Here is a 288358-nt window from a genome sequence, read left to right as displayed (position 1 = left end):
TAAGAATGTAGTAAAGTAATTAAGAGCATGGGCATAGGAGTCAGATTTGGGCTGGACCAGCTTTTAATTGGGCAATAATGCCTGCCTCAGAGGGTTGATAGCACTGGTGTTCAATAGGCACTCAAAGTAGATGTTAATAACAGTAATATATTGGCATTTTTAGAACATAAAAACATTTATTATGTTGGTGCATGCTTGAGTATATTTATTAAAGCAGAAAGATGACAGTGGGAAGTATATTTTAGGACAGTAGTTCTCACAAAGTAGTGTTCAGACTAGCAGGCTCAGCATCACCTGGAAATTGTTAGAAATGCAAATTCCCAGACCCCACTCAGATCTACTAAAACAGAATGTAACAGCGGATTTAGCAATCTATGGTTTAACAAACCCTCCAGGTGATTTGGATGCATACTCAAGTTGGGGAAGCCCTGCTTTAAAATAATGTACACACACTCTCCACACCACACACCCCTTGTATATGGTGTGCTTATTTTGGGAAACAATCTATTAACAGATGAGAGGACCGTGGTAGCCAACAACTAGATAATTCCTGCTGAGTGATAAGTCAATAGGGTCCAGGTCATTCGAATTTGGAAAACAGACTCAATTCCTGGTTTCTTTATAAACTCATTCAGTGGACTAGCTTTCTGACAGGACTTTGAAAAATGAGACCCCTGGTAACAGCCCTCTCCCTCAAATATTTCCCTGGCCTGCAGCAATTAAACAGCTGAGCAGGAAACTGGACCTGAAGTTCTGTTAACCCTTTGTCAGCTAAAGCACATGAGCAATCTGTCTTGCTGGAGAGATTTTATTTTCAACCTCTTTCCCTCCCACCACACTACAAAGGAAAACTGCCCCTGAAACATCTCCTGGTGGAGCTGTGAGCTTCCATGTCTGTGTGATTGAAAACAGCAAGGTCAGAGATCAACAGAGGTGAAAGGTCATTACAAACTAAATGCAGCTGCTGAATCTCCTTGTGCTTCTCCTTGGTGTCATGAAGACAAATAGCATTAAAAAAATTCTCCCAATGAAGCAGCTCTCATTTTCTCCTTTCTCATCCCCCTCCGAACATTTCTTAATGAACTACAAGTCCATCGTCTATGAGCCTGATGGTTTTAAAGCTGAGCATTACCCAGCTAGAAACGATCAGAACTGAGTGGGTTAAGCCACTTTCTGAGTGCTTTGGTCCTTGTGTTTGTAAGTTGGGGCTTTTGTCTGTTCAAGTCCTTATTGTTACTATCTATGAAAATATCAAATCCATGGTAAAGTCAAGCCAGTTCTTCAGTGCCAGGCAAGACTGAGTTGCTGAACAAGCACTCCCTGTTTATTGATAATTGTGGTGTCTTTTCCTTTGTCTTTTCCATATATTCATTTTTTTCCTTATTGTCCACATGTGCATTGTAGATTTTTGGTGCAAATGTTGAATTCTAGACCAGCATCTCCCATCATCTACTCAGAGGTTTATCAGGGAACTCAAGCTAATTTGAATGTGAGTTTATACAAAAAGCAATTGGGTTTATAATCTTATTTAATCCACATCTGTTAGAACCCAGTAATTCTTAGCTAGGCACAGTGGCTCACGCCTGTAATCCCACCACTTTGGAAGGACCAGGTGGGCTGATCACTTAAGGTCAGGAGTTTGAGAGCAGCCAGGCCAAAATGGTGAAACCCTGTCTCTACTAAAAATACAAAAATTAGCTGGGTGTGGTGGCATGTGCCTGTAATCCCAGCTACTCGGAGGCGGAGACAGGAGAATTGCTTGAACCCAGGTGGAGGTTGCAGTGAGCCGAGATTGTGCCGCTGTACTCGAGCCTGGGCAACAGAGTAAAACTGTGTCTCAAACAAATAAAAAACCCAGTGACTCTTTATTGAGGAAGAACAGTTTCTGTTTCTAAAGTTGAGAAATTTTGAATTTAGGAAATAGAATAGGCACCAACCAAAAGTGTCCAAGCAAATACCTCTTTAATAAGAATCTCCTGCATTCAAACCCAAACTAATTTTGATGAGGTCTTTGTGGTATTTAGCAAAATGCTTTGCTCACAGTAGATACTGAACACATTTTTTTGATTCAGTGTTACTTACAAATGTGAGTTTTAGCCACCAAAAGCATAAAAACTGGAACGACAATATAAGACATCTCATTTATAGTAAAATGAAAATTAACCAAATTTGAATTTGTACTCTGTTGGTACAGATGATGGAAGAAAGTGATGCAGGGCAGGTGAGCCCCAAAATGGGCTTAGCCCATGAGGGTTCTTGGCTTTGCCCAGGAAACAAATTCAAGGGCAAGCCAGAGATAGAAGAAAATAGCTTTATTGAAGCAGCAGTGTTACAGCTCCAGCAGTGTGATAGCTCCATGACTACTCCTGTAGAGCAGGCCTACCTAGTTGGCAGAGGGTAGCAGCTCAGGGCCATTCTGCAGTCATATTTATACCTACTTTTAATTACATGCAGATTAAGGGGCAGTTTATGCACAAATTTCTAGGCAAAGGGTTGTAACTTCTGGGTCTCAGGTCATTGCCATGGATAGGGGCAGGAATTCCCAGTTGGCATGGCAATGGTAACCTGACATGGCACACTGGTGGGCCTATCTTACAGAAAGCTGCTTCTGCCCCATCCGTGTTTTAGCTAGTCCTCAATTTGGTCTGATGTCTGAGCCCCACCTCTGGAGTGGAATTTCCACCTCCTAGCTCAAAAGCATTGCATTCCTGGTTTTAAGTGAATAATCCTATGTAGAGCAGTCAATATGGGTCCACTGCTCCCACATAGTAAGTGTTTGATGGATATGACTTTCGTTTTCCTCTACTTCTCAGGTGAATGATAGTGTGGAGGAAAGTTTTCAGAATTATCTGAAAAAATTTCGAATCCATTTGTGCACAGAGCTTTATATATAGACAGATTAAACACTGTCTCTCTTTCTTATTTATTTATTTATTTTTAGGCATTTATTGATCATTCTTGGATGTTTCTCGGAAAGGGGGATATGGCAGGGTCATAGGATAATAGTGGAGAGAAGGTCAGCAGATAAACACATGAACAAAATTCTCTGGTTTTCCTAGGCAGAGGTCCCTGCGGCCTTCCGGCCTTCCGCAGTGTTTGTGTCCCTGGGTACTTGAGATTAGGGAGTGGTGATGACTCTTAAGGAGCATGCTGCCTTCAAGCATCTGTTTAACAAAGCACATCTCGCACCGACCTTAATCCATTTAACCCTAAGTTGACACAGCACATGTTTCAGAGAGCACGGGGTTGGGGGCAAGGCCATAGATCAACAGCATCCCAAGGCAGAAGAATTTCTCCTAGTACAGAACAAAATGGAGTCTCCTATGCCTACTTCTTTCTACACAGACACAGTAACAATCTAATCTCTCTTTCTTTTCCCCACATTTCTCCCTTTTCTTTTCAACAAAACTGCCATCGTCATCATGGCCCATTCTCGATGGTTGCTGTCTCTTTGGAGCTGTTGGGTACACCTCCCAGACGGGGCGGCCGGGCAGAGGCGCTCCTCACTTCCTCCCAGATGGGGTGGCAGCCGGGCACAGGCATTCCTCACCTCCCAGACGGGGCAGCCGGGCTGAGGCACTCCTCACCTCCCAGACGGGCCGGCCGAGCAGAGGCGCTCCTCACCTCCCAGACGGGGCGGCCGGGCAGAGGCTCTCCTCACTTCCTCCCAGACGGGGTGGCGGCCGGGCAGAGGCGCTCCTCACCTCCCAGAAGGGGTGGCCGGGCAGAAACGCTCCTCACTTCCCAGACGGGGTGGCCAGGCAGAGGCGCTCCTCACCTCCCAGACGGGGCGGCCGGGCAGAGGCGCTCCTCACTTCCCAGACGATGGGTGGCCGGGCAGAGACGCTCCTCACTTCCTATACGGGATGGTGGCTGGGCAGAGGTGCTCCTCACTTCCCAGAAGGGGCGGCGGGGCAGAGACGCTCCTCACTTCCCAGACGGGGCGGCCTGGCAGAGGCGCTCCTCACTTCCTCCCAGATGGGGTGGCGGCCATGCAGAGGCGCTCCTCACCTCCCAGATGGGGCGGCCGGGCAGAGGCGCTCCTCACTTCCCAGACGGGGCAGCTGGGCAGAGGCGCTCCTCACTTCCCAGACGATGGGCTGCCGGGCAGAGACGCTCCTCACTTCCTATAGGGGATGGTGGCCGGGCAGAGGCTCTCCTCACTTCCTCCCAGATGGGGTGGCGGCCGGGCAGAGGGGCTCCTCACATCCCAGACGATGGGTGGCCAGGCAGAGACGCTCCTCACTTCCTAGACCGGGTGGCGGCGGGGCAGAGGCTGTAATCTTAGCACTTTGGGAGGCCAAGGCAGGCGGCTGGGAGGTGGAGGTTGTAGCGAGCTGAGATCACGCCACTGCACTCCAGCCTGGGCAACATTGAGCATTGAGTGAGCGAGACCCCCGTCTGCAATCCCAGCACCTCAGGAGGCCGAGGTGGGAAGATCACTCGGGGTCAGGAGCTGGAGACCAGCCCGGTCAACACGGCGAAACCCCATCTCCACCAAAAATACAAAAACCTGTGAGGCTTGGCGGCGCGCACCTGTAATCCCAGGCACTCAGCAGGCCGAGGCAGGAGAATCACAGGAGCCCGAGGCAGGGAGGTTGCAGCGAGCTGAGATCACGGCAGAACCATCCAGCTTTGGCAGAGGGAGACCGAAGAAAGAAGGAGAGGGAGTCCGAAGAAAGGGGAGAGGGAGAGGGAAAGGGAGAGGAACACTGTCTCTTACAGGGAGTTTCTACTATGGGTTTCCCAAATAAAAGTATACACACTATTGTGGTAAGTAAAATACACATTTATCTATAACCATTACAACATTCATTGCAGTTTTTTGCTATCCTATGTTTTCTCAACCACTGTCTGAGAAATTTATTTTTTATCTTTTATTTTAGGTTCAGGGTTACATGTGCAGGTTTGTTACATAGGTAAACTCATGTTGCAGGGGTTTATTGTACAGATTATTTCATCACCCAGTTACCAAGCCTAGTACTCAATACTTACTTTTTTTTATCCTCTACCCCCTTTTATCCTCCACCCTCAAGTAGGCCCCCATGTCTGTTGTTCTCTTTGTGTCCATGAGTTCTCATCACTTAGCTCCCACTTATAAGTGAGAACATGTGATATTTAATTGTCTGTTCCTTTGTTAGTTTGCTAAGGATAACGGTCTCCAGCTCCATTCACATTCCCACAAAAAATATGATTTTGTTCTTTTTTATGGCTGCATAGTATTCCATGATGTATACGTACCACATTTTCTTTATCCAATCTGTCACTGATGGCATTTAGGTTCATTCCATGTCTTTGCTATTGTGAATATTGCTGCAATGAACATCATGGGCTTGTGTCTTTATGGCAGAATGATTTATATTCCTTTGGGTATATACCCAGTAATGGGATTGTTGGGCCAAATTTTTTGAGTAGAAGAGGTTTCCTCCTATTGAAAAGCAGGAGGAATGGCTATGCTATAACTTTGCCTAAGGCAGGACTTCCCAGGTATAGTCTGAAACCCTGGTGTTTTCTTTTTAAAATGCAGATTACCCCACTCCATCTCTGACTCTTTGGATTAGAATCTCTCAGGTGGGGACCTAGTAATCTGCTTTTTAGAACACATTTCCTCATGTCAATTTTCTTGTGCATTGAAGTTTGAGAACTATTGGCTTAAGGGAATTAGAAAATACCTTCACACAATCAGGAGTCCTCTCCAGATGGATGAAGCTTTGTTTTTCATGTTTTACTTGAAGATGGAATATCTCTTACCTTTTTAAATCTATACTGTCCAGAAACTTGCTAGAATATCTATCAATCATGCCAGATAGTCTAGTGACAGTTTTAAAGCATTGTAGTCCTGCTGGAACTCTAAAACCAAACAGAAATGGTTTTGGATCACCTACAGATGTGGCTTAGTCATATAACTATTTGCCTTCACTTGTGTACACTGAAATACCATGCAAAATTAAATTACAGCGGGTGAGGAAAGCCGGACCACAGATCTGAAATCATTAGCAACTCCTGGGAGCATTCACCTGATTTGTGTATATTTACATATAATCTTCAGTAAAATTAGGAAACCCTTACCACCATCTGTGTTGCTATAGCAAAGTGCAGGGGCAGCAAATATCTGTTTTCTGTTTTGACACTCCTGTCTCTAGCAGCTAGACATTTCTAATCAATTCCAACAATCCTTCCCTTTGAGCCAGAATATTTATGTGTCAGAAGCCTGTGCTCTAGGCGGCTGTTACTGGATGGGATGATTAGAAGATGAAATATATTTGCTATGTTTGGGGTGGTAAAGAGGATGGGTTTTGCCATCAAATGGCTTAGAAGGTTCAAATCCCAGTCTTGCTCCTTATGAGTTATGGGATATAGAGCGAGAGTACCTTTTTGAGCTCATTACCACATCCTTCCTAGCTGTACTAAGAAAAACAACTAGAATTTTTTTGGAGCCTTTTATTGCCAGGAATCCTAAACAATTTACATGCATTGTTTCTGTCTTTCTCAACAATCTTATGAGGGGCCATATGAGTTCTATAAGCAAGCATGGAGGAATTTACCACAAAGTACATCCTTGTTGCAGCCCCTTCTCTGGGATTATGGCTTTTATAGGCCACATTTATTGAGGGCTTCATCAGTGCAAGAGATCATTTTAATCACTTTATGAGGAGTAACCCATTTAATCCTCACAAGAATTCTAAGAGGTAGGCGTTTTTATCTGCAGTTTATATATGAGGTGCCTGAAGCTCAAAAAAAGGTTAAGTAACTCATAAGGGGTGGAGTTAGACCAGTGCTGCTCAACATGAGGTCCTGGGCCAGCAGCAGCAACACCAGGAATTTAGGAAAAATGAAAATTTTCAGGCTCCTCTCCCGACCTCCTGAGTCAGAACTGTGGGTGGGGCCCAGAAATACTGCATTTTAACAGGCCTTCCAGGTGATTTTGAGGTACATTAAACTTTCAGAACCTGAAGCTTTCAGACAAAAGAGATTGGCAGGACAAAGAGAAGTACAAGGAGTGAGACTGTGACCTGAGGATGTTCGAAAGCGGCTCATCCCTCCCTGGGAAGGAAGTACAAGTGAGTGCCTTTTTAGGAACTTTCTGCTTCCTTTCTGTATTTCCTTCTAGTATCTGTCCTGGAATTCTGTATGTACTTTTTCCTGTTAATGAGGAAAATTGGTTGATTTTTTTCTTCTTCTTTTACTTTGTGTTACACATTCCAGTAGAATAAACAAGAAGCAACAACCGAATCTCCTTTCAAATCCACACTGTCCTTAATTTATACGGCCATGTGAGTTCCTGCATTTCACTTCATGCAGGTTCTTTGTCGTCTCCTAGTCCTTCAATTCAGTTCAGCAAATTCTGACCATCTAGGAGGGTTTTGCATGGAAGTGCCTTGTTAGAGGACTGCGGCATGTAATAAAAATTACAATAAAAAGATGAATGTGGACAAAGCCCAAGTCTAAGGACTGCTTAGTCACTGCTTCATTGAATCCTGGTAACGATCTTATGTGGTAACTTATTATTGGCCCCAATGCAAATGAGGATGCTGTATCAGGCCCCACTAATGCTTACCAACCCTCAATTTTGAAAGTGACCTAATCTGCTGAGTGAGCGGCAGGGCCTGGATCCAACACCAGGTATGTCTGATGCCACTGCCAGCTGTCTTAGTAATGTGCTTTATGTGACAGAGGAAGAAGGAGTGACAGAAATCTGAGGCCACTGACATCACTAAGGAGGTGAAGACAGAATCTGCTGCTTAGGGTTTTTGGAGAGAAATCGGAGGATAGGATTTAGAGACTCTCCTTGGTTATTTCATCTTGATTTTCCTTCAGTTCAGGCACAAGATCAAGAACCCAGAAAGGCTCTTAAACTGTTGTTAACTGGATTCCATCGGACTGCTGTTGTTTAGCTTTCAGAAGGACAGAGAAAAGATTTCCTTTTAAGATGCTACACTGTTTAAAGTGTTAAGGAGGAGACTTTTTAGTACTCAGAGACAGGAGAGGAATTAGCAGCCCTGTGCTGACTTGAAAATCAGATTGCAAGTCCCAGTGTCCCTGTGGGGTGTTCTGGGAGCTGCCCACCTCAAAACTCTATGGTGAGGCTTGGGGATTACAGAGGAATCATCCCAAAAAACCGCTTGTATTTTCCAAGGTGAAATTTGCCTTTCTGGGGGGAGGCGTAAAGAAGGAAAACAATTATTTGTTTCTAATTCTAGAAAGTGCGGGTTACCTGCATCTGCTGCCTTCCTGACATCTAACAGATTTGTTCTGCCTCTGCAAACATAAGCTAGTAACACATAAATACCCAGCCAGAGCAAGTTACAAAAAAACAAGACAACACTCAGCCCAGCATTGCAATTGACCTGTATCTTTGGAATGCGCACAGACTTTCTCTAGTTTTGGCCGTTGGGGCTCTCCATAGTTAGCGTTTCATTCTCCAGCTCCAGCTCCCTTTGTTGCAGCACCTTAGCTTCCTATGTTCACTGCAGACTTCCCCATTTTTTTGTTTGAGACGGATTCGCCCAGGCTGGAGTGCAGTGGTGTGATCTCGGCTCACTGCAAGCTCCGCCTCCCAGCTTCACGCCATTCTCATGCCTCAGCCTCCCGAGTAGCTGGGACTACAGGCACCCGCCACCACGCCTGGCTAATTTTTTGTATTTTTAGTAGAGATGGGGTTTCACCGTATTAGCCAGGATGGTCGTGATCTCCTGACCTCGTGATCCGCCTGCCTCAGCCTCCCAAAATGCTGGGATTACAGGCGCGAGCCACCGCGCCCAGCTAACTTTTCCCCACTTTTTAACATACTAGCATCCCAACAGACACTATTGTTGTAAGGAAAACTGTTTGGGGATTGTACACTCTGCTTTCCCAAAACAAGCCAGAGAGAGTTCATAGTCACCGAAGACGAGAATTCATAGGTTTTGAATTTACGTAGGCTTCTCTGGACTGGCCACCTCTGACACCCAGACACCCAGATGGCCACACCTAAGATCTAGATGTACTGGCCAGTTCCCATGAGAAGGAAGCTGCAGGCCGGAAACAACTGTGGGCCCACTGAGCAGGCTGGCAGAGTGGGTGTCAGCTCCACTCCACCCTGGATGCAGAGGTTCTATTCTCAGGGTTGCTTAGCTTAAGGGACACCACTGAGTGTGTCAGGGAGGCACAATTAGCTTGGTGTTCAGTTGAAGACACTGAGGATTGCTGTTGTCAAGGATGGAACAAGGGAGGAGGCAGTTACTGTGGATCACTTACCCGCCACCTGCTATTGGAGAAGACACATTACAGGGAACTTGACAGAGCCAGGAGGTGCTCTTTGTCAGGGTATAATCTTGAGTTCAGAAGGCAGGCAGGATCTGAGTAGCTGGTCAACTTTGCCTTGTTTTCTGCTTATTTTTTAAGCTGTGGCTGTGATTTGTGCACCTTCACAGCCCATCCTTAGAAGGCTACTTAAAAGTGAGCATTGCAGGTTCTGCCTCTAGGTAAACGAGAGACTTGGTAGAAAGATGGAGGTGGAAAAAAGTCAGAGTCTTGGAAAATAGGAAGGTTAGGTCAAACCAACAGTGGCTGGGTCCCTTTCTTACAGACCTGGTTCTGAGGCAGAACACCCAGCAAGTGTACCCAGGGTGGGCATGAGCTGAACTACCATGAAATGAAAGAGGGTGCTCCTTCTGGTTGAGGACAATGACTGCAGGGCAGTGTGTTCTTGAAGGCACTGGCTAGGGGGAGGATGAACAGCCTCACAGTCCAGATTAACCTTTTATGGTGGACAAAGGGCCAGCCCAAGAGGCTCCCATGTCCTGCTGAATAACCATACATGGAAGAAAATTTGGTTTTGGGTTTGATTTTATTTTAATCATTAATTTGTTGTCTGATTAAAAAATAAGTGCGTGTCCATTTATTTGTGAAAAGTACTAGAGTATATTGTTATGAGCAAGGTATTTGGAGATTGAGTTTGAACCCAGAACTTATAAGCTGTGTGACTTTGTACAAATCATTTACTATTTCCTCTTCTGTAAAATGGAGAAAAATAATCATAGCTACCCCCAAGTGGTTGTTCTGAGGATTTAATGAGAGAACTTACATAATGTCCTTAGTGCCTGAATGTAGTAAGCACTTAGATTTTAGCTATTATTATCATAACCGTTATAATCTTACCAACCTAGATGATCTATTAATGCTTTCATATATTCTCTTTTAATCTTTTAATTATACATTTATATTTCAAAATAGGCAGTATCATATTAGGCATATACAATTTTCTGTCCTACTTCTTTTCAATTAATACTGTATCCTATGTGTGGAGTTTCTAATGGAGCACAGGTAAGAACATTGGTTTAGGAATAAGCAGACCTCAGTTAGAATTTATCTTTACCACTTACATACCTAGGTGTGTGGCTTTGGGAAAGGCTACTTAACCCTTCCGAGATTCAGTTTCTCAACTGAGTTGGTGTGATAATTGCTACTTACAAGGCTGTGAGGAGAATTAATAAGAAGGAAGGTTAAAGAACTAGGTTGAGACCTGGCAAGTTGTAAGCACTGAACAATTTATGGTTCCCTTATCACAGGAAAAGTATAGTAATGTTTCTGAGCTTCCAGAGTTAGAGTCTGTTGTATGTCTCTATTGACTGAAAAATCTTAACATTTCCATGGATAGATCAATGCCATGCTGGAGTGTCCATTTTATGTGTGACAGACAAGTATGTTAAATGTTCTCTTGTACCGTGCCCCAGCTCTTGGCCAAGTTGCCGCTGAGTAAACTTACAGATCACTGGACCTTGGGTCATGAAGTTTCTTTAAGCTTTTTTTTTTTTCTTGGCTCACTGCAACCTCTGCCTCCTGGGTCCAAGCGGTTCTCATGCCTCACCCTCCCGAGTAGCTGGGATTACCAGCGCATGCCACCATGCCCAGCTAGTTTTCGCATTTTTTAGTAGAGATGGGGTTTCACCATGTTGGCCAGGCTGGTCTCGAACTCCTGACCTTAGGTGATCCACGCGCCTCAGCCTCTCAAAGTGTTGGGATTACAGGTGTGAGCCACCGTGCCCAGCCTTCTCTGAGCTTTTTCCTCACACATTTTCTGTGATTCCTGAGAGTAAGATGAAAGTACGTCAGTCAGACACATGGTATGAACACAGCTCCCCATGGATTGGTGCTGGAACAATGCCCTACCCACCATCCAGTGGTGCTTCTACCAAAGGATTTATCAGGACTCTTCCTGCAAGGAGTTGGTAGTTATCTCCTGAACCACATAGCAGAGATGTCTAAATATTATTGTTAGTTCACAGTTGCCTTAGTCAGTTAAGGCTGTTAAGTAACCAGAGACTGGTGGCTTATAAGCAACAAAAATTTATTTCTCACAGTTCTGGAGGCTGGGAATCCAGGATCAGGGTACCAACATGGTCAGGTTGTAGTGAGGACCCTCTTCCAGGTTGCAGACAGCCATCTTCTCACTGTGTCCTCACAAGGCACAGGAGTTTGAGGGAGTTCTCTGGAGTCTCTAATCTCATTCATGAGAGCCTCTTCCTCATGACATAAGTACTTTCCAAAGGCCCTGTTGTGGGTGAGCAGTGACTATCTTAAGGTGGTATCATGAGGGCGGTAAGAAGAATTTACCAAGCAGTTGTAGACAAAGGCAAATTTGTTAGACAAAGTATGAAAATACATTGCAACGAAGCAACGGGCAAGTTAGCAAGAGAGGAGCTAACTGCAAAGAGACAAAGGCTTGCTGGGGATTTTATAGAATGGTGCTTGTGCTATGTGCTAAAGAGGGCTTTGTGAAGTCCTGATAATGTCAAGATTGCGGTGAGCTAACTTGCATTTTTCTATCAGTGAAGGCTCTGGTGATAGCTGGGCACAGAAAGATTGTGAGTTATTTGTGCAGGAGGGCTATGTGTTCTGGACCATGAGGAAAGGCAGACTCACAGCTTATCTGCTTTTTCTTTTCACTTTCTCCTGCTCCCACCAGCCTGACTTCCTTTCCCTAATTAGGACTCCACCCCTCTGCTGAACTACCATATAACTAATTAATTCTTTAATATAGCTACATAATATCCATAGTATGGATATACCAAAATTAATCCAACCATTTCCTACCAGTAGGTGTTCAGATTAGTTCCATTATTTATTTTTTTGGTTTGCTTTGTTTTACTATTACAAACAATATAGCAACAAACATTTTTGTACATATATCCTTAGCTATTGGTGACTTTATTCCCAGATATAAGATGGCTAGGTCAAAGGATATGTACCTTTAAAATTTTGACATTACTGAATTTCATTATTAAAAAGTCTTAATTCACATTGTTCAAGCAATGATTAATAGTGCTTTTTTCTCCATATGCCTGTCAGCACTGAGTATTGTCATTGTAAGTGTTTACATTTTACATAGTTCTTTTTTGTTTTTTTTTTGAGATGGAATCTCGCTCTGTCGCCCAGGCTGGAGTGCAGTGGTGCAATCTCAGCTCACTGCAAGCTCTGCTTCCCGGGTTCACGCCATTCTTCTGCCTCAGCCTCTGGAGTAGCTGGGACTACAGGCGCCCGCCACCATGCCTGGATAAATTTTTGTATTTTTAGTAGAGACGAGGTTTCACTGTGTTAGCCAGGATGGTCTTGATCTCCTGACCTCATGATCTGCCCGCCTCGGCCTCCCAAAGTGCTAGGATTACAGGCATGAAGCACCGTGCCCGGCCCTTTAAATAATTCTTTATAATGGATATGTTTATGATGGGCACAATCGGTTTTCCTCTGTTACTTTCATCGGCATTTCCTTCACTGCTAGTAAGGCTGAGCATACCTTCATTGCAATGGCAATTTTGACTTCTTTTTTTGTGAATTGCCAATTCATAGCCTTTGCTCATTCTTGTATTGGGTTGTCTTTTTAAAGGTAATTTTGTTAGGACCATTTCTGTATTGTAGATACTTTTTTTTTCTGTAGAGGTTCATTTGATTCAAAAACTTATGTAAACATTAAAAAGGATAGTTGAGAACAAACACAGTATACAATGAACTATTTGGACTTTATACTGCTTATTAATTAAAACTCTGATGTAAGTACACGATTAATGTTATGGACTAAATATCTTTGTCCCTCCAAAATTCATATGCGGAAACTTAACTTTCAGAAGCCCAGGAGTTCCAGGGATGTTACCCAAGGGGCCACCAAGTGAGACAGGGCTGAGCTCCCATGTCTGTGTCTGCCCCTCTACTCTTCATAACCTCCAGCTCTCAGTTGTCAATAGAACCACTCACTTTTATCCATTTTATGTATTGGAATTTTACATAAAATTTATTTGAGGAAAGTCCTGGTGCTTAAAATCAAATTTGAACACCATTGTTTTAAGGAATGATGCCTTAGCAGGGATAATTCTGATATGAATATTCCACACATTATATTTTGAGGGAGTTCTATAGCCACATGTAAGAAACATGATAAGAATGATTCCTGATTCTTACTTTCTCATTACTAATGCTGGAAATTTCTCAGACCTACTAATCTGGGCAGAGGCATTTTAATCTGTGTAGTGGACTGTTATTGTAACCATAGTTATGTTTGTCCAGCACGTCCCTTAATCTTCCTTCTCCTAGTCATACAACCCCTATTTCAGCATGGAGCCCATCCCATGTGTTTTAGGGTAGATATATGACCCAAGGCTAACTAATTAGAATACACAGTCCACCTGGGTATAGCAAATGTTTCAGAGATGATACATGATTAAGTTAGGCCAACCAGAGCCTGCCCTGAGATTTTTATTGGAATTATTGGGAAAATGGATCCTCTTGTTTCACTAGAACCACAAGCTGTAAGGATTAGGTAAACCTAGAGCTGCTGGTGGTTCTCTTTGCCATCACATAGGAAGAGTGTACCTTAAAATGAAGCTGAGACCAGAAAGGCAGAGCTGAGAAATTGAGGGATTTCTGAAGACACCGTTAAGCCCCTGGATCCAGCTATTCCTGGAGTTAGTTTGCCTCTTCAACTTCTCATTTATGCAAATTCCTTTTGTGTTTGAGTTGAGTTTCTATCTCTTATAGCTCAGAGCCACAGCCTGCTCTCTGCATGATTCTTGCTGGTGGATGTCCTGAGCCAGGTTGTTGGGGAAAGAGAAAAGAACGAGCCGCTTCATGGGGAAGCAAACAATATTGAGAGGGGCTGCAGAATTGTGTAGAAAGTTGGAAGATATTGGACCCCCAGTGAAGGACAGGCAGGGTAGAACATGAAAAAGAGGGGAGGTGAGATCAAAATTGCTGTGTTTCCCATGGTTCCCCTGAGATGTGAATACCTGTCCTTTGAATTCCTCACTCCTGGGGATCTAAACCCTTGGGGGCATTTTGCCTCCATTTCCATGCATATCACTGAAGGCCTTTCTAATAGCGTGTTATCAGAAGACCTTGCACGAGTCAGTGTTCTGGACTGTGAGCAACAACTCAGGCGGGGAGTGGAGAAGGGCAGGCCCATGAGATGGATTGGAGGAGCAGGAGGGTAAGCTGACAAGAGGGTGCTCTGTCAATGTTACCTGAGGCAGGACTGATTGCAGGAGAGCAATGGAGCTTAGAGGAAACTGCAAATGCAAGCACTGTGATGATATTCTTGGATCCATCAGAGACAATTTCCAGGGGAAGCAAAAGATCCAAGAAAGCAATGTCACAAAAAGGCAGACGTCTCTGCATTGTGATCCATGCCAGGGTCTCAGACCTTGCTAGTTGATTACATCATCCCTGTGATAAAGCAGTCAAGCAAATGTGTAGTCACCAGAATTCAGCATTTAAATATTACTGCTATTTCTAAGGCTTACAGGTTGACATAGATTCAGTTCTGACTTGTGCACCCTGCATTTATTAAAACAATTAAGTCTGTCTTACCTCTCCAACTCTGTCCTTCTATCCTTTTGTGTTTGTTTTATTTTTTCAAGAGGGCAACATTATGAACCCAGTTCACACACATCAGCCAGAAATTTTCATTCACCTACTGCCATTTTGCAGTCTCAAGTGAAAGCAATGGTAATCAAGTTATGGGCTGGAAATGTGATTCCTCTGTGGGTAACCAGGATGTTCCTGAGTTGTTGCTTCAGAGAAGGGCCACGCTGGGGCATACATCATCTGAACAGTGGGCCAGGTCTGGCAGCTGGTTCTTCACTGAAGCTATCACTTATTGCCATGGTTCCCAGTGGCAGCGTCAATAAGATCTCAGGGAAGGAAAAATGGGAATGTAATAAATGTTGCAGCTGAAATAAATGCAAATGGAAAATCTGCAGGATCATCTGCCCAGGAGCGGCAGGTGAAAGCAAAGATAGAAACTCGATGCTTTCAATTAATAGACTGGCTAGTTTTAGGAGGGTAATTCCATTGTTAGAAACTGCCTGTTGTCACAATCCTGATACAATAATGACTTCTTTTATTCCCTATAAAGCTGAAGATGTCAGAAACTAAAAATTTCCATAGCATAAATCATGCCTTTTTCAGCTTGTGACAGCCACTGTCTCAAACTCAATTAGTCATTGTGCACAAGGAAAGCCGAGATCATCACAGATTCACACATGCTTAATGGATAAAGCATGACTGGGGAGAGATTTCCTCTGTTTAATTTCTGCTGTTCGTGTTCATTGGTAGATCACATGGCTATTAAAATAAATAGGGCAGTAGAAGTTTCTTTTGGGCAGGGTTAAGCAGATGTTCTTTATTTAAAAAGATTGAATGCATTTTATCCTAGAGAGAAAATCTGGGAGGCAGAGGAAATGAAAGAGGCATCAGAGGGTATAAAGAGTGTTTATTTAGAAAGCGTGTCTCATCGCTTGAATGCAGACCCTTCCCATTGGGATACCTATCTCTGAACCTCAGAATGTGAGCACCAGAACAAAGCCAGACCTCTGGAGGACCAAAGGGCTGACTCAGATGCTTCTGGGGAAAATGCTGAGCAAGAGACAAGGATTGTTTTTACTAATACTAGAAAACTGGAATTGCCTGGACTTCTTTAGCAATTTCTTACACAGTGATGTCTCCACTACCTGTGTCTCTTGGAGTACCAATGATCATCATTTAAAAAAATACCAAATGATGGGTTTGTGTGTGTGTGTGTGTGTGGTTTCTTAATGCTGTACTGCTGGTTGGGTCTAGACTAGAGTTGTGAATACAATTCAAGTCTGGGAAGCAGTTTTAAAAAGTACTTCTTTTTTTTTCTTTTTTTTTTAATAGCTCAAACTATTTATCTAAATCTTTCTAATTGCTTTGCTTGTCTGTGTTAGCATTGTCTGCTTTTTGTCTTTTTTTTTTTTTTGAGATGGAATCTCATTCAGTTACCTGGGCTGGAGGGCAGTGGTGTGATTTCGGCTCCCTGCAACCTCCGTCTCTCAGGTTCAAGCAATTCTTGTGCCTCAGCCTCCCAAGTAGCCGGGACCACAGGTGTGCACCACCACGCCCAGCTAATTTTTGTATTTTTAGCAGAGACGGAGTTTCACCATGTTGTTTAGGCTGGTCTCGAATTTCTGACCTCAGGTGATCTGCCCACCTTGGCTTCCCAAAGTGCTGGGATTACAGGCGTGAGCCACCATGCCTGGCCTTTTTTTTTTTTTTTTTTCTTTTGAGACAGAGTTTCATTCTTATTGCCCAGGCTGGAGTGCAGTGGCATCAGTGGCGTGATCTCAGCTCACTGCAACCTCTGCCTCTTGGGTTCAAGCGATTCTCCTGGCTCAACCTCCTGAGTAGCTGGGATTACAGGTGCCTGCCACCACGCCTGGCTACCTTTTTGTATTTTTAGCAGATACGGGGTTTCATCATGTTGGCCAGGCTGGTTTCAAACTCCTGACCTCAGGTGATCCACCCACCTCGGCCTCCCAAAGTGCAGGGATTGCAGGTGTGAGCCACCATGCCTGGCCTTGTTTTTAAATTTTAAATTTTAAAATTAAATTTAAAACATTTTAGATTAAAAATTTAAAATTTTAAATTTGAAACCATGGGGCCTATTTTTAAACACAGTCAAGGGCAATGTTGTATAGAAAGAGGTTCTTAGGATCACAGCAGTCTTCCTCATGGGTTTATGAAAATGTTTTGAGGAGTCCAAATATCCTAGGAGGTGGTTAAGGGCAGGGATTACTCCTATTTTAATCTGCAAAAACTGAGACTGATGGGGCTGAACAGTTAGTACCAAGTTCTAGATCTCCTAAATCTCAGGTCTGACTCCTTATAGGAGAGGCCAGTATTGCCCAGCTAAATAACTGGGGAGTGGATTAGGTGTGGGGTCAAGGCTAAGGCTGAATACCTTCCTATCATTAGCAATGAAAGTTCTATGGCCTGGGAAACCCCTCAATCATAGGCAAACTGGGACAGTGGGTCACCCTATTGCAAGATCGCAGTTGGCCTATCTCAGATGTCACATACATCTCTAGATCCTTTCTCTTCTGTAATCTTAAGTGTGTTTGGAAGCTGGCTCTTACCCATGTGTTACCAATTAAACTCCTAAAAGTTCAGATTTGAGATTTCTGTGTGAATCTGGGTTATATTTTTCTGACAGGTCTAACAATCCTCTTGGGTGCTTTATCTCCTGAAAAAAAAAACATGTCTGGGCTGCTGAAGTCACCCTGATTCCTCTCTATGGGCCCAACAGGCTCATTTGATTCACAGACTTGTGTAGATGAATCTGAGAGATGAATATCTGTTGTTCTCTCTGGCTTGGAGCATAAGAGATGCCATATGACAATCTTTTCTTCTAAAGAATGGGGATAATAATTATCAACTTCTTAGAGTTGTTTTAAGTATTAAAAAAGGTAATATAAGAAAGGTGCTTAGAATAGGGACAAGCACATAGTAAATATTCAATAAATATTAGGAAAAAGAAAAACTTAAATAGTACTATAGAAATATAGGCTGTTGACTAAATTGTCATTGTCATTGTATTTGGCAAATTCTCATGATAGAGGATTTTCAGTCTGTGGAGAAAACATATTAGAGGTTAAAATTAAAGTCATTCAGAGTAAGTGAAGACTTCCCCAAGGAAACCCAACCTGGCATAGTTCCCCCACAAGTAAAACACGCATTCCTATATATTCTTATATGCTTGGGAAGCCACTAAGCTGTGCCTGTAAACCAGCCAAACTTCAGAGCTCCAGCTTTGTGTGGTAGCCTGTGGGTGAGGATTCTACCACCAGAAGGAGTTGAAGACCCAATTCAAACTAGATTAAGCAACTAGGAAATTAGATTTCTCATGTAACTGGAAGTCTAGAAGATCATGCAACTGATCTTCAGGGTTAATAGTGACTTTAGACTATAATCCCAAACTCATTGAAGTTCTCTACCATTCAAGATCTCAGCTGTGAGAAATGAGGGGATCAGAACCAAGGGTTAATCCTTTCTCCCAGCAGAGATCAGGGAGCTAGGAAAGGTGGGTATAGGGGCTGTGGAGGCCCGTCTCTTGTCTGGAGAAGCCAGGGTACCCAAACTCAGAAGCATATGGAATCTAGCATCAGTGGGGAAGGAAGGTCACCATAGTAAGCAGGGCTTGAGGTAGATTTCAGGAGTGGGAGTATAAAGGTCATGGAACTCAACATGTGAGGAGATGAGAGCGGTCAGGGACAGGTTAATTAGATTTGAGATGGGGACTACTGTTTGGGCTGAGTGCTGCATGTTTGTGCATTCCCTCAGTGCACTGTAGATGGAGGATGTGCCGGTAATATTTAAAGAACAAGGGTGGATTCACCTGAGAAACAGTTCGGGGCAGGGCTTTCCTTCCAGTAGGGGAATAAGAATGCATTCAGGTAAAGATTGGAGGGTGATTCTTTCTTGCTCCAAGGATATCAGGTGGGTACTTCTTTCCCAGGAATGCTGCACCTGGGCTAAGGGCAGCAAGACCAATCCTGGACCCTGTATAGGTAGGACTGGAGTTCCTAACTCACTGCCAGGCTTGAAGCAGGGGCTAGTTCTTCATGAGAGACTGGCAAGATATTTGCTCACCTTCTTACTTTTCTCAGAAGGTAAATTCAAATTTCTTAGGGCTCATAATTCCCAATGCTAGAGTCCTTTCCCATCTCAGTTACTGGCTTCTTTGCTTACCAGTGTACCAGAATTAATTTACCTGTAACATGGGGCACGTTCTACTCATCATGGCAAAGGAAGCCAGCAGAGACAGAGCACGTGGGCTGAAACTGTGGTTATAAGTCACTGAGTTCTATTCTGTCCAAAATACTTAAAAGTAGATGGCCAAACTTCATTGAGTGTAGAATGTTTGGAAATAGCCTTTCCATGAAGGGAAAAACTTTCTTGAATGTAAGGAAGGAGGAATTGTCAGAAAGGAGGCATCGAGACCGGTTTTGTCATATAAGCCAGAAACTGATCCTGCGAGTTTTTTCCAGAAAATGGTTTTCTAAATGTTTTTAAAAATAGCAATGTAAATGAATCAACTTGATCATCCATAATCTCAAACATTCGTCATTTTGAGGGGTAGCACTCAGGCTAACACATGGTAGTCTGACATGTTTGTATAAAAACATTCTAATTACTTTCTTATACCTTATTTTAGAACCTAATTTAAATTTAAATTTTCTAAACTTTATATTAGGCATGCACCAAAAAGATGCATCCATTTTTCTAAAATTTAAACTAGAAAAAATGTTTAAATTTAAACTAATTTAGATTTTTCTAAATTTTAATTTAAATTTTAAATTAGAGGTTTAAATTTTTAAAAAACGATGCATATGTTAGGTGCCCAATATAAATTTTTGCTTATTTATCTGTTTTTGATAAACATATACTCCCACATTCTCTTCAGTCTGCATTGATTTTCTGGGCTGGTGGCACTGAGTTTGTAGTCAGAAAGTAATTGAAAGTTGTAATGGGGTGCCATCTACTGGGGAAATAGAACAATAGATTAAAAAACAGAATTGATAGGCATTCCCACTGCAAAAAAGAATGTGATGAATATGATGTAAAAGAAAACATGAAAAAAGACGGGAAGTTTACATTTTGCATAAGACTAGAAAAATTTTATTTGAACTCAAATATGCTTCTTTGATATACTACTTTGTTTTAACACTAGCGCAGACACTAGATATCAAAAGAAACCCTCAGTTTATACTAAAAATCCTAAAACTTTCAAATGGCTGAGATCTTTGAGACCAACCAGTTCAACACCCTCATGTTACAGATGAGAAACAGGGGCTCAGAGAGGAGAAGGGATTCATCAACTCTCTCTAGTTAGGTAATGCGGACATTTATATCCTCTCCTCACCAAAATGGTCCTCACTTGGATGAAGTAGCCATTTGGCAAAACATTATGATATAAAGGTCACCAAGAAGTTATCTAGGGCCAAACAGAACACCTCTCTGGCTGACTTGACAGACTGTTAGAAAGCCTCATAATTAGTGTTGCTCCTTTGCATGGGAAGTGATGTTTATTCATTTGTACTGTAAATCCCCACAGACCCCTTCACAACAATAGGATTTTCTCTGATTAGTTGCTATTTACCTGCTTATTTAGAAAGTAACCAGCAGAACTGCTGCTTTAGATCTAATTCTTTTTTTTTTTTTTTTTTTTTTTTTGAGATGGAGTCTCCCACTGTGGCCCAGGCTGGAGTGCAGTGGTGCGATCTCGGCTCACTGCAACCTCCACCTCTCAGATTCAAGCGATTCTCCAGCCTCAGCCTCCCAAGTAGCTGGGACTACAGGTGCGTGTCATCACACCTAGCTAATTTTTTGTATTTTTTAGTAGAGACGGGGTTTCACTGTGTTAGCCAGGGTGATCTCGATCTCCTGACCTCGTGATCCACCTGCCTCGGTCTCCAAAAGTGCTGGGATTACAGGTGTGAGCCACCAGGCCTGGCTTAGATCTAATTCTAACCAAGAGAGGGTGATGAGTGGGAAGAACATTATGAGAATTGACCATGGCATCCCAAGACAGTAATATCCAGGGAAGAAAGCTGGGCCTGGTGAGGCATAGATCTGGGTTCTAGCATTCAGAGCAAAGCGGGCTCTTAGAGGGAAGAGTGTGCATGAAGGATGGGAAGCTCTCAAAACCGCAGTTCTCTGACTCCACAATTGCAAATACACCCAATAAGGAATGATATGGTTTGGATCTGTGTCCTTGCCAAACCTCAGGTTGAAATGTAATCCCAGTGTTGGAGGTGGGACCTGGTGAGAGGAGTTTGAATCACGGGGGTGTATCCCTCATGAATTGCTTAGTGCCATCCCCTTGGTGATGAGTGAATTCATGCGAGATCCAGTTGTTTAAAAGTGTGAGCCTGGGTGACAGAGGGAGACTGTCTCAATAAATAAATAATAAAATAAATAAAAAGTGTGTGGCACCTTCCACTCTCTCTCTCTTGCCCCTGCTCTCACCATGTGATATGTCGGCTCCTGCTTTGCCTTCTACCATAAATGTAAGGTCCCCGAGGCCTCCTCAGAAGCCAGGCATCTGCCATGCTTCCTGTACAGTCTGCAGAATTGTGAGCCAATGAAACCTCTTTTCTTTATAAATTACCCAGTCTCCTGTGTTCCTTTATAGCAATGCAAGAATGGCCTAACACAAGGAGTAATTAAATGGGTGCTTAGGAAAGCCAGGGCAGCTACATAGGTTTCTCTCTGATGAACTCTGATTTCCAGTGAATATTTAGAAAAGAAACAGGAAGGAGTGCTTGGCCAGTGATAAGAGGAAGGCTTATGAGAACAGTATTATATAGCCTCTCATTTCCATGAGCTTGTAAGAAATGCTCGGGGCAACAAAACTCAGAAAATTATTTTTAGAGTAATCCCCACAAGAGGGGGTAGGGAACGGGCCTGCTTCTTTGGAGCGATTCTTGCATGCTGACCAATAATATAAATGAGCTCCTTTACTTCTGTTCGTCTTCATTTTTTGCAACAAAGAATAATTTTCGAATTCAAAGCACAGAACAAATGTTGATAAAAGGGAATGGAAGTTCAGACTGAAAAAAAGCCATGTCGGCTAGTAACAGCTACACATTAGAATGCTTCCTACGTTCAATATTTTACCGATATTATCTCATTTAATCTATACAGTAACTTTATGGTTTTAGGCACTATCTTATTTAGGTATTAGGAACCTCAGACAGAGAAAGGTGAAAGTATTTGTTCACGTTCCCTGTAATAAGGGGAAAGGAAGGCAGCACACAATTTATTCTCACGCCATCTGATCTGGAGCTTGAGAGCCGAGCTGCTCAATTATTGGGCCTCCAGAGTTCCTTTGGGAGGTCAGTCCTCCTGGTGCAGATACAGAACACCCCAGCCTATGAGAGAACTTGCACTGTGAGCCATGGCAAGGGGCTGCAAATCCAGAAATGGGAAAATGTATTTCTCTTTTGAAACTTTTCCCAAAAGAGAGAGCGAGAGCGAGACAGAATAAGGCAGATTCTGCACACTGCAAGTTAGTGAGCTTGGTGTAGATGCTGGGTGAAATCCTAAGATAATAGGGTAATAGCCCTAAGTCTTAAAAGGTTATAGTATAATAAACACCTGGGAAAGGAAGCAACCAATCCAAGCACCCAGTGAGGGTTGGTAACTGTGCCATCATTTACTCATTCAGAAAATGCTGACAGCCTACTATGTGCCTGCTGCTATGGTGGGCACCCTGGGATAATAAACAGGGCCTCCCCTCAACGTAATCTCAACCAATGGAGGGAAGACAAGGTCACTAATGATTGCAATGCTATGGAAACATCAGATAGGTATGGGTTCATTAGTAGAGATAATGTGCCTCAGGGAGGCACACAAATTAGACCAAAGAGAAAGGAAGCAGAGAAGGTATCCCAAGGCTGGGCTCCTTTTCCTTTCATTGAAAAGGTTTTTTTAAATTCACTTTGTAAAAATTTTAGGCTGAACTATATGAACCATATGAAATTGCCATTTTTTAGGCCACAAATAGGCAAATATTGGCAATTTTATATGATCCAATCTAATCCAAAGTTTTCAAAGTCCAACAACACAACAGCACTACAAATAGGTTTTAATATGAAACTGGCAGGAGGTCCCTGCTTCGCATCTTCCCACCTCAGACTCCTTCTCCCCGAAGGCTGCCATCCTCACGTCTTATAGATAGCTGTTTTTAGCTATTTCCTTGGCTACATATTGCCAAATAATATATGTTACTGTCATTTCTTGATTTTCCATTTTAACTGTCTATTGAATTTCTGCTCTGAGGATGAGGATTTAACACTTATGCCACCCCTATCATAAATGCCTGCATTCTCTGCCCTATCTTACATTACTATATTATAATTTCTAGTGAGATCATGCTTCATATTTGCATCATTAATGTCAGGAGGGAACTCCTGATATTTTCTCCCATGAGGTGGGGTTTCTGCTAAACATTTCCGTGATCTTTCTGTGTCTTTACTCATTAATTCATTTGCTTCTCTCTAGGGAAGGAAGAGTGGTTTAATCTGGTCAGTGAATTTGGATCAGCCCTTTTTCCTTCTGCTCTCTGGAAGCTATTTAATAGCAAGGGGAGAGTGTTCCTTGCTGCTCCATCTGGGCAGGGAAGGTCCAGCCTTGCCTTGGCTTGGGCAGGGAGTCTGGGGAGCAGTGGGAATCTGCCTAATTCTGAGATTCAAGGGTCATTTGGTTCTCATACCTAAACTGTATTAGCCAAATAGGCCTTTTTCTTTTTAATAGACAACAGAAATTTATTTCTCACAGGTCTAGAGGTTGGGAAGTCCAAGATCAAGGCACTGCCAGATTTGGAGTTCTGGTGAGTGTCCACTTCCTAACAGCCAGCCATCTTCTCACTCTAACCTCACTTAGTAGAAGCTAGTGAAGCCTTTATCACTAGAGGGAAATAAGGGTGAGGTTTTGTCCTTCATCTAAATTTTCTAATTTATTTGCCAATTTGTTTAAAACTTGGGTGAGAAATAAGAAAATGATTTACCAGGTTCCTTGGAAGGACCCGACAATTATAATTACATACTTCTAAATTTACCCTTCTTTTTCTATAGTGTTCTTTGTTTTTTCCTAGAGCTATGAACTGTTTCTGTTTATTTGAATAGCCCATCTGTAAACTCCTGAAGGCTGAAAACACCCCTCTATAAGTTCAAGTAATCTCTTGCACTCCCCAATGCCAATGCCCCCGCCCGCCACCTTTGAGATGAAACTTTTGGAATCCTCCTACCTTTCTTCCAATCAGTTCTGACCCTTCTCTGGCCCTGAAGCCTGGCTGTTACCCAGAGGCTCCCCTCACCGTCATCCTGGGAATTTGGTTTTCTGTGTTTTATCCCTGGCTTCTTGGATTACATGACTTCCTGTTTCTTGTCTATATTCTACCCTCACACTTGACTAATGATTTTGCTAAGTATAGAATTCTGTGTTCAACAGAATTTCCCTCAGAACCTTGAAGGAACTGTTTTCCAGAAGCCCAGTGAGTGTTATGAAATTTCACAATGATGGGCATTTTGCAGGACATCTGGTAGGTCCTTTCTATTTTAGAAACACATTCTTCTTTCTAAGTTCTGAGAAATTTTTTGCATAATTTCTTTTATAATAGTTTCCCTGCATGTTCTCTGATCTCATTTTCCACACCACCCCCTCCTTCCCTGGAACCCTTGCTGTCCTGATGTTTGACCATCAATCCTCCAATTTTCTTGATTTTTTGCTCTCTTATTTCCCACCTTTTTGTCATTTTGTTTTACTTTCTATGAGATTTCTTTTTTTTATTATTGTAAGTTTTAGGGTACATGTGCACAACGTGCAGGTTTTTTACATATGTATACATGTGCCATGTTGGTGTGCTGCACCCATTAATTCCTCATTTAATATTAGGTATATCTCCTAATGCTATCCCTCCCCCCTCCCCCCATCCCACAACAGGCCCTGGTGTGTGATGTTTCGCTTCCTGTGTCTGTGTGTTCTCATTGTTCAATTCCCACCTATGAGTGAGAACATGTGGTGTTTGGTTTTTTGTCCTTGCGATAGTTTGCTGAGAATGATGGTTTCCAGCTTCATCCATGTCCCCATAAAGGACATGAACTCATCGTTTTTTATGGCTGCATAGTATTCCATGGTGTATATGTGCCACATTTTCTTAATCCAGTCTATCATTGTTGGATATTTGGCTTGGTTCCAAGTCTTTGCTATTGTGAATAGTGCCGCAGTAAACATACGTGTGCATATATCTTTATAGCAGCATGATTTAGAATCCTTTGGGTATATACCCAGTAATGGGATGGCTGGGTCAAATGGTATTTCTAGTTCTAGATCCCTGAGGAATCGCCACATTGACTTCCACAATGGTTGAACTAATTTACAGTCCCACCAACAGTGTAAAAGTGTTCCTATTTCTCCACATCCTCTCCAGCACCTGTTGTTTCCTGACTTTTTAATGATTGCCATTCTAACTGGTGTGAGATGGTATCTCATTGTGGTTTTGATTTGCATTTCTCTGATGGCCAGTGATGATGAGCATTTTTTCATGTGTCTTTTGGCTGCATAAATGCCTTCTTTTGAGAAGTGTCTGTTCATATCCTTCGCCCACTTGTTGATGGGGTTGTTTGTTTTTTTCTTGTAAATTTGTTTGAGTTCTTTGTAGATTCTGGATATTAGCTCTTTGTCAGATGAGTAGATTGCAGAAATTTTCTCCCATTCTGTAGGTTGCCTGTTCATTCTGATGGTAGTTTCTTTTGCTGTGCAGAAGCTCTTTAGTTTCATTAGATCCCATCTGTCTATTTTGGCTTTTGTTGCCATTGCTTTTGGTGTTTTAGACATGAATTCATGTCCTTGCCCATGACTATATCCTGAATGGCATTGCCTAGGTTTTCTTCTAGGGTTTTTATGGTTTTAGGTCTAACATTTAAGTCTTTAATCCATCTTGAATTAATTTTTGTATAAGGTGTAAGGAAGGGATCCAGTTTCAGCTTTCTACATATGGCTAGCCAGTTTTCCCAGCACCATTTATTAAACAGGGAATCCTTTCCCCATTTCTTGTTTTTATCAGGTTTGTTAAAGATCAGATAGTTGTAGATATGTGGCATTATTTCTGAGGGCTCTGTTCTGTTCCATTGGTCTGTATCTCTGTTTTGGTACCAGTACCATGCTGCTTTGGTTACTGTAGCCTTGTAGTATAGTTTGAAGTCAGGTAGCATGATGCCTCCAGCTATGTTCTTTTGGCTTAGGATTAACTTGGCAATGCAGGCTCTTTTTTGGTTCCATATGAACTTTAAAGTAATTTTTTCCAAGTCTGTGAAGAAAGTCATTGGCAGCTTGATGGGGAAGGCATTGAATCTATAAATTACCTTGGGTAGTATGGCCATTTTCACGATATTGATTCTTCCTACCCATGAGCATGGAATATTCTTTCATTTGTTTGTATCCTCTTTTATTTCATTGAGGAGTGGTTTGTAGTTCTCCTTGAAGAGGTCCTTTGCATCCCTTGTAAGTTGGATTCCTAGGTGTTTTATTCTCTTTGAAGCAATTGTGAATGGGAGTTCACGCATGATTTGGCTCTCTGTTTGTCTGTTACTGGTGTATAAGAATGCTCGTGATTTTTGCACATTGATTTTGTATCCTGAGACTTTGATGAAGTTGCTTATTAGCTTAAGGAGATTTTGGGCTGAGACGATGGGGTTTTCTAGATATACAATCATGTCATCTGCAGACAGGGACAATTTCACTTCCTCTTTTCCTAATTGAATACCCTTTATTTCCTTCTCCTGCCTGATTGCCCTGACCAGAACTTCCAACACTATGTTGAATAGGAGTGGTGAGAGAGGGCATCCCTGTCTTGTGCCAGTTTTCAAGGGAATGCTTCCAGTTTTTGCCCATTCAGTATGATATTGGCTGTGGGTTTGTCATAGATAGCTCTTATTATTTTGAGATACGTCCCATCAATACCTAATTTCTTGAGAGTTTTTAGCATGAAGCGTTGTTGAGTTTTGTCAAAGGCCTTTTCTGCATCTATTGAGATAATCATGTGGTTTTTGTCGTTGGTTCTGTTTATATGTTGGATTACGTTTATTGATTTGCATGTGTTGAACCAGCCTTGCATCCCAGGGATGAAGCCCACTTGATCATGGTGGATAAGCTTTTTGATGTGCTGCTGGATTCGGTTTGCCAGTGTTTTATTGAGGATTTTTGCATCGATGTTCATCAGGGATATTGGTCTAAAATTCTCTGTTTTTGTTGTGTCTCTGCCAGGCTTTGGTATCAGGATGATGTTGGCCTCATAAAATGAGTTAGGGAGGATTCCCTCTTTTTCTATTGATATGAATAGTTTCAGAAGGAATGGTAGCAGCTCCTCCTTGTACCTCTGGTAGAATTCAGCTGTGAATCCGTCTGGTCCTGGACTTTTTTTGGTTGGTAAGCTGTTAATTATTGCCTCAATTTCAGAGCCTGTTATTGGTCTATTCAGAGATTCAACTTCTTCCTGGTTTAGTCTTGGGAGGGTGTATGTGTCGAGGAATTTACCCATTTCTTCTAGATTTTCTAGTTTATTTGTGTAGTGGTGTTTATAGTATTCTCTGATGGTAGTTTGTATTTCTGTGGGATCGGTGGTGATATCCCTGTTATCATTTTTTATTGTGTCTATTTGATTCTTCTCTCTTTTCTTCTTTATTAGTCTTGCTAGCGGTCTATCAATTTTGTTGATCTTTTCAAAAAACCAGCTCCTGGATTCATTGATTTTTTGAAGAGTTTTTTGTGTCTCTATCTCCTTCTGTTCTGCTCTGATCTTAGTTATTTCTTTCCTTCTGCTAGCTTTTGAATGTGTTTGCTCTTGCTTCTCTAGTTCTTTTAATTGTGATGTTAGGGTGTCAATTTTTAGATCTTTCCTGCTTTCTCTTGTGGGCATTTAGTGCTATAAATTTCCCTCTACACACTGCTTTAAATATGTCCCAGAGATTCTGGTATGTTGTATCTTTGTTCTCATTGGTTTCAAAGAACATCTTTATTTCTGCCTTCATTTTGTTATGTACCCAGTAGTCATTCAGGAGCAGGTTGTTCAGTTTCCATGTAGTTGAGCTGTTTTGAGTGAGTTTCTTAATCCTAAGTTCTAGTTTGATAGCACTGTGGTCTGAGAGACAGTTTGTTATAATTTCTATTCTTTTACGTTTGCTGAGGAGTGCTTTACTTCCAACTATGTGGTCAATTTTGGAATACGTTTGGGGTCATGCTAAGTGGAATGTATATTCTGTTGATTCGGGGTGGAGAGTTCTGTAGATGTCTATTAGGTCCCCTTGGTGCAGAGCTGAGTTCAATTCCTGGATATCCTTGTTAACTTTCTGTCTCATTGATCTGTCTAATGTTGACAGTGGGGTGTTAAAGTCTCCCATTATTATTGTGTGGGAGTCTAAGTCTCTTTGTAAATGTCTAAGGGCTTGCTTTATGAATCTGGGTGCTCCTATATTGGGTGAATATATATTTAGGATAGTTAGTTCTTCTTGCTGAATTGATCCGTTTACCATTATGTAATGGCATTCTTTGTCTCTTTTGATCTTTGTTGGTTTAATGTCTGTTTTATCAGAGACTAGGATTGCAACCCCTGCCTTTTTTTTGTTTTCCATTTGCTTGTTAGATCTTCCTCTATCCCTTTATTTTGAGCCTATGTGTGTCTCTGCACGTGAGATGGGTTTCCTGAATACAGCACACTGATGGGTCTTGACTCTTTATCCAATTTGCCAGTCTGTGTCTTTTAACTGGAACATTTAGCCCATTTACATTTAAGGTTAATATTGTTATGTGTGAATTTGATCCTGTCATTAGGATGTTAGGTGGTTATTTTGCTTGTTAGTTGATGCAGTTTCTTCCTAGCCTCGATGGTCTTTACAATTTGGCATGTTTTTGCAGTGGCTGGTACTGGTTTTTCCTTTCCATCTTTAGTGCTTCCTTCAGGAGCTCTTTTAGGGCAGGCCTGGTGGTGACAAAATCTCTCAGCATTTGCTTGTCTGTAAAGGATTTTATTTCCCCTTCACTTATGAAGCTTAGTTTGGCTGGATATGAAATTCTGGGTTGAAAATTCTTTTCTTTAAGAATGTTGATTATTAACACCCACTCTCTTCTGGCTTGTAGAGTTTCTGCTGAGAGATCAGCTGTTAGTCTGATGGGCTTCCCTTTGTGGGTAACCCGACCTTTCTCTCTGGCTTCCCTTAACATTTTTTCCTTCATTTCAACTTTGGTGAATCTGACAATTATGTGTCTTGGAGTTGGTCTTCTTGAGGAGTATCTTTGTGGCTTTCTCTGTATTTCCTGAATTTGAATGTTGGCCTGCCTTGCTAGATTGGGGAAGTTCTCCTGGATAATATCCTGAAGAGTGTTTTCCAACTTGGTTCCATTGTCCCCATCACTTTCAGGTATACCAATCAGACATAGATTTGGTCTTTTCACATAGTCCCATATTTCTTGGAGGCTTTGTTAATTTCTTTTTACTCTTTTTTCTCTAAACTTCTCTTCTCACTTCATTTCATTCCTTTGATCTTCCGTCACTGATAGCCTTGCTTCCAGTTGATCGAATCGGCTACTGAGGCTTGTGCATTCGTCACGTAGTTCTCATGCCGTGGTTTTCACCTCCATCAGGTCCTTTAAGGACTTCTCTGCATTGGTTATTCTAGTTAGCCATTCATCTAATCTTTTTTCAAGGTTTTTAACTTCTTTGCCATGGGTTCGGACTTACTCCTTTAGCTCAGAGAGAAGTTTGATCGTCTGAAGCCTTCTTCTCTCAACTCGTGAAAGTCATTCTCCGTCCAGCTTTGGTCTGTTGCTGGTGAGGAGCTGCATTCCTTTGGAGGAGGAGAGGCACTCGATTTTTAAAATTCCCAGTTTTTTTGCTGTGTTTTCCCCCCATCTTTGTGGTTTTAACTACCTTTGGTCTTTGATGATGGTGACATACAGATGGGGTTTTGGTGTGGATGTCCTTTCTGTTTGTTAGTTTTCCTTCTAACAGTCAGGACCCTCAGCTGCAGGTCTGTTGTAATTTGCTGGAGGTCCACTCCAGACCCTGTTTGCATGGGTATCAGCAGCGGAGGCTGCAGAACAGCGAATATTGGTGAACAGCAAATGTTGCTGCCTGATCGTTCCTCTGGAAGTTTTGTCTCAGAGGAGTACCCAGCTATGTGAGGTATCAGTCTGCCCCTACTGGGGGGGTGCCTCCCAGTTAGGCTACTCAGGGGTCAGGGACCCACTTGAGGAGGCAGTCTGTCCGTTCTCAGATCTCAAGCTGCATGCTGGGAGAACCACTACTCTCTTCAAAGCTGTCAGACAGGGACTTTTAAGTCTGCAGAGGTTTCTGCTGCCTTTTGTTCAGCTACGCCCTGCCCCCAGAGGTGGAGTCTACAGAGGCAGGCAAGCCTCCTTGAGCTGCGGTGGGCTCCACCCAGTTCTAGCTTCCCGGCTGCTTTGTTTACCTACTTAAGGCTCGGCAATGGCGGACGCCCCTCATCCAGCCTCGCTGCTGCCTTGCAGTTTTATCTCAGACTGCTGTGCTAGCAATGAGCGAGGCTCTGTGGGCGTAGGACCCTCCGAGCCAGGTGCGGGATATAATCTCCTGGTGTGCCGTTTGCTGAGACCGTCGGAAAAGCACAGTATTAGGGTGAGAGTGACCCGATTTTCCAGGTACTGTCTGTCACCCCTTTCCTTGGCTAGGAAAGCGAATTCCCTGACTGCTTGCACTTCCCAGGTGAGGTGATGCCTTGCCCTGCTTCGGCTCATGCTCGGTGCACTGCACCCACTGTCCTGCACCCACTGTCTGACAATCCCCAGTGAGATGAACCTGATACCTCAGTTGAAAATGCAGAAATCAGTCGTCTTCTGCGTCACTCACGCTGGGAGCTGTAGACTGGAGCTGTTCCTATTCGGCCATCTTGGCTTGGGCCCACCCTCTATGAGATTTCTAATACTTTACCTTTCAATACATAACATTTGATTCCATTTCCTTGTTTTCAGTTGAACATCTCACCTCTCCCTCATCTGTGCCTTTGGTGCCTGAATCCAGAGCCCAAGTCCTGAGCCCAGAGTCTGAGGCCTGGCTTCTGCAGAAAAACAAAAAAACAGAAAACAAACAAACAAACAAACAAAAAAACTACCTGTCTCTGGCTGAGGCAGTGGGGTGAGGGTGGAATGCATAATCCAGCTCCATGGGTTTAGGAGAGGTATTTAACTCCATCTCATGTAAACTTTCAACCAACACTTCTATTTTCAGCCTCATCCCATACCGTGGCCTTCACAAGTAACTAATGCTCCTAATTTTGGAAACTTTCTGGAGCTTTTTGCAGTGCCATTAGGCCTCCCTCTTGTCATCCCCCACAGGCTTTAGCTTTCCCAGGTCTGTTAGGTCACGTGTTACTTACGTATCTTCTTTCTAGCTTCCAAAATGGTGTTGACATCTTCCCTTTGCCATATTTGTAGTCTTTTCTTCTCTATTATTTGTATATGTTGGATTATGCCTTTTAAAAATTTTTTATCACCATTTTATTGAGATTTTCAGGAGATATAAATGAGTGGTTTAATTAATATTCCATATTTAAAGAGAATGATCTCTCTCTCCTTCTGTCTTTTTTAGTAAGAACTTTATTAAGATATAATTCATATATCATACAATTCACCCATTTACAATGTACAATTTGTTTTTAGTTTATTCACGTAATTGTGCAATCATCATCACAATTTTAGAACAGTTTTGTCAACTCCAAAAGAAACCTGATTCATTTGCCATCATTGCCCGTTTCCTCCAACTTTCTCCAGCTCCAGGCAACCACCAATCTACTTTCTGTCTCTGTGGACTTGCCTAATCTAGGCATCTTATATAAATGGAATCATACAGTATGTATAATATGTGGTCCTTTATGGCTGGCTTTTCTCACTTAGCATAAAGTTTTTAAGGTTCATCAATGTTGTATCATGTATCACTATTCCATTTCTTCCCTTTTTTTTTTAAGAGACAGGGCTTAGCTCTGTCACCTGGGCTGGAATGCAGTGGCACAATCATAGCTCCCTGTAACTTTGAACTCCTGGGCTCAAGCAATCCTCCCACCTCATCCTCCCGAATATCTGGGATGGGACATCTGTTGTTTTTTTTTTTTTTTTTTTTTGATAGAGATGGGGTTTTGCGATATTGCCCAGGCTGGTCTCAGACTTCTGGCCTCAAGTAAGCCTCCTGCCTTGGCCTTTGAAATTGCTAGGATTACATGTGTGAGCCACTGCACTGACTCCCCCATTTCTTTGATTAATAAATAATATTCCACTATCTGAACATATTATTATTTACTCATCCATTGATAGGTATTTGGGTTGCTTTTACTTTTAGGCTATTATGAACAATGTTGCTATAAACATTTATGTACATGTTTGAGTGTGGTCATATGCTTTCATTTCTCATGAGTATATACCTAGGACTGGAACTGCTGGGTAATTTTATATTTAATCTTTTCAGGAACTGCCAGACTGTTTTCCAAAGTGATATTTGATATTCCCAACAGCAGTGTGTGAGGATTCCAGATACTTCACATCTTCAGCAATGCTTGTTATTGTCTGTCTTTTTGATATAGCCATCCTTGTGGGTTTGAAGAAATATCTTATTTGTGGTTTTCATTTGCATTTTCCTGGTTGATAATGATATTGAGCATCTTTTTACAAGCCTGTTGTCCATTTGTATGTTTTCTTTGGGAAAATATCTATTCAAATTCTGTGCTCATTTTTGAATTGGCTTACTTATCTTTTTATTACAATTTGTAAATATTTTCTCCCATTCTGTGTGTTGCCTTTTCACTTTCTTAATGGTATCCTCTGCAACACAAAATATTTCCAGTTTATTTTTTTATTGCTTCTGCTTTTGGTCTCATAGAATAATTCGGAAAGTGTTGTCTTCTATTCTTTGGAAGAGTTAGTATTAATGTTTCAAATATTTCATAGAATTCACCAGTGAAGACATCTGGTCTTGAATTTTTCTTTGTGGGCAGTTTTAAAATAACTAAGTCCATCTCCTTATTTATTTATTATAAAAGTCTATTCAGATTTTCTATTTCTTTTTGAGTCAATTTTAGTAGTTTGTGTTTTTGTAGGAATTTTTCCATTTCATCTTCCTCCACCTTCGTGTTTGATTTTTACTTGAACAAGAGTAGAAAAATCACACATCAAGAAAATATGGTGGTGTGTCTGGGTTTCAGACTGCTATATGAGATTGTGCAAGCTGGAGTTTATTTGAACTGTGTTTCTCTGAGTTAAGAGGTACACAGCCTATGCAGATAAGCATGGTGGTCTTAAATAGAAGTATTAAGTGTATTGATTTTGAAGCCAGACCATCTGGGTTTGAATCCTACCTCCCCACTACCTAGAGGTGTGTCCTTGGTCAAGTTACTTAATCTCCTTAAAGTTCAGTTTCCATCTGTATAAGCCATAGTACCTTCTTCAGGATTTTTCTTTTTCTTTCTATTTTTGAGGATTAATAACATAATACACATGCAGTACCTAATTCAATAAATGTTACCTCTTATTAGGTATCCTTGTGGCCTTACTATAAACTTCATGAGGTTAGAAATGAGCTTTTTTCCCCTTTTAAATTGTTGAATCCTTAGTACCTAACAAGTGTCCTGGTACTTAATAGGAGCCTAGAATTTTTTGTTTAATGTTTTCATGTCAAAAAACTAGATGTGAGGACAAACAGCTTGTTCAGGATACTGGGTGATAATGAATGTTAAATGGAACAGTTAGAGGTGTACTGAAGCTACTTTGGCCCTTGTTGGGTTTAACAGAGTCATAAATGGCTTGAATAAATCCATGGAGCCTACACCTATAAAATTCACACTTGACATAAAGCTAAGGAGGGAGAACAAAATGTGGGTATGTGTGTATTAGTGTCTTTTATTCCTTCCTGTACTTGGGTCCTAATACAACTGCATAAATAAGTAACAGAAAGATGTGGATTAGCAGCAATATAAAAAAATCCTAGGAGTTCTAGCCAACAATAAACTCATTCTGAGTAAGCAGTTTAGAAGCAATTAAAATCTGAAGCTACATTCATTATGTATAAAACAAAGAGGGGGTAGGCATACACCACAGACGTGTTGTGGCTTCACTTCTTTTTAGCTTTTTTTGGAATATGTTACTTTCACTTTTTATAAACTGGATCTAGACCCTCAAGCAACAGGCAGTAGACACTGAAACATTCTCTTTTGTGTGAATAATGTTTTATTATTATGAACTAAAAATGCTCTCAGTAGATAGGTTGGTTTATCCTAGGTACAGTGCCTCATCATGACTGACATAAAGATATACTCTCTTACCACTGAAAGGGAGTGAGTGGCCTTCCTTATAAGCATGAGTATCAGTCAGGCTCCTCAGATTTCACACCTGGTTATCAATCCTGTTCCTTGCTCCATTTAACTGAAACAAAGAATATGAGTACCTTTCAGTGCTCATTTGTACCCAGTTACTTTCAAAACTGGAGTTGAGAAAAACAATATTAGCAAAAAACAACCAGAAGACTATGTAATCCAAGCTTTTCCAACCCATGGTCCATGGGCCACATGTGGCCTAGGATGGCTTTAAATGTAACCCAACACAAATTTATAAACTTTCTTAAAACATTATGAGTTTTTTTGTGATTTTTGGAAGCTCATCAGCTATTGTTAGTGTTAGTGTATTTTATGTGTGGCCCAAGACAATTCTTCCAGTGTGGCCCAGGGAAGCCAAAAGATTGGACACCCCTGGTAATCTATCCATCCACACTCTAAAATGCATCCCTAAATTAATCCTATTGTAGAATCAGACTTGGAATGCATCATAGCCTGGCCCACATAGAATTGCTTTTATTGGAATACTTGGACATGAGGGCATCAAATTATATTGAAGACTGTTCTAGGAAGCGTCCTTATAAAATATGTCTTTGGTTTTACACTATTCAAACTATTTTCATTAAAACAGTTTCCTAGAATAATTGTTTGAATTAAGCTTGGAAGGGAAAGATCTTCCTAAGCAAAAATGGTAGAGGATGTGGGATTGGAGTGGGACAAGAAAAGTTTGGAAGTGAAAAGGTACAGTGTATATTTGCAAAATGATGATTATCTCAGTTTACCTGGAATGAGGCATAAAATTAGGACTGGATAATAGGATAGAGCCTGATTGTCGGGCTGAAGAATAAATATTATTTGGGAATGAATGGAAGATCACTCATTCATAAAAATATGTTTTGAATGCTTAGATTTGACAGGTGCTGAATGTGGAGAGGCAAATAAAACGGACACACAAACCTTGACCTCCTGGAGTGATTATGATCAAGATTATGATCAGTGCAACAGACAGTAATCCAAGAAGCAAACAAGTAAGGGTTTAATTTCTTCCTATGCATAAAAAGAACAGGGTGCTAGAAAAGAATAGAGTGACAGTAATCTTCTTGAGAAAGGGTAGACTCATCTCCAAGGAGGTGACATTGAAATGGAGATCTGAAGGATGAGAGGTGGTGACCAGATGAAGGTGGGTAGGGAAGAGCATTGCATGAAAAAAGGACAGTAGTTGTAAGGCCCTGGAAGGGGAAGGGTCTGATGCCTGAGGGAAATGAGAAAGACCAGTGAGGCTGGAGTATAGTAAGTTAGGAGGGATGCAGTGAGAGAAGTTGAAGCCATCCAACCACCTAGAGCCAGAGTATTGGGAATTTATTCTAAGTGCAATGAGGAGCTTTTTACACATTTTAAACAGGGTGTTCCTGTGTGTGACTGATAAGCTTCACTGATAATTCAGAATAGAGTTTTGAGTAGGGAATATTTTAAAAAGTAGGGAGAACTGGAAAGAAGTTAAGGCTGGGTAGACTTATTGCAACAGCTTCAGACGGGTATTGGCAAACATTTTCCATAAAGGGCTGGATAGCCCATATTTTAGGCTTTGAGTGCCAAGCAGTCTGGCTCAACCACTGAACTTTGCTGTTGTAGTGTGAAAGCAGCCATAAACAGTACAGAAATGAATGAGTATGGTTGTGTTCCAGCAAAATTTTATTTACCCAAAACAGGTGGTGGGTCATATTTGGCTCTCTGGTTGTAGTTTGCTAGTCCCCATTCTGGGTATTAAAGACATGCCAGTGCACGTGCATGTGAAAAAAGGTGAGGCCAAGAAAGACCTAGGGGGAAGAATTGCCAAGCTTTGGGACTACATGCAGGGCCTGAGAAAGAAGACATCAGGACAAGATTTGAAGTCTGGGTAACAGGGAGAACAGTGTATTTTTGAGAACTTTATAGAAGTTAGGAAGAGAAGCTGGTTTGGGGGACAAATAATGCATTTGCTTTTAATGTCTACATAGTTTATACCAAATTTTCAATTGGATTTGGCCAGTGTAGAAACATCCATAAGGCTGGCAGTTGGCAATGACATTCAAAGCTCATATAGGCTGTGAGAAATCTGGACATGGGATCCCTCATCTCTATTTGAAGGCCAGGAGTGATTCATTTGATCTACCCCAAAAGGGGACTCCAAGATGCCTGCTCCTTTCTTGTTTAATGAGCATCCTCCTAAGCTGCAGATTCAGCTGAGAAAGGCTCTTTCTTCAAAAGACTTTGAAAGTTTCATTCTCTGTGCAGAGATGCATTTGTGTTTGAGAAAATGTGGCAAACCCTTGCAGATGCCACAGAAAGGTCAGTAACGCTTCCAGCTCTCTCCTGTGAACAGCCATCACCAGATACCACACGTGATTTGAATGCCTGACTCCAGTGACGAAGACCGTCTCCTGGAGTGGATTTCTCATTTTTGGGTCACCCTTAATTTTAGCATGTGTGTTTTAAAATATATTGCCATCCATCACACTGATACATTTTGCATTTTTTTATTATTCATATTCTAAAAAATTTACTAGTTTAATGAAAGATGAAAAGAATGACTGAAAAATATCCTGAAACGAATACAGGAGAAGATGAGAATTGGAGCTTAGCTTTGCTTTGGATGGCAGCATGGTTCTTGCAGAATAGTTCTGTGCTTTGGATTTTATGGGTAGGTTTGGTAAATTAGGGGCAATTTTCCTGTAGTCTTCACTGCAGCCTTGGGGTTATGTGTCTGGAGTTGAGTAGGAGAAGGACATGATTTGGCTAACATCAGGCTTCCTGTGCCTCTTGGAATGGTAGTCTGGCACAGTGAGATCTAGCGTGGGAATCCTTTTGGAAATCTCTTGCCCCTCTTTTCCTCAAAAGTCTCTTCATGGTGCTCACTGTACCCTGTATTCCAATTCAGGTGGCCGACCACAGTGATTTCCCCTACTGGTCATATCTGAGCCAAGTTCTGTCTTTTCCTTCTTGCCCCTTCTATTGGGGGAAACTGCTATTCTCCCTCAACCCTATTCATAGGGTCTAAATGGGGACTGTCGTCCTTTTACACATTCCTAGTTTCCTGGACACAGTGATGGGGTCCAGAGATGGCCCATGAGCTCTTCCCTGTGAGTTTTTAAGCTAAGTTTGTGGTCATGGTGCCATGTCCACATAGAATGAGGAACATCCCAGGGAGAACAGAATGAAGGTGGGGCAGAGAGCACCCAGAGGATGCACAAGTTCCCATTTCCCCTAAAATCTTCAGTGCTGCCCTCCCTGTCCTGCTCAGGGCTTGGGTGACAAATTCTTTCTTTGATTTTATGAAGCTACCCCAGAATCTCACCAACCAATCTTCCTTTTGCTTAAGTCAGTTTAGAGTTGGGGTTCTTTTATTTGCCATTTTATAAGGTGTGGAGTAGGAATGGCAACAGAGCATCATAACAGAGCATTCTCCTGAAATCACACCACAGAAACAGTGGCTTGTTTTGCTTGCTCTGTATGAGCAGAGGAGCAGAAGCACCACCTTCATGCAGTTCCTCAGAGTTAGTTTCAAGACTTGCAGAATTTTAGACAGGGGCTGCCCCTGAGGGCATAGATAATCAGAACACTCAAGGAGGCGGGTGTCATGATGAGAAATCACTTTTTGTAGCCTTACCAATAGACAGCCAAGGGGGGATAAATGGGAAAAATTATCTGATCTCCCCAGAATGTGTCTTAGGTCTGGCTTTGTTCTGGGAAGGAGACTCCATTTAACTATCTTGGTTCTCCTTCAAATGGCCCCAGCCCGTTGGCCCATCTTTACTGTTCTCTACAGAGACAGGACTAATAAACCTTCCTTGGACATGACCTCTGTTTTTCTTGCCTCTGTCTTCAACCTCAGTGTCCCTCCTTCCCACACTTTAACAACTTTTGAAATACTACATCTACTTCAAGGCTTATTGAAGATGCTACTTCCTCCCTGAAGCCTACCTTTATTGGTTCCAGCTAAAATTAAACTTTGTACCTGTCATTAAAATAGAGTTTTTATAATTCTCTTAGAATTTATGCACTACTTCTCCCAATGCTCACAGGTATATTCATTTTATTTTCATGCTAGCTTGTAAAACATCAGGTCAGGAGATTGGCCTATATAATTTCTAAGCTCCCTTGTACTAATTCTGTAATTCTAACCCTAATATGAACTGTTTACAAATTGATAGTATAAATAAAGGCATATATTTTTATTTTTAAAATGACTGTCTTAGGACCTCTTACCCTTTATTGACAGGAGTTTAGTATGTCCTTCTTTCTTGAGATCCTCTCTCTTCCTGAACTGCCCCGCAACTCCAGGGAGGCACTGTCCAAAAGGACTTTCTGCCATGATCATAGGCACATGTGGCTAGTGAGCACTTAAAATGTGGTTAGTGGCTAGGAACTGGACTTTTAACTTAATTTAATTTAGATTTAAATAGCCACGTGTGTATGTTTGGCTATGGCTACTGTATTGGATAGCACAGCCCTAGGAGCTTCCACAGTCCAAAAAAGAATTTGCTCCAACCTTTACACCTTTTTGAAGCATCAGTGGGGTAAGTGACGACAATAGCTGATGCTTCCCATCACCAAAGGATGTTGCTCATGGAAGTGCAGTGCTGGTCCCTTGCTGTGAAGGGAAGGTGATAGAATCCTGCTCTTCCTACTGCAACTCTTGGGGAGTATGATCTTACTCTCTTAGGTTAATCTTGGCCTTGCTGCTTACGCTTGGGCTCTGAGGCTGGAAGTCTTATTATTCATCTTTTCCCACACACAATTACCACCCCAGACTTCTGCAGCAACCAAGAGTGGGGGTCAGAACTGATTCTACTGTCCACCATCTCATGGACCCAAAATCACTGCCTCCATTCTGTCTGGGTATCCATCAATAGGAGTCAGATGGGTTTTCCATCTGAACCCCCCAAAACACAAAAGATCTGCCTTTGTTTGAATTCCTCCAGAAATAGACACCTAGGCAAGAATTAAACTGTAAGTAGTTTATTTGGGAGGTGATCCCAGGAAACATCAGCACGGGAGTTGAGAAGTAAAACAGAAAAGTGAAGGAAGCCAATAAAGGATAATGAGTCACACGGGTTACTACTGTGCAGCTGAAGCTCAGCCCTCCTGGGGAACTCTAGGAGGGAGTATAGAACATGCTTTAGTATTACCCTATCTTAGAGGCAAATAAGATATGATCTATTCACCAAATCCCCATCTCTCATCATCTGAAGGCTTCTCCTGAAAGTGTTAAGACTCTAGCACTTTCAGCTTGCACTGGGGCAGTCAAGTATGCCCTCACTGGCAGAGGAAAGCCAGTAGGCAGAGTTACAGGCATTTGCAGCAAGAAGTCACTGGAGTAGAGAGGTGAGCCAGGGAGTGACAGTGCCTGTGCAAGGGTCCTGGACACTCATATATCCTTTTATAAAATTGGCTGCCTTAATTGGTTCTGGGGTTCTTACACCTCCCCATTCTAGGGACAGCATCCTTGGAAGTTTCTTATGAGTAGAATCTCCTACAGTGATTAAATCTGGGATGGGCATCCTTTTTGGTTAGCGTATTCAACTTGGTTTGTCTGTTTAGTCATATGTTGGCCATCCAGTGTACAAAAGACATCAAATACAACTTTTATGTGATCTGAAAATCACAATAAATTTAAATGGAAATCACCTCCTCTACAGGTCCTAACAGTAGCACCTACTTTGTATAAAAAAGGCGGCTGGGGATATAAAGACATCTTAAAATTTTAGATTTTAAATATATACATTTTCATAAACTCTTGCTTCCCCCAGTATCAGCAGAAATAAGTTGTACTATGTTGTTACAGATGAATAGAATATATGTGCACAGAGTGAGAAAACACATTTTTAAAGTAAAGGAAGTGAACAATGGACTCTGTTCTTAAATACAGTCATGTGGATTTTAGCGATGTGGAAGTCTCTCTGTAGGTGAACTTGGTGTTCTTTCATGGTAAAAGCATTTGGCTTAGTTTGTATTTTAGAAAGATCTTTGGTGACAGTATCTCCTCTCCTTCTTGAGGCTTGAAATAGAAGGGATTTTTAACCTTACATTTAATCACAAACTTAATTTGGTCTATATGCAAAGATTTACAATCATTCCAGATATGCCGAGTATCAATAATAGAGGAGCTACCCAGAAATGTGTTGTTTCTCATTGAATTTTCAGTGCGTGATATGAAGATTTATCTTGTAAATATCACTGGGTATAGCCTTGTAAATTCAAAGATACCTTATTTATAGTTCAGCTTTGAATATGGAACAAATGAAGGAAGAATGAATTTTTAAATGAAAAGATCAAAAAGAATAATTAATATTTCATAATCTTAATTAACTTTTCCACTGCACACTGATTTTGTATGTTATTTGGGGTGTAAGATGTGATTCGTGCTTTCATAACCAAATCAGATAATCTGGTCACAGAGTTGAATGTTAAAGGTAATGTGAACATCTTGTTTGGCTTGAGAAAAGAGTCATCAAGTTCCTCAATTAGCTCTGTGCTTATTCTAGGGAAGTTGCTACACAAGTGAATAAGATTGTAAGCATTTAGAATAAGAGGCAAGTTATTAAGCATGCTGGGTTGATTTCTACTGGTGAGAAATGGGTGAGTTGCTGGATTTTTGAGAAAGGAGGAACCCCACACTAGGGAACATGGGTTAAATCAAGTTGTCCAGTATATTTACAAACATGATAGGATTTAACATATCTCTCAGAGCAGTAGAGTTGGCTGGTGCTTCCATGTTGGTAGACACCTGGCTCTTGAAACCAGCCAGAGTTATGTCTGCATACCTATCTACTGGCCCTGGAGAGGTGAATGGTGCATATCAACCAGGGATAGATGAAATTGGCCAGGACCTTTGATCATGACTTACTTTCCCTTTGGCCTCATCTTTCCATCTTGAAGCCCTTGGCTCCAAGACTTTGACTAGGACCCTACTTCTGACTCTGGTTCTACTTCTGACCCTGATTCTACTTCTGACCAACCCCTTCGGAACTAGCACACTTACTCCTGATATCTAGGATGTCAACTCTTTCCCTTCTTTCACCTCCCTTGCTCCAGTGATTCCTCCTGCTCAGGCTGAGAATTCCCAACTTTATTCTGTTGACTTGGTTAATCTCCAGCTGGCTCAATCTCTGACTTCCTTGAGGTTGAGGTAGCATTTGGGGGAGAAAAGGGAAGGAGAGAGTCAGATAATTAACCCCGGGAGGTGACTAGAACTTCAAGTTCTGCGCTTGCTCCAGAGCATGCTGGTCTCATAAAGGCAAAATGAGAGCCAATATAGGACCTTGGAGAGGTGGTCAAGAGCAAGAGACCCAGTCCTAATTTATATGCAGAGATTGAATTTTGTATAAATTAGGATATGCTAGATTTTGCTGTATTAACACACAGCCCCCAAATCAGTGTTATAACAAAATGAAAGTTTACTTCTTATACATACAAAGTATCCAATGTGGTATGGGATGATAATCTGCTCCAGTGTCCCTCAGGGACCCATGCTAACCAAGGCTACTGTTTTAGTATTTGTATCATGTAGGTCATGTGCACTTAACACTCCACAACAGGAGAAATAAGATTGGAGAATCCAGCATGGGTTTTTCGTTGCCTTGGTGCAAAGGTGATACACTTCTGGCCATATTTTACTGCCTAGAACTAGTCAGATGATCCTGTAACTTTAAGGGGTTTAAATGTAGGAGAGGAAGTACAATATTTGGGTGGAATTACTGCCCCTATAACAAGATCTGTGGGTAAGGATTCCACCTGAAAGAGAGGAACAGGGATGCTGACATACAGGCCAAGAGTTTGGGGAAGCAAGTTCAGGGGAACCCATCCAAAAGAGAGGTGGAGGAAGGAATCAGGAGAGCCCGGGCCTGGCACAAAGGAGCTCCAGGGAGCCCACAGCTAGCTGAGTTCTCATTCCCAACCACTAGAATGGCCTGGAGCACGGACTGACATGCAGAATCTGAAAGCCACCTTCAAGGATCATTGTTTCACATTATTATGAAGGGAGTTTAATAATAACAAATGCTTAAATATATAGGGAATACATTTAAAAACCATATGATTCATGCATAATGTTGAATTAGTCTGTCATCATCCCAGGAGGAAATGTGGCATGTTCTGTTTTCATCACCTTATTGGGAGAGTTACCTACACTTCTGAATCGTATACTTTGTGTATAAAATAGAGCTAATCGTTGATAAATTGTGGCTACTGTTTATTACATTAAGTAGTTATATTCATGACATCATGTAATCTTCTCTATAAACCTAGAAGTTTATTATTTTTACTAGCAACCCCACTTTACAAATGAGACCACTGACTTTCAGAGAGGACAAGGTTGCATAGCTAGTAAGAGGCTGAGCTGGGATTTAAGACATAGGTCTCAGATGAATCCGATATCTCATATTTGATTGCTAGAACTAAATAGAATATATAACATATCTGGTATTTCCTAGGAGCTCAATAATGTTGATTCTTCTTCCTCTTCTTTTCTCTTTTTCTTTCTTTCTCTCATCTCTGGAACTCCAGCCAAATAACTTATCACCTGTTGGGGATTCCTTCAGGGATTTGTCTTTTGAGAAGTGCTAGTAAACCACTCACACAATGATTTCTCCAGGTGAGCATGGGAGTGAGAGTTGGTGATGGAGAGACTGGACACGTGCTCTTACCAGTCTTGCTTCTGGCTCTGTGCCCAAGTGGAGGCTGGCAGAAGCCAGGGAAAGAGGGGACGAAAAGGAGTCACATGCCTACTTACCTCCCCCAAAATAAGAAGAAGAGGGCTAGCCTTCACCCACTTTTTTCCCCTTTTGCAATATTTCTGTCCTTAGTGCTGTTGCAGGTGTTTGTTAATATTTGGATAAAGTGAGTAACTTGGTCATACAAATGTTACTTTTTCTTAAGCAGGGAATGCTCTACCAATTTCCAACTTTTCTAAAAAATGAAGTCATTTTAATCCCCATTCTTAAAAATATGTGGGTTTTCACACAAAATAAACTGCTTCATTGGCCAGATTCTGTGTTTCTCCTATTCTGGAAACAAGGTGTCGTAGGGCAGTGGGGTTGAAGGTAAAGGTTATGGGAGGGAGGGTGTGATTGTTCATCTTGAAAACAAGACTTTGTGTGTATGTGTATGTGTGTACTTGTGTTTTAATTTAGAGGAAAATAAGTGATCTCTCTTTACGGCACCCAGTTTCGTTTAAGAATATTTATTTTATTTTATATTATTCTATAAATAAACTGAATGACTGTCAAGAAAAAAATAATCTGAGACATGATTCCTAGTGTCTACTCTAGTGAACTACTCTGAAAACTCTGGTCTGCCACTTGGTGTGAGCTCCAGGTTCTTAAAGGATAGTTTGTCTTCATGTATGGGACGCTTATGACTTTGGCTTCTTCATCTAGTTTCCACTTAGAAAAAAACTTTTGACAGAATCTCAGAATGATTTAGAATCTGTCTGTAATCAAATGCTGATAAATATTTCCATTAATGAGATGTGCTGCTGATTTGCTTATTGCTTACCCTGTGATGGGTTATAGGCTATTTTATTGGGAATTTTAATGATAATGATGATTCACTACCACTAGTCCATCAAGGTCAAATTATTTCTTAGCTAAAAGTTTAAGTTCTACTCCCCTGACTTAACTGAGCAAGGCAGATGTAGCCCTAAGAGGTGTGTATCTTGGGATAGGAAACCCACCAATTTGTTTCTTTTTAGACTTTTTGCCTCAAAGGTGGTTTTGGAGCCTCATATTTTTTCTGTTGTAAAGTGTTGCCATTGGGGACAAAAACATTATAAATCAGAATGGTAAGACTTTGATTGCAAGATACTGACTCACCAAAGGGAAGACAGTATGTCGCATCCCTGGCTTCTCAAGGATTTAGAAAATCATTCTCCTCTATGTGCTTTGCATATAATGGGGCAGGTCAGCATAGAGAGGATACAACTCTTTGGTGAATATGCAATGATTGTCCCCATAGCTGGTTTGATAGATCAACAGAAGATCGTAGTGGACCTTGTTATAAAGAAAATAGAGGAAGTAGCCAGGCAAGGTGGCTGATGCCTGTAACCCCAGCACTTTGGGAGGCCAAGGTGGGTGGATCACTTGAGGCCAGGAGTTTGAGACCAGCCTGGCCAACAAGGCGAAACCCCATCTCTACTAAAAATACAAAAATTAGCTGGGTGTGGTGGTGCACTCCTGTAATCCCAGCTACACAGGAGGCTGAGGCAGGAGAATTGCTTGAATCCAGGAGGCGGAGGTTGCAGTGAGCCGAGATAGCACCACTGCACTCCAGCCTGGGTGACAGAGCAAGGCTCTGTTTCAAAAGTAAAAAAAAAAAAAAAAAAAAAAAAAAAGAAAAAGGAAAGAAAGAAACAGAGGAAGAATAGTTGAACTCTGCAGGAATTGGTTCACCTACTGAATTTCCTTTTAGCTTTAAGGAAAAATCTTCCTCTCCTTCCTCCAAACACTTATGCCTCTATTGTCAAAACCATTCACTTGGCAGTGGCACTTGTCACACTCTGCTTGTATTGTGAGTAAAAGTTTTATGTGTGAAAGTCTAATATCTCAACTAGATAAGAGAGTTCCTCAAGGCGAGAGGCCGGGCTTTCCACTTCTTTCTGTCCTTGAATCGTGTAGCTTTGAAGTTAATACATAATGGTGCATAATATACCATTTATTATTATAAGTTATGAATTATTGTTATGAATTATTATTCAAATCATTGCTACAGCTCATTATTCATACTTGATGAAAATTCAGTCAATGTTAAAAGTATGTTGCATTCTTTCTTATGTATTTGTGTAGAATCAAAACAAGTTTATGTTGACTCATGACCCAAAGTTCTTGTGTAGAGAACTTTCTTTAAACAAGATTTATACTGGAAATTCAGTTTGTTAAATTCAGTGAGTATTTACTGAGTTTCTATCATGTGAAGTGTTATAGGGTATAAAAAAAGAAAGATAGTATACAAGCACTCAATAAGCTTTTAGTCTAATACAGGAATTGGGAATGGATTTCAACTTAAATGTCTCTATGAATTGTTAGTAGCTGCTTAGAATGCTGGTAAGAATTATTAGATTCAGTATGAAAGAGCAGTATGATCAATTAGTAAAGTCTACCATTTGCTTAGGAGTGGAGAATGATAGCATGAGTGCCACAGATTTGAAGAATAAATTCAAAGTCTAGATAGTAGAAGATTATTTTTAGTAGAATCCAGTCAATTAATAACTTAATCAGATTTGTTTGGTACAAAGTAAGTACCAAACAAATATATAAATTACATGAAATCTTACATATATATTACTATGCCCAGTCCACCATAACAAAATACCATTGACTGGATGGCTTAAACAACAGAAATTTATTTTCTCATAATTCTGGAGGCTAGAAGTCCAAGATCAAGATTCCAGCTGATTTGGTTTTTGGTGAGGGCTCTTTTTCTGGCTTGTTGGCAGCTGCCCTCTTGCTATGTGTTTACATGACCTCTTTTATCTGTGCATGTGGAAAGCTAGTCAGTTCTCTGGTATCTTTTCTTCTAATGTCACTAATCCTATTGGATCAAAATCCCATCTCTATGACCTCATTTAACCTTAATTTCTTAGAGGTCCTATCTCCAAATACAACCACATTGGGGGTTAGGGCTTCAACATATGGATTTGGGAGGACATAAACATTCATTTCATAGCAATGTGTGATACAAAGGATAGCTTCATGTAGTCTCCTATTTGAATAAGGGGATATCATAGAAGTTATAGATCCAGATAGGGTTATCATTTTTTAAAAAGCAAGACATCAGAATTGATCATTAATTTTTAAAATAATAGCTGCATTTAAAGACATCTGGTCTTACAGGTTGTTCATTGTAAATCAAGTAATCTACATAATGTGTTTTTAAAAATTAGATCTTATGGGCCTTAAAAGTCTTATCTGAAATTTCTTGTGGAACAGAGTTTCATCAAAGCCACTCCAAAAGGCCTATGTAAAAATAACCATTCTTGCTGCACTCCATGCAAATAATCGGGCCAAGTATAAGACTAAAGTTTATTCATAATTAGCTTTTAGCAAAAATTAGGACTGGAGAAAAAATTTTGCTCCAAAGCTTATCATACATTTATCATTAAATCCTAGTCTCATTAATCGTTTTTAAGCTTTTTGCCTACATTTTAGACTAACCCTGCTTATTCCTGTGAATCAAGTAGTAATCTGCAGCTTGGGAAAAAAAAGGGATGGGTAACTTAAAAATGTGAATCAATATGCTAGTTCTGGGCAATTATCTTGCAAATTCTGCCAGGTAATGAAAGTGAGTGAGGTGCCCATAACCCGGAGATTTCTTTGTTTGGGAAAATAAAACCAAGGAACCTCATAGACCCTCAAAGGGGAATTCTATATCTTGGAAAGTAAAATTTTAGATGGAAATTACCTACCACACCACACTTGTGGGAACTGCTGTCCTCACTCTACTATTTGCAATAGGGTTATACATGGTATCACCTTCTAACTTAAATATTGGACAGAGAGTTTCCATTGCTGTCATGTTTTGCTTAATTAGTATCTTTATAGTAGGGATAATAGCTACTGACAAAAAGGAAGCATGAAAGTTTTACTGTCACTGAGTCTGCTAGGACTTTTTATTGGGTTTAGTGATGCAGTTTTAAATGAAACATGCTGCTTTTGGATTAACACCTCTAATAAAGTAGAGGAAAATCTACAGGTACTTAAAAATCAAATCAAAATTATTAACAGGCTCAGAGAAAATGCTGGCTTCAGCCCCGGGTGGCTACAATCCGTCTTTAATGAATTCTAGTCTTTATGGCATTGGTTAACCCCTTTATTAAGCCCTCTGTTACTTATATGTCTTGTATTGATATATGGACCCTTTATACTCAATACTGTAACTTGAATTGTTTCTTCTTGCCTAGAAGCAATCAAACGCCAAATGGTGCTGTAAACTGAACCACACGTGGACACGCCATTCTTCCAAGGACCCTTAGATCAACCCCAGGAGGAACCCTAGCTGCTGTTCCCCACTCAATGCCCCTTTTTTGCAGGAAGTAGCCAGAAAGAGTCATTGCCCCAAACCCCCTGACAGCAGTTAGTGTGGCATCTTCACAGTGGGGGCTGTTGTAGGAGTTATTAAGAAATTATTTTAGGCAGATAGAGAGGACAAGGGGTCCTTGGGAAGTTTTCATTTTTTAAAGCATCTCCAGAAATGTTTTTTTGTGAAGCTCTGGCTCTTAGAGCCAGGCTGGCAACCTTTGATATGCAAATGCCAACCATTAGAAACTGGGTCTACCCAAACATGGAGATTCCCTCAGCCTTCTTGCCCTTTTCCCACATGTTCCTGGCAACATGGCCCCCACCTATCCCCACCTGTGTAGAACATCATGGTGCATTGTATTTGCATATTAAAAGGCTAGGGTGGGAGGGCCAGCTTTTTTGCAGGCTACACGAATGACATGCCTAGTCAAACCAATCCCCTGAGCCCTATGCAAATCAGACATCACCTCCTCCAGCCTCTGCATATATACCTGGCTGGTGTCCACTGTACTTTGGGGACCTCCTCTTTTGGCTTTGGAGCACCCCCTCCCCATCTCTGTATGGGGGAGCCTCTTCCTTCTGCCTTCTCTTTTTAATTTTTAAAAGAAAATTTAAAATTTTTCTTTCTTGCCTATTAAACTCTCTGCTCCTTAAAACAAAACAAAAAATTAGGTCAGACTAGGTGCTGTGGCTCATACTTATAATCCCAGCACTTTGGGAGGCTGAGTCAGGTGGCCCACTTGATCTCAGCAGTTTGAGACCAGCCTAGGCAATATGGTGAAAACCCATCTCTACAAAAGATACAAAAATTACCTGGGCATGGTGGTGTGTGCCTGTGGTCCCAGCTGCTTGGGAGGTTGAGTCAGGAGGATGGCTTGAGTCTGGGGGCAGAAGTTACAGTAACTCCAGATCACACCACTGCACTCCCGCCTGGGCAACAGAGCCAGACTCTGTTTCAAAAAAAAATTACATCAAGCCAGTGGTTCAAAATAATGAGTGTCAGATGCATATTCAACCAAAAAAGTATACTTTTCTAAATCTTAGTGATGCCTTAAAATAATAATGATACATTAAAAAATACTATCCTTCAAGTGATGTTAACTGCAAACTTTTGGCCTTGGAATTCTTGTCTTATATGTACTGATTAAAGAATATGCCATCTTTCCTTTTCTTACCAACATGCCTCATTTTTGTATTGATGTGTGTTTAATAGATTGAAAATTTCACATTTGTTCTCATGGCTACATCCATTACAGTGGAATTTAAAAATGTGATTTCTTAAGATAACATTTGCACTTGGTGAAACTTAAATCTGGAGCCAGGCTAGATTTTGTTTTTTTGTGTTAGATTTTTAAATTTTTCCCTAAGAAAATCTATTTATTAAAGTGATAAGGTACTAGAGCTATTACCCCTAGAAAAATAGAAAATATGTCAGTGCTTGCATTTCAAACTTATCCAGCTCTTGTTTATCTCACCAGACCTCCAGGGTTTTATATTTCAGAGTGAAAAAATTAAATAATATTTATTTTTTATTATTAAAGTAAAAGCCAACCTGGGCTTTAACATAACTCTTAGCTTTAAATGGCTCCTAATATCTTGTCATTTCTCTTCTATTCTGACATGACTGAACTGTAGAACACCCATGTTGATGATAAAATGGAATCCCTTGATTTTAATAACAAACAATCTTTTTAAGATGTTCAGTGAATTCTTGGTTAAGGTCTAGAAAATTATAGAGAATATTTGTTAATCCTATTTCTACCTCAAAATGACTTTCTCTTTACTTTTTTACCATGGGGATGATGCAGTGGCTAAAAGTGACACAGTAAAGTGTGACTGGGTAATGACTGAAATGTACACATGAAAAAGATTTGAGAATTCTGTAAATAGGGAAGCATATCATTTCAAGAATTTAGCATGGAGGCTGGTGTGGCAGCTCATGCCTGTAATCCCAATAATTTAGGAGGCTGATGTGGGAGAATCACTTGAGGCCAGGAGTTCAAGACCAGCCTGGGCAACATAGCAAGACCCCATTTCTTTTTTTTTTTTTTTTTTTTTTTTTATTATACTTTAAGTTTTAGGGTATATGTGCACAACGTGCAGGTTTGTTTCATATGTATACATGAGCCATGTTGGTGTGCTGCACCTATTAACTCGTCATTTAACATTAGGTATATCTCCTAATGCTATCCCTACTCCCTCCCCCCACCCCACAACAGGCCCTGGCATGTGATGTTCCCCTTCCTGTGTCCATGTGTTCTCATTGTTCAATTCCCACCTATGAGTGAGAACATGTGGTGTTTGGTTTTTTGTCCTTGCGATAGTTTGCTGAGAATGATGGTTTCCAGCTTCATCCATGTCCCTACAAAGGACATGAACTCATCATTTTTTTATGGCTGCATAGTATTCCATGGTGTATATGTGCCACATTTTCTTAATCCAGTCTATCATTGTTGGACATTTGACTTGGTTCCACGTCTTTGCTATTGTGAATAGCGCCGCAATAAACATACGTGTGCATGTGTCTTTATAGTAGCATGATTTATAATCCTTCGGGTATATACCCAGTAATGGGATGGCTGGGTCAAATGGTATTTCTAGTTCTAGATCCCTGAGGAATCGCCATACTGACTTCCACAATGGTTGAACTAGTTTACAGTCCCACCAACAGTGTAAAAGTGTTCCTATTTCTCCACGTCCTCTCCAGCACCTGTTGTTTCCTGACTTTTTAATGATCACCATTCTAACTGGTGTGACATGCTATCTCATTGTGGTTTTGATTTGCATTTCTCTGATGGCCAGTGATGATGAGCATTTTTTCATGTGTCTTTTGGCTGCATAAATGTCTTCTTTTGAGAAGTGTCTGTTCATATCCTTCGCCCACTTGTTGATGGGGTTGTTTGTTTTTTTCTTGTAAATTTGTTGGAGTTCATTGTAGATTCTGGATATTAGCCTTTTGACAGATGAGTAGATTGCAAAAATTTTTTCCCATTCTGTAGGTTGCCTGTTCACTCTGATGGTAGTTTCTTTTGCTGTGCAGAAGTTTCATTAGATCCCATTTGTCAATTTTGGCTTTTGTTGGTGTTTAGACATGAAGTCCTTGCCCATGCCTATGTCCTGAATGGTATTGCCTAGGTTTTCTTCTAGGGTTTTTATGGTTTTAGGTCTAACATGTAAGTCTTTAATCTATCTTGAATTAATTTTTGTATAAGGTGTAAGGAAGTGATCCAGTTTCAGCTTTCTACATATGGCTAGCCAGTTTTCCCAGCGCCATTTATTAAATAGGGAATCCTTTCCCCATTTCTTGTTTTTGTCAGGTTTGTCAAAGATCAGATAGTTGTAGATATGTGGCATTATTTCTGAGGGCTCTGTTCTGTTCCATTTTTCTATATCTCTGTTTTGGTACCAGTACCACGCTGTTTTGGTTACTGGAGACTTGTAGTATAGTTTCAAGTCAGGTAGAGTGATGCCTCCAGCTTTGTTCTTTTGGCTTAGGATTGACTTGGCAATGCAGGCCTTTTTTTGGTTCCATATGAACTTTAAAGTAGTTTTTTCCAAGTCTGTGAAGAAAGTCATTGGTAGCTTGATGGGGATGGCATTGAATCTATAAATTACTTTGGACAGTATGGCCATTTTCACAATATTGATTCTTCCTGCCCATGAGCATGGAATGTTCTTCCATGTGTTTGTATCCTTTTATTTCATTGAGCAGTGGTTTGTAGTTCTCCTTGAAGAGGTCCTTCACATCCCTTGTAAGTTGGATTCGTAGGTATTTTATTCTCTTTGAAGCAATTGTGAATGGGAATTCACTCATGATTTGGCTCTCTGTCTGTTATTGGTGTATAAGAATGCTTGTGATTTTTGCACATTGATTTTGTATCCTGAGACTTTGCTGAAGTTGCCTATCAGCTTAAGGAGATTTCAGGCTGAGACGATGGGGTTTTCTAGATATACAATCATGTCATCTGCAAACAGAGACAATTTAACTTCCTCTTTTCCTGATTGAATACCCTTTATTTCCTTCTCCTGCCTGATTGCCCTGACCAGAACTTCCAACACTATGTTGAATAGGAGTGGTGAGAGAGGGCATCCCTGTCTTGTGCCAGTTTTCAAGGGAATGCTTCCAGTTTTTGCCCATTCAGTATGATATTGGCTGTGGGTTTGTCATAGATAGCTCTTATTATTTTGAGATACGTCCCATCAATACTTAATTTCTTGAGAGTTTTTAGCATGAAGCATTGTTGAGTTTTGTCAAAGGCCTTTTCTGCATCTATTGAGATAATCATGTGGTTTTTGTCGTTGGTTCTGTTTATATGCTGGATTACGTTTATTGATTTGCATATGTTGAACCAGCCTTGCATTCCAGGGATGAAGCCCACTTGATCATGATGGATAAGCTTTTTGATGTGCTGCTGGATTCTGTTTGCCAGTATTTTATTGAGGATTTTTGCATTGATGTTCATCAGGGATATTGGTCTAAAACTCTCTTTTTTTGTTGTGTCTCTGCCAGGCTTTCATATCAGGATGATGCTGGCCTCATAAAATGAGTTAGGGAGGATTCCCTCTTTTTCTATTGATATGAATAGTTTCAGAAGGAATGGTACCAGCTCCTCCTTGTACCTCTGGTAGAATTCGGCTGTGAATCCACCTGGGCAAGACCCCATTTCTAGTAAAAAGAAAAATAAGTTAGCCAGGTAAGGTGGCATGTACCTTAGTACTTGCTAATCAGGAGTCTCAGCTGGGAAGATAGCTTGAGCCCAGGAGGTTGAGGTTCAGTGAGCTATGATTGTGCCACTGCACTCCAGCCTAGGTGACAGAGTGAGACCCTGTCTCCAAAAAATAAAGAAATTAAAAAAATTAGCATGAAAATAATTTTTTTCATGCTTTGGAGACATAATATAATAGATGGAATTATAATCTGGAACATTTACTAATGTTTTTGTTATAATATTTTTCCAATTAAGTACATATCAACAATAGATCACTTATATTCATTGCATATATTAACTTAGAGATAACTATTATTAACATTTTAGTGTATATCTTTCCTGTCATCAAAATTAGGATTATATGGCATATTTTAAAATGCTATATTTGCGTAGTAATATATCATAAACATTTAATTTTACTATTATGTATTAATGAAATAAAATTCTATCCTATAGATATACCATACTTTAACAAATCCTTATTACATTTATGTTACTTGCAATTATGTTGCAAATGTTATGAACATTTATGTTACTTGCAATTTTCTGTTATGTGAAGTAATATTGTCTCAAACCATTTGATATATGTGATTGTACATAAATTATTTTTCTTATGATAAATTCCCAAAAGTGGAAGTCCTGGGTTAAAGGCTGTAATATTTTTGTGAATCTTAATAAACATTGCTTTTCAGAAAGATGTGCTATTTTATATTCCTATCCATTTGAATTTGCTTCTTTCTTCATACCTTTGCTAACACAGAGTGTTACAATTTTTTATGCTTGTCAATTTGATAGAAAAAATATTATATATTATTGTTGACTATTTATAGACTTAGCTTTGGGCTTAGATCAGAACATAGTATATAGAAGGAATTCTTCCCAAACTGTCTTATTGTTCTAAAGGCTAATTTTATTTTATTTTATCTTTGAGATGGAATCTTACTCTGTCACCCAGGATGGAGTGCAGTGGCATGATCTTGGCTCACTGCAACCTCCACTTCCTGGGTTCAAGCGATACTCCTGTCTCAGCCTCCCAGGTAGCTGGGATTACAGATGCCTGCCACCATGCCTGGCTATTTTTTTTTTTTTATTTTTAGTAGAGATGGGGTCTCACCATGTTGGCCAGGCTGGTCTTGAACTCCTGACCTCAGATGATCCTCCCGCCTCGGCCTCCCAAAGTGTTGGGATTACAGGCGTGAGCCACCACACCTGATCTAAAGGCTAATTTTAAATTGATGCCTTTTCATTAATCCATTCCAAATGTTTTTGGAGTGCTTCCTCAAAAAACAAAAAGAATTTAGAATGTAAAATCGTGTATTTGCTAAGGTGGTAATATTCCTCAGTAGATACCACATTAGCACTATGGTCTATGCAAGGATTCTCTTGTATGTTATTATTTCCCCTTCTTTCATTCTGATTCTCACTCCTTTTCCCTTCTCTTCCCATAAGCAGCTATTCTAGTGTGTTTAACATATATATTTGAATATGCGTGCTTCCTTGAACAACAGCGTTTTGTCTTTTTATCTTACATACGTTGTATCACAAGGACAGAAAACCAAACACCGCATATTCTCACTCATAGGTGAGAATTGAACAATGAGATCACTTGGACACAGGGCAGGGAACATCACACACTGGGGCCTGTCAGGGGGTAGGGAGCTAGGGGAGGGATAGCATTAGGAGAAATACCTAATGTAAATGATGAGTTGATGGGTGCAGCAAACCAGCATGGCAACATGTATACCTACGCATCAAACCTGCATGTTGTGCACATATACCCTAGAACTTAAAGTCTAATAAAATAAATACATAAATAAATAAATGTAATCACAAAAAAATTGTTTTGGGCCACATTCAAAGCCATCCTGGGCTGCATGTGGCCCATGGGCCATGGGTTGGACAAGCATGTTTTAGAGCAGTAAGATGGGATGATAGAGATTCCAGTTACCCAAGAAGTGAAGTATTTCAGAAGAAACAGCTGTTCATGGTACAGAATTCGCTCATGTTTGCTTCTCCTTTCCTTCCTGAACACTTGGAATACTACACTTGCTAGCTCTTTTGCAATTACGTGAAACTGACTAGTTGAAGCCAATGAAATAGGCATGGAACTGATATGTGTCATTTTCATGTCCAGGCATTTAAGAGCTAGTGTGCCACCTCCAAGCTCTGTTTCCCTTTTTTCTGGCTAGGAAGTCACATGTTCCAGATTGTGCAGCTATAGGATGGCAGAACCTTAGATAGACTTCCACCCTGCGACTATTGGGAGGAACCACCCCTCTCCCTCTCTCTACCAATCTGTATTGGGGCAAGGTTTGGAAGTACTGGCGAGGGTATTACATTTCAAGAAACATGACCAGGGAAGCCTTTAGGGAAATGTTTAAGTTGAGACCTTAAAAGCTGAAGGAAGTGATGAGGTAAGATACCTGGGGCAGGAGTATTCTAAGCAGAGGAAGCAGTGAGTAGTGTCCCAGCAGTAAGACCTGAGGAAGGACTAAGCTTGTTATGTCAAAAGGGACAAAGTCAATGTGTTTGAGGCAGAGTGAACAAGGGAGAAGGTAACAGAGATAAGGACAGGCAGGTACTGGAGGTATGGGAGAAGAGACAGCGCAAAGCCTTTTAGGTCATTATGTGAACTTTAGCTTTCATTTTGAGTGAGATGGAGGACACTATCGAGTTTTGCATATTGGAATGATATGATCTGATTTATATTTTACCTATGCTGAGAATAGGCTGGCGGGTGGCAAAGACGCAGGGTGTGTAGCTAGGAGGCTACAATAATCATCCAGGAAAAAGACTGTGGTGGCTTGCATCAGGGTGATACCAGTAGAAGGGATATGAAGCAATCAAAACCTGGATGTATTTTGAAGGTAGAGACAATAGAATTACAGATGATATGATGAGGGGTATAAGAGAAAGAGCCAAGGGTGACTTCATGGTGTTTGGTCTGTGCAACTGGGAGAATGTAGTTGCTATTTGCTGAGTTGGACAAGACAGTAGGGAGAACAAGTTTGGGAGACTATTTAGGAGCCCAGGTTTGGGTGGATTAGGTTTGAGATGCACACTGGACATGCAAGTATGTTGATGAAGGGGAATTATGCTTACGTTACTTTGGCAAGGAAACTGGACTGGTGAGAATAACAGGGGTAATGGCATGCCTTATTTGGATACTGAGGTCCAGGTTCTCTAAGTGGAGACTCAAATACTAAGGTGTTTGGGAGCCTTGTCCACAATTTCTGTTGGACAAGCTGGCCTGAAATTGGGTTTCCCAATCATTATGGTTAAGCTGAGTTTCTACAAGGCTAGCTGTTGATTTGGCAGGAAAAACATCTGCCTATGATAGCTATCCTATCCATTTGGCAGTCAAAAGGCCAGAATTTCAAACTTTTTGTGTGAAAAATCACCTAACACCACCAATCTCAAAGCTTCTGCCTCCTTGGGTCTGTGATTCATTTCCAGGTTTTCAGATCTCAGGGATGAGCACTGAAAGTATTTATTTTAAGGCAAAGCAATTTATGCTTATTTTTCTAGCATAAAAATTGCATTTCCACATTAGAGTCATGTTTGGTTTCTAAACCTGTTACCATGGCAAGAGCTCTATTCCCCCAGATTTCCCTGGCTGCATTGTTTATATTTCTTAGCCAACAACATCTGAGTCTTTTTTTTTTTACCCACTTGGAACTGCCATTTATTCCAACCTTTCATTTCGTGAAACATTTGTACATTGTACATATGAAACTTACATGGGAAATTTTATATGCCTCCCCTCTACCTCTCCTTTTTTTGGAGAAATAATAAAAGTAGGTTTTGTTTGCTTTCTGATGCCAGACCTATACCACTCATCTCCAGGCATTGTGCATTCCACTCCTAATTGCTGAACTTGAGAGCACCCTGTCTGTGGCTGGTAAACAGTGATTCATTCTGTGTGCTACACTTCTGCACAAGTGTCATTTCTGGGATGCGGTGCTCACTGAATACTTTCTCAGTTGTTATTTCTGTTTATCTCCCTGTTCATTTACATCATTCCTTGCATTGTGGACTTGTTTTATTTTGTCTTTTCCCTGATGTTTTTTCCTTTTTGATTTTCTTTGTTCTCTTATTCTTCACTCAGAGCAAACTGAATGTGTTGCACAGACCCACTGGTCCGGGGAAATATGTGCTGCTTCCACTGAAAGGAAGGGTTCAGTATTATACCCCTTACCTATGTAAGTCCCTTAAATCAGATGCTTGTCTGGGGAGCCACAGGTGGCTGCATTCTAACAATTTGAAAAGTGAAATAACATTTGTTGGGAGTAGCTCTAGGTAGTACATGGAGCCCAAAACCATGATCAGTCCAGAATCTCTGATGGGATTTAGGGAGGATATAATGAATTGAATGAGCCACAAAGGCTGGGAGAGAGGAGAAGAGGCCATTTTTTAGAGCAGTTTGCAATGTAGATAGTAGGCAGAGCCACTGTGTGTGACGGTGTAGATTGAGCTCTACACTATGGTATCTAGCCAAGGGACAGGTGGGGGCTGGAGTACAGCTGTGGCTCTCCATGCATCCTACTTATGATGGTTAATTTTATATGTTAACTTGACTGAGCTACAGTAAATGCCCAGATACTTGGTTAAATAAAAAAGGGTGTTTCTGAATAAGATTAACATTTGAAGGTTGAGTAAAGCAGGTTGTCCTCCTTAAAATGGGTATGCCTCATCCAATCCATTGAAGACCTGACTAGAACAAAAAAAGGCAGTAGAAGGAAGAATTTGTGGTCTGAATGTCCCCAAATTGGGATACCGGTCTTCTGCTTTTGTATTTGGGCTGGAACTTACACCGTTGACTCTTCTGGTTCTCAGGTCTTAAGATTCAGACTAGAATTATACCCTTGACTTTCTCGATCTTCAGCTTGCTGACTGCAAATTTTGGGTCTTCTCAGCCTCTGTAACTGCATGAGTCAATTCCTTATAATAAATCTCTCTCTCTGTCTCTCTCTCTGTCTGTCTGTCTCTCCCTTTGTCTCTCTGTGTATCCTATTGCTTGTGTTTCTCAGGAGAACCCAGACTAATACACTACTTGAGACACCACCTGAGGAAGGGGTGCCTTTTGCCAATTCACACAAAGGTTCCCTATGGACTACCTAAGCCTGAAGCAGTAATTGGTGTGCAGAGATGGGGAAGGGGGCCAGTGACTACACCTTAAAATATTATGTCTCTCTTTACTCCCATGTAGTGTAGGGTTCGGCTGTGGTTTAAAGTTCTAGGTCTTAGCATGAGTCATGTAATGTGGGTGATTCTTGGAACTTCAGAGCAACAGAAGCAACCAAAGGCTTTAGTCCCTCTTTTAGATTAGTGGTGAATCCTTGGAATACCTTTGATGGTTGGAGAAAGACATAGCAAAATAGGGATGAGTGACATATATAAAGAAATACTCACACGTTGCATTTCGGTGTGGCAATTTGTACTTTTCAAAACATGTTCCTTTTACTGTTTTGATACAAAGAGTTATGACTGACACTTGTTATCATTCTCATTTTAAAGGTGTGAAAACAGAGCTGCAGAGATGACACTTGGATGTCCCCCTGGCCAGGTGGTGACTAGAGGTCAGATCTCTTCTCTAGTTGAGTGGTTGTCCAGGTTCCTGGGCTCTTTCCGCCCTGACCTACAGGCCTGACAGAGCCGTCAAAACATGAGAGCCCTCTTTCTAAACATCTCACTTCTTGGAAAAAATAGAATGGTAAGCTCTGGAGCATACTTTCTTAAAGAAGAATCACTGGAGGTCCTGGCTGGTATAGATTTTAATTTTTTTCCTGAGAAAATGGGCATGTAATTACATATTTTGACCAGGTGTTTTACTCTCCCTGACCAAGACCTTTTCTCTTCTAATTGCTATAATGGCAAGAATCCACACATTAAAAATGTACACACACACATCTCTGGATAAACACAGGCACACTAACAACTATGAACACATATGGACCATTTGGTTCATCAATTTTCTTAAAAAACACTCAAACTGCACAAACTCAGGGCATTGTGATATCACACAGATTCCTGTAATAGAGGCTAAATGTGAGGTAACGTTTTCAGTACATGACATATGGCCCCTCACTAAGAATTATCATTGGTATTCGTCCACAACGGGTGGTGAAGGAGCAGCAGTGATGTTATGAGGTGCTTGAGAATTCTTTTTGCCCTAGGGAGGAGATGAAAGTCAATGAACCGGAGAACCAATGTTTTGTTTTTGTTCTGCTTTCAGCTGCTATCCAAATTGGTTTCACAATTTCTTGCACTTTTATGTAACCTTCCCTGTGGGGCACTTAACGCAGATTAAAGTAACATAGCCACACTTCCAACTCTGGAAATACCACCACTGAGGAATGGTACATTATACTTAGGAGCATTAATAACAGGATCCTAAACCATTTTCTAAAGTTTTGTGATCTTCATATTCACACACTATCTTAGGAGGATTGGCTGAAGTTCTAGGCAAAGAATGTTTAAGAAAAAATGGCAGAAGCAGATCTCAGTCAACTCTTCAGGTTTATCTTTACTTGACCTGTCACTGCTTACCAACTTTCCAGTTCTAGTTCACAGGGCTGCAGTCTGTGAGAACAAGAAGTTTAATGAACACTCCCTCACTCCGGTGAGCTTATACTCTCCTTGAGGAGCTGAGATGCTCAGGAATGAGAGAGTGGTTTGTTTCCCCAGTCAAATTACCCCCGCATGTGACTGAGGTTTGGAAGTTTCGTAGTAGAATTTCCCCCAAGCTAAGAAATTTCTTAAATTTTAAGGGATTTTTCTCTAGTTCCCCATGTCTCTATGGCACTGGCTTAGGTCAGTGCTTGCTAAACTCTGATGTGCTTACAAATCATCTGCAGATCTTGTCAAAAGGCAGATTCCATTCAGTAGCTCCAGGGTGGGGACAGAGACTCTGAATTTATAACATGTCTTTAGTGAAGCTGATGCTGCTGGTCCAAGGAACACAGGCTGCATAGTTAGGACCCAGAGTAAAGATCGCTTCTCAGGTACTCCATTTATTTCCTGCTCTTTTATTTGATGCCACCTCCATGTGGCTAGAGTCCCTGCTCCCTACTGCTGCCATTTCTAGCTTCATTCTCCAACTATTGCTAAAACGGGTTTTAAAGTTGGTTTCCTCTCACTCAAGCCTGTGTCAAGTTCATTTAGCCAAACTTAGGTGGTCTAGCTTCTGAGAGAATGAGTTCTTCTGTAACCTTCTAGAGGATGTATGTTGCTTTTAGGTTCTAAGGAACTTAGAATGAGTCTTCTAGAAAGCTGAAGTCCTTGGTTGCCTTGAATATTCCCCCCAAAGATTGTGGTGGCCTTTGTCTCTCCTTCTTCCTTGGGAGTGTTTACTCATGGTGTATAGGAGATAACAGTAGCCCTAAAATCTCATTCATGGATTCTGATGGGTAGACAAATGGCATAAATGCAAACAGGATTCAAAGGATAATCCCAGGGATGCCAAAGACCCAGAAATGAATGTGTGAATTATTGTTGCTGCCATGACTCCCACTGCAAAGAGAACAAATAAAGATTGTGTGAGGGAGGCAGGTACAGGGGTCCCACATGTTCTACTGACTGCATCAGAAGCGGCCTTCAGTTACATTTTTCCTGGGTCTCACTCCTGACCAATGGAATCAGAGTTCCTGAGGGGAATTTGTACTGGGATAAAGCACAGCATGGCCAGGAGCTCACTATGTGCTGATCAGCAAATATTCAAAACCTGAAATCCATCTATTCAATAAGAGTTACTGAGGACCTAGTACAGGTCAGGCATAACACAAACACAGCTGTTCTCCTCATGCCTTCCACAGCTGAAAGTAGAATATGAACAAACAATAGAAAATAACTGCAAATGATAAGTGGTATGAAGGAAACAGACAAGGTGATGAACTCAAGATAAAGTAGGTACTTTAGATAAGTCAGTCAGTGATAGTATATCTGGAGCAATGCCCTTAAGGCTGAGACATGAAGGTGTAGGAATTATCCAGCAGCATAGTGGTGCATAGGCACAGAGCATCATATATGAACATCCCCGAGTGGGAAAGAGCATGTTTTGGGAACTTCCGTAGATGCGACCAGAGAAACCGGAATCAAGTTATGACTCCCTTCTGTGAAAATTATCCTACAATTAGGACTCCTTTCCCAGGTGACAAAAATGTAGTGACTCCTTTTCTGTCACTTTCAGAACCTGTTCTCATTCTTGGCTTGCTCCATTCCGAATGCCTAAAACTTGGATCTCACTGCATATGCTACTGTGGACCCCCTTTGCCACTCCTTGAAGGCTGCCATGGAGGTCAGGGTCCTAAGAGCCACCTACAGTCCTCAAAGCACTCCTGACTTTTGTGATGAAGGCGATCATCAGGATGCCACTCAACGTCAGCTGCATCTGTCTGGCCTGAGCCTCAGATTCCTCTTCTGCAAAATGGAATAATAACGTCTGTTCCATAGATGGTTCCAAAAGATGATGTGCCTCATCCATTACAGTTCTTGTCCAGTCACAATATGACCATGGCCCCTTGGAAGGTTTCTTTCTGAAAGGCAATGAGTGTACCTCAACTTTTGGTTTATCATTTATAACTTTTGATTATATGGGGGGCATTTGAAGCAAATACCTTAGGGGTGACACTGATTCTGTCAGGGCCTGAACTGTTTGAGAAATAGGCAAGAGCAGACTCCCTAATCAAACTTGCACATCCTCAAGGCAGCTGATTTCTGTGTTAGGGGAAAAGCAATCTTCTTGAGCAAATGTGTGAAGAGGAATTTTCACTTCTGAGGCTCTTCATTAAGTCTATTTCAGGAATCTTAGCAAAGGGACTGAAAAATTCCAGATCCTATGGGGGTGGGATTGCACTGGGACAAGCAGAAGCTGGCCAGGCCTGCCAGGAGTTTGCCTTGCAAGTCAGAACTGTTAGGCAGCCCCTGCTTTTTAGCATTTTCTTCCTTTTGCTACTCTTGGAGTTATGGCTTCTCAAAAACACAAGTGACCAGGCAAGCAGGCGTTACAATGGCTGTGTGGGTTGTTTGTGATCTGCAGCTCTTCCATATGGAGATCTCCTCAGGAAGCAGCCTTCCCTTTGTGCTTTCCCTGTATGCACACAAGAATATGGGCACCCCAGAGACTGAGCTTCAGATCCATTTGAACAACCTTTACTGCACTCCTATAGCAAACAGTTTAGTTCCCAGGTGCAGCAGAGTATTCATTCATGAATAAGACAGACCCCTGCCCTCTAAAAAGAAAATCAGTAGGTATCCATCAGGTATAAAGTAAGAAAGACAGTGATAACTATGCTAATACAGATAAAATCATAGTGCTTTGTTATAAATGGTGCTATATTAGTTTATTATTGTGGTCACAAACTTTGTGGCTTAAAACAACAGAAATTTATTCTCTCATATGCAGCCTAAAGTCTGAAATGAGTCTTATAAGGCAACAATCAAGGTGTCAGAAGGGCTACGTTTTCTCTGGAGGCTCCAGGAAGAGTCCATTCCTTGACTCTTCCAGTATCTAGTGGCAGCTAGCATTCCCTGACTTGCAGCCACATCTCTCCAATCTTTGCCTCTGTGGTTCTTGCCTTCTCCCTTTCTTTGTGAAATCTCCTGCTTATAAAGAAATATGCAATTGCATTTTGGTCCCACCTGGATAAGGAAACATGCAATTGAATTTTGACCCTATCTGGATAAGCTAAGGGAATCTTACCATTTTAAGATACCTAAAGCAATCACATCTACTAAGTCCTTTTTTGCTATACATGAGAACAATCACAGGTTCTAAGGATGAGTTGGTGGTGGATACCTTTTGGATGGAGGGCATTATTCAGTCCACTACAGGTGCCACCCTCATTTTGCTGCTCACCCCCCAAATAGTCTCTAGCTATGCTGTCCAATATGGCAGCCACTAGTCCCATGTAGCTACTGAGCACTTGAAATGTGGCTGGTCTGAATTGAGAAGTGTTGTAAGTATAAACTACACAATCCATTTTGAAGTGTTAATAAAAAAGTATAAATTCCTCAATAATGTTTATGTTGACTACAAGTTGAAATAACATTTTAGGTATATTAGGTTAAAGAAAATATATTATTAAAATTAGTATCACTTTTTTTTAACTTTTTAAATGCAACTACTAGACAATCTAAAATTACAAGTGCAGCTTGCATTTGTGGCTTGTATTATATGTCTACAGGGTGGTGTTCTATACTATCCACAACAGTAATTCTCAAATTGCTGCATATTAGAATCATGTGGACAGTTTTGAAATAACTAGTGTCCAGACTGCACCCCAGATGAACTAAATCTAGTGAGGGGCCATCTGAAACTCCCCAGGTAATTCCAATATGCAGCCAAGATTGACAGTCCATGCAGTAGAGACCTGGAGGAAAGTTAATAATACAGATAGCATTACTGGTCCAGGGATTATTACACAGAGATATGCGAATTTTCTTTACAAACAACAGAAGATACAGGCTCCTAAAGTACTCTCTGCTTTAGGCTTTTCTCTCTGGAATGCATGCTTCAACTTACCCACAGAGTGTAGCTGTGAGTCTAGGGTTGGGGAGGGGGCAGAACAGCTGTTTCCATGAGCCAAAAGACAACTGGCATCTTAACAATCTGAGAGGCAGGCTGGCTGGACCTCTCTTCTTTGGGTACTCCTGGTGGTTAGATAAACCCTTCCCTGGCCATTTCTGCCATAGTACCTGGGAGAACAAAACAGGATAAAAGGCAGCAAGCTCCTAAATGTTCAGTTTGTAGGGCTAGATAAGGCAAAGCACTTTGGGGGTAGCTCACAGTGGAAGTATTTTTGGGGCCATCCATCAATAACATTACCACCAGAGGTTTCTGTTATTTTGGGGGAATTCCCAGCTACTTACTAGTCCCACACAATGATGGTGTTCTCTGGATCTCAACTCAGAATTAGGTAACAAAGCTAAAATTGAATGTACTTCTACTGAGTTTTGAGGTATTGCCTGGGAAATTGGTTCTTGATGGAACAAGATAGGGTGTTTCAGTGGCTGCCTGTGTTATTTGATGCAACACAGAAAAATGAGATAAACCTCAGCCTTGTTTGTATATATGATATTTATGTCTGGCATCAACAGCAAATAAGCTCATTGCCTGAAGTGCATTTTTTGCAGAGATTTGAGGCTAACTTGTTAAAGCATCATGTTATCCAACACTTAAACAATTTTGAAATATTAAAAAAATTTCTGAACTACGTATCACTTTTCTGACTTCCAAAATAGCATATACTAAACAGTAATGATATTTTCAAAAGGAAGAGGTCTTGTGTATGTGTTTGGGTGGTGACCCAACCCAAACAAGAAGGATATTTTAAAAAATCCGAATGAAGGCCCTTGGAAAACTTGTTCTCTCCTCCCTTCCCCCTTCTTTCTTTCCTCCTTCCCTCCTGTATTTATTGAATACTAACTCTGTGTTAGGAAATAGACCTTGTCTTCAGGGAGCTTCAGGAGCTAAAAGAGGAAAAAGACATTGTCTTAGTCCATTTGTTCTGCTATAAGAAAATACTTTAGACTAGGTACTTTATAAATATTAGAAATGTATGTCTCATATTTCTGGGGGCTGGGAAGTCCAAGATCAAGAGTCCAGTAGATTCAGTGTCTGGTGAAGGCTCACTCTCTGCTTCACAGATGGCCCCTCTTACTATGTCCTCACATGGTGGAAAGGCAAAAGGGGCAAAAAGGGACAAATGCTGTTTCCCCATCCGGTAGAAGAGAAGGGTGGGCAAAAAGGGACAAACTCGCTCTCTCAAGTCCTTTTATAAGGGCACTAATCCCATCCATGAGGGCAGAGCCCTCATAGCCTAATCACGTTCCCAAGGCCCCCTCTTAATGCCATTACCTTAAGCTTTAAGTTTCAACATACGAATCTTGGAGGGACACATGTTCAAGCCAAAGCAGACACCAAAGTAAACGAGAGACAGAAAACATTATAGGGTCTATAATTGAAGATGAGACCCTTCTCCCCCTCCCTCCCTCCCTTCCTCCCTCCGTTCCTCTCTTTTCTGCCTTACTAAAAATGCCAGCAGTAACTTGCAACAATACATACACACAAGGTTAAAAAGAAGAAATTGTGAGGGAGAAATTTGAAAGTGAGAAAATGATGGAAGTCAGGTTAGTCAACAGATTACATTCCTTAAGTTTTCTCTAAATTACTGAAGGTGGGCCACAAATTTAGATCTAACTTCCTAGAGGCCAGCACAAAGAGGAATACATAACCAATTGCAAAATTCAGTGTCCATAGGATGAAAATTATGTAGTTCCCCCAAAGAACCACAGGGATTAGGTGCAGTTTTTATAAGGTATTATGGGATGTCGTGAGCAATGTCCTCAATAACATCCCTAATGGCACCAAGGAGTTCCGTAGAGCATGACAAAAATCTGTATGGTTTGGAGAAAGCAGAAAAGAGATAATATTAAATCCTGGCTGGAGCTAAACCCTTTTGTTGGGATTGGACTGGATTAGTCTGAGCCTCTGCTTATATTTTCCTGTAATTCAGCATTCTATTTTAGGTACTGCACTAGAGGTATGCACTGGAGGTTATGGGAGTGGAGAGGGACACTCACCTTTGCCTCTGCCAGGGAAATGTGGGCTGATGCCAGCACTCTGGAGAAGATGGTGCCTTTTGAAGGATCTGGTTGGAAGTCATTCAGAAGGATAAGGCAAGGAAGGCATTCCATGCATGAGAAAAGAGCATCAGTGTGGCACAGAGGTATATTGAATGCCGACAGGGAGCTACAGGCAGTTTGGAACTGAAAAAGTATGAAATATGAGGCAAAGTATGGTAGGAGGTGGAGCTGAAAAAGTAAGCAAGCATCAGACTGTGTCCATCTTATATGCTCTGCTAAGAAATGTAGCTTTACTCCACAGAAAGGTGCTGAGATGCCACCAAAGGGATTTAGGCAGGGGAGTTGTATCTGCTAACTATTGCATTAGTAATGCTGCACAATAAATCTCCCCAAAAGTCAGTAGCTTAAACAACAGTCTTGTTTTCTCACACACAGATCTGTGAGTCTGTGAGCACGGCTCTGCTTCACGCTGCAGGTCTTCAGGTTGGCTGGGGTGGCTGAGTATGTGGCTCAGACTGAAGGAACAGCAGCTACCCAAGGTTAGCTCTTCTCCTGGTGAAGCGTGGAAAGAACAGACGGGCGAGTGGGCAGACAGACGCCTTTTGAGACCTCTTCAGAGAAGGGGTACATTGTCAGGTGCACACACATACGTTAGTACAGCAAGTCATATGCTTGCAGTATGATTTTCAATACCAGTAGGGAGGGAGAAAAACTGCCCCCTGTAGGGGAGGCACTACAACATCACATGGTGGAGGGTGATGTTAATTAATTTTTTTTTTTTTTGAGACAGAGTCTCCCTATGTCGCCAGGCTGGAGTGCAGTGGCGCGATCTTGGCTCACTGCAAGCTCTGCCTCCTGGGTTCACGCCATTCTCCCACCTCAGCCTCCGGAGTAGCTGGGACTACAGGCACCCGACACCACGCCCGGCTAATATTTTGTATTTTTAGTAGAGACGGGGTTTCACCGTGTTATCCATGATGGTCTAGATCTCCTGACCTTGTGATCCACCCGCCTTGGCCTCCCAAAGAGCTGGGATTACAGGCGTGAGCCACCACGCCTGGCCGATGTTAATTAATTTTGTAGGGAGGTTGTGAAAAATTATCAGCAATAATTCAATCTATTTCAGGGGTAAAGTAGCTAGACTTGACTTTTTGAGATGATTCACTTGGGAAGTTGTGTGGAAAGCAGATTCGAGAGAGGTGATGCTGTAGTCAGAGGGACCAGTGAGAAGGATCAGGTGAGACTTAGTGAGAACCTAGGCTGAGCAACAGTGAGCTGGGATGAAATAGAGTTGACTCAAAAAAATCATATGATATAAAACCATCAGGACTAAAGACTTAGGGTCATTTATGGCTGGTTTTCAGAAATCTCCATTTAACTAATATACCTAACTTAAAAAACTGTCCTAGCTTCCCTTGCATCTGGGAGGTGATCATATGGTAAGCTTTGCCTATTAGAACATAAACAAAATTCACTGGGTCAATTACCAGGAAAACTTTTTTTTTTTTTTTTGAGACAGGGTCTTACTCTGTCGCCCAGAGTGGAGTGCAGTGGCACGATCTTGGCTCACCACAACCTCCACGTCCCAGGCTCAAGTGATTCTCCTGCCTCAGCCTCCCGATAGCTGGGATTATGGGCGTACCCCACCGTGCCCAGCTAATTTTTGTATTTTTAGTAGAGATGGGGTTTCATCATATTGGCCAGGCTGGTCTTGAACTCCTGACCTCAAATGATTCACCTGCATCGGGCGCCCAAAGTGCTGGGATTACAGGTGTGAGCCACCGCCCCCGGCCACCAGGAAAAGTTTTTAAAGGGGCATGTGCGCCTTTGCAGTTGTTATTACCTTCTTCCTGCCTTACATGTAGCTGGATGGTTAGAGTTCCAACAACCATGTTATGGACACGAGGCAATCATCCCAAAGGGGACTGAGCAGAGAGAAGGAGCCTAAGATTTTGACGACCTCATGAAGACACCATACCAGCCCTCAGCTGCCTCTCTTTAGAATACCAGGTAGGTGAGAAAAAATAAATGACTTTTTTAAAGTGACTGTTTTTTGAGTTTCTGTTTTTAGCAGTCAAATGAAGCTCCTGACACCATATATGACCTTAGCAACATGAAGCAACATTATTCATTCATGCAGAAAATTATTCTGAATCAATGACCAAAATTAGAAACATCAAAACCTTAAGGTGATCTAGCTCAACTGTAATCCACTGCTAGTGTAAATAATTTGTGTAGACTTTTTTTTTTTTTTTGCTTTCCTTCTTCCTTGTCCTCCCAACACAAGTCTAATTTCTCCTCTCAGCCATCTATCTGATTTCTCATATCTATTAGGTGTTAACTGATCAGAGGGAGTTAGCAGAGAAGGCGGCTGGCTGTTTCATTTTAGAATAAGACTCTTGAAGAACCCGTGATGGAGGAATAAACAGAAGTCCTGGTTCCTACTTCTAGACAAGAGGCTGCCCAATGTAATATGTAATATCAGTAATAATGAGGTTGCATTTCTGTAAGGTGGCTCGATCAAGCGCTTCTTGTATATCATATCATTAGCTGCCCGAGGGCCAGTAAGGTCGGATGATTTGTTCAAGGACAAGAACTAACAAGTAAGAGAGATAGGACTTAACTTTTTCTGACCTTCACTTTACCTTTCTGTGACAAAACTGGTCTTAGGAACTGTGTTGAGCAGAGCCTTCTGTGGGCGTGAGAGTGGCTTGGAGGTGTCAAAGAAAAATTGCATCCGATATAGTTAAACAGACAAGGGGGATTTATTCAAGGCTATTGCAATAGGGAAGAGAGAGAGGGAGGGAGAGGGGAACTAGTAGAAGACTAGTGGAGGAGATTAGGATGGGAAGTTGGTCAGTGTAATGAGGCCATTTGTGTTTCCTAATTGGAACTTATTAAAGTTAGGCTCCTCCTCTCCACAAACACTGGGAGATAGGGACCCTTTTTTCCTTGATGATTACATTTCAAAGGGATGCCTCACAGATCCCTGAGAAAGATCCCCAGGCTGTAAAACCCAGCAAGAGGCGGAGAGATTTACATGTCAAAGGGTCAGAGGAAACATTCATCAGTGGAAGTTTGCTAAAGTAAATGCTCTGAGAAAAGGAAGGTCTGGGGCCTACAGTTAGGAAGAAACCTGTCTAAAGTTTAGTCACGCTGAGGGGAAGGTTAAGGCCGTCTTGGTCACAGTAAGCAGTACCACCTTTCCTTGCCTCTCCCGGGAGCCAGGTCTCAGTGTCCCCAATAGGGGACACGCACTGACCGGCGGGTGAAGGGACTGATTTCGATTATCATCCTACCAGATGGAGATTATTCCCTCCGCACCCGGGTTAACTGAAACCCGGTGGGGGTAGATCCTTGCCATTTTCCGGCCCTGTCCCCCAGTGGAAATAACATGCGGTGGTCAAGGGCATCCACCTCTTTAGGCAAAAGCATGTTTTCAGCCCAGAGACGATTCCACCCAACTTTACAAGAGGATAGCCCAAAGATAGAAGCCAGGGACTCAGACTTCCTCCTTCCAGAAATAACCACCATAAAAAAGCCGACCCAGTAAACGCCTGGCAGCCTGCGGCATAGAAGAAAATGGAAATCTCCTTGGCTGGCATTTCAGCTTGCCTGAGGGGGCTTGCTTTGCTCCGAGGGGAGGTGACTGTGCTGACCTTAAAATCCAGGTTTCAGGAAGCAGGAGATGAAGGTATTTTATTTTCGCCTAAAGGCTTTGATATTTTTCAAATAAAAATTTAAAAGATCCAGTACCTTCTCCCGAAGCTTCTTCATAGAGTAGCGGATTTTTAGAAAAGACAAAGGCCTAAGGGTGGGGCGAGAGTGGGGGGTGGGGATGGGTAGTCCCATAAGAGCAGCGCCCTGAAGCCTCTTTTCCCCCTTTTCAGACCATTTGGATTTTCTTAAGCTCCCCCTTCCCCCAACCCCCGTTTTTGCCATTTGCCTCTCCTCCCATTCTCCAAAGTGCAAATAACTGGTTATCCCTCAGGTCCTGCTACCCCATCTTTCCTGATCCCCGATCCCTCCAAATACCAAGCACCTCGCATTTGGGTCAGCAGCTGTTTCCCCTGCCTGGTGACAAGGCCGCTGTGCAGAGGGCAGAGGAGGGAGCTTCTTCCGCCACACGGTGGCGCGCGCGAGCCTCCCAAAGCCCGGGCGGCCACAGCTCCTCACCTTCTCCCCGTTCCAGCCCCACCCGCGCCCGGGCGCAGAAAGAGCCGCGCCCCCAGCCCTCCGGGGCAGGACAGCGGGGAGCGCACCTCGAGGGCCCGGGCAGCGGTCGAGTGGCAGCTGCGTCCAGCCCATGCGGGAGCTGCTGCGGGTTACGGGTGGCCCCAGCTCCAGGCTCCTCCTCCAGCCGGTCCCCCACCCTCCACCCCTTCTCGACTCGGCTCTGCAAATCGAAGGCTTCCCGGAGCAGCCTAGGAGCGGCTGCGGGCGCAGCGAAGGCGGCAGGAGGAGCGCAGCAGCCTTCGGGCAGCCGCGGCGGCGTCGCTAGAGCAGCCGGGGAGGCGCCGCGGAGCCCGGCGCGCCCTCCAAGCTAGGAGAGGGGAGAAGCCGGGGGCTGCAGCTGGGCAAGGGGGAGGAAAGTGCGTGTGCGTGTACGCCTGTGTGCAACGCAGAGAGTGCGGGGGGCGACAGTCTCGGCTTAGGGCGGAGGAGAGGGCAGGGGAACGGGGGTGCAGCTCCCCCGCTCTCCCCGAGGTTTTCCCGCGGCAGCCCCGGGCTCCCCAGCGCCCCTCACCATGGACTTGCGCGGAGTTGGGACGGGCCTCGGCAGCAGCAAGCGGCTGGCTGCCGGGCCCTGGGGGAGCGCGGGCGCGCGTGCGGGGATGGCGAGGTAGGATGGCCACCCAGCGCGACCCCCGCCGCCCCAACCCAGCGGCCCCTGGGCGGTGCCGCTGACTCTCCGGAGCGCACAGGGGTGTGGGCGGAGGCGGCCCCGCCGCGCCCGCGCCTTCGGGAGTCGCCTCGCCTCTTCCACCCACTTGCACCTGCCACCGCGCGGATACCATGTCGAAGGCGGCCGGAGGCGCGGCGGCGGCTGCGGCGGCGGCGGCGGAAAGTTGTTCCCCAGCCCCGGCCGGCTCGTCCGCGGCCGCGGCCGCGCCCGTGGAGGACCTGTCCAAAGTGTCGGACGAGGAGCTGCTGCAGTGGAGCAAGGAGGAGCTGATCCGCAGCCTGCGGCGCGCCGAGGCGGAGAAGGTGAGCGCGATGCTGGACCACAGCAACCTCATCCGCGAGGTGAACCGCCGCCTGCAGCTGCACCTCGGCGAGATCCGCGGCCTCAAGGTGAGCGCTGGCCAGGTGGGGAGGCGCGGCGCGGCTGGGAGCGGGGTGCCCCGAGGAGGAGGCGGGGCCAGGCAAACTTTCCCTCCCTCCCTCAACAGGTGACCCTCCCCTTCTCCCGGTCGGCACCCCCTACCCCCAGTCCCCAGCCCCTGTGAAACTTTTCCAAACTTTGGAGGCGTCTGCTCCCCTCCTCTCCCCAACACGGGGCGCGCCACTGTCTGGCTGTTCGGGGTGTACTGCGGGGGGAGGCGCTGAGGACGCTGGAAAGCAGGGAGGGAGATGAAGGGCACGCGAACCTTTCATTTCTTAGGGAGGCTGGAAAATCAGTGCCTGGGGAGCCGGGTTTCAGTCAGTTAGGGGGAAAGGCCAGTGAGGGGGTGAATCCAGGGGATCTTCGCCTTGGAGGGTCGGGAATGCGGCTGCTCTGGGCCAGCAGCTCTGGGGCGGGCAGAGGGCGAGGAAAGGGCGCCACTGCCAGGGAGAGCGGCCGGCGGGGCGCCCGGGAGAAGCAGCGGGCGCCACCCTCAGAGCAGTCTTGTGTCACCGGTTACATAGGAGTTCAAGCTCTGCCTTCACTTCTTCTACCAATTCCTGTGCTTTCCCTCTCCCAGAGTTTGGAAGGCATCACCTGGAGTTGCCTTACTCCCCTTCCCACTTAACCCCAGCTTGACTGGGGGAAAGAGGAGGAGCAAAGAGACTCAGTATGGAAGGAGCAGGGTTTTGACAGAGTACCCCAAGTGTTGGTCAGTGATGGTTTCTTTCTGAGCCAGCCCCCCTGCCACTCTCTTCTAGGAAAAGAAGGGAAACGTCCCCCAAGCCCACTAACTTTCTTTTCTCCTTGGAGAGCGCCGGGTCTGCGAGGAGTGTGCCTGCCCAGCTGCAGTACACGGGTGGCCGGGAACCGCCCTGCTGGCGAGCACCGCAAACTTCCTCTCCTTCCAGCTAGCGCTGGTGCCTCCTGGTATTCCTTCCTCTCATTGTTCTGCTTTGTTTATAGGAAGCCAGACACAGACGAAATCAGTGCAGGGACTTCAGGGAGCAAATTCCCGAAGGCACAAGCTGTTCTTTTCCCCTTTCCACTCCTATCCCCACATATCAGGCAGTAGATGCGGTTCCTGAATTGCCTCAGTGCTCCAGCTCTGGGATTCTGGGGCAAGGAAGAGTGGGAAGGGTGGAATGCTCAAGGCTCATCTATGTGCTGGGCCCAGTTCAGGTGGAGATGGCCCTCTCCTGAGGCCGGAACTCATTGTCATATAGTCCCTAGAGTGGGTGCAGGTAGGAAGATTCCTCCAGTCAGAAAAATGCCAAGGCTTACTCTCTCCTTTGGTTGAATTCATTACTAACAGAGTGTTTATTAAGTGCCAGGCTCTTTGGGGAATAGAGGCAGGCTAGTGTAGTAGGAAGATGATCTCAGAGGTGGGTTTGAATTCTAGAAACCTCATTTGCCAGGAGGGTGAGCTTGGGTAATTACTTTCTCAGATCCTCATTTTATTCACCAATACAATGCAATGATAATAACTTTCTGAGGGTGTTATGGCAATAAGTTATGATTATGTAGGGGAAGGTTTAATACTTGACTATAAAATGGTAGTTACTGTCATCAAGAAAGGACTTACAAATCTATGGCTGTGTGTCTCCAAGATTTTGGTTTCTTAGGCAGAGCTGGACAAGGGGGCATTAGTTTGTCATCCTCTAATTTGAGGTTCTTCCATGGTCTGAACAATAGTGTGATTTAGAAGAGTTGGAAGAGTTATTATTAAATGTTTTAATAGTATGGAACATCAAAATAATAGCTCAGAAACACTTGAAACTTCCTTTAGGTTGTGTGGATTGACTGTGTGTGAGGTCTATGTGTGGGCAGGGGAGGGGGATGGTAGAGTGGGTTGGTAGGGTGCCTGGGCTTCATTCCAGTAGCTTCATGTAGAGAAGTAGCTATTAGGTCAGCTAAGGGCACTTACACCCAAGTAGGAAAGTCTCCTTGTGATCTAGATTCATGACTTGGCATTAAAAGACTTTCCAGTCTACTTCCTTATCAAGTTCAGAAATGATGGGGGCAGGTTGCTTTCTGATGCAGCTACTACTCTTCTCATGTCATCTTTGGGCCGCTGCAAGGAGCGGACTTCCAGGCTTCTGGCCCACCCTGAGTGTGCTGTGGTTTTACTCTTCGGAGAGGCCAGCCTTCTCCCTTCTCTTTTTTATTTTGGCTCAGAGCTTCCTTGGACACCATAGTAATCCATAAATGTGGTTGATTGAATAAATGATAGGTACATATATTTATTTTGGCTTAACTGGAAGAAAAGAAGTATTTTTTTTTGTTAAGGGCGGGGCGGGGGGAGCGTCTGAGGGCTTGGCATTCTCAGTTGAGAACTATAAATGTAGGGGAATTAAGACCATAATAATACATTTTCTTTTTTATTCCTCTTTCTATGAGCTGACTTTGAAATTGCATCTAAATATTCGTGAGGCTACTTGGTGTTATTGTAGCTGTGGACACAGGAGATGACAGCATCAGTTCTTTACTTTTCAGGGGCCTGTGGCCGGGTCCTAGCACTGATTGACTTGTTTGTGTTTCAATATTTGGGAGGCAGGGCAGTGTAGGGGCCCCGAGAAGTGGAAAGATAAAGAATTTGGATTCTGATAATTTGGGCAGCTTTGGCCAGCTGTTAAACTCTCTGTCTCTTGGTTTTCTCATCTGCTCGTGGGGATTTTAATTCCACATGAGGTTTTATGAGGATGAAATATACCATAGATGAAGAAACCTCAGTGAAGTTAGATAGTTTTCTCAAGGTCACACAGACATAAAGTGTTCAAAATCGGCCTGCTTTCCTTTTCTTTTGGCTAGTTGACACTCTTTGCTTAGAATGTGTGGTCCTGGAAGGGGTGGACAAGGGAGATTCTAGTTAGGGTTATGTTGTAAGGAACTGGATTCCTGAGAACCATGTCTTTGGACTGCTGAGCATATACCAACACTTCAGGCTGCTCTGACCCAGTATCCCAGTTGGGGGCTGATTCGGGATGAATCTCTGTAGATTTGTTTTCTGCATTGCATTAATTTCCCTCCTTGGTTCCTAACCCAACGACCCACCCGCCCACCACCCTGCTCTGCAATGAAGCAAAATAACAAATTAAAACAATTATTTAACTGTAGATACAGTACTTGATAGTCTTCAGGTATAAGATTGAAATTTTGGTTGGTGTGCTACGAAGTGGACTTAAACTTTTAAAAGTCCACTTAGACACTTGGATAATTTCTGGTGGCCGGTGGCAATGCTAAAAGGACACCTAGTGTTTTGCAAAAGAAAGCCCAAGTCTTAGTGAGGCAGATTTGAAGAAGCTGGATCACAAGGTTATTATCAAGCTGGCTGCTTAGCTGTTCATCAGAAGGCAAAGGAAATAGCTCAGAACTGAATAGTAAATAATATTCTCAAGAAAACTAATAATAGAAAGAGGAAACTGTGATATAGAAATGGGAGTGGGCCAATACTCACTCCTATCTACTCCATCTGGAGTGCTGAGAAGTGTATGTTTCACTCCTTTTGGAAAAGGCATTAGCTCCGTGAAGCCAAGGGTAGCACCAGTCCTGTTTACTTTCCAGCTCTAGAGAAATCAGAAGTAGCTGTAGGATAGTCAAAGGGAAGTATTTTCATATGAAAATTTGTTTAGATGAAAGAGAACATGACTTGAGCTTTCTATCAAATACCAGGATTAAACTAAATGTTGAATAATTTTTGGAGCTTAGAAAGACTAATTTTGTTTATTATTGTTTTCTCCAAATATCCACAGCTTCTGATTTCCTCTAAAGCATCAGTATCAAGGGATAGTTTATTTTCTTACTACTGTAGACTCTGACATAGCTAGTGCTTGCTGAAACAATAAGAAATTCTTCTCAGTAGCTATAGCTGTAGCCTGTTTTGGCCAGAGGCCTGGGGCTTTATATGGATGATCAGTCCATAAACACATATTGAGTGTCCACTGTATGCAAGGCACCATGCCAGATATGTTGCATATTCAAAGAAAGACTTTTGGAATAGACCCTGCCCTCCAGAAGCTAAGATGTCCACATTAGAAAGGAGAAAAAATTGATGTCTAGTGATTGTTCTAGCTAGAGTGTGATACAGGCCTTAAACAGTGAGTGGGAAAGTTACTTCATTCATTCATTCACGGGTACTTTTCTGTGCCGCGGGAAACTTCTCAGAGGAATCTCTCTTCTTAGGTTCATATGGGGTAGAAGATAATATTTTCTAGTTGGAATGCACAGACGTAATCATAGCTCATAATTAGCTGACAGCTAAAGGTGGAAAGGCAGGGGACAGCCTTTCAGGCCTGGCTGAGGGGTTTATTCATTTTCCCTGGCAAAGGAAAGGTGATGGGGATTGATAAACAGGAGAGGCAAAACATGCAGGGGGTATTTTGGCGTTTTTTTTTTTTTTTTTTGAGACAAGGTCTCACTCTGTTGCCCAGGCTGTAGTGTATCGTGAACTTGGCTCACTGCAACCTCCTCCTCCCAGGTTCAAACGATTCTCCTGCCTCAGGTTCCTGGGTACCTGGGATTACAGGCACGTGTCACCATGCTTGGCTAATTTTTGTATTTTTAGTAGAGACAGTTTTCACCACATTGGCCAGACTGGTCTTGAACTCCTGACCTCAAGTGATCTGCCCACCTCGGCCTCCCAAAGTGTTGGGATTACAGATATGAGTCATTGAACTCAGGTGTTGTTGTTTTTTGTTTATTTTAAATTTCAACTTTTATTTTAGATTCGGAGAGTACAGTGTGTGATGCTGAGGTTTTGGGTATGATTAATCCCATCTTCCAGGTACTGAGCATAGTATCCGATAGTTTTTTAACCCTTACCTCCCTTCCTACCCCCCTAAGAGCCCCCAGTTTCTGTTGTTGCCATCTTTATGTCTTGAAAAGCAGGGAGTATTTTTGAAGGTCTGACTGAGGAGTGCTTACATTGGAGTGGGTGAGGTGAAGGAGTGGATGGTGCAAACAAAGGCAGGGAGGCTGCCTGGGAGGCTGTTGGCAAAGGTCAGGACTGAAAACAGAAAGTGGCAATGAGAAGCAAAAAGGAGAGGCGGGAATTAGAAGCAAAGAAACAGAATTGTTGGTGATGCCAAGAGTTAGAACTGGAGTTAAAAACTAAGCTGCATAAGCTTCTTCCTAATACCCACAAATTCACTCCCATGACTGTAGGAAGTGGAGGATGTGGTTGACAGGTGTTTTATAATTTGTTTTTTAGTCTATGTTAGGGGCAGTGTTGAAATCAGCCTGAGTCTAAGTGAATTCAGCCGCCTTTCTGAGTACCTCTAGTTCTGGATCGGTTGGCAAGACCAAAGATTTTCAGGCTTTTTGAAGCAGTGAAATCTTAGGTAGCAGCCCTGTAGCTGCCCCTGTTTCATCCTTACCAAACTACAGTGCCTCAAGGAACTGCTGGCTCCTTGACTGTATGCATAAATGGAGAATAGGTGGGAACTCCACTAGTCATCTTAAAAATTCCTTGGCTTCAGGTATTTACACAGGGAGTGCTGTGTTCTCTGTACACAAAAGTAAATAGGTGAGGTCTCTGTTCTTGTGACTCTAGAGAAGATATAGTCTAGAATGAATGGTCATACTCACACATTTCTTCTTACAAATTGTAGTAAGTCTGAGGGATGATGGTAGACCATAGATTGGGGGTGGACCTTCTATAGAATGGTGTCTATGGGGAAGTGACTTATAAAATGAGACCTGATGGTTGTCTAGAAGGCTGGGGAGAGCATTCCAAGTGAAAGAGGGAAAGGCCTTGCCCTTTGAGGACCTGAAACACAGCCTCAGTGTGTGATGAGGAGGGGTGTTCCCACCTTCTCCACTGCTACCACACGTCCAAGCCACCATCATCTCCCTCTACCTGGACCAGCCCAGGAGCCTCCTTGTTAATCTTGCAGCTTCCACTTTATCCTGACCCTCCCTTCTTTTCTCCCCTACCCCGTCAGTCTGTTTTCCACACAACTATGGAGATTCTTTACAAAAGGAATCATGTAATGTCACTCCTCTATCCTCAGCTCCCTAACAACCCAAAGCCTTTCCCGTCGCTGACCATGCCCTGTATATTCTAGGCTCTGATGCCTCTCAGACCCCCTTTCCCATGTCCGTTGACTTGCTCTCTGTTCTTTAGGCATGCTCACCTCCCTGTACTTGAGCTCTTGCTCTCATGCTGGTCTTAGGGCTTTTTACTTGCCCTCTCCCTGCCTGGGATCATCTTCACTCAAATGTTGGCTCCTTCATTCTACCCAGGTGTCTGCTCAAATGTTTCCCTTCTCTGTAGCGGTATCTTCTCTTGAAAAAGAGTATTCTTTAACCTGCTTCAATTTTCCTTCCAGAACTTTTCACTGCATGATGTTATGTTCTAGACGTGTTTTTTTTTGCCAGTCTTTCCGACCACAATAAAAGCTGTACCATGTCAAGGTCTTTGCTGCATCCACTGATATATCCCTACCACCTGGACTGGTACCTGGTACAGTAATAGATGCTTACTGAATATTTGTGAACAAACAAGTGAATCATCACTCATGCAGGAGAAGTAGGTGGAATCAATGTATCTGGGGCCTTGTGTGACTTAAAGGATTTTGCATTGTATCCTAAGGGCCATGAGATTAAAGGATTTCAAACATGGGAATGACAAGATGAGCTAAATTTTGGAGGTAGAGCTCCAAAGCCTTGTTTGGTTTTGAAATGGAAGGTTGAAGGAGAAGGAGATGCCAGGGATGACCCCAGGTTCATATAAAGAACAGTGGAACAGAAAGAGGAGGCATTTGCTGGGAGGTGCAGTTTGGGGAGAGAGGTCTCTTAATTTAAGGCTCAGGTTGCTTGAGATAAGTGAGAGATGCCTGGGAGATGTTCAGGTGGGTGTGGCAAGTAGGGGTTGGATGTGCAGGGATGAAATGCCACTAGAGGGCAATTGTGCCTTTCCCTACCAGGGGAATTGGGGCTGCATATTCCATGTCAGGGCTGAAGATCTAAGCAGTGCTTGCTGTTTACTCTGTTGAAAGGTCTGTTGTCTCAGGGCTCTTAAGCATTTCACAGGTCACAAGCAGTTATTTTTCTTTCTTGAGGGTGAGGCAGGGGAGCCTTGTTTTTATCTAGTGACTGATTTCTTGATAATGAACTGGTTGCTCCCTAACTACTGACTAGATGACCTTGGACAAGTGAAGCGTTGTGAGGTCCGGTTTCCTCTTCTGTATAAGAGCCATAATAATTATTATCCCCTAAATGTTTGGGTAAAAATTAGATGACATAATGCAAGTAAAGTATTGTGCAGGGATAGAACTGATACTTAAGTTAGTTTAATTTTTATGGACAGCTACAAATCTTCAGCTTCCTCCTGTTCCCTCACCTCCTCCCCTAACCTCACAGGTAATTCACCAGTTACAGGCTCTCCCTTTCCAGGAAGTCTGAGCCTGCTGACACCTCAGATGTGTACCTCCCTTGAATGGTTGTGTCTCTCTTTTCAGGATATCAACCAGAAACTCCAGGAGGACAACCAGGAACTGAGGGACCTCTGCTGTTTCCTGGATGATGACCGGCAGAAAGGCAAGAGGGTGTCTCGGGAGTGGCAGAGACTGGGTCGCTACACTGCCGGGGTGATGCACAAGGAAGTGGCCTTATACCTGCAGAAGCTGAAAGACCTGGAGGTGAAGCAGGAGGAAGTGGTGAAGGAGAACATGGAGCTCAAGGAGCTCTGTGTGCTACTAGATGAGGAGAAGGGTGCAGGCTGCGCAGGCAGCCGCTGCTCCATCGACAGCCAGGCCAGCCTGTGCCAACTCACAGCCTCCACTGCACCCTACGTGCGGGATGTGGGTGACGGCAGCAGCACCTCCAGCACTGGCAGCACTGACAGCCCGGACCACCACAAGCACCACGCGAGCAGTGGCAGCCCGGAGCACCTGCAGAAGCCCCGGAGCGAGGGCAGCCCGGAGCATTCCAAGCACAGGAGCGCCAGCCCCGAGCATCCACAGAAACCCAGAGCCTGTGGGACCCCAGATCGCCCCAAAGCACTCAAAGGACCTAGCCCGGAGCACCACAAACCCATGTGCAAGGGCAGCCCCGAACAGCAAAGGCACCCGCATCCAGGGAGCAGCCCCGAAACACTGCCCAAGCACGTGCTGAGTGGGAGCCCGGAACACTTCCAGAAGCACCGGTCAGGGAGCAGCCCTGAACACTCCAGGCACAGTGGAGGGAGCCCGGAGCATCTTCAGAAACACGCTCTCGGGGGGAGCCTAGAGCATCTCCCCAGAGCCAGGGGCACCAGCCCGGAGCACCTCAAACAACATTATGGAGGGAGCCCTGATCACAAACACGGAGGAGGCGGTGGAGGAGGTGGAGGCAGCGGCGGAGTCAGCAGGGAGGGCACCCTCAGACGGCAGGCGCAGGAAGACGGGTCACCCCATCACCGGAATGTCTACAGTGGCATGAACGGTGGGTCAGTATGTGCTGGGGTACTGCTTGGGCTGGGGAACTCAGTAGAGAGTTATGAATGATGATGGACTTTCCAGCCACGTAAGAAAGTGCAGGCGCTAGCTAGGGAGTGGGTTTGGGGAAGGAGCAAATGTTGGACCCAAAATCATGATGTGGGGTTCTTCTCCTCCATCTGTTTTTGTTCTAAACAGTTATCAGTCAGTGTGAAGAAGTTTGGGGATGAGGGTTTATGGGAGGGAGAGGAACAGTAATTCCTTAGGACCCTGAGTTGTCAAAGGGAAATCTTTGGGTACTGGTGATAAAAAATGGAACCATTCTAAGAGTCTTTCATCTTAAACCTGAGCATTTTCTTAGCAGTGTGTGCTGTTTCCTACTAGAGCTTGTTTGTGGAATGGTTGCCAAAAGGATTTTGAATCCAGTTAATAGGTTAGGTACAAGAAGAAATGAATATATCTATGAAAAACCAATAACATTAAAAAAGAAGTATGATGTTCTTAAACAGGCTTGATGCTGGTTTGCCCAAATGTCTATAAATATGCCTGACTTTACCTTAAGGATTTTTTCCATTGTGTTGGAGGCCTGAATCTGTGACATTTCTTTGCATCTAAAACGCATCAGCTGATTCCCTTTCTACTCGCTCAAAATCCACCAACACTGTCATCAAACTCCCTTATACATATTCCAACTAATATGCTCTCTTACACTGCAAGAGACATCTTTCCTGGTTGTTTGAAAGTACCTTTTTAAAATGTACAGATGTGTTTGGACACTCTTTTGGTTTCTAAAGCATAATGTCCACTACATTTGCTGAGGCAGTGCTAAACCTGAGCTTTTAAACCTTTTCAAAGAGGTTTAATTTTCTGCATCTTGGATCTGAAACCACTTTGCACTTAAGAGAGAAAAAATCATTTCTTAAAGAATAAAAAACAAAAAAACTCCACAATCCTTTTATGTTACCTGTGGTTGAATTGGAGCTAAAACGATTGATTTTATATACTGTGGGGTTTTGTTTTCATTGAAAATATCTGAGGGTTTTTGCTTTATTTGGAAGGTGCTCTGGAGTCTGCAGCCAGCTCCAAGCAGTAGTGGAGGAGGCTGCCAGTTTTAGCAGTGACAAGAAGGGGTAAATTTCAATATTGTATTTGGGGATTTACCTGTTGGATTCCATTTTATCCTAATCCTTTTCTCATAGTGATGAAAATTGCCTCCTGAAACTTGACTTCAAATGCATGCAATGTTCTTTTAAGCACAAGTGGAAATAAAAAGGTTGGGAAAGATGGGAGGCTACTGCTTTCTCTGTTGTTGGGAGTTGGAGGCCCAGAGAAGCCAGTTTGCCTCTTGTGTTGAGGTGTCCTGGCTGGTGCCTTTCCAAGATTGAACCTTCACTCACTCTTTCCAAGAGCTATGGAGATGCTGCCCCCACCCCCACCCCATTGCTGTAGGCAGTCTTGGCTGCCCAATTCTGTACAAGAGATGCAAGTCATTTAAAAAGAAAGTTTGGTTGTGTTACTATCATGAGATTGGTCATTGGACATGAAGCTTGTCTTTGGAGGGGGGATAGTGGAGTAATGGGAAGGTAAAGTTAATGATTTTTCCATTTCTTGATTACTTTTTAATGAGCTTGAGAAGTAAATATGTGCACCATTAAAAGGAAACTTTGTCTCTGAAACTAAAAGAAAATATTAGGGACAATTGGATCACTTAAAAACAATTTCTCTTTACAAAAGGGCTTCTTTATATAAAGAACTCTAGTTTAATCACCGTATGATTTGACTTCTAAGAAAAGTTTTTAGATGCAGCTTTTAAACAATGCCTTGCATTGTAGGTAAGGTGTATCTCCTAGTAAAGATGACATTACATCATAGCTTATTGCCTGGATACAGATAAACTTAGTGGGGCAGGTAAATGTTTCTTAAAATTTAACACTATAATTTAGTTAAAACTGATGTAATAGAATGATAGTGAAGTTCAAATCTTATGTCTACTTCAAGTTTTCTCATTCTTAAGTGACCAATCTTATGCTGACAGTTGATAGCCTCAGAGTATATTTGCAGTGCATTTGCACTGTATTTTAATTTCAGTAATTAATTGGAAAATGAAGTGGCACAATGAGATGTTTATGGATCATCAGCCTATAAACATGGGCATTGGTAACTTGTATTTATCCTGCTGTTACAAATTAATTTTTGATATGGATGGTAAAACATGCTTTTTCATATTTTTAAATCCTTACACAATTTGTTTGAATCATTTGTGTGTAAATAGATAGGAAGCAGTATCAAGGTTAATTCAGAATTGCAGATTTGCTGACTCATTTCCAGAGTCATTCTGCTTGGGGTTTGTGTGAAATATGAGTGTTTTGGATGAGCACTTGCATGTTTTTACGTGAACAAAAAGCATGTGAAAACAAATGGGAAGTGTGTGTGCATTATGGCAGACTGAAACAGAAATGAAATATACATTGGCAGGATATTGTCCTACCTGTAAAGATATGCATTCCCTCCCAAAACACACACGTATGCACACTGAGAGGACATCAGTGAAAAAGATGACTGTTTTTGTTGACTGTGCCTTGAGCATTTATAAATCTTCTTGTGCTTATAATTACAAACTCAGTGGATGAAATAATTGAACTCATTCAAGAGTTTCTTTTGGGAATGCAAAGATAAGTTTTAGCTATTTTTTCTCTCTTAAAAACATCTTAAGTCTGTATAATAATTTCTTAATTAGTAGGTGTTTAGAAAACAACAAAAGCAAAAGCAAAAGATTTAAACAAATCTCCAAACTAAACAAAATTCTCAAAAATGCATTTAATTCTTTAGAAGTTACTGTTCAATGATTTCTTTCTAGTTTGTGTAGAGTTCCATTTTCAAATAGGAAGTAGATTCAACACTTACCACATCTAGGCATTCAGGCATTTGTCCATTCATTCAAATTGCTTGCTTATTTCATATTTGTAGATTAAGTAATTAAATAACCATTGCCATTTATAAATGTTCATAAACTGACAGCCTGAACTATTGAGAATGGGAGTTTCACTTACTTGATTCCATTGACATCCAAGGTTGAGTGGAATTTTCTTAGGTGAAAGTGTTTCCTTCCACAACAAAATGAAAGAGTTTTGCTTCCAGATACTAGCTGGCAGGCATTTGCTTTTAAACAGGTAACTATTTAGCTCAGGTCATGGATGTCTTGGATGATTTAGGCTCTTCTAACAATAGCTGTGTTTGTTATTGGCCTTCAAGACAAAGAAGATTCTGATGATCACAGATCCTTACAAGTAGTTCACCCACTGGATATAATGAATGCAGAAGAAAAAATAGTAAAAATAGTTTGATATTAATTCTATAAGCACATATTGCTGGTGACCGGCAAATGAGAAGGAATAAATAGACGAAGAAATGGTACTCTTCATAATCTTCTTTCTTCTTCTCCATCTTCTAAAAAAAAAAAAAGGAATTGTTTAATTATCCTGGTGGGTCTGATTCCCTTTGCCTTGTTAGAGCAAGTTTCAGTGAGCAGTAACATTGTGCTCTCCTTAAACATCACTCCAGCCAATGAGAGCAAGCATGAGGAAACCATTCACCTGCATTAAACAAGGTCCATTTAGAATTACATTGGTCTTGCTGAATGGTGTGTCAGGGTTGTAAGTCTTCCTCCTGAAAGCTTCCTATTGATTCTTTTCTTGTTTTGTGAGGGTATCTCTCGAGATGGAAAGAGCAGGCTGTTTCTCCCAATGAACTCTTCCAGTTCAGGGTTTCTTTACAGCTACACTATTATTATTTTGGACCAGATAATTCTTTGTTGTGAGATGCTGCCTTATGCATTTCAGGAGGTTCAGCAGCATCCCTGGGCTTTACCTCTGAGCATCCCCCTAGTTGTGATAATAAAAAATGTCTCTAGACACTGCCAGACGTTCCAGGGTTGTGAGGGGTGGTAGGCAAAATTGCCCCTGGTTCAAAACCATTGCTTTAGAGCAGTGGTTTTCAATCTAGCTGCAGATTAAAATCACTATGATAGCTTTGAAAAAATACCGGTGGCTGAGCCCTACACTGCACTGTCAGATGCAGATTGAATTGGTCTGGCACTGGACTTGGGCACTTTGCAAAAAGAGCTCTCAGGTGATTCTAATGAGCGGACCAGTTGGAAACCATTGCCCTCAGTGAGTGATTTTGCTTAAGATGGGTTGGTGTGAGTGAAGGTTTCAAACACTCAGGCTTCCTGGGAAGAAGAAAACTTCTCCTTTTCCTTTGCTTAAGTCCAGGACTGAGAAGGACTGATCCTAGCTGTTACCGTAAAACTTCACTCCATTCTAGACTAAAGTTGTCTAATAACATACTATTTTGGGATATGGGTTGAAAATTTGTGTTTTTGATGGGTGGAATTGTTAGGCTAATTTGAGGGAAACTCTGGCGTATGAGTAGGCTCATGACTGCTTTACTTTTTAAAGCCTTTACATCCAGATAGAAAAAGAAGCACATGAGTTTCTAACCTATTTACGGCGGCGGTGATGCCTGCACTGCCTGCAATGCTAATGGGTATTTCCCGCAAGAGAATATTGCATTTCAAATCTCCCACTTTGTAGGTTCCACCCTGAGTTTTAAGACTGCTCCTTATTCTCTGTTGAGGTTATTAATGAGTAAACAAAAAATGTTGATAACACAAAGTGGCCTTGTCTATGAGGGGTCAGATAACCTGTGTGTGGAAGACCCCAGCAGTGTTTCTCTGAAGTGGGATTGTCTGTGAATTAAGTAGTGTGCACTATAGCATGAATAATTACTCTCATAAATCTTTTATTTTGCTTAAAAAAGTCAGCACGTCACTTGTGAATGAATTTGGACAATAGAACTTGAATGTCTCCTGGGAGAAAAATTTTAACAGTTACAATTATGGAATACGAGAACTAATTTTAATTCAGGCCCTCTGTGTGTATTTTCTATTGTGTGAACTGACAGATGGTTAAGGAAATAAATAATGGTTTTTGTTCTTCAAACTTCAATACTGTAATTTGGTAACCTTATGCACACTTTGATAAGACATCAACTTAAGTTTTTGATAAAATTGATTTATTGTACCATACTTGTATATGCAAAGCATATTACATTATCATAAGGATACATTTTGACTTAATGACATAAAAAGCTTAATATTGAAAATGTAGTTTGTTTAAGAAAATTGCAATATATATCAGAGGAAAACTATTAGAAAACCTAGATGGCTTAGAAAGGTATTTTCTAGTACAATGTAAGGTTTTCAACTCCACTGACAATGATAGCACAATGCTATAAACGTTATTTAAATCTGGAGGGTCATTTTCATCTTTTTCCTACAGAGATTGCCTATCAACTTTGTATATATATGTGTATATACATGTTTATATACATTTCAGTAACTTTAATATTGCATCTGCACAATGCCAAACATTCAGTTGATTTCTATTTGGTCAAACTAATGTTCCAATGCGTCTGGCATCCTGTCACATAAGCTAGTTGCTGCCATAAAGTAAACGAAGCATCTCTTTCAACTGATTATAATCCTGTCCTTTAGACTCAGTTGAAACCAATGAAATGTTTATATCTTCTGGCTTGTTGCAACTTTTCAGAAGATATAATAGAAAAAAATGTGACCATTGAATTAGTAATGCATTTATCATTTCATTTTACCTGAAATTGGTTAGAACAAAGGTTGGGGAAGTGAAAAGCTATGGTGAGTTATTCCATTTCATCAGGTCACAGCTTTTCACAAGTGTCAAATGAATCAGACACGTGAATACAAATGCATAAGTACATGAATAAATGAATGCAATACAAATACAAAATGTGTAGGGCTATACAGTTAAGTCATAGTAATGATAGATTATTCTGGAGGCATGGATGTAGGGATGTTAGTCGATCTCCACTTTACACTCAGAAATAAAAGTGTAAAGTCAAATTTTGCCAAAGCTTTAAGAAAATAAATAATTATAATGTTTTACTTGTGTAGCAACTTTGGGCCAGTGTATCTGTGATTGGAGTAAGTTTTCCAGGCTGAAATTTATCACCTTAGGCTCTACGACTTACTTTTGATGGTTAGAGATAGAACTGTGGATTCCTTCATTAAATGGCCCTGTATGAGTATTCTTTTTCTTTTTTAATCTCCTAAAAATAGATTTCCAGTCACTTCTAGTACTGCCATGATGTCAGCTGCACTCCTTGCTGACCTCAGCAGGCCTGACTTTAACTCATTTTCTCATTGTTTCTAAATTCTTTTCTGCTGTTTCCAATGGCTGGTCATAGCCTGGGAATGCAGATAACTGCCCTGCTTAGAAATGTGTTTAAAATAAATAACCATGAGGTGTCCTTCTAAGAGTAAACTGCATGAGCTTCAGTTCATAGTCCATATGCCGTAAGTATTTTAGCTTTTCAAGGTTCATTTTCCTTTTTTTTTTAATTTGAGATGGAGTCTTGCTCTGTTGCCAGGCTGGAGTGTGGTGGCGTAATCTTGGCTCACTGCAACCTCCGACTCCCTGGTTCAAACGATTCTCCTGCCTCAGCCTCCTGAGTAGCTGGGATTACAGGCACACACCACACACCACCACGCCCAGCTAATTTTTGTATTTTTAGTAGAGACGGAGTTTCACCATGTTAGCCAGGATGGTCTCCATCTCCTTACTTGGTGATCTGCCTGCCTCTGCCTCCCAAAGTGCTGGGATTACAGGTGTGAGCCACCGTGCCCGGCCCATTTTTGCTTGTTTGCTGAGACTTGACTACAGATGAGTAAGGCACTATGTTTCTATAATATTATCAACTCAAATATTTGCTTCTTGGATACTTTGGTATAACCAAGTTGCCCTTGATAGTACTTTAATACATAATATTTATGGTGAGCATTGAGCATATTTGGAAAATATATTTATTTTGAATTTGATTTTGGGACCTATTAAGAATCGTTCCATGTTCTGAAATGGGCTGATTTTCAAGAGAGCTGGGAAATTTGAGATTCAATATCAAGAGCAGACCACGGGACACTTGAGGATACGACATAAAATCTCAGCTCTAATTTATGTCTCTAATCTGCAAAAGAGTGAGGTTCAAGTTACTGCTGCTCCTGACATAAATTGCTTTCTCTTTAGAGTGCCATTCAAGTGTTTCTAATAGAAAGAACCTCTGCTCTTTCTTAGATAGAGGATCCTTTAGCAGCAGAGAGGCAGAAGAGGTGTTTTTGAAAAGGGAAAATAGCAGAGGAGTAGCAGGTTATATTGTCATCCTTATAAAGGCAATACTGGTTTGTTGTTCCAAAGATAAAAGGCAATAACTGCGTTATTCACAGATGGCTGTTCATTTACCATTTTTACATAATAAAATTTATGTGTATTATGGAATTTTTGTCTCAAATCATTGTCTTGGGACTTCGTCCTGGCTCCTGATCAACATTAGGCACATATTCAATTACCGGATAAATGAAACTTCAGGAATTATATCTAATAGTTTTATTTTTTTATTTAAAAATTTATCAGAATCTTAGTTATTTAGGCCTTCCGTAGGCTTTTCCATGAGACAGGAGATATCTAAGGGAAAAAGAGTGGATTTTGTAATTGCTCAAAAACTATATTTCAATTATTTCATCTCTCTGTCCACACACACACACACACACACACACACACACACACACAGCATTTAGTGTTCTTGTATGTATATTTAAGGATGTTAAATGCATTACGCTTAAAGATATTGAATGGCTTTTTTTATACCTCCTTCACCTTCATTTTCAGCCATATGAAGGAAAGTAAATCCTTTAAAAATTTTAAAACCTGGCAAACAAAATATTTATAGCACCAGTTTTGCCTGCTGGTATGGTTGAGGGATAGAACATTTAGATTAACTTTCGAAGACTAGGCATTTGAAAGTGGCCTTTGATACTCCCTGGTGAGTTGGCTTTTCTAGTGAGATCTAGTCAGATATAGTCATTGTTGCATTAAACTCAGAATTTTGCCTTCTGGTCTTGATTATAAAGAAAAGTGAAAAGTCTTCTCATCTTTCTCCTAATTATTCAGGGACTTTTTGGCTTTTAGGGAAACCCGTGATCTAGGCTGTATATAGCTATAACTTCCTAAGTGTCCATAATTGCTAGTTCTTAAAAAATGTTAAAAAGCATGAATTGCTTTTGGGGGCATGGTGTGTGTTTTCTTACCAGTAGGAAAGAAACCCAATTGGTAGTGAATATGTACATGCATATTTATATATGCATATATTGATGCATATATTTATTAATTCATTTAAATGAGAATAGATGTATATATTAATGCTAAAGAATAGGAAGAAATGAGGGCAATATAGCTGTATTTAGTTTAGAACATCATAGAATCATAGAACTTAAAGCCATAAAGTACACTCTATGTTAGAGCTGTGACGTACTCAACCTGCCCATGTTCTGAATGAAATCATTGACTTCCAAAGAAGGTTAGTGAATTGTCCAAGGCCAGATGTCAGTTAGTAGAGGACTAGAAAGAATCAAGCTGACTCCCAGGGCATGGGGTCAGTGTCTAAAGAAAACATTTATTCTTCTAGACATAGAGGCCACTTGAGGTAGAGGTAATGTTAATGATAGAGACCCTAAATGGAATAAGGAACCAATTTTTCTCAATTCTTATTGGAAATCCCAGAAAATTAGACACATGCAGTGATGGGAGTGTGAGATAAGATGAGTATCACTAGCCTCTGGCTTAGAAAAGTATCAGAGAAGACCTGGTGATCTATTAGGTGAGCTCAGAGCTATTGCCTGGAAACCTCTGATTCAGCCAGATGGGACACACAGTTCACAGCTGGATGGACAACTACCAAAATGCATTTTTAATAGAAGGAGTATTCCTATTCCTAACCTGGGAGTTCAACAACCTTAGTATCCTTTTTCTTCCCACACAGACTCTCCTTACCCCGAGGCCATATTCCTTCCAGATAAACATTCTTGAGAAGATGGTCTGACCTTAGTCTGGTCCTTACATAGCCACTTGCATTCACAGCCAAAGTGCTGTGTCTGGGGAAGTGTTGGTTTCTGGAATGCAAGGAACAGAAGGGAAAGAGACCAGGAGCAAAGGGATGGGCCAGATGGCAACACCAAATGCTCTCAAGGAGTTGCGTTTTTTTAATAACTCAGCTTACTGCAAACAAAACTAATTAAGCCAGTTATTCTGATTTATGCTACTATAGGAAGAAGTAAAGTACACTTACATTCCTCTTTCGATGGCATTTAAAAGGTCAGAATACCTGAGTTGCAGATTTTTGTTCATAGCAGCCTGGTCTGTTGAACCACTCTTGAGAATTCAGATTAACCAAGCTCATTAATTCAGCATCTCTTCTGTTTCCCTGGACAGCAAGTGCCAATTCACCCATCCACCCAAACAGAATAATAAGACCCTGAAAGGCAAGTCATTAGTCATATCTGCGGATGATGGATTAGATGTGATTTAACAGGAAAGTGAGGTAAGAGTCAACTTATAGTAAGGAAGAGAGAGTGAAAATAACAGACAAAGGCAATTGTGAGACATCAGTTTTTGAGGGGGATGCTGTGAAGAATTTAAAGGAATCTGTTTGGCTGTGCGTGTTGTTAATGGTCTTATGTTGATTGGCAGGGCAGTCCTCTTCACTGTTACAAAAGCTGACCAGAATTGCTCTGGTTATGGAGTCATGAGAGAAAGTGGCTGAATTTAGCTGCTTATTTTACATATGAGGACACTTATGAAGAGAGTACATTTATAATTATGATCAATTTGAGGTCTAGGAATAAACGTTATCCAGGTGGTTTGCCATGAATAGCTCCCCCAGTATAGTGACTTTCATGAGAAACAGTTTGGAATCAAGCTTTTCAAAATCTGTGGAAGAACAGGCTTGAAAATTGTGTTTTTTTTTTCTTTTCTGTATCTCTTTAGCACTTAAATGGAGATCAAGTTCGAGTCTTTAGTCCCTTATTCTAAAACTATGTGCCATGTGGTTTTCATCTTTAATTTCTTTGGCTTTTTTCCCGTTGCAGTCTCAAAATTGCCCACTTTGGGGCTTATTGGCCTAGCACATAAATCTATCTTCAGTGGAACCATTTTTTGCCAGAGTCTGCACAGCCAGGTATACAAAAGACATTGATTTGAAAAAGGGAGCTAAGCTGGTTCGATTATTTCTATTCGCAAAGCATATGTAGTTATTTTTACATTTCGAGTATCCCTGTGGACTTTCACCCATATGTTAAGGTAATATGTGGTTACCTTAAATTGACATATGGCATCTAAGCTTTATTTACAGCTTTACAGCAATGAAAAATAATTTTATAAACTTCCTTTAGATAAATTCTATTTTAATTATGAATAAAAATGACATTTATTTAAAATGTGTTTAAAACACTTTAATTGACTTAAATTCCCATGGAGTTTAAAAAGAATAGTGTGATACACCAACTTCCTAAAGGGCTTGATAATGGCATGCCTACCCAGCTGGAGTTTTAGATTCGGAACTGGCTTTGCCACTTTCTTGCTGTGTAGCCTTTAGTACACCATCAACCTCTGTGGGCAAAATAATTTATCCATCAAGCAAGGGGCTAAGAATAGAAATTTTTCTGAGTCAGTAGTACCAGAATTTAGATTTCACAGGTAAATAAAACCTGAGAATAAACCTGGAATTGCCAGGTTTTTACTTCATTAGGTGTAGATGGTAAAATAATCATCTGTCAACATCATAATTTCATAGAAGAAGATCCTTTAAACACTTACAGTGAAAAATTACATACATTTACTAAAGGGCAATCTTTTTCTCCAAAGAAATACTGAAAACATTGTATTCTTACATGTCTATTCATTGTTTTGGAATAATAATGACATATAATGAAGTGTTCAGATTCAACAATGCAACAAAATTCATTTATAGTGCTGAACATGTTTTAAGACCTTATTTTTTAAATCTCATCCATAATAGAAAGTCTGATTTCACACAGGTTTGTATGTTGATAAACATAGAAGCCACAGTGTTAACTCAGTTTTATTTAGGCAGGTTTTGGGTGAGGAAGCCGGAAACCACAGTCCATGCTGCTTCCAGTTCTTGCCCTTCCTCTTCCAAGGAAAGGAAGAAAGGAGATTAATCTACCTGTATGTCTAATTGCCTTGGACTGGCGGCTTTTCTCCCTACCTGCTACTCACCTGACTTCCTCCAGGGGTTGTGCATCTGGGCCTGGACTTCTGACATGGAGCGATGAGGATATGTTTGTTCTGACAGGAATTCTGTGTGTAGGTGGAAAGTTCACCATGCATGGCATGACCTATAAAGAACCATTGTTCTACATTCTCTCTGCACTCCTGTGCCTGGTCAGAAACCTGTCAGGATCGCAGCAATTCATCTAGCAATATCTGAATAAACTGCACCCTCTTTGAAGCACCACAGTGATGAGTCTGAACACCTCTCGGCAAATAGGGAGCTAAAGAGGCTATAGTAGAAGTGACTTGGGATTTGTAATTTGTATACTTCCAAAATCTGTGGGTAGTAGCTTTCTTTTGATTGGTCAGGTCTCAGATGGCAGACAACAAATGGACTGGCTATGTGTATAACATGTACATTCTATGTCTAGTCTCTTACATAGTTCTCCACATTGCTTAGTAGGCTGGTGCTCTGGAAAAGAGAGAAGGATTTCCTTTTCTACTCCATTGTAGATCTGATTTTCTCAGGCCTCTTTACTGTCTTTGTACTAGATGGGAGAGTGTGGCTTATCAACTAAAGTTTGGAGGAGAGTAATCTGATGATGAAACAGTGGCACCAGGCTCTTCATATGTTTTAGTTATGTCCCATTTAAATGGGTTTTGATGATTTTTTTCCTGGAAAAGACCAGGCATTTTCTGCTTTCTTTGGCACTTTACTTCTATTACTTTACAGCTGACATTTGAACTAGTTTGGAGTAAGGCTCTTCAGTGAAATGGGGAAGGTAGCATTAACTGAAGAGAAGGGCAAAATCTGTGGCAATTTCATTATAAATCATTGCCTTGACTAATTAGGCAGCCATGCATGCTAAATAATGTCAGGGATAATAGAGATTTATTACAACAAATTAAAGGCTAGTCAGAGTGTGTCCTGAGATAAACAACATAGTAAAAGAAACATAAATGGCAATAAGGGGGAGCATGAGCTGATAAGACTCATGGATGTGAGTAATAGTAGGAAACCAAATTATGTTCGTATTTCATTTGCTTTGTAGAAATCTCTGCACTGTTCCATGTATAGATGAAAGATTGAGAATAAACACATACTCATTTATTCAACAAATATTTATTGTGTATTCCATGTGGGTACAGCATGGTAGTAGGTATTATGTGAGGTGTTCATGGTCTGACATGTCCATGGAAGGAGGTAAGTAGCAATAGAGATGTGTGGTTAAGCAAGAAAATGGACAGAATTAGCAACTGGTGCTGTGAGCCTGGGAGATGGGTCATTGGCTGCCGTTGTCAGGGATGGCTTCTCAAAGGCTGGTTGTGAGGTTGATTGTTAAGGAATGGTTGAATTTAGATAGGCTAGCAGGAGGGGTGAGGAAGTCTGGGAGAGAAAGTGTAGAGGTGGAAGTGAGAAAATTGTATTAAAGGAACAGTGAGGAGATGAGTAGGTCTGTGCTTAGGTATTTGTTAGGTGGTGGCAGATAATTTTGGAAAGTGAGTCAAGGCCAGATTGCCTAGGGAATGAAATACAATCCAAGAATGTTTTCTAATAGCAACATTAGTTTCTCACACAGATAGGAATATAAAATGTTTGTCATTCTTTAAACCTTGTGATTAAGTGGGCAAGGAAGGCTAGTTCCTTAGCATTAAAAAAATCTTGTTGGGATTTTAAATTGAACTCAAGTTGAATAGTTTGTTTTAAAAATTTCTTTTCAATGTCTTAGTTTATTTTGTGTTGCTATTACAGAATACCACAGACTGGGTAATTCATAATGAACACACATTTATTTGGCTCATGATTCTGGAGGCTGGTAAGTCCATGAGCACGACATCTATCCAGGGCCTTTGTGCCGCATCATTCCATGGTGGCAGGCAAGAGGGCAAGACGGCACAAGAGAGCAAGCAAGCAAGAGGGGGCCAAACTTGCTTTTATAACAGGCCCACTATCTTGATAACTAACCCACTCCCATAACAATATTAATCCATTCATGAAGGCAGAGCCCTCATGACCTAATCATCTCTTAGTAGGCCCCATCTGCCAACACTGCTGCATTGAGGATTACGTTTCTAATATGTAAACTTTGGGGAACACATTCAAACCATAGCATTAAGGATTCCTGAACAAAGAGGTTTTACAATGATCAGTGCTTGAGGGCTTTATATACCCAGATTTGTACTATGATTTAATCCCTTTTCACTTATTTTATTTTTCTAGGAAAGTTTATGCTGAATTACTGGAGAGTTTTTATAATGAAGGAGTCATCAGTTAAGAAAATGTATCTTCTGACTAATATCTTCTGAGTCAATAATGAAGATGTACTGTTTTTTGGGGAAAATAGGACCTAGTTGCCTGGGAGGCAGAAATATTCTAAATATTCTGCTAAGTGAAAATCAATAAACTAATTCTGTTTAAACAATAAAGGTAGACAAACAATCTTGCAACCTTGTGGACCCTTTGGCTAGTCTAGTGTAGTAAAATTAATTTAGCTTTTACATTTCATTTACTTTGATGTTTTTCCACTTTAGTATTTTGACCTCATTTTAGCTTGTTGTGTTCTATCTAAATCTCAGATTGTTTTCAAACTGTGCTCTTTTCAGCCCTGGAAGGTCTGTGGAGCCCCCCTGGGGTTGTTAGGAGTGCATAGGGAAGAGTAGGCAGGCTCTGCCACCCTATTTATCCCTAGCACAGCTCCAGCTTCAGCTGGAGCAAACTCTACATTTCACTGGTTTGTTTGTTCCCATTTCTGCTTAGGCTCTTAATTGAACAAAACTGACTTTACAAAGCTGACTTGAAAACCTCTAGTGTTACCCAGTGACACCAAAAGAAGCAAACATTTTGGACATATCAGACATATTTCTAGTCCAGTAAACGGATGGTCCCACATAACATTATTTTTTGATTCTCCTTATCACCTGATTTCAGCTGCAATGATAGGTGTGTTGTGACAAACATAGAGTCAAGTTAATTTACAGGCATAGGGCTTTTGTTTTTCAGAGACAGATACATAAATTGGTGTATCTTTGAAAACTTTCACCTTCGGTTTCTCCTCCTTCATGTCCACCATCTGTTCTTTATTTCATCATGCCTTATGGGGCTGTAAAGGAAACAAAATATAAATTCTTTAAAGGAAACCAAGCTTTTGCTATTTTCTACCTATAGCTGCTGAGGTGCTGATAATCTTGAATGATCACTATAAGAAACAATAAACTTTTACTAAGAAACGTAATATTTATATTTGAATCCACCAACTCAGCCTTTTCCTCCATTATTCACTCTGGAACTCTTTGGACATAATTCTTGTTTTATTGGCTTAATTAGATAAAGGTGGCTTTTATTGTGACATCAGTAGATTGCCATTCAAAAACGGTGAGTTCAAGTTTAGGTTTCTTAGTCATATGTCTGCTTTCAATTCTGAGTTCTTATAAGAATATGTTATATTGTTTCTTAAGGACTGGTTTTTACAGTATTCAAGATACCAAATTTCATTAGCCCAAAAGAAACTAAACTAAATTTCTAATTTTATCCATACAATGAAGTTTTGTTTTAGCACAATCTCCCACTGTCACCCCATTGCACACACATCCAGATATACACATCAACCGACATTGACTTTGGTAACTCACTGAAGATATAGTTCCACTGCAGCAGAGTATTTTGAAGTAGTGGTATAGGTTACAACACATATTTTATTCCCTGTAGTCTCATCTCCTGGAATCCTGTGTTGATGTAAATCAAGAAGTGCTTGGTTTGGTGAGCAGGATCTTGGGATAATTTATTGGGCACATGGTGAACCACTTGCCTGCCATAGGGTCAAGGAATGTCTTAAAACCAGCTTGATTCAGAGAGAGAAGCTTTCACAGTGATTTTATAGGCTTCAGAATAATTTTTTTTTCAAGCTTTCCCTTCCTTTTCCTCCTCTAGGCTCACCCAACACATGTGATAAAGGGCAGTAACAGCAAAAGGAACATTATTAGAAGAGCTGGCAGCCTGGGATTTGTCTCAGGATGTTTCTCTTGTCTTCTTGTAAATTCTTAACATATCATGGTCTTTAGCATTCATTTATAAATACCATATAAAACAAAATTTCCTTGGTACCCCACAGCAGACTTCAAAAACTCTTCATTTATAATCCAGCTGAGGGGAAGCAGGCAATCTTCATCTTTCTCAAGGATATCTTCATGCATACTGGCCCAGGGTCTGGTCTAGCTCAAGCAGCCCAAAAGGAAAGGAAGGAATCTTTTGGTCATGGTGTCAAATCTGGCCATTGTGAGCCACCCTGCTCTGAAGGCCTGGTGGTAGATTTGAATTTGCTGCCTGAGTACATATCCAGGTCTTTTTAATATTCAATCTCGATATGATAATTTATATCATAGCTCACTAGTACAGATGGCTGTGGTACAGTGATTTCACAGAAAGTAAATAGAATGCTAATTTGTTGAACGCAACCTATTTGAAAGTAAACACTCTTCCCGAGTCTCATGTGACTTCTTTTCTGTGTTCCTTATAAAGAAAATTAAAACAAACAGACAAACAAATAGAACCCTAGTCACTTACAAGAAGATTAATTTAGGCCTGGATGATATTTGGGGAAAATTGCAGACATGCAAATAGAAGTCTGTTCCTTTTTTTTTTTTTCCTTTTTCTTTTAGCACTAAATGTTGACTTGTATGCAAAACCTTCTACTGAATTGTTCACAGAGAATGGCCTTTTTTGTTGGTTGTTTAATACTTTGGGGCAAAGGTTTTAATCTGTAGTGGACTATAATGAACTAGTTGTATGGATAGGTCTGCATTGGTAGTAGGAACTTCTGAGAATTGGTAGTTTCTGTTTTACAGGGTTAAAAATTTACATTAGTTTAAGACTGAAGGGGACCTAAGTTAGGTTGCGATTTTGACTTTGTGGAGATGCCAAAATACAGTGTAAGGGAAGGTAAGATCAATCATTTGTTGAGATGGTTATTTCTTCATTCATTTATTTATATATTTATATTTTGTTGAGTTATTGTTATGTATGAGGTTCACTTTTTATTCAACAGTGGAATTCCTGCTTTATAGGTCATAGATTCCAGGCATGCCACTTGAGCTTATATTTATGACTTCCAAACTTACTGGCCCTTGATGTCTGTTGCCATCATCATGACTTTAAGGTGTTAGCAAATGGACCTTAAAACCCATTAGAGATACAGAACTAGAGCACATCCTGGAATGTTTTTGGAAATATCTCACTCCTCACTAGAGATGATTCTTGCCTAACATTATCTAAAGAAAAACAACAACAAAAGCCTGTGTGGTGCAGAGTAGTAATGGCAAGGTGGTCTGAACCACTCACTGTATGCTCGTTGGAAGTAGCTGTCTGTGAAGGCACATATCTGCCTTCATGTAATCTACGTACTACATGAGGAGTTGCAATGGTGGTCCAAGGGCCAAATACTGTCACAGTCATGTTTTATTTGTCCCAAATGGTGTTTTGACAATTGGAAAATTCATATACAAATCTAAGTGTCTGTTTTCTGTTGGTAAACTGGAAGGTCACCTAACACTGTCCGCACATTGCCACATGGCTACAGTCAGTGGAAACAGTACAGTGGCTGCCTCTTTAGTGGAGGTGTTCTGGTTTTCTATTGCTGTGTGACAAAACATCTCAACACTTAGTGTTGTGAAACATCAGCCTTTCATTATGTTCACAAATTTGGTGGCTCAGGAATTTGGACAAGACATAGTAGGGATGGTTTGTTTCTACTCCACAATGTCTGGGGCTTCTGCTGAGGAGACTTACATTCTGAAGACTGGGACCATCTGGAGGTAACTTCACTCACGTATCATATGCCTGGGCTGGGATGGCTTGGAGTTCCTTGAGCATCCCCCAAATTTTGGTGCAGATTCCAGAATTTCCATGTGTTCTTTTCATGTGTCTTCTGCAACATGGTGCCTCAGGATAGTCAGGGCTCCTACAGTGTGGCTCAGTTATCCAAGGGCAAGTGTCCTAGCAGAACAAGGCAAAAGCCACCTGGCATTTTGTGACCTAGTCTCAGAAGTCATACTGTGCTATTGTCTTGTACTGTATTGGTTGAAGTAGTCATAAGCCCATCAAGATGCAAGCAGAGTGGTCACAGACACCTCTTCTTGATGAGCTAAGTGACAAGGAGTTGCAACTATGTTTTAAAACCACTGATGTAGGGGACAAGCATGTTTTCATTTGCTGTAGTCTTCACCACTCCCTATTACATTGCATCCAGGCTGCTTTACCAACTTATGTTATCTGACCATTGTCAAGAGCATTTGAGTTAGAGATCACTGTTCTTCCTTGGTTCTTCCAAATTTAGATAAACTCTAAATTCTAGTTAGGGTTTGTTTTTGTCAGTGTTCATAAGGAGGATAAATCTGAATGTTCCCTTTGGGGAAAAGAGTGGGAGGCAGCATGGACTTACAGTGCAAACTTCCTGTAGGAAACTGAATATGATTTTTGGCTGAAGAAGGTAAATCCACTGAAGTATGAGTCATGCTCATTTTGGTCCTGTCTTGTATTTGCACTTGCAGAAATATATTCTTCTATTCATATATTTATTTCTTTATTTCTTATTCTTGGTTATGTGCATTTCCTCCTGCATTTCTTTATTCTGGGGAGTATGGGCAAAGCCATTTGCTTGACTATTATTTTTAAAACATCCTGTGGGTGTTATCACTATCATTGTAACTAATGGAATCTTATTTAGTAGTGCTACACTACTAGGAATGTTAGAAATAAAGCAATCAGAGTTTTTTTTTAATTAAGGCAAAATAACTAAAACTAAAGACATTCCTTTTCCTTTTTACCAAACTCTGTTCTTTGAGAGAAGGCATCACAATTTCCCTGGTTGGAATACTGCATGTTATCCCAGACTCTTCCTTATCCATCATCCTAGAATGTCAACAAATTTGGGCAACTTATTCTCCAAAATACTCCTTCTATGTGTCCCCGTCCCCTGTTACTCAGACGCACACAATCAGCCTAGACCCACATAATTTTTCACTTGGGACTTCCAGTATTAGGGCACCTACCTTGATGTTCTCCTCATCTCTAATATCTCCCATATTCCAAACGGTTCTCTGTTTTAGAGCAACCTTCCTAAAACCCCCCAGTTCGTGCTAATTCTCTGGTAACAAGCCAGCAGTGCCATCTCTGAGCCTCTGCATAAAACTCAATGTCTTTTTGTACATGACATAGGAGGGCCTGTAATATCTGGACTCAGCTCAGCTCATAGACCTTATATCCAAATTGCTCCCATATCCTCTAACACATTCACACCCCAAGTTGGTCTGGTCATAACTGGCTGCTTGCTTCTGAGTACTTGCCAGCTATGCTTGGCCAAATTCTGCACTGGAAGCCTCTGCTGGTATTCTGTCATTTTTATTGTGTGGTAAAGGCCTCGTCTTTGAGTTTTTATGGCATTCCATAGCATCTATCCCAGTATAATAGTTTGTTTACTGTGTATCTTCCCAATTCTAATTCAGATTTTTTGAGAGTAGAAGCCATCTTTTGTCTACATATCCCAATGCTTGGCTTGGCATAAGTAGGGCTCTTGGTAAATGTTTATGGAATGGCCAACTGATTGAAGCCCATGAACCCATTCCAAAATTACTGTTGTTGAATGGCAGTGTTCAGAGTATTCATAATGGGAGAGAGGACCCTTTGGCTTCGTAGTTGACAGGAAGAATGCATCACTTCCCGTGCTTTCCATACTGAAAGAGAAAACATAAATACATTTTTGGGAGGAAAACTATGAAAGAGCTTTATCTAAAATTTATGTATCTTGATTATATATTTGTGTGTATTTCAAAAGTAGAAAGTCTTAAATACAATCCTCATTGGTATATGTCAAGAAAAACCTTCCTTTGTGTGTACCTGCACTGGTGACACATTTCTTAGTGCCCTCAGTGTGCAGGCAGAATTTTCACAAAAATCCTATCAGAAGTCACCTGGTATAGTGAGAGAGACATGAGCTTTGGAGCTGTGCACACCCTGTACAGATCTTGTTTCCAGTTTCTTCGTAAGCTTCATGTCATTGGGGACAACTTATGTCACTTCTCAAAGCCTCACCTTATTTATAAAGTGTAGGTAGCAGTTAATAGTGGCTGTTGATAAATGTTAGGTCCCTTACTCCCTCCAAAGAGGAAATAATAGTCTGCCTAATTTATATTTGTTTGACAATTAGATAGCCATCTCATTTATCTCTTGGCTCCCTATTTTTGCATTGAAATCTCAGCAACTTAGAAGTGAATAAACCTCATATGCAAGGTAATTATTATTCACTATGTGTAGAGGAGACATAATATCCCAGAATCAAAGAAATGAGAAGTGAAGAGCTCTCAACTGACTCTAGTCTTGGTTAGGGCTCCATACTTTTATGTCAGCTCTGACAGCTTTCAAATGGATCACCTTGGTCACTATTACTTATAAAAGAAGAAATATGCACTTAAACAAGCTTTCAGTGAAATTGAAATTCACAATTTCAAGCTCACTTAGTCCTTGGACCCCTTTTGCCTGCTATTAGGGTGTTAGGTCAATACCTCAAATTAATCTGTATTATCTCACACCTTATAAATACAGGTTCAGAATGGCTTGGGTGGCAAGGTGGTACTGCAGCTGTTGTGATCCACAGTGTTGTTTCATGAAGAGTTCAGATTTGTGTGTAACTTGGAGCAGGTTCTTTACCAAGTCAAAGATAAAATTACCTATGTTTCAAACAAAAACAGTTGTTCTAAGAGGTTGTTCTGCATTTTTCTAGGAGGTTAGGGGAAAAGGGGAGATAAATGACTTTTGCTTGAATCCCCAAGCTCTAGGATGTAGGCCAAACAGATTGAACTTCCTCTTAAAATTTTTATTATTGTGCACTCTAGGAACCCCTTGAACAGAGACTAATGTACTTTTAATGACTGGATATTAAAGAATATTTATTTCTCAAGTATAAAAATTTGCTGTTTAAGTGATTTTCTTTTCTCCCTTGCCTCAACTCAGGCATAGAAGGAGCAAAGTCTAATAACTGAAAATAGAACAACAAAAATACCTCCCTCTCATAAATATGACATGATTATAGATGGCACAGTTTTGATAGGATAACCCAGTATAGTGAATTGTAATTTGGGGAAGGAAGGTTCACAGTCAGCAGCAGGATATGACAGGTGAGTAGAGTGCCAAGATATGGCAGCAGACATGTTCAGTGAGGCTGGAGAGACATTGGGGACCAGGTTTGGCTGATAGTAGGTGGTGATCTTGAACAGTTTACGGAGACAAGACTACACGGATAAGTACAGCCTTCTAAGGAAAAAGTTGACATTAGTATATATAATATGTTAAGAGTATGAGATCTGGGGCCAGACAAGGTTTGAATCCTAGCTTATCCACTTACTACTGTATGACATTGGACAAGTTATATAACCTCTTTGGGCCTCATTTCTCTCATTTGTAAGAAGAGGATGGTAATAATTCCTACCTCATAGGGATATTAAGTGGGTGTGAAGACAGTCAATAGTCAATGTATGCAGAGCATTTAGATTGATACCTGTGCACAGTAAGTGCTGCATAAAAAATGTCTACTTTGAATTATTAGGGTTTTCCATTGATTACCCCACCACTTGGACACTGTAGATGAAGATCAGTGGTCACATATTTGAAAGACTTTGCCAGGATGCTAATAATCTAGTGAGTGATTTTGCAGTGTATGTTTAGGTATCTCATTAATTTCTTGAGTTAATTTTTGTAAAAGATACGAGGTCAGTATCTACAATAATTGTGTGTTTTTTTTGGAGGAGGGAGCAGTACAGATGGGCCTCCAATTGTCCCAGTACCATTTGTTGAAAGGACTTTATTGAATTGACTTTACTTCTTTGTTAAAGATCAATGGACTGTATTTGTGTGGGTCTGTTTCTGAGCTCTCTGTCCTATTCCATTGACATATGTGTTTGTTCTTTCACTAATTCCACACTGTCTTGATTACTGTAGTTTGAAGTAATTACAGAAATTGGGTTGTGTGATTTCTCCAAATTTGTTCTTCTGTATTGTGTTGGCTATTCTGGATCTTTCATCTTCCTACTTAAACTTTAGAATCAGTTTGTTGATACCTATAAAACAGTTTGCTGGGATTTTGGTTGGAATTCCATTGAACCTACAGATCAAGTTGGGAAGAATTGATACTTTAACAGTATTGAGTCTTCCAATCCATGAACACAGAATGTCTCATCTCTCTGTTTATTTAGGTCATCTTTGATTTCTTTCATCAGAGTTTTGTAGTTTAGCACATATAGACCAATTTTATTGGGTTTATACCTAAGTATTTTATAGTTTCTTTGGTGCTATCATAAATGATACTTTTTCTTACATTTCAAATTCCAGTTGTTTGTTGCCGGTATATAGAAAGGCAATAGACTTTCGTATGTTAACTTTGTATCCTCTGACCTGTACTTGCTTACTAGTTTCAGTTCCAAAAGATTTTCTTGTTGTTGTTGGCTTGTTTTTTGTCATTTCTTTGAGATTTTCTACATAGGTAGTCATGGCATCTGCCAGTAAAGATAGTGTTATTTCTTGCTTTCCAGTTTTATACTATTTATTTGCTTTTTTAGTCTTCTTGTACTAGTAAGACTTTAAATACGGGGTTGAATAGGAATGGTGGGAGAGGACATTTTTGTCTTGTTCTGAATCTTAGGGGGAAGGCATCCAGTTTTTCACTGTTAAATGTGATGTTAACTGTAGATTTTTAAAAAAATCAAGTTGAGGAAGTTCCTTTCTATTCCTAGTTTGCTGATAGTTTTTTTTTTTTTTCAATCAAACTTGATGTTGGATTTTGTTAAATGCTTTTTCTATGTCAATTGATATCATGGTTTTTCTTCTTTAGACTATATTCTCTTTGAACTTCATCACTTTTTGAAATAACCCAATCTTGTGTTTGAAGGTTCATTAATCTTGTGCAGATAGTTGTGCTTTGTATGTTTTTGTATTGCTTTATAGCATGGGTTGGTAAATTATGGCCAGTAGGCCACGTTTAGCCTGTTGCCTGTTTTTACATGACTTGTAAGCTGAGAATGGTTTTTACATTTTTAAGTGGCTGGAAAAGATCTAAAGAAAAATAATATTTTATGACATGAAAATTATGACATTTAAACTTCATTGTCCATAGATAAAGTGTAATTGGAACACAGCCATGTGCATTGATTTATTTATTCACTGTTGCTACATTTGCACTACAGTGGCAGAGTTGAATATTTGCAACAGAGATCACAGACTTTCAAAGCCTAAAATACTTATTTACTGTCTGGCTCTTTATGGGAAAAATTTGCTGACCTCTGCTATATAGTATCCCATTGGATGAATATTCCACAAAATGTGTAGTTTTGGCAATTGCGAAAAAAGCTATCATAAGATTTTCCTATGTGCATACTTGTGCATCTAAGCATGTATATCTTGAAGTGGCATTGCAGGGTCATAGCAGTGTGTCTATTTTCAGCTTTACTAGGTAATGCCACATGTTCCGGAGTGGATATTCCAGATTACATTCTCACTATCTGTGGCTGAAACTCCTTATTGTTCTATGTCCTTACCAACAACGACTATCGTACTATTTAAAATTTTTTGCCAATATGATGGGTGTAATCTAATATTTCATTTAGGTTTTAATTTGTTCCTTCCTGATCGCCAATAAAGCCTTTTACATATGAATGTTTATCCACATTAATTCTTTTTCTTCTTCTAAAATACCAATTATCTATGTTTGCTGTCTTTTTTTCCTTAACCTCCCATTTTGATGACTGTATCCTGTCTACCTTGTTTTTGGTTTTGAGTTCAGTTGTATTCATGTCATTTATTTCTCCTTCTAATATGTTTTTCATTTCAGTAATATTTTCATGTTTCTATTTTATTTTTTATTTGAACTTTGCCACATTATTTTTATCTTTTTTTTTTTTTTGAAACTTGTTTCTCCTTTTATGAGCTCTTCTAGCTAAAATTTATCTGTGGTCATGGAGAACTATTTGCCTGAAATTTTTTCCTCTTTCATTGTGTTTTTCTTTTTGCTGTGTTCTTCATCTTTTGCTCATGGGGCCAAGGGAATGTGAACTTGGGCAATCTGAAGTTTCAGTTTTGGCTTTAGTTCAAGGCAACCAAATCGTTGCATTTTCTTTGCCCTGTGGGTTTGTGTTGCCTTAGCATTTAGCCTTTAACAGGTGATGTCATGCACAGCAAAGTTGCCAATGTCAAAGGCTGACTTTGTAATCTCATGGTCTTGCTGCTTTTCCTCTGTCAGACTCACCTCTCAAAGGTTAGGTTAGAAGTAATACAAATGAGGATGTAAAAAAAGGTTTAAGTTTTATCTCTCTCTCCCATGATATTCTGTGACTTTTTCTGTGTCTTTTTATTGCTACCAGATATAGTCCCTGTGATTCTCACCTAGTCCTCTTGTCCCCAGACATACACCTCTTCGTCTCCCTAATCATTGGGTGGGCCTCCCCCTGGAGGCCTAATCTGTGTTGAGCTTTTAGGAACACCTATTTCCCCTGATGTCAGAGGAGGAGTATGTAGTAACAGCACCTTCCATTGTTTACGTGTGCTTCACAGTTTGCATTTTGTAGTTGTCACTGTGTAAGTTTCTTCTATCTTTAATTTTTTGGTTTATTTTTTATTGGTTTTGAAGGAGGGGAATTCCTTTGTATGGCCATTTTTAATGGGAAGTCCTGACGTACTTTTTTTGGTGCTTTAAAATGAATGTTGTGTTAGGAAGACAAAATAAGTAGACAATTGTTTTATTTCACTTTTTTATCCATATATGTTGATGTCATGTAAAAAGAGCCAGCATTGGTAAGGTGCTTTTTTTTCTAAAGGTATAAATATCTGGAATGGAAGGGAAATTCTTTTTCTATATGCAATAAAAGCAAAGTGCCCAAAATATTGATTTTCCTTCTAAAAGCTTGATGTAGTATGTCTTAATTATGTAGGAATTAAAGCATATGATGTAGTTATTATATTAATTGTACATGAAGATCATGGCAAACATTCGAATATACATCTATGAATATGATTTGCCAGCTTTTTTGTTAGTCGTAATTATCTCTTTCTTAATTAGGTTTGCATGATTATTGGTTTCTTAAAATATGTGCATATTTTAATGATCATCGGGAAGTCAGTTTATGGAAAAGCATCATTAAATTGGTTTTACAGACTCTGAGTTGCTCCTGCTGAGGTTTGGCGACATATGGTACCTTGTCTGATACAACATCTTGTGTGAAAAATCATGCTCAGAAACCAAAACAAAAACAACAGGAAATAAGAATAAACTACAGCAACATAAAATTTTCCTCAGTGGAAATGCTTTTAAGTAATTTCAGCAAATCTGTCATACCTTGTGACTGCAGATAAACAGTGCTAAATATCCTCTTTATTTATGAGAAAGAAGAGTTTAAAACAAACTGGACACTGTAATCTACAATATTTTAAAGCAGAACTATACATGTAAAAGAAAGAATAAGTTATGTAGTTCTCTAATTTTTTTAAATAAAAAATAACCTTTTAATTATGCCAATAATTAAAATGTATACAATAGGTATACATTGTAGCAAATTAGAAAAAATGTTTAAAATTCAAGAAGATGAAAACACCATCTTCCAATCACACAGACAAGATGAAAACACCATCTTCCAGCCACACAAACATAACCATTGTTAGTAGCCTATTGTACATTTTTCATATTCATTTCTATATACATATGTTTTATAAACCAAAGTAAAATGATACTCTACATGCTGTTTTGTAGTCTACTTTTAAGTTAATAATCACCAACTTTATAATATCACCACCATGTCAATAAATTTACATCTTACTTATTACCTGGTCCATATTTAAAATTTGACATTTGTCCCCCAAATGTCCTTTAGAGCTTATTTGACCAGTCACGATTCTATCCCAGACTACCCTATCATCATCTAGTGATGATGTTCCTGAAATTTCTTTCATCTGGTACAATTCCTACATTTTTCCCTATGGCACCAACTTATTGAAGAGGCTGGGCAAGGAGAGATTGGGCAAAATTTACAGATTTTTGACATTAAATTTTTCTAAGGTAGTATTTAACCTCTTGAGCAATTAAAGACTAACGTCTTAAAAGGTTTAGACATAAAATATATTAATGAAATGAGAAAATCATTTTATTCATCTATAAAGATATGCTAATTATTCATTACTTACATGTTTAGTCTGTGAGATGTCTTCCAAACTGTGAAGCTCTGAATTCTCCAAGCTCTTCCTCTGTTTTTTATTGAATGAACTGAAATGATCATGGGTATTAGAGATTGGTTGTTGAATTTTGTATGTACTATTTTTTGTCTTTACACTGACATGCATCCGTGCATGCACACACACACTTTCTTTTCCTGGGCCCCTTAAGCCCACTACCAAAAGTAGTAGTATAGAGTGCCTGCAGTGTGCTATGTGTTGCATTAGATGCCATACGAGATGCGAAGATGAATAATACAGTATTTTCCTTCAGGAACCCCTGGAGTATAATCATGGAGAAACAGTCTCCCAGAAATATGAAGAAATAAATGCCAACTTAGAGGACACTCTTAGAACAATAAACAAGACAGCATTAAAAATAGTCCATGATCTTGCATTTTAAAGTCAGTTGTATTGAGTTACCATTGACATATAATGAAAATTGCAACCATTTTAAGTGTCTAGGCTCATTTTGAACCCCTATTCTGCTGCAATGACAAACTGCTTGTAAAGTTTCCTACAAATCCCATCTTTCCTTTGCCTTCTAACTATTCAATATATTATGTGCTTGCCTATTTCCTCTGTCTAGAATGCCCTCCTTCCCACTTGCTTTGCAAGTTTCACCCCTGGATGCTTACCCTCCCCCATGCTTTTAGAGATCCATGTGTATAATACCTTTTACCAAAGAAAGTGAGTGTACAATGTTCTTCCACTTCACTTGAATGATATTTTAACTTCACTTTGTCCCCTATTACCAAACATTTTCATTTTTCTTTTTCTATTTCATCCATTTTATAATATAGTTTTCCATTGACCATTATATATCAGGCTTGCTGCCAGACCCTGGAGCAGATAAAACTTAGACCTTGTCCTTGCTTTCATGACAATAAAATATAGTAGAAATGACAGAGCCAGAAACAATGACAGTACAGTGTGGTAAATGTAATAGATATAAGTGCAGTGATCTATGGGAACAAGGAGTAGGAGGTGACCAACCATATGGGGAAGAGGGAGAGCTTCACTAAGGTGACAACTGAGTTAAATCTAGAGACAAATGTGATTTGCCAGGTAGAGAAGAAAAGGTCATTGGTGTAGAGGGAACAGTACGCATGCGTGGTGGTCAGAAGTCAAGCTGTATTTAGGGAATTCTGAGATGTTAGTGTTCTTGGAACATCCTTTCGTGCGTATATTTGTCAGTACAGGCACAAATACTCCCATAATCCCTTTTGATTTTGCTTTCTACTTAATCTTAAACTCCTTCACGCCAGTGCACTATTATATTCTTTCTTTAAAAGGCTGTTAAACCAGGTATACTACACATGCTGAATAGATATTTTAGGATTTTTTTAAATGAAGTCATGCTTGTGTTATATAAGGATAAAATACTAAACTATTAACATCAGAGAACAAGATGTGATTATTTATAGAAATTCAGTAAGCTGTCATTAAGCTTTTGAAAACAGTTTACCTTTATAATAATGATTCTGAAGAAAGACAATTGTACTTTCAACGAATGAGGGCAGAAAACCACAGACAGGGAGTGGTTCTTTGTTCTCCAGAAACTTTATCACTCAGTATTCCTTAAATTGCAGACAGTTTAGCAGGTCAGACATTTCTGAGAAAGGAAGCTTTGTACTTCATTATTTCTTCTCAGTAGTGAAATGACATTCCGGAAGATCAGACATCAGAAATGTCAGTGTGCTTAATGATAGGACAAAGCCACAAATGCATTGTCTAAAAGCTAAGTAAGGTCGGCTTAACCTACAAAATACTGATAAAAGTTAATCTCCATTGATATCCTCTTTGATGCATTCTCTTTTGTCTCCTCATTACCAAAAATAGCATGTAATAAAATGTTCCATAAATCTAGAGGAAAAAATATGCAGGTGGTCAAGGATGTAGGGTCTCTTGATTGACTCTTAAATGGTCTCTCCATTCCCATGAAATTCCCAGAGTCTCCAGCCCTGCTCCCTGTCAGTACCACATTTGGCCCACTGGATTGGACAACATGCTTTTTTTGAAACAAATTCCCATTTTGTAAAAAAGTCTGTGTTGAAGTTCCTAATTTTCTTGGCATTTTATGTGGTTATTTGCTTTTCTGATTTCATTTCCTGGTATACCAATGGCAAGCACTAGCTTATGAATAAGAGATTAGCCACGTAGAACTGTCTTAAATGGGTTTGGGTTCATAGATGGCTACTCAAGAATAGAATCAGCCTGTGTACAAGGTTCTCTTGGAATTTAAAATCATCAACTGCCAATGCATTTTGGTCTCATCATGAAGTTTTATACCATATATACACTTACTATGTAGTAGATGTGCACTTAACCAGCTTCCATTTAACCTACTTAACAGATTAACTGATACTTTTTTTTTTTTCTGTAAAACATACTGACTGATGCCCATAGAACTCATAATACTTGCAGCTAGAAGGAGATATTCTCTATTATGTTTGCACACTTGTCTCCTGAGTTGAATTTTGCTTACTAAGAGTTAACTGTATGTATTCCCAAACCTATTTATATCAGTTGCAGTTGTTATTGTAATTTTGTAATATAATGAAATAATACATAGCTGATGAACTATAATTGTAACATGAGTCATTTTTCTATGAAAAGTAAATCAAATGCTAAGGAAAGATTCAGTAAAGGTAATTCATTTCATGGTAATTGCTATCGAATTAGAGATATGAAAGAAAATAGTAAAATATTTGAAAACAGAATCATAAAAATCTAGAATGCATTTGTTAGGTTATAAATTTCTCACCCCACATTTAAATTTTTAAGTGTTTTTAATTTCTTACTACATATGTTATCTTGTTTTCTGCTGCTATAATAGAATACCACAACAAAAATTTATTTCTTGCACTTCTGGAGGCTGGGAAGTCCAAGAGCGTGGCACTGGTATCTGGCAAGGGTCCTTCCATGGTAGAAGGGTAGAAGGGTGGAAAGTGGAAGCAAGTGCACCAGACAGAGGAAATTGGGCCAAACTGCCTCCTTTTATAATTAACCCACTCTCATGATAATATTCTTAATCCATTTATGAGGACAGTGCCCTCAAAAATCTAACCATCTCTTAAAAGCCCCATCTGTTTACACTGTTGCTCTGGGGGTTAAGTTCCCAACACATGAACTATGGGGGACATATTCTAACCATATCACTGTGTTTAAAGAATAAAGCAAAACTAGAAAATCTAGGTGATGCATTTTGCATTGGTTTATGTATTACAGTGTAGACACTTTGCTTTTATATATCATTTAAAAAATGATTCCCAATTTAAAAATTTTTAATTGACATTGTACATATTTAAGGTATATAGCATAATGTTTTGATATACATTAAAAATGACTTCCAACTTTTAAAATTAATGGAATAACCCATTATGCCATATCTTGGACAAAAGACTTGGAATGCATCTGAAATACAAAAGCTTCCTATTTTTATGTGCAGTCATGCAAAGAGGAATATTCCCTGTTAGACCCACTGGGCTGGAATTTTTCACTTTTATAGAAGAATGAATTTCTGGACCTAGTCAGAGAAGGAGATGTACAGGCCCTCCAGCTATTAGGGAACCCATCATGGGTAATTGAGCCATGGAGAGTTAATGTCTTTGTAAATCTGTTTTCTTGGCACAGAATATTCAGGGGCATATCAGACACATTTTCCCACCCGTTGATAACAAATATATTCTAAGTCTCCAATATGAGATGTGACTGGGAAGTAAAGAGACAGATGTAACCAATATTCCAGAATTTATATATCCAAATGAACTTTCTTTTTCAAAATAATGACAGTAGGAGGTTCAGTAATTATTCCAAAGATGCTATCTCTACTCAAAATCATTTTTGGAACTCATTTGAAATTGCTTTCAAAGACAATTTGCATGCTTCATGGGAATGCCAGCTGAATTGCTTCAGATACATTCCTGATTTTAAACCAATGATAGTTTTACCTATCTTGATTTACCATGTTGATTCCAAATAACTACCTACCTACACATAAGTGCCAAGGTTTTCCATTGGTAGGATATGAAAAAGCATGTATTTAAGACCTTAAAGACAGTAGTCCACAAAGGGAATTTCAGCAAGCCTTGAGCAATGGCAGCATCACTGAAATAAATATAAACTATTTAATGAGGTGAATGCTTTGAAGAGAAGAGTTTTCATTTGGATGTATAAATTTTTATTTGTTAAAAAGCTGAATCAGTCATGTTTTTCTAGAGAGAGGGGTTAGCAAACATTTTCTGTAAAGGGCCAGATAGTTAATATTTTAGACTTTCTGTGCTGTGTGTGTCTCTGTCACAACTATTCAACTCTGCACACAAGAGCAGATATAGATAGTACATAAATGAATGTGCATGACCTGTTCCAATAAAACTTCATTTACAAACATAGCCACCAGGCTGAGTTTGGCCTCTGTGGACCATTGTTTGTCAACTATTGCTCTACAAAATGGAGTCCTGAAAAACAAATGATCCTCAATAATTCTATCTCACTTTCATCCACTAAAAATATAGATTCGAATCATTGCTTTCATGTTTGATACAATAATCACCATTTTACAGGACAGTTACTTGTGTCAAAGAAGACAAACATTTCCTGACCAAACTAACATATAATTACAACCTGATATGCTTAGCCTGTAGCCTAAAGCATAGTAAGTCTAAAGGAGAATTTACTTCTGTATTTAATCGGCGAAAAGTGCTCACTACCTCTATATTATTCCGACCATCAATGTTTTTGCCCCAAAGCCTGGCCATACAAATACCTGGAATGGCTACATTGGAGATTTGGAAAGATATGAGGGATCAGGTCTTTCCCTTTCCCTAAATAACGCTCTGTGATCCACTTCAACTCTCTGATGGCACCTTTAGGCTGCTGGCTGGCTTTCCCTACTTCCCTCTTTCCTTCTCCTCTTCTTTTCTTCACTTAATATCTTTGTTAAGATATAGTTCACATATCATAAAATCTACTAACTTAAAGTGTACAGTCCAATGGCTTTTAGTATTTATTCAAAGTTTTACAACTATCACCACAAGTGACTTTAGAACATTTTTATCTCCCCAAAATATCATTTGCATTTAACCCCATACCCATTAGTAGTTATTTCCCATCTTCCCTCACAATCTCAAAGAAACAAGTAGTCTACTTTCTGTCTCTATCAATTTTTCTATTATGGACATTTCATGTAAGTGGGATAAGATGCTATATGGTCTTTTGTGACTATCTTCACTCATTTAATATGTTGTTTTCAAGGTTTATTCGTCTTTGGCATGTATCAGTACCTCATTTCTTTTCACTGGGGACTAATATATTGTATGCATATACCGCATTTGAAAAAATCCATTCATTGATTGATGAACATTTAGGTTGCTTTCACTTTTGGCTGTTATGAATATTGCTATTACAGATATGAACACTTATATACAAATGTTTTCATATTTCTTAGACAAATACCTAGGAGTGGAATGTCAACATGTGGCAGCCACATGATCTATGTTTAACATTTTGAGAAACTGCCAGTTGTTTTCCAAAGTGGCTGTACCATTTTACATTCCCATCAGCAGTGTATGAGGGTTCCACTTTCTCCACATCCTTGCCAATATTTGCTATTGTTTGCCTTTTTATTATAACCTTCATAGTGGATATGAAATGGTATCTCATTGTGGTTTTGATTTGTATTTCCTTGATTAATGATGTTGAGCATCCTTTCATGTGTTATTGATTGTATATTCTTTGGAGAAATGTCTATTCAAGTCTTCTCCCATTTTTAATTGGTTTGTCTTTTTATTATTGAGTTATAAATGTTCTTTATGTATGTTTTAGATATAAGTCCCTTATCAGATATATGATGTACAAATAGTTGTTTCTCATTCTGTGGGTTGTGTTTTCATTTTCTTACAAGCACAAAAGCTTTTAATTTTGATGAAGTCTGTTTTTTCTTTTATTGCCATGCATTTAAAGTCATAGCTAAGAAACCATTGCTTCACCTAAGTTTATGAAGATATATGCCTATTATTTCTTCTAAGATATTTATAGTTTTAGTTATTATAGTTAGATCTACAATCCATTTTTGTTCATTGTTGTTTTTCATGAAGTGCAAATTCATTTGTTTGTATGTGGATATCCAGTTGTCCCGGCATCATTTGTTGAAAATACTATTTACTCCTGATTGAATGTTGAGGTGGGCGGATCACGAGGTCAGGAGTTCGAGATCAGCCTGGCCAATATGGTGAAACCCCATCTCTACTAAAAATATATAAAAAACTAGCTGGGCGTGGTGGTGCATGCCTGTAATCCCAGCTACTTGGGAGGCTGAGGCAGGAGAATCACTTGAACACAGGAGGTGGAGCTTGCAGTGAGCCGAGACTGCGCCACTGCATTCCATCCTGTGCAATAGAAGGAGAGTCCGTCTCAAAAAAAAAAAAATTATTAACCATAAATGTCGGGGTTTATTTCTGACTCTTTATTCCATTCCATTGACCTATATGCCTCTCCTTATGCCAGTACCAGAGTGTCTTTCTTACTGTACCTGTGTAGTAAGTTTTGAAATCAGGAAATATGAGTCTTTTAACTGTTTACCCCACACCAAGGTTACTTTGGTTATTCTGGGTCTTTTGAATTTCCATATGTATTTTAGTGTAGGCTTGTCATTATCTGCAAAAGTGGCAGTTGGGATTTTGAAAGGGATTGCATTGAATCTGTAGATGAATTTAAAGACTATTGCCATCCTAACAATATTAAATCTTCTGACTTGTTAACATGGGATGTCCATCTTGCTACTTGCTTCCCCCTCTGCATTATTTTCTCTCCTTGATCCTGCTCTTGTCTCAAGGCTGCATAGCATAAATCTCATGCTTTTTGTATGAAAAATCCTTCTGTTATATAAAGATGCTTATCATATTTCCAGCTAACTCTTCTCTTCTGGTTAAACAACGAGGAGAATTGATATATTTTCCAGATATTTCATTTTCCTGCTCAACACATTGGAATATATGGAGAGGAACTCAGTGCCTCTCTTAAAATGTGTCGCATAGAACTGAACACAGTTTTCTAAGTGTGATATCATTGCAAGCTGCAATGGGATTATCACTTCTTGCATTCAGGGCATGTGTAAATGAACTGTGGTTAAGACTCCAAGCTTTGTAGTCAAATGGACTTGAGTTAAAATTCCAAGCCAGCCATTTACTTGCTCTGAGAGAAATTTACTTGACGTGCCTTAATTTCCTCATCCATAAAATAAATATAATAAACCTTGGAGCTTCACTCAATAATAGATATTACGAGGGCAAGGACTGTATCTGTTTTGCTTTGCTTACCATTGGTTACCCAGTTCTTAGTACAGTGCCTCATTGAATATATACTCATTGAATATATTTTGAATGGATTAGAGGGTGGATACCTGTCCCAGGTAACTAAGACTGAAAGCACTTACCACACTGTCCAGCACTTAGTAAGCATTTAGTCATTTTCTAAAAGGCTTTTTTAGCAACTCTGTCATACTTTATCCTATTAAACCTCCTTTCAAGTAAAACTGCATGATTCTTTGCAAGGGAACTTTTAAATTGTATTTTCCCAATTCCTGCATTTTAGCTTCATTACATTTGGTGTTGTGAACCTTGGTATTATGAATTTCATCTCTTCCTTGTGTTTTGTTACATCTTCATCTTTATGTCTCCCAAATGTAGTAATGGCAACCATTCCCCAGCCCTCCTACTCTTCCCATCCGCTTTATAGGATTAAGGAATTTAATGGCTATGCTACTCACACCTTTAAAATATCTCTCTTACATTTCTGCCACAGTTTGGAAATCTGAGTTCCTAGCACAAGTAGAAGGCTCTTGGGATGGACTAGATCTGCAGCTTTGGAATTTTGTAACTGAGTATTGGTGGCTTTTTCTTTGTTCTAGAAATACTGAGAGGGGATGCATCCTGAGTAATTTCAATAGGCAAATTTTAGCACCTTTTATTCTGAGAAAGGGGTAAAAGCTAATGAAAACCATTCAATAACTAAAAATTTTAGCTAATGTGGAAAGAGTGACATTGTTCTGTTTTTATGTCTTTGTTAACTTGAGTAGCTGCATAGAATCCTCTTTTATCATTAGTCAGGCTTCTGAAATCCGAGAACCAATGGCTTGTTGTTTCTAGTGTAAAAACCCACTGATTTGATATGAGTTCTATTTCTTTACATTCTTTTTTCTTCCATTTATTTATTTTTAAAAGTCACATTCTGTAATCAAGATATCCTGTTTCTATATCCTTTCTATACAACTAAGAATGTTCATCAAGGTCTCAGATCGTATCGTAGCTGAAGTGTGTTGCTTGGCAACAGAGGGAAGGATACATGTTTTCAGATTTTAAAAATAATTCAAGGTTTTATGCTTTTTTATTAGATGATTTTATTAGTTGTGGAAAAATAGCCTGGAGGGGAAGAGAAATGGACTATGGCAGCAATATCTTTCTTATGTTTGTCTTTTAAGAAATGTTCTAAGCGGGAATTGGTTTTTGTCCTTTCGGGCTACACAGATAGCATGTCTGGATCTCAGGTTTATTCTCTGAAGACCTGTCCAGTCTACCTGTGTGTGTGTAGGAATATTCTTTTACTTTTCACTGTTCTCTTCTGAATATTATAGCCCACAAACCCTCTTTCTCCAGGAAGCCTTCCTGGAATTATTCATAGCCATTGTTTGACACGTGGAACCACCCCCATTTTTTTTTTTGGTGTATTTTAATAACTGTGTGTGTATGGTGATTACCTGCTGGTTCAGTCTCTCTTTTCTGCCAGAGTTCACAGCCTCTGAGGCCAGTTTCACAAGGCCCTGTGGGTTTGTTAATGGTCTGATTGCCCTTGTCCAGTGATACTCACCTAGATTACAAGAGTTGTGAAAGATTCTGTAATTTGGAAACCAGTGCTCTCTGCATAGTACTTATCACTCTGTTGTGAGCCTATACTGTGACTTATAAGACAGATCAGTCCTATTTCACAATAGCAGAAATGACAGAGTTGTTGAAAGACTGAAATACTTTTTCCAAGGACATAGCACAGAGTAGAGCTGAAGACTAACATTCCCTCATTGGGCATCAGAGAATAAGTCTTAACTGAGAACTTCCTTTGTGAAGTCAGCCAGTCCAGCATTATTTTCTGGCCATGTCACCTACAAGCTCTGTGATATGGGCAAGTCTCTTAACTTCACTGTGCCCTAATTTCCTTATCTGTAAATTGACAAGCTGATGGGTGCAGCACACCAACATGGTACATGTATACATATGTAACAAACCTGCATGTTGTGCACATGTACCTTAAAACTTAAAGTATAATAATAATAATAATAAAATTGAGGATAATAATAGTACCCATCTTATAAGGTTGTTCTCAGGATTAAATGAGACAATACTAGTTGGCACATAGCAAATGTACAATAAATATTTACTTTTATTATTGCTGGTATTAGTATTTTCATGCAATAAAAGTCTACACATTGTCTTTCTTCTTCCTCTTTCTCCCCTTTATTTTTATTTTTTTTATTTTTTTTTTGAGACGGAGTCTGCCTCTGTCCCCCAGGCTGGAGTGCAGTGGCACGATCTCGGCTCACTGCAAGCTCTGCCTCCCAGGTTCACGCCATTCTCCTGCCTCAGCCTCCCGAGTAGCTGGGACTACAGGTGCCCACCCCCACGCCTGGCTAATTTTTTTGTATTTTTAGTAGAGACAAGGTTTCATTGTGTTAGCCAGGATGGTCTCAATCTCCTGACCTAGTGATCCGCCCGCCTCGGCCTCCCAAAGTGCTGGGATTACAGGCGTGAGTCACCACACCCGGCCCTTTCTCCCCTTTATTTCCTCTATACCTGACCATATTAAATTTCAAAGTCAAGTTGAGATATGTTTTTAACTACCTTCTAAACTTCCATTTATTGGACAATAATACATTTAAATAGTAAGCCTTCTCATTAAGGTTTTCCAAAGACACAGTTGAAATACAGGAACTGGATACCTGTGATTGCAAAGTCTTCTGAAGATCCTTTGAACTTCTGCTGGCTTTTGAGTCTCTTCTTTATGAAAAACCAAGCCACCAACAGGATTTTTCTACCACAGTCTATGATTGCTGTGACATGGGTACTTTTAGCAGAGTTTAGGACCTAGTCCCTTTGGCAATTTTGTTTTCCTTGGATGGGTATATCCAAAGCTTCATTTGTCATTTTATTTCCAGTGTTTTTCCCCCTACCATATTAGCTTATGAGGAGCTTAATTATATGTGATTAAGACGTAGACTTATGTCTGTAAATTTGTACTATTGTGCATTTTATTTTTTCCTTTGATTGGCTGAGTTTTTTGGACATGTGTAATGTTTTCTTTAGTTTTTATAAAGGACTTTAAAGAAGTATTTTTAAGGCAAGACTGGTAACATTGTTGCTTGTAATTATGGAAAAAGCTGTGGGTCAGTGATTGCCCACTATTTTAGACCTTAGTTCTTCAAGCGTTTCTAAGACTTTGGTACTGGTAGCAAGCTTGGGCTATAGGAAGAAGAGAGAAAAAGATAACTGAAAAGGAAAGGAGAGAAAGAAAAAGAGGGAAAGGAGAGAAAGAAAAAGAGAAAAAGGAGAGGCATACTTAGTGGTATCATGGACCTCTGGTTTCTGCTGTAGGTGGCCATAATTTTTTTTTTTTTGGTCTATTTGTCTTTAAAGATAATAGAACCATATTGAAGCATAGTCAAAACAGCCGGATCTATATATCTAGATATTTTTTTCTGAATGAAACATGAAAAATGATCAATTTTTCAAAACAATACAGAGTACAAATTAGTCAGAAAGAGCCTACACTGTGTTTTGTCTGAGGCAAAGATGAATCAGCTCCAACAAATGGGTTTTCACCAGGCAATTAATATGACTTTCACCTTGAGCTAATTTTGCTTTAGCATAAGCAGGATATAGATGAATTTTGCCTGTAACATTTCACTGGGAAAATTTGTTTCTTTATGCAGTTGCCAGAGAATCTTAGTGAGGTTGATACAAATATTAATGATGTCAGTAAAGTTATGCTTGAGTAAATATTGCTGGCCATTTTTGGGCAGGGGGCAATTCATTGTCAGATTCAGCAGTGAAAGGTATTTGGCAACATCAAGCCCAGCATATTCAGTAGTCTTTTTATCTCATGTTTTACTTGCATTTTCTGTGTTTTGAACATTTTCTTGAGGCTGGATGAAACTTGCACAATTACTTACACTAATTGAACTAAACCCTTCTTTGCTTATGATATTGGTAACTGATGACTGATAATTTAGGAACATAGACTTACTCTAGGGAGAGATACCTTGGGCAGATGATGTAATTCCTGAACACAGGCAGTAAAAGTACAAGCAGTTATTTTTTTGTGTTCCCTACTCTCTTAGTCATTGAAAACATCGTAAAAGAGATAATGACTCATTCCCTTTTATAGGCAATCCCAGGAGTTCATATTTATTTTCCTACTATTAGAAATATTGCTGCTAAACTACAGAGCCCAGGTTATTTTCCAGTGGTTTGAAGCTCTACGTTAGAAATGTGCTTTTAAAAATGTAAATTGAATGCTCTTCTTCACATCTGCCAATGGCTGATCCTCCTTGTCACTGAGGTCTCAGCTCGTATGTTACCTCCTCTGAGAGGCCTCTTGTGATCATCCATTTTAAAAAATTCTCTATGTTCTGACCCTTGTTTGATTATTCTTTTCAAAGCAACAAAATGTCTCATTTGAAAATTTATTTTGTTTTTTAACTTTGACTTGTTTATCATCTGAGCCCCTGTGAGTGCAGGTACGGTGTCTGTCATTCGTCTCTTGACCTTGGCTCTGGCACCGGCCCTCTGGAAGGGTCTAGTAGGTGAATGCTGGAGGCAATTAGAAGAATGAATGATTTCAGGTTCAGAGTCTACTTTTGTCTTATTCTTTTGCTACTGAGGGTCTGCTTGGGTGCTTAAATGAGCTGCAAAGTATGATCCACATATGCTGTGCTTGTATGTTTCTTACATCTTAGTATTGCTTAGTCTGGAATATTTCCCTTATACTAAAAGGCATAAGATTTAGGAGCAAGCTGGAGGCATAAAAAATTAGTTCCTTGAATACTACTTTGTCTTTATGAAATTGTGACTCTGTAGGATCTGATGATATGATATTCTGGCTGCTCATTCAACTAGCAGGACATTCTCTCATGGGAGAATTTGGAAGAATAAAATCATATTAATTGCTTTCATGGTAAAATAGCTTATGCTAATCATAGTGTCCCTAGCCTGAGACGGAAAGAAAAGCAAGTTGGTAGCAGGATAAGGTGCTGCAGCCTTTTATAGAAAGTCTCTCAGGAGCCTGGCTCTTGCACAGCCTCTTCAGTCTAACAGTGTCCCTTATAGAAATCAGTGAAACAGCTGGAGTCAAGCAGACTCAACTCACCGTGATTAAGTCTATGGGTTCTGAATCCAGGTAATTCCATTTGGTGGAAAAGAGACACATTCTTAAAGGAAAGAACTTCTTAGGGAATACAGGAGGCCTTATAAAATATTGGAATTGTCTATAGACTCATGACTCTTGGCTTCAATCTAAGAATGAGTCAGTTGGGTAAAAGAACTTAGCCTTGGCAGTATTTTTTTTTTTTAACTGTAGACCAAGGTTTTTTAATGGGGTGCCTAAAACCTTAGAGAGTTCATGGCTTTAGACGGGTCTCTCTATAATGTAATCAACCCTAATATTTGATGCTGCATGTGTTAGTGTACATTATTATTGTAGGAAAAAGATCCTGAACTTCATCAGGGATGTTTGTAGTTACTGTTTTCACTTCTCACTACCTGTTCTTGTCTCATCCTACTCCAGTAGCTCTTCAGTTCCCCCTACTTTACTGAGACAGCTCCATGGTGATCCAGAGGGTACAACTCTCCTATTCAACCACCCACAGCATTGGACAGGGATGGCCATTCTGTCTTTCTAACACTTCATCTCTTGGTGTTCATGATGTCATGCTTCCTTTGCCTACTTCTCTGGTTGTTTGGTATTACTCCTCTGCTTGACTTCTCAATGTTGGAAGGTCCCAGGGCTACCTTATGTGCATCTTTCTTTTCTTCCTGCATTTTACATAATTGCATCTGGTCCCATGGCTTTAAATTCTAACTTAATACAGATGACTTCCAAATCTGTACCTATAGCCGTGACTTTTGCATAAGACTTTGAGTGAACACCTGATACCTATTCAGCATCACTACTAGGATATCTAACTGGCATCTGAAATGTAGCATGCCAAAAACCAGACTCTGGATTTCTTCCCCTTAGCTATTTTCCCCCTGAGACTGCTGATATTAGAAAGTGGTACCGCTCAATTGTTCAAGCCAAATATCTCCTAGTTGCTTTTGATTCCTTGCATTTTGATACGGTTTGGCTCTGTGTCCCCACCCAAATCTCACCTTGAATTGTAATAATTCCCAAGTATCAAGGGCAGGACCAGGTGGAGGTAATTAAATCATGGGGGCAGTTTCCTCTGTGCTGTTCTTGTGATAGTGAGCCTCACGAGATCTGATGGTTTTATAAGCCTCTGGCATTTCCCCTGCTGGCCCTCATTCTCTCTCCTGCCACCCTGTGAAGAGGTGCCTTCCACTATGATTGTAAGTTTCCTGAGGCCTCTAGCCACACGGAACTGTGAGTCAATTAAACCTCTTTTTATAAATTACCCAGTCTCTGGTATTTTTTCATAGCAGCATGAGAATGATCTAATACACGTCCCCTCACCACTCCACATCCAGGTCATTCCCATATTTCTCCATCTTTATTATAACTACCCTAGTCCAAGGCATCACCATTGTTCTTGCCTGCACAATTTCATTTAGTTTCTAGTCTCCCAACTGCCCCTCTTTTGTCTCTATATAACAGGTCACATTGGATCACTCACTACCTTGATTAAAACTTAATGGGGTGACATAATAATACCACAATTTGCTTACTTCCCCTAGAGGGTTCTGCCTTGCCTGCAGTGCTCCAGCCTACATTGTCCCCATTTCTTTTTCCTAAGTCCACTGAGCCTTCCCCCTGTAAGCCCTGTCTGCATTAGGTAGTGCCTCTGCCTGGGAACCTCTTTGTTCACCTCTGCAGGACTGTCTCTTATTGTCATTCAGATCTAAGCTTAACTCTCACTTCTTCAGAAAGCACCAGCCTGTCCAGCTCCTGGTAGACCTGGGCTACTGATTGGTTGGTGCACATTGATAGTACTTTCCCGGATAGGCAAGGAAATTGAGACTGACAGGGCTAAGTCAAATTACATAACAGGGGACTGAGGGGCCAGGACTGGAACACTGTCTTTCTTACTCCAGAGCTTGTTCCATAGTGATGAGACTACATACCTTCCTTGTCTCATCCTTTGAAGAATAGCAGAGGGAATACATGCTAAACATTTGTGTTGAAGAATCATGGCATGCTCAAATTAGACAGTAAATATTAGGCTGGCTTTGCAGGGCCTAAAGGTCTCCATTGTAACTACCCAACTCCATTATTATAGTGAAAATAAACTGTAGTCAATATGTAAATGAATGGGTATGACTGTGTTCCAATAAAATTTATGTATACTGAAATTGGAATTTTACATATTTTACATCATAAAATATTAAAAAAAATTTAACCATTCTTAGCTTGTGGGCTGTACAAAAACAAGCAACAGGTTGGATTTAGCCCAAGGGCTGTTGTTTGGTGACTCCCGCTGTAAAAGATTTTGTGGTAGTACTCTCATGTTATATTAGAAAATCTGAGAATGGCCTCTGTAACCAACCTCTGAATTGCAGCTTCTGAAAGCTCCTTGAGGAAAGGGCCTTGTATTTCTCTTCCCTTTGTTTCACTGATACTTACTTGAATTGATTCCATTTTGTTGAGTCCTGTTTTGCAGTCTGGGTGGATAAAAGATTTTCCCTAGTTCCTGTGAAAAAGGGGAAAAGTTGGCTGATGCATAATCAAATTGGAAATGCAAGGGCTGGGTCGTTTCTCAAGCATAATTTTCAAACTTTTTGAAGGATAAAATTTTTCTAAAAGCTCAGTTATGAGGACACCTGAAAAGTACTCTCTACACTAAAAGGCTAGCTAGAACATCTTTTATTTGTTGGTATTATTCCTCAGTATTTAAAATAGAGGATATCTGTCCATGTAGTTAACATCCAGTGCTGCATCACTGCTTTCATTAGGGAGTGAAACCATGAGCCCATAGACTTTCACTTTCTTCTCATGATCTCTGGCTTCTTCTCTTTTGACAGGCATCTTGATCATGCCATGGATCATGGATGCAGTGCTAACTTTGTTTTTGTCTTTTCACTGGGCTTCTGGAGGGCAGGGTCTCTTTGGAGGGCAGGATCTGCTCAGCAGCTCTTAGCATGGTGCCTTGTCCTGAGCAGAACTTCAGTGAATAGCCCTTGAATTGAACTGGCTCCTCTCGAGCTTGCCTAGCTTTTCATTTCTCAGCAGCTGCTCTTGTCACTTCAAAATGTCTTGGCTGCAATTATCTTTATGATTAAAAAAAATTAAACCACCACCTATTTTCATTGTCTCTTGTATTTCATACGTATTCCCGTATCAATTCATCTTGCAACTCCTCAGTCTTTTTCTCAAATGTACCTATTTCACCTCAGTCACTAATTATTTATCCTACCTTCTTTTTTCTTCTCTGGATTTCATTTCCCTTTCAAATGTGCATGTTCTCCAGAGCCCCCTTAGATCTTCGCTAAAGATATTCAGAATCGATTTAGTTGTCCTTACTCCTTGATTATGTATTCATCTTCCTTTACCTGAGTGTTTACACATTCTTTTCTTGTCCTGCCTGTTTGCTGATTTTAGGGAAGACACTATGTTTTAATTATTTGTTGAATAATAATTACCACATTATGAAAGGTTGAATAGTTTTTATCATCTCTTCTGATAGAGATAGCTTCTTAGTAGATGTTCCATATACCTATAAATGAGTTCATCTCAGGTTGTGAAAAACAGTTTACTAAAATCAGAATCTAATCAAAACAGATGTAAGCTTTTAGGGTCATTAATTTTCATTAAATTTCCATGGAGACCTATGTAAAAGCTAAAAATACCATCAGTGAATTACATGAAATGCCTTCTTCAGTGATATGCAATGTGGTAAGATAAAACTATGAAGCTAAATACTTATCCCTAATCCGCAAACTTGTCTAAATGAAAAAGTGGATAATCTCATTAGTTGGAATTGTTAACAAAGGCATAGGTAGTTTTCTCCCATCCAAGTACTAAGCAGGCCTGACCCTGCTTAGCTTCCAAGATCAGAGGAGATCTGGTGCATTCAGGGTGGTGTGACCATAGACAGTGTAGGTAGTTTTATATACACTTACTGTAGAACCAACCAGAGCCCTGATTAAATAGCAACCATTAGATGTACTTTGAAAAATAATTGAATGCTGTAGGAGGCTTACCTTGATATTGGTTTTTGTGCATGAATGAAAAAGGTAAATTAGGGAAAAGACTAAAAAAAACCAATCAATGAGAGAAGCAGAATGTATAAGACACTGAAAATAGAGACTAAGTTTTCTTTTCAAACTTGGTGTCCATCCATAAGACATTCCTGCAGCAGATGTGCATTGTGCACCTAATGCTGAGCACAGGCATCAGTGTCATAATATTCAGTCTCCTGAAAATGGGCCACCTAGCAGAGGAAAAAGACATGCACAAAATTCAATGTAAATCCCATACAAATGGTACAAAAGAGATCTTAAATAATTAAGAGAGAATGTTTAAATTTTGAAAGGAATGTGTAAAATGTGGGTGGAGAGTTGATAAAAAATAAAAATAAATTCTCATAAAAGATCAAGAAGTTTGAGGTCTTTTCTGGCTAAGAAAAGCTGGACAAGACAGATTCTCTTCTCTTTCAGGCTAAGAGAAGTCCTGGTGGAGGATATGTGTTTGAGATCAGCTTCAAAAAGGGGGTACATTCCTGCTGGAGGGAAAGCCACCAATTAGCAAGGGATCAAAGGAAAAGAAATACAAAGTATGAATAAAAAAGAGTGAGATGTTCAGTTTGGTTGGGGTTCAACGAATGATGCTAGAAAAAAGGCTGAAAATACAGATGTGACCAAATATAGTGTTTGAATAATATTAAGAATAATAATACAATAACAGAATTGTAACAACTTACTTGCAGTGTCATCGTAAGCACTGGGAAAAATGAAGGAAAGGCCCCTGTGCAGTACCTGGTAACTAGTGGGCACTCTAGTAGCATACTATAACTGGTATGAGGAAGGCAGTAGGAAGCTGATCCCTGTGTTTGAGCAGAGAAGCAACACAATCATGGCCATTGAAAAAGGTTAGGGAATGTGCCTGACAGATCAGAATGTTGAGAGACTTGAGGCAGCCGGGAGAATGGGACAGATGACAAGGCATGATCTGTGTCTGACTTCTATAATCCTTTTCTGACTTGGCCTTCTTCATAAGGTAGAATTTAGGTACAGCTAATAATGAAAGAGGAGATGAGAGGATTTGCTGCACAGGGAAGAGGAAGAGCAACTAATGAAGGGTAGAGGAGGCATGAGACCTCACACTTCTTGACCTTTTATGAGAATCCATTTTTATTTTTTATTAACTCTCCACCCACTTATTTCACATTTCCTTTCAAAATTTAAAAGTGTCCTGCAGAGTATCAAGGGGTGATAACTCAGGACAGACAAGATTAAATAAGCATTAGACTTACCTAGTGGAGGCATGATGAGAATCCAGATCTCCTGGATCCTCTTTAGATTACTGGCATGTCTTAGAGAGCAGAGGTAATCTACTAGTAATTCACCAAGATTATCCTTATTACAGTTATAATTACATAACAGGCAGGCCCAGCTCATTTGGCTGGGAAAGTTGGGTACAGGAGGCAGAAAGCAGGTGCCAGTATCTGTCTTGATGTTGCTTTCATGTAACATTATAGAGATTCAGAAGATTTATACATGAATTCAGAAGAAAAAAAATTTGTGAACAATCTTGCTAAGTAATAACAATAATTGCCAGTGTATGGCAAGCCCTTTGTTAAGCAGCTTACATGAATGTCTTATTTAAACCCCATAACAACCCGTTAAAGGAAGTACTTTATCATCCCTATTTTAAAGTCAAGGAAACTGAATTTGAGAGGTTAAGAAATTTGGTCTAAATCCACTGAGCAGTATGCAGTAGAGCTAGGATTCAAACTCAGATCTCACCATCTTTTTGCTGGAGCTCCTAACTGTGATGCTGTACTAACCCTAACCATTAATTTTTTTCTTTAAGAGAGAGAGAACAAAGTTTGCTATGATTGAATGCTGAATATAGTGTAATTTCTTTTGTCAATGAAGAGAAAGATATTTATGGGATGCCTATTCTGAATGGTCTAATAGGAATTGGTGGCTTGGTGTAGTGCCGTGTGCTGTGTTATGTATGAAATGTTTCTCTTATTGTATCCTCATGGTAACTTTGAAAGGTAGATAGTATCTCCACATTACAGAGTTGAAAGCTCAGGGTTGAAGCTTTCCCAGTGACTTTCCCAAATTCATACACAGTTAGTTCATGAAAACTCTGGACTTGAATCCCTCGTCTGCCTGACTGTATTATTCATCTCTGCTTTTTCTACTATGCATACTGCCAGAGGGTAGCAGGATAGTATAAAAGTGTGCAGTGGCTCACACCTGTAATCCCAGCACTTTGGGAGGCCGAGGTGGGCGGATCATCTGAGGTCAGGAGCTCGAGACCAGCCTGGCCAACATGGCGAAACCCCGTCTCTACTAAAAATACAAAAAATTAGCTAGGCATGGTGGTGGGAGCCTGTAATCCCAGCTACTCAGGAGCCTGAGGCAGGAGAATCGCTTGAACCCGGCAGGTGGAGGTTGCAGTGGTCCGAGATTGCAGCACTGCACTCCAGCCTGGGTGACAGAGTAACACTCTGTCTAAAAAAAAAAAAGTGGCACTCAGCGTTCATTTTTTTAAATTAAAAAACAAACATATTTATGTTTAATATCCTATTAAAAAGGTTTATTATCTATGACTTATTCCTGGTACAGCCTGTGTAGCCCATATTTTCATTTGTTGGACATTGTACAGATCAAACATTTAGAATATAAAAAACATCTTGAAAGTTATTTAGAAGCTTTGTCTTTATGAGGCTGCTAGGTTAATTGGAGTGACTAAATTGTAAAATTTAAATTTGTTCCCATAGTCACTGAGATTCTTTCTTGCCAAAGAATTGATCATTTTTCTACTATAAGACCAACTATATAAGAGTAAAAAACTCATACTGCTTTTGAAACATGGGCCCGGTCTACATAAAACCAGTCTTATTTATTTATTTATTTATTTATTTTTACAGAGCATTGAGCCATTTGATAGGTGTCATGTATAACCTTAGTTCTATGGGTCTGCAATGGACTTTGCTGAAGATTATTTAACTCCTTTATATCTCTTTAAAATTGTATGTTATCCTTATGAGATTGAGCATCATACTGATATGCTCACTACTTATCCAAGAGTATAAAGGATTGTTGTAATTAAGAATTTCTTTGGCAGCTGAAAATACATGCAAGGAAGCTTGAAAAGAGAAGACAGGTTTCCTCTCCCAAGTACACTGAAATTTAAAATGTTGAAGAGAGAGGAGTATACTTTTTGAGGTTCCCTAAGCAGACATTTCAGTGTCATTTTAATCAGCCAGATGTGAAAGTCATTATATGACTGCAGAGTTTGCACAGTCAGCTTGTTTGGGTCAGAAAAAGAGATAATTAAATGTCCTTATGCTCAAGGTACATGTCATACTATTGTTTGCTTAAAAGTGGTGGGCAGGAAAGAGACACCTCTGGATGATGAAGCCCCAAGGAGAGATGGCATAAAGTGGTATGCTTATGAAACCTGGCAGACTAAAGCCTTGTGTTTGCTAACAAATTACTCTGTAGGGTTAATCTGGCCTGTTCCTATTCCCTCTTTAAAATAACATTGTAGCAAACTACATGTTGCTGGGAGGTAGCCAAGTGCATTTCAGTTTGAATCACTTAGGTTAAGATCTGGAGCCTTGTAAAACAGCTCTGTCCTATACAGAGGCACATTATTTACTTGGGAAATGAATTGGCAGTATTCATTTTTATGATGATGATTCATTGAACAGTGTTTCTGAGGGTGAGTTTTGCTTTGCTAAGGGGGTTCATCAACAGTTATTGAGCTTGATTTTTCAGACCAAAGTAAAGATTATTTCTGGGAATTGGAGTTTGAAAAAGGCATGTTCTGCCCTCATTCAGTGAAGATATTTTCCAGATCCTTCCAGTGGCAGTTCCTGGAGAGATGATGTGATAATTTTGTTGGAGAGTTCCCTTGAAAGGCTTCTGAAATCATAGTTTTAGGGCTCATTATAATTTGAGATCTTTTTTTCAACTTGTCATTTTATATATTTATATCTGTTTCATGGTAAGTTTATAATGGAATTGCTTGAGTTTTACCAAGATGTACATACTTTAAAGATCTGTGTACCTCCCAAGTTTGAATTTATTTTCAAACTTGGGGTATAATTGGGATGTAATGCACATATCCTAACATTCACCCTTTTACAATTAAGTGGTTTTAAGTATATTCACAGAGTTGTACAATGATCACCACTATTTAATTTCAGTACATTTTCATCATCCCAAAAAGAAACGTCATATCTATTAGTAGTTGCTCCCCGTTTCCCCTTCCTTCAGTTCCCAGCAACCCACTTATCTACTTTCAAGTCTTCATTTGCATAGGGTATAACTTTCTAACTTCACTTCAGCCTCTGATTCAGCCTCCTGTAATCAATCAGATTGGCCGCTGGCTGAGTCTTCATTTACATAGGGTATAACCGAGTAACTAATGGTGTGTGTCCGGAATTGGTGGGTTCTTGGTCTCACTGACTTCAAGAATGAAGCCGCGGACCCTCTTGGTGAGTGTTACAGTTCTTAGGGTAGCGCGTCTGGAGTTTGTTCCTTCTGATGTTCGGATGTGTTTGGAGTTTCTTCCTTCTGGTGGGTTCGTGGTCTCGCTGGCTTCAGGAGTGAAGCTGCAGACCTTCACGGTGAATGTTACAGCTCATAAAGGCAATGTGGACCCAAAGAGTGAGCAGTAGCGAGATTTATTGCAAAGAGTGAAAGAACAAAGCTTCCACAGTGTGGAAGGGGACCCCAGTGGGTTGCCACTGCTGGCTCCGACAGCCTGCTTTTATTCTCTTATCTGGCCCCACCCACATCCTGCTGATTGGTAGAGCCCAGTGGTCTGTTTTGACAGGGCGCTGATTGGTGTGTTTACAATCCCTGAGCTAGACACAAAGGTTCTCCACAGCCCCACCAGATTAGCTAGATACAGAGCATGGACACAAAGGTTCTCCAAGGCCCCACCAGAGTAGCTAGATACAGTGTCCATTGGTGCATTCACAAACCCTGAGCTAGACACAGGGTGCTGATTGGTGTGTTTACAAACCTTGAGCTAGATACAGAGTGCCCATTGGTGTATTTAGGATACCTGAGCTAGACGTAAAAGTTCTCCACTTCCCCAGGAGACTCAGGAACCCAGCTGGCTTCACCCAGTGGATCCTGCATGGGGGCTGCAGGTGGGGCTGCCTGCCAGTCCTGGTGCCCTGCACCCGCACTCCTCAGCTCTTGGGTGGTCGATGGGACTGGGCGCTGTGGAGCAGGGGGCGGCGCTCATCAGGGAGGCTCAGGCTGCACAGGAGCCCAAGGAGGGGGTGGGAGGCTCTGGCATGGCGGGCTGCAGGTCCGGAGCCCTGCCCCAGGGGAAGGCAGCTAAGGTCCGGAGAGAAATCGAGCGCAGCGCCGGTGGGCTGGCACTGCTGGGGGACCCAGTACACCCTCCGCAGCCGCTGGCCCGGGTGCTAAGCCCCTCCTTGCCCCGGGGCGGCAGGGCCCGCCGGCTGCTCCAAGTGGGGGCCCGCCAAGCCCACACCTACCTGGAACTCCAGCTGGCCCACAAGCACCGCTCGCAGCCCTGGTTCCTGCTCGCGCCTCTCCCTCCACACCTCCCTGCAAGCTGAGGGAGCCGGCTCCGGCCTCCGCCAGCCCACAAAGGGGCTCCCACAGTGCAGCGGTGGGCTGAAGGGCTCCTCAAGTACCACCAAAGTGGGAGCCCAGACAGAGGAGGCGCTGAGAGCGAGCGAGGGCTGTGAGGACGGCCAGCAACGCTGTCACCTTTCAATGGGAAACCTCTAGAGGGTATTTAAACCCCAGAAAATTCTGTAACTGAGAGGTGACAGCGTGCTGGCCGTCCTCACAGCCCTCGCTTGCTCTCCGTGCCTCCTCTGTCTGTGCTCCCACTTTGGTGGCACTTGAGGAGCCCTTCAGCCCACCGCTGCACTGTGGGAGCCCCTTTGTGGGCTGGCCGAGGCCAGAGTCGGCTCCCTCAGCTTGCAGGGAGGTGTGGAGGGAGAGGCGCGAGCGGGAACCGGGGCTTCGAGCCGCGCTTGCTGGCCGGCTGGAGTTCCGGGGGGGCGTGGGCTTGGCGGGCCCCGCACTCGGAGCAGCCGGCCGACCTTGCCGGCCCCTGGCAACGAGGGGCTTAGCACCCGGGCCAGCGGCTGCCCAGGGTGTACTGGATCCCCCAGCAGTGCCAGCCCAACGGTGCTGCACTCGATTTCTCACCGGACCTCAGCTGCCTTCCCGCGAGGCAGGGCTCGGGACCTGCAGCCCGCCATGCCTGAAGCCTCCCACCCCCTCCGTGGGCTCCTGTGCAGCCTGAGCCTCCCTGATGAGCGCCGCCCCCAGCTCCACGGCGCCCAGTCCCATCGACCACCTAAGGGCTGAGGAGTGCGGGCGCAAGGCGCAGGACTGGCAGGCAGCTCCACCTGCAGCCCGGGTGCGGGATCCACTGGGGAAGCCAGTTGGGCTCCTGAGTCTGGTGGGGACGTGGAGAATCTTTATGTCTAGCTCAGGGATTGTAAATACACCAATGAGCACTCTGTATCTAGCTTAAGGTTTGTAAACACACCAATCAGCACCCTGTGTCTAGCTCAGGGTTTGTGAATGCACCAATAGACACTCTGTATCTAGCTACCCTGGTGGGGCCTTGGAGAACCTTTATGTCTAGCTCAGGGATTGTAAATACACCAATCGGCACTCTGTATCTAGCCCAAGGTTTGTAAACACATCAATCAGCATCCTGTGTCTAGCTCAGGGTTTGTGAATGCATCAGTCCACACTGTATCTAGCTACTCTGGTGGGGCCTTGGAGAACCTTTGTGTCCACACTCTGTATCTAACTAATCTGGTGGGGACATGGAGAACCTTTTTGTCTAGCTCAGGGATTGTAAAGCCACCAATCAGCACCCTATCAAAACAGACCACTGGGCTCTACCAATCAGCAGGATGTGGGTGGGGCCAGACAAGAGAATAAAAGCAGGCTGCCGGAGCCAGCAGTGGCAACCCTCTCGGGTCCCCTTCCACACTGTGGAAGCTTTGTTCTTTCACTATTTGCAATAAATCTTGCTGCTGCTCACTCTTTGGGTCCACACTGCCTTTATGAGCTGTAACACCGGGAAGGTCTGCAGCTTCACTCCTGAGCCAGCGAGACCACGAGCCCACCGGGAGGAAAGAACAACTCCAGACGTGCTGCCTTAAGAGCTGTAACACTCACCGCGAAGGTCTGCAGCTTCACTTCTGAGCCAGCGAGACCACGAACCCACTAGAAGGAAGAAACTCCAAACACATCCGAACATCAGAAGGAACAAACTCCAGACGCGCCACCTTAAGAGCTGTAACACTCACCTTGAGGGTCCGCGGCTTCATTGTTGAAGTCAGTGAGACCAAGAACCCACCAATTCCGAACACATAACCAGCACTCTTGAGCCACCTGCTTGAGCCTGCTCTCACTCTGTGGAGTGTACTTTTGTTTCAGTAAATAAGTGCTTTCATTATTTCATTTTTTGCTTCATTCTTCATTCATTCTTCATTCTTTGTGTGTTTTGTCCAATTCTTTGTTCAAAGTGCCAAGAGCCTGGATGACTTGTAGTCAATACCCTCCACCAGTAACACTTTCTGTCTCTATGGATTTGCCTATTCTGGACATATCACATAAATGGACTCGTGCAATATTATGTGGGCCTTTTGTGCCTGCAACTCCTACTTCGCATACTTAGCATGATGTTTTTAAGGTTCACTGATGTCGCTGTCAATATTTTATTTTTAGGGCTAAATAATAGGCCAATGCATGGATAATATACCATTCATCAATTTATGAAAATTTTAGTTATTTCCATTTTTTCTTTTGCTATTATGAGTAAGGCCACTATAAACATTGTGTACAAGTGTTTGTGTGAACTTCTGTTTTAAATTCTCCTGGGAGTGGAATTGCTGCATCATGCAGTGACTCTATATTTAACTTTTTGAAGAACTGACAAGCTTTTCCAAATTGGGTGCACCATTTTACATTCCTACCAATAATATATGAGGGTTTCAATTTTTCCATATTCTTGCCAACATTTGCTATTGTCTGTCTGGATCATAGGTGGTACCTCATTGTGGTTTTGATTTGAATTTCTCTAATAACTAAGAAACTTTTTTTATGTCTTATTGACCATTTGCATATGTTGTTTGGAGAAATGTCTATTCAAACCCTTTGGCCGTTTTTTATTTTTATTTTGTGGGAGATATATATAGATATATATATATGGCATATGGGATATTTTGATACAGACATACAACTTGTAATAATCACATGATCACATCAGGGTAAATGGAGTACCCATCACTTCAAGCATTTATCCTTTGTCTTACAAACAATCCAATTATACTCTTTTAGGTTTTTTAAAAATATACAATTAAATTATTATTGACTGTAGTTGCCGTGTTGTGCTATCAAATACTAGATCTTAGTCATTCTTTCTATTTTCTTGTGCCCATTAACCATCCCCAATTCCCCCACCCCCACCACCTCCCCCATTACCTTTCTGGGCCTCTGATACCCATTGTTCTATTCTCTAGCTCCATGATTTCAATTGTTTTAATTTTTAGTTCCCACAAATAAGTGAGAATGTGCAGTTTGTCTTTCTGTGCCTGGCTTATTTTACTTAGCATAGTGACCTCCAATTCCATCTGTGTTCTTGCAAATGACAAGATCTCATTCTTTATGATGGCTGAATAGTACTCCATGGTATATATCACATTTTCTTCTTCCATTTATCTGTTGGTGTACACTTAGATTGTTTCAAAATCTTGGCTAGTGTGAATAGTACTGCATTAAACATGGGAGTGCAGATGTCTCTTTGATATACCGATTTCCTTTCTTTTGGGTATATGCCTAGCAGTGGAATTGCTGGATCATAAGGTAGCTCTATTTTTAGTTATTTTGAGGAAACTCCAAACTGTTCTTCATAGTGTTTGAACTAATTTACATTCCCACCAGTAGTATACAAGGGTTCCCTTTTCTCCACATCCTTGCCAGCCTTTGTTATTGCCTGTCTTTTGGATAAAAGCCATTTTAAGTAGAGTGAGATGATATCTCATTGTAGTTTTGATTTGCATTTCTCCGATGATCAGCGATGTTGAGCACCTTTTCATATGCCTATTTTCCAGTTGTATGTTTTCTTTTGTGAAATGTCTGTTGAGATCTTTTGTCAGTTTTTATTTGGATTATTACATTTTTTCCCTATAGAGTTGTTTGAGCTCCTTATTTAGTCTTGTTTTTAGTCCCTTGTTCAGATAGTGTATTAGGCCATTCTTGCATTGCTATAAATACCTGAGACTGGGTAATTTATAAAAAAGAGAGGTTTAATTGGCTCATGGTTCTGCAGGCTTTACAGGAAGCATTGTGCTGGCATCTGCTTGGTTTCCTCAGAGGCCTCAGGACGCTTACAATCATGGCAGAAGGCAAAGGGGGAGTAGGCACATCACATGGTGAGAATGGAGCAAGAAAGAGAAAGTTGTGGGGGGAGATGCTCCACACTTTTAAACAACCAGATCTCATGTTAAATCAGAATGAGATTTCACTTTTCACTAAGGGAATGGCCTAAGCAATTCATGAGGGATCTGCCCCATGGGCCAAACACCTCCCACCAAGTCCCCACCTCCAATGCTGGTAATTACAATTCAACATAAAATTTGAGTGGGGACAAATATCCAAACTATATCAGGTAGGTAGTTTGCAAATATTTTCTCTCGTTCTACAGATTGTGTTTTCATCTTGTTGATTGTTTCACTCACCGTGCAGAAGCTTTTTAACTTGAGGTGATCTGATTTGTCCATTTTTGCTTTGGGTACCTCTGCTTGTGGGGTATTTGTCAAGAAATTTTTGCCAGTCCAGTGTCCTGGAGAATTCCTTCAATGTCTTCTGTTAGTAATTTTATAGTTTGAGGTATTAGACTTAAGTCTTTAATTCATTTTGATTTGATTTTTGAAAATGGTGAAATATTGGGGTCTAGTTTTATTCTTCTGCAAATGGATATCCAGGTTTCCCGGCACAATTTATTGAAAAGACTGTCCTTTCTATGTTGTTGTTGTTGTTGTTTTTCTCTTGATGCTTTTAGGATCTTTTCTTCATATGTAATCTTTGGGTATTTAGTTATTAAATGCCTTGAAGTAATCTTCTTTGGGTTAAATCTGCTTGGTATTCTATAACCTTCTTGTACTTGAATATTGATATCTTTGTCTATGTTTGAGAAGTTCTCTGTTATTAACCCTTTGAATAAACTTTCTACCCCTGTTTCCTTCTGTACATCCTCTTTAAAGCCAATAACTCTTAGGTTTGCCCTTTTGAAGCTATTTTCCGGATGTTGTAGGAGTGCTTCATTTTTTTTTCTTTTTTTCTTTTATCTCTTCTGTGTGTTTTCAAATAGCCTGTCTTCCAGCTTGCTAGTTCTTTCCACTCCTTGATCAATTCTGCTATTGAGACACTCTGATGTGTTCTTCAGTATGTCAACTGCATTTTTCAATTCCAGAATTTCTGCTTGATTCTTTTTATTTATTTCAATTTCTTTGTTAAATTTATCTGATAGAATTTTGAATTACCTTTCTGTGTTATCCTGAATTTTTTTGAGTTTTCTGAAAACAGCTATTTTGAATTCTGTATCTGAAAGGTCACATATCTTTATCTCTCCAGGCTTGGCCCCTGGTTCCTTATTTAATTTGTTAAGTGAGGTCATGTTTTCCTGCAGGATCTTGATGTTTGTAGATGTTCGACGTCTGGGCATTGAAGAGAAGATATTTACTGTAGTCTTCACAGTCTGGACTTGTTTGTACCTATCCTTCTTAGGAAGGCTTTCCAGGTATTTGAAGGGACCTTGGTATTGTGATTTTGGTCACTGCAGCTGTGTCTGCATTAGGGGACACCCCAAGCCCAGTGACACCATAGTTCTTGCAGACTTATAGAGGTATTGCCTTGGTGGTCTTGGATAAGTTCTAGAATAATTCTCTGGATTACCAGGCAAGATCTTTGTTCTCCTCCCTTACTTTGTCTCCAACAAATAGAGTCTCCCTCTCTTTCTTTCTTTACTAAAGCCAACACAGCACTGGGTCTTGCCTAAGGCCCACTATAACCACTACCTGTCTACTGCCTATGTTCACTGAAGACACTGGGCTCTACAGTCAGCAGGTGGTAAATCCAGCCACTCTTGTGTCTTTTCCTTTAGGGTAGAAAATTCCCTTGGGCTCCAGGCAGGTTCAGAGATGTCTAGGAGCCAGGGCCTGGAGTTGGAAACCATAGAAATCTACCTGGTGTGCTATTCTGCAGCTAAACTGGCCCTGAAACCACAAGACAAAGTTTCTCCCACTCTTCCTTCCCCTTGCGCCAGCAGAGGAATCACTGCCTGTGCCTACCACCACTGCAGGCCCATGGGAAATACTGCCAGGGTACCACTGACAATTCACGTAAGGTACAGGTGCCTTTCAGTCAACTTGTGCTGAGTGCTTCTAGGCCTGGGACTCTCCCTTCAGGGACTTAGGCTCCCTTCTGACCCAGCGTAGGTACAGAAATGCCATCCAAAAGCCAAAGCCTGGAACTGGGGACCCTAAGAGACTGCTGGGTCCTCTCCCCTACTGTGGATAAGCTGGTACCTGGGCTGTAAGACACAGTCTCCTCTGTTTTTCCCTTTCCTTTCCCAAGCAGAAGGAGGCTCTCTGCAGTCTGAATATGCTGTGAATATGCTGGGTCACATTTGAAGCCAGCACATCTGAGTCTCACCCAAGGCCCACAGTATGTATTACTTGGTTACTGCTGCTAATTATTCAGGGCCCAAGGGCTTCTTTAGTCAGCAAGTGATGAATCCTGCCAGGATTGAGTCTTTCCTTTCAAGCAGTGGGTTCCCTTCTCGCCAAGGGTGTGTCTAGAAATGTTATCTGAAAGCTAGGGCCTAGAATGGGGGCCTCACAACTCTGCCTGATTCCCTGTTCTAATGTGGCTGAACTGGTATCCAATTTTCAGAACAAAGTCCTGTTTACTCTTCCTTCTCCTCTCCTCAAGCAGAAGGAAGCGGTCTCTTTTGGAGCTGCAAGCTGTGCTGCCTGTGCTTATAGAGGGGTGACAGAAGCACTCCCTTAGACACCCTGACTGGTGTCTCACTAGGTCATGTGCCCCACAAGTCCACTGGCTGTGAGCCCAGCACAGCACTAGGACATGCCCAGGAGTTGCAGTCCTTGTGGTTTAGACAGCCTTTCAAGTTTATTTAGAATCCCATAGCACTTTAGCCTGCGGTGGTGAGGCTTGCTGACACTCAAGTTCCACCAGCTGGGATGGGTGATTCCCTTCTTTCCAGGGCTGGTCTAAATGCTCCCTCTATGAGCACCAGCTGAGTTCTGCCCAGTGTTGGCAGCACTGAATTCCAAAATCCCGCAGTTGCCTGCTCTCCCTCCCACAAGCCCACAGATTCCCTCTTCATGCCACACGGCCTCTGCCAGGGAATGGAGGAGGGGGTGGCCTCAGCAATTCAAGACTATCTTTCCTATCTTCTTCGGTGCCTCTTTCAGTGATATTAAGTTAAAACCAGCTACTGTGATTGCTTACCTGATTTTTGGTTCTTATGAAGTGGCTTTTTTGCATAGATAGTTGTCACATTTGGTGTTCTGCAAGGGGGACCACTGGTGGAGGCTTCTATTTGGCCATTTGTTCTGCCTTTCTCTTCCTGCCCGTTTTTAAAATGGGTTGTGCTATGGTTTGAATACGTCCTTCCCAAAATTCAAGTGTTGCCAATGTATTAGGAGGTGAGGTCTCTAAGAGGTGAGACCTCTTAATAGCCATGAGGCTATTAAGGCCCTTATAAAAGAGGCTTCATATAGCATTTGGGCAGCTTGCCCTTCTGCCATGTGTGCATGTGTCAAGAAGGCCTTCACCAGACCAAATGCCATCTCCTTGATCTTGAACTTCCCAGTTTCCAGAACTGGGAGAAATAAATTTTTATTCTTTATAAATTACCCAGTCTCAGGTATTCTGTTATAGCAGCTGAAAACGTACTAAGACAAGTTATTTGGCTCACTGCAACCTCCACCTCCTGGGTTCAAGTGATTCTCCTGCCTCAGCCTCCCAAGTAGCTGGGATTACAGGCATACACCACCACGCGTGGCTAATTTTTTGTATTTAGTAGAGACAGGGTTTCACCATGTTGGTGAGGCAGGTCTTGAACTCCTGACCTCAGGTGATCCACCTGTCTCAGCCTCCCAAAGTGCTGGGATTATAGGAGTGAGCCACCACGCCTGGCCCAAGTTATTTGTCTCTGTTGTTTGGGTTATAGAAGTTCTTAATATAATCTAGATACAAGTTGCTTATCAAATATGACTTGCAAATACATTTTATCATTCTGTGGGTTGTCTTATTACATTCTTGATAATGTCCTTTGAAGCATAAAAACATTTTTTGGTAAAATCCAGTTTTTATTGGCTTATGCTTTTGGTGTCATATCTAAAAAAAAAAACCCCGTATAATCCAAAGTCATGACGATTTATGCCTATGTTTTCTTCTGAAAGTTTTATAGTTTTACCAGTTACTTTTAAGATCTTTGGTCCATTTTGAGTTAACTTTTGTATATGGTATGAGATAGAGTTCCAACTTGATTCTTTTTTTGTGGATATCCAGTTGTTCTGGCACCATTTGTTGAAAAGACAGAAAAGTTGTTCTGGCACCATTTGTTGAAATTCTCCATTGAATTACCTTGACACTGTTGTTGAAAATCATATGACCATAAATGAGAGGTTTTATTTCTGACTCTCAATTATATTTCGTTGACCTATATGTTTATAATTAGCTTAGGTTTGAACATCTTATTTTCCAATGCACAGATTTCTTTTATTGATCTTTTCTTTAAAATAAAAAAAAAAAAAGAGCTAAAATTTCACTTGTTGGATAGGTTTCTACCCTGTTTCAGAGGTTGATGGTTTCAGGACTTTGTACTTCTGGCTACATGGTTTGAAAATATACTTATTTTGAGAAAGGACAGTTCATTCCAATAATCCTTACAATCCAAGTATGTGTGAAGTTCTTGAAGGAGTTGTGATTATTATAATTTTCAACACTTTTCTATGAAAATTCATAAGATTTTCACTCAATGATATTTTTATTATGAAGATTCAGATGTGCTGCACTCTAAATCATGTCCCCTCAAAATGTGGTTATGCTACAGTGCAGGTTCTGCCCAGGAACCAAGACTGTCCTGGATATGTGTAAAGAAAGTGATTGCCCCACATTAGTAGTGTAATTTGAAGGTAACCAGAACACAGTGGTCACTAGGGCTCTCTTGATATTGGGTTTCAATGAAAATATGTTGCTTGAAAAGAGTAATAATAACCCTCTCATATCCAGTGATAGTGAATAAAGAGAAATTTAAAGTTTATTTTAATACTTACCTAGATTGCAGACATGGGTCTTTTTTTTATTCCTGGGGGAAAGAAGAAACGCACTTGAAAGATATATTTTCCTTCTGCAATTTTTCCCCTGTGTATATCATGCAACTGGTACTTTTCATAGGAGGTTCTTCTGCAATCTTAAAGTAACTGGAGTGTTTTCCTCTAGCTCATTGAGACCATTTAGACTTTTAATGCAATAGGAGCTCACAGAGCAAAATGGGGTCCTTGAAGCCACCTTGTTTAAAGTTGAAGTGTTTCGTTTGAGTGTTTCCAAACTGTGTCTTATTTTGAAGGCAACTGATAAAAGTGGCTCCTTTGTGCTTTGATAAAAATGTGAAATGGAAAAGACTAGGCCATGAAACAACATAAACGTATGAAAAGATATCATAGGGGATGTGAGGGACACAGAAGATAGATGATATATTTTTCCTTCTAATACAATTTTATAAAATACAGCCTTATTTAATTCTCTCCTTTAGATCACAGGACAAAGAAAAGAATACATTGATTCAAATAAACAAGTGGAAAATTTGAGGATATTGGAATTGGGGCCAATCTTTTGCTGGTACTATAAGCTATTTAGAGAGGCCCAAGCTATTCAGAGAGAAAAGATAAGAGTGCTATCAAAATGCTCCAGTGTGCAATGGGGAGCAGGGAGACTTGTCAGGGGTACCCATGCTTTACCTGCTCTGCTCAGAGTCACAGAACTTTATCTTTCTCTCTCACTGGATCATTTCAGAAAGTGACAGGGGATATAAGTGATATTACCCAGATGGCTCTTTCTAGATGTCTCAATTTCTGGAAGTTAAAATATGTCATTGTGATAAATGCTTCTGCTTTCTGAATATTCCATAGAAACATTGGCGCTAGAGGAAGAATATTCTGCCAGCCAGCAGGGAGGATGATAGATTTAGGATGGAAGGTGTATTCTGGGGTTGGCTGGCTCTGGAACAGTCTCCCTTGCTTGGGTCTCCAGCCTTGCTTACTTCTGTTATGGGGAAGCCCTGGCATCGTAACCAGGGGCCAAGTGGAGCAGTGTACTCAGATGCTCCTTGCACCAGTATGGCCTGCCCTCACAGAAACAGGGAAGCAAACAGGCCCTTGGTGTCTACCCACCTCCGTTCCTGTGCTGTCTTCTCTGCCTTGTGGCTGGCCTACCTCCGGAGGCCTCAGTTTCCACTCAAAGTCCCTGGCATCCTAGGGCTCCCACTGTGGCAATTGACTCAGTCCTGCCTGGGGTGCTTCTGTTTTAACAAGTGGCTTCTGACAAGGCAGAGGCTCAACACAAATGTAGCAATTTCAGGCAATAGTGGAAGTCAGAGTGAGGAGTTGGGGCATGGTAATTGTAAATAACAGTGGAGACAATAGTAAGTTCATTTTTATCAAGCACTTTACATGGCAGGGCTGAGCTGAGTGCCACCTACATGATTTCATTGTCAGGACACTGGTCTGAACTGGGTTTCATTAGAATCCTCATGGTGAGGAAGCCTGAAGAGGGAAGGTCACTGCCCAAGGTCATATGGATATTGATTAGAAAAAATGAGAATTCATGTCAGACAGTCTGATGCCAAAATCCATACCCTTAGTTACCATAGTTGTCCTAAAGATCAGGGAAGTGCCTGTATTGGCAAGAACAGATGGGATTCAAGAAAAGGTTAGGGCGGGGCTGTGACCTTCAGTCAATGAATGAGTGCAGCCCAAGATGACACTGGAGGGAGGAAGTCTGGGAATAAATACCAGGACCTTACTCTCTTCCTTCTGTCTAGTATCCTGCAGATGCTCGCCAGTGACTGAGCCCAGTGGGAAGCTAGCAGTCTGGACAATCCATTGCTGTAACTCATATAGATCAGAGCTTCTGGAACAAGGGGAGGAAGTGGCTGTCACTATAGGAGCAGGGTCACCAGACATGAGCTCTGCCTTAGGCAGAGGGGTGCACCAATGCCAGACCACAGACTGCATTTAGGAAAGAGGAGGAAACCCCCGTTACTTTCTATCTTTCTTTGCTCCCATCCCTTGCCAGGGACACTTACTGGCCATGCCCAGTGAGATGCTAGAAGGCAGGAAAGCATCTCTTCCCTGCCAGGAGGCATGCTGGTTTGATGCAGCCTCCTGGAATACAGAGCAGGAGGGTAGAGTGAATCTGAAGAAGCACATGAAAACAGTCTCATACAGGGCCCATATGTGAATCTGTCCCTGAAGAACAGCCTCAGAAGACACATTGTGGAAGCTTTGAGGTCACTGGGTCATTGGTCAGCAGCTTTATTTAGATCAGCTGCCTTTGCGTATATAGCATCTTTCATTGACACAGAAACTTGACCTTGTTACCTATCAGTTTTCTCTGAGCCTTCACGAAGTAGCTTTGATCAATTTTCTTTGCCTTCTAAGTAAAAGCCAGCAAGTTTGCAGAGGGGCTGGTCTCTCCACATCTGGTTATCTGTATATTTTGCAAATTCTTGACCTTGAGTGGTCCTGGCATGTAGTTATTCCTCTGTGTCTACACCTGGGCCCTGGGGCATTTGTGTCCTTCAGATGCCCCTTCCTCTGATAAACTTTCTGAAGGTTCAGCATTTTCTGCGTCCCATTAAAATTTAATTTGCTGTAACATTGCCAGGCCTGCCATAGCTGTATTTAAATGGCTTCATTGCCTCATTCTTTGCATTGCCTCTGCTTTTGAGGGTCTTGAAACGGTAAATGCTTTCAGTTGTGCCAGCAGCCATGAAGGGCGGGCAGGGGCTTTGTAGATGATATCTGTGTACTTATAGGTTTTGCTTCTCTAAAACGTGTAAGCAAGGACTGTGAGGTTACTGTGAGAGTGAAGGGCATGAGAAGGGCATTTGGGGACAGCAGGAAGCATTTGGAAACAAACGTTAATTCATTTAAGAGTTTGGTGCCTGTTTAATTTTTGGTAAGCCCACTTAGAATATAGTAAGATTTTAAGTTGGAGTGCTTTTCCAAGCATGAGCAATAAAAATGTGCCCTGGGCCCTATGCTGTAACTGGCACAGAGACTATAGTGGAGTTTTACCATTTGTACCCAAGCCTGTGTCTCTGCAACCTTTGGAAAATATTCTTAGTTTGAAGTTAGAAAACAAAGTAAACTGTCTGCTTGAACATTGTTGAAAAAGATATTGTACTAGCCTATCAAGGATAAGATGATACAAACCAGGTCAGGGGAAAGAAGTTAGGAAATGCTTAGTGACGTCTGTGTGGTAGTCAGCTTACCTAGGGTAGAAGCTGAGTGAGAGAAAGAGTCGGGAGAACAGGAGGAGACAAGGGCAGGACATTCTGGGTTTCCTGAGAAGCAGTGGTTGGCAATTTCTCTCCTGAGTTTCCAGAAATGATATATTATAGGAAGGGTTGCAATGTGATTCAAATTGCTAATGTGTGCTTCCTGAAAAAATATCAAAACACTCCCCCAAATTGAGGTATTTGGTTAATAAACAATCAAGTCTCTGTTCATTGAGTTATCATTTGTCATTGGTAGAGTTGATCTATTGAACTAGAGCAAATTGGGGAATATTAGAAGTACATTTGAAAGACTTTAGATACAGTGGTCTCTTACTGTAAATGTCATCTTTTTTTTCTTTCTGTCATATTCCCAATACTCCTATCTGACCTCTCTTCTCTGCTATTTTGTCTTTCATTCGAGTCCCTTTCTATTTACTCTCTTTCTTTCCATTTTAGTTTAGTTCTGTCTTTTGTGTGTCTGTGTTTTCCATTCATTTTATATGTTTCTGGTCTGACACTTTATTACCTAATGTCGTCTGTGCTGTATGTTTCATCAGTTCTTTCCTCCCCCAGAGGTATCTCCTGGGACCTATAAATAATACTGCAACAACGTGTTGGTAAACTTTGGGTAAACAAAGGGCATGAGTCGCTTTAGACCTTTCTTAAGGCAGCCCTGTGTTGAGGGCTCTGCTTTCTCCTGTAGGTAGCAAATCCTTTGTGAGCCCAAGTTTGCCCAGTGCCTGGTATATATTGGGTGCTTAGTGAATATTTGTTGAACACATGGATGTATTATCTGAAAATGTCGGGCCCATATGAATGGAAAATAAGGGTTGCTGTTTGTGAAAAAGTTGGTGAGTTTCATGTGAGTTTTCCTCTGGGAATAGTGGCCTTGCCAGTTTGATTGCTATTTAGTCTTGACACTTTCTTCTACAGATGCTTATTTTCTGTGGGTTCTGCTGTTTCTTTTTCCTTCTCTATTAATAAATATTGTTTGTATCATGTTGCAGCCTCCTCTTTGGCTTAACCTCCCTTGGTCTGTGTTGGTGGTGGCAGGGTCTGTTTGCTTCTTCCTTCATTGCTGTCTCAGTGGCAGCTCCTTTCTTCTTCTTTACCTGCTCTGCCTCTTCTTGCTGTTCCTGTTCTTATTATTGGGACTCCTTGCCTACTCTCCCTTCTTTAGTCCTTTTATTGATTTTTTTTTTTTTTTTGCCTTCTCGAGCATCATGGGGCTTGGTCTTTTTAGGATAAGGAGCAGGGAACTCTGCTGCACTACTCCAGGATGGGCACTGGAAGTGAAAGGAACCCCGAACAAGTGGAATGTCCATAGCAGGGGAGAAGGTGGCTAATTTCTTTTGTCGGTTAGTCTGTGCTATTCAGTTTGACCTAGTCTTTTATGTCTCTGTGGGCTTCATCCCCTCATAGTTTCTCTGGCTGTATCATCAACTATTTTTTTTTTTTTTTTTGAGATGGACTCGCACTGTCCCCGAGGTTGGAGTGCAATGGCTCAATCTCGGCTCACTGCATCCTCCGCCTCCCAGGTTCAAGCAATTCTCCTGCCTCAGCCTCCCAAGTAGCTGGGATTACAGGTGCCCGCCACCATGCCCAGCTAGTTTTTTGTATTTTTAGTAGAGACAGGGTTTCTTTGTGTTGGCCAGGCTGGTATCGAATGCCTGACCTTGTGGTCCACCTGCCTCAGCCTCTCAAAGTGCTGGGATTATAGGCATGAGCCACTGCGCCTGACCTCATCAACTATTTTTTAAGTACTTAACTAGGCCAGGTATTGTAGGGTCAATGGCAAAGAAACTCAGCCTGCTTCTGTGGAGCTTAGGCTCTCATGGGGGTGTGTCAGACGTTAATCAAATAACGTAAAATTGCAGCTGTGAAAATGCATACTATGTAAAAGGAGAATTGCACCGTGATCAGGCTGCTCTGAGTATTTTTTTTTAAGTTTATTATCCTTTAAGTTTTCGGATACATGTGCAGAACGTGCAGATTTGTTACATAGGTATACACATGCCATGGTGGTTTGCTGCACCCATCAACCCGTCATCTACATTAGATATTTCTCCTAATGTTATCCCTCCTGGAGCCCCCCGCCCCCAAACCCACCGACAGGCCCCAGTGTATGATGTTCCCCTCCTGTGTCCGTGTGTTCTCATTGCTCAACTCCCACCTATGAGTGAGAAAATGTGGTGTTTGGTTTTCTGTTCTTGTGTTAGTTTGCTGGGAATGATGGTTTCCAGCTTCATCCATGTCCCTGCAAAGGACATGAACTCACCCCTCGGTATTTTTAAAAGCCTTTTATACTACTCGGGAGGCTGAGGCAGGAGAATCACTTGAAGTGGGGAGGCGGAGGTTGCAGTAAGCCAAGATCGCGCCACTGCACTCCAGTCTGGGTGACAAAGCAAGACTCCATCTCAAAAAAAAAAAAATAAATAAATAAATAAATAACAAAAAAAGTAAAATATACAGGCAGAAGAAGACCGTTCTTATTATAGGTGTATAGCTCAGCAAACTTGCACAAACTCAACACTCCTGTGTAGCTTTCGCTCACATTAAGAAACAGAATTTTACCAGCACCCAGAAGCCCCCTCTTGTTTTCTTCAAGTCCCTACCCCCATCAAGGATAAACTGTGATGGAAACGTCTAACACCATAAGCTGCTTTAGAGATTTTTGTCTAGAACAAGAGACTAGCAAAGGTTCTTGAGGAAAGTGTTGCCTGAGCTGAGAGCTGAAGAATGAGTAGGACAGGAGCTAAGGTGAAGATCAAGGGAAGAGTTTCCAGGCAAGAGATCTCATGGGAGGGAGCAGGAAGCATGTAAAGAACAAGAAGACCGGAGTGGGTTGGAAAGACAAGGGCTCCTGTACAGTATGTGGTAGGGTCTCCTGAGCCATAGTACAGGCTTCATCTCATCCTAAAAGCAGTTGAGTTGGGGAGGGGAGAATTGAATTTGAATTTGAAAGAGATCACTCAGAGAGGAGAATGGATTGAATAGGGGTCAGGGTGAATAAGAGAAGACTAGTTAAAAAAGTTATTGCAATATTCTAAGCTGGAGAGGAGATGGCTTAGTTAAGGCTGATGGTAGCAATGCATAGAAGAGAGTGGATTTAAGAGATGCTTTGGAGCAAAGATTGATAGGACTTATTGATGGATTAGCCATAGAGACCAACAGGAAGAAGTGTCAAGGATGATTTCTAAGTTTCTTCTTGGAAACATGCAAGAATGGTGATACCAGTTGCTGAGATTGTCTGCTAGCTTAAATAAAATGTTTCCTCAGAATGTAGATTTTGGACAAAGGACAGGTGTGATTGGTATTGTGCGCATCTGAGTGAACATTGGCTTTGATGGCTATGAGTCATGATGGGCACATTTGGGTATTAAATGAAAGTGCCATATTTACTCATGTATCCCCTTGCTTATTTCCCTCAACTCTACTCTTAAGGAAGATACATGTGCATGCACACACATATACACATATACATATATGTGCACATACACATACATATGTGTTTCAATGCGTGGTTTGCATATATTTTCCCTCTTAGCAGGCAGGATTGTTCAGGTATTTGAAGAAATGAGAAAGGCTGTTAAATTTGATGAATGTGAAAAAATTAATACCTACCTCCTGTTCATAGTTCATAAAGTCATCTTAACATTCTCGGAGGGTTCCCAGCAGTTTGTTTGGTGATGCTGTGTAGGTGTTATTGATGCTGTCTCCTTGTTCTTGGGGTGGTGGTGGTAGCAGTGGTATCAAGGATAAAAATGTGGACCCCATCCTGAAACAATTAAATAGAGATAAGACATTTATTCCTATATCTGTCGTGTATGATAATGTCATATTGATTAATTAATTAATTCATGTGAAAAACCAAGTATTTCACCAAGCCCTGTGTTAGACATTGCAGAAACAAAAAATGAGCAACATTGTCTCAGTTCACAAGTGTTTATTCATTTCTTACTTTCTGCTGTTCTAGACTGGGTTTTAATGGTGAACTAAAATACGCATGGTGTCCCTGATCTCATGGAGCCCATGGCTAGAAGAGGAGATGGACATTAATCAAAGAACCAACAAATAAATAACACTGATGTGTATTATAAAGGAAAAATATATGGTGTCATGACAGCGTGTAAGTAGAGAACTGGATCTAGCCAGGGACATCAGCAGAGGCTTCCCTGAAGAAGTGATGATTAAGTTGAAAGAAGAATAGTATTACTTGGGCAAGAGAGGATGGAGAGAAGAGCATTTTGTCTGATGGGGTAGTTTGATGAGGCAGGAGTGAAAGCAGGCTAGGTTATATGTGAAGAACACATGAACCCCTTGATTCCAGGGGCTTAGCATCACAAAGGTTTGCTTCTTCCTCTCACTACACGAATGATATAGCTTGGTAAGGAGGTTCTGTTCTTTATAGGTATTCTGGGACACCGTTGATGAAGGCTTCCCTCTCTGAGCATTGCTGTCGGTGTGGCACAGGAGAAAACATGGACTTACCACACCTTGCTCTTCTCTGTTCCCACCTGGAAGTGACCCACATTACTTCTGCCCATGGTCCATTGGCCAGACTGACCACATGGCCCCACTTCATGGCAAGGAACTGGGTGGTATAGTTTTCTGTAAGAGGTTATAATAGCATTTACTGAAGTGATGCTTATGGCTATGTGGAAGAAATAAAGCATATCAATGACTATGCAAATAATGTCCCAGAGTGATTTGTTGGCTGCTAAAATGTGGGTGGTGAAGAAGGAGAGGGAGTCAAAAAGAGGGAGGTAGCCTTTAGCTCCTAGGTAAGTGGTGGAATTAAGGAACCATTCACAAGGTTGAGGAAGGGATAGAGGCTTTTGGTAGACAGGGTGATAAGTAAAAGATGGTAAGAGCTGTACCTTGGGGAACACAAAGATATAGCTGGCACCAGGAGAAAAAAGAGTCATCAGAGGAGACAGAAGAGGAGCAAAGGATAGTGAATGGGAGTTTTGACAGCCAGGCTAAGGGGCCTTTCAGAAGGAAGGAGGGCCCAGCTGCGTCAAATGCCCTACACGTTAAAGAAGATTGAGAATAAGACCAGGTCATTGGGTTGGGAATCGAGGAGGTCACTGATGATCTTCTAGGAAGGAGAAAGAAATGATGGAATCATGTGAGACTCTTAAAGTCATGGGTTGGGGTTTTTGTTGTTGTTGTTTTTGTTGTTTTGTTTTATGAGGGATAGAGGAGAATAAATCCTGAACATGGTGATAGGTACAGAATGAAAGAGAGAATGAACACAGGAAAAATAAAATTGAGAAGAGACAAGAGTGGAAGAAATACAGGGTTAACATTGGTAACAAGGAGTCACATTTCCTTCTTAGAGGTAAGAGCAATAGATGGGAGGAGAATTTGGAAAAACAAATATTTGAGATAATGAATGGCTTGATAGGAGAGATGAACAGATGTACATATCCTGTGTAGAATTCAAGATCCTTAGAAGTTAACTGCTCATAATCCTGAAATATGCAATAAATTGCATGGCAGGACTGCAAATTCAAGTTAGCTCAAAAAAGGCTCAGAATTCAGATATGCTTTGATTACAGGTCAAAATGCAGAGGACCTTATGAAAGGGCTATTGTTAGAAAATTAAAAACAATAGTAAATGTTGCATTTTCTGTAATTGTGCATTGGTTATTATATTATTTCTATGGGAATGTAGAGCGAACCTCCTGGTTGGAATTGACTACACATCTTTTTAAGCAGAGTCAAGGCACCTTTTAGGATGGCACATGAGAATTAATTAATGGGAATATCTTTCAGATGTCAGAAATCTGCTTATTATTACTATTTATTAAATGGGCACAGTGTGTCCTTGGTGGCCTATTGATCAGTGTTACCAGTTTAAAACCTATCAGTCTAGCTGTGAATTACCTAAAGAAAATTCAATTAGAAAGTAGTTCACTAAAATAGCTCATGCATAAGGAGGGAATGAATTATACCGATCAGAATTAATTTGCAACTCAGATATTTTCTAGGGGATAGGTCTTCTTTGTTCACTGTAAAAATTCAAAGTAGCGCAGGCCCTTTTTGTCCTCATTTAGGAGCCCTGCAGTTGACTTAGGTATTGTTTCATTGGATTTGACTCCCTTGCCCAGGCAGATAAATATAACCTTCCTGGCCTAATGTCTAATTGGCATGAATGACTGCCACTTAAATATGGTAAATTCCCTGTGGCTTCAGAAGTTGTGAAAAGACTGAACAGCCCTGCAGACTCATCTGAAAAGATTAAAAAGTAAATCAGGTACCAGTTGTAAAGTGTTGCTGAATGAGGGCCATTTATTTTTCATTTTGTACTTGAAGGTTTAAAAAATAACTGGTAGTAATTTCAAACAGATTCAAATTGTCAAACATGTTTGAGAGGGAAAGGGAAAGAGCTTGTTTATAGGGGGAACATTCAACTGAAGTCCATATAGTACTGCCCTTCTGATACCATCGATGTCAATAAGCTCACTCTCCATGGCTCAGTGTATGATAGACCTCAGTTTGCTTTTATTCAGTTTGTAAAACATTTAGTGAATACTTTCTGTGTGCGAGATGCTATGGTGTGAACATTCTGAAAGCACAAACTTAAGTATGTTTCAGTCCTTGACATAAGGTATCTTAGAGTACCACTGTGTTGGGGAGATGGTGGCAAGGCATTAGTTAATTATAATGCAGTCCAGAATGTGATGGCTGTCACAATGGGGCCCAACGTACTGTAGGAGTTCAAAGAATGAAGGCAATATTTTCAATTAAAGGATTAGGAAAACTTTCATGAAGAAGATAGTATTTGACGTGAAACCTAAATTAAGAGGTGAACCCATGTTATGGTGGGATAGTGAAAGAGGAAAATAAACAGGTAGGGGCAAGCATACAATGAGGGGCCAAAAACAATGGAGGATAACATGAGAGGTGGGAGAAGTTAGGGTTGTGGAGTCAAGCAGTCAAGCAAGTCTAGTGGGGAGGAAGTTACGTGAAAAACATCTGGGAGGAAGGTAGGTTTGGGCATATTGTGGAGGTCTTAGGCGATTGTGTAAGGAATTTTGACACTCTTTTGAGTAGAGGAGTGAGATAATAAAACATTTAAAAGAAACTCAATCAGGTGTTTATTCAGGTATCTACAAGGCGAATTAGAGAACAGATACTGAAGGCAAGGAGATGAGTTAGGAAGCTATTGTGATGTTATACATGAGAAACTATGAGGATCTGAACAAGGAGAGTCCCTCTCTGAACCCGACATGGAGGAGAAGATACAAAAGATGTTGTAGATGCCAAATCTTTGAATATTAGCAGCTGATGAAGGGGAGAGAAAGGTAATGAAGATGGTGGTAAGATGTTGATGTCATTTTCACCAACAGAAATAAAAAATCAGCAGTAAGGGCTGTTCTTTAATCAGCTATTATAATGGGTTTGGATTTATACTTTCTTAAATCATAGCCGTGTTAGGATTTATCAGAGATGTTCTCCTTTGAGGTGTTGACTTGGTAGCTGTACATGATATTGAAGGAGTGAGTTGGCTTCTGAGGAGGGAGTGTGAGGATGTAGGGGATGGAGAACAGGGTCCCACGGCAAACCTGCAGGTAAGAGGTGGGGGAGGCTGTGGAAGCATGGCTGTGGGAGAAGATGAAGAAGAATGAAGCTGGTGCTGTGGTACAGAAGCCAGTGGAACAAAGAGTTTGGAAAAGGAGGGTACTGGAAAGAACATAGAATGAGAAAATGTCTGTTGATTTATTAATTAAAATCTCACTTAAAACCAGGGTGTAAGAAGTTACGGGGTGAGACGGTGGTGTAAAAGGAAAGACAGTGTGTTTTTCCATGTCAGCAGATAGGCCACTCTCTCTCTGCCATACCTCACCACCCCTTGTCAGACTTCATTATCCGATATGGCCTGTGCTTGGCCTGAGTCGTCCTCCACAGAGAGTTATGGAGAGAGTCTACCAGACTTGGCCTAGGATGAGACTGTTTGGCATCCCAGTTTAGACTCTCTCATGCAGAATTTTGGTAGAATGGGATGATAGTTTGAAAAGCAAAGCAAAATCTAGGACAGGAGAGACTGGAATATATCTGTGGCAGGTATAAAGTTTGCAGACAAAATTTAAATTGAATTATAAGAGAAAGTAGTTACCTAATAAAGTTAGATTTTTGCAAAGGCCAGAGGGAAAGAGATCAGGTCTGGGTTTGGCTTGATGAGGAGAGGGGCCATTTCTTCTTGAGAAATGAGACAGAAACTGAAGTACGGAGATTTTGAAGCAGAATGAAAGGAAAGTGGAGGACTTCCAGTTGGATTTCTTCAATCTTCTCTGTAAAATATGGAATGAAGTCCTCTGCTGAGAGTGAGTAGGTGGGTAAGATGTGGAGCTAAGGCTTTTGAGAAAGTTTAGGATAATTGCTGAAGGTCGGGTGACTTAGGGCCAACACCAAATGAATAAAATAATGGTTGGACCACATTGAAGGCCCAGGTGAGGTTGGATGTCATATGGTTATAATGACCTGGGTTATGACTTTTTCCTGCAATGATTGTTAACTGAGGAGCCGTGCTGTGCTGACCAGTTGGGGTTATCATGTACTAAGGATGGAAAGAGCAAGGAACTTGACAGAAACAGGAAGCCTATAATGGTGGGGAGTACATTTTTGACATTGTTTTTGGGTAAGGCTTGTTTTTTTATGGATGGGATCATATGCACTGATTGCCTCACCATCCATACTCCTAGAGGCTGGCCTATTGGAAGTAAGTCCTTCAGATGGCAAAGAGCAGAGGAGACATGAGAGAAAGCTGTGACCCAAGAGCCAATGGTCCCCGGCTTCCCCAGCACCATATCCCAGCTTTTTGCTCCAGTGCCTCCCTCACTGGGCTCAGGCCTCTCCAATTCCTGGCCATACTGAGTAGGACAAGGAATGTGCCCACTGGGAGCTTCCAGTCCATGGTGGGTGAAGGTGGAATTAGTTCTGCTTCTGTACTCCTGTGTCTGGTCCTTGGATGCCCATGAAGTTGTAGCTTTCACCTGATCCTCTTGGCATTTTCAGAAGGCACGTGCTTCAACTTCAGCTTAGTGTTTCTCTTTGAGTCTGGGACCATTCGAAACTCTGCCTGCATGGCTGGAGCTGTGTCACCTTCCTAGATCTTCCCAGAGCCTATTCTCCAAGGACTAGAAATTTCGCCATTAGACAAAGTTCTGCCCTTAATGGACTTAAAACCAGGAAGCTTTTTTGCCTTTCTTGCCAAATTGGGCCTCTTCAGTACTGATGATGACACATATCAGACTTGATTTCTCCTTGCCTTTCTGGACACTGAATGCTAAACTTCTCATTACTCATCTTAAGGGCCAGTTTGGTAGCTGGATCATCTTCACCAAACTCAAGTGGGGCCTTTTCCTTATGAATCTATGTTGCAGGGACTTCCTTGGCCATCCTGCTAAAGTGTTGTCATATTTGAATAGGGGGATTTACTCAAGGTACTCAAGGTAGTGAGTTTGGCACCCAAACTAGCATTTAAGACAATAAAAGAGAAGTAGGATCTGAAGGGAACCAGATGGTCAAAGAGCAGGGAAGACTGATGGGAACCAGAAAAATACCAATGTGAAAATCAGTGTGCATCTTGGAGGCTGCAAAGGTAGTGTGGGACCACAGTAATATGGGAAAATGGACCAAAAAACAGACAAACTCATGCCGTCCCTGAAACACCATTGGTCTCCTGCTGGAGCAGTGATTTTGTTGAGCTTGGCTTTCCCAGGGATCTCAGCTAGAACTGGGGTAAGGGTGGGAGTAAAAAGAATCTGACAGAGAACCACAAGAATCTTTCCTTTGATCAGTGTTCTTTTCAAGATGTTTGCCACTGTCCATAATATAAGTCATGCTTGAAATAAAACTTTAGTGGAACAAATTTATTCAAATCTGGGCTTACACAAACATGATAAATTTGTCCAATCTTTTTTTAGCTGCTCTAATGTCATGGTAGCTTTTTTCGCCTGCAGGAGTAGCAATGTGATTTGGCTCCATAGTTCAGCCTGTTGAGCAGGGCAGGGCTGTATTAGTAGTCACATTACATTCATGACCTTCACTAGGCATTGCTGCCAGGAAGCATCATTTGAGGGTGATGTTGCCTGGAGTTGGCATAAACCTCATTGACTGTGGAATGTATATGTGTACGGTACATACATGTTCAGACAACCTTGTTCAGGTTATTACTTTAGTAAAGGAAAAGGTCATTTAGACATATAAAAGAGTGTCCTCTTTTAGAATAATGATTCTATTTGTTGGCTAACTATCTTATTTAGCCAGAATTGTCTCTCTATTGCTTGAGGGAGTTTAACCTTTGATTATTAGATCTCCTATTATAGATCTTGCCTTCACAAAAAATAATAATTTTCAAAATACACATTAGTATTACAAAAGCATCTTGTGCAAATTTAGTGGGTTCTTTTAAAGACATGAAAACTGTCTGATTTAGTAATGAAGTTGACATAGTACTGAACAGGCATCAGGACCCCTGGGTTTGCATCCTAGATCACTTTTCCCCAGGTGATCTTGGGAAATTTACAAAGCCTCTTGGAGAAGCAGCTTTCTCATCTCTTGGGGATAATGAATCCTCCTTCATCAGGGAGAATGTGAAAGAAACTGTGGTAGCACTTTGAAAACCATGATGCCATTCTTATAGAGAGACTCTGTACCTTATAGAGAGAAACAGCACTATAAAATAGGTAGTCTATAAGCCAGGTATTCTCTCTCTTTTCCCTTTGTTGGTGCTGTGTGCACATCACCGATGCATTTGAATGTATTTTACATCCAAAGTGACTCTGGCACAGCTCTGCTGCCATTTTAAACACTCAAACGTTTATCAGTTAACCAAATTCATATGCTAAGATTGTTTTCGTTTAAGCCAGTCTGAAATTCAGCATACATTGCACCCTGGTAGTATCACTTTGATTGTATTCCCACAATGTGTGCTTCATCTTACTTACTTCCATTTACCTGACGTTTACTGATTGAACACCCAATATATGCAAAATATGGTGTTGGATGCTGTCGAGGATGCAAACATATGCCTCATGGTCCCTGTCCTCAGGGACTTACCATCTGATGAAATGAGAATAAGCTAGCAGTACATTTGCGGTTTGGAAAGAAGAAACAATGCTAGTGACTTGAAGATGCATCACCTGGATGCTGAGGAGGGTGAGGCACCATGGGCACAGCGAGAACTGACCTGGAGGCTGGTTGGAGGGTGTAAATTGTGTTGTAGGTGAAGTGGATGTTGCAGCACTCTTCACACACCCTTTCATGATATCCTTCACTCATGCACTTTAGCTCTTAACTGCCCAGAGGCCCAGTCTAAGCCAGGTTCTGGCCCTTCTTTCTCAACCACCTTCTTAGGATCCAGTGTCCAGGTGGGCCGCAGTGAAAGAGCTAACGAAATGAATGATTCATTCAGTCATTTATCCAATAGGTAGCGAACATCTGCCATAGGATGTGTTATAGGGCTTTGGAGTATTTTCAGTTAAGAAAATAGTCTAATTTCAGCCCAGTTTCAGGTGGTGAGATTTTTAGGATTGTTGGGGAAATTTCAGAGGTCAGTGGGAAGATTCAGCCTCCTGTAGCTGTGCAATTACCCCTCCTAAAGTTTAAGCTGATTTTTTTCTACTTAAGCCTTAATTGAGGTGTGGATAATGGATGGGTAATTATTTAGAATTTATTATTGGTTTCAAATTTTCTCATTGTTATTTTAGTATGAATAGGAGTACATCAGATGTTCTGGGAATTTACTGCAAACAGAATAATAAGGTTCACGCATAAAGACTCAGTTTTTCTGTAACTAATTGCCAGAAATGTTTCTTTTTCTCAGTCTAATACAGATGGACTTCTGCCCAGATTTCCTTGGCTTCTAAGGGTTTTCTCATGAGAAGCCGTGGATCGTGAGAGTAGGTGCTTCTGGATAAGTTGGTGTGACTCAAGTGTCCCCAGGTAATCAAGAGGTGTCTTCGCCTCACTGGGAGATGCTCATGACCAATGGTAGCCATCAACAGACCATTCACACATTGCTAGTTTTCATTAAATTCTCCGTGGTATGTCATAGCAAGTGGCAATTGTATTTGTTAGATACTACAGCAGGGTCAGATCTCATGCTCAAAGTCAGTTTAAGGCAGAGTATTGCTATCTCTTGCATCTCAAGATTCTGCTTTCCGATAGAGACATCACAGTCAAGTTCTTTGGAATAGAGAATGTTCTTATGATGCCAGCACAACAGTTCACATATAGAAAATACAAGTATTCAGCCACATATATGTAACCTGGGCATTTGGTTTGCCCACTTCTCTTCCCACTGGATTACTCCATTAGTTTGGCAAAATATAACTACAGCTTCAATTCCATTGCTTCAAAAATAAGAGGTGCCTCAGAGAACATTTTTTTTTCAAGACCACTTAAAGCATTGATTAACAAAGAGACTAGTGGGGACTAAATGAATACTTAGTTAAGAAAATCACTAGAAATACTGCAAGCAGCACAAAGCAAGTGAAAATACTTAATTAGAATGTGTAAAACTTGACCTTTCTTGGGCACTGTGACATCCTGTAGAAATCCAGTATAATCCTAAAGACAGAGTTCCTGAAGACAGCCCAGCACCCTTAGGATTGCTGTAGCCCTGATGCATAAGGGGAGATGATGCCATGGAATTCTTTGTCTTGCACTGCCCATACACATTCAAAGAGAGCTTCTAGATAGTGTTCATAAGTAATAAAACTTGATTAAGAAATCCATTCTTCTTTAAAACTTGAATAAATGCTTGGAGACAAGTAGAATAATTTACTTTTTGCCTTTTGCTCCCTTTGGGAAGACATTCTGTGTAATTGAATCGAAACAGAGCCTCAAACTTTCAGAGTGAGTTTCCATTCCGCGTCCCCTCTCTGCGTGTCTGCTCAGAGCCCTGGCCAGGATATTTCCAAGAATGGCCTCCTAAGTTTGCACTCTAGCTGTATATTGTGCTGGTCTTGTGGATGTGCAAGCTGGGTGTGAGGGGGTGTGTATGAGTGTGTGTTCTTGAGAGTCTGTGTCTATATATATAAGAATATGTGCTAGACTGAAACATGAGTGGGATGATGTAGACACTTGAGCAGCCCTCTTCCTGTAGTAGAGAGCATGGCTCTTAGGAACTGCAAGTTGATTCATTCTCCTTTTACAGTGGGGCAAATAGGATAATTTATGCAGGATTCCTTCCCAGACTTCTTTGCTTATTTCCTTTTATCTCCTCCAGCTTACACACTATAACACTGGGTTACCTTGGGTTTTAGTCCTTGGCCTTCTTCCTTGTTCTATCTTCCTTCATTCCCTAGGTCAGGGGTGTCCAATCTTTTGGCTTCCCTGGGCCACACTGGAAGAATAATTGTCTTGGACCACACTTAAAATACACTAACATTAATGATAGCTGATGAGCTAAAAAACAAAATCACAAAAAAATTTCACAATGTCTTGAGGAAGTTTACAAATTTGTATTGAGTCACATGCAAAGCTGTCCTGGGCTGCATGTGGCCCACAGGCTGTGGGTTGAACAGACTTGCCTTAGGTGATTTCATCCAGTCTCATGCCATGCATCTAATCTCTATGCTATCTAATATTATCTCTATGCTATCAACTCTCAAATTTTATCTCCAGCTTGAACTTTCCTTCAGAACTCCTCTAACTGCCTATTTGATATTTCTTCTTGAATATCCAGTAGGTTTTCACACCTAACGTCTAAAATCAAGCTTCTAATATCCCCATCTTCCCCAAAACTGCTCCCCTGGCTGCCTGCCCTGTCTTAACTAAATGGCAACACCATCTTTTCTACTTCTAAGACCAGGATCCTAGGAGTCACCTTTGACTCTCACATCTTGTCTATTTCATACCAAAACCACCAGCAAATCCTTTCAGCTCTATTTTCAAAACATATCCAGAATCCATTCACTTGTTCTACCTATACTACCAACACTCTGGTCTAAGCCACCATCATTTGTCTCCTGCATTATTACAGTAGCCTTTGAACTGGTCTCCATGCTTCATCCTAGTTTTCTACTGTCTAGTCTGCATACAACCACCAGAGTCATCCTGTCATTATGTCACTCTTCTATTTACAGCCCTTCCAACTGATTTCACCTTCTTACAGTCTAAATGCAGAATTTCTTGTAGGACTTAAAAGACAGGCCCTCTGTGATCAGGCCTCTGCCTTCTTTCTGCCTCACCTCCCAGCATGCTCCACCTCACTCATTCCTCTCCAGGCCATCTTTGCATTTCTCTTCTTTAGTCACACGAAGTAGGCCCTTGCATGTGCTTTTCCTTCTGCCTTTTGCCTGCAGGTACTTGCATGATTCAGGACTTTATGTAATTGGGGTCTCTGGCAAAATGTCATACTTTTAAGGAGACCTACCTGGACTTGCCTGTATAAAATAACACAGTAACAACAACCCCCACCCCTCCGGGTTACCTCCGCCCCTTACCTTCCTTTATTTTTCTCCATAGCACTTGCCACTATGTGACTTCATGACCTGTGGTGCTAGACTTTGCTCATGGATGCTCCTGGCATTCCCAAGCCTGAGACAAGCAATAGGAAGAGGGAAAAATGAAAAGGCATTGAAAGGGGAAGGACAAGCCAGAGAAAAGAAGAAAAGCTATCTTTCAGATGTCCCTTTGCCAGATGTGTCAAAGTTGCCTACAGTTGAACAAACTAACTAGAGTGATCTCTTCTGTGGAGAGTTCTACCTGTGTTCTTAACACAGCTACCTGTTAAGATGAACTGTGCTAATGTTTAAAATATATAAGGAACTAAATCTACTTCATAACAAGAAAACAAATAACCTTATTTTAAAAAGGGCAAAGGACCTGAGTAGATATTTCTCAAAAGAAGATATATAAATGGCCAACAGATATATGAAAAAATGCTAATTATCTCTTATCATCAGAGAAATGCAAATTAAAACCACAGTGAGATATCACCTCATACCTGTTATATTGGCTATTATCGAAAAGATGAAAAATAAAAGTGTTGGTGAGGATGTGGAGAAAAGGAAGGCTTGCACACGGTTGGTGGTATTGTAAATTAGTACAGACATTATGGAAAACAGTGTGGAGGTGCCTCAAAAAACTAAAAATAGAATCACCCTTTGATCCAGCAGTCTCACTACTGGGTATATATCCAAAGAAAATTAAACCAGTATTTTGAAGATATATCTGCACTCCCATATTTATCATAGCACTATTCATAGTAGCTAAAATATGGAATCAATCTAAGTGTCCAACAGTAGATGAGTTAATTTTAAAAATGTAGAATATATACACAATGGCATACTATTCAGTCTTTAAAAGGTAGGAAATTCTGTCATTTGCCACATCGTGAATGAACCTAGAGGACATTATGCTAAGTGAAATAAGCCAGACACGGAAAGACAAATATTGCACTTACATGTGAAAAAGTAGATATCATAGACATAGAGAGTAGAATGGTGGTTACCAAAGGCTAGGGGTGTGAGAGTTGCAGGATATGGGTGGGGAAAGGGGAAGTGTTAGTCAAAGAGTACAAAGTTTCACTTAGGATAAATAGGTTATAGTGCTCTATTATATAGCATAGTGACTATGATTAATAATAATGTATTGTATATTTCAAACTAGCTGAAAGAATCTGGTGTGCTGGTGTGCCCCTATAGTCCCAACTACTCAAAGGCTGAGATGGGAGGATTGCTTTAGCCCAAGGGTTTGAATCCAGCCTGGGCAACATAGCAAGACCCTGTTTCTAATAAAAGCAAACGAAATAGCTAAAACGATGATTCTCAGGACAAAGAAACGATAAGTATCAGAGGTGATTGATATATTATTAGCCTGATTTGATTATTCTGCAATGTATACATGTATCAAAACATCACATTATGCCCAATAAATATATACAATTGTCAATTAAAAATAACGCCCCCCCCCATAATCTTCTTCCTCCAAAAAAGATCCATCGTGATTTATGTGAAATGAATTGAAGAAAGCCTTGGGTTTTGCAGATTTATGGTTTATGGTTTTAATTTTCACTGAGAGTCTTACATGGGATGTCAGCTTCTGGATTACTGTTGTTATTTGAGTTTCTCTGTCCCTTTGGCTCCCTGTGGCGTCTATTGTTGCCTACTTACAGACCTGACCCTTAGTTATGTCCTCTTTATTGAAAAGGAATATTATCAAGTTGTTCAAATGAAAACCTTTAAAATACATTAGCAGTAAATTAAGGCTGAAACTATTAACATTCAAGTGAGTGTTGTGGTTTGCTTTGGAGAAAAAGTGAGTAGCTGCCAGACCCATTCCCTACTGAGAACAAGATATTTGTGGTTTTTCTATTTGTGAGTGTCCATGTGCTTAGGCAAATGAAGACAGCTTTAGCTTTTTTTTCTAATATACAATGTAGGGATAGTGTTGTATATAATTATGGACAATGAAATATGTTCTTGGGCTTGGTTTGTGATATTTCCAACTGAGAAGTAGATGCTGTTCTAAAATGGAACAATTTTCACTGTCCCTAAAAATAGCAATTAACTCCTCCTCTTCCACCCCTCAGACCCCAAGCTCTTGCCAGTTCTCCAGTTCTCACCATCCCTAGCCAAGGCTGCAGAATAGATTTCAAGGCAGCTCCCTGGGCAGATCTCTTTAACAACCAGTGCTTCTATTTCTGATCCTTTTTTTTTTTCCAACACGACTAGGATCTATGAAAAGATTGATTAAATATGTTGGGAATGATAGTGTTTCAAGTGCTCATTACCTTTTTACATATGGCACACACTTAAATCATTTTAACTATGTTTTTATCCATGTTTTAAAAAACTCTTATTTAAAAAGATATTTGGTATATTCAACATAGTACACAGGCCCTTGAGTTCATTCTGACTGGGACCAGATGGGATGACTGTGGAGCGCCAACATAGCTCGAGCATGCTGGCATCCACAGTGAGCCCTGGAGGCTTTTGAGAAGGTTTACTGAGTGCACATGGCCCTCATGCAGCATGAAACTGGCTATGTTTTATAAGTTAACCTCAGAGGAGTGCCAAATAGACCCATATTTCACTGGGAACACTGGAGAGTGGAATTCATTGTAATTCAAGGCTATTTTGAACTTCTGCCTAGAATTACACTTACAATAAAAACTAGCCAAAATCTAACTATCAGGATTTAGAGACATCTGAAATTTCTCCTTGAACCCAATTCAGAGAAACAGGTGAAATGGGTAGTGGTGTTAGACCTCATTATGTTTGGTGTGAAGTTTGGTAGGCTCAGAAAAGCTGTATCAACAATTTTTCCTGAAAAGCTATTTCAAGGACAAATCTCATAGACTTTCTATGTTCATATTCTTTTGGGTGATGGTTAAATGTGATGCCCCTAAAGCTTTATACATAGATGAAAGAAAATCTTAGATCAAATTATGCTTTTTAATACTTCTCAGGTTAATGTATTCTATATTTTTGGAAGATTTACATGAGCTGTTCAGTTAACATTAAGTAAGGTCAAGTTTCTAAGTTTTTAAGGCTTTCACATATATATCAGGAATAAGAATCAATTATCTTATGGAACATTGAAGACAAGAATCTACAAGGATCTTCAGATACAGATTCAGGTTTCGTGGGGCTTGAAACAAAGTTTTGAAGGACCTTTTGAATAAAAAAATGACAGGCCGGGCACGATGGCTCACACTTGTAATCCCAGCACTTTGGGAGGCCAAGGTGGGCTGAGGTCAGGAGATCGAGACCATCATGGCTAACACGGTGAAACCCCGTCTCTACTAAAAATACAAAAAATTAACCAAGAGTGGTGGCGGGCACCTGTAGTCCCAGCTACTTGGGAGGCTGAGGCAGGAGAATCGCTTGAACCTGGGAGGCGGAGGTTGCAGTGAGCCGAGATTGCACCACTGCATTCCAGCCTGGGCAACAGAGCACAATTCCGTCACAAAAAAAAAAGAAAGAAAGAAAAAGAAAAAAATGACAAAGTTACAAGTAAATCAGAAAAGAAATCACAACAAATTACAGATTTTCAAAAACCTGACATAATTATCACAAAATATCTAGGAAGATTGTATAATGTTTTAAATAACCTCTATTGTCCTTCTTTAAAAAAACATTTTTGGCTCCATACTTTTTGATCATTTCATACAATAACAATTTTCTAATATATTCTATAGAGAGAATAGAAAGATAATACAGTCTTCCCTTTGACAATATTGATTGAGCTTTTTTTGTTATTGCTAGTTTAGAAAATTTTAGCTTTTATTCATAATGCCATGTACATTTTTTAGGATTGCTGTCAAATTTGGAAAATTATCAAGTTTCTTTCACTGTAAGTATCTTTCTGTAAGACTTGGAACACTTTTCCATAGACTAGTTTTTGGCTCTGAACACTTATTTCTGGACTTGTTTTCTCCTTTCTTACCTCATCCCTTCTTGGTGCTGAATAACGTAGGCCACATTTATTTTACATTCTCTGGCTCTGCATCTTTGGGCCACAACACAAGGGTAATTGGGACAGTAAATAGTAGGAGCGTCCTCCACTAGGACCCATAGCAATAACTTACCTTACCTGGGGCACATAAACATATCCCAGTCATTCCCAATTAAATGTACTCCCAGCTCTACTGCTCTTTAGCTGGCTCCCAAAATGCCCATGCACACTACCATACTCCTTGGCAAGGGTGTGTGTGTGTGTGTGTGTGAAGGAGGAAAAGTTGGAGTGGAAGGAAGCAATCTTAATGGTTGTGGTAATAGATTTCATTTTCTCAGGATTTAGAAAAACATAAGTTTGTGTGAAAACATTGCTAGGGCTCCTCCTATGTTCTTGGAAGAGGCCCTTACAAGTGCGGGTCCCAAGGCTTAAGCTTCATTATCTTTACAGTAAATTTGTCTTTGCTAACACGTATTGAGGTTTCATCAAATTCTCCAGAGAAAGGGTATGGCACTTTCCCTCACCAGCAACTCCATCTCTCAGGCTCACTTTCAGTTGTCGTAAGTCAAGCATATGCTTTAAAATCCTCTGTTTTTAATTGGTGCTGTCTCAATTCTCCCATTAGCACCATCATCCCCCTCACTGCAAAAGCCTTTCATTTTTTTTAAGTGAGCATATGCAAATATTAGGCTGACTCTGGACATAAGGTAGAGCTAACATCCATTTCCTCTCTTGTGTTATTTCAGATGATCCATTTCGATAAATAGCACTATTATATTTTCTATCCACATTAGCTTTGCTGGCGAGTTTTATTTTATACTCAACACAGAGCATACATAGCTGTCGGTTGTTCTGCTATTACAAGTCCTCCCTGCTAAATGCTTTCTCACAGTAGTAGCATTGCCAGGCTGAGTGAGTGTCAGATTCATTTTGTGTAGAAATAGCCTGTCAAGTACACCCTACCTGTTTTCATTTCATTGCAGAAATTATTAAGATCTTGGTGGGTGAACATATATGTGTGTTTATGTCAGTCTGGATTGTTGATTTGCACCTTTCCTTTAGACTAATGAGTGGAACCCATGTTCCACCATGATTGTGAGGCCTCCCCAGCCACTTGGAACTGTAAGTCCAATAAACCTCTTTCTTTTGTAAATTGCCCAGTCTCTGATATGTCCTTGTCAGCAGCATGAAAATGGACTAATACAGTGAGTGTATTTTTTTTAACTTTTATTTTAAGTTTGGGGTACAAGTGCAGGTTTGTTGCGTAGGTAAACTTGTGTCATGGGGTTTGTTGTATTTTAACTTGAAGGTTGATGTACATCTGGATTGCAAATGCAAACCAGTGATTGATGGCTTGGCCAGGCATCATCTGTTCCAGCAGTGAACTTTGTTTTCAGCATCTAGCCAGTGCTAACTAAGGACACTAGGGTCTTAGAATTGCTACACAGCCCGAGGAGCAGGGAACATAGTCTCCTAATCCTCCAAGAACAGGCCAGTTCTAAACTGCTTTGAGTTGCTGGGACTCTCTGAGGCTGCACAGTCCTCTCTTTTTGATTATTTTTTCCTTTGATGACTTTTTTCATTCTTTCACAATAGCTCAGCAGCTTAAATGAGGAAGCTGGATCCTGGGTACCAAGTTGCCAACTTCCTTGGTGGGAAGCTTCTACCTATGCCTTTTATGTCTGTTTTCTAATAATTAGGAAGTGGGAAAGGAGGTAAAATTTAAGAATCATCTTGCATGACCTATCATTTTGCAGGCATGATTAAGCCATTTAGAACAGATTGTTGGTTGTTTTTCTCCTGAAAACTCTTTGAGAACAGAAAACCCAAAATGTCCTTTATTTTCTTCTCTTCTTCTTTAAGTTAAGCCCCTTTCCATAGAGATCCTGCAAGGACACATAATCATAGAATTCTAGAGCTGAAAAAAAACCTTTAGAGATTCATTTTTCTTTCCATTTGACATTGGAGACACAGAAGCATTAAAAAATCACATGACTTATTTAAAGTTATAGGTCAGTACCCTAACTTTGGCTTGCTATGTGATGATTGCTTCAGACATTACATTTCATAATTTTCTGAAACCCTTGATAGACTTCGTATCTTCATTGGTAAATTCACTTATTCCTTCCTCTAACATTTCCTAAGCACCCTCTGTATGAGGCACTCTGCCCAGCATAGGGAATGCTAACATGAGTAAGATGAGACTCTAGCCCTTAGGCGCAGAGTCTCCTAAGGAGCTGCCCCTTGATGTTTTCTTCTTGGAAAATGCCATAATGTTGTGAAAGTAGCACTTACCTCCCCTAGGTTCTAAAAGATGGTGACCCTTGTGCTGAGTTTGGGAAGATAAGCTGGAGTAACTCAAACAAAGACATTAGGAAGGGACGTATTGGACCAACAGAGCAGCGTGCATGGAAAGCAACAGAGGCCACGGGTTCCAGACAGCTTGGCATGGGTGGAATTAGGTGAGCACGTGTGAACATGGGGGAGATGAGGCTGGGGAGGCCATACCTTCAAGGACCTTGCCATTGGATATGCTGGCCTAGAGCTCAGGACATTAGTACTGGCTAGAGATGCAAGTAGGTGACTGTCAGTATAGAAGTGTCGTTAGAACCTGTGTGTCTTTAGTGTCTTTCCCCCATGCCAGAGTGTCTAGATCCTCTATATTGGTTAAGGTAGTATCTTCAGTCTCCTCCCCTTTTTAATGAATAAAATCAAGAAAATGATTTCCTCATAAATGAACTGGACTTTTTTTTTTCTTTTAAGTCTGAATGGGTACATAACATAAAATGGTTTTATTTATTCTTCATTATATCCTTCAACTGTGCTGTGTTGAATTGCTTTTTGATGTGTTTTAATGATATTTCAGGTATATCCCAGAGCTTTCTGGTCACTTTTAGATGTATAACAAAGTCCAATTCTGTCTTGTCCAGCTGAATACTTCAATCTGATATCTGGCTCAAGGATCATCTTATCATTTTGTCCTTCTCAACTTAGTCTGAGGGATTAGGCATGGGAGTAGCCTGGTCTGTTTTTATTTTTTATTATTATTATTTTTTTGGAGATGGAGTCTCTCTCTGTTGCCCAGGCTGGAATGCAGTGGCACAATCTCGGCTCACTGCAACCTCTGCCTCTTGGGTTCAAGCGATTCTCCTGCCTTAGCCTCCTGAGTGGCTGGGATTACAGGTGCCCACCACCACGCCCAGCTAATTTCTGTGTTTTTAGTAGAGACAGGTTTCACCATGTTGGCCAGGCTGGTCACAAACTCCTGACTTCAAGTGAACAGCCCCCCTCGGCCTTCCAAAGTGCTGGGATTACAGGCATGAGCCACCGCGCCCGGCCCTGGTCTGCTTTCTTATTTTTCTCATTTCTTCCAAGTTACTTTCTCCTTTAGTGTGTGTGTTAGGGATCAACAGGAGGCATGAGGGGGAAGGAACAAACCATCTCCTTCTTAACTGATGGAACTGCTGCCAAGGATCAACATTCTTGGGGTGGCCCAAGGCCAGCTGTGATTTGCCAGGGGACCTTTGGAGGCTCTGTGCTCCACAGTTCCCTCTCTTCTGGTCTGTGTCTGTATCCTTGTTAGCATGAAGCTTAATGGACTGTGAACTAGAAAGCTGACCTTCCAGCAGACTCAGTTTAGGTGTGTGGCTAGTATTATCTTCTCATAAATCTTTGGGAATTTGCATTGCATTTCCAAAGCCCTGGACAGGCTTTTTAAAAAAAGTTTTATGGAGTTACAATTCACGTATCATACAGTTCACCCACTTAAAAATATATAATCCAATGGTTTTCAGTTTGTTCACAGAGTTATACAACCACCACACAATTTTAAAACATTCATAACCCCCCAAAGAACCTCCATAACCATTAATAGTCATTCCTTATTTCTCCCCCTCCCACCACCTATCTCTCCCCTTCACCCCTGGCTGCAGGCAATCACTTCTCTACTTTCTGTCTCTATAAACTTGCCTGTTCTGCAATGTAAAAAATATTTCTCCTATTTTAACTGTAATTATATATCCTTTGATCAACATCTCCTTTCTCTCCTCTAACCACCCAAGCTTTTGGTAACCATCATTTGTATTGTGTTCTTCTAAGAGATCAAGTTTTTTAGACTCCACATATGAGTGAGATTATGTGGTATTTATTTTTCTGTGCCTGGATTATTTCACTTACTGTATTGTCCTCTAGATTCATTCCTGTTGCTGCAAATACAGTAATAAAATGAAATAAAAAGAATGAAATCTTTTTAATGACCGAGTAATATTCCATTGGGTATATATACCTGTTTTCTTTATTCATTCACTGATAGAAATGTAGGTTAATTTCATATCTTGGATATTGTGAAAAGTGCTGGAATAAACATGTGATTGCAGACTTCTCTTTGATACACGGATTTTAACAAAATTGGTGCTGTTACTATAGGTTATTTCCCATGGAGCAAAATTGCCTAATCCTTAAATCTAAAACCTGAAAGAATAAGAAATTCAAAAGGAATATGGCATTTTAAAATTCCTTGTGAACTACATACTATCCTCACCCCCCCACCTCTAAACACAAGGCATGAATTCACTTAATGTATTGTGTCTATCTCTCTTAGAACCTTTTCACTCCCTCTAGCACTTTTGAGTTCCATAGAATTTGATGGTTCATGTGCTTGTGCTGTCCTAGCATCTAGAGTTGGCTCTCTGTGGGCCAGCTGGGCAAAGGCCCTTCCTTCTTTACTTCAAGGTTATGTAGCTCAGCTAGAGTCATTACCCTTTCTGGACCTTGGCTTTTTAATCCATTATAAGAGCAATTTAGATCTTATTTAAAGACGTCTCAAGTTCAGTTTACTTGTGTTTGAAAATGCATCATAGCTTTAGGTGAGCCGTTTCTTAGTCAATGAGAGTGAGATGCTTAAAGACCCAAGTATTAAGTTATAAGTAATTATAGTACTATAATTGCCTGACCATCCATAGTACATGCCAAACCAAACTTTACATTAATTCCTCCTCACCATGCTTACAAGCAAGAACTGAAATACCTTAATTAACTATAACACATCAAATCCAACACTCCAAAGACAATCCCCTCCCCCAAGCATACCAACTAATATGACAAATCCTTAAGAGTTAGGATCCAACTACTGAGAGAATCACTTGTTCTTTAGTGTTAGAGAGATAGTGTTAAAGAACAATGAGGTGGAGGTGGGAGGCAACGATGTTAGCACATACATCTAACAGAAAAGTTATTTCTGGCCCATTCTCTGTCTCTCCCTCATGAACTTTTGGTGAGGAAGTAGTACTACATGTTAATAAAGTTATATTATTGACTAGTTTCACTCATAAACTTCAGATTATCCTTTGACATTAGAAATTAATATTTATAGGATGTTGGAGCCACCAGAAATCCTAGATTCTTATTTTTTTTAGGTGAAATTTTAAACAAAGTGAAATACATATATTGTGAGTATACAATTTGATGAGTTTTGGCCAAAAGTATGTCCATGTAACCAATACTTAAATAAGGATTTAGAACATTTCCATCACCCCCAAAAGTTACCTTTTACCCTCTTACAGTGAATCTCTAAACCATTTAGGTGACCACTATTCTTATTTATATCACATACATTAGTTTTGCCTGTTCTTGAGCTTAAAGTAAACAGAACCATACAGTATTTACTTGTGTATCTGGATTCTTTCACTGAACATAATGCTTTTGAGATTAAGCCATGTTGTTGTATGTATTATCTGTTCATTTTTTAAAAAATATTTTTTCTATTCAAATGTGTACCAATTTGTTTATATACGGTTTTGTTGATGGGACTTGGGTTCTTTCTAGTTTTTGGCTATTCTGAATGAAGTCATGGACATACAAGTCTTTTTGTGGATATTGTATTTTCATTTCTTCTGGGTGAGTACCTAGGAATAGAATTGCAAGTCATAGGGTTGGTGTGTGTTGAACTTTATAAAAAACCGCCAGATAGCTTCTGAAAGTGGTTATATCATCTTACACTCCCATCATAAGTGTTTGAAAATTCCAATTGTTCCACATCCCTCATACACATTTGGTATTGTGAGGCTTTTTTATTTTAGCCATTCTAGTGGGTATATAACAGTGTCCTAAAGGTTTTGTTTGCATTTGTCTGATGAATAATGAAGTTGAACACTTTATATTGTGCATATCAGCCATTTGTGATCTTTTTTAGTGAAGTGTCTGTTCATGGATTTAGCCTTTTTTGATTAGCTGTTTATCTTTTTCATAAATTTTTAGAGTTCTTTATATATTCTGTAATCAAGTATTTTTTCAAAGCTATGTACATATTTGTGAGATATATGTAAATAATAGTGAATAAGAATGTTTTCTCTCAATCTGTAGCTTGACCTGTCATTTTCTTAGTAGTGTTTAGATGAAGAAGAATCCTTAATTTTGATGAAGTTCAGTATATCCATTTAAAAATTTTGTGGTCTGTACTTGTATCCTAAGAAATCTTTGCGTACTCTAAGATTGCAAATGTTATTCCCTATGTTTTTAACTACGACTTTACTTATTTTAGATTTGATCTTTAGGTCTGTGATCCATTTTGTTATCATTATTAGTTCTTAACATGTGAGGAAAGTTTTGAGAGTTTTTTTTTTTTTTTTTATGGATATCGAGGTACAATTTGTTGAAAAGACTGTTCTTTCCCCCATTGAATTACCTTGGCAACCTTGTCAAAGATCAACTGGCCATATATGTGTGGATCTTTTTTTAGATTCTGTTGTTATGTTTGTCTGTCCTTACATTAATACAACACTGTCTTGATAACTGTAGCTTTGTAGTAAGTCCTGAAATCAAATAGTGTGAGTCCTCTACATTTTTGTTGTTGTTGATTAAGATTATTTCAACAATTTGAGGTCAAGTATATATTACAATAATTGTATCAATTTCTACAAAGAAAGACTGATGTTTTGATTTGGATTGTGTTGTGTCTATATATTTTAATAATATGAAATCTTCTGATTGACTTTTCATTTATTTATTTTGAGGTGGAGTCTAGCTCTTGTTGCCCAGGTTGGAGTGCAATGGTGCGATCTCAGCTCACTGCAACCTCCACCTCCCAGGCTCAAGTGATTCTCCTGCCTCAGCCTCCCAGGTAGCTGGGATTACAGGCGTGCGGCACCACACTTGCCTAATTTTTGTATTTTTGGTAGAGACGGGGTTTCACCATGTTGGCCAGGCTGGTCTCGAACTTCTGACCTCATGTGATCCTCTCGCCTCGGCCTCCCAGAGTCCGATTACAGGCATGAGCCACTATGTCCGGCCATACTTTTCATTTATTTGGGCTGCTTTAATTTGTCTTAGGAGTGTTTTGTACTTTACAGAATAGTAGCACGGCACATCTTTTGTTAAATTCATTCCTAATGACTTAAGTTTTATAGTATTGTTAATGGTACTAAAATGTTTTCTTTTTTTCTTCTAGTACATAGAAATACACAGTTGATTTTTATATATTGACCTTGTATCCTATGACAATATTAAATTCTTTTATTCTAGTAGATATTTAGTAAAATATTTAGAATTTTTATGTAAACAATCATGTATCTGCAAGTACAGTTTTACTTCTTACTTTCCAATATGTGTAGTTTATTTATTTTTATTGTGTTGATGTACATACTCAGAACTCAAACGCTATACTCAGTAGAAGTACTCTACTCATCTACTGATCTTAGAGGAAAAGCATTCAGTATTTCACAGTGTTACTTGTCACTTTTTGTAGATATTCTTCATAATGTTGTTCCCTTCTATTCCAGTTTCTTGAGAGTTTTTCTTAAAATCATGAATAGGTGTTAATTTTGTCAAATATTTTTTGTGACTGTGGTGACAATATGGGTTTTCTTTTTTATTACACTAAAATGTATTACACTGATTCACTTTGACTGTTCAAACTTATTTTTTGAATAAATTCCACTTGGTTATGAAAGTTTCTTTTCTAACATTTGCTGGTTTTGGATTTGCTATTACTTTGACCAGATTTGCTTTTTGATTCTTTTGGTCTATTTTTATGATGAATTCTGATATGTAACTTTTAAACATAAAATTGTTCTTTGGTTGGTTTTTGGCATTAGAGTTATGCTGATTCTTCTTGAATCAATGTTGGTAACTTGTACTTTTCAAGGAAATCTATTTCATTTACATTATTAAAATTACTGGTATGAGTTGTGATATCTGTAGGATCTGTAATGACATATCTTTCCTTTCTGACATTTCCAATTTGTATTATTTTCTTCTTATTTTGATCTGTATTGATAGGAGTTTGTCAATTTCACTGATCTTTCAAATGAACAAACTTTAGCTTTGTTAGTTTTGTTTATTGTTTGTGTGTTTTCTACTTAAGTTAATTTGTATTACCCATCTCATTTTCTCCTATTTACTCTGGGTCTAATTTTCTTGTCTTTTTCCATAGCTTCTTAAAAAGGAAACTTAAACCACTGATCTTAAAGTTTTTATCTTTTCTAAGTATTTAAAACTCTACATTTCCCTCTAAGCATTGCTTTATTTCCATCTCATAAATTTTGATATATTGTATTTTTATCATTCATTACTTTCTATTTCACTGTGATTTTTTTCTTTGATAAATAGGTTATTTACAAATGTGTTTAATTTTTAAATACTTGGGCATTTCTAGATATCCTTATTGATTTCTAGTTTATTTCTCTTGTTTTCCCATATTATGATCTATAATATTTCAACATTTTTGAAATTTATTATGTCTTTTATTGCTCTTGATTGATATTCTGTTTGCACTTGACAGAATCTGAATTCTACATGTCTGAATATAGTGATTTCTAAATGTTCTTCAAGTCATATTGATTGATAATGTTCAAATCTTCTTATTTTTTTTTTGAGACGGAGTTTCACTCTTGTTGCCCAGACTGGAGCGCAATGGCGTGATCTAGGCTCACTGCAACCTCAGCCTTCCAGATTCAAGTGATTCTCCTGCCTCAGCCTCCTGAGTAGCTGGGATTACAGGTGTGCACCACTGCCCAGCTAATTTTTCTATTTTTAGTAGAGATGGGGTTTCACCATGTTGGCCAGGCTGGTCTTGAACTCCTGACCTTAAGTGATCCACCTGCCTTGGCCTCCCAAAGTGCCAGGATTACAGGCGTGAGCCACCATGCCCAGCCCAAATCTTCTAAATCCTTACTAATGTTTGGTTTGCTCTTGTGTGTTTGTCTCTCTGCCTTTAGTTCTATCAGCTTCTTTTATTTTGAAGTTCTTTTCTTATGCACATAAGTATTTATAACTGATAAGTATTTACAACTTATCTTCCAAAAAAGTTGACCTTTTAATCATTATGAATTGTCTTTCATTATCTACAGTAATAATACTTGTCTTAAAGACTATTTTTTGTTATTAACATAACCACACCAGCTTTCTTATGCAGATTATTTGCATGGTATATATTCTTCATCCTTTTACTTTGACCCCATATGTATGGCTTTACATTTTATATTAGTCTCTTTTAGACAGCAAAATGTTGGATTTTGCGTTTTCATCCAGTCTGGCAGTGTCTGCTTTTTGAATAGAGTTTTGACGTACCTTTCTTTTCTTTTTTTTTTTCTTTGAGATGGAGTCTCAATCTGTCGCCCAGGCTGGAGTGCAGTGGCGCAATCTCAGCTCACTGCAGTCTCCACCTCCTGGGTTCGAGCAATTCACCTGCCTCAGCCTCCCAAGTAGCTGGGATTACAGGTGCATGCCACCATGCCCAGCTAATTTTTTTGTATTTTTCATAGAGATGGGGTTTCACCATGTTGGCCAGATGATCTTGAACTCCTGATGTTAAGTGATCCACCTATCTTCGCCTTCCAGAGTGCTGGGATTACAGGCATGAGCCAACACACCTGGCCGAGTACATTTCTATTTAATGTTTTTATTGATTAATTATATTAATAATATAATTAATTATATTAGTAATGATTTTATATTAATATTATATTGTATTAATAATATAATTATATTAATAATATAATTATATTATATATTAATAATGTAATTATATAATGTAATTATATATTTATATATAATATAACATATAATATATAATATAATAATACAATTAATAATATTCTTATCTACACTTCATGTTTAAGAATTTTTTATCATATAATTACATTTTACTCCCCTTGTGTTTTGTGTTATGTCATATATTTTACTTCTATATGCATTATAAACCCTATACTATATGCATTATAAACCCTATACTATATGCCTTTAAATAGTTTTCTTTTAATGAAGTTAAGAGAAAAAGCGTTGTTTTTTATATCTACCCACATATGTACTATTTCCAGTGTTGTTCTTTGCTTCCTATGTGTGTTCGGCTGGTATCATTTGCCTTTAGCCTGAAGAAGTTTCTTTTTGTAGTACAGGTCTGTTGGATATAAATCTTCTTAGGTTTTGTTATCTCTGCAAATGTTTTTTTCAACCTCAGATTTGAAGGATATATTTACTGGGTATAGAATTTTGGGTTGACAGTCCCCCCCCACCCCCCCCCGCCCCTGACCCCCAACAATATAAAGATGTTTTATTGTTGTTTGGGTCCATTATTTCTGATGAGAAGCCAGTTGTAATTTTAATAATTATTTCTCTGTCGTTAATGTACGCATCTTTCTCAGGCTGCTTGTATGATTTTTTTTCTGTATCTTTGATTTTTAGCAGTTTGACATTATGTGCCTAGTTGTAATTTGTTTTGTATTTCCGTATTTATGGTTCACTGAGCTTTTTTGGATCTATAGGTAGATGTTTTTCATCATATTGGAAAATATTCAGCTATTATTTCTTCAAATATTTTTCTGTTCCATTCTCTCTTTTCTTTTTCTGTCAGCTAACAATTGCACATGTTAGACCACTTAGTATTATTGAAGCTGTCTTCACTGAGGCTCTTTTTAAAAATTTTTTAAAAAATGCTTTCATCTATATTCTTCAAATTGGATAATTTCTATTGAGTTGTCTTCCAGCTCATTGATCCTCTATGCTATAGTCTTCAATCTGCTACTAAGACTACTTGCTAAATTTTTCGTATTACTTTTTACTACTAGAATTGTCTTTCTTTTATATATTTCATATCTCTGCTGAGATTTCTCCATATGTTCATTTATGTGTCCATATTTTCCTTGAAGCCCTTGAACATATTTATAATAACTATGTTAAAATCCCATCTACTCATTTTTACATCTGGGTCATCTCTTGGTCTCTGTATTGGCTGCTTATTTTTCTTTATTATGAGTCATGTATTTTACTTTTGTACGACTTGTTCATTTTTTATTGTAAATTGAACATCAAGGATAATTCCTGGTAGGGAATCTGGGGTATGTTGTGTTCTTTGAAAGGAAATTGAATTTTCTTCTGGAAAGCAGCTAGATTACTGGTGGGTTTTCTTGATCCTGTTGGACTTGGTTTTATTCCTCTTTAGGTTGGCTCTATTTTAGGTTTTATCCTTAGTCCTACAGACATGACCTTTACTTTAGGGAGTGGTGTTTTCTCCAAGGGGTGCCCTTTCTGTGGTTTTAACTGAATGCTGAGGTGTTTGACATCTCTCCACTCTGACTGAACCAGGGCTCCAATGTCTCTCAGCATAGTTATGACATCTGGTATTTTTGTTCATCTCCCAGGCTTGCAGTAGTTACTTTCTGCTAGGGCTGACAGTTTCACTCTTCACTTTCGTAACCCAGACTTTTAAGGACTCATGGGAGACCTTCAAGCTAACTTCTAAGTGCCCTGTTTCCTCCTGTGGAATTGTCTTATTTCCAATACTCTGCCCTACACATTCTGGTTGCTTCAGGGGCTGTGAGCTTCAATTTGCATCTCCTCAGCTCAGGGACATAGTTCTCTACTTGGGCTTCACTTTCCTGTGCCACAGTCGCGAAAGTGTCCTCAGGCAGAAAACCAGGGCAAACATGATTTCATCTTGACAGTTTCTCTTCTCTCAACAATTACTATCTTCCATTGCCTATTGTCCAATGTCTGAAAACAGGCCAGTATTCCACCAACTTTCTAGTTGTTTATGGCAGGGGGACAGACAGACCCAGTTCCAATAACTGTCATGATCTGAAGTTGAAGTCACATTCTTTGTGGAATGCATATTAGAGTTGTATGGTTGATTCTCTGTCATTTCACATTCTTTTTCTGTCAGATCTACACCAAACTCAGCCTTTCAGAGACAGTGTTTACAGGGCTCTTCTTTCTTGGCTCTAAGCCAATTCTTTCTCCTTTATTTTCTCACTTTACCATTTTCAAATTCTTCCTCTTTTCACAGTTTGCCTAATTTTAAGAAATGGGACATTGTAGCACCCAGCATACAACATTCTGTGCATATAAATGTGGACTACTTTTGGGAGTGTGAAATTTTTCCCCTATTTAGAGCAGGACTGTAGGCCTTTTAAGTTCCTTTCCTGTTGTCTTTGAGTTTTTCGTCTTCCACAGAGAGCTGCTATAGGGTGTTTTAAATCATAGCAGAGGCCCTCTGGGGAAGCTTTGGGGTCTCTTTCCATCCAGTCCTTCTCAGAGGCTCCTTTACAGAGCCTGGCGTCAGCTTCACCCCTGAACCCATATCTTGGGATGATTGACAGTTTACTCCCCACAGCTGAGTAGGAGCACTAATGCCATGGTAATTATTATTACAGAGGGATGGAGTAGACAGAGGTCTTCAGATTTGTGTGATGCATAGTTTTCTACCTGGTCACAGTCCCAGCATTTTTATTTGTGGCAAATTCATCATGACTCACAAAGCTTTATCTTCACTTCCTACCACTCCTTACTTAAAATTTCCTTTGGTTCTTTTTTTTTTACCTTTTAGCATCAAGATAAAAAGGAACAGACACTTATGTATTTCCCAAAGCAGAAAACCGGGAATGAATTACAATGGAAATCACTGTCAGTTTTTAAGATCTTCTTATAAATACAAACTAGTTTAATGTCTTTGATTGACTTCATAAATAATGAAGTTATTATGAAGTAAGTTAAAATTAGTTATGTCTGCCTGCATATTTTAGCCTCAAAGAGTGTGTCTAATTAGGTACTTTTGATGTGTGAGATACAATTATGTTTACCTTTAATTTGGCATGAAAATGACATTTCCAGAACCAAGTTTAGTGGTGTATTTTCCAACACACCGATAGAGAACTGCATTTCATCTCCTGGGGTCCTGTTGCTGCTTCCCGCACCCCGCCCCATCATCATTAAAGTTAAATCAATATTTTTTAAAAAACAAATCTGATTGTGCCTAAATTATACATCCTAAGACCAGAGCACCAAAATTAACACCATTTTCCTAGTCAGTGAACCTTGAAAATGTGTAATTCGGTGTCTACATTAATGGTTCAAATGACTTGTGTTGCGGGGAGAAATCACATCTGCTCTCTGCAGTGGAGAAGTAATAATTATTTCTAAAGGTCTGTGTACAGAGAGCCTTATGACCCTTTAGTTGCTGATAGTTTCACTAACATGGCAGTAAGAGTTTCAGTAATGTAAGCAGAGGTGGCCTAAGTAGCACTAGGATGAGATAAGGACCTGGAGTGCTGACCCGGATTCCAGGGTACAGGCAGAACTGCCCAAGCTGTAGTTAGCATGCCAGATGAAAGTATTCAGGTTCATAAGTCAGTAGGCAACACAGGACCCATGATTTCTTATTATCAGCTGACTTCAGATTCAGATTACCACTCTTTTTTTTTTCTCTCTCTTCTTTGCATGTGGATTTTTTAATGTATTTATTTATTCTACCTATGTTTATTCGTTATTGTTTACTATTCAATATGACAGACATGGGGATATAGGCCTGGCAAATAAGTTGTCAAGAAAATAGATCATCCAACATAGTGTAAGTATTCTGATAGGACTGTATGAGCACTAGGGGATGCAGTCACCCCAGATTGGGTTGAAGAGGAGCTCATGAAAGGCATCTGAGCCAAGTCTTGAAAGATGAGTAGGATGTCGTTGGGCAAAGGGGGTGATACGGGTGGTAGAAGGACATTATAACCAGAGAGAGCAGCATGAGAGAGGGTGGCACACTTGGGAGTCTATGTAGTTTAGTATGCTTGGAGCACAGGGTACAACAGTGGTAGAGGTGGCATGGGAGATTGTGAGAGGTGAGGCAGAGATGTAGGCATGGACCAGATCTTGAAAAGATCTCAGTTGTCATCCCTACCATCTTCTTTCCACTATTCATCTGCTTTCCATCTACTTTTTACAGAGTATGTAAACCTCATCTCTGTTGTCTGAATTGTCATGAGTTTTCAATTAATGAAGCTTAATTTAATGGCTTTATTATTTTTGAAGGGGGTATAGTTAAAGCCCACCAGGACATTCTGGTCTTATAAGAACACGCTGGCAGTAAAGTATGATATCTTTGTCAGATGGTTTCTATTTTAATGCTTAATATTTTATATTTCAACTGCAGATCAAATTGAAGAACTTGTCTCTGGTGCTAGGCTATGGGTCAAACCTTATCCCAGAGGGGTCGAGGTGGTGATTGTCCTGGTTCAAGCCAGACCCTCATTTCCTGCTATTGTCTGGTTCTGAGTTATTCTACAGTCTGCTGCTCTGCTCTGCCCTATTCTGGCCACATCCTTCTATAATTCTCTTCTCTTGTTCTTGCATCAGTGCTGACATTTCAATTGTAGTGAGTCCTCAAGCTCTATGTCTGTAATCACTCAAAGATCAGTCTTAGATTTAAGCCATTATCTTTCTGTCATCCTAGATAGTTAATTATTAACTATATAATCCGTGTAAGTGATAGAGGTGTAACTTTTTTGCTAATACTAACATGGAATCTCTATTTTTTCAGTCTGCTTTTTTTTCTGGTTTTGGTGGGAGGGGGCCTATGAATATCTGTCATTTATAGCTGTGGGGGTGGGAAAGAGAACAGTTTTTTTTTTGCCATTTCCTGTGTTTATAGGTGATCAAATGTGCCTGATTCTGTGCCTCTCTACCATGGCAAATGAATTATATTTGTGTCCATGGTGAAATTTTGCTGTTTCACTGTTTCAAACTTAGCTGTTTGTTGAATCCATAGTTAATAACATCACTAATGGTGATCATTTAACTATCTAGAAGACTGGCAGAAGCAGCAAATAGTGTAGATAATTCTGAAATTATGTAATCAGCCCCTGGTCTATAGGTAATTGATTTTTAATTATCATTGTTAGTGTTTCAAATTTTATCACCAGCTTCTTTACTGTGAACCAAAAGGATGTCTCTCAAGAAAACTACATTTGGCACTTTCCTCTATACATTTATCTAGAAAATTGTTTCCAAATTCTATTTTGAGGTATACTAGTTTGTAGGGATGTTAATTAGCATTAGTAAAAAAATTGGCTCTTTTGCCGCGAGCATGGAAAATCTTGGGTTAAAACAAAGTCAGGTTTCCTTACTATAATTCTTTTGGTGTCTTTAATATGCTAAAACACACTGTGGATTTCCAAGCCAAAACCAGAAGAAGGAAAAAATGTGTAGTGTTTTGCAGATTCATTTGACCATGTAACTCTTTTGGGGGATTATTTGAAGAACTTATGTTGTGGGTTATATGGCAGTTGCTATTGGCACAATTGATGATGAATTGTGAAACTTTGGTTTTTATAAAATGTAAATGTATTCCTTTCTCATTTAGAGGCAAATTTTGAGGAGTACAAGTAGAATAATGAGAGAACTAAGAAAACCTTGATGTCTTAATCTTTGAGTAGAGGCTCAGTGACAAAAAGATGCATAGATGGATCTAACCATATTGTGGGTTCTCATTTATTCATCTATTAGTCAATCAGCAAGTACTGATGGAGACCTCCACTAGGAGACAGGCACTGTGCTGGGCACTGGGGTGAACAAGACAGCATTAGGGAGTGAGATAAAGGCATAATGGACTGAACATATCATTAGTTAGTGAAAACAGCTGGTGGTAAGTGCTGTAAAGTAAGTGACAGTGGCTGCTGAGAAAACAGCGGTGTGGGGGCTACTATGGCGAGGGCGATCAGAAAAGGCCTCCTTGAGTAGATGGTATTTAAGCTGAAGATTTAAAGGATAGAAAGATACTGTTCCCTTGAAAATTTGGGAGAAGATCAGAGAGATCAGTAAGTACAAAGACCCTAAAGTGGGAAAGAATGTTTGGTGGGCTATCAGAGCCTGATGTGTTGGGAGCTTTGTAGACAAAGGGACACATAGCATGAAATAAGGTTGGAAATGTAGATAGAACATGTAAGGCCCTGCAGGCTGAGTTACATGTTTGGTTTTTACTCAAAGAAAAATGGGAAGGCTTTTTTTTTTTTTTTTTTTTTTTTTTTTTTAGAGTTTTAGGGAGAGGGAGGACGTAACCTGATTTACCTGTGAGAACGTTCACGCTGAATCCTGAAGGGAGAACTGTAGCCAGGATGAGTGGAAGTAGAGAGCCCAGTGGGAGGCTGGTGCAGGCCCAGGTGAGAGATGGCAAAGGCTAGCTTGCACTACACTGGTATTTAAAGAGACAGATGGAGGGGATTAGGCATATTTGAGACACGTGTCTCACTAAAACAAATGCCTGAGTTAAAAACATTTATTATTGCATCACAGGCACATTTTGAGATGCGGTATAATTTTCTTTTCGTTTTTTCTTTTTGACACGGAGTCTAGCTCTGTCACCCAGGTTGGAGTGCAGTGGTGCCATCTCAGCTCACTGTAAGCTCCGCCTCCTGGGTTCATGCCATTCTCCAGCCTCAGCCTCCCGAGTAGCTGGGACTACAGGCAACCTCCACCACACCCGGCTAATTTTTTTGTATTTTTAGTAGAGACGGAGTTTCACAGTATTAGCCAGGATGGTCTTGATCTCCTGACCTCGTGATCCACCCGCCTCGGCCTCTCAAAGTGCTGGGATTACAGGAGTGAGCCACCGCACCTGGCCTGAGTTGCAGTATAATTTTCAACTTGATAAAGGATACACATTTTCTCCTGTTTCCTTTTGGTCCAGACCTTTCAGTTTTGATCTTCACAGGGACCTATAGACCCCTCTGCCTTCCACAACCCTCTCTCAGTCTCCTGAAAAGAGGAGAATGATGTGATTATTTAGTTAGATTTGAGTAGGATGGGGGAAAAGAAATTAGTTTTGCCTGCTTTTAGTGTTGTAGGCCTCTCGAACCTGCCTCTCACCTAGGCAATAAATAAATACATAAGGAAATAAATAACTCTATATGATTCATTCTGGCTTACACTGGGACATGAGACCCCTGGACATATCATTTGTACATAGGCCATGAAGACACTGTGACTGTCACAGGGAAGGATTTTTGTTTCTGGCTGAGTATCATTCTATTCCATTATGGCCCGTCAATGACATTTATGATACTGCTTATAAAAAGAAGCTGAACATGAGATAGTGTGCAAACCTAGGTTGTCATCACTTTCCTTAGATTTTAAAATAGAGCAGATAATCTTCTAAACCCAATTGATAGCCAAGTTGGGAGAAATCAAGGGGGTTTAGAACACCATTCCAGCTTTTCCATGTCATGGCACACATAGAAATGAGAGCAGGTTTACAGTGCAGGGCAATGAGTGGACCAGGCTACCCCAAGCTGGAGAAGACCAGAGTCAGAGCTCATGCCCCCTGGGTACTGGCTGGCAGCTTTGATAGAAGGGGAGTTAACATCTGTGGCATGTATTAGGTCCCGTTAGCTGCTTACCAGATGTACCTGTTACAACATTCTAGGCTGGAGGATTCCATGTGGAGAAAAGCCAAAGTTATACCAGAGATAGGCCTGTAAAATCAGGTTTCCACTGGCTAGCCATATGCACAAAAATTGAAACTGGATGCCTTCCTTACACCATATACAAAAATTAACTCAAGATGGATTAAAGACTTAAATGTAAAGTCCGAAACTATAAAAACCCTAGAGGAAAATCTAAGCAGTACCATTCAGGGCATAGGCAGAGGCAAAGATTTCATAGCAGAAACATCAAAAGCAATTGTAACAAAAGCAAAAATTGACAAATGGGATCTAATTAAACTAAAGAGCTTCTGCACAGCAAAAGAAACTATCATCAGAGTGAACAGGCAACCTACAGAATGGGAGAAAACATCTGACAAAGGTCTAATATTCAGAATCTACAAGGAACTTAAATTTACAAGAAAAAAACAACTCCATCAAAAAGTGGGCACAGGACATGAACAGACACTTCTCAAAATAAGACATATATGAAACCAACAAACACATGAAAAAAAGCTCAACATCACTGATCATTAGAGAAATTCAAATTAAAACCACAATGAGATACTATCTCACACCAGTTGGAATGGCGATTATTAAAAAGTCAAAAAACAACAGATGCTGGTGAGGCTGTGGAGAAATAGGAATGCTTTTATACTGTTGGTGGGAATGTAAATTAGTTCAACCATTGTGGAAGAGAGTGTGGCAATTCCTCAAAGACTTGGAACCAGAAATACCATTTGACCCAGCAATCCCATAACTGGGTATACACCCAAAGGAATATAAATCATTCTGCTATAAAGATACATATACACTTATGTTTATTGCAGCACTATTTACAATAGCAAAGACATGAAATCAACCCAAATGCCCATCAGTGATAGACTGGGTAAAGAAAATGGAATATTGTGCAACCATAAAATGGAATGAGATCATGTCCATTGCAGGGACATGGATGGAGCTGGAAGCCATTATCCTCAGCAAACTAACACAGGAACAGAAAACCAAACACCGCATGTTCTCACTTATAAGTGGGAGCTGAACAATGAGAACACATGGACACAAGGAGGGGAGCAATACACACTGGGGCCTGTTGGGGGGTGGCAGGGGAAGGAGAGCATCAAGATAAGTAGCTAATGCATGCTGGGCTTAATACCTAGGTGGTGGGTTGATAGATGTGGCAAACCACCATGGCACACGTTTACCTATGTAACAAACCTGCACATCCTGCACATGTATACCGTAACTTAAATGCATTTAAAAAAAATCAGATTTCCAAGTCATGGCATTTTTATTCATTCTGTAGGAATGGTTAAGGTGAGTGTTACGCAGTCACTGACCTTGGTCTAGGAGTGGCTTCTTGGAATTAGTTTATTTCCTTGTCCATCTCAAACATATAACTCTATTCAGAGTTGGCAATTTGATTCACATCTTTTGTCCATCATTTCCTCTATGATTATGTAGGAACTGACTGACAATGACAGATAAAACACTTTGCCTAAACAGCATCAGAACTTAGAGATTTATGTATGAAAAAGTGATAATGTTTCTGGGTTGCTGGATTGTAGAGGAGAACTTCCAGAAAATATCACATTTAAAACTCTTAAGTCACTATAAGTCTTGGTGCTTTCAAGAGGGCTTTGGGTGCAAAGTAGTACATGGTAACTACTAAGGTGGTACCTCTAATAGCTAGCTCCCTGAAATACCCAGGATGGGTTGGTGGTATTAGTAAGTAGTAATAATTATGACAGTGATTTTGGCAATTCTGAGGACTAAATACATGATAGCATGAACTCAAGTCATTGAATTGTCTGCATTATCTGGTATAAGATTCAAAACATTGTGTTTATGGCATCCAGATTCCTGAAGAAGTGTGTCAGATTTTAGTTGCTGTGTATTTCTGTGCTTAGATTTTCACTGAATGGACCGATTGTTTCGGATTTTTTTTTTTTTAATTTTAATGAATCAGGCACCTCCCTAAATGCCCCCTCCCCACCTCCCAATAAATCTTGTCTCAGAGCTTCAAAGAAAGAGGTTAATTCAACCAGTATATTTATTGGACCTTTAAGTATTTACTTTTTGCTGACAGTTTTTAAGATCAATGTTTTTGAATTTTATAGCAGGGTTTTTATTCTTTTTTGTAGTGGGACTTAAATCAAGGTTTCCATTGACTAAGCCATGATCTTCCATGGTGAGTTGACTTCTTCACAAATGGACAGATTTTGCCCATGGCATAAATATAATTGATTAATAATATGCTGATAGCTTTACACTGTTGTGATGCAGCAAATCAGCTTCCGCATGGCTAGTGGAAAGAAGGTTGACCTCTTTGTGAAAGGATGCCACTGGAGTTCACCACCAGGGCCCTCAGAGGGCTGACAATAGGTGTGGGGTGTGCGTGGCAAGTGCTTGGCTCCTATAAAAAGAAATGGCCCCTCTCTCTAGGAGTGTGAGTTTCTGCCACTCACTATTGTTCCAGATCATTTCTCTGCAAATTAAGAAGGTGGTATCTGTTTAGTGACTTCTTCTCTGGAGTGTTAACATCATTATCCAGTGTCAGGGAACTCCTTGGAGGATAGACTGAAAAGAAAGTGCCTGGAGGAATCTCCCTCCCTCCCCTATCATATCAGCTTCTGGCTTCAGGCAAAGGCCAGGTATGAAGGTGAGTTGTAGAGCCACCAGTATCACTGCCCAGGTACTGTGTGTCCGAGGACTTCCGTGTCAGGATTCTGCAAATCTAGCTGACAGTTTTTCTATGACTTTCTAATTAAGTCTGTAAGTGTTGACATCTTTCTTACATATACGATAAAGAGAAAGGAGGCAGGCAGCCCTGAAAATGAAAAAAGAAGTTGGTTTTAAAAAATGTGGAATCTACAGGCAGCAATTTTCCTTTCCTCTATGTGAAAATGACATCAGGAACTTTAGCACACTGGCAGGATCTCATGGGTATAGCTTTCATTGCCTCTTTTTATTCTCTTCCTCAATATTTCCCACTTATAGAAGCTTCTAAATATGTGCCTGATGGCCTGGGTACCCTTTTTTGCTATTGTAACAGCACCTGTGGTAAAGGTGTATCCCAAAGAGTCACTAATGGTTCAGAAGGGTTTCTTTTTGCCCTACTGTGTCAGGATGTTATGAAATAACTTAAAAACTATTTATAACATACCTACTGAGAAGTTTCTGGAATGTGGTAGTTTTCTTCTTTCCCTTTTCCATAAACAGCAAGTGAAAATGAGAAAAGGACCTTTTGAAGCATATGTAAGCCTGCAGAAGGAGCAGGCAGCTGAACCGTCACCAGGCGCCCTATTATTTTTTACTTATATGGAGGTGATCCCTAACCAGTGTATTTTTCCTTTCTAGAGTAGGGAAAGGAATTTTGGTAGCTTTTGATATTTGATGCACCTTAAGCAGGCATTATTCAGAAGGGCTTTTATCAGGATTCTGGCCTGTTTTACGAAAGAGTCATAGGACAGAGTACCTGGGTTGTACATCTGGGGCATGAGGGAAGGAACAGTTTACTTTGAAAGGGAATTTTCCGTTTTCCTTGGGAAGAAGTGAACTGCCTACAATAATGGAAAGAAGAAAGAGTTAGCAATTTAAACAATTTATATAGCAAATTAATAGCATAATAATTGTCTATTTGCTTATTTAAAATAGGCCAGAATTGCCTACTTTTTTCATGGAAGATTATTTCATTCCATGTACTAAAATAGAATAACGCCATGTAGAAAAGCCGTAAAAATGAACTAAGACTTTTGAAAACATATTAATATCTGAAATATTTATTATACAGGCTCAGTAGTGTTTGCATTTAATCATTTTTATTGTATATCAGGGGTTAGTCATTTCATTCTGAATTCTGAAAAATCAGCATGAGATGTTTTGCAAGCACTGCTTTTTTCTGGAGTGTGCTCTCAGTGGGATTTACTGAGGAAATACTTATTCGTTGAGAGGTGGGGGCATGTGTCTGTAAGTGCATTACAAATGCTTCCCATAGTGGCACTAAAATGATCAGAGGAAATGAGAGGGAAGCCAAGAGCAGGGTTGCTTCTGTGAAATGGATTCTTACTGGTATGCTAAGAGGACTGTGGATGAGTTGGGGAAACTTACTCAGAACAGCAGGGAGGCAGTACCTCTTTTCTAGCTCTGTGCTTTGAAAACCACATCTTTCTCTTAGACTCTTTGGATACTAGTCTTTGCACAAGCCTGTTTTTTTTTTTTTATTGTGTGACCTTTGTGTGAAATAACTATATTTTTTTTCTGTTTTCAGAGCATGTTTATATGATTGTCCAAGGATTAGGGGTAAGAGTTGGAACATTTGTGATTTAGCTATTCAGTAGGCACGAGTTAACTGACTGAATGATGCTATATTTCAAGTGGAATCACAGTGCAGGGCCATGGAAAGCAGCCCCTCATTGGTAGATTTTCTGTGTTAAATTCTGAATTCTGTTGCAGGGGAAAGCCTTTTCCTCAGTAAGGTCAGTAAAGTTTAATAACAAAAGGCAGTGGACAAAGTATTTGGTCACTAAATCCAGGTGAGTGTCAGAGCTTGCCATGTGAGGTGATGTCGGGGACTTGGATATTGGCGTGGAAGTGGGTATAGGACTTCATTCTTTTTCAGGCCATTTGGCCAAAGTGGGTGGCATTTGGCACATGATTAGCTGAAGCTTGGCACCAACCACTGGCAGTGTGTAGGGGTGTAAACAGGGTTGTGAAATGGTAGTATCTTCCAACCTGTTCCATGTTTGAGACACCATGATCTGCCATCAACAACATATTCGTCTCTGGAAATGGTTACAGCTGTGATTCCTGGCAGTGCCATCCCACACAGACTGCAGAAGAGATTTATAAGGTCATGCCCCAGGCATCAGAACCATCTTGCATAGCCAGTGAACCTCCTGGGGTTGATGTTATGTTGAAAAATGATTCCATTTTAGTGTATGCACTGGCTGAATGGCAGTTTGTGCCAAGGAGGTTTTTTCAGGTCATTTGAAGCTGATAGAATAGCACTGGTTGAGAAATGGCAGCAGGAGAGGGAATGCGCAAGACTGAAATGATGCCCAATACTCTGAGTTTGATAGAAGGTAATTACGGAAGTGAGGGTTCTGGTGTGTGAATAAATGCTAGACAGACCCCTGCATTGCCTAGGAAGCAACATGGAATTTCATATTGGAAAGGAATTTAAATGAAGGAGAGCCCTCATTTCAATCAAATTATAGGCTGCGTTTGGAACAAAAAGTGATGTTGATCTGCCATTGGTTAAAGAAACATTTTAACACTTTCAATGAGTATTTAGGTCCTAAATCCTGTTTCAGGACTCAGCTAAATTTGAGTCAAGAAATTCTTAAGAAAAACTTTTCTGATGTATATGGTATCATGCATTTCCTGAGGATTTGATGAATTTAGGAAATCTTTTAAGCTTACTATCCCTTTTCTAGTTTCTATTTTTAAAAACTTTTTCTAGGATAACTGGAATCCAGGAGATCACTTAAAATGGCTTGTGATGACATCATTAATCTCGAGATCAGAGAATAGGTGGGAATTAGGAGAGGCAGTGACAGGAGGTTTGAAATTTGGGCTGTTAACTAAATAGAACGTATTTAACCATGCATACCACTTCTGTTTACTTTTGTGGCCTTTGAAATGCTGTGATTTTATTAGCTAGCCAAATTTCAAGAGTCTGGACGGGAGAGGCCTGGGAGGGGGCTGAGACACATAGTGGGCAAGAACAGCTGGAGAGAGGCTAAGGACAGGATCAAAGGTACAGTTTCTTCTTCAACCCTGTCATTCTCATTACCATTTGGGGCACACAGGGTAGCAAATCTAGTCACCTTGTAGCAAATGCAGGGTTTAGGCATACATCAGTGTGGAAGGCCTGAATAAAGCTTTCCCCACCTGTAGTTCTCATGCATTATTTATTTCTGATACCTCCGCTCTTTCTCCTCTTACAGCTGCACTCAGTCTGGAAGAGTAAAGGCTACACAGGAAATCCTCAGCTCCTGGCCTAGTGCACTTAGAGAATATTGCCTGCCAATTTGGTAACTATGATAACTGCAGCAATATTCTTGGGTAGCTTGTTTTCAGGACATCTTTAATGAGAGAAGAGGATTTGAGGAGGCTATTAGCCTTGGCTGTACTAAGTTTAAAGTGCTGTCAGTGATCTACTGCATGGATGCCCCCTGCTGATTTCTTCCTTGATTAATCTTTTCTAATGTTCTTGCCTGGATGCATCTGTGCTGCAATAAGAGAATTAAAATTCATAATCTCTGCTTGGGATCCCGAGGCTCTACTCTGTTCTGGAGTCCAGACGTCTTTTGTTTCCTAGCTTTGCCACTGAAAACAGATTTCCTGGCACATTGGCTGATGGTTGGATGAGCATCGTTGAACATGAGAAAGAAAATGCTGGGAATGGAGGATGGTCAGTTACAGTCTGTCTGACTCAGAAAAGGACATTCCAGCTGCTGGAATTACATTAGAAAGGGCTATCATCAGTGAATACACATACTGAATCAAGAAAATCAAGAAACCGGGTAAAGTAAGGGGCAGGTCATTTTAAGCAAAAATACGATTAAATAAAATCCTGAAGTAATATTACCTATGATTCCCTGCCACTGACCTCAGGAAATCAGCTGGTGCTTACCTTCCCCTCCATCCATTTCTTTTTACAACTGTATGAAAAAGTCTGACATGGGGCTGAAGAGTGAGTTTTTACCAAGTAAAACTATAAGAAGTGAGCAGCTGTGCAGGTAACATGAGCTTTGCTATGTGTAGCAGGCCCTGTTCTAGAAAAAGGAGAGAGAATTGTGGGAGGTGAGCAAGAGGCATCTGGGTGACAAAACGGTGTATACTAGCGGTGGCCTGAGAGGCAGCTAGCACTCAGAAACAGAGAGTACACCTAGATCTAGGCAAACTAGGCTCTTCCAAAGCGACTGAGATTCCCAAACATAGAGGAGCTGGCCTGTTAGGTTATCAATGCACCTCAGACACTGGGGGAGTAAGATAGGGACACAGCCCTCCTATGGGGAAGGAATGGATAGAGTTGGACTTTAGTATCTAGACCATAAGATGATCCTTCAGGGTAAGTACCATGTATCATGCAAAGTAGGTCTAAATTAATATTTGTTGAATAAGTAAATGAACATGGAAAATTATTTCTTGCTGCTAAGAATAGATTTCAGATATAGGTCATTAGCAAGGGTAATTTAATGCTAATTTGTTGGTAAGGTGACTTAGATATGTTGGTGAGTTGACAATCCTCTCTCTTCCCTTCTTTCCCAATAAGGGCAATTTTAGTCACGTAGGGGTGATGCTGAACCTGGTCTGTGTAGAAGAAGCTTACTCTAGAATCTGATCCAGTGACACTAGTTAGATGCAGAAAAAGCACTGGAGCAGAAAACACACAAATGCCATTATATGCTTAGGCATGCTGCTGCCTGACTTTCAAGAAGGGAATACCTTGTAGTTTGTGAACTCAATGAATTTATACTCTTCCTTTATTTTTCTCCAGAGGATTTAAGGAAGCTATCCAAAGTATATACAACATAACCCCACATGATAAAAGCAGGTAGCAGTCTTGGGCATGACAGCCAGTATGAGAGACTGGCCCACTTTTATAATCTCCCACGTGGGAACAGTGCTTTTACTGAGCATGATTGCCTTTGTGATGTTCGTCTTGCAAGGTCGATGAATCTTGCTTTACAAATTTGGTTTGAGTCACATTTAATCATATTTGTTTTTCCTACAAACACAAACTCCAAAGTTTAGTCTTAAGTATCATCTAAGTAATCTGGATTTTGAAACCCTGGTTCTATTATATAAACAGTGATGAATGGAAAGAGTGATATTGTACTTCCTTTTTGCAATCTTTCCAAGCTGCAAATAAAATAAATTTGCACCTGAAATTCTGTATTTCAAAAAAAAAGTCAAATTCTAGGTTTTGGATGCTTTTTTTCTTGAAATAATAAGAATTTTTCCCTAAAATCTTTTCTTAATCACAATAGTATTTCTGTTGTATGAAGTATTTATGGAGCAAATCAAATCACTCAGTGGTCACTAAATATGTTGTTTTTGTCTATATGTAAATGTGTGGTGTGTGTCTTCTATGTGCCCTTTAACATGTGAGTGTTCAGAGTCCTGTCATAAGATGGATTTGTGATAAGGCAATGTTTCTTAAAATATGATCTTCTTACCACCTGTGACAGAATCACCTGGGTGCTGGTTAAAATGTGACTATTTTGGCCACATGTTCTCAATCACAATTTTTTGAGGCTAAAATCTGGGAATCTATATTTTATATAAGTGCCCCTCCAGTGATTCTGATACAGAGGTATATAAGAATGAATAATTATTTTTTTGATAACATGATTAATACCAAGTAAATAGGAAGGAAGAAGGGAAAGGTCATAGTGTTTAGGATATTGGAGACAAACTTTACAGAGAATGCAGAATCTGAAATTTTCTAGGTGCTAAGGCAGGAAGCGGGCATTTTATGCATAAGGAATGGCTCAACAAAAGGTGGAGTTTAAAAGATCAGAAAACCAAACACTGCAAGTTCTCACTCATAAATGGGAGGTGAACAATGAGAACACATGGACACAGGGAGGGGAACATCACATGCCGAAGCCTGTTGGGGGTGGGAGCAAGGGGAGGGAGAGCATTAGGACAAATACCTAATACGTGCGGGGCTTAAAACCTGGATGGCAAACCACCATGGCACATGCATACCTATGTGACAAACCTGCACGTTCTGCACATGGATCGCAGAATTTAAAGTGTAATTAAAAAAATCATAAATAGGCCGGGCGTAGTGGCTCACGCCTGTAATCCCAGCTCTTTGGGAGGCCAAGGCAGGTGGATCACTTGAGTTCAGGAGTTCGAGACCAGCCTGGCCAACAAGGTGAAATCCCATCTCTACTAAAAATACAAAAATTACCTGGGCCTGGTGGTGGGCGCCTGTAATCCCAGCTAATTGGGAGGCTGAGGCAGGAGAATTACTTGAACCTGGGAGGCAGAGGTTGCAGTGAGCTGAGATCGTGTCATTGCACTGTAGCCTGGATGACAGAGTGAGACTCCATCTTCAAAATAAATAAATAAATAAATAAGATCATAAATAGATCTGCCTCATTAAAGTGAAAGATCTGTTTCGCCTAGGGTAGTAGAAGGAGATATTTGTATGGGTAAGATGAAGCAAGCTGTAATGAGGGGCTTCTGAGAGATAAATTTACTGGAATTGAGCTCAAGGGGAAAGCCACTGAAGGTAACATGTAATATTTGGTCCATATGAATTATTTTTCTGTCACCTGTCAAAGACAGAAATGGGCATGATCTCTAGAATTTTGGAACAGAAAAATGAACCCACATGATTATAGGAGGAAAACCATTTGGGAAAAATGTATTTGGTTTTATACTATTTGTTTAGCACAAAGAGATATGGATAGAAATTAGTCTGTCCAGACACCATCTTTACGATACAAAGTCACCTTTCTTTATCTTAGTCTGATGTTGTGATTTCAACATAAAGCTCATTTTTACAAATATCTAAGTCAGACTCACTGTGTGTATGTGTTCCATTTATTTGTATATGTTACGTAAGGTCTTTTTCACCTTTCTTTTATTTCCGTCTCTGTAGCCAGTCTAGTGTAAGAATTGAGAATGGGTCTTAGTAAATCACAATTTCTTCTTTTTCCTCTCATTTGATGTACATGCTAACCCTGTGAGACAAATCAACAGGCTTCATTAGGGCATTTTAGCTGTGAAAACCAAGTAGCAGGGGAAGTTAAGTTCTGTGGTGTGCTCAGTGTCATGCCTGGCTCCGTGAAGCAGGTCGAGCCAGGTTTCTGGATCCCCAAGCCAGTGCTTCTTCTCTTTACACGCCATGGCTTCTTTGAATGGACTTGCTGATTTCTCCGACTTCATCCTCATCCCAGACAGAATCTTTTACAAACCCATCTCACTGCATTGCAGTTCTTCGTTGACTTTTTTGTCTGTCCCCTCTACTTGATTTGGAGTGTGCTTTTTGAGGCCTGGGGTTATGTCTCTTTCCTCTGTATCTCCCCAGTCATGGCACGTAGTAAATAGTTATGATGTAATATTAAATGAAAGAGTGTGTATAATTTTGTGGTTAAAACTAAAAATAGTCAAAAAGACATAATACTGGACTACGAGAACCCAGGGGGCATCAGTTGTTATTTTTCTGTCTCTTGTATTCTCAATTCCTGGCACAGTACAGCACAGAGTAAGTGCTTAATCAGTATTTATTGCATGAAGAAGTAGAGGAAGATGAGCAAGGACTGTCACAGGTAGAAAAGAACTTGATTTGAACCCTGAACCTGGTAGAATAAATAGGCATTTCCTAAAGGGCACCAAGTAGGAAAGGGATTCTAAGGATAGTAATTGCTATGAGCAGAAGACTTGAGAGAATGAATGAGGAATTGGTCCTTATGAGAACTAAATCATTATTTTTTTTTCTGTCTGAATGGTTGCTGTGTTTATAGTGCAGATGAGAAACTACCAGATACTTTTTTTAAATTCAGAGTAGAAAATTACCATATCCTTAAAGGTTTTGAAATGTCCTTGATGAATGCAAGGATCAATTTTTTGACAAGTATAAGGGGTGGTTTAGACTGTTATGTTCTGGCATCGTTAATGGACAAGCAATATGTTGGTTGATGTGAGTGTCTCCTAATGGAGATTGGTTAGGAGCTAACGGTCTGCACGAGCATTTTGGGGAACTGACACTAAAAGCTGAGGAAGTTCGTCATCTCAGGTAAAGCCGGAAGGATCTGTGAAAAAGATAAGGATTGGAACAAAATGATGGAAGACTGGATGTTGGATCTCTATGTCCTAGTGATTTTCATCAAATGAAGGTAGTTACGTAAGTTATTTCAGTTAGGTGGCAACTGTGATTGTCCCTTGCATTTCTATGAATGAGGCTGTTGTAAGTGCATTCTTATTAAGAAATATGGCATGTTAACTAAAATCCAAAGTCATTTCATGACTAATGCCACTTACCATAAAGTTGACCTTTGACTCTGTAGTTTTAATTGAATATAGCACCTATTATTTGGGCTTTCTTGACTTAATGGAGAATTCATAGAACTGACATTTCAAACAGATAATGTTTCTGAAACGCTCTCATACTGAACAATGGCACTGAAAATGTATTCTGAGTAGAATTTTAAATCTGAGGAATATGATATGCATAAAAATTTGACTTTTGTGCAGTGGCATCAAAAATTTTCTCTAGGACTGGTGCATTTATGTGAGAGTTCACCAGGCCAAGTAGACTTAATTATGAGACTCAGTGATTTTATTTGCATCTGCGCTGGTGGCAGAATAGGAAATTCTATTTGTGAGAAGAACTGTGGGACGGGACCACTCACAGTAACATTGTGATGAAAGTAAAACTGAGAAATGTTGAAATAGTAAATGTACAAAAAATAGGGTTCACCTGCTGCTCACTCTCTAAACTTTTATCCATGGGGGAATCTGGGAGATAGATTCTCAAATATTTTAAAGAAAATATCTGACTTCAGTATACTCCTTTTAATATGCTTACAATAAAACTGTATGGGATAAGGCTGGGCGTAGCGGCTCATGCCTGCAATCCCAGCACTTTGGGAGGCCGGGGCGGGCAGATCACCTGAGGTCAGGAGTTCGAGACCAGCCTGGCCAACATGGCAAAACCCCATATCTACTACTAAAAATAACTAAAAAAAAAAAAAAAAAAAAAAAAGCTGGGAGTGGTGGTGTGCACTTTTAGTCCCAGCTACTCAGGAGGCTGAGAGAAGAGAATCGCTTGAACCCAGGAGGTGGAGGTTGCAGTGAGCCTAGATTGTACCACTGCACTCCAGCCTGGGCGACAGAGCAAGACTCTGCCTCAAAAAAAAAAAAAAAAAAAAGTATAGGATATTATCCTCAGGATAGTTAGGAAAATAAAGAAAAGTATAATGGTGGTCATGATTATATTTAGGACGTTATACTATTGATACGTGATCATTTTAAGGAATGGAGATGAATACATATGTTTACTAGTAATGGCTAGTGTTTACTGAACAGTTAGTTTAACAAATACAGTATAAACTTATTTGATCTTCCAACAAGCATGTGAGGTAAGTATTATTTATTATCCCCATTTTACTGATGAGTACAATGAAGCACAGAGAGGTTAAGTAACCTGCCCCAGGTCAAACAGCTAGTAAATGGTAAAGTGGAGATTTGAACTTGGACAGTTTTTGGTTCCTGTGCTGTTAAACGCTGTACTCCCTCTGTGTTTATAGAATTGGAAGTTGGAAGAGTACTCTGTAATATGCAACGTCTACTGCCAGAATTATTCAGAAGGCAAGGGCACAGCCCATAGATAATAATGTTTTCAAGAGATTCTATAATTTGTATATTTGCCTCACAGGCAGCAGGATTAGGTTTCAACAATGACACAAGTTTCATTACAGGCAGAATCCAGCAAATTGTATCTCAGCATTCACTGATTAAAGTCATGGCCTTGGGTTTAATTGATTGGCTGGTTTATATGCTTAAAATCCAATATTGATATTTACAAGTGGGCACATTGGCTTTGATTAATTGTTGAATTTATTTCAGTACAGTGTACTTCTGATTGTGTAATCAGCATTGCTGATTTAATAATCAAGTCCTCCTGCTTCCCAGATAATGACATTAGGTACCCAAAATGACAATGTGAAGATTGACACATTTCTTTTTAATTGAACTATAAATTCACTCCAAGAAGTGATTCTCTTGTCTCTTGCTCTCTTCCTTCTTTCATTGACTTGACAAACATCATATTAAGTCTTGCTGAGTGCCAGAACTATGCTAAGTGTAATGGCTACAGTGATGACTATAACAGGAAGGCTGTGCATGTCTCTCCTTTTACTGTAAGTTTTGTGAAACTTCCAAAGTATGAGATCCTTTTTATTGAGATGGAGTCTCACTCTTGTTGCCCAGGCTGGAGTGCAATGGTGCAATCTCAGCTCAGTACAACGTCCGCCTCCTGGGTTCAAGCGATTCTCCTGCCTCAGTCTCCCAATTAGCTGGGATTACAAGTGCCTGCCACCACACCCAGCTAATTTTTGTATTTTTAAGAGACTGGGTTTCACCATGTTGGCCAGGCTGGTGTTGAACTCCTGACCTCAGGTGGTCCACCTGCGTTGGCCTCCCAAAGTGCTGGGATTACAGGTGTGAGCCATTGTGCCTGGCCCAGATCTTTTTAAACAGCAGTTATTTTTGAGTTGGCTTGAAAATGCTTTATAGAAATATTCAAAATTTAACTCACATTATATAACCACCTATACAACCATACATCCAAATGTCAGAAAAAAATGTGAGGTTTCTCAGTTAATGACATTTGGACGTATGGTTGTATAAGCGGTTATGTCATATGAGTATAAATTATAAATGCTTTATTACTGTATGTTTATTGCATACAGTAGCCTCATGCAATTAACGACCCATACTATTTGTAACTGGAGATCTTCTAGGTATACTAAAATTTCAAGTAATTTTTCCATCACTTGGCTAGGCAATAGCTGTTTGTTGAACCCCTACTATGTGCCAGGCCTAAGCTAGATGTTGAGTTACAGCAGTGAGAAAGATGCAGTGCCTTATCCTCTCAGATAAGACAATCTAGTAGGATACTGCCGGACTTGATGAGGTTATTGTCTGATGTGAGTTAATTTTTTTTTCTAGCTGTTACCATGTTAGGAAGACATTTTTTCTAGTTCAGGAAATTTTAGCCTATTTTGGAATGATTGATTGAAAATTTAGAATAGTGGTTTTGCTTCATCCAAAATTTATGTGACCCTCTACTAATTTTAGATAGAGATAGGATTAAGCATTTTATAAATTCAAGAACTACAGCCCAAATCAGAAAAATCTAGGGGATTATCTTTATAAATTAGTTCCTATGCTTTGAATAGAAACAAGCCTTTATAAAGAAATTGTTTCCTATAAATAAACTGTTTTCAAACTCATTTGTCATTTTATTGCATGATACAGTCTTATCAGTTAGAGGGATTATCTACTTTTAAGTATGCAAAGCAAGAAAAAAATGATAGATAAAGTTTGTCATGAAGAAATATATTAATTCTAGAGTGCAGAAATTATCATATATGCTTTTTTAAAAAAAACTGTGTTCAAGTCCCAGTGCAATCAGGTCATTGTAATCAGGCTCCTTGCAGTCTCCCTTCATTGACAGGAGTAATGCTAGTGCCTAACCCAGTGATAGGAGGTAGTGTAGAAATTTAATGAATTAATAAGTTCGTGTTGAGTAAATGGTCCTTTTTCGCATATTGAGTGACACTGACACATGAAAACTGGGTTTGCTCTTCTTTATTGATGTAATAATTAGCATATCATTAATTGAATGTTTATTTCATGGCAGTTATTTAATTTGGTTATTTCTTATCCTTATAGTAATTCTACAAGGTATTCTTATCTTTATTTTACAGGTGAGGAAACTGAGGCTCAGGGAGATTAAAGACTGCCCAAAGTAATGTACCTGAAAGTTGAAAACACCAGGATTAAAATGCATGTCTCCATGGCTTTAAAATTCATGTCTTTTTCTCATGCTATGTCATTTTACTTAGCAAGGCAAGATGGTGGGTATGGACAAATGGATGTAACTCATAGATGGGACTGAGTGCTTTGAGCAGTGTCTTTTGCCATTTAAAGTGAGCTAGGCTGTGCATTAGAATGCAGAAAAGAAAAGCCTTTCTGAACACAGCTATGATGACATATTTTCAACAGTAAACACTTAAGTGTCTTTAGGAAGTGTGTTTTACATGTGTCACTCTAATTCTGAAGTTTACCCCAGTAGCTTCCTATTTTTACTCTCATAGCATGAGTCAACCTTTAAGGAGAATATCTGGAGACACGGTGGTTTGACAGTACCAAACCATTTCAGGCAACTCTTGACACTTCCTCAAACTAGTTGTGAGAAGCCAGTACAGTTCACCATTTTCAGACATCTTGTCAAGCAAGACATTTCGTATTTATCAAAATGTTTCTGTTCTGAAACCCAATCTTTGAGCTGTGTGTACCTCTATAGAGACAACTCCTCCCTTCCTCCCACTCAAACTATCTTGGACTAAAATGGAAGACAGTGTTCAACAAATTTATCCAAGAGGTCTGGACCCATTCAGTGTGCGTTTGAGGGAGTGGGTTTTATTTAGGAAGCTGCTGAACTTAGAAGATCAACTTAATGTTGGAGGTGGCAAGATGAGCTTTCTTTTGGATTCAGAAAAGCTGAAGTTCAAAATCTGTCTCTGTTGCCTTCTAGGTAGGCAGACATGGAAAACAACAACAACAACAACAACAACACAATTTCTATGAACTTTGGTTTTCCTCAACTGAAAAATAGGACCTAATAATATCTACCTTGAATATTTGTTGGAAGGTTCTGTTTCTACTTGATACTGACATTCCCTGAAATTTAAGAGGAAACTTCATCCCAAATGGCATTTGTTTATGAGGAGGAAGAAAGAGAACTCATACGTATTGAAAGTCCACCTAGCCCAACTCCTTTGGCAGATCTGCTGCATACACTTTCTCATTGATCGCTGCATTGTAGTAGAGACAGTGTGACTGGCTTTGGAGTCACATAGACTTAGGATTGAATCCTGGCCTCGTAAATTCCAGGCTGTTGGATGAAGAGAAGAGAAGGTGGTAACAGCTGCACCTTTTGTCAAGAGTGAGCTGGGAAAAGTGAGAGGCAGCTCTTCTAGAAGCCAGAACTCTCTTTTGGAGGAAGGGAGATCTGTGGGTTCCTCAGCTTCCAAAATTCTCCAACTGGGACTTGGGATTGTGCTCTCTCTAGAAATAATAGGAAAATACCATTATTAATATGATAGTTCTGCTGTACTGAGAGTTAAATATGATATGGGAACATGGGCATTATTTCTATGTAAAAGAATTAAACTTTTTATAAGAAGGGTAGCCACCTATAGAGTAAAATTTCAGAGTTGTATTTCTTGTTCAAGGAGAAAGTAATCAATTTATGATATGAGACCTTTCTGTGATGGTTCAAATTAGATTTCTTGACATCAGACCTAGCTCTTAAATCTAATAGGCAGCTACACAGATCGTAGCAGTTTTGCAAATGTATTTTATGGACTTCAGCTTACAGCACATTAAACGACACTGCCAGCTTAATTATAATAAAAGCTTCACAGACCCTAGTTGGCATTACAGACTAGGTTTCTAAAATATTTTATGGTATAGCGATAGTTTATTTAATGTCACAATGTAAGATATTGCTCAGAAAATAATGGTGATCCTAAGTGAGATGTGACAAGATTGTGTATAGTGTTTGGTGAACAATAAAAGCGATTTTACAAATAAAGTTTGAGGCAATTGGATGAACTAGGACAGATTAGTAAACTGGGGAAGAGGAATCTCCTTGGTAATGGTTCATCTTTGGACAGTCACATTTAGAAAACAGTTTTAGGAAGCTTTTTGAACAAATTAAAGAAGCTACTGTGTATCCCAATGTAAAAGGTTGTCATTGACTTTGACTATTGTGCTGAGGACCTAAAAGGATGCGTGCTGAACATTTGAATGCTTTTGAGAATGCTCTGGGGTTTTGGCAGTGGGGTTTGAGGCTGGCTGCATCACAGCATGGTTGGCTGAATGTCAGCTTCATGTGCAGACTTTTTATGGCTGCATCTTAAGTGATTATAATATAATGTGCACTTTGCCCAAGAGAGAAAAATATTATTTTTCCTTATCCTTCAGTTCTTTGCCCTTTATATATTTGCACAAGGCCCTGGAGGAGTCACGCTATTCACACCATCACCTTTTACCTGTTTGTTTCATATGAGATGTGAGGAACAAAAGACCTAAATAAATTACTTTCTTCAGGTCTCATCCAACTTGTGACAGGGATAGAGCCATTTTCTGTCTCCATTTTTAACCACTGTTTAACCTACACTTAGAGTTTACAGTGAGACAGAGACATACCTTGGGTAAAATGTCATGACCGTGTTGACTGATGCACCTGACTGTTGAGTGGATGCTGGCTTATTTTGACAAGGGAGAAGTCTAGGTAGGAGAGCTGTACCCTAATACAGGACACAGTTTCTGACTGACTGAGGACAAGCTTAGGATACTGAGGAGGTTAGCGCATATTCTTGCAGGAATTTAGTTTTCTGGTACTCAGTCCTGTCAATTGCAGCTACCAGAAGCAACGAGAAATCCCAGTGTTTATCTTGGATGTGAAAGACATCTCAAAATAATTCTTTTTAGACAAAATGGCTTTCCTTTATTCCAACTTATAACGTGGCCTAAGCAAGTTTGGACCACAGTGATGATTATATATTAGGAACCAAGTCAGTCTAGACCAGACCAGTCAAGCAAACAACAACAAAAAATTTGATCTACTTCAGCATTTGAGAATGCCCATTTAAAGATGTGCCCCAAAGATGACAAAAGAAAAATGGGATTTCTGTTATCAGAGCTGTTCCCCTGACATCTAACTATAAGGTCTACAGAACTGTGTATTGTTAAGAAAAAAAAGCACCCAGAGTTTTTCCAGGATGCTAGATGGAAGCAAGGTTATATGGACAACTGCATGTGCTATTCAGAAAGTGAGGATTAGTTCCATCTATTTTCCACTTCAGTTTGGTAGGTGTGAATTGACAGAAACCATAAAGACTGCTAAAGTCCTGTTTTTCCCAGAGCTTGAGCCATTTGTCTCTCTTGAATTCAGATTGTCAAGGAACTCTTAGTCTTTGCAATGCTGGTGACTTTTGGGGAGAAAATATATAACATGACTTTTGATATTCACATTTCCCCTTCGTTCAACGACAGTGTCCTTAGATCTTTCCATGGATATATTATTTCTACATGCTGGTGTTTTGACTTATGACATAAGCTAGAAATAATGATTTTGATTCCTATTTTGTTCCAGTTTTAAAAATTCTTTAGAATTCTTGGTTCCCTGGTGATAAGGCTGACAGAGAGGGAAATACATGCACTTTCCTGTCTCAAATTCTGTAGTCAATTATTTGGAGCAGCCTTCCTCTTCCACTGCTTCCTATTTCCCTCCTGCCCTCATTAACACCGCATAATTCATAACATTCCTCAGGTCTCAATGCCTTAACCTGTTTATTTGACAGTTTCCATCAAGGCTAAAACAGGATTTTGGCTTTTGCTGGTTTTTAGTTATTCTGGTGAGAGCTGTTTTGAGACTGCTTTTAAAAGCTTAAGCTAATGATCTGTTAATCATTTTTTTTAATTTTATTATTATTATACTTTAAGTTTTAGGGTACATGTGCACAACGTGCAGGTTTGTTACATATGTATACATGTGCCATGTTGGTTTGCTGCACCCATTAACTCGTCATTTAGCATTGGGTATATCTCCTAATGCTATATGACTTTGCAGTGGAGAGAAAGTAACTAACATTTGGTGAGAATCTAACCGCATGTTCAGGCACTGTGCTAAGAGCTTTTCTATGAGTTTAATTTATCTTTATAATAATTCTCCCAAACGTAGCAATATAATTTCCTTTTTGCAGATATAAAACCTGCTCTAAAGGCTGTGTAACTTGCTCAAGGTCTCACCATTGGTGCAGGGATTCAGGGTTTCATAGTGCTCTGTTTCTGCTCCTCAAAGGGTTGTCCATGGAAAAGCAGCAGCAGGAGTTACATCCCAGCACAGACCTCCTGAACCAGCATCACATTTTAACAAGATCCACAGGTGATTTGAGTGCATATTAAAGTTTGAGAAGCCCAGCTGTCCTTGGAAGCTCAGATAAACTGGAGGCTGCAGTAGATAAGGAGGGTCAGGGGCACTTGCTTCCAAGTGGCACTGTTTGGCTGTGATATTGGGCATCTGCTTTTCTATCTTTGAATGAAGCAAAGGATAGGAAAAAATGATTAAGAGAAGCATTGAGTGAATGGTAACTTGCAGACTAATTTTTGAGGTGTAGGAACGTGACTGTCACTATCATTAATTACAACAAACATCTATCAAGCACCCTGAGGGCAGCTCTCAGTTTATGGAATGATTTAGAGTGCCTGTTTGCACTCTAAATTTATCAGGAGAAAATATGACCTAAATTAGAATTTCCTGGACTGTGTTGGAACACCTGGAGACAGTGCTAAAAATGCAAGGAATCATTAATAATTAAATGTTTAATGTTTATTATAGTGACTCCAGAAGTTTAGGTTTGAATGTATAATGTAATAAAGTTGTATTTTGTGATATAGTTACAATTTATGATGCATTAGGGCCCTTTGTATAATCAGTATGTACCATGCATGATGCCCATAATGCAGGTTTTGAAGAATAAATTTACTATTTTACATGATTATAAAGATTTATGATGATTTTATTTTTGCTTTTATGACATTATAGACCATATCTGTGACAGCTGTAATACCAAATCCTTGGTCAGAAACAAACACCCAATTACAGTACAGTCCCAGTGGGAAAACATGATTGGTTTTTGAATATCTACTTTATAAAATGATTTTTAAGGATTTTAACTTGGCAAAAAGGAAATACTTCCTGTGCAGAACTTTCATTTTAACATTCATTTATTTGATAGTTATTCAGCACCTATTATGTACTAAGTAAATTGATCTCTAATTTTGCAAATCTGACTATTTACAAGTCTTAAAACTGATTTCATATAATATTTCTAGTTTTATATATCAAGGATAGACTTGTTAGTCTATAATCCTGACATACAAAAGCAGGATAACTAAGTTTGTAGAGAGCACTTTATGCTTTTAAAATGCTTCTATATACATTGTCTTATTTAATTCTCACATTGGTTAGGTCTTAACATGCTCATTTTATGGAAGGATAGATGATGCATTAGATGAACTTGTTGCCATTTGCATCCTGAAAGTCTTTTATTATGTTTATAGATGAGGAATTATATTGTCCTGAACATTCATGGCTGTTACTCTTTGTACAATCCAGTTGGCGACTAGTCATGTTCTTTTTTGTTGTAACTCTGTCTTCTATTTTTATCTTAAAGTCTTTAAGTAAGACTTTAAGTAATATTTATCTTTGTATACATTTCAGTTTTATTTTCCCAACTAGCCTGCAAATCTCATGTGTGCTATATTTCTTTATAATTATAAAGCAGTATTAACTATTTTTTATATTCCTTATAGTACCTGGCACATTGTAGGCCTTCAGTAAATGTAATTGAATCTGAAGTGGGAATAAGGAGAACTGATACCTTGATTTGCATCCTACCTTCATTTGTTTCATTCTCTGGGCAATATTTTTGATTTTAGGCCAGTCAAGCCTGGGGCTTCCCTCTCTTTTTCCAGGCTCTTGCTTCAAGCCATGTCATTGCACAGCAGACCATGGTGCAACAAAGAGGATTTGGAGCCCTGTATACTCAGTTTTGCCAAACGTTTACTGCTCTAATAAATCATCTATTGGCTAAGCTAACTTTGGGGAATTGCCTATGGACTTTACTTCTATTTGCCAGCCCCATCTGGTTGCCATGGATACTTGCTGTGGCAGAAGTTTGTCCTACAGGCACTGGAACATGATGTTGCCTGTGGCAACAAATAGCTCAGTGGGCAGCAGAAGAAATAGGGGTGGGACAGGAGTACCAGGTACTCACAAGGAGGGCAGGGACTTTGGTTGGACTCAGCAGAAGCTATAAGAGGCATTCTAGTCAGATAGTGAGGGCTGGGCCTGTCCTGTTCAGGGAGCATGTGATACCAGGAGATAGTGTTGTTGCAAGCAGGTAATAAGCATTGAGGAGGTCCATTAAGGGCAACAGGTGAAGTTTTGGCTGGTGATCAGCCATGTTGTCATGGGGATTCTGGAAGCAGGTAATCTGCAGAGATCAGGTGAGCTAGGAGTTGAGATTGGATCTAGTATGAAGCAGAAAAGACCAGGGACAGGAATTAAGGGTAGTCTTGAATGAGCTCGGGCACTTAGCCATAGTGGGAGGGTGGAAGCAGAGCCTCAGGATTGTCAGGAGAGAAGGCAGGGCTAAGGCATAGCTGCCGAGCAGAATTGAACCTGTGCTCAGAGCTGAGGTCAGATGTGTGATGGTATAGAAGAGATAGTACTGACCTGGAGTAGAAAATTTTGACTTCTGATCCCTGCTCTTCCATATACTAAGCCTGCAATCTTTAGGATTTTTTTTTTCTTTTTGCTTCTGTAGGCCTCAGTTTCCTCACCTGTAGAATGAGAAGGGTGGGTTGATGTGTATTTTGCAACATATGACCTGTGTAGAGTTTCCCTTTCCAAAAAGCGTTTTGTGTTAAAATAGTTTTGGAAGTGCTGTGTAGTGTATGTTCCCCCATCATTGCCAAGATTTATAATGCTCGTTATTATCTTAAAATAGCCAGTGATGCACTATGATTTTATTTAGTCTAGCAATTCTGAAACTGATTGACCATGGAATATTTCTTCCCCCAATTTGTTGATTTGGTGAGGAATTCTGGAATTGGAAGGGATATAGCTTGGAAAAGACTGGACTCACTGATTTCTCAGATGCCTGCCATTTGAGCATACCCATGCATTTATGAGGCTGTCCAGTTGGGTGGCCACAGATGGTTCTTTCCCTTCCCACAACTTTAACTTGGTATTTCCTTCTCCTTTTCCTCTTGAGAGTTATAGTATAGACGCTACTGCTGTTTGGAGTTTCCTGTCTCCCAGCACTGGAGCACTGGTCCCTGGTTCCCAGATCATCACTTAGAGGAAAGGGTGTGGAAAGAGACTGTAATTGTTCCTCCTTCCCTTCCCAGAGCCTGGTGTTGGTCTTAAAGTCAGCTTCCCCACATCTACTTCTATTCCCTTACTAGAAGAACTTCTCTTTCTCCCATCCCCCTTTGCTTCATCTGTCACAGGCTTCTGGAAAACTAACCTCCACATAGAGCATTATTTTTGCCACTGGGAATGTGTTTTCCTCTTTCAAAACAACTCATTTACAAATAAACTTTTGGAATTCTGCCCATCTCATTCCACCTCCCATGAGGTTGACTGAGGTAATTCCTTACATACAATCTGTTTAAACATTTTGTTATCAAGAGTAGGAAAAAATACTAATTGTTTTGTCAGACTGCATTTTGGGTAAATAACTAAAGAACAGCTCACTTTTTCTCCCCCCTCCAGCAGCCTTTTGGGAATGGGAAGATTTTATAAAATAAATCTGGTGCAAATAAAAGTGACTTTTTTAGTGGTTGAATCAAGTTATGGTAATAATTTTGAGACTGAAAATATTTACTCTTATAGCAAATACTTATGCAGTTTATACCATGAGAGTAATATTGTGCCAGACACTGTGGGATATCAACCAAATGCCCTCAAGGAATGCATGTAACTGAGGAGGTAAGACCACCATATGGAATCAATTAGAATGGGATTCAGTGTTAATCTGTATGATATTCCATTGAGTTAAGGGAAAGTATGGTATGAATTCAGAGATTGGACTGACCCTTACAGGCTGATTTAGTCAGTGGGGGCTCTGCCAAAATAGAAGGCTATAAGGGCCAGCTCTTGAAAGATAGGTGGGATTTGTAAATTTTGCAGTGGGGTAATGTTTAGATGGTTGAATGCACACAAGCAAATCAAACCTTCTCAAATAAAATATATTTGAGACTCTGCTGTGTGCTAGGCAGTGTATTTCATATTATGGATAACAGTGAGAATTCCCTCTTTGAGGCAGGCAGTAGGTGTGTAGGACCTGTGAGAATGAATGTATGTAACTAGAGTAACTGAGAGAGCAACTAATCCCAACTTCCCTCCTTAGATTGAAGTTAGAATTTTCCCAGCTCGGTGAAATTCTGTAGGCCAGCTACACTAGGGGGTCAGCTTGGTGTTGGGACACCTGGATTCAGACGGAATGTTGGCAGGGAACACAATGTCAAGGTTATCCCTGAGACATATTTGTCAAAATAACTTGAAAAGAGATTTGGGTTAGTTAACAGCTGAGATTATACATTTCAAATACAGTGTTGGCAGTTTTCATTTGGAATCATCCTAAGAACCGCTCCAGCATCAAATTTGATTTGGACAGCTTTTAACCATTAATCTCTGGCAGGACACAGTTGGCTTATATAATTCTCTGATAAGCTATTCTTGCATATTAGTGGAAAACTGATTTATATCTTTTTTGGATTTTTTTCTCTTATATATTTAGACAAAATCTCAGAATGTTCTGTTTTATACTGGGTCTGAGGACCCACACAAAGGAACTTTGGTCCTGTTGAGTGCATAGGAAGATTAGCCCAGTGACTTACCTAAATTTTATTTTTAACTTTGTTATTTACAAAATTGACAGGTTATTTTTGAAGCTCAGTGGTCAATTCTTTTGAGGCTGTTGAAGTGGTTTACTGGGGTAGATATGATCTTAGTACTCGAAAAAACTCACTTCACTTAGCTAAATCCCATCTGCCCTATCAGTTGAATAGAGACAATAACTATTGTAAGGATAAAGCAAAAAGTGTTGAGAAATTATTTAGTAAGGGGATGTTCTGTAAAGTATATTCTTAAGGATTTTTATTTTTGTACAGACACATAGTTGACTGCCCATAAATGTTTGCTGAATAAATGTGTGGTTGAAGATTCCCACTTCTGTTTCAGGCAGTTATTCACAAAATGGCAAAATGTCACTTTTTTATGGTAAGCAGGTGTCATTGACATTTACTAAATTGAAAGTATTAACAATAGTTGCCACAGAGATTTTTAAAATGTCTTTTTCTTTTTGTATGTCTTATCGTACATGGCTAGAGAAACATCCCTAAACCAGAGTTATGATTTTTCTTCTATTTTCTGTTAAAGTGGACTTTCTATTCAGAGGGCAAATTTTAGCTTCAACTATTGGGAAATTGACTAAGGTTATCTCATGTTATAAGAGATGTACCTGTAAATGGAAGATGGCAAAGTGGAAGATTTTTCTTGTCGTTAAAAGCCTGTATTTCTCATAGCCAAGTCAATTCAGCTAAGACTTGAAGGCACCAATTATTTTAGATTTTTCTTTCAAGCAGCAAACTTTAATGAAAATACGTAGTTACTCTGATTTCCTTGCTATCCATTTAAGCAATTTATCTGTAAATATATTTTCACAAAATAAATTCCATGTTAATTGGAGGTTTACTTTCCATATTAAGGAACACACCTACCCTTGTATGGAGTGATCCAAAAGTCTACATTGGCATTGCCAGTATAGCATTTCTCTGAGATCTTCTCTCCAAATGAAACATTTTGCCATTTTTCATAAATATTAATGTATGAACTAAGGCTGTCTCTCCTGTCTTGCAAAGCTAAGTGGAAAATTAAATACTTAACCAGGCAACTCAGTTCATCTGTCCCCAGACTCTTCTTTTTCCTCATTAAGAGGAAATTTCACCTGAAATATTAGAATTGTATTCATAATTGGAAATTAGTTTTTCAGGAGGGACTGGAAAAGGGTGTTTATTTCAAAGCTCCCCTGCAGATGATTTTGATTGATGCCCTTGAACAATTCTTTGGAGTTTAAACTTTTAGAAGTCTCCATTTTAGTTTGGAAAAAGGAATGAAAATGATTTTTTAAACTCTAAGTTGTTCATGAATCTGCTTGCCTGTAGCTATGTAATCTCCAGTTCCCATTTTCTCTATTCACACCACCTCCATTCTCAAGTAGGAGCCTTTATGTATGAAGCTGGGGGATTACCTATGATCACTTCACTCTCTCCTTGACTAACCAGATTACCACAGAGTATCCCAAATCCAATCCATCTTCTTTATTCTTGTAGTAAAGGCTGATGTCTGCTATGCATTTCATCTACTCAAACACCTTCTTTTAGCATTTTTGTCTAGTCAGTCCAAGATGTTAAAGCCAATATAATTTGTCTTATCTGTGCCTATCAATACATCACTTCCTACAGAGACTTAATAGAATTTTAGAGCGAGAAGGAATCACATGACCTTGATCACTCAGCTGGTTTGAGACATATATAAGACTTAATGCTTAATATTCTTCTTTCTTATCGTGTTCTCTATTTAAAAAATACTTTGTTGTCCTTCCATCGATGGCCTGTGACACTCTGCGTGACTTTTCTCTGCTTGTTTCATAGGCTAGACCCTAATGAGGAAGGCTGTTTTTCAGTTCCTCCAGCGTGCTAAGCTCATCCACACTGCAGGGCCTGTGCATGAGCTGTTCCTTCAGTCTAGAATGCTCATCCTCTGACCACAACTGGCTTTCATTCATTCATTAGTTAACAACTTAAATTGTCATTTCTCAGAGATGCCTACTCTGACCATCCAGTCATTCCTTCAGTGCACTTAACACATTTAAAAACATTTTTGTTTATTTTCTTGTTTCTTATCTATTATTACCTGTTTATTTTTTCTTCATTATATTTCAGCATCTGGAACATTCAAATATTTATTGCATAAATATACTGTTTATTGATGAAATTTTTTGGCCCAATTTAAATGTTTATAAACAGCTAGAGTGTAATTAGTCAGTTTACTAACACTAATTGAACAAATTTTGTGTGCACAATCATTTATTCAATAGTACTCCAAAACATAAGGCATTCACTTCCCTTTGAATCTTCGTATTCATTTGTATTTATCTGGTTTTCACTCCTATTTCAAATTCCCAATGCTTATGTTTAGTGCTCCATGCAGTAGTCAGTGCACTCAATGAAAACTGATCTTTCTTGCTGGTGTTAAGTATAGATGGCTGAGTGACACAGCAGCCCATGAAAGCCAAGGACAGGAAGCTAGTCTGAAGACTATGTGGGCTGCTATGGGTAGAAGATTGTGCACCAATGATGGGCATAGTCCTAGATCTGCCATCATGGTGCTGGAGCAGGAGCAGAGTAAAGCAAGCAAACAACTCTACTGGAGAGAGCCAGAAATGGGGAGGTGAGGCGTGGGTGGTGATATCAAAACTGTAGTTAGCACTAGAATGGAAGCAGGTAATAATAAATAGCTAGAAGGAGCTACATATCAGGCACTGTCTTTGGTGATTTACACATAGCAACTCAATCTGTACAACAACCTTATGGGGGTAGGTACTGTTATTAACCCATTTTTCAAATAGGAAAACTGAGACACAGGAGTTTAATAATGTGCCCAAGTCCACAGAGTACATACTGGAGCCAGGATTCAAACCTAGGCAGTCTAGCTCTCACATCCATCCTTGTAACTGCTAGTCCACACCAAGTTCCAGATGATGTTTTCAGGGAGCTGGTTCTTAAAGAAGCATAAAGGGAATATTGGCAAAAACAGGGCAACTCTTAAGCACCAGATCAAATTTCAAAAAGAACTCATTAACTCCTGGTAAATGCTGTTTTGCAGTAAATAAGTATTTCACACTCTTTTTAGATGCTGATAAAAGTAAAATTTAACATATGGAAACGACAATAGAATAAATAAACAATGAATATAGCTGACACCACAGTGATGCTGAATGTATAAGGAATTGATACCAAGTAAATCTGCATTTTATGCATGTACCAGCCATCATCTCAAGAGAGACCTCTGATTTTTCACAGTTTCAGCAGTTGAAGTCAAGTAAAAGACCCAAGCTTCACAGACCAGGACCCTGTGTAATGTCTTGGAAATTGATTGGAGGGTTCATTGGGCACCACACACAAAGTGACTAGGCAGTCAGCTTAGAATTCAAGTGCAGAGACCGCATCACACTTATTCCAAAGACCACATAGTTGGAAGTAAAGCACGCCTCAGCAAATGTAAAAGAAAAGAGATTATAGCAAACTGTCTCTCAGACCACAGGGAAATGAAACTAGAACTCAGGATTAAGAAACTCAGTCAAAACCGCTCAACTACATGGAAACTGGGCAACCTGCTCCTGAATGACTACTGGGTACATAACGAAATGAAGGCAGAAATAAAGATGTTCTTTGAAACCAATGATGAAAACAAAGACACAACATACCAGAATCTCTGGGACACATTTAAAGCAGTGTATAGAGGGAAATTTATAGCACTAAATGCCCACAAGAGAAAGCAGGAGAGATCTAAAACTGATACCCTAACATCACAATTAAAAGAACTAGAGAAGCAAGAGCAAACACATTCAAAAGCTAGCAGAAGGCAAGAAATAACTAAGATCAGAGCAGAACTGAAGGAGATAGAGACACAAAAAACCCTTCAAAAAATCAATGAATCCAGGAGCTGGTTTTTTGAAAGGATCAACAAAATTGATAGACCGCTAGCAAGACTAATAAAGAAGAAAAGAGAGAAGAATCAAATAGATGCAATAAAAAATGATAAAGGGGATATCACCACCAATCCCACAGAAATGCAAAGTACCATCAGAGAATACTATAAACACCTCTGCGCAAATAAACTAGAAAATCTAGAAGAAATGGATCAATTCCTGGAAACATACACCCTCCCAAGACTAAACCAGGAAGAAGTTGAATCCCTGAGTAGACCAATAAGAAGTTCTGAAATTGAGGCAATAATTAATAGCCTACCAACCAAAAAAAGTCCAGGACCAGATGGATTCACAGCCAAATTCTACCAGAGGTACAAGGAGGAGCTGGTTCCATTCCTTCTGAAACTATTCTAATCAATAGAAAAAGGGGGACTCCTCCCTAATTCATTTTATGAGGCCAACATCATCCTGATACCAAAGCCTGGCAGAGACACAACAAAAAAAGAGAATTTTAGACCAATATCCCTGATGAACATTGATGCAAAAATCCTCAATAAAATACTGGCAAACCGAATCCAGCAGCACATCAAAAAGCTTATCCACTACAATCAAGATGGCTTCATCCCTGGAATGCAAGGCTGGTTCAACATATGCAAATCAATAAACGTAATCCATCATATAAACAGAACCAAAGACAAAAACCACATGATTATCTCAATAGATGCAGAAAAGGCCTCTGACTAAATTCAACAGCCCTTCATGCTAAAAACTCTCAATAAATTAGGTATTGATGGGACGTATCTCAAAATAAGAAGAGCTATTTATGACAAACCCACAGCCAATATCATACTGAATGGGCAAAAACTGGAAGCATTCCCTTTGAAAACTGGCACAAGACAGGGATGCCCTCTCTCACCACTCCTATTCAACACAGTGTTGGAAGTTTTGGTCAGGGCAATCAGGCAGGAGAAAGTAATAAAGGGTATTCAATTAGGAAAAGAGAAAGTCAAATTGTCCCTGTTTGCAGATGACATGATTGTATATTTAGAAAACCCCATTGTCTCAGCTCAAAATCTCCTTAAGCTGATAAGCAACTTCAGCAAAGTCTCAGGATACAAAATCAATGTGCAAAAATCACACACATTCCTATACACTAATAACAGACAAACAGAGAGCCAAATCATGAGTGAACTCCCATTCACAATTGCTTCAAAGAGAATAAAATACCTAAGAATCCGACCTACAAGGGATGTGAAGGAACTCTTCAAGGAGAACTACAAACCACTGCTCAACGAAATGAAAGAGGACACAAACAAATTGAAGAACATTCTATGCTCATGGATACGAAGAATCAATATTGTGAAAATGGCCATACTGCCCAAGGTAATTTATAGATTCAGTGCCATCCCCATCATGCTACCTATGACTTTCTTCACAGAATAGGATAAAACTACTTTAAAATTCTTATGGAACCAAAAAAGAGCCCGCATTGCCAAGATAATCCTAAGCCAAAAGAACAAAGCTGGAGGCATCATGCTACCTGACTTCAAACTATATTACAAGGCTCCAGTAACCAAAACAGCATGGTACTGGTACCAAAACAGAGATATAGACCAATGGAACAGAACAGAGCCTTCAGAAATAATACCACACATCTACAACCATCTGATCTTTGACAAACCTGACAAAAAGAAGAAATGGGGAAAGGATTCCCTATTTCATAAATGGTGCTGGGAAAACTGGCTAGCCATATATAGAAAGCTGAAACTGGATCCTTTCCTTACACCTTATACAAAAATCAATTCAAGGTGGATTAAAGACTTAAATGTTAGACCTAAAACCATAAAAACCCTAGACGAAAACCTAGGCAAAACCATTCAGGCCATAGGCATGGGCAAGGACTTCATGACTAAAACACCAAAAGTAATGGCAACAAAAGCCAAAATTGACAAACGGGATCTAATTAAACTAAAGAGCTTCTGCGCAGCAAAAGAAACTACCATCAGAATGAACAGGCAACCTACAGAATGGGAGAAAATTTTTACAATCTACCCATCTGACAAAGGGCTAATATCCAGAATCTACAAAGAACTCAATTTACAAGAAAAAGTCAAACAACCCCATTAAAAAGTGGGTGAAGGATATGAACAGACACTTCTCAAAAGAAGACATTTATGCAGCCAGAAGACACATGAAAAAATGCTCATCATCACTGGCCATCAGAAAAATGCAAATCAAAACCACAATGAGATACCATCTAACACCAGTTAGAATGGCGATCATTAAAAAGTCAGGAGACAACAGGTGCTGGAGAGGATGTGGAGAACTAGGAACACTTTTACACTGTTGGTGGGACTGTAAACTAGTTCAACCATTGTGCAAGACAGTGTGGTGATTCCTCAAGGATCTAGAACTAGAAATACCATTTGACCCAGCCATCCCATTACTGGGTATATACCCAAAGGATTATAAATCATGCTGCTATAAAGACATATGCACACGTATGTTTATTGTGGCACTATTCACAATAGCAAAGACTTGGAACCAACCCAAATGTCCATCAGTGATAGACTGGATTAAGAAAATGTGGCACATATACACCATGGAATACTATGCAGCCATAAAAAAGGATGAGTTCATGTCCTTTATAGGGGTATGGATGAAGCTGGAAACCATCATTATGAGCAAACTGTTGCAAGGACAGAGAACCGAACACCACATGTTCTCACTCATAGGTGGGAATTGAACAATGAAAACACATGGACACAGGGTGGGGAACATCACACACCGAGGCCTGTTGTGGGGAGGGTGGAGGGGGGAGGGATAGCATTAGGAAATATACCTAATGTAAATGATGAGTTAATGGGTGCAGCACACCAACATGACACATGTATACATATGTAACAAACCTGCACTTTGTGCACATGTACTCTAGAACTTAAAGTAAAATAAAAAATAAAAAAAGAACTCAAATGCAGAGATATTGAATAGCAAGACAGAATTTAGCTTCTGAAGGTATAGGAAATGGGGGTGAATCTCACCACTGCGAGAGTGAACGAGTTAGGGCTCCAGGGAGATTTTGTGTTCAAGATAACTTTGGTACTACTCTATCATCTGCTTGCTATTTAGGTTTGAGTGAACAGAAGATAACGACAGAAAGTTTCTGACCCTGCGGGTTTGAGAAAGTTCCAAATGCCCCCTTTTTTGATGCTCCTTCCTGGGAAGAACCTTCTCTAAGCTTATGTGGATTATTTGGCTGAGCTTCTGAATCCTCCCTGTAAATTTATCAAATACACAATCATGTTGGTTATCACAAAGCAAGTAGTTTTCTAAACCTCTATACAAAGGGTTGATTGACTCTTACTAGAACAGGATTGAGGAGCTGTAGCTTCAGACTTCTTATGTGTACCCGTTCCGAGCAATTCATTTTCCTCCGTATGTATTAGGAACTAAATTCTTAGCTTGATAGCAATGATAGGATATGAGAAGTTGGTGTCTCTTGATGATAAATTGACTTCTCAGTCAACTCCACATAGAGAGCAAATAGAATACATTTCAAATGAATTGTTATTTAGACTACGAAGTTTAATCTCTCTATAGATCAGTTCATTCAAATGGTCATTTATGGAAAGATATATATGTTTATAAATTGTAGGAGGTGTCCATCATTTTTCATGGATTTGAATTTACAGGGGCCATGGACCTATTGCTTTGTTCCATCTTAATGTTCTTGGGTACTTCTTAAGGACAAACTGCAAATTAAAAACAATTCATCTTGTCCTATTTCTGTGTATAACATGATGATTTAAGAAGCCTTTCTCAGTAAATCTGCTAAGCCAGTAGCCTCAAACAGAAGCCCCAGTTGGGTCATTGGTGCTAATGACAGAAAGCTGAGCTGCCAACAGAGGGGAGAAGGGTGTATTTATGGACAGTTCTGTTAGCAGACGCTCCATTTCTTTTTTTTTTTTTTCTTGCATTGTTTAAAATCTTGCATGACTTTGTCTTCTCTCAAGGGGGAAATAGATTCGTAATTCTTTTTATACAGTGGTGATGCTCCCTATAGCTATGTACTCCCTGAGGAGACAGGATAGAATAATGTTAATTATTAATTAAAGAAATACAAGCAGGAGACACTCTTCTGGCCAGCCTCCCTCCACCTAGCATGCCCTGAGATATCTTATTAGAATGGAATTTTCCCAAGTGTATTAAAACATCATTTAATTATTATTATTTTTAATTAGAATGTCTCACTCAAACCATGTGGGACCAGGTAGACTTTTTAAAAATAATTTTAATGTGTTCTAAAGGGGAATGTTTTTATTGTTATTTGCACTTCTACATTATTCACAATTGTATTTATTCCATAAAGTCAACTGCTTGTATTTTCTTTTAGCTCTCCTAGTCTTGAATTTTACAGAGATATTTTTAACTCTTTAAATACTCCAAGGTAGTATTTTTATGTCCAAGAGGCATGTACCTTAGTTTAGTGACTCTTTGGGGTTAAAATATTGGTGTCAGACTTGGGCTTACAAACATGAATAAATCACAGTTCCTTCCCCGTGGGACATGGATTTAGTGGTCTATTCATTTCTTCACTTTTTATTGATATTTTTCTTTTTCATTTATAATTTAAAGTTTCCTCTAAACAGTTGAAATGACCATGCACTGAAAAGAGATAACTAACATGAAAACTTAAAGATTTTCAATTTTATCTGCCTTGAAAATTAAAGAAGCACTCTTGTATTTTGTGAGGGTGAATAAAAATTATTGATTTAATAATGCGATTTTATAATACAGCACATAATATTTCTGTGATAATATAAAATTAATCTGAAAATTAGTGTAAGCAGAACAAAATTTAACAGATTCATTTATGGCCAGCATGAATTTAAAATATCCTTTTGGTCATTATATGTATAATTATAGGCTATATGGAGATGTAGTTAGCCAAAGAAACCATCATTTGAAGATAGTAGTTACTTTAGGTGTAGAGAAGTTTATTGTATTTACCCCGGTTTCTCAGGAAGCATAAATATTGATATATATTCTCAGAGTCCATAAGATTTTGTGAACAATGATGGATTACTTTAAAATTAGTGCATTGAGATATTTGATTTCTGGGGAATAAGCAATTTCTGTTCTAATGTCTGTGATGACTTCTGTAGGTGACATACATCAAATTATCTTTTGTTATCCACCAAAAATAATGTTAACAGTATTGATAGTCATGACTTTAAATTGAACAAAGTGAACATTTCCTTGGGTTCCTCAGTTTTCCAGAAGAGAGAGAATCCAGGAAAGATTCAGGAAAGCAGCTCATTTGAAAACTAAAATTAGACATTGACAAGCCAGAAGAAACTGCACTTTGCCTGTGTGGGTCATTTTCTTCTAAGTCTTTCTACCTCTGAGAGTTGGGTTGTAAGAAGCTTGTGAAATTTTTTGCAGACTGTATTGTGAGTGGCATCTGTATTTATTAAGCCCACTAATGACTTAGCAGATTCAAGCACTTTGCTTTCGATGGCTTGGTTGTTGACTGAAACTGGCCATCTTCACTTTGGCTGACTCTTGTTTATTTAAAGGCACCACTGAATTGATTAAGGAGATAATGCAGTTATTGTGTCTTAGGCAAAATATGGTTTTCGTTCCTTCAACAAATGCATCAACTAAGGGATAGTGTTGCGTTCAAGTATAATGATAAGGAAGAGGTTTAAATCAAGCAGACTTGGTGCCGATCAAATTCTTTGAAACTTACTTAATTTGGCCTTTACTTTGTCTCTCTGCAGCATCTATGTTCTCCAGCAGTGAGGACTATTTATAATGCTACAGAAATGGGCTTTGCTGGGCACACCTCAGGTTAAGTCCAGAATTGCAGCCTACGTGACTTTGAGGAATTACTTAAGATCTCTAAGCTGTCAACTTTTATCTGTAAGATAGGGATAATAATATTTGCCTCTTAGTTTTGCAGTGAAGATTAAATACATGTAAAAAATGCATGTGCTTTTAGGCAAAGTGCTTGATACATAATAAATCAAATAAATGTCATTAGCATTATTTTGTGTCATCTGATTTGCTTGCTTGACCAAATCGACTAGTCTGTTGTTGCCTAGTAACTATTTAGTGAAGAAAAAATGATGGAATCCTTGTGAAACTAGAAGGGCCCAAATGAACTTCAAGGTCAGCAGGAATTTTCCTGACCAGAACTTTCCCTCCATACCACACTAATGTGAAGTGTTTCTAAAATTAAAAGGCATAAAGAACTGGGTGAACACATTTAGGTTGCCCTGTGTTGGCTGGATTTAAGAGGACTCTTGAGATTTATTTCTTATTTCAATTTTACTACCAAAAGTTAAAACAAAAAACTGATACATTGTTTAGTTAGAATAGTTTTATCAAATAAAATGCTTAGAGTATGTCATTCTTTCATAACTTTTTGACTGTTTTTTTGCAAGCATTCAATAATTTGTTCTTACTGGCATCAAGTAATAATCATTTATACTAGGATTAAGGTGAAGTATTTTTTTTTTCTTAGTCAGGTAATTTTTTCAGTGCAAAGAGTTTTTAAGCATACAGAGTTTAGCACAGAAATCTGTAGGAAGTACTTTTAAAGAAGAGTGTTTTGAAGTGTAAACAAGCCTCAGCTAAGGATATTTAACTACCATAATCAGAACTGGTATGCATCTATCACATGGATGTGCTTTATTCTTTTTCTCAGAACATTGTAACATTGTCTTAAATATTTTCTGCTTTCCCAAGGCTTTATATTATATGTGGTAGATATTCCATAAATGTTTGTGTAATGAAGAAATGAAAGAATTGCAACGTAATATACATATACCTTTAGAAAGACTATCTTAGCTGCCTTTAGCAGTTAAACCACTAATAAGGCTTATTGTAAAATGCATGGCAATTGTAACCCAGGAATTGTGGGTGTTAAAGAGTCTGAAAGATCATCTACCTCAGTATTCATGTTTGATTACTGAAAATTAAAACCGAATGATGCTAATATGCCTGGACAGTCACAGAGTTTGAATTAAAAGGGAACACTTCCAACCCAGAGCTGTTTGAACTGGTAAAATCCCTTCCTGTGGTGAGTATGCATTTGGCCTTTGGTCCCTTAAAATGCCCTGATAAAATAACTTCTTCTTTCCTTGTGTATATGTTCAGTTATTTAGAATCACTCTTAAAGATTTGTCATATTCGCCTTTTATGCTAAATCAGTATGGTTGTTACATTTAAAACATTTTTTAGCTGTGACAAACGATATCCCAGCCTACGGTGTCTTAGTAGTGTAAGTATTCTAATTTTAGTGGACATAATATTCAGCATGGTATAGTTCACCCACTTAGTATGCCCCAGTTCCTTAACATAGAGATCTCTAGGAATACATGGAATAAAATGTCTGTATGCTTGAAAAGAGTTTTGTCTCTCCTTGATATAAATCAGGAAAGGCAAGGATCAAGTACTGAGAAATATTCAGTAATTACTGGGGATGAGTAGAGTAAGGCAAAAAAAAAAAAAAAAAAAAAAAAGATTTTAAGCATTGCCCGGTTCTCACTTTGACTGCTTAGAAATATTTACTGAATGCCTACTCTGTGCTAGTCCTTGCTTTAAGAACTTTTCATTATTAATTCACTTGATTTTCACAACAATCTAATAAGGAAGATACTGTAATTATCCCCTTTATCCGATGAGGAAACTGAGGTTAAAACACTGGCTAAAAGTTACAAACTGGCAGAATTAGAGCTGTCATCTGAATCCAGGAAGTCTAACAGAACCCACACTCTGTCATTGTGCATAATTCACTCTTTCCAAAATTTCCTTTGAAGAGCAAGGGGTCCCAGATGAAGAAGAATGAGAAAAGCATCCTAAAAGGAAGCAGCAGGAGATAAGCAAGACAACGAGAGGGTTGGATTTAGGAATAGAACAGAGGTAAGAGTGAAGGATAGAGAGAACTCACTGAAATGCACCCAAGTGGAAGACATAGGAGATTTGTGTCTGTGTCTATTGAGGGAGGCTGGATACTTGCTCAGCTTTCTAAGGTTCAAGGCTGGGGACAAGTGAACTGGTGAGGGGTTTCTGCTTTGTAGCTCTGCCTCTTCCACCTGACTTCTGTCATCAGACCCTTCTCCATCCTCATACTTTCTTTCAACAGCTCTTTGCTGTGGACTTCACATTTAAACCAAGACTGCATGTCTCTTCTCTGAGCTCCAGACCCACCTATGTAACTGCTTACTCTGCATCTTCCCTTCCTTGTCTGGTGGAAATGTTAAGCCTAACATGAACAAAATAGAACTTTTGGTTTCAAACCCCAGTTGTGCTTCTTCTCCAAGCCATTGCATGATATTCGTTCATGCCAAAAATATAGCGATGATCTTTGATTTCTTTTTTTCCCTTAATACGTCACATCTACACTATATGTGTGTTTTGTTGGCTCTACCTCCTGGAGACATATTGAATCTGGCTGCTTTCTGCGCCACTGCCGTGGCTCATGCACAACTCACAGTCATGTCTCGGTCCGGTCCCATAGCAGCTCCCTCAGTGGTCACCCTCTCTCCATTCTTGTTTCTTTTCTCTCTGGGTGCCGTAAGGCAGCCAGAATGATCATTTTAAAATACAAATCAGATTATGTTGTCACAGTACACCACATCCCCCCTTCCTCAATGGGTTCCTCCTGCAAACAGTACGCAATCCAAGCTCCTTATGTTAGTTTACTGATGCCCTGGGACTTGTCTCCTTTCCAGGAGACAACTGCATCCTCCCTGTCTTCTCCCTTCCCCCCTCATTTCCTTCACTTCACTTTGAGCATTTCAGCCACTACTCTTCTCTGAATCTCTCAGGCTCATTGCCATCTTGGGGACTTTTCAAGTTCTATTCTTGCTGCTTGGAAAGCTCATTCCCAAATGTTTGTATTTACATCTCAACTTGGATACCTCAGATCCTCTCTGATGATGTAGATCTAAGCTAAAGTGGTGGGGCATACAGGGCAGTGGTGTGCTTATTTATGTATCTGTTTTCCCTACTAGAATGTTCCTGGAGAGGAGTCCTGTTTGCTTATTTTTCAGCGGAGTATCCCTAGCACATAGTTAGTACTTAATAAATATATGTTAACAGAGTAATTACGAAGTATTTGTTGATAAATATATGAAAAAATGCCAACGTACAAAAAAGTTCAAAGTATGTGCTTTCTAATTTAGTTTATCTAAACTAACTGGATTTATTTGAAATAATCACTTTGTGTACAGATAGATAATGCTAAGTAAAATGTGAGAACATGGCTTTTCTTATATAAAGGAACATTCTTGGATTGTTACATTGTGTATGAATTTGTTTTGCCATCTGTTGTTTCATAGCCAGTACAGAGTATATGCTGGCTAAATTCAATGAATTTATTTATGAATTCCCAATTGATTAAGTTCAAATTAATGATGCTTTGCTGTATAATTTGATAAAAATTATTTTTGTTTTTCTGAAGAGTATAACTAAAAAGCCAACCATACATGGGCTTTTAAAAGAATTTAAATATGCATAAAAAGGCACACTAATTGTCCTAAGAGAAAATAACATTTTTATAGGTTTACTGTCTTGAAAATTTGTTTTTTACAGATTTCCTGTTTTTTACCAATTTCCTTTTTTGTGCATTCATTGACAATACCAACTAGATGCTCTTACAAGAGGGCCACATACATTAAACAAAATTGTTACATTTATTAAAATGGCATCCACTTTTATCCTCTGGTATTAGGAAAAGGCAGTTATTTTCTCTGGGAAATGACAATAACAGCAGCAACATAACAGTGGAAAGTAAGACACATTTTAACCCTGAATAGCTGTTATAATGGTGTTCATGCTAAATAGCTCTTCAGAGATTGAAATATTTTCCATATAGTTCCCAGTTCTGTAGCCCAATTTATTGCCACTTTCCTGGTACCTCCTTTGTGGGGTTGATGCTTTCAAAGGGAAGAGTAAAAGTGAAGGCAATTTTAGGGCATAAAAAAGTTCCTCTGAGCCAGACTTCTGTTTAGATTGCTTGTATTGTGTGTTTTATAGGTAGAAATTTAACTGCATCTTGAATAATTGCTTCAAACTGTCCTGGGAGCACAAAACTTTCAGTAGCATCTGGGAACAGAATGATGAGGGCCTTCCTCCCTCCCTCCCTCTTTCCTTTCTTCCACTATTCAACATGTTGTAGGACGTAGCACTGTGCTAGTCATAGGGCAGCTTGGAAACAAACCATGAGGCAAAGTTTCACCACATGAAGCCCCACATATAGAGAGAAGTGGAAGCTGAAACCACCAGGTACCAATTCCCAAGGAACAAGTAAATAGGTGAATAACGGCACATATGTGACAAAATGCCATTTCCCCCATTTGAAAAACTCTTTCCTTTAGGAACACTTATGTACTGTTCGTGGGCATGTAAATAAGTACAACTTTTATGGAAAGTTGTATGGAAATTTCCCAGAGAACTAAAAAAAGAACTACCATATGATCTAGTACTCCCACTACTTGGTATCTACCCAAAGGAAAAGAGATCATCATATCAAAAAGGTACCTGCACTTGTATATCTATAGTAGCACATTTCACAATAGCATAGATATAGAATCAACCTAAATGTCTATCAGTGGATGATTGAATAAAGGAAATGTGGTATATGTATAGACACAATAGAATACTGTTCAGCCTTAAAAACAGAATGAAATCATGTCTTTTGCAGCAACATGGATGGAACTGGAGGCCATTATCTTGATGAAATAACTCAGAAACAGAAAGGGAAATACTACATGTTCCCACTTAGAAGTGGGAGCTAAGTAATGTGTACACATGGACAGAGTGTGGAATAATAATAAACATTGGAGACTGGGGAGGATAGGAGGGTGGGAGAGGGGGTGAGTGATAAGAAGTTACTTAATGGGAATACCTAATGCATGCAGGGCTTAAAACCTATATGACAGGTTGATAGGTGCAGCAAACCACCATGGCACCTGTATACCTATATAACCCCCACGTTCTGCACATGTATCCCAGAACTTAAAATAAAATTAAATTAAAAACAAATTACTTAATGGGTACAATGTACGTTATTTGGGTGTTGTTTACACTAAAAGCTCAGACTTTAGCACTCTGCAATATATCCATGTAACAAAACTGCACTTGTACCTTTTAAATTCATACAAAAAAACCCAAAAAACTATTTGCTTTGGGAAGACTGGGGGGTTGAACACATTTATGGTGATTATCTTCTGGTACAATAGACCCTAATAATTTTTTTCTGGTTTCTAAATTGATTTATATGCAAACCATCAGTTTTAGATGCTCATTTATTTATTCTTTTATAGAAAATACTAAATGAAACAAAAATCACTGCTGTTTCAGAAAACACAGCACTTGCATGGCAGTAAAAGAACAGCACTCATGATTTTTTCGTCAAACCCTTCCTGGAAAATGATTCAGTATTTTCAACATTCGTTATAATTATACAGGACAACACATAGCTTTGCTTTTCCCTTCCTTTGAAAATTTTAGATTTTTCTCTTCACAAAAAAATGCCCTTTTGATACGGACTGCTGCCCCCTGCCCCCTCCCCGCCCCCCAGGCTGCTCTCTGGCAATGCAGAGCCTCTCAGTCGGTGTCAGACACCTGCCCCCCGTGCATTGCACACAGCTGTGCCTGCTCCTGCTCCCTCAGTACCCCTCCAGTGGGATGGGATGGGAGGTGGGGTGGGGTGAAATGTTCAGGTGAAGTTTAACTTCCTTCCAGTGGGCATATGTAACCAAAAGAGAACCTTATTAAACAGATTTCTAGCTGAGGGGCATTTAGATTGTATTCTAAGATTTTAGTGGTAGAAATAGTCCATATTGTATAGAACCCCCCACACCTAATTCTGTGTCTCCCTCTCTTCTTGCCACCCCTTCATAGTCCTTTCGGGCTGATATAACAGAATACCTTAGGTTGGGTAATTTATAAACAACAGAAATTTATTGCTCATAGTTTTGAAGGTTGGAAAGTCCAAGACGAAGGCACTCATAGATTTGGTGTCTGGTGGAAGCGCATAGGTAGCGCCTGCCATGAAGGGGAAAGGGCTCTTTCAAGCCTCTTTTATAAAGGTGTTAATCCTATTCTCTCATGACTTAGTCATCTCTTAAGGGCTCCATCTCTTAATACCCTCACTTTGGGGGTTAGGTTTCAACATACTTATTTTGGAGGGACACAACACTCAGGCCGTAGCACTCCCCAACAGGTGCTCTTTCTCCCTCTTTCTGTCTCTCACTGTCTGTCTCTGTCTCTCTATCTCTCTCTTAACCTCTCTCACTGCCCCCCCTTTTCCCCCTCTCTCCCTCTTCTCTCCCTCCTCTACCTTTTTGAGCCTGGTGAACACTTAAGGCTTTTTATTGAAATTACCCACCACTGGTTGGATCTGACATCATTTGAGAACCTGTCCAAAGTTTCCATCCAAAGTTTAATGTTCCATAGAGTGACTTTCAAACGTCATTACAGAATTGGAATTAGGCCCCATTTAAATACAAATCCTGTTTTGCCTGAAATAATGGAAAAATGTAGGTCTGTACAATGAAATAATTTCCTTTAGGGGAACTTCTACATCACTGGTTGATTCCTTCAATAGAATTTTGTTGTGCCAGACACTATTCTAGGCACTCAACTATGTCAGTTAACGTGATAGACAATGTGGAGTTTACATTTTGGTAGGGAGAAACAGACCTTATATAATACACATACTATATGAACAAGCTAATGTATATGGTAGAAGGTGGTGAAGTCTTTTGATGAAAATAAAGTTAGTACAGTAATACAGCAGGATAAAGCGGATCAGGAGTGTGGGTTGGAGGTGTGGCAGGTGGCAGGATCAAATGAGAGGACTGGGCAAGTCTCAATGAGAAGTTGTGATTTGGACAAAGACTTGTAAGAGGTGAGGAAGTTAGCCAAACATTTGACTGGGGGCAGAGCATTCCAGGAAGAGGGTACAACTAAGGCAAAGTTCATGAGGCAAGAAGACACCTATGGTGTTCAGGAACAGAAAGGAGGCCCTTTGGCTGGTGCAGAGTGAATGAGGGCATGAAGTCAGAGAGAAAACAGTCATATCACTTAGGGCCCTGATGGACTTTTTAAGAACTTTGGCTTTAATCTGGAGCAAAATGGTGAGGCTACTGCAGGGGTTGGAATAAAGAATGATGTGATCAGAGTTAGCGTTTTAGAAAGAAAACCCTGGCTGCCATGGGTTTGGAATAGACTGTGAGTGAAAATAGCCCTGGGGGAGGAGGAGGCAAGAATAGAAGCAGGTCCTTTGTAAGAAACTATTGTGAGGTTGGATTCTCAAGATATTTTGGAGGTAGGGTCAAAAAAAATTTCCCAATGGAAGGGAAGTGGGGTGTGAGAGAGAGGAACCACGCATAATTCTAAAATTTTTGTTAAAAGGAAAGCATAATACTTGAAGAGTCTAAAACTAGGTCTAAATATAAACAGCCAAAAAGAGCACAAGGCTTTAAAAATTTAAGCAGTGGAGGAAGGTGACAAGACAAACAGATTCCTGTCTCAAGCTGCTTTCTCTTCCCTCTCCATGACTAGATTCCAGAATATGGGTCTTCCCAGCCAGTGCTTCTGAGCACCGCCTTTCTTTCTGCCTAAAACCCTCTTCTCCAAGATCTTTGCATAGTTGGCTTTTTTACATGCAGATCTTAGTTCTCTGAGAGCTCTTCCCTGACTCTGCTTCCTGAAGTAGCTGTCTTCCCCAAATCTCTCTACCTAGTACTCTGGTTTGTTTTGTTGCCTTTGGTGTACAAATCACCTTCATAAAATATCGTATTTGGTTTTTACTGCCTGTCTTCCCTGCTGGAATGTGGGTTCCATAAACACCCAGATCTTATCATTCCTGGTTGCTACTGTATCCCAGGGACCTAGAACAATATCTGGCACATAGCAGATAATAACTATTGGGTGAGGAAGTGTTGTAATATTAAAGTAAATTACCAAATATTCATTAAACTCCTGCAGGGAACACAACTAGTCAGTGTTTGAGGGTTAGTGAAATATTTTCATGTAGCATTTTTGGGCAAAAATTGAAAACAACACTATAAGAAATAGGTAGAGAAATCACAAGACATTCAATATGCGATTCACTGACTGAAGAGTTGAGGAAAAGGAAAATTGAAAGAGACTTGCAGAATGGGAAAATTTGATATTTGAATTATTGGCCTTCAGAATGAAAGGGATCAGCCTAACAATATACACAGGTAGAGAGCTTTGCAATATCTCATTGAGCTTTCTCTGAATACCTCCAACAACAAGAGCACATTATGGTACAAAGCAGTATATTCCAATCTTTGGCATTTCTAATTATTGGAAAGCTATTTTTCATTCCACGAAAGGAAGAATAGGGAGGATTTGACTAGGCAGAGGAGAATGAGGTAAGTACTGCTGGCTAGGGGAATGTGTGGGCAGAGACACAGAGCTAAGAGAGCTCTGGGCCAAAGACAAACTGAAAGGGTTTCTGCATGGGAAGAGAGGGAGAGGAACTAACTGTCATCTCTTTTGGGTAGGCAGAGAGAAAAAGGTCTGAGAAGAGTAGAATTTGCTTCATAAATAGTGGACTAGAGCAAAATCTGATATCAATTTTAGATTATTTAGGGCAATTAAAGCCCAATTAAAAAATTCTATTTCTGTTAATAAGGCAGTATGAATTAAATATCCAGGCAAATCTGAAAGTGCTGGTTCCAACAAAATTTTTTTAAAATAAGAAAAGTGTCCAATTTTAGTGAGAAATATAATCACATATACTTGTGGAGTTAATATGGATTCTAAGTAGGAGGCTGACCTTTGCTTGCCTGAAGAAGAAAAACACTTTTTTCAGAACAGTAATAATTTTTAAAATACACAGTTCTGACGCAATTTCCTTAGGGATGTGAAAAAGCTTGTGGATAGTGGGATTCATAGGGAATGAGTGCAAGCCATGTCTTTAGCGCTTGGGGTTTATTGAAAAGTTTGTCTATGAATTGGAAAGCATGTGGCTATTGGCCTCTTTTGCTGAGAGAGACTATCTTAGTCCACTTTTTGCTACTATAACAGAATACCACAGACTGGGTGATTTATAGTGAACAGAAATTTATTCGCTCACAGTTCTAGAGGCTGGGGAATCCAAGATCAAGGGGTTAGTATTCAGTAAGGGCCTTCTTGCTACATCATGTCGCGGCTGAAGGTAAGACAGCAAGAGGGGGCCAAACTCATCTTTTTTTTTTTTTTTTTGAGAAGCAGTCTTGCCCTGTCACTCAGTCTGGAGTGCAGTGGCACAATCTGGGCCCACTGCAACCAGTGCCTCCCAGGATCAATCAATTCTCCTGCCTCAGCCTCCTGAGTAGCTGGGATTACAGGTGCCTGCCACCACGCCAGGCTAATTTTTGTATTTTTAGTAGAGACAGGATTTCACCATGTTGGCCAGGCTAGCCTCAAACTCCTGACCTCATGATCCACCTGCCTCAGCCTCCTAAAGTGCTGGGATTACAGGCGTGAGCCACGGCACCTGGCCCGCCCAAACTCATCTTTTTATAGAGCACCAATCCCACCCATGAGGGTGGAGCCCTCATGGCCTAGTCACCTCTTAAAGGTCCCACCTCTTAATACTGTTACAATGACAATTAAATTTCAACATGATTTTTGAAAGGGATAAACAGTCAAGTCAACACAGAGACTAATTCTTAGAGAGCCACATAAAAGCTAACACCTATAAACTCATGGCCACTATAGTCTTCCAGATAATTTTCCTCGTATACACTCTTTATTTATTTATTTATTTTTTCAGATGGAGTTTCATTCTTGTCCCCCCAGGCTGGAGTGCAATGACACTGTCTCAGCTCACTGCAACCTCCATCTCTGAGGTTCAAGCAATTCTCCTGCCTCAGCCTCTCGAGTAGCTGGGAGTACAGGCACGCACCACCACACCTGGCTAATTTTTGTATTTTTAGTAGATACGCGGTTTCACCATATTGTCAAGGCTGATCTCGAACTCCTGACCTCAGGTGATCTGCCCGCCTTGGCCTCCCAAAGTGCTAGGACTATAGGTGCAAGCCACTGTGCCCAGCCTCCTCCTATACACTCTTACAAATACTGTAGTTTGTGTTACAATGGACCATTACCAGATTTTATTTTCTGCCCTGAGATTTTGGAAATATGACATCACTTCATCTAATCAAAACCACTCAGAAGTGTGACAAACCTTAGACAGTTGCAAATACCAATAATAAACCTTTTATATACAATCATCAGTGTAATCTGTGGGTGATTTCGAGGATAGATGTTCTGTAGGGAAACACTGCTTTAGAAACAAAAGGGAAGTAAAGAGGGTTTAATATTTTTATCAGAGTGTTTTCGAACTAACAGAGAAAACGAACAGAGCTCCTTTATACAATTGAATGCATTGCAGGTTAGCTGAAGTGAAATCAAGTCAAGAATATTGTCCAAGGAAATATCAAGTTACTGTAAGGGTAAATCCATCAAGAATGTCTAAAGTCAGGGAGAAAAAAAAAGAATTTAGTATTTATCTATGTATGTTACTTCATGATTAGTAGATGCCATATGAGAATTAATGTGATGCTCGAGTAATGAAACACAATTGTTTGACTATATTTGACTAGTCCCCATTGTTAGCAACCAAGTTCATCTCACTCTGAGCTTTAGTTCTCTTATTTGCAAAACAAGTCAGAGGATTGTGGTAGAAGTTGAATTAGAAAAGCTCTAAGGTACATTCTACCGCTAAAATTTGAATTTAGAAGATGCGGAATTTAGTGGAATTCTTATGTATGTTTCTTAATTTGTTTTTCTTGCAACAGATGCTGTGAACTTTTACACGTAGGTTCAAAGAATAGTTTCTGCTTTGAAAATGGGCCTGAGATTCACCCAAAGAACATCTTGAGGATGTCACTGGATTTTCACATCAATATTGTTTGCCTCACCTTACTTTTCTAATGTCTAGATGCCCATAGGTTTCCCAGGGTGGAAAGAGAAATAAAATAACTTTTGGGAGCTTTAAAGCAAATTGCCACTGGATTATCGTGATTTGATATTTGCTTTTCCAGATAGGTGACTGTGGGAAATAACCTGGCCTCTCCTCCTGCACCCGCGTGCATGTCGCTTTCTTTTCTATCATGTGATTCCTTTCTTTCTGTGTTTACAATAGGATCATTTTTGGCTTCTGGCCCAGGTCCATCGGTGGCTCCACTCATATCTCTCTGGCCTATCAAAATTCTATTGATGCATTTTAAGCTTGAGTTTCTCCTTCATAAGAACTACTGCCAATGTTGATTTTTTTCTTTGCTCCCCTTTCACAGGATTTAGCCCTAAATTTCAAATTACCTTATTGTTTTTTCCCTTTTATTTTCTCCCAACTGCTTATAAGTTTCTTGAATACAGGCTCTTTTTTTTTTGGGACAGAATGTGGCTCTGTTACCCAAGCTGGAGTGCAGTGGCACAATCTTGGCTCACTGCAACCTCCGCCTCCCAGGTTCAAGCGATTCTCCTGCCTCTGCCTCCCAAGTAGCTGGGATTACAGGCAGCCGCCACCATGCCTGGCTGATTTTTGTATTTTTAGTAGAGACGGGGTTTCACCATGTTGGCCAGGATGATCTCGACCTCTTGACCTCGTGATCCGCCTGCCTCAGCCTCCCAAAGTGCTGGGATTACAGGCATGAGCCACCTAGCCAGCTCCTTTTTTAATGCATTATATATTTATGTACTTTGTAGCTGAGAATTTGGCTATTTTTTGATTCTCTTTTGGAGCCTCATTCTCAGAGTTCTAAAAGCCAAAAATGGCATTCTGAAATCTCAGTTTTATGAAGCTGTCAGCCAGTGGTATAAAATGTAATGGTCACTTTAAATTATAGTACATTCAAATGCAGCTTTCTATTAATGACTTTATGATAAAATGAATGCCAGTTTTAGACACTTCCCTTAGGTACAGCTATCCATCATGTTCCCTGAGTGTACCGGAAGTTCAGCTTATTTTATAGTTGATGCCCTTGAAAAAGGACAAAAAAGGGAAAAAGCAGCATGGGGAAGGGGGTTGCAGTGGATGTGGTCAATGTGTTCCAGTACCCAAAAGGCTTCTTTCTTCTCTTTCTCACACCATGAGAGGTTTCTATCAATTTTTCCTAATGATTAGCTATGACTGAGATGTGGATTTGGATGTGACTTTTTTAAAAAAAGTGTTGAGTTTCTTATACTTTATTTTATTCTATTTTATTTAAAATATAGCTTACATTTTTAAAAATTTAATTATTGGTTATGCACTACTAGTCAGGCTCAGCTGACCTATGGTAAGTAACAAACCTCAAAATCCCAAGGGTTTAACTAAACAAATATTTCTTCTTTTTTTCTCATGTCACAGTTGGGAGATTGGATTTTTTTTTTTTAATGGCTTTTCCTGTAGGGACTTGGGGACCCAATGCTGATCTCACAGTATATTCCAGAAAGATATTTTTCTATTTCACTCCCATTAAAGGATGGCGTAATAGTTTCTTTCTGAATGAAACAAAACAGCCTGAGTACTCTCATTTATACATGTAGATCAGATATTCTTCCTGTGTTTTACCCCCAGGAAGAGTGTATTTTTGTTTGAGTATCCATTAATTGTTAAGTAATAATTGCAACAGGGGCTAAGAGCCTGGAACAATTAACAGAACCTTCTGGAATGCCTGTAATCTAATAGGGAATGTGAGTTCTGAGAAACTTATTAAGATTTACAATAACTGGCTTTATCTTCATCCTAACCCTAGAACAGTGCCTGACACAAATCAGTGACACAATAAATGTTGAATGAATGAACTCAAAATGTTTTCGCCTTTGCCTTCACTGTAAAGCTATTTTTTTTCATTATTTCACCTGTTTAAAAATATGCTCTGTCTCTCTCTGTCCCAGCCCGTATTTGCAGTGAATGCTTTAGAAAAAAGATGTGGACATGATCTATTGTAATTCAACATTAAAAATGGGAGCTAGAGAATATTTTCCAAACTCAGGAATTTACCCCTTTTTTCCTGAACTGACATAATACTTTCATAATATAGAGACTTGGTGAAAACATCAGATATATAAACTGCAAAGATTTTGAAAAGAGAAATAGATAAAGGGATTGAAGACAGTCACTGAATTAAAACAAATTCCATTCAATAGCATTTTTCAAATTTCACCTGAATCAATCTGTGTAGTCTTTCCAGCTGCTTTAAGTATCACAGCCTTATATATAGTGCAGCATAGGGGCAATAAAGATAAGATGTAAATTGTGAACAAAAAAGAATATAACTTTATTTTTGTGTGGTTTAAATAGAATATTGCTGATGAACTTTTCACTTGGATGGCCTTATCAAGTGGTTTTTTTTTCTGGAGGAAAGAGCAGGGCTTGCAAAACAGTGTAAATCAGGCAATCTACATTCACATCTTGATGATCTGCAAATCACTTATTCATTTGCAGGAGTAAAGCAGAATCATGAAATCAATAACTTTGCTATTCATTTATGCTGCATACTTTTTCCCTCTTTGGAAGAGTCCATAAAGCAGAGTTTTAAGATTTTATTAAGCTAAAAAAATGAGAGGAAATCTTTAGCAAATGTCTTCAATTTTCTTTACCTGTGTTTCTATTTTCTTATTTGAGAAATGCTCAAAGCTAATCCTCTCCAATGGTGTGAGGTCTGTGAGTCATCATGTTAATGTCAGTGATGGGGGCTTTCTGCACACTATTTTGGAAAACAGGCCTGCTCTAAGCTAGTCAGAGATGAGCTTAATTGTTGTATTTGTGAATTAAGGACTGATGCTTATGTATTTTAGAAAATAAAATGTTAGCTCATTGCTTTAGAGGTCACAAAAATAGAATTGGGTTCATATAAACTATTTCCACATAAAAATAATTGTGTTTCCATGATGAATTTCAGATCAGGGCATCAATATCCATCCTAACTGTGGATCCTTAGGGGCTCCAAACACTTAGGTGCACTACCGTATTGCCTCTTGCCCTTTTTGTGTGTCTGAGGCTGAAGAACAGGAACACTGAGGAGGTTCTTCTGCTTCAATATTAACTGTGGAAGTGTTACCAGTAGCGAAACCATATGAGTCTGCGGTAGCCCCAGTTCTTGCCTCCTTCAGAAGAAATAATTCAACTGAGGGGCATAAAGCAGAATAAGAAGCCGAGGCAAGTTTTAGAGCAGTAGTGAAGGTTTATTAAAAAGCTTTAGAATGGCTGGGCGCGGTGGCTCATGCCTGTAATCCCAGCACTTTGGGAGGCCGAGGCGGGCGGATCACCTGAGGTCGGGAGTTCGAGACCAGCCTGACCAACATGGAGAAACCCCGTCTCTACTAAAAATACAAAAAATAGCCGGGCGTGGTGGCACATGCCTGTAATCCAAACTACTAGGGAGGCTGAGGCAGGAGAATCGCATGAACCTGGGAGGCGGAGGTTGTGGTGAGCCGAGATTGCGCCATTACACTCCAGCCTGGGCAACAAGAGTGAAACTCCATCTCAAAAAAAAAAAAAAAAAAGCTTTAGAGCAGGAATGAAAGGAAGTAAAGTACACTTGGAAGAAGGTCAGGTGGGTGAGTTGAGAGATCAAGTGCACTGTTTGACCTTTTGACTTGGGTTTTATACATTGGCATGCTTCTGGGGTTTCATGTCCCTTCTACCCTGATTCTTCCCTTGAGATGGACTGTCCACATGTGCAGTAGCCTGCTAGCGCTTGGGAGGGGAGCATGTGCAGTGTGTTTACTGAAGATGTATGCATGCTCACTTGAGGCATTCTTCCCTTAGCTGTCTCGCATTTCCAGAGGAAGATCATATACCAGTTAAACTGCTGTTTTTCCTCTTAGTACACATGCTTGAGACCACTCGCCCAACTCCAGAGATCTTATTGGGGAAGTGGTGATCACCAGTACCAAGTTTTTTTCTATCTGTTGGGAGACTGCCTTTCCCTGGTGTTGGCTGCAACTAATTATCATTTTAGAGAGACAGTTAACAACCGCCTGACTATCCTGTGATGGTTGCCTGACATTCTTAGTGGGTGGGCTTGGGGGGAGCCCTCTCCTGCCTTGCTCATGTTTGACTAGCTACCTAATGTAACAGAAGTGTGCTCTGGAGAAAGTCTATTGCTGTGTACCTTTCACTGCACCTGAAATATTTTGTTGTTGTGTGATGAATGAATTGCTACTATGTGATGATCTTGAATATTTTCACTTTAATGAAGAAGAGTTACTATCAGATTGTTCCCAGAAATAAAATTTCACTTTTCTTGACCTGTGACCCCTTTTCCTGACATAAAGCCGTAAACTTTAGAGTTCAATATGGAACAGAAACTAAGCATGATAATGATTCTGAGCTTTCAGCACGTGCCTGAGCTTGTGAAGGAATGAAAAAAATAGTCGATTTCAGATCTGCTCCTAGTTTACCTAAAGATGTGTGAAAAACTTGGGTCTCTGTCACAGTCAGCCAAAATCAGTCAAAATTCATTCTAACTCTAAATAGCTCTTTCATGTTTTTTCTGTCAATATCTGTAAGTTTGTGAAAAGAACAAATATTTTTCTTAAGTCTTGAAATTTTTATTGGGGGAAATAAAGAGAACTGGATGTTTGAAAAATTTTGTTTTATTTTCTTTTTTTTAAATGGAGCTTTGTAGTTTATTTTGGTTGTAGTTAACATTGCAAAATAGTCTTGTATATGTAGAACAACTCATTGACAACTCAAAATGTACAAAATCAGAAGAAAAGAGTGTAATTGTCTTCAAGATGCCTATTATTCTGAGGCTGGTTGGTGTGCAAAAAGCCTGCAGTCTCACCACCTATAATTTTCTCTAATACTTCTTTTTTTTTAATTGACCTCAATACACTTTATTGCAGAACAAGAAATACTAAACATTTAAGAAAGATTTGTGAAACACGATTTGACTTCAGAAAAATATTTGTTCCATCTTAAGAGGATCAAACTTCGGAAATGTTTTAAAAGTCTTCCTCTGAAATGTCTCAATTCTTAGTGATTAAAAATAGCTAAAAGGGCTTAGAGTAGTGGAGAGACTGGATTTCGGTATTAGATTCAGGTTTGAGTTCTGGTTTTGCCCTGTTCTAAGTGTGCGTGATTTTACTAATTAATAATGATGTTGGACTGCTTTTCTTAGGTTTATATATCTAGTGTGTTTCCACTTCTGACAAATATTTTCCATACCTTTACTTGTGTTTTCTTATTGGTTTGTAAGAGTTCTGTATATAATCTTAACACTAATCGTCTGTCAATTGTGTGTACTACCACCTGTAAATATGCCAGTTTGTATCTTATCTTATATTTCTTAACATTGTAAAATTGTTCAAAATTGTTTTTAGTTTCAGTGGCTTCTGTTCTTATTTTTCTGGGAGATTTTTTTTTTTTCTCATTTTAGATAACAGACTAAGTAGTCACTATCTGATTTGAATAAATCAAGCCAGAAATATCCTGACAGTACACCAAACAAGACCTGTGTGTATAATGTGAGTTCTTTCTTTTTAATTTTAGAATCAACCTTGTCCTATGTTAGGCAGCTGGAGGCAAGAGTAAGACAGCTGGAGGAAGAAAATCGCATGCTGCCCCAGGTGGGTGACTTCCAGAAGCTCATAGCTAGTCAGTGCCATTTAAGTTGTAGCATTTTATTTGGAATTTAAAAGCTCAATGACGTTTTCTCTTTTAAATGATAGAAATCATTTTGTAAATAGCCATTCATCAATGTAGAGTGTGATTATGTTCCATGATGGCCATCATCTTATCCAGATTTCTAAGTGTTATACTAAAGGATACAGATGTCTGAAATGAGAATGTGAAATAATTTTGAAAGGAAGAACAAAGGAGAAGGATAAAATAATGAGAAGTAGAAAATAAAGACATGTTGATGGTACTACTCATATACACCATGCATGTAGTTGGTGGATATAGGGAAGGTACTCTTATTTAAATAGAAAATTTGCTAATTTCTGAACTAGGTAGTTGGAAGATTTCACATTATAATTAAATTAGTACATGCTAAAATTCTTTGTGGTATAATTGAACTCTTTCAGTGCAACAAAGTGATGACAGTAATTGACAGTTTTTACTTTGGGACTTCATTTCTTTCCCCTTATTAAAGTAAAGTGGCACTTTTTCCAGGATGTTTAATGTCTTCCCATACGTTTCACTTATAAAATTCTTTCCATGGGCTATTAACTTGATGAGAATGATGCTGGTCTTTTGAGGAGGTGGTTTTCAGAAAATGTTTTGTTGAGGAGTTGAACAAATATGATTCTAGGATGGTTTCCTTTCCAAGATGTGGACAATAATATATTTTAATGTTTTATAACAAGAAGTTTTCTAAGAAATTAGTCACTAGGGTTCTTTCTACATTCTGGTAATTATTTCTGTTTCATAAATGACTAAGGGAAAATTATACCTCAGACAACTAGTAAGCAGTAGTTTAAATAAAAGGTCAAAGACTAACCAATCTTCAGGTTGGTATTTCAGGAAAAGAAATTTGAACATTAATGCAAAGACCCTTTAGAAAGACATTTTAGGTCTTTTTAATCTTGTTTTGTTTTTGAACTACTTTTGCTCATTAGTGATGATTTGGGCTATCAGGTACTGCACATAAGAATCCTTTTTTCTTTCTTCCATTGGCTAACAGTCTCCCCAGAAATCATGAGATTAAGTGAAATAAACCTACAGTAGTTGTCCCCCTTTTCAAGGGGAATACATTCCAAGACCCCAAGTGGACGCCTGAAACCACAGATAGTACCAAACCCTACAATACTATGTTTCCTCCTATACATAAATATATGGTAAAGTTTAATTCATGAATTAGACACAGTAAGAGATTAACAACACTAATAACAAAGTTATTATTAGTAAAGTACTATTAAATAAAATAAGGGTTACTGGAACGCAAGCACTGAGATGCTGTGACCATTGGTCTGATCATCGAGATGGCCATTAAGTGACTAACAGGCAGGAAGTGTAGACAGCGTGGATTCATCCCAGGTGGGATGGAGCAGGACAGCATGAGATTTCATCACACTACTCAAAGTGGCCCACAGTTTAAAACTTGTTTATTTCTGGAATTTTCCATTTAATATTTTTGGTCCCTGGTTGACTACAAGTAACAGAAACTGAGGCTAAGGGTGGAATTCTGTACTTCTCTCTCTTCTCAAACTGTACATGTGTTAAAATTCATGATGACAGAAGAGATTGTGTCATGAAATAAAATACTACTGGTGGGTTTGTTTTCTCTTTGCTCTTCATTATTTTCCTTTTAAATTTTTTTTGTGTTCCTTTTTGCCTTTTATGTTAAATTCACAGTATGACTGTGCTAAGGCCCTTGACTGAAAACATCTAACTTCTTACTTGTTACAAAGAAACCTACAAAATATGGTTGTGCCATCTCTCAGGCAACTGGGAATGTAAAAGAAATAGAAAAAAAATCCAAATGATTTTTGTTTCTTAGTTTCCTTCTGAGAAGGAATTGAGGCTGACATCAAACAGCAAACTAATAGCATGTGTGCCATCTTATCAAAAAAAAAAGAGGCACAACAAATGTGAAAATGATGACAAGGTTGATTCTTAAAAACCTGTAAAAGTGAGTGTTAGAAGTCTTGAAGGAAAATCAGAAGAGTCCTTAACTATACTTGATGTGTCTATGTGTATTGGAATACATAGTACTTGCATAGTTAAGACTAAGCAAGATTAAACAACTACTCAATTTAAAGTGTTCAGTTATATCCTTTTGAATACATTACTATTTTGCTACCAAGGAAGGTTTTTGGTTCATTTTGTTTTGTTTCATTTTTTTCTCTCTAAGAAATGGCTAAGAAAGATCATGTTTTATTGATGCTAAGATGTTATTGATGTGGGATGCACCATCATGATATGTAGCATTACAAAAGAAAAAATGGTATCGGTTATACCATGCCAGATTCTTGCAGATTTCAGCGATGTTACAAATGGGAAAACAATGCTTTAGTTTTAGTTAAACAGCTATTTACTTGTCAAAGTAATTTAATACAAAGAGAACCCATTGTTTGAAATATGCTGTTGGACATATGCAAAGAATGCAGTAGATCTGTCAATTCAAAAACGGGATTTCTGTTAAATTTCTATATCAGAGAGTGATGCCTTCATTTACTACTAAGATATAATAAAGGTACCAGTTGCAGCTACTCCTATAAATACAAACTAACATGAATACAGACAGTAGGTAAGACCCTAGGATGGAACACAATAAATGGATCTCAGAACAGTGAGCATCATGTAGAGAATTCTCATGGGAGACTGAGACTTCAGCTGGATTACACAAAGGCATTTACCTGTACAACTTACTCTTAGATGTTACTGATACTATTACAAATAATGTATCATGAGATTTCCCTGCAGAAACTGTTTCTAACTATGATGTTAGCTGATTTGCAAGGTCAATTCAATGAGAAAAGCTGACATCCTAGCCTAAGTTAATCTCAATATTCGAACACTTGATTTTCAGTTATAAGAATTTGTTCACTATGCCTTGATCAGAAGGTATTCCTTTTCACTCCCAAGTTTATTAAAGCCTGTCCATTTGTCTTTGAATAAACAGAAGTAAGAACGTAGTTGGCATTTGGAATCCCAAGTATGTAAAACACCTTTGCAGCTGTAGCCAGGATTTTTGCTTTTAGTTTAGAGTTCAGACTAATTACATAAAGCACTGTCCTGGAGGAAGAAATCTTCCTCAATGCCCCTTTTTATTCTTTATATAAAATTGTGTATAATGAACAGAAAGTCACAACTTTGCCCTAGCAATATAAATATTTAAAAATAAACACGATGAGTATAATAAATGCTTGTGGATTTCTCCCTGGTTAGATGCAAAGACCTTAATTTTTTCATTTGTAAATGAAGGGGTTCTTCTCAGCTCTTACATTTTGTGGGCTCAGGTGTAAATAAAGGCTTGGGCCCATGTTTTATACATATGCAAAATGTTCAAGTCCCAGAATGAAGGGCTGTTTATTCAAGAACAGATAAAGGCAGTGAAGATTAAGTTAGTTTTATCCAGTGGTGAAGAGGAGCCCACAGGAAGTGCTGATGGAGCCTCTGTATAGCCACCATGGCAGGTCATCCCCAGTGAATGTAGAGCTCCTTGATCTGCTATGGTGTGTACTGTGTCCTGCAAGAATCACTGAGCAGTATTTTAAATCCAGTTTGGGAACACAACATTTCAAAGGTATCCTAAGGTAAGAACCAGTCTTATTATTTTTAGAAAATGCTGCATTATGTGCTAGTTATTATTATTGAGAAGAAAATGCCTCTTCAAAGTTAGTACAAATGGTAGTTAAAGGTCACCTGGACTTTAGGATATTCTTCCGAGCACATGAACAAATGGGAACATTTTTTACAGATCACAGTTAAATCTTTTTCAAAGAATTGCATATAATCTCTTACAGTACACATAATACACATAATGCTAAACTGCTCACATTGGCTGTCAGTTCCACTGCATGGATATGTGATGTGATGTGAACCTCAAACAAAAATTGTGCTTAAATAAATTTATTTAAATAAATGTAGCTACTGTCTATGAGATTTCATTAACTTTTGAATCCAGTTAGATGGAGTCACTCTGAATAATGTAAGTAGGCGTTTGTAAATAATGACATAGTAGGGAGTAAAGTAGTTTTAAGGAGTTTTGTATCAAAATAAAAAGGAACACACCTATCTTCTATACATACTTACAAATAAATACAGGTTTTCTCTATACAAAGAATCATCAATTTCCAGAGCTGGATAGAACCTTGTGTGTCACATAGGACAACCCCCTTTTTCAGTCAAGGTGTATTGGGTTCACAGAGGTTAGGAGCATCCTCCTGTCAGGCAGCCAGTGAAGGCCAGGCATAAGATGTAGGCCTATTCAGTGTTCTTTCTAGCGTGTGCACAGTGGTTCCCTTAATCCGTTCATACCATTAGCATGATTCAGTGTAATTAAGCTACTAAACCTATTTTTATCTTATTGATAAATTCATTTTTTCCAACATTTATCTTAAAAACTAACATTGGATCTGCTTAGCCATCTGAGATTTGTTAGATGTTTATTGCATTCCCGCTTTAAAATAAATGTTCAGTTTTTCTTAACGCCATGGTATACAACATAAATAAAACAAAAAGTGCATTTTACAGGGTCTTCTCCCTGACACATTTCCATAGTACTTGAAAATCATAAAGGTTTATTATATACACACAAATACCCACCCATGCATGGAAAATTTATGCTTAACAGAATGTGGTAAGAGAGGGCCTTTTGGTTCAGAGTGAACTGGAGGAGGGTGGATAGGGGGAACTGATAGTTACAGTCGTGGTTTTAAAATTGAAATTTTAAAATTGAAATTTGATTTTTAGCCCAAATTCAAAAACCTTGCTTAGCTATTTCTACTCCATTCATTATCCTTTTCTTGATGGTCACAAAGATTTTTTAATCCAGACGTAGTCGATATGTTTATTTGCTGCATCTGCAGTGAGGCCTATTCAACTAGAAAATATCTGTAAATGGATAATATAGAATACCTACCTGATGATTTTATTATAAATAAATAGTGCTACCCTTTAAGACATCAGTTACTATTCAGATGTAATGCCGAGGTAAAAATTATTATTATTAAACTATTCTCACCTATTTTGTGCTGACTTGGGATTTTGCATCATAAAGAGACTCGACTAGAGACATGAACAAGCAGTTTGCTGTAGCTCCTAAGTCAATTAAGTACATTTGTTAAAAGTCCTATTGGGAAATTTGTTCTTTTTGATCAAATGCTCTGGTGCCAACATCTGCTTGGAAAGCAGTATATATTCGTTGTGCTCAGAGACCCCCCCCCCTCCCCACAGAACAAACCATCCACCTCTTGAAGCCAACATTTGCAAGCCAGTTTCTGAATCCATAGAGGCACCGGGAACTGCCTGCTGTCATATACCTGCACATGGACTGTGGTTCCACAAACCTGTTTGAAAGGCATGGTAACTCAGATCACCCCTGAGTGAGCCCCTTCCAGCAAGTGTTTCTATTTCTGTAGTGCTAGCACACACAGAAGAGTCTAATTTTAGGAATGGAAATGAAAAGTCTCCCTCTCAAGTAATTTGCTTACAATGTGGCCTTGCAATGCTGTCTTTCAGTGGCTTAGCAAAAGGCAAGGCGGTTGCCAGAGCAGTCTCTGAACAAAGGAAAAGAACCTGTCACTGTTGCCACAAGTGCTGAGAAGGGTACGTGGGAGCTAAAGAAATCAAGCTCTCACTTCCATGGCAACACAGAGCAGGTCCAGCATCACATCTCTGAAGTCCTCTCTCACCTCACCACAGTGCTTATGCAGAATTACTAGCATGGGGGCAGAGAAAGGAGGCTTCTCTCAGACACATTATTCCCCTTATGTGTGTTTCCTTGTTTGCTGTGGAGATAGATATGTATCGTTTTGCCTCTTTATCCTTTTCACATTTTCTGACTTTGCTTTGCCTTTTGTTTGTTTTAGTCTCATAGGGCCATAGATGTATGGCTCTTTTAGAGTTGGAATTGCTCTGAAAAATGAAAATCTGTAACTGTTGTACAAAAACTGTCAGAGAGTAAGGCTTTCCAGGATCCTTAAAGCAAGTGATGGTATTCCTCAACTGTTATTTGCATAGAAATTACCATTCTGGCACTCCTGAAGAGAAACTTGTGCAGAATTATACTTTTTTTTTCTCATGAAGAGCGACCCTAATTATGTTGCACAACCTGTGTAGAATCTGGATGCTACTGATAGGAAAAATTAGTTAAATCCATTAAGGATTGGTTGCTGCTGGAGTCATACTTGGGAAAAAATGGACTCTACCAAATGAATAGTGCTTATGGAACAACGTTTTCTCTAAATTGACATAATTTATATAATTAAAGGAAAAAGGCTTTTATGTGTAGTTCAATAGAGCTTTCAGGGGACAGATGGGAGCAGCACAAGTGGTGTGGGTGTGTTGGAATAAAAGAGATAATTAGATAGGAAAAGTAAATTTATGGAGAAAAAATCATGCTAGAAAACCTAAATAAATGGAAACTGGATTAAGGGAAACGCTAAAATTTGTCAGAGAGAGTATAATTCACAGGAAAAATGTCTAAGGTAACATGGAGGCCCTCAAAGTGAGGGGATTCATAACATTCTTCAGAGATTTCCTCATATTTGAGGGTTCTTGTTTGAGAACCTCTGATACATGATGATAAATCTTCATTCTAATGAGAGAATATAGGTGAAAGGGAAATGAAAATAAAATATGTCCTCACTGCTGATTAAACGTATTACTAGAATTATTTAATAGGTACTAAACTATTTGGGACTGTGTTATCAATAATTCATATTTAATAGTGTTGCCTGTTTATATCTACACTAGTATATTAATAATTCTATCACTAAGGTACATTCAAAACATTTTTTTATTTGTAATAGCCATAAAAAATTTGTAGCATTATTGTTACCCTGTCCTTGGCAGAATTTTTCACAAAAAATTATGGGACCCTATCAGTCTTAGGTTTGGCTATATAGTAATATCAACTAGAAATGTAGATACTTATGAGAAGCAATACTAAGGAATATTTGGAAAAAAAATTGAAAGGGTATTATAAGAGAAGCTAATGTTGCCTTGAACTTATAGAAATGCTTTTCTGTTCTTCTTTTGCTTAAAAAAAAAAGCCAAAAATAAAAAGTTAAGTTAAAGATGAAACAGTCTTCTGTTTTCTTTTCCTTTTTTTTTCTTTTCTTATTTTTTTTTTTGAGACAGAGTCTCGCTCTGTCACCCAGGCTGGGGAGCAGTGGCACTATGTTGGCTCACTGCAACCTCCGCCTCCTGGGTTTTAAGCGATTCTCCTGCCTCAGCCTCCCGGGTGCAGTGGCTCACGCCTGTAATCCCAGCACTTTGGGAGGCCGAGGTGGGCGGATCGCTTGAGGTAAGGAGTTCAAGACCAGTCTGGCCAACATGGTGAAACCCCATCTCTACTAAAAATACAAAAATTAGCAGGGTATGGTGGCGGGTGCCTGTAATCCAGTCTTCTGTTTTCTAATAAGGTAAGGTAACAGGCTCATAGAAAGTGGAAAGCATGGTATAGTGTTAGATTTTGGAATGTAGTTAATTAAATGTAAATACCATTAAAATGTGGATATCAAAAAAACAGTAAATTATGAAATCTTGGCCTCTGGGAAGCTTGTAAAGATGCTGTGATTCCCAGTAGGGCAGTCTTTGATCTCCATTTCCTGCTGGAGGTCACTACATCTCTGACTAATGGAAAATAAGCATCTAAACTAAGCTGTCCTCCTCCTCTGTGGTTGAGAGACCTTTCCTACAATGAGATTTAGGCACTTTTCATTTAAAAGTTTTCTACTTTTCATTTTTTGTTTTCTTTCCTGTAGCCTGGGCAAAGTGAACATGCTTATAAATATAACGCATCAGTAATTTAAGTTGGTGCCTTCTATATCCTTTACATATAAAGTAGACAAATATAAATGTAATATATGCAATATCTATGTTGCCTAAATATAAACATAATATAGATCAGAAATGTAATATAAATAAAGATCTATATTCTTTAACAATATAAGACAGTTTAAGTGAATACATTTTTAAGTGATTTGATACTTTCTTTTTCTTTTTTTGAGACAGGGACTCGCTCTACAGGCTGGAGTGTAGTGGCATGATCTCGGCTCACTGCAATCTCCGCCTCCCTGGTTCGAGTGATTCTCCTGCCTCAGCCTACTGAGTAGCTGGGATTACAGGCACGTGCCACCATGCCCAGCTAATTTTTGCATTTTTAATAGAGACGGAGTCCCACCACATTGACCAGGTTGGTCTCAAACTCCTGGCCTCAAGTGATCCTCTTGCCTCGGCATCCCAAAGTGCTGGGATTACAGGTGTGAGCCACTGCACCTGGCAAGACTTTCTTAAATTACATTTGAAAAGCTGTCATTGTATGAAAAATAAGCAAAACATAACTGAGCCATGTTTAGGAAGCTGAGGCATAGTCAGCAGTGACTTTGGACTGTGATGGTAATTCAGAGAGGCACTGTGAATTGCTAGAAATAACACTGAATAGGGGTTTCAAGAACTAGTTCTTTGCCTGGCTCTGTCTTTAATCAGCTGTTAGACCAGGAGGACACCCCTAACCTCTCTAAGCCTTATATAGCTTGTCTATAAAAGAAAATTGTCACAGGTGATATGCAAAGAGCTACTAAACTCTGCAAATTTATGACTCTTTATCCAGAGAAAGTTTGTGTTTATGTATAATGAATATACAAAACGGGTGTGTTCTTTTTATTTTGATACTCAGATTCCTTAAAACCACAACTTTACACTATATTGGGTCTTTAATTTACAAATGCCTACTTACATCATGGGGGGTTACTCTACCTCACTGGATTCTACAGCTAATAAAATTTCATTAGATAGCTATTAAATCTATTTGAATAACACACAGTCATGGACATGTATGTTTAAGGCTCAGACCATATCAGATACACAGATAGTGTGCTCACACGCTAGTCTAATCAGTGTTGGCTATATGTGTATTTGGAGAGATAATATACAGTCCCCTTAATGTTTCTTTCTATTCTTTACATAAAATCATGTATAATGAACATAAAATTCTAGTTTTCCCTAACAATATACATATTTAAAAATAAAATGAGTGTGATAAAGGCTTGTGGATTTATCTCTGGTTAGATCCAAAGAGCTAACTTTCCTTCATTTCTAAGTGTGGTTCCTTTCAGCCCTGAACATTCTGAGACCAGGTGTAAATAAAAGCTTGGGCTCATGCCTTATACATTTGCAAAGCTACCAAGTCTCAGAATGAAGGGCTCTTTATTCAGGAACAGATAGAGAGAAGCAGTGAAGATTGAATTGGTTGTATCTAGTTGGTGGAGAGGAACCCACAGGAAGTGCTGATGGAATGCTGGTACAGCCACCATGTCAGGTCATCGCCCAGTGAATGCAGAGCTCTTTGCACTGCCATGTTCTCTATGATACCCGATGAAGATCACTAAGCTGTCCTTTAAATCCAATGCAACATTTTAAAGAGCGCCCAAAACTAGGAACCGTCTTATTATTTGGGGGAGATGCAATGTTATTTATTAGGCATTATTTGAGAAGAAAATGCCTTGTGAAGGGTGGTATATACAGCCCAGCCACAATTGTAAACATAGTGTTACTGAGTAGACTGTGTTTCCTCAGGCCACACCAGCCCAGGTAAAGATCACCTGAAGTTAGGATATTCTCACGTGAGTTCATGAACTAATGTGAAAATTTTAAAAATATCACATTTGAACATATTTTAAAGGGACCACATATTGTCTCATATTGCATATAATAAAAGAAGCCATGACATTTCTCATACTGCATACAATAAAAGGAGGCATGACATTTCACAGAGGGAATTTAAATAATTATGACAAAAGAGAATGCTAACATAGAAAATGCTAAACAATTAACTTTTATCTAAATGTAATTTATACCCAATAGTAGGTATTCTTTATTTTAAAATGTAGCATACTTTTCAGAAATTCAGTTCTGAGACTAGCCAAAATAAATTGTTATGACAAAGAGATGACAAAGACATGAGGTATCACACATTAGTTTTTTCAGTGAAGCTACACTGAGGAGAATGATGAAAGAGAAGCTGCATATAAATCAAAGTCATCTGCGCTTGTGATACACATAAAGAATAATATAGAGAGGAAGAAAATGTTTTTTCAAAGGATACCTGATTTACTGGATTCATTCTGTAGACTAAAGCATCTGAAATAGCCACCAAGAAGTGGATGAGGCCTTTCTTTAGATTTTCTGGTTGACATAATGAAAGAATTGTAGGAGGCACACAGTGAGATCGTAATGAGTGTAGCTTTTACTGTTTAGAAGAAGCTCCTGTACATGATCTTTTAGGTTGAGTGCCTCTGAGCCTGTCTAAGCTGGTAGCATGTTAACACGTGACACTAATTAAAGCATGTTGGAGAAGCAGGATGAAGAAAGAGCATATTAAATAAATTATAGGTGTTAGCTTAATTGTTTCACTACTTAGGGGCCTTCAATGGCTTGGTAAGTAATTCTTACTAGAAGATGATTTAGGGTTTATTTTAGAATTAAAAATTCTACAAAGTATTCTAACATCCATAATCAATGGAGTCTTTTGAAAAACAGCCCAGCCACAATTGTAAACATAGCGTTACTGAGTAGACTGTGTTTCCTCAGGCCACACCAGCCCAAATTGGGGTCACAGAAATGATAATAGTGTTCCCCATGGGCCCAGCCCCCTATGAGTCTGCTTTTGGGAGCTGTTCCCCCATCAGGTGTACAAGTCTTCACCTACTGTCTTAAGTCTAGTCCTGTGGGTTTCCACACTTCACCCTTCCTGAGCCTGACTTTGGCTGTTGACTGGCTGCCACAGTCTGGCCATTCCCCACGGCTCCTAGGATTGGAGCTCCCAAGTTTTCCAATATTCCCTGGGCTGAGAAAATTCCCCCACCCTTACTTGGGTTCTACCCTATTCCAGGCTCCAAATCCATAGGAAAAGTAGCTCCTTACCCAGGGTCTAGTGTTAAGGCCAGGAAATGGAGGTGGGAAGGGAATACTTACTATTGGTCAAGAGACAGTCTATTCAGAATATTTTTTTCCCTTTGAAAGCACTCCATTCTCCTTAATTCACATGTGTCTATAGTCTATTTCTTACCTTTGGGAGAACTCTTTGTCCTCAAACTTCATAGTATCTCACAAAAATTTACTCACCTCAGGTATTTGTGATTTCAGAAATGCTTAATTGAGACCCAAAATAATGAAGCCTTCTTTCAGAATTTTTTTTTTCTCTTTACGATTTTTCTAACTTACCTAGGGTAGTGGTATAGAAGCAACCTTTGAATTATTATTCTTAAAAAAGAGAAAAATAAAATAAGACAGCTCACCTCTTCACTTAAAGCCCTTGGATTACATTTTTTGTTAGTTTTATTAATTTAACTATTGTTCTTAGCAATTATATTAGGAAAAAGAATGGATTGAGAAATGTGCAGGTTACAGAGGAAGTGTCAGTCTGACTTAAATGTAGTATAGCAAGTAAAGGAATTGGGTATTGTCTTTTCATGACCTAAAATGCCTCTCACTTGCTGCAGAACAACTTGCAAGGCAGGAGTTCTAATGTTTGACAGATAACAAATAACCAATAAACACAGGACCAGATGGGAGCCATTCTGGACTTATATAAAAGCTGGCTCTAAGAAGGGAGGCTTTTTAATAGCCAAGCTCTATCAATTGTTTGTGACAACCAAGGCAGGTGTGTCTTAATGTCAAAGGGGGATAATTTTTTTAATTTAAGCATTTTCATATGTGATGAAATTTAATATCTATAACTACAGAAATCTCATAAGAGGAAAAGATAAAATGCACACTCAGAAATAAATCTAACCAGTAAATTTGATCACAGCTAAATTGTGTGGGAATGATTGGTCGTTATGCTTTTGGGTGCCTAGCAAGTATTTAGTGCCAGAAGTTAACAGAAGCTACAGTTAAAATTTAGATGAAATATTTCTGACAAAGAGTTTTAAACAAAGGGGCCTTTATCAACTTTGCATTTTGCAATTTTTGTTTGGAACAAGCCCCATTCACTTTCTACTCCTGTTTCTACCACACTCCCATTTTAATACATGATTCTTTAACCAGTGAAACTCACATGCTTTTGTTAGTAAGTTCTCTAAATGGTCAGAAAGTTGGTGATGGCAGCCTAGGTTCTTTGCCTATTGAAAAAGACTTTGGATGTGGGAGGCTGAGCCAGGTGGATCACCTAAGGTCAGGGATTCAAGACCAGCCTAGCCAACATGGTGAAACCCCATCTCTACTAAAAATACAAAAATTAGCCAGGCATGGTGGCAGACACCTGTAATCTCAGCTACTGAGGTAGGAGAATCACTTGAAACTGGGATGCGGAGGTTGCAGTGAGCTGAGATCGTGCCACTGCACTCCAGCCTGGCCGACAGAACAAGACTCCATCTCAAGCAAAAAAAAAAAAAGAAAAAAAAAAAAAAGAAAAGGACTTTGGAGAGGTCATTTTAAGATTGAGCCCCGGGCATGGTGGTTCACGCCTCTAATCCCAGCACTTTGGGGGGCCGAGGCTTGTAGATCACAAGGTCAGGAGACCAAGACCATCCTGGCTAACACGGTGAAACCCCATCTCTACTAAAAAAACAAAAAAAACAAAACAGTAGGCCGGGTGTGGTGTCCGGCGCCTGTAGTCCCAGCTATTCCGGAGGCTGAGGCAGGAGAATGGCGTGAACCCGGGAGGCGGAGCTTTCAGTGAGCTGAGATCGCGCCACTGCACTCAAACCTGGGCAGCAGAGCGAGACTCCATCTCAAAAAAAAAAAAAAAAAAAAAAAAGATTGAGCCCTAAATAGCCACTTGTGAAGAAGGTGTCTCATGCAGTCTTCTGGGCATTGATTCATTGATTTTATTGCAGAGGATTCTCTTAGTTAGGGAAACCAGTCATACTGAGCTGTTGTCACTTGAAGAAGAGATCAAGATAGGCATGAGAGCAGGTAGAGACAGCTGCCCCTCAAATGTTCACTTAAATACCCACTATGCTCAGGATCTTAATATTAATAAAATTCATCAGAATCAGTCATGAGAGTGTGATAAGACATCTTTCAATTCTAGATAGAAGTATTTTGGGTTGATTTCTTGTGGCTACAGTTGATGCCATAATTTATTGGTAATAATTGGTCTTTAAACCATTTGAAAATATTCGGTGTTTTTATCACATTGATTTTAAATACTTTTATTGCCTTATTAAACTATGCTTTTTATTTTAGATATATCTTTTGTGTTAATGTTTTTTGAAGGCATGAGTCCTACTGGGTTTTCAGTGTGTGTTCAGTATCTTGTCTTTAGGGCCCAAGAAGAGACATTGTAGATCATGGAAGGGATAGTGTCCATTTCTGGTTTTTTTTTTTGCTACGTTCTTTTCTCTTAAATGATGAGGTTGCAGCCTGAAATGGACCTTTCTTTGTGTGAGAAACAGAGCTTATGCCAGAGCAGGATGGATATTTACAAGCGTCTGTGACCCTTACAGTTGGATCTGACTCAGGTTACAGACAGGGCACAATACAATATGGAGACCCAGTGTGTCATCATTTCCAACCTGGTGCTGTGTTTCTGTCTCAGGCACTAACCACATCCTGAGTATCAGCTGGGGTCCTGGATACTGGCCCAGCATTGAATCCATCTTGATGATGATTCCCATTCTGACCCTGGCCCCCCATGGTTATTCTATTTTGCAGGTGAGAGAATGTCACCTATTAATGGACAGGGCAAGGTTTGTGTCCAGATTTTCTGTTACCTCTGGTCTAGTATTTCTATTTTGCTCAGACTTGTCACGTGACACTTTTGCATCTCTTAAAGCAAGATAATCTGTGAAAATAACACTATCACCACTACTTCCACCACCATCAGCCAAAACAAACCTCTGCTGTAGTATTGGGGTCTGAATACTACAGCTCCCAGGAAACCTGGGCCAAGAAACCTGGTTTAGTTTCTAGTCCATCTGTTTTGATATTTACTATGAGAGTTCATTTCTCTAATAATGTTTTATCCAGTTGGGAAGGTCTTATCCTTTTAGAACTCTTAAGAAATTTCTAGCCTCCAATAAACACTTAGCAAAGGACGTTTGTCTATTTATCACTTATTTTCTGGTTCATTTACAGCTTCCATTTAAGCACCTTGCCTCCTTCTCCAGAAATGTCCCAGACTATTCCAATCTGCAGTGACGTCTTTATTATCTTTACCAGGGTTGGCAAACTTTTTTAGCAAAGAGCCAGGTAGTAAATCTTTTCAAATTTATGGACCATATGGTCTGCTTCAGCTACTCACATCCTGCCATTGTAGTGTGAGAAGAGCAGAAAACAACCACAGAGAACATGTAAATGAACAGGTGTGGCTGTATTAGAACAAAACTTATTTACAAAATAAACAGTGGCCTGGATTTAACTCTGGTAGTAGTTTGCTGATCCCTGCTTTACACTAAAATAATTTATTCATCCATGACTCTTGGTTATCTCTTATATTACTGTCTTTTTTTCTTTCTTTTTTTTTTGACATGGAGTTTCACTCTTGTTACCCAGGTTGGAGTACAGTGGCACGATCTTGGCTCACTGCAACCTCCACCTCCCAGGTTCAAGCGATTCTTCTGCCTCAGCCTCCCGTGTAGCTGGGATTACAGGCTTCTGCCACCATGCCTGGCTAATTTTTTGTATTTTTTTTTTTTTTTTTTTTTTTTTTTTTTTTTAGTAGAGATGGGGTTTCACTGTGTTGGCCAGGCTGGTCTTGAACTCCTGACCTCAGACGATCCACCTGCCTCGGCCTCCCAAAGTGCTGGGATTACAGGCATGAGTATGTTTTCATTTGTATATAAAGACTTTATACAAATGCTCTTCCTAGTATTTGCTGCTTATTTTTGCATTAGTTCAAATTCTTTGTCTTGTCATCCCAAAACCTGCTCTGAGTTACCAGTACTGGGATTTGAAGTGTGCTGTGATTTAACCAGCGGTAGTTGAGCAAGAGGCAAGGTATTTTTTTCTAATTAATCTCTTAGCTTTAGGCTGAGAACTTTTTGGAGACCAGGATGCTTGCATTTGACTTGAAAAGGGAAGATCCTCCCATATAGAAGGGACAATTGTTGTGATATCTTCGAATAGGAAATTTGTACTTTTTTGAAACATGTATCTATGGTGACTGTAGGTACCCTTTAGTGAGTGATTGATTATATTACTTTTGTGTCCTGGCGATCTCTTCCACGTCTCAGAGAGATTGTTAAGAAACTAAAATGGCACAGGCTTATCTTTAAAATAGATACCACATAGGCAGCAGCTTGGAAAGAATGTGAATTTCTACATACACCTTCACAGACAAGTGAAATGCTAAATCTATGTTTATCGATGGATGAAGAAAACCATTTCTGGCTAAGGAGGAGTCAGAAATCAATCTCCCTTTTCTCTTAAGTGAGGGCATTTCCTGAAAAAAGGAGAAACTTGCAGAAAAAAGTAGGAAGTAAGTGAATTCTGCATTTTTCAGGTTCTGCATATTAATATTCTTCTTTCACATGATCTTTGTCATATATGTGGGTTTTAGTCATTATGTATGTGTTCTTGTAAAGGAAAGGTGAAGGTGTTTTGGTTGGCTGTTTCTGCAGCATCTGTTCATTGGGAATCGGCAAGGTGCTTTCGGAAGGACAGAGGAGAACAAAGGCTAGTTCACATCTTCAGCATGTTTTCTGTAGGTCAGGGCAAGACTTAGAGGAAAGTGAGAAGAATCCCCACTTTCTTTTCCTTGTCACCAGGACTGATTGACATCAGAAGAGCCAAATGGTGGAAGAGAGCTTAAAAAGATTAGCCAGTGTGATGTTCACGTTATATGCTATAAATACATGTATTTACTATTGGTCAATTAAAAATAAAATAAACTTTTTTAAAAAAAGATTAACCAAATGCATTTACAATGCTTGGTCAGTGACTGATGTCAACCTAGCAATTTTCAAGCCTCTCTGTAGCACTTAATGTTTTCAGAATGCTTTGCAATCAGGCTTATTAGTCTCCATTCACAGCTACCACGTGAAGCTAATTGATAGGCCTCTCCATTTTAGCGTTGAGGACAAGTGACTTGCTGAGGGTCAGGCAGTGAGTGGTTTATGGAGCTCATTAGTCTCTGGGTTATTTCTCTCTTGAGTTAGCAAAAATGCTTTTCATTTTTTTTTTTAAAGACATCTCTAACCAGCCTTGGGGAACTTACTACTGGTTAGCCAGATTGTTTTTCAGGATAATACTATTGCAAAAATTCTAATTTTTAAGTTTGTTTTAAAATTTTGCCTTTCCTAAAGCTTAACAGTGTCACTTTTCAGAACTTTTCTGTTAACTTTTCAGAAAGTTTTGGCTGTACGTGTTAAGGGTTACCTTTACCTGGGTAATGCCCTCAAAATTTTGGCCATTTTCTTCCTATCACACAGAGACTTTATAAAAAATAAACTGTGTTAAGCAAGAAGCCTTAGTTTGTGACAATAGTTGTGGTCAAGATTTGTATGGAGAGATGAGATGAAACTATTTTTTATTCCAGTTGCCTCTGCTATCTGTTATCCCCAGAATCTCATATAGGCTAAACAGAAGCAGTGACCTCACTATTTGGAATGAGAAAGGTTAACATTTATTGTTGGTTTGGTACAGGAATATTTATTCAGTAGTAGATAATGAGTGGGCTTCCACTGCTTTTCTTAGCACAAGCAAAACATCCCTTAAAAATAGGGAGTAGAGGCCAGGCGTGGTGGCTCACGCCTGTAATCCCAGCACTTTGGGAGGCCAAGGCGGGCGGATCACAAGGTCAGGAAATCGAGACCATCCTGGCTAAAATGGTGAAACCCCATCTCTACTAAAAATCGAAAAACCTTAGCTGAGCGTGGTGGCGGGTGCCTGTAGTCCCAGCTACTCAGGAGGCTGAGGCAGGAGAATGGCGCAAACCCAGGAGGCGGAGCTTGCAGTGAGCCGAGCCGAGATCGCGCCACTGCACTCCAGTCTGGTTGACAGAGCAAGACTCCGTCTCAAAAAAAAAAAAAAAAAAAATAGGGAGTAGAATTTCTGTGGGTCATGGAAGGCTAATGGCTTGCATTGGCCATTCGTTTAATCTTTTACCCCTTGAATCTTTTTTGAGCATCTCTTATGTACAGATACTGTTTGAGAATACAGTCTTGAATAAGAGAGTTAAGGCCTCTGTCTCATGCAGCTTACATTTTAGTAGCTAGATTATTATTTTTAAAACCATAAATATGTAATACATTACCCAAAAGAGGTAATCACTATGAAGAAAATAAAAGCAGGGCATAGAATAAGAGAGTGACTAGAGTAGGAGAATATTTAGAAAAGACCTCTCATCTGAGGAGACTTGAATAAAGGAAGTATGGCATGGAAAAGAGTATTCCTGGAAGTGGGAACAGCAAGGATGTTTCAGAAAGAGGAACAAGGCCAATGTGGCTGGAACAGAGTGGGTAAAATGGAGAATAAAAGGAGATAAAGTTGGAGAAAGAGGAAGACCCTGTGTGCTCTGTTGACCAAGCTCAAGCATGTGGATTTGCATATGAGTTGATGGAAAGCTATTGGAGGATTTGGGCAGGGATGTGATATCATCAATTCACATTTTTGAAGGATCACTCTCCATGTTGGGTAAACATGAGACTGAAGAAGGTAGAGACAGGGAGAGGGGACATTGGTACACTCATTAGGGAGCTAGCTTGGTAGTCTAAGAGAGCTGACAGTGGCTTGAACTAAGTGGTAGGGTGGAGATGGTGAGGAGGGGTTAGACTCACAGCATGTTTTCAAGTAGAGCTAAGAGTGCTTAATGATAGATGGGATGTGGACTGTAAAGGAAAGGGACTGCATATGGCTTCATAGGTTGGGCACTGACAGCCCCAGAAGGAACTATTCACAGTGACTATGCAGTGAATGGCAGCCCAGGGATGGGACAGAGTGTCAACCCTGGGAAGAATTGAGGATGACTCCTTGGATTTTGATCTCAGCAATCATATGATTGGTGGTGCTGTTTACTGAGATAGGCAAGACAGTGAGGAACAGGTTAGGAGGTACAGGGGAATCAAGTTCTATTTTGGACATAGTCAATTTGAGGTGTTGGACATCAACAAGGAGATGTCACATAGAGTTGGATTGTACATGTTAAACTCAGGTGAGATATCAGAGCTGGAGATAAAAAATTGGGAAGAATGAAATATATATATATTTTAACTATGGGACTGAATGGGAACTTCTTGTCAATGAATGTTGAGGGAAAAAAAAAGAGCTTTGTGGACTGTATCCTGGACACCCCAAGATTTAAAGATAGAGGAGAGAGGAGCCAAGTGTGGACTGCAAAGAGAGACCCAATTAGCTTTTTTTTTTTCTTTTTTTCTTTTTTCTTTTTAAGATGAAGTCTCGCTCTGTCGCCCAGTGAAGTCTCGCTCTTTCACCCAGGCTGGAGTGCAGTGGTGTCATCTCAGCTAATTGCAACCTCCGCAACCTGGGTTCAAGTGATTCTCCTTCCTCAGCCTCCCGAGTAGCTGGGATTACAGGCATGTGCCACCACACCCGGCTAATTTTTGTATTTCTTTAGGGGAGACTGGGTTTTGCCATGTTGGCCAGGCTGGTCTCGAACTCCTGACCTCAGGTGATCTGTCCCCTTGGCCTCCCAAAGTGCTGGGATTACAGGTGTGAGCCATTGCTCCCGGCCCCGTTTAGCTTTTTTAGTCTCCCAGAGGTATGGATGATTTTGGGACTTACTTCAATGGACTGACTCTGCAAAGACGGTTTATATTTTGTTTTAACTCTCTGTGCCCTAGATTTATCCTTTTGAATATGATTCAGTTAAATGAGTGTATATATAGTTTGAATAAAAAAATCTTGTTTTCCATCGTGTTTTTTTTTATAAGAAGGTAGGGCACAGATGAACATATTTTTAAAATCTCTTTATTTTCTTCCCTTCCAGTAAGAGCTGTGTGTGAAATAAGAGCTCATGCTTCCATGATGCTTCCTTTTGTGCTTTGATGATGGTCTCGCTGATGGTGGATTTCATTTTTCCCTGCCAGAGATTTTACTACTACCAATTATGCAAAGGCTACACTGCCTGGATTCTGGATTCATTTTGGCTACTCTCGTTTTTGTAAACATTTAAGCATAAGATCATTGCCAACGCTCCATGATAGATCTTTCAGCAGGTGGCATGGGTGGACCTACAGCCTAATTGGTAGCTGTGTTTGTTTGTATTATTGTATGTATCCTAGAGAGGTAGCTGTAAGGATACATACGAGAAGCTGACTCTTCTTGCTTCTCTATTGACCTCTCTCTTGTCTTGACTTTCCCATTTTGCATGGGAGCTTCATATACTAGAAGATTCATCGAAGAACTTAAGATCCTTCTTTTTGCCAAAGCTAGGGCAGCAAACACTACCTCACAGTGGAATATTTCTTAGTCAATTCAGCAAATATTTATTTTAAGTTACTGTTTAGTTCCTGGGGCTCTAGTTCTGTGCATGTGTTCCACTGGGCCCTGATAGCATGCTGAAGTGTTTAACACAATTATTAATTGGCTCTGGTCTGCAAGTCAGATGCAATGTTAATTAGCATTACTTCTTTGCCATTGCATCCGTACTGGCAATTCAGTTCCATGCCCTTACACTCTCTGTCCTACTTGTGCTTTCCTTTTCTCCCTTTTAAAAAATAAGCCCAAAACCTGAAAGTATTCAGATATGTTCTCAGCAACAATGCCATAACCTTTTACTATTTAATACCAGCCTAATTGAAAAGCAATTTAGAAGTATCAGTCTTTTTCTGTGGGAATTTCAATGTTTCTCACTGGGAGTTCTATAGTTAATAAAAGTCAAGTATTAAGCACGTAGACTCATTGCCTAGAAGCAGTTGCCTGTGTTTCCTAGGCATTGTTTAACAGCCTCTTTTTCTTTTTTTCAACCAGGCCTTCATTGTTATTCTTTATGTGCTGTCACTCTGGCTACAGGGACACTAGGTGTTTGCTGTCTTAGCCCTTTCAAAAGATATTAATTCTTTTCTTCCTGGGGTTTGCCCTTTGTAATTTTTGTAAAAAGGCATCCTGCTAACCTTCTGTAATTACTTTTATTTCGTTTTATTTTTTCTGGGAACTATATTTCTGTATCTGTAAGTTTCACCTGGAGGAACAGGTATTTCAAAATTACTTTCTTTTCCTTCCAATAACATTTTATTGTTTGCAGAGATATTTTCATCAGTGATACAGTGAGCACTGCATGAAGTTAAAATCATTTTAAATTTAAATGTTTTGCAAACTCTCTTATTTCACATGTCAGAAGAAAACCTTTTGGAGGGTATTTGTGACAAAGAATGCTTGAGGGTTTTGCATTATTCATCACTTCTTTGATCTTGATTTTAAAAATCTGATGAAAGAGTTAGATCTATTACTTCCCCCAGTATTTTCTATCCTGGTTAATAGCATGACCATTTAGCTAGTACCTAACCAGAAAGTTGATAGTCATCCTGGATAACTCCTTCAACCTCGCTGCCTACATTCAAATAGACATTAAAGTTCATAGGGTCTTGCCCTGTAATCCATCAATATTGTCCTTTTAATTTCTTCTGCTATTTTCTGGTGTAGGCAATAAGTAATACTTTTTTCCCTTCAAATTCTTTGTTGATCTCCTAATTGGAACTTCATCCCAGGCAGTCTGGCCTCACCCAAATCATTCTCCACACTGTTACCAGATCAATCTGTCCACCACTAATCAGTTTCTGTTACATCTGTGTCTCCACATAGAATAAATTTCAAATCCTTCTTACGGCATGGGAGATTTCCCATGCGACTCCTGCATGTCATGTTGGACTCAGCTTTTGCTGCTCTGGGCCTCATAGCCTGTGTGCACATCCTTCTGCTACAAGAAGATAGAACTAATTTTATTTTCCTGAACATGTCAGCAGCCTAAGATTTTTGGTTCTCTGAATTGAAGCTGCTTACTGCATCCACTGTGACTCACACAGGCGTCAATCTCAGCCATTATTTGGCATAATAAATGAGGGGTGTGTGAATTAATATTACTTTCATTTGTTTATTAGGATAGATACACATTTTATGTAATGGTTGCAGCCACAGTTATGTGCCTGGATTGGAGAAGGTCAAATGAGCACAGAGCTGATGTTAATCTGGTGTGTAGCAGTTCATCTGTATCAGTTATTCATATTAACATGCTTCTAATTCAGTTCCTTTGAAGGCTGCTGAGCTATTCCAACCAATCTTACCCTCCCTAGGATCATCTGGATCTCTCTGCAACCCAGGAGCTAAAGAATGAGTGCATAGACTAGAAGGAGACTTCTGGGACCCAAAGAAGGAAAAATTACTCTGGGGTATAAATTACTGAAAACATTACCAGACCCACAGTTAGTATCTTTAAAAAAACTTTTTTTACATCGATAGATAAAATTATGTCTTTACTGTGTACAACATGATGTTTTAAAGTATATATACATTGTGGAATGACTTAATACAGCTAATTAACGTATACATCACTTCACATAATTATCATTTTTGGGTGAGAACACTTTGCATCCACTTTCTTAGTATTTTTCAAGAGTGCAATAAATTATTAACTATAGTCACCATGCTGTACAGTACAGCACTTGAAATTATTCCTCTTGTCTAACTGAAATTTTGTATCCTTTGACAGACATTTCCTTCTCCTTCCCAATCCCCCCACCTCCTGGTAACCACCTTTCTCCTCTCTAAGTAGAAATAAACTTTCTTTAAGATTTCATATATGAGTATGATCATGCAGCATTTATCTTTCTGTGCCTGACTTATTTCATTTAGCGTAATGTCCTCCAGGTTCATCTATGTTGTCACAAGTGACAGGATTTCCTTCGTTTTTAAGGCTGAATAGTATTCTGTTATATATATAGATAGCACATTTTCTTTATTCATCCATTCATGGACACTTAGGTTGTTTCCATATCTTGGCTATTATGACTAATGCTGCACTTAACATGGGAGTGCAGATATCTCTTTGACATACTGATTTTGTTTAATTTTAATGTATACCAAGTAGTGGGATTGCTGAATCATATGGTAGTCCTACTTGTAATTTTTTGAAGAACCTTCATACTGTTTTCCATAATAGCTATACTTATTTACATTCCTACCAGCAGTGTGCAAGGGTTCCCCTCTCCATATTCTTGCCAACACATCTTTTGTCTTTTTGATAATAGTCATTTTAAAAGGCATGAGGTGATACCTCATTGTGGTTTTAATTTGCATTTTGCTCTTGATTAGAACTGTTTAGCATTTTTGCATATATCCCTTTGCTATTTGTACGTCTTCTTTTTAAGAAATGTCTATTCAGGTCGTTTGCTCATTTTTCAATTGGGCTGTTTCCTTGCTATTGAGATGTTTGAGTTATTTCTATATTTTGGATATTCACCCAGCATTTTAGGAACTCAGATTAGCCAGTTTTATTAATCTTTTAATGGACAGCACTTAGGGTAGTCCTAACGTGGTAGGAGCTTAGTGATTGTGAGCTGTTATGTCAAAAACACACCCTCAAGGAGTCCTCTGCCCGCCGAGGAGTCTGTACATAGGCTACAATCCTTCACCACATGTGACGGAGAGAGTAGTCGCCTCCTGGTCCAGATTTCTCCTTCTTATTTCTTTTATCTTTTATGATTTAATCTCCCTTTTATCTTTTTATCTATTTAATCTTTTGCAATTATCTTATAATGCTCTCATTGGCACTGAGATGTTTCATGTGTCAGGGCCCCCACTTCTATTTGCTGGCAATTTTATTCTTTCCTAATGTGACTGCTTCAAGTTAAGTGCAGAATCTTTGTCCAGCAAATTGTTAAGGAAGCTTTATGATCTTCCATAATTTCCACAGAGCCCCTTCTGCCAGTTGTATTCTCTATGTGGGATTGGTGTCACGATTTTCTAGGTACTGTGGCATACTATATGTCTCTATCTCAGGAACTCTTTCCTTTGGACCACTGCCCTGTGCCTGCCCACAGCGTATTCTCTTTCTGCTAGTGTTGTTACAGTAGGATGATATGGGTATTTTCAATTCTGTTTCTTTTGTTAGAATAATTTCTTATTTGGGGGTGGAAATGTGGCCGCCTTTATACTTAGACCACTTGAGGGCTGAAGCTTAAGGAGTTTCCTTCTAAATCCTTTCAAGCTCCAAATCCTGTGGGCAACATGTCCTCATATGCAAAATCTGCTATAGAGCTGTCACCAGAGATTTTGCTTTAAAGTTTCCCAACATAGTTCTCTTTCTCTAAATCGGGTTTCTCAACTTCAGCTATAGCGACATTTTGGGCTAGATAGTCCTTTCTTTGTGAGGGGTCTGTCCTGTGCATTTTAAGATATTTGGCAACATCCTTGGCCTCTACCCACTAAATGCCAGTAGAAACTGCATAGTTTTGACAAGTAAAAATGTCTGCAGGCATTTTTGCCAAATGTTTTCTCTTGGGGGCCAGATCACCCCCGCCCCCATTGAGAACTGACACTCTCAATAATAAACATGCGGACAAAAATTGACAAGTTATAAAATATGTTGACAAGCAAAGCAAAAACATTCATGATAAGGACAGCAAATGCTTATAGAGCACTTATGTGGGCCAGACACTGTTTTAAAAGCTCTTTCCATGTAAGTTTCCAAACCCATAGAGTGACCGTACCATTTTACCATTATTATTTACACTGTATAGACGAGGAAACTAAGGCACAGAAAGGTCATATAGCTTGTCCAAAGTCATGCAGCTCATAAGTGTCAGATCAAGAATTTAGACTCCGGCACTGCGACCCTGGAGTCTGTGATTTGAACTCACTGTGTTTCTCTTTCAACAAAAATTTGTTGAAATAGATATCTATATGGCATTGCATGCAATATCACCTCTGATAGTTACTAAGTTAATGTTTGTTAAGTGAATAAATGAATGACTATACAACCAGGAAATTACTTATTATTTTAAATCAGTATTGAATAGATTCTTTAGTTAATTTAAATGAAAAATGCACTTTTTCTTTGGATATAACCAACTAAATATTATTAGAGTAAGGCAGGAGGGTCTTAGCATTTCTAAGCCTATGCACAAGAATCTCTTGGAAAGGGTTTGCCAAGGTGACCTTTGAAGTCTCTTCTAATCAGAGCTTCTATTTATTTGCTAGGACAGTTTTACAATATGTCAGAATGAAGATTGGCCAAACTGAACAAAATATTATTTCCCTGATGAGATTAAGCAAAGTATCTACCTTGCCCTGTAATAAGGGAATACTGAATTTATCTTCCCCCTTAAACTAGGCATACACTCTGATGAGGTATTAAGCACTGTATGATAGTTTAACCAAGTTCAGGAGTTATAAAAAAATTAAGCATCTTTAAGTAACAGGAAACCACTTTAGCTGATCAATCTTCAGGCTTCCATAGTTGGCCTTCTATAGTGAATGAGAGGGCTGGGCTCTCAAATTTGTTATAAGTGCATTACATCTGATTTATATCAAAGTGAGAAACTATTTTATGTATCACTACAGTATTACTCTATTGAATGTGAGTTTTAGTCAATTGGAAATATTTATATAGTGCATATATATTTTTATATATACACATACATACGTACATATATGTATATGTGTATATTCAATAAGAAACCCAGTATATTTGTTTTCCATCTTTCTGGCGTGCAAACAAAACTTTTTTAAGGAAGAATTTTCATTAAATTAAAAAATGTCCTTGGCTTCATTACTAATTAAAACATTGTAAAGGATTTTTCTAGGAGCTTTATTTTTTAGGTAATTTTCCCTATTGCAGAGATCACACATCAAATTCTGAGTGATCATCATTTTGTGATTCATGTATTTTAGATAACATATAATATTGGACATTTCTTAGTGTTTTTCATTATTTCTATGAGGAACAGTAACACTTAATTCACGCAAATTTGAGAAAAGAAACACGACAGTGTAAAAATGTTAAATGGTCTATTTTTTTGCAAAATTGGTTTTTGTTTCCTTCATTTACGTATATAGCTCATTGTGAGCAATAAGGGAAAGATAAACTATAATGTCTTAGAGAATCTTGTACATCTTTAAATAAATAGATGAGAACTATTTATTATTAGAATGGTCATAGTTTGAAGAGAAAATGTTGCAAATGTAGTTGTTGAAAACTTCATGTTGATTTCATGTTTAAGTACAGAGAATTTTATACCCTATTGAAGTCTGAAGAACTTACCAGAATCTGACCCCGAAAGTCCTGAGGACTAAAGACTATGACTCATGCTAAACCCGTGCAAATGCCCATAGGTGAATTCATTTGCCCATCTTTATGCCTTTCAAAGTCAGGAAGGTAAAAGTCTTCAAGTCAGGCTGACTTATTCTTCTTCTTAGCTTAAAACATAGGTCACTTTATACTTTCTTTATTACTGAGGTTTCCAACAAATAGTTCTTGGGGACTTTTTCTATTCATCGCTCAAGAGGAACCTTTATGTGTGTCTGAAGTTTGCTGAGATGCCTGGTGAGTGAGAAGTACAGTTTGGATTTCCCCCTTTTTCTTCCTTTCAGTACTTGATTTTCACTTTTCCTTCCTCCTCACAAATTTTGGAAATACTTCATTTTCTGAAAAACCCTACACTACTACCTCTATAGAAGTTTCCAGAGTTTTCAAGGAATAAAAACTATTGACTATAGTACAGTTATAGTGAAACTTAAAGAGGCTCAGTGATTCATACTTCTTCATATTCTTTTATGATTTCTATGAGTACTTACCACAGAATAAGTAATCTATAATTTACTTCCCACACAATGGGAGTGTTAGGGTCATTCAGGAATTCTTTTTCACAAACTTGGAATTTTAGAAAACTACAGAAAACAAAACTAAGCAAAACAGAATTCCTCAGAAAATAGGAAGTGATGATCTTAAGACTGTTTGGAATTGTTCTCCCAAATAGTGACCAGAATCTGAGTTTGCCATTTTGAGCCCCCAAGTTGCCAGAAACAAGTTTAACGACTGAATTACTGAAGGCTTCTTATGTTTTATGAAACTGTCTTCAGAAAACACTATATTTGGCAATTGTAGGCCCTGTGAAACACTAAGTCTTCATTAGTGTATAAATACCATTTTGATGTAGTTTATTTGAAAGTCAAAGATGATGGCTGGCCCAGAACACATTTTTCTATGTACCTAGATTAAAAAAATATATAGGCCAACATGGGAAGAACGGTTAATTAATCCTGGTTCTAAAAGAGTGCTTTTTCCTTTAAAATGGTTATATCATCAGTTTATTCTTCCACAAAGATCTGGCCCCTATTTATTGTCCCCCTTATGAGATTAATAATACTATAAAATACATATTTAATGTATTTTAAAGGAACATTTTATAATACTTAAAGTATAGCTATTGTTTTATGTAGTATCTACTTTCTGAAAGTTGGAAATTATTGTGAATTCTCGACATAGTAGCTAAATGGTGCTCATGCCAGCTGGCTTCTAAGTGGGCATAGACCCTACCTTAGATTTCATGGGTATGATGATAAGCTTTGTTATAATGGAGAGGCATTGGGATTTGGCATTGGGATTTAGCCTTGCTACACATTAAGAAAGAATGAAAGTAGAATTACTATATGTTTTACTCAGTTGTTAAATCCAAAAAGGATAAGATCTGAGAGGTGCATGTTATGGAAATAATCAAATTCAGATACTAGATCTCCTTATTTGTAAAAATAACTATAAAATTTGCATTACTCGTTAATGATCATCTCAGAAATAGAAGTATGTAGATTGGGGTGAGAGGTGAGTATTAAGCTGTGAACCATATTATAAATTTTTGGAGATAATTCTTTTGATGATGGAAACAAATTAGATACTACACATGGAATAATTATCAAAAGAGCAGTGTTCAAATTAATGTTGCTATGATGGAATTATCATTATGACCCAAGTGCAAATATATAATTGCCTCTGTTATATGTGAGAAATAGAGTATGTGTGACTTATTTTTATAGGTAACTGGTGCCAATTTAATAGGTTCAGAAAAGAGTTTTGTGAGTACCAACTACTGGTCATTATTTCTTCTCTTTCTCCCTTCACTTAAGACCATGGTGCATTTTCTTTTTTCAACCTCCAGAAGCTAGAGAAGAGTGAAAATTGGACCAGTACTATTCAGATATAGAGCACTAATTTAAAAAAAAAAAATGAATTGATGAGAATTAAAATTTTATGTTCTTATTTTCAGTCTTCTAAAGTCAACCTCAACATTTAGACACTAGAATTTTGGGACCATTTTGTGGATTTTCCATAATTAAAATTATTAAATTATTAAAATTATTTTCTTATTCCTTGGGACATAATATTCTTAGTTATAGGTCTTAGTGAAAGTTGGCAGGAGAGGAAATCATGTTCTAATAAGTTCATTTTGTTTCTGATCATTTTATAGGAGTATACAGTTTGGTGATGGAAAAAGCTAAAATTAAAGAGTTTTTTCTTTTCATTTCAATTATGTGATGCCTCTAGTTCTAATAAATACAAAAAAATTTAGTTAACTTATTAATAGAAAGTTTGATGATTATGTAGATTTTTCTATGTAAAATATTTATTTTAATGCAGTGATGACCTCTTAGCTCACTACATACTCTTCAATGTGCAGAAATGTTGTTAAAAATTTGATGCAGTTTCAATTTTCTGAGTATTATTGAATATGTATACCCGAATTTCACTTCTTAACAAAAGGACATAGTGCTCCCAATTGTATTTCAAGTAACTTTTGTTAAGTTCTGAAGTTATGTAGTTTATTTCTGTATAATATCCAGGTAAAACATATTATTATTTTATGCTGGTAAAACCCATAAAATAAAGTTGTTTAAGTACCTTCAAGTTTTTTTCTGTAATTTTGACTTTATCATCTACTTTTTGGTAGAGCTGATAATGTAGTTATATGTTTACCAGAAACTTAAATCAGGATTAGGTCTAATATATAGGACTTCAGATTGTTTTTATTTTTATTTTTTCCCTAGCTACAGGTGCATGTTACAGCTTGCCATTGTGGTCATTGTGGTTCATCTCATTAAGCTTCATGTTCTATCTGCTTTCTTGAGACTTGGGAAACAGTATTTTTCTGAGTGATTGTACCATATTGTTCCAAATATAAGGCCAGCCAGAATAGAAGGCAACCTCCAACTAGAAACAGCTCAAATATGGAGAAAGGCTGGGGGCCCAGAGCCCGGCGGGTCTTGCAGTGGTGGCAAGGGTGCCGAGGAATAGGACGATGCCTGCCCACTCTCCCGGTGAGTGAAGATGAGTCAGCTGGATGCATTTGCTTGTGCATAACCAGATGACTTCTGTTGCTAGAGAAAAAGTTATACTGGGGGGTAGAAAACAAGTTCATACACATGAAAGAAAGTTGGATGTTTAAGTCTGGGGAGGGAGGATGGGAGTAGAATTTTTCACCTCCTAAACAGTTTTCTTGTTTTTTCCCCCACGTCTGGGGGCGAAAGTTGAGCAACCCCATGCAGGAGAGAAGAACAAAGGTACCCTGGACGTTTCATGATAAAAGGAGTTTAGGTCAGTGGTCTTGAAAATCATGTCTCTAGACAAGCTCAGAAAAGTACTCCTTTGCCCTTTAAAATTGTCTACTGACTGAGAGGTGATGCATGCACTGTGAGATCATGTGTAGCTTGAAAACAAGCCACTCAATCTGGAAATCACATTTCCAGTTTTAGTAAGATTTTTCTCTTTTTAAATTCCCTGTTTGGCTCAGTAGCATATTTTTTTAAATAGTTCAGTGAAAATGTATTAGTCGACTGAGAGTATCTGTAAACTGAACCCTCATAATTCTCCAAATATTGGTCTGATTCTGCTAAGTGCATAGAAAACTAACCTTTTATTTTATAGTACTAAATGAGATATAATAGAATGAAGTGCTTCATTCTGTTATTGCAGTCTAGAAAATTATTTAACATCTGTTGGAAGTAAACTTCACCAGGCACTTGGTTACCTTTGTGGCTTCACAAAAACAAAATAAAATATAAGCCTTGATCTTTCTGGTTGATTTGTAGTCCATGGCTCCCAAAGCTAGTTTGAAGTATAACTTTCATCCCTAAATGATGAATTTCCCCCCACTGTATACTCTAGGCAAAATACTATTGTAGCCCCCACCCCATTTTTTTAAGGAAACTACTTTCATAAAAAAATGTGTGTTTTTGAATAGATATGGCCAGAACAGGACTTTGTTTACATTTAAACAATGGAAAATGGCTCAGATGATTTGGTTTAAGGATGTTGTTTACATTGATTTTTAGAAGTTCTCTTAAACCAAAATGCCCTGAACGATAGAGGCCCATGCCCAAGGAAAAGGATGGTATTATTGATACGCTTATCTTTTTACCAGGTCTGGAAAGAGAACCTTTGAAGCAGAAAGGCTGGGCAGAAAAGGATTTGAAAGTAAAAACAGGAAGGAAGTAGCTCAGAGTGGGAAGGTTTATTGCCTTCTAAATTAGAGGAAATATGACTTCTAAGTCAGAGGAAATATGGCACTGCAATGGTGGATCCTAAACAAGAGGTTTGAAGCGAATTCTGTATAACCTGAGAAATCTTTTGAAAAGCATTCATAAGAGTGGTACCAGGAGGAAAAGAGAAGAGTAGAGGACCAGGGTTACTCAGGAAAGAGGAGCTTCCTTTTATAACTCCTTAGTTTTGGAACCATTTTATTCCAAAGGATCCAAAGTACAGAGGAAGAAGATGTCCAAAATATGAGGGTAGGTGAAGGGCGTGTCCCTTAACCATCTTTAAACTTTAGATAATTTCCCTTCCATTAGATGTATTAGGCATTATTATTTCTGATTTGATCTGGGTTACAAATACAGGAAAACAAATTTTATAATTTCCTTCCCCACAGGGGATTGGGGCTGTTCTAATTGACAATCCTGTTTCATCACCTGCTGTACATTTTAGTTTTAGTAGCAATGGAGGACAGAAGCTGAGGAAGCCACGTACATGCCATATTCTACTGCTTCCTCTCCTTGTTGGCTAGTGAGGCTGGGTGCAGGACCTGACTGGATTGTAGAACTCTTTGAGCAGGGAAAAGAATGTGGCCTCAGTAGGCTAGTGAGGTGGCAGGGGGAGACTTTGAGGACATAGGAGAAATGACAGCAAGAAAGAAAGGGAGAAAATCTTCCAAATTGCAAAAATAATAATCTGCAATAATAATAATAACTTTAAGTTAATAATAATAAACTTTCCTTATAAAGCATGGTTTACATGTAATCCATACCTATAATAGCTGGGTGCAGATTTCTCCTCTTATCTCTAAAATGTACAGCATAAAAATTCTCTTGGCTGAGCATCATTGCTCATGCCTGTAATCCTAGCACTTTGGGAGGCTGAGGCAGGAGGGTCACTTGAGGCCAGGAGTTCAAGACCAACCTGGGCAACATAGCAAGACCCTGTCTCTGTGAAAAAGATAAAATGTCACTAGGCATAGTGGCACATGCCTGTAGTCCCAGATACTCAGGAGGCTGAGGTGGGAGGATTGCTTAAGCTCCGGAGTTGAAGGCTGCAGTGAACAATGATCATGCCACTGCACTCCAGCCTGCACGATGGAGAGAGTCTGCAAGTTAATATTCCAAACTATCGTTGTTTCTCTCTTTATGAATTCTCATGATACACTTTCAGTGACTCCTCTTCGGGGTATTAGATTGATAGAATCAACTTGAATGGAGCAATTACTAATCAATTAGACTTGAAAAATTCTGTAAATAGGTTGGTAGGCAGAAATTAAAATCTCAGGTTCTCTAGTAGTGTAATGATCTACATAAAAATAGATTTGGAAAATTCCCATGTGACTGCTTTTTCTAGGAGAATCGATAACTGATACTCTCTTTTTCTTTGCTGATCCATTAGTCTTCCCCCAAGCACCCTTTAGAAAAAGTACAGATCCTTACGGGAAATTTCCAGTTCTTGTACAGAAGAATGTGGCCCGCACATGTCAAATTAATCATGTACAGGTTCTAGTTTCTTACCAATTAAGTTGAAGAACCACTAAACTAAAAATATGTAGTTTATTCTGTTTTTCATCTTTAAAAAGAGCAGAAAAGGACAATTTTCACTTTTTAAAGAAAACGTTGAATTTGGATAAATCTTTTTTGAAAATGCTTTATTATAGGTCTTTCCCTCAAAGAAGGGTTTTGTAAGAGACAGTTTCTCCAACACAAGAATGTGATGTGTCTGCATATTCTGAGACATATGGAATATGGCATTTGGCTTGCTGAGTGAGCATGTTTAACTCAGCAATGGAGTAACTCATGAATTTCCTACTCTTAAGTATCTTTGAGTTTCAAAAATCATTCTTGAAATGTGTTTAAGGGCCATTCCTTGGGGGTGGGGCATTTCAGAGATGGCATCTGACAATGTATTGAAGTGGCTCTTCATTATGTTTTCTTGCTGGTCAAGCAGCAAGTGTGTTCCAATGAACAGATTGATAGCATTGTAGACTAGGTTAGAAAAAGTAACAAAATGGCTAATTCTCATTTGGTAGTGAAATTTAATATTGAATGACATCTTTGTAGTTATAAACGACTTTTGTTTTAATAACAAAGTTGTTGATTTTCTACTAAGGGTTCTTTTAGGTTGTCATCAGGGGCTGATGGGAGTAACAGTTCACCCAACTCTGCAGCTAGCTTCAGTGGACATGCCACACCTTCCCAGCAGCCTGAACCTGTGGTACATTCTCTTAAGGTAACCAATCGTGTGCAACCATTTATCCAGAGCTTCAGTTGTGTCGTGGCTTGTTCGCTGTAGTCTAGTAGTCCTCACAGTCTTGCTTGAACCATAGATATTTTATTTTTTGACTCCTTATGGTGTAACTTTTTAAATCTTAATTTTTGAAGTATGATTTTAATTGTTCTAAACTGACAATGAGTTTGAGTATTTATGGTTGAATCTCTAGTTTTATCATTTTGTTTTGAGTAATGTGATTCATATCTATCAGCATCGTAGTTGAAGTCTGTGCATGTATATCCATATTTGTAAAAAACTGTGATAGGTATTTTATGTGCAATGTTTGTAGCATGGATGTCTTCAAATATAGAAAGTTAATAGTTGGTCAGAATATGGAAGGTTGCCACATTATTCTTTCTTGATGCAATTGAAGTACATTATACAACTTAAATAAAATATTGAAATAAATAAAAACCTACTCTTTCCTCTTCTAAGTAGAAATTGGGTTCTCAAACTCCAGTTAATGCCCTGTTATAGAATAGTAGAAAATAGATATATGGTGTTCTACATAAAGCTACTTTACTTTTGTGTCTTTCTTCACATTTTGCAGTGATTTCACAAAAAATTGCCTAAAATTTGTCATCTATTTTCTTTACCAATAATGAGCTTTCCAATAAGTAAAATTAATGAAAAATCAGGATTATAGTTACAATTAATAATAAATAAACAATATAAATATTCATCTATCTCAGAGAAGAAACTAATGCAGGCGATAAAAATCATCTTACAAATTGAGACGGTTTCTTGAAATTTTATCAGTTTCAAAGTATGAAGCACTGTAACAAATCCATCTATAATTTCTAACATGTAGCTTTGATCAAACCTTTCTGACCCATAAAACAGGTAGAGTGCTTCCAATCTGCTTTTACCACGTGAGTTTCACAGCTCTTCTTAAAACTGTTTCAATTTCAAAATGATTTATCATCAGCCTGAAGATGCACTTCTCTTTTGGAGTGGGCCACACTTTCTGTGGCATGCACAAAACAAATACATAGATGAGAACTTCAAAATGTTTATTTCACTTTGAGATGATTAAGTTTTAGCAGAAGATTTTGCTCCCTCAGGATATTTTGCTTCAGCTTATATAAAATGAATTTGCTTTTCCTAAACATATACTAATTATTGATGAGAGAAGGTAGGACAACCATGCTAGTGGCCACTGACGGTGCACTTGGCATTTTCTGTCTTTGTTGGGATAATTCACAAAGTGAGCAACCGAGAGGAATTCCTGGGAAGGCACAGCCAGTATGAGGGGGCACTGCTTTGCCTCTAGTGAGTGTTGGTTTATGGACTGTTGAGTATCTTGTTCTCTGTGGCAGCACTTGGATGAACTTTAGCATGAATCAGGCACTAGCTATCTGAAAAGCATTTTAAAAGTGGAAAATGGACCAGAGATTGGCTTCAGTCTTGTAGTATTATAGCATCTGCACACACTCCAACAGCAGCAACTTGTCCTCCTATTCAAACTGTTTGAAAGCCATTTCAGCCTGTTGCCTTATTAAATGGCAGTTGCTATTTGAATCAGATCAGCATAGTGGGTCACATTGAAATATTTTCCAGATTTCTCAATGCAGCTGTTAGTGTGGCCTAAAAGGAAGGGGAGGGCAAGGAAGAGCTCCTCAATTTTCTCTGAATTTAGTTCTAATTTTCATACAAAATTTTATCTCTGGGAGTCCAAGGTGGGCGGATCATGAGGTCAGGAGTTTGAGACCAGCCTGGCCAACATAGTGAAACCCTGTCTCTACTAAAAATACAAAAATTCAGCTGGGCGTGGCGGCAGGCACCTGTAATCCCAGCTACTTGGGAGGCTGAGGCAGGAGAATTGCTTGAATCCGGGAGGCAGAGGTTGCAGTGAGCCCAGATTGTGCCATTGCACTCCAGCCTGGGTGACAATGTGAGACTCCTTCTCAAAAAAAAAATTATATATATATATATATATATATATTTCAAGAGAGGGAGATGTTATGTTATATTCAATACAGATAAGTGTCCTTGGTTGGCAGATGAGTGGTACTGAGCAAGTGAAACATCTTTATTAGAAAACTGGGGGCCCTTGAATATCCAATGTGTTTACTTCCATGAGTTAACTGTGTTAGGACACAGAAATATGTACAAACATCATTTTTGGGAAATGCATCTTAAAAAGATTCCATTATAAGAAAAAGAAATTATGGCCACTTGGCATGTTTTGTTTTTGAGAGCCAGCTATCTAGAGCTGATTTATATCATGAGATATGTCTATTCTGAAAAGAATAATTAGTACAGTGGCTTAGTTTCTCACTTTCTGATAGATTTTATAGAAAACGCTAGGCTTTATAAAATCTATGGTCATGGTTTGTGGGGAAATGTAAATCACTGTAAGAAATTAGTACATTTGTAATGACACTATATTTTTCTTGTTTTAAAATTTATGATAACTATTAATTGGAGCTTTACTTCATTTACTAAAAATTAACTGATTCGAAGTACACTTCTCTGAGGTGCATTACAAATCAAATTTGTAGGTAAATGAGCTTGCTCAAGGAGCTCTTTATGTTTTCTATGAATATTCACCAAGCACAGTCAGTGATTTTCTCTAAATATGTAAAGAAGGTAAATTAACTGTAATCTGAGATGAGTATCAGGGCTCAGAAGTGGCATTTTTATAATAATAATGGCTAGAAGTTTCAAATTAATGAGCATAGTTTGTGATCAGATTATTTATTACAGGATTGAACTCTAGTTAGATTCAGATAGTGTCTATGAACTTGACCTGAAGGTCCCACTTCATGCTTAAGTCATTTAGTTTGGCTCCATTGGTGTAAATTCACAGGTAGCAGATGTGACCATCAGCATTGACCACGATGACAGTAGAATCGAGTAGCTTGGCAGTGTTGCAGTTGGTGTGGATTCTATAGGAACTTCTAGGAAGAGCATTAGTTTTTTGTATTACTTCAACACTTTGATTTATAAACTGATATAGATAAAAACAACAAACAGCACAGAAAGCCAAAGTTATTTTCTCCTTTTGTAGTATAAAAAGGTACCCACAATAAAACTTTAGACATTTTTAAAGGAATATTATTTTCAACCTGTTTAGGGCTAATTTAGAGAAGTGTAAACATAGGCCTCTAAAATTGTTTAAAAGGCATTTTATTCCAGGACATTTTGCTTTCATGAAAAATATTTAAAATGTTGTTCAAATATTTTCACTATAAGGAGCCAGTGCTTCTCTTTGATACTATCAAAGAGCCACCTCCACATGCCTTTTCTTAGGCACTGGGAACATGTCCAGGCAAGAACTGCGAGGTCAGTAGTTCTTACGTGCATATTCCTGGGTTTTGACCAGTTTCACCTGTCACTATCATCTTTTTTAGTCATCTTTTATGCAGGCCATGTCTACATATCATTTGGACCATTTGGCACATAGTTAATTATATTGGTCATCATTACAGTAGAGCAAGAGTTATTGACTATATCCAAATTGTTGACACAGTGAGGTTATCTTAATGACCAAAGTAAATGCATATACTTATTTTAGACACTAATGAATTCCATTGATTATTAGTGATGCAATGGATTGCTTTTAATGGCCATTTGAAAATCAAATAGAATCATTCCAAATAGATTTCAGAACAATCAGCTATTTAAAAAATATGTTGCCATATACTAATCCACTCTGATATGCACACATGGAGAAAACTAAAGGTTTTACAAAGTGGAGCTCCTTGATGGTTTTATCATAACTAACAAGCTTTTTTCCATGTGAAATTTGCTTTTCTTTTTCAACAAATCCAGGTCTTGGATGTTCAGGAAACTATAGATCGTCAACAGGGTAAAGAGTATGAACATGACCTTAGTGAGACAGAAAAAGCTATAGTCAGAGAAATGTGCAATGTAAGTTTAATGTGCTTTATTGTGTATTCTGTGTTGAAAGCCACATCGTAGCTTAGCTATTGTTTTATGAATATTTTTAAAATGCTGACCAAATGCCTTTATGTTTTTATATGAAAATAAAACCAATTTCCCTTGTTTTTATTTTCAGTATATTTTATTGTAGTTTTATTAACACAATCATGTTACAGAATATTCAATTTAGAGATGATCAGCCAATTCTGTATTCCAGAAGACTCTACAAACATTTCTAAATACTAAATTTACTGTCTAAAATGTTTCCAATTTTGGTAAAATAAATGGGTTTCTATTTTATACTTCTAAGAAGTTTGTTAAAGATCAGTGTTTAAAAACCTATGATAAAGAAAATACAGCCACCTTTAGATTTGCTTGTAACTATTCTTGGAAAAAATCGCCATCTTACTAGGTAATTTTGCTTAGTTCTTCATATATCATATATGTGTGCTTCATGTCATGTGAAGTATTATCTTTAGCTTTCAGTTGTTTACCGGAACTCAGAATATAGTAAGATAAGAAAGACAGATAAGAACCTAAAAGATAGTTAGGCCAGGCACAGTGGCACACACCTATAATCCCAGCACTTTGGGAGGCTGAAGAGGGAAAATTACTTTAGCTCAGGAGTTTGAGGCTGCAATGAGCTATGATCATACCACTCCACTCCAGCCTGGGCAACGGAATGAGACCCTGTCTCAGAAAAAAAAAAAAGAGAATAGACAATAGAAATCTATCCATGAAGTCAGAGACCACAGTGAAAAAAACAAAAAAGATGTGTTATTTTCATCATGCATATTCAATGCAATCATTAATATGGCTTGGATTTTTACTATTAATCCCTGACTAAATTGTAATTTTTTGAGTAATATACATGGGATGTATCATTTAATCAATAATATAAATTGTGAGGCTTTAAATAGCTAAATGGATTATTGTAGGGGAAGCCATTGTTAAATGCAAGAAATCATGGTTAAGCACTGGTCATGTTAAACACTGATTTTAATTGGCTTTACATTATACTTTTATCCTCATATTCTTTTCTCTATCCTCTCAGGATGTGAAAATTGCTTAGAAATACCCTTTAGCTTTAGATCTATTAGGACCAGATATTCTCAGACACTTACGCATCTACCTCTTCGAGATGTTTCTGGAATCCAGTAAATGTTACATAAGTACCCTGGGCATTTTTTATGTGCTGGAATGAGATTTGTAGTCTCTTGCTTGCCTGTGTTGTGGCTGATTTTTCTCTTCCAACCCTTCCTAAGTTATTTGTTTTTCTTTCCTGCATATCTGTTGTCTGTTTTCAAAAGGACATCTAGTTCTAGATGTCATCTTTCCTAAATGCACGACCATTCACCTTCTTTAGCTTTTCAACCTGTGCTTAAGATTTTCAATTTGAATATTTCCCTCAGATAAATTTTAAAAAGTGAGCCACATACCTAGGAATGCCTGTTGCTTCTCATCTATTGATTATGGAATGAGAGAGAAAGTTCAGACAATAGGAACTGTTGAACTAGAAGGGGCCATAGAGGTCATTCTCCAGTGTTTGTCCAAAGAATAGTATGTGGACCTCCTTCCTAATTTGGACCTCTGAGTTTACCATCAGACCTCAGGCAATTCAGATATGAACCCCTGGGTAAGAACCCGAACACTCTAATTCTATATTTGAAGAAACTAAGATCCAGAAATTAAGTTACTTGCTCGAACTATTTTCTAATGAATAGTGAAGTCAGAAGTACACCACGATTTCCTTTGAGGACCTTTCCTGAGGAACGAAAAGTGAAAAGCACCATATTTTACAGAGGGGGCCATCTCCACGGTGCTTAATGCCAGAATTTCTGTAAAAAATTCCAGGATTGTTTCTTTCCCTTTTCCTTTCCTTTCCTTCCTTTCAATTTCTGGACATTAGAAAATTCATATCTTAGTCTCAATAGAGACCCATTACTGGATTGGATTTTGATTAGTTTTATGTTGATCTTTTTGTTTGCCTGCTTTTTCAAAAATGAATTGAAAGGCACCATACAGTATTATTTTTATTTTTTACTATATAAGATACTTTCAGAAAGCCAAAAGCTTGCCCGCCTTGTTTACCTTTAAAAGTTCTCTAGGAGTATGTTTTCTGTCTCCTTTTGTCTTTGATCCCCAGAATTTGAGGAAAAAATGCAAACAAACCCAAATCTGATTCTTAAGCAATTTTATATATTTGGAAATAATTAAAAAGTGTTATTGTCACCATTATTAATTATATGATCAAAAACACATAGTCAATGCCACAGAATAAGGAAAAATGCAGATTATAAAGCAGTTTCATAGATAAGTTGTGAAACTAGCGAAGATTATGAAGGCTTGGCTTCTAGTAGAGAAATTATATGCCTTTATAATAATGTCACAGAAAAATAAAGTTTTCCCATAATATGAGATAGGTTATAAGACTCAGATATAACTTGGGACAATAGCAGTTTTGCTGTCATTTCTAATATTACTCCTAGAGATTAGATGTTGTTGACATCTACAGAGCAAAAATATTATTATTTATATTACCATCATGTGGGTTAGTATGTAGTTAGCTATTCTCTTCCCAAACTGTGCTACAGAAATAAACATACTGCCCCCTAAGAAATAGTAAATCTGCCTTTTTGTAGTAGTTGTTTTATTTTAGGTTTGTCTGTTTGGCTCTTGTAAATTCCCTGAGGACAGTCGAAATACCTGATTGGTCATCTCAGTCACAGTCTCAAACACACACCTGTTATGCCTTTTTAGTTAATAAGTCACTACTCCTGTGTCAACCTTAGTATTGTTGGTTTATTTCAAAGTTCTGCCTTCTTTAAGAGTTTCCTTTCACCACATAGTTATATCTGGGTTAAGCTCATTGTGTTCTACATTTCAATAATTGAAGAGGAGTTGCACTTTTGAGTTGTAACCATCTAGTGCTGGTGTCTGTTATCCTTGTAAGGTCCTTAAGTCTACCCTCTGCTTTTAAACCACACATTCAAAGCATTCTGGATAGATGTAATTGTATTTAAGGGCTAGAAAAGGAAAGTCCATAGCATCCTTTGGCTCCTTGATTCAGTGTTTGTGTCTTGTAAATTTATTAAGAAATGAGACTTTCCTAACTCTCTTGTGTATGGCTTGAGCCATCCATTGCTATATATTAATAATTCCTTTCCAGATATTTAAGAACCCTAACTTCAACTCCTTTTGAGTACACTGGGATATTTATGCCATGTATTGGTATATGCTGAGACATTGAGATTAACAGTTTCTTTGGTTTAGAAACGAAGGTAAACAGAGCCCTATATTGTGTATTACTATGAATGATATTGGGTTTCCCTGTAGTATCCACTTCTATTTAAAAGCAAAACAAAACCAAACAAAAGAAACAGTTTATGAATAATTAACGAACAAACTAGTTTTGTGTTCATGTAAGAGTGTTGTAAAGTTTTGTGCAATCAATCAATCTGATCATAATCCTTAGCGAGAAATAGTCTGGGAGGGTATGCCTGTTATTGTGCATGTGCACATACATGCATGTGCATGTGTGTGTATTCCAATCAATGTTAGTGTATTGATATATTATGGGTGAATTCAGTAGTTTTACATTTATGCTTACATTATTCTTGATTGCACCTTTTGTCCCTCTATGTGGCCCAGCTTCTAACATATTGTAATTGTATCTCTTTCAGTGATTCTTGAATTTATTCTTATCATCTGCCTACATTTGGATGCTTTCTGTTTTGGAAATCCAAGAGATCATATTGCTTGGTAGCTAAGATTTATGACAATTGATGACCCCACTCTGTAGAAAAAGCCAGAGAAATTTACTAGTGGCCCTAAGACTATCACCTCAGGACTTAAATAGCTCAATAACAAAAGCTCCTTCATTTTCCTCAGCACATTAAACACTGATATCCTTTGTTATGGATATATAATATAGGAACCAGGATGATATTGCCAAGGTGTTCTTAATTCTGGCTACACATTAGAATTACTTTTAGAGCTTTTTTTTAAAAATGCAGTTGTCCATGCCTCACTTCTCCCAGTGAAATCAGAATCTTCAAGGATGGGGGGGATTACTGTTTAAGAGTTCCTCAAGTGCTTAGTGTGCAGTCAGAGTTGGGGACCACTTATGTAACTACAGTAAGCTAATATATCATTTTAAAGTTTTGACCCTGGTTACTAACAAGGTTTAATAGTCCCTACTACTAAGTAGTTCTTGTGTTTTAAGAAGCTTGTCATCACATTTTATTTTGTATTTGAACTCATTCATGTGGATATTTTGTCTCTTGTCTTTACTTCATCTTTGCTCCTCTCTTAATTTACCCTTAAGAAACGCAAATCTCCTCATGAAAGAGGAAAAGTAAGATACTCACTCCTTCTTCTTTTTTTTTTTTTTTAAGGTTGTGTGGAGGAAACTTGGAGATGCTGCAGGTTCGTGTCCTGGAATTAGGCAACATTTGTCAGGAAACCAGTACAAAGGACCAATGTGAGATGCGCTCTTTTTCAAACAGCAGACCACTACTGCCAAAAAGTGATAGAAGACAAGAAGAAGAAAAAGGAAACAGTGTGTTTCCACAAACTTGGACTCATGGAATAACATGGAGTAATTGTACATTGCACATATCTCCCCTCTAAAACCTGTAGTACAACTTCTCCCCTCAAGCTGATATTCTGTGTCTCTCACCTCAATGTCCACAACAGTCAATCTCAAACAAGGTAGCTTTGAAAATCTCAAACAGAGTAGCTTTGAAAATCACCATTTTGGTACCAGTGTTTTCATTAGAACTAAGTGTTTTTAACTACCCAGATATAATATTGTAATTGGGAAACCTGCATAGTTTTAAGAGTCCAGTGGAGCCTCAGTGTTTTGAATAGAGATGACTCATTACACATAATGGTGGGAGTTTTCTACCATGTCATATTGAAGATATGAAGAGGTATTTTCCAGCTTCCCAAGTTTGAGAGTTGGGCATTTACCTCTTATACTTCAGTCAACAAACAAACTACTAATTCCTGATGCACAATTAATTTGGATGCAAGATAAGATTAAGTTTCTGGAGTTTTATTTTGACTTCTGAGGTGCTAAAAAATACCATGTAAATTCTCCCTACCAGCTAGAAGGGTAGCAAGACTTTGTAGAGTGCTTCTCAGAGAGTACCATTTACTTCAATTGATCAATATAAATACATCTTTTTTTTTCATCTTAATGAGTTTCTCATAAAGACACATCTTGGGGCATACCAACCTTCATATTCATTCAGTGTATCCATTGGTGTTAATATTAACAATTTCAATTAAAAACAAGCAAACATAATTTTTCTAAGTGTTTCGAGCTGTGAGATGTCAATTTCTACAATTTAGTTTCTAGACATGCTGTATATTTAATAAACTTTATGTAAACTTTAAAATATTGCACTGCATTTATGAAAAAAGCTTTCTTTGCCTACTGCAGCTATCTAACATTTTATGAAACTGACGCATGTCCTTCATTATTGAGGCTAAAAGCTCTTGTTCAGATTGCTTGAGGTTTGAAAAAGAGGTGTGCTAGCTTTGCTTAGTTTATTTCTTATTTTTGGTATACATATACATATATATAATATTAGAATGTGTGTACTGGAAATGCTATGATAGGTATTTTGTGTTAATCCAAATGCAATGATAGTTTCTTGTATGAATGTGCAAGAGGCCTGTGACCGAATGCTACGTTTTTATGGTAGTTTAAGATTATAAAAGTAGAAATGCAACAACTCCCAGTTTTTGGATAGGTTCTAAGTTTCTGAGATTTGATTCATAGCAGATATTCTCTGTTGTTGTTGTTGTTTTAGATGGGCTCATTACATAATGAGTTAATTGTCACTAGTAGGAGACTGTGAAGGAATTTTGTTATACTTTCAAAAATGTTACTGTGATGAAAAATCATCCCTCTATTTTCGGAAAATATTTATGAATTAATTTACTATAGAATTATCTCTCTAATTATCATAATTGGGTTACAATTTAAGCTCCCCTTTTAAATGTTATATTTTAAAATGTTATTACTCTATAAAAGAAAATTGCTTGCTATATTTACACCTTCTTTCCTATGAAAGCTTTCATCCTTAAGTTGTTGTATTCCTACACTCCGAAGACGTTTAAAATAAGCTTTTGTGCCTGCAGCAGAGCCTGCAGAAGCTAATACAAGGGACACTGGTCTTTTGACAAAATAAACTTGTGTAAATTTTGATACTGTATTAAAACTATTTTTTTAAAGTTCTGCATAAAATTGAGTATTAAGTATATGTGTTCATCTTAGCAATGGTAATAAATTATTTAATCTCACAGTGTTTTTGTCTTCTTAAAAATGTCTTTCCTAAATTGAGTCCATTTGTAATAGTCATCATGTCCTAATGCTCCTGTGTGATGGTAGTAATAATAGTCATACAGATGATTCATTATCTTAAACATAAACCAAAGCATGTTTTAAAATATGCTCATAATGAGGGATTAAATATTCAGATATTCCTCAACTTGCACCATTCTCTATTATAATGGAATTAAAGTTTTCAAATGATATTTAAAAATATTTTAAAATGTTTCTGTTATAAAATCCTCTTAGTCTTTTAACTTATATAGATTAAAATTAAACTTAATTATTATCTACTTATTTTTAAAACATTAGTCATCAGAAGGAAATATTTGGGAGAGGAAATACCAAATAAATGGAAAACTTGGCCTCTTTAAGAAACTTATACATTATTCAGAAAAGCATAATATATACATGTGACTAAGAGATCAATAGGAAAACACACCACATACTTCTTGGATGTCACTAATAAGATTGTGGAATAAGGCCTTCTACACTTAGTATTAGCCTCAACTTTAAATGACAGAGAAGATGGACAACTAAGTGCCTGAATCTTGCTATTGCCTAATACCTTTATCAATCAAAATGAGTGGCACCATTCACTTGTGTGACAAGTTTATTAGTTTATGATCTTATCTTCCCTGGGACAAAGGTTAATGTATCTATCTTGGCAGAATATTTTTGCCAGCCTTGAAGCTGATAGACTGACAACCAGAATCTGAGCTTTTAAATGAATGCCTTTCAAGTTTCAAACACATGCTTAAGGCACTGTAGGAAATTCAGATCATCTTATGTAATATCCAGTAAAATAGCGTCAGTCTAATTGGGATGATTGTTCCTTAGGTCAATGACTATTTAATGAATGCCTATCACTGCCATGTGAGTAAACACAGCTTTGGTTCCTGACTCATAGTGCGGACTACTCTCAAGAATTACATGTAAGAGTAGTATCTGGGATGCTAGCTGGAGCTTTTTGATCCTTGAGATCGAGATAGGATTACCTCAAACATCCAGGTTCTTGATCTGAGTAAGCAGTATCCAAATGATTTCCACTAATTTCCAGAGTTCACATTCTTTAGTAAGCTTCTTGTTGCCTCATTCCACCTGTACATCAGGGGCAAACTGATTTCTCCAGTAGAAACCTTGGTTGGAATCTATTCCTGGAAAGGATCTGCCTACCTCAAGCTGGCTTATCAAGGTAGATGCCCAACAAAGCTCAAGGCACTGCTATGAGGAATTCATATACTAATATACATTTTTAATTCTTTTCCTTCTAAAGAATAAAAATTATCCACCCTGTTACACAATTACAGACAGTATATTAAGTTGAACCATAGGAAATTGCCAATATTTGACCACTTTTGGATTATTAAAACAGTAATTTCATACTGTTCAACCTCTCAACATGAAGATATTTTTTGGTTGGAATTATAGAGTGAATACAGTAGAAGTTATAGAAGAGTCATCACATTGGGCTGGAGCTATCTTAAAGTATGCTTTATTAAGTGCAGCATTGAATAAATAGCATTTGACTTTAGAGAGGCAGAATTTGGGCCAGCAAGTTCAGTATTTGACTTTATAATTAGCTTTGTGAGTTTGAGCAATTTAACTTCACTGAGACTGTTTCCTCACGTGCTGTATGGAGATAACATCTATATTGCTGAGTTGTTGTAAGGTTTTTATTGCTGCCTTAATTTTAAAGTTCAATGGTCTTGACAGTGAATGAGGAATAATAGCAAGTCCTCAAAGACAAAGGAGCCCAGACCCCGTGGTCTGTTGCAATTTATACTATTAGAATAGAAGAGAAAAATCACATAAGTGCTGAAGGGTCTGTCGCTACTAGATAAAGTAATTCTAGCTGCACAGTTAAATACTATGAAGTTCTGTCCCTTTTACATCATCCAGGCTACCACAGGCTCTTTCATGGCCAATCACAGATGGTGATTGTGTGAATGGAGGGGAAATAAAGGACATTGGTCTTATATTCACGTAGGAACAGTAGGTTTTACAAAATCCCTACAACTATTTAATTCTGTATTTATTTTTCATCTCACTGAGAAAACAAGAAAAAACTTTCATTTCAAAATGGCGGGATGAGTACCTGCTGCAGCTTCCTCTTCTTGCCTCAAACCTTAAAAATGATTTAAACAGTATTTCGATAAATAAATCCATAACCCCACTAGACCATAAGAAATAATGTGCTCCATGGGCCAGCAGTTATGATGAATTTTGGAAAGAAGGGAGACAAACAGTATCTGAATGAAGTACGAATCGATAATTCAAAGTACATGATGAAGGGTATTGTTGAAAAAGGAAGATGCCTAAAGGGTGCTCCGAACAAGGAATAATTTGATACATGCATTGTGTGGTATCCTGGGGTAACTGACAATAGCCAGGCATTTTGACTCCTGCATATAACTGCTCTCTCCTTGACTCAGGAAGAGAACAATAAAAATAGATTCATTTTGCTAGAATTCAGCAGAAGATTTTTTAAAGTCTGAAAATGAAGGGAAATAGAGTCTGCATTTGTAAGTTTCCACAGTGCTTTCTCTCACTCTCTCTTCATCCTTCTCTCCTTTTATTTCCTAGTTGATTTTTAATTGACCTATTTTATTTATTTATAGTTATTTATTTATTTATTTATTTATTTATTTATTTCATTATTTCAATAGCTTTTGCGGAACAGGTGGTGTTCAGTTACATGACTAAGTTCTATAGGTGTTATTTCTGAGATTTGGGTGCACCCATCACCCAAGCAATGTACACTGTACCCAATGTGTAATCTTTTATCCCTCATCCCCTTCTCCCACTTTCTCCCCAAATCCCCAAAGTCCATTATATCATTCTTATGCCTTCGCATTCCTCATAGATGAGCTCCCACTTATAAGTGAGAACATAGAGTGTTTGGTTTTCCATTCCTGAGTTACTTCACTTAGAATTACGGTCTCCAACTCCATCCAGGTTGCTGCAAATGCCATTATTTCATTCTTTTTTATGGCTAAGTAGTATTCCATGGTGTGTGCGTGTATACATGGGTCATTGGGTATACATGGTGTATACATGGGTCATTGGGTCATTGCCTTGGAAAGAGGCAGTGACTCTCAGGTGTTGCCATGGCAATGATAAATTGACATGGCAGACTGGTGGGCATGTCTGATTGGAAAGCTGCTTCTGCCTTCCCCCCTTTGTGTATACACACACACCATGGAGTACTACTTAGCCATAAAAAGGAATGAAATAATGGCATTTGCAGCAACCTGGGTGGAGTTGGAGACCATAATTCTAAGTGAAGTAACTCAGGAAACATATATATATGTGATTCAAGGGCAAGCCAGAGGTAGAAGAAAACAGCTTTATGGAAGAGGCAGTGTTACAGCTCCCTGACTGCTTCTACAGAACAGGGCTACCCCATAAGCAAAAAGTGGCAGCTCAGGGCAGTTTTGAAGTCATATTTATACCCACTTTTAATTGCATGCAGATTGAGGTGGTTTATGCAGAAATTTCTAGGGAAGGGGTAGTAACTTTTGGGTCATTGGATCATTGCCATGGAAACAGGTGGTAACTCTCAGGTGTTGCCATGGCAATGATAAATTGACATGGTAGACTGGTGGGCATGTCTGATTGCAAAGCTGCTTCTGCTCTCCCCTCTGTTTTAGCTAGTCCTCAATCTAGTTGCTTGTCCGAGCCCTGCATCTGGAGTTGAGTCCTGTCTCCTACCTCAGTGTCATGTAGAAGCAGGAGCTGTGATCACAGGTCCCATTATATATTCATTCACCTTTAAAAAGTGCTACTAAGCCAAAACCACTTTTTGCCATGTGAGGTTGTCAACCTTTATAGCTTAGTAAAGTTTTGGGTCAGATTTGAAATTTTTCTCCTTACAAAATTATCGGCTTTGCTAACAAATGCCCATCCAAAGGAGAATTATAGATTGTTCATCAACTGTTACAAGAGAAGATCAATTTATCCACCTGCTCATTTGGTGTACAAAACATTTGGAGATTACTTTAATGCACAGTCAGTATAGAAATGTGTGTTTCAATCACTGGTCAGAAAGTATGATCTAATTTTTCTCTCATCCACCTCTTTACAAAAGCCCAACTGAGAAAAGTTTCATTTAGGGAAAATAAGGTACCCACTACTTTTGATAATTTAAAACTGTGATTAAAACATTTTAGATACCAGAGTTTAACATATAAACTTGGCTTATGAAATCACCTTCACTCAGTAGCACTAAATATTTAATCAATACCGTTTTATGAAATGACCATGTGTTTGCTACAAAAATGTTGCCAAGCGTAATGTTCACTGATGAAAAAGGTCTCTTAGCTGCAATCCCAAATGAAAAATTCAGTATATAATTTATAATTGGAAAATGGTTGTTTCATATGAGGTTGTTTCATAGTGAGGTTTTTCCCCCTCTTCTTTCATTTGGTATGTTTAGACTTACCAGCCTTTTGTCTGGCTGTCAGGAAGTCGAGGGCCAAGTTAGAAGTTCAGTCACATAAACAGGATTGACCCCCATGGTTGGTATCTGAATTCCTATTTTTTTCTTAGTCTCTATTTCCTTCTCTAATTTACTAATCTCTATTAGCCATGACATCGTTTGTTTTTGTAAGCTTCCTAAATATTTTTGGAAAAGCTGTGGTATCGATACATTCAGTAGTTAAAAATGACTGTCATGCCACACGAGGAGAATTAAGGAAATACTAAGCCATCCGCAATAAAAACAAAACAAAAATAAAACAACTCTGCTTTTCCCCCCTTTTTTTGCATTTGCTGTTGTGGATAAACTTTTCATCTAAAGTTTGGAATAAATATGTCGTATATATGTATGTGCATTGTGTGTGTGTACGTGTATATAGATGCACGTGTATATATATGCGTCTGTATATATACACATATGTATTTTTTAAGAATTTGCATTTATAGTTAAACAAATTTAGTAATTGAGTTAAAAATATCCAAATAATATATTTCTATAGTGGATAAAGTGAAACATAGTCCTCATTCTTTTCTAAGATGGCATAGCAACCTCTAAAATTTTAGCATGGAGCTTTTATAAAGATACCTCTACACACAATGCACATTGACTTTTTCCTCACCAGGACCCTCTTCAACTTACAGCAAGGGGCCCAATTTATTTTATCTTAAGCAAAGTTTCTTTTGCTTCCAAAGGGAAGATGGCACAAGTGGAGCCAAGATATCATGATTAATGCACATGTCTTTTTCCGTGTTACAACCTAAAATTGGCATTTATATTGGATGAAGTGTATTCAGCTCACAGAGGAAGAAGACTTGAGGAAAGATTTTAAAAACAAAGAATTCAAATTGGTTCAGTTTGGTAGTTAGAATTCCAGGCATGCTAACATAGAAAACTACTCTGATTTTTTTCATTTGTTAATCTCTTCTGTATTCTTTGCCTTAAAATTATTCTGAAACTCTACTTGTAGCAATTTGGTGTCATTAAGTGACTGACAGCACTCACCAGTCAGTTCCTTCTTCAATGAAGAGCTCCCAGTGTGTGGAATAATGTACACATTTTCTTTCCTATATTTACCTCTCTAATGACTTGAACAATTTGTTAAGGCCCCGCTTAGCAGATGTGAACAGCAACTGTGGTGATTTTGGACTCACATCATGTGTTGTGCCCTGCTGATGTTGTTCAAATAATCAGATATTCTGAACATCATAGAATTCACTGTAACTTTAAGGATGGAACCCATGGAGAAGAATGCCCAGGAAAACTTTGGTAATGGGTGCAATTAGTACCGACTTTGCTTCTGTTGCGAGTCTGTCTTGTCTTTCAAAAAGAATAATCAGACTAGAAAATATAGAACAAACCAATAACAGTTACAGAAAGATGCCCAGAGGGGTTGAAAAATCACAAGTGAATTCCTAAGGACTTCTATTTTTAGTACTGGTGTTTGCTTATCTATCCTAGGTCAATGCACTAAATCCACTTAAAAGCAATAAAGCATTTTTATGTATAAAAGCCTTTTTATGTAAAAAGAAACAAATAATGTTTCTTTTTAAAACATCACAAACACGTTGCCAATTCACTAATTAATTGTGATACTCTTGGTTTATTTTCATTCATATATCATACAACATGTGTTTGAATCTATGTGCCACAAAGTAGTTTAGACGCTAGGGATGACAAAAGCGCCCAGTCCCTCTACTTATGTACTTTACCCACTAGCAGGGAAGTTAGGCTTTGAACAAATCATTGCCTATGAGTTGAGTAATATGAAGTAGAAATATAAGGTGTTGTGGAGGTTTATAACAAAATATTTTAGGTTGGGTGTCCCAGTACCAGACTCTCCTCTTATGCAAGGAAAGTGCTCTCCAGAGACACCGGAAAGGAAATGGGGGAAGTAGGAAAGGAAAGGGAAGAATCTAAGCAATAGTAAAATTTTTGGAAGGTAGCTTCAGCCTGATGCTTTAAGGAAACAGTGGAGTGTAAATTGTACCTCAGAGTTTGTCCTGAGCAAGTAAGATGGGCTTCATTCTGCCACGCTATCTCTCAAGTGTAAAGGACCAAATGAAGAGAAAGAGTGTAGGCATGGGATTGTGAGAATGTAAGGTCCAGACACTTCTAGCTCTCTGCACAAGTGGCTCTGGTAACCTGAGGGCAGTAGGCAAAGAAGAGCTGCAGGTGTAGCCCATCAGTGGCAAAAATGTATAGAAACTGGGATTAGGGAAAGCAGAAATGATGAAGTGATCTCAGGGAATCTGTGCACAACAGGAGCATTTTCCATTAGTGTCCCTCCTCTTGCATTGCTCTGATAGTTTGCATCTCACATTAAGTTTACTCTATGCTGCCACAGCTTAATTCATCAAAGTTTCTTGGAAAATTTTACAAGCATTACTGGGAAGAGCTACAACTCTTGTTGCTGCTGTTGATCCCAAGGCCATAACTGATTTTTATAATCCTTCTCCTCTCACCTGTATTAAATTTTTTAGCTTTCTCATTTTTAGCTAGCACTTGTGTTGGTTCAGGTGGCTTGGTTGGTGGGGGCAACCTAGACTTTCATTCATGACAATCATCTTGTGGTTATCATGCCCTTATCAGGCTCTGGTTGCTACAATTGCCCAGTCACAGTTCAAACTAGGTGTAGGAGTACCAAGATCCTAGTTGGTGGAATTTTTTTAAATCGTTAACAGGTATCTAATTTTGCCAAACGTTTGCAGCTACTTTGTTGATCATCTGATTTTTCTCTTTTATTTGGTTATTGTGGTGAATTGTATTTATTAATTTTTATATGTTGAGTCAACCTTGCTGTCTCAGATTGAGCTCTCCAGCAGCCAATACTGACATGGATTTTGGGATGAAAAATTTTTTTTAGTGACCAACACCCATGTAAGGAAGAGAAAATAAGCTATATCTTTCTGAGGAATTGCTCATTTATTATTATGAAATGTCTCTAGATTTATAACATTTTTTGCCCTGAATTCTACTAAATTTGATATAAATTTTAGCCACACCAGCTTTCTAAATCTTGTTGGTTTGCATAGTGTCTTTTTTAATCTTTGTACTCTCAACTTATTTTTGTGCTTCTATTTAAAGTACATCACCTATAAATAGCATATATTTGGGCCTGCTTTTTAAAAATCTAGTATAACAATTTCTACTTTTCGTGAAAAATATTTTCTTTAGAATTACCAATTTCTTTAGTTTTTTAAATTAGTGTACTAATTTTTAGAGTAGTTTTTAGGCTCAGAGAAAATTTTAGCAGAAAATATAGTTTCAATACCTCTATTTCCACATGGGTACAACCTCTCACTAATGACATCCCACATCACAGTAGTACAACGGTTACAATGAATGAATGATTGGTACAATACCACTCAAAGTCCACAGTTTACATTAGGGTTCATTCTAAGTGTTGTACATTCTATGGGCTTTGACAAATGTATAATGATATGTATTCACCATTATAGAATCATACAGAGTAGTTTCGCTGCCCTAAATGTCCTCTGTGCTCTGCCTGTTCATCCTTCCCTCCCAGACAACACCTGGCAACCATTGATCTTTTTACTATCTTCATAATTTTGCCTTTTTCAGAGTGTCAGATAGTTGGAATTATGTGACATATAACTTTGTCAAATTGGCTTCTTTCACTTAGTAATATGCATTTAAGATCTCTCCATGTTTTTTTATGGCTTGATAGCTCATTTATTTTTAGTACTGAATAAAATTCAATTGTTCGGATGTATCACAATTTATCCATTCACCAACAGCAAGACACATTGATTGCTTCCAAGTTTGGCACTTATGAATAAAAGCTGCTATAAAAATCTACGTGCAGGTTTTTGTGTAGACACAAATCTTCAATTCATTTGAATAAATACAAAGGAGTGGGATTGGTGGATTGTACGGGAAGAGTATGTTTAGTTTTTTAAGAAACTGCCAAACTGTCTTTCAAAGTGGCCGTACCATTATGCATTCCCACTAATAATGAATGAGAGTTCCTGTTGCTCCACATCCTCTATAACATTTGGTGTTATCAGTGTTTGGATTTTGACCATTCTCATAGGTGTGTAGTGGAATCTCATTGTTGTTTTAATTTTCAATCCCCTAGCAATTTACAATGTTGAACATATTTTCATATACTTACTTGCCATCTGTATATCCTCTTTGATGAGGTATCTTTTGCCCATTTTCAAATTGTATTGCTGCTTTTCTTATTGTTAAGTTTTGAGGGTTTTTTTTTTCTGTATATTTTGGATAAGAGTTCCTCTTCAGATGTAGCTTTTGAAAATATTTTCTATCAGTCTGTGGCTTGTTTTCTTATTCTCGTGACATTGTTTTTATGTTTTTAATTTTAATTAAACTTATCAACCATTTCTTTAATAAATCATGACTTTGATGTTGTATCTAGAAAGTCACTGACAATCCCCATGGCCATTTAGGTTTTCTCTACTGTAATATTCAAGGAGTTGTAGAGTTTTCTCTACTGTAATCTTCTAGGAGTTGTAGAGTTTTGAACTTTACATTTAGGTTTATAATTTATTTTGAGTTAATTTTTGTAAAGGGTGTTAAGTTACATGTCTAGATTCGTTTTTTTTTGCATGTGAATGTCCAGTTGCCCCATTACCATTTGTCAAAAAGACTCTTTGGTCCATTGAATTGTCTTTGATCCTTTGTCTAAGATTATTTGACTATATTTACTAGGGTCTGTTTCTTGGCTCTCTATTCTATTCCATTGATCTGTTTATTCTTATGCCAGTACCACACTGTCTTGATTACTATAGCTTTTTAGTAAGTTTTCAAGTTGAGTAATGCTGGTCCTCTCACTTCGTTCTTCTTCAATATTGTGTTGACTAGTCTAGGCCTTTTGCCTCTCCACATGAACTTTATAATCAGTTTGTTAATATTTCACAAAATAACTTGCTGGATTTTGACTGGGATCAAGTTAGGAAGAACTGATTTGGTAACAATATTGAGTGTTCCTATCTATGAACATAGGATTGCTTTTTATTGATTTAGTTCTTTGTGTTTGTAGTTTTTCTTATATAGACTTACACATATCTTGTTGGATTTATATCTAAGTAGTTTATTGCTTGGGATGCTAATGTCAGTAGTGTAGTGTTTTAAATTTTAAACCCCACTTGTTCATTGATAGCGTATAGGAAAGCAATCAATTCTTGCATGTTGACTGTGTATCCTTCAAGCTGTAATTGCTTATTTGCTGTGGAAGTTTTTTGTTTGTTTCTTTTGGATTTTCTACGAAGACAATTATGTCATCTGTGAACAAAGACAGTGTTACTTATTTCTTATCAACTTGTATATATTTTATTTCCTGTTCTTAACTTGTTGTATTATCTAGAACTCTGAGTATGACGTTAAAAGGAACGGTGAGAGGAGACAACTTAGCTTTGTATCCAATCTTAGTGGGAAAGTTTCTAGTTCCTTACCTTTAAGTACTATGTAGCTGCAGGTTTTTTGCAGATGTTCTTCATTAAGTTGAGGAAATTCTCCTCTATTTTCAGCTTAAGGAGAATTTTTATCATTAATGAGTGTTGAATTTTGTCAAATACTTTTTCTACATCCAGTGATATAATCATGTGGTTTTTCTTCTATAGCCTGTTGATATGATGGATTACATTATTTAACTTTCAAATGTTGAACCAGAATTTCATACCTGAAATAAATACTATTTGGTCATGGTGCATAGTGTTTTTTTTTTAATAGATAATTGGGTTTGGTTTGCTAATATTTTGTTGATGATTTTTGCACCTATGTTCAAGAGAAATATTTGTCTGTAAGTTACTTTTCTTGTATTGCCTTTGTCTGGTTTTGGTATTAGGATAATGCCAGCCTAATAGAATGACTTGGAAAGTATTCCCTCTGCTTATATCTTCTGGAAGAGTAATACGGTTAGGCTTTGTGCCCCCACCTAAATCTCATCTTGAATTGTAATACCTATAATCCCAGTAAGCCCCACGTGTCAAGGGAGAGACCAGGTGGGGGTAATTGAATCATGAGGATGGGTTCCCCCATGCTGTTCTTATAATAGTGAATGAGTTCTTATGAGATCTGACGGTTTTATAAGAGGCTCTTCCCCCTTCACTCGGCATTTCTGCTTCCTGCCACTTTGTGAAGAAGGTGCCTTGCCTCTCCTTCCTCTTCCATGATGATTGTAAGTTTCCTAAATCCTCCCCAGCATGCTAAACTGTGAATCAATTAAACCTTTTTTCTTTATAAATTACCCAGTCTTGGGAAGTTCTTTATAGCAGTGTGAGAATGGCCTAATACAAAGAGATTTTAGAGAATTAGCATAATTTATTACTTAAATGTTTGATAGAATTAACCAGTGACTAAATCTGGATTTTGTGCTTTCTGTTTTGAAAGATTATTAATTATTGATTCAATTTTAAAAATAGATATAGGCATAATCAGATGATGTTTTTATTCCTGTGTGAGTTTTGTCAGATTGTGTCTTTCAAGGAATTGGTTCATTTTATCTAGATCAAGAAATTTGTGGGCATGGAGTTGTTCATAATACTCCTTTTTATTATCCTTTTAATATCCATGAGATCTGTAGTGATGTCCCTTATTTTATTTCTGATACTAGTAATTTGTGTCTTCTCTCTTTTTTTATTGGTTAGCCTGACTAGAGGATTATCAATTTTATTGATCTTTTCAAAGGACCAGCTCTTGCTTTTATTGATTTTTCTCTATTGATTTCCTCTTTTTAATTTCATTGATTTGTGTTCAAATGCTTATTATTTCTTTTATTCTGCTTAGTTTGGATTTAACTTGCCCTTCTTTTTCTAATTTTCTAAGTAGAAAATTTAGATAATTTACTTTAGATCTTTCCTTTTTTTAGTTATACATTCAAGGCTATAAGTTCTCCTCTCAGCACTGCTTTTGATGTTTCTCACAAATCTTGATAAATTCTATTTTCTTTCTCATTTTGTTCAAAATATTTTAAAATTTTTCTTTGGATTTCTTCTTTGACTTATGTTATTTAGAAGTTTGTTGTTTAAGCTGAAAGTATTTGGGCGGGCGGAGGGGGGTGGTTTCCAGCTCTCTATTACTGATTTCTTGTTTAATTTCACTGTGGTCTGGGAGCAGGTCATTGCGTGAGTTTTATTCTTTTACATTTGTTAAGACATGTTTTATGGCCCAGAATGTGGTCTATCTTGGTGAGTGTTCCATGTGAGCTTGAGAAGAATGTGTAAGCTGCTATTGTTAGTTGAAGTAGTCTATAGATGTCAACTATATCTGGTCTATTGATGGTGTTGTTGAATTCAAATGTGTCTTTACTGATTTTCTGCCTGAGTTTCTTTTGATTAGTGTTAGCATGATATATTTTTTTCCATCCATTTACTTTGGTCTATATTGTCTTTGTAAGTAAAGTGTATTTCTTGTGGTCTTGTTGTTTTGATTATTCTGAAAAATCTCTGTATTTTAATGGGTGTATTTAGACCATTAGCATTTAAAGTGATGACTGATATAGTTGCATTAATATATACCATATTTGTTACTGTTTTCTATTTGTTATTCTTGTTCTTTGTCCCTAATGTCTTCTATACTTTTTCTGCCTTTTGTGGTTTTAATTTAGACTTTTATATGACTCCATTTTCTCTTCTTTTTCATAATATAAATTATACCTCTTATTACCTTTTTGGTGGGTGATTTAGAGTATGCAATGTACTTTTACAATGAATCCAAGTCTACTCATATTTTAAATTTTAAATTTTTGTGGATTCACAGTAGGTATATACATTTATGGAGTATGTAGGAAGTTTTGATACTGGCATGCAATACAGGCATAATAATTACATCATAGAAGATAGGGTATCCAACCCCTCAAGCATTTAGCCTTTGTGTTACAAACAACCCAATTATACTCTTCTAGCTATTTTAAAATGTACAGTTAAATTATTATTGACTATATTCACCCTGTTGTGCTATTGAATACTAGGGTTCAGTTATTCATACTATTTTTTTGTACCTATTAGCCATCTCCACCCACCTTCACCCCCCTACTACCCTTCCCAGCCTCTGGTAATCATCCTTCCAAATCCACTTTTAAATAATAGTGTACTGCTTAGCAAGTAGTGGAAGTGCCTTATGATAACAAAATATTTCTAATTTTTCCTTTCTGTCCCTTGTATCATTTGTTTCACTTATACACAATCATACATAAGCCTCTATGAATGCACACATAACCATACATAATTGAACACATTGTTGCTATTATTATTTTGAACAAAATATTATTGTTAGATCCATTAAGAATAGGAAAAATAGAAGTTTTTATGTGACCTTCATTTATTTATTCTCTGAAAATCTTCCTTTCTTTATGTATATCTGAGTTTCTGATGTACCTCATTCTCCTTGTCTCTGAAGAACTTTTAACATTTCTTGCAAGGCAGTTCTACTGACAACAAATTATCTTAAGTTTTGATTGTCTAAGTCTTAACTTGTTTGCCTTTGATGGATAATTTCACAGGGTACAGACTTTTAAGTTGATTATTTTTTTCTCTCAGCACTTTAAATATTTCACCCCACTCTCTTCTTGCTTGCATGGTGTCTTAGGAGAAGTTAGATGTAGTTCTTATCTTTGCTCTTCTATAGGTGAGGTGGCTTTTCCTGTTTTCCTTCAATATTTTTTTCTTTATCTTAAGTTTGAATATGATATGTCTAGATGTAGTTTTTGTTTTAGGGTATACATATTTTTTCTTTTGACATTCATCTTGACTGATGTTCTCTGAGTTACCTGGCTATGTGATTTGGCATATGAAAATAAATAATTATGCGAAATCCCTCAGTCATGATTGCCTCAAACACTGCTCTATTCTTTTCTCTTTTTCTTCTCCTTCTGTTATTTATATTGTGGGTATATTATACCTTTTATAGTTATTCCCAGTTCTTGGATATTCTGTTCTGTTTTTTTTTCCAGTGCTTGTTTTCACTTTGCTTTTCAGTTATGGAGGTTTCTATTGCCATATTCTCAAGCTTAGAGCCTATTTCCTCAGTTCTATCTAGTCTAGTAATGAGCCCATGGAAGGTGGTCTTCATTTTGTTACAGAGTTTTTAATGTATAGCATTTCTTTTTAATTATTTTTTAGAATTCCCATCTCTCTGCTTACATTATCCATATGTTCTTGCATATTGTCTACTTTTTTCTATTAAAGCCCTTGGCATATTAATCATAGTTGAAAAAATTCCTGGTCTGATAATTTCAATATTCCTGCTATATCTAACTCTGGTTCTGATGCATGTTAAGTCTCTTCAAGCTGTTTTTTTTTTTTTTTTTTTTTTTTTTTTTTTTTTTGCCTGTCAGTGTGATTTGTAATTTTTTGTTGAAAGATAGACATAATGTACTGGGTAAAAGATCTTTAGTAAGATAGTGGTAGGATACTGGGAGAGGGGAAACATTCTACAGTCCTATGATTAGGTCTCAGTATTTTGGCGAGTCTGAGCCCCTGGGCTCTGGCAGTGTTTCTCAGTACCCCAGATTCCCTGACTTCGTGGGACAGAATGAATAGATGGGGCTGGAATTGGCTATTTCTTTTCCCTCACATGGAAGGCTAGAACTGGCTGGAGTTCATGTTTTCCTTCCTCCAGGTAGGCTAGCCTCTGACAAAACTTCTGCATGTTAAGCTGTGGTAAAATAGTTTCTCCTAAGGGTAGCCCTCATGTAGAACAGAATGCTCTGGCATATTTCAAATTAGTTTCTCTCCCCTTCCCCATCCCAGAGGGAGGAAGAAATTTTTGTCCAACATTCACTGGGAGGACCTTGTAGAGCTTCTGGAGGTAAAACTCATAAAAATGTACCACTTGCTTCATGACTGGGTCCCCTAGAGTTTTTACTTATCTGATTTGTCCACACTGAGCCTCCCAATTTATCAATTACCATTTAGGTTTTCCTACCTCAGTACTGATTGTCATGGAAGTTTGTGGGTTCTCCCCAGTAGGTTGTGATGTTCTGTATTTTCTTATCTGTATCTCCAATTCTGGGGGAAGTGGTTTGCCCTGTGACCTCAAATCTCTGACGGAAATAAGAAGAGTTGTCGATTTTTCAGTTTGTCCAGGTTTTTTACTTCTTAAAACAGAGTAGCAACTTCTAAGCTGCTTACATGCTGAACCAGAAACCAGAAATCCAACCTATACTTTTCAATTAGAGTTCTTGATTCATTGAAGTCTACTTTTTGGCTATGTGTTTTCCAAATGTTGACATTTCTATCCTTCTGGTTGCTTTGGTCAAAACCCTTGGAGCCATCTTTGACTCTCTTTTCTCTCTCTTCTATATGCAATACATCAGCAAATCTTGTGGCAGTACCTTTATAATATGTCCAGAATCTCATCACTTCCTATTATCTGTTCATCTATTTTTTTAAGGCTATGTTACCATGTTCCCTCATCTGGATAACAGCAACAGCTTCCTATCAGGTCTTCCTTCTTCTACCCTTGCCCTCACTTCCTACAGTCCAGTCCCAACAGAGCAGCTACAGTGATCTAATTATAACGTAAGTTAGATTGTGTCAGTCCTTATTTCAAAACCTTCCAATGGTTTTTCCATCCTACTTAGAGTAAAATCCAAATTCCAGATAGAGGCTTATAAGTCTTCCTATCTTCTGACATTTTCTTCTATTAATCTTCCCCTGGCTTACTCCATTCCAGGCACACTGACCTTCTAGTTATTCCTTGAGCTCACCTGATGTACTTCCACCTTATGTCATATGACTAGCTGGCTGTCCTTCTCTTTGGGAATAGTCTTTTCCCAGATATCTACATAGATATCCTTCCCAACTCCTTTAAGTCTTTCCTCAAATATCATCTCAGTGAGGCCTGCCCTTACCACCCTATATAAGATTGCAACCTCACTCCTATTGTGTCCTCTCTTGCTCTGCTCTACTTTTTTTCTTTTTCTGTAGCACTAATCACCTTTTTATATTTTGACATACCATTTATTTGTTATATATTAGGTCGTATGTCTCTTACTTATTCAAATATAAGCTCATTAGGGTGGTGACCTCTTTTGATTATTTTTTTCATTCCAGGTATGGTCTACATATAGACAACTTTATGCATAGTCCAGAGTAAATGACAAATACAGAATTTTAAGCATTAAAATGACATTAATAGCATGCCAGTCAATTCTCTGAAGACCAGCATGAAGATCTGTATAGATATAGACATAGACATAAATTTCACTTTTTATACATGGGAATACAGACAAATTATAGGAAATATATACAATATAATTGTAAAATGTGAATAGGTGCAAAACATCAAAGTAAGAAATAACTCTATCCCTCACTCTCATCAGTCTCTAATATGGACTCTTTACTACATTCAGATTATTTTTTTCAATTGTTTATTCATACTAAGTAACATACTATGCTCCTTCTTACCCACAAACCTTCCTTGTGTGTTTTGAATATTGTTATCATTCCTATGTAAAACTCACCAATGTTCAGACCCCGATTAAGTGTCATCTTTTTCCTGAAGCTGTATTTGACCTCTTAATTTCGTTCAGTGAAGTGTCCTGGGTGCCCCAAACAGTGCCTGGAATGTAGTAAGATGCCCAACAGATATGTCTGGATAATTAAATTGGTTATTATGGTCTTCTTTAATCTCAACTACAAAATAACATTTCAGGTTATTTAGTGTAGCAGATGGAGTATACTATGTCTTAAAAAAACCAATGGGTTTAGAAATAAACAAAACCTTTCCAATATCCAAAAGCAAAACAAAAACAAAAACAAAACAAAATTAAACTGATAAACAACAAAAACCAAAACCTAGAATATCAATAAGCAACAGCAACGATAGACAACAAAATCCCACCCTAGTGCTGCCATAGTGTGTTTTATTATCATAACCGATGATTTTACATAGTAAACTCTTCTACAAAAGATTATTTCCATGGCAACATATTCAATTTCTACCTTATGATATGAGCTCATAAAAACAGCATCAAAAACACCACCAAACCACAGAAAAACAGAAACAAGAAAACATTGTAACATACAAATAATTAATATACACTGACTACAAGTTAAAAAGTAGCACATATGAAGATTTACATTTAAAATTAAGCCATTGATAGCAAAGTAGGTAGAAATCTCCAGTGTTTTAAGAAAAGACTATAGTCTAATTTTTTTTGCAATCAGTATTTGAAATTAAATACTCGTAGCATACTGACACTTTATATGCAAGTATTAACCTAATATGTCAGTTCTGATTTCTTACTGAAAGATTTCAATCCCGCGTGAAAGATCAATGGCATTCAGCAGGGATTCTCTTTTAATTACCATTTCTTTCCCAGTCTGAAGGGACTCTTCTGACTGAAAAAGCAACTAACATTTTATTTTGACAGTTATTTGAATTACAGTAAATAATAGGAGATAGGAGGCTCTTACATGACACATTTATGGTTTTGGTAGACAATCTGTTGAGAAATCATTTTGTATAGCTTTAGCAGAATTCAGTGGGCCCACTAGAAAAGGGAGAGAATAAAGGATCCTAATAGAATACATAAAAGTAATTTCATTTTTACAGTTGAGCCTTTGTTCTTAGGTCACACTGGAGACTCCGCTCTTTATGTTCCAGTCTCTCTCTCTTCCCTGCGCCCCCCTCACCACTCCACCTCCGCCATGTATGTGTGTGTGTGCATGTGTCCATGTTTTTGAGCCACTATTTTTGTGAAGTCGCTGGTCTCTCTCCTCATTGAGGACCAACTCCAAAATTTTTCTCGGAAGTCCCTCCCAGGTCATATTAATTACTCCCTGATGCTATCTACACTTTTCTGAGAGGCCTCGCTACCATTTCTCAAGCCTATCGCCCAATGTGCCAAAGCTGTAATGGGTTTTAGAACTAAATTGGATAGGATTTGGTGCTCTCTTTTGTATGTTTGTGGTTTTCTCTGTTACACAAAAGCAGCCTGTGTTGCATTCCAATTCCGCATAAGTGTGTAATCTTTCCAGTACTCCCGCCCTTCAGCTTCCACTACCATAGGATTAGAGTGGATGGTTGGGACAACAGGGAAAGGTGAGTACATGACCCTGCAGTATACGATTTTGTTAATATTACAAGGTTGCTTTGACTTGTTCTTTCTTCCCTTAGAAATGAAGTTCTTGACCTGAGTCCAAGAGCTCTGACTGGGTCTAAATGGGCTGCAGTAGATATATAAGCCTTGTGAATTTGTACAAATATTTTGTGGGTATGTGAATTTAAGGGTTTAAAAAAATCCCCCAATAATCACAGCAAATTAACTTTAAGTCACCTCATGGAAATATATGTTACTATGCCCATCCTACCAGTTTTGCAAATATGCTGGGAAATATCTAAATTCTGCAAGTTTTGTTTCAAATTGGGACAATTCTCCACTTCTATTCCCATCTCTAACACTACATTAGTACAAAATACTTGGTTACAGCAGGAGGTGATATCTGGTAATTCCTGGGTATACTGATTTGGAGCTAGGCAGAGCTGAACTGGAGTGCCAACTCTATCACTTTCTAACTAAATAGACTTCAGCAAATCTAAGCCTAAGTTATCAAATGGATGTAAGTATATGTGTCTCATAGGGTGATTGTGAGGAATGTGAAAAATGCATGAAAAAGCACTTGCTTGTAATGTATGGTGATATGGTTTAGCTGTGTCGCCACCTGAATCTTGTCTTGAATTGTAACTCCCACAATTTCCATGTGTCATGGGAGGAACCCACTGGCAGGTAATTGAATCATGGAGGCAGGTCTTTCCCGTTCTGTTTTCACGATAGTGAATAAGTCTCATGAGATCTGATGGCTTTAAAAATAGGAGTTTCCTTACGCAAGCTCTCTCTTTTCCTGCTGCCATCCATGAAAGATGTGACTTGCTTCTCCCTGCATTTTGCCATGATTGCAAGGCTTCCCCAGCCATATGAAAGTGTAAGTCCATTAAACCTCTTTCTTTTGTAAATTGCCCAGTCTCAGATATGTCTTTATCAGCAGTGTGAAAATGGACTAGTACACATGGTACACTTCATACTACAGGATAAAAGGAAGTATACTTAAAAGTACATTGATAGACGGATTAACTAACTAAATCACCTTTTACATTTCTTCCCAACCTTTCACATTTCCTCAAAAGCACTCAAAAGGCAGAGAGAAAATAATAGGTAAAAATTGGATTGAGATTGACAATGTCCACTGTATTTGCAAAGCTTTCCAGTCTTCCTCCATAAAGTGAAAAAGAAGCACTCTGAGAGCTGAGCACTAGATATTTAGAAATATGTGTTCATGCTTTATCTGTCTTTAACAAACTCAGATTCCTCTGGCTTGGGCTCCTCTTTTATTTTATATATACCAGTTTGTATATATAAAATACTATTAATAATAAATTATAAACACATTTAGGATAAACATAAAGTTTTATTCCTTTAAATGATTAAAATATATTTATATTTGTTGTGAAGTGTGAAAAAACATTGTCATATTATTCAAACAATACTTACTGAGTTCTGATACTGTGAGAGGCACATGTGAGTATTAAATATTATTAGTATTACTAGGTGTTAAAATATTTCTAGAAAAAAAGTGAATAAGACCATTTGGTAGTTAATAATCATTTCCTTATAAAGATGTGCTCTTTAAATGCCCCCACTATTGGGGAGTCCAGTGTCTCTGTATTTAAGAGAACTGGAGGAAGATGAAGTATTCCAGCTGATGGTCCTGGATTTAATACTCAATTTGGTGGGCAGCTCTTTGGGCCAAGCACAAATGTCCTGTATTTGTGCCAGTGGCAGGTGTCTCAGCCTGGCCACATAATTCTACTGTACCCTCTGTTTTGAGAAACTTTGATTGTAGATAGTCACCTCAGAGTAAAATGACAAATCTTGTGATTAAGGAAGAAAATTATTTTTCAATTTGAACTAAATGGAGACTTTCTTCCACTTGGCTGATTCTACCAGAATGCTATGTATAACTGCATCCTCTGTTATTGGCTACCTTGTTATCCTCAATTGCTTTCTTAGCCTGTACTTTTGTTTTTTCCAGATCTTCACAGCTATTTCTATGGATATATCCACATAAGGGCTCAATCCTAGGTCCAGTTCTTGGCAGAGGGAGGGAATACATTAGACTTACCTCACTGGGGCTCAGCATTAACCATTTGATTCATGCAGGTTTGAAGCGAATCAGATTCAGGGTTTCAAAACACAGGGGTGTGCATTTATACCCATTCCACAGGCCCAAACTTTTGTTTATATTTCCCACCTGCTACCATATCTCTCTCAAGAACTGGAATCTATAACTTAGGATCAGATTCTAGTTTAACAGTTTGTCCAAAATAGGTTTTCATTTGTAATCTCTTTTGATGCCATGTTGTAGAAATCTTGATCATGTTGACTTAGAGTTGAACTAGGGATATAAACTAGATAGAACTTTAGATTTTGTTTATTCAGGATGCTGGATAGTAAGAATTTTCCAGTCTTTTTCTATTTTAGTAAATTTACCTTTAATATACGGGTTGATTCTATTTGAAGAGACTCACTAAAGATTTGGCTTAGGTAATGTATTATGGTCCATGTATAACGGTACATGTTTCACTTCCATACCTAGAGGGAGGCATTTTATACAGATGGTATGTGTAGGTAGCTCCTCTGTCTTTCCCTGTTCTCCAGCTTCTTTCTACCCGTGACACAAATACATGACATCAAATTGGCAGGACGGTTTGCATTCCTGATTAGGTAGACCTAGTACTATGAGGCTATAAAATCACAGATGGCTGCCTTGAAAACTCAGTTTTAGAATAAAAACAAATAGATGCCTTTTATATGGAGAAGTTGCCTTCTTTTCAAAAAGCAAGCCCTGGTGTTCTTCATGAATTTTTGCTTTTTTGGTTAAACAGTACCAAAAGAAGGAGTAAGACCTTTTTATGTTGTTCAGAGAGCTCCAGTAGTACTTCCATTGCTAGCAGAAATTGAAAGGCTGAATGCCTAACAGACACAATAAAAAGCATAAACATGGAAAATGACTGCAGGAGTTTCAGAGGGTCACTCCTGGGAAGCCATAGATTGAGGGAAGCGCAGCAGAACAGGGCAGAAGCTGAGCCTCAGTGTCTGCCATTTTCCTCTTCAGATGGTCCTCTTCATGACAAATAAGGTATCAATGAACTGAGGAGGCTCTAGGGAGTCAGAGTATAGATGTTTCCATGCTCTGCTGGTTCTTACATCCAGCATGAAAAGGTGAGAAGAATCAGGACTCTGTCTAGGCCTTACAGCCTGGCTTGCGATATATCTAGGGATTTCCTAGTAGAATGTCATGGTCCTCAGCATGAGTTCAGAATCAGAACTGAGAAAGCAACAACAACAAAAAACCACACACACACACATTTTGTGTGTGTGTGTGTGTGTTTGGTTGTGAAGTTACTGATTTAATTCAGATTATTCTGGGAACCCACCAGAGAAGGAAAGGCCGTTATCTAAGATCAGTGGTTCTTAAACATTCATGTGCAGAAGAATCATTTGAGTAGTTCGTTAAAATGGGCCTCTTATCCAGAAATTTGGACTTGGCTCATGGCACACAAACATGTACTTTGAATAAGCACCCTGGGTAATTCTGATTTGAGTGTCTAGAACCACAGTTTGGAAAAGTCTGACAAAGTGGAACCTGAATCCTTATGGCTTCAGTGGCCTCATTTTTCATGGTTTAGGTAGCCATTCTGGAAAAGAGACTCTTTTTTGTTTGTTTGTTTGTTTGTTTTGGATGCAGATTACGGAGAACATAGAACTGAGACTATCCTGAGAAGGCCATGTACCTACAAACTGTTTCCTGACTCTCTATATGAGCACATGATTGTGGCTCAGTTGGTAATGTCATGGGCACAGGTTGGAGGAATGCTGTTCTACCATGTTGTTTATTTTCTGCTGCTGTTGAATCTTCCTGAGGGGGTAGATATGGAAAAGTGGCTCAGACTAGAATTCCAGAGACTTAGTGTAAGTTTCTTCAAATATGTGTGAAGTTGAATCACAGTTTCCTCCTATGTAAAGTTAGAGGGTTGGTGTGGATAATCCTAAGATTTGTTTAAAATCTTGTATTGTGTACCAGTGTGTGTATCTTCTTTTTATGAATTTACTGGTACCTAAAAGAGAGAGTAAGAGTACTCATATTCCTGTGTTATTGCCATGTCACAGTTGTCATTGTCATCATTTTCTTCTCCAAAGAAGAAATTGTATAGTGCATGTGAAGTCAAGAAAGTGACCTCACAGCTGCTAGGGCAACAATACACTTATTTGTTTTAGATTTAGCAAGTCTCCATGATCTGTTTGGAGACTTAACATTTTCTTTCTCTGTTCTCGTTAGGCATATATGTTTTTTTCTGCTCTGAAATTGATTACTATAATCCTATCTATTCAGAAGGTAGCATATAGGAAACAGTATAATGTAGTTGTTAAACATGACTCTTTGGGCATGAAGACAAGATACAAATTTCTGCTTCTAAAACTTACTGGCCATTTAATCTTGGGAAAATTGCTTAATTTCTCTAAGTTCAATTACCTCATCTATGAAATGGGTATAATAATAGTAATTATTTAGTAGAGTTGTTAAAAGATTGCATAAGATAATGCTTTTTAAGAATTTAATTTAATGCAAATTTAAATTTAATGCAATGTTTGACATAGGGCAAGAACTAAATAAATAGTAGTTTTTCTGTATATGCTGGAGGTCTTTAATTCTGGCTGTACAATAGAACCACTGGGAAAATTTTAAGTAAATTCCAGTGCCTGTGCTCCACCTGAGGCTAATTAAATCAGCATTTCCCAGGATGAAGCAGGACATATGTATATTTTGAAAGCCCTCCAGGTGATTTTGTGTGGCAGAGGTTGAAAGCATCTGGTATTTGCCAATTGTAATATATGTATCAGAAAGGAGATGATTTTTTGGCCTCTCAGGTACGTATTAAAGACATAGTCAATGCAGCTGACATAGATCTCCACATAGACATAGGAGTGATGCCTTTGGTAATCATGACAGTATTAGTCCTTAACTAGTTGGTGGCTGGTGCCCCAGTGGCCAAGGCCATCATGGGATAACAAGAAAAGAAAACATATGTTGGGTCTATTTTAACCTGGAGAGGCCAACGTATCATTCCGAATTTTGTGATATCTGGTTTTGAGATAATTTTCTACAATCCTTCTGATCCAATTTCTTTTAAAAAAACAAAGCACAACAAAAAGTAATCCATTGAAGCTGTGAAAGATATACAAGGAAGGTGACATTTTCCTGAGGATAAGGGAAGCTAGATTTGGGCCTTTTGGGGGTTTGTGATGTGTTTTTCTTTGGTTATTAGTCCCCTGATCCACTCTGAGCACAGAGCAGGCTCAGAGATGTTCATTAGATTCTGGGGGACTTTCCCTTGAGCGAGGGCCCTGAGAGGCCACGGCCTAGCCT

At 39.2% G+C, this 288358-nt stretch overlaps 2 protein-coding genes across 7 annotated transcripts; both read left to right on the top strand.

The window, feature by feature from the left end:
- Window positions 1–68696: 68696 nt before the first annotated feature.
- Window positions 68697–265439, top strand: CCDC85A (coiled-coil domain containing 85A). 6 transcript variants are annotated; one of them, XM_024242489.3, is made up of 7 exons: window positions 68697–69819; window positions 77311–78274; window positions 223413–223489; window positions 251610–251744; window positions 255073–255192; window positions 259012–259110; window positions 263520–265439. In XM_024242489.3, exons 1-7 carry the CDS (start codon window positions 69541–69543, stop codon window positions 263607–263609), a joined length of 1764 nt encoding a protein of 587 aa, XP_024098257.2. In that variant the 5' UTR covers window positions 68697–69540; the 3' UTR covers window positions 263610–265439. The 6 variants fall into 6 exon arrangements, with proteins under 6 accessions (XP_024098257.2, XP_024098258.2, XP_002812062.4 ...); XM_024242490.3 differs by lacking the exon at window positions 251610–251744 and having other exon boundaries at window positions 68698–69819; XM_002812016.6 differs by lacking the exon at window positions 259012–259110 and having other exon boundaries at window positions 68699–69819; window positions 263520–265437.
- LOC134759639 (collagen alpha-2(I) chain-like) lies at window positions 69026–69532 on the top strand (the record flags this gene model as incomplete). Its single annotated transcript, XM_063713390.1, has 1 exon — window positions 69026–69532. A coding segment is annotated over one exon (507 nt), but the record flags the coding sequence as incomplete, so codon positions are not given.
- Window positions 265440–288358: the final 22919 nt, after the last annotated feature.

This window comes from Pongo abelii, chromosome 12 (assembly GCF_028885655.2).
Source record: "Pongo abelii isolate AG06213 chromosome 12, NHGRI_mPonAbe1-v2.0_pri, whole genome shotgun sequence".
Taxonomy (NCBI): Eukaryota; Metazoa; Chordata; class Mammalia; order Primates; family Hominidae; genus Pongo; species Pongo abelii.
The sequence above is the reverse complement of the archived record's forward strand: the minus strand, read 5'-3'. Positions and strand labels throughout refer to the sequence as shown.

Bases quoted from the DNA above. Each gene is read 5' to 3' on its own strand.
- CCDC85A (XM_024242489.3), top strand. From the start codon at position 69,541: ATGTCGAAGGCGGCCGGAGGCGCGGCGGCGGCTGCGGCGGCGGCGGCG. The intron at 78,275-223,412 runs GTGGGTCAGTAT...TTTTAATTTTAG, and splicing joins TGTCTACAGTGGCATGAACG to AATCAACCTTGTCCTATGTT. The intron at 259,111-263,519 runs GTAAGTTTAATG...TTTTTTTTTAAG, and splicing joins TAGTCAGAGAAATGTGCAAT to GTTGTGTGGAGGAAACTTGG.